The 248106-nt window shown below is 42.5% G+C and overlaps 1 protein-coding gene across 14 annotated transcripts; it reads right to left on the minus strand.

Moving 5' to 3' along the window:
• Nucleotides 1-58410: 58410 nt before the first annotated feature.
• AMOTL1 (angiomotin like 1) lies at nt 58411-229276 on the minus strand. Of its 14 annotated transcripts, XM_077113216.1 has the most exons (16): nt 203524-203668; nt 193518-193568; nt 141809-141862; nt 124960-125081; nt 124320-124463; nt 120548-121481; nt 110383-110674; nt 102975-103119; nt 101694-101783; nt 83475-83620; nt 80023-80172; nt 74174-74364; nt 70017-70142; nt 68709-68935; nt 65521-65796; nt 58411-64372 (listed from the first exon to the last, which is right to left on the minus strand). In XM_077113216.1, the coding sequence occupies exons 4-16, from the start codon at nt 125045-125047 to the stop codon at nt 64266-64268; spliced, it is 2916 nt and encodes a 971-aa protein (XP_076969331.1). In that variant the 5' UTR covers nt 125048-125081; nt 141809-141862; nt 193518-193568; nt 203524-203668; the 3' UTR covers nt 58411-64265. The 14 variants fall into 14 exon arrangements, with proteins under 14 accessions (XP_076969331.1, XP_076969332.1, XP_076969330.1 ...); XM_077113217.1 differs by lacking the exon at nt 193518-193568; XM_077113215.1 differs by lacking the exons at nt 141809-141862; nt 193518-193568 and adding an exon at nt 181447-181537.
• Between the last annotated feature and the right edge of the window lie 18830 nt (nt 229277-248106).

A 248106-nucleotide genomic window follows, 5' to 3' on the forward strand; every position in this document is an offset into this window, starting at 1 on the left:
TACCCTTGCAATCCTTTGCTACTGCCTTGATCGTTTCTCTAGACATTACAGAGATTTTTAAACTTTTTGGGTCAGAAACTCTTAGAGAAACAAATAAGAATATATGTTCTTTCTCCACATACACAACACATACATGCAAAATCGTTTACGCAATTTCAGGGGCTCACAGATTCTGTAATCCCCGGTGGCAGGTTGAGAAAGCTTTCCTCTAGGTTCAGTTAGTGGAGTTCCTTCACTTCTGATGACAAGAGGCCTGAAAGTCCTACTTTTTCAGTCCTAAAGCTCCTCATATATATGTTCAGTTCAAAGGTGACTAGAGCTAAGAGCAAATCATGTTTTTAATATATGCACTCAGGGAGGCAAACTTTGGGTAAGTACCAGAAGATAAGGTAGATGATTCAAAGGTGTATTAAATGTAATGATATCAATTATATTCACACCTTCTTAGCCCAACTTTAGATCTGATCTTTTCTTCTGGCTTCCAAAGGTAGTTAGACTAGAGGCAGCCAAATCCCCTATGCCGGGGATCATAAACTCAGTCTGTGTGGGGCCCAGGCCCACAATGAAATAGGCTGCACGGAAAACAATCAAGTAACAGGGGCTATAGTGCAGGTAAAGGGGAGCGTACATACTCTGCTGAAAAGGGCAGCTGGGACTCTGCTCTAGCGAACTGTTGACATTCAGGAATTTCATCTAAGTATTGCTAGAACTTCTGATTTTTCACTCAGAGTAAACAAAATATGTAGGCATCCCAAATATGGTCTGAAGGATACCACTTTATGATGCCACAGCAAGAATGAAAGTATGTTTACAGATTAATTTCAATGAGGAGTCTGCTTCAAAGCTCTCTTTTCATTGCAACAGATTGCGTTTTCAAAAAATGGCCAAAGCAATACTTCCAGTTCCACAGGTTTTTCCAGAACCTTTCCAGCTGTCATCAAGTGAACCTGGAACCTGGGTAGGCTTTTGTAACTACTTGGAAACAAAAAATGTTGGTAGAAGTAATGCATACCTTCCCAGGCTAGATCACATGCTTTCCACCTAGTCCTCTCTCTTGGTTGGGGTGCTTGCCCTTGGAACCCAGACCCCAGGCTGCGAGGAAGCCCAGACTAGCGCGTGCAAAGATCACGTGGAGATCCTTAGCTGGAGAAGAAATGAGGGACCCAGCCAGCCTCAAGCACAAAACACCTAAGTAAATGAGACTTCAGATGATTTGAAGCCCAAATCTTTCAAACTTAAGGCTAAGGCCTCAGATATTGTGGAGCAGAAAAAGCTGTCCTTGCAGTACTTTGTCTAAATCATGACCCACTGACTGTGAGTATAATAAACAGCTGCTTTATGCCACTACATCAGAGTGATTTGTTAGGCAGCCATAGTAACTGAATGGCCATTTGTGAATATGTTTCCTCAAAGCCATCTGTGGGACGCATCTTTTAGAAACATCTCTTCTCACTGGGATCTTCTTAAATTACCATTTTCTTTGGTTAGCATCTCCACTGACTCTTCTATGATTCTGAATTCCTGATTGTTCTGACACTGCAGTGTTCACTGGATGGAAGCTTGGTTGTTCCTCATGGGAGCACAGTCTGGGTGAAAAGAACTTGGCCATTTTAGCTCCTCTCCATTTTCCCAAGAACCTAACTCAGGCATGCACTGAAGCAGACTCCCAGCCATCTCTGCAAATAAGTCTGTCCTAGGAGGCCCTGCTATGTTTGCTTTCTTTAACTTTTTGTTCACTAAAAATAGTAGTTTTCATCAAGCAGGCTTAAGTCTCAAACTCTAAAAGCTGCTTTTTTGTTTGGAGTGCCTCACTCCACCTTGTCCATCAGAGTCTCGGCTCAAGCCGTACACCCTTTGGGAAATCTGACCTAATCACAACCTTTCTCCAGACAAAATTAGAAGGCCTCTGCCCATGGCAAACATGGGGCCGCACAGCCTGGAGTAGTAGAGTCGGGATGGCTGAGGGTGGGACCTTGTGGTCAGAGAGACCTGGGCATGAATCTTGATTTGTCACTTAATTACAAGCTATACGACTGTGAACAAGTTGGGTTTCCATATCGAGAAAACTGGGGTCATAGTGCCTGTCTTTGGGTGTTGTTGGGAGAGGAAATAAAGTATAGAATGTGCTCGTCTCCATGTGTGGTACATAGGAAGAGCCTGGCAGAGAAAGTTATCACCAGCATTCCCACTGTGACCACGACCACCTCCATCCACCACCGACACCACCACCTCCGCCATCTCCAGCACCTGTCCCACCACCACCACCTGTACTTCCACCACCACCACCACCACCACCACTGACACCACCACCTCCGCCATCTCCAGCACCTGTCCCACCACCACCACCTGTACTTCCACCACCACCACCACCACCACCACTGACACCAGCACCTCTGCCATCTCCAGCACCTGTCCCACCACCACCACCTGTACTTCCACCACCAGCACCACCACTGACACCACCACCTCCGCCATCTCCAGTACCTGTCCCACCACCACCACCTCTACTTCCACCACCACCACCACCACTGACACCACCACCTCCGCCATCTCCAGCACCTGTCCCACCACCACCACCTGTACTTCCACCACCACCACCGCCACCACTGACACCGCCACCACTGACACCACCACCTCCGCCATCTCCAGCACCTGTCCCACCACCACCACCTGTACTTCCACCACCACCACCACCACCACCACCACCACCACTGACACCGCCACCTCCGCCATCTCCAGCACCTGTCCCACCACCACCACCTGTACTTCCACCACCACCACTGACACCGCCACCTCCGCCATCTCCAGCACCTGTCCCACCACCACCACCACCACCACCACCACTGACACCGCCACCACTGCCTCCATTGACATACTGAATTGCATTTGTCTGTCCATGTATTTGGCTCATCTACTATAAGAAGCACAACTCAATGGCCAGAAAAGTAACTTTGTATTGTTGCACCTACAGGACCTAAGATTGAGCTCTGAAAGCAGTAAACACAAATAGTCTATAGAGTAAGTAAAGGAATGAACATACATGATAATATTTAAAATCATCTTTAGCTCTATATAGTATTATGGGCTCTAACATTATTTGAGTTCTTATATGTGGAAGTGACTGAGCAGGCACTTTCTATAGCCCATCACATTTCTTCTTTAACCCCTCCTCCTACCCCTGGCAGTTCCTATCTCTATTCACTCCTCTTTTTGCTCCCCTCTCATTTTTACAGACCCCCCCCCCCAACTGAGCAAAGTCACCATCCGCCTCTCAGTGGCACCTGTTCCTAATCTCCTTTAGCTCATCTAAAGAATTAGCACAAGAATGATCAGTGCTAATTTCAGGTTGTATTTATATAAACCAATAGTTCTCAAAATATGGTCTCTGGATTGGCAGCATCAGAACCATGTGGGAACTTGTTAGAAATGCAAATTCTTGGTCCATCGAATCAGATCTACTGAATAAGAAACTCTGGAGGCTGTCCCCAGAAATCTGCATTTTAACAAACTCTCTAGGTAATTCTGATGCTCGCAGGAGAAAACACAGCAATTCTGGCTAAGGCAGTCAACCTAATCCCCACATCCAGGCAGAGATTAGGAGCAAGCCAGAAGGATGGTTATAGCATTTATTTATAAGAGAAAAGGATTATGTGAATATGGTTAAAAAAAAAAAAAAAAAGGTTTTTGTCCATGAGGAGATTTTGAAATGCTTGGGGAAAATATCAGAGAGGGCCCCCTTGTTCTAGCTGCTTCTTTTAAAACAAACCACTCTCCTGCAGACGTTCCTCATTTCTGCCCACCACCACACAGGTACAGCAGGCTGGCCTTACCCATCCTAAACTCTCCCGGGAGTCAAGGGTCATGGGGCCAGGGGGTCAGACGTGGCACCGAGCTGAGGTGGAGGAAAGGAATTTCTTGTCCCAAAGGGCTTCCTCTTCCCCACTGAGACCTGAGCCAGAGGAAATGAGGTCAAATAGCAGCAAGAGAGATGATTTCCTTTAGAGGAAAGGGCATTTCAGACAAAAATAAGGACTTTCTAGAGCTAAGGTCATTGATTTGGGGGAGCTTTCGTGTCCCTTTTAGGTAGCTATGTGGTATAGTTAAAAGAGCACTAAATGAGGAGTCAGGAAAAGTGGGTTATGGCTCTGGTTCTATCACCTACTGGCAGCATGACTTTAGATAATTCATTTAAATCTCCAAAGATTCTCCTGCAAAATAGGGAAAATAGGGCCTGATTCACATGAAGGTTGGGATGGCAATCAGACAAGAAGAAAACAGCGTATGCAGGGGTTCTTTGTGAACTGCGATGGGTGGAATGAACACAATCGATTTTTCCAGCAATTTGAATCATTCAAGGAAAAAGTGTTGTCAAAAACAGACAGCAATCCCCGGCCCACCCTCTAGCCCCACCCATGAGGCTGACTTCTAATTGCCCAGACTTCTGGATTTTGTGAACTCTTAGCAGTAGCTTCTCTGATCTTCACTTACTCCTCCCTTCCAACTTTCCTCAACCTCTAGTACACTGTATCCAAATGATTCCTATTCCTTCCAACTGTGCTATCTGTGGGTGACGGGAGCAGTGTAGGAAAGAGTATGAGTTGATAGCTGCTGAAGGTGGGAACACGGGGGATCCTTTTACTCTTCTATCTACTTTCACATGTGTTTGAAAAGCAAAGGAAAAATGAATTAAAATAAAGGCATTTGTATATCAACCAAAGGCAGATGGTAATGAATCTGGTCTAGGGAAGCTAAAGCCAGCCTCTGAGAAGGCGGCACTTTGATTGCCTAGAACGTGGTCTGGAGTTGCTGCTCTACTCACTGCTGCCAATTCTTGGGTCATGATACCGGCTTGCAGCTCTGTGGAGGGCAGAGGAGAACAGGGGTCAGTCTCTTCATAAAACTCATCCGCTGGGCCAGTTCAGGCCGGCAGCTTTCCATTCTGCAGACAGAATCAGTCAAGCCAGATTTTGAGCAGAATGGAATCGACAGGTTAACTGTCAGCCAGGAAGCCTCCATCTGACACAGCCCCAGGAGTACAGAATAATCGGGAAGTTATAGCTAAGGCCACAGATTTAATCTAAGTGCACAGTATGGAAGAGACTCATGGTCATTCCTGGCTTGCAAGAATAATAATTATTATTGTTATTATTATTATTTACTGAGGGTCAGGAGCTGTGCAAAGTTCTTTACAAACATTACCCCTTTTAAGTCTCTGAAAACCCTTAAAGTAGGTATTGCTATTCTACTTATGAGAAACTAGAGCTCAGGGAGGTTAAGTAATGGTCCCAGAGTCACACAGGTGAGACAGCAGGAAATCAAATCAAGGTGTGTCTGGTACCTAAGCCTGAGCTTTCCACACTGTGCCAGTAATTGTCACCCTGTACCGACCAGGCGTCACTATTACCTGCAGGGCTTGTTAAAACACAGATTTCTGGGCCCTACCCCCCGAGTTTCTGAGTCAGTAGATCTGGGATAAGGCCTGAGAATTTGCATTCCTAACAGGGAAATTAAGAATTAACAAATACTTAGGATGACTTCATCATTATATAGATAACTTTTTTCTTACTTTCTAGTATATATTGTAGAATAGCCAAAGGAAATGCCTGAAATTACTGAAACCCACCGAACTGTAATCCAATTCATTACATTCATCAAGGCCAGTCATTACAATGCTTTGATCTTTCATAATGACTGTATAACTATAAAACCTTTATCTTGTGATTGTAAAAATCTCATGACTGGCCCCGCTGATACCCTTTATCTTGTTTGACATACAGTGTCTTATGATCACAAAGACCACCCCCCTAACGTTTATTTATGAATGAACTTGGGTCAGCCCAATACTAACCCATCTCAATTCCCAAACTATTTTACTAGGCAAAACTAGATCTAACCAAAAGGGGCCTGCCTGACCTGCATGGTAGCTTAAACTTTAACCTATTAGCAACCTATACTTCATTTTAATTCTAAAAATCACAATCCATCATCATATTAAGTCCACCATTTCCTTACATCCATTCTGGACTAAGCATGCAAACAATCTGCACATGTTCAATAATTAGATCATCTCTAGCTTTGGCATCCCGAGCCGTTGTACTCATTAGCCTAAAACCTGCCCATCCTTTGAAAGTATAAAATTTTCAGAGGTATTGCAGTTCAGGGAGACAGATTTTAGGCTGATAAGTCATCTCTTTTCATTGTTTTTGAAACCCCACTGTCATATATCGCCTGTTACGTGCATTTGATCAGTAACAACAGCAGAGAACAGAGAAAACAAGGGAAGGGTGGAGATCAATACAAATAAATTTGTTGTGAATGGAGACCAGGAGTTTATGGAGGTCCCCCTCGATGATCTTTATTTCCTGCAACAAGAACAAGTAGGGGCAACGTTGTCCAGTGGAAATGATGGACTTGAAGAAAGGAAAGTTCTAGAACAACTATTGTAGGGAACAAGAAAGGAAGGACAAGTACAGGTATCTGGTTTTGAACTGCACAAAAATGCTCCTCCAAAGCACTCCCAGCTCTGCACCAAACCCACAGTACTGTGTAGCCCAGAAGAAGGAACGCCTTTGTCTTCTGCACTGAGGCTTTGTGTGTGAGAGCAGTGACCTTGGCACGGAGATGCTGACTCAAATGGCACTGGGGCCCTTCTGAATTTGGACCTTTCATTCATGTGTGATGACCTCAAGCTGCACATCAGTGTGAGATCCTCTTGCTGGGCTTGGAAGTCTTGAGCCTAAGCCGGGAAAAAGTAGGTGGGTGGAAATCATTCAGAGTTGAGGTTTTGCCAGGTCAGTGCAAAAGTGATGCCAAAGGGATAAAGGAGTTGAAAGTGTTAACAGAAGTTACTGATTTCCACCGGATCAACCCTGCAGAGCAGAAGGAGTGAAGACAGAAACCAGCTGACCATGAGGAAGGGGGACTGTAGGAGCAATGGAAAGGGAGAGTTGACGAGGACTGAAAACAGGTGAGGTAAATGTAGGAAAGCGAAAGACCACGAAGGATGGAAGATTGTGATGAGACATTGTCCTCCTGTGTTAAATACTAGGAGCTTTTGTAGGGGAGATCCAGGTAATGCAAAGGTCCAGGCGTGGCCATGCATTAACCGGCCAAAGTAGAGTGGAGGGGAACAGTGATGAAACTGTTAAGCTGTGAGGTGGGGGCTGGATGGCCTGTCCACAGTGACTCAGAGACTCCTGGTGAAGGTGGGATAGAAGTCATGAGGAGGACACAGGACCAGATGCTAAGTTCTCGAATGTGGGGGGTAGAAGGTGGGGCTGTGTATGACCTAAGAGCATGCAAAGTTTAGAAAGTGTTTCTTCTTCTTTCCAGAGCAAAATTCTGTTATTTGATGCCAAAGCCAATATTTTAGAAAACAGCAAAGTAGGAAAACCTTATCTTTAGATACTCCACTATTTTGTAATATGTGGTTGGCCCTATATCTTTGATCTTTATGATCCTTTATGACCCCTTTGTTCCCTTTCAACCATCCCTATCAAAACCAACACATTTACATGATACTGGATTGGCTCTAAGAATGGAGGAGAAAAGGCTCATAAGGACATCATGGGTACATAAGAAAAAATTGGATTATAGACTGTAAGATTTATTACAGCATTTAAGGGGATTACATAAGTGAATATTCTTATTTGTAGGAAATGTACAAGGTAGTATTATGTGTTCAAGAAACATGATGTGTGCAACCAGTTCTCAAATGTTCATGAAATGATAGTTGGATAGATAGGTAGATAGGTAGATAGACAGATAGATAGATAGATAGATAGATAGATAGATAGATAGATAGATAGATAGATAGATAGATAGATTCAGATAGATAGATAGCAGATAGTATATAGATAGAATGCTATGGCAAAGTTAGCGAATGTTAAAATTTGGGAATCTGGGGCCTGGGGATGTGTTGAAGTTCTCCATATAGGGTTTGTATTATTTTGCAACTGTCCTGTAAGTATGAAATTATTTCAAAATAAAAAGTTAAAAAAAAAAACATTATCTTTCCTGTGTGCCAGACTTCATGCTGGGCCCTTTGGAGAATACTGAGATGAAAGAGGCATAAAAAGTTGGAATAGCATGAATAGCAATGATAAACTCCTTTCCTTCAGGGAGTTGAGAAGAAAGAGAGGAGACTTTGGGCTGGGGTAGTCAGGGAAGCCTCTCTCAGAAAGGGTGGATTTGAGCCGGACTTAAGGGATAGGGAAGATTCCCTACATGAAAGGAGAGGAGTGAGAAGGAAGGCACAGGGGTGAGGAGGAGACAGCATGAACAAAGGGAAGGAGACCTAGCAATGACATTTGGAGGAAGGGAAGGGAGCGAGGCTGGGAGTGCTGAAAGAGGAGGCTATTCTGAGCCCTCCTGAGCACATGCTAAAGCCTGAGACCAACTGGGCAGCTGAGACAGAAATTGAAGCATAGGATGGGATGAGATTGATGTGGACAGCTCCAGTTCATTCAGACAAATCCTTCCCTCTGGGTTCAGGACTCCATTGCCTCCTCTCTTCTCCATCATCATTCTTCTCATCCCTTTCCCTTTCTATTAGCATCTTCTCATGAGGACTCAACCGTGTTCAAGTCTCCTTCATTGTAACAAACCAACAAACCCTTGGCCACCTCACATTCGACTTCAACCACCCTGTTGGTCTCCTTTCTTTGAGCTAACACAATAAAATTTGGACTATAAATATTTTCACACAAAAATAAAATAATGCAATATACACCCAGGTGCCAGATTTATTGAGATTCAAGATTTTGCCACACTTCCAACCAGGCGGAAAGAGCAATTGATACTTACATCCCCTTCCCCCACTCTAACCCCTGTGATCTGGGCTCCCCCTAATGACCACAGTGAAACTGTTCTAGCAAATCACTCCATTGGTCTCCTGGTGGCCAAATCTAATGGCTACTCTGCAGTCTGTAGCTCCCTATTGACCACTTTGCCTTAAAAAAAAAGTTTTTTATTGTTAAATATGACATATATACAAAGAAAGACCAAAAAAAGCAATAATTTTCAAAATATGCTTCAATGAGTGAATACAGAACAGATTTCAGAGTTTGTTATGGGTTACCATCCACTATTCCAGAGTTTTCCTTCCAGCTGCTCCAAAACACTGGAGGCTAGAAGAATTTTTTTTTTCTTTTTTGTGAAAAATAACATATATGCTAAAAAGCAATAAATTTCAAGGCACATTGCAACAATTACTTGTAGAACAGGTTTCAGAGTCTGGTATGGGTTACAATTCCACAATTTTAAGTTTTTATTTCTAGCTGCTCTAAGATACTAGAGACTAAAAGAAATATCAATATAATGATTCAGCACTCATACCCATTTGTTAAACCCTACCTTCTCTGTATAACTCCACCATCACCTTTGATCTTTCTTCCCCTCTTTTGGGGTCTTTGGGCTATGCACATTCAAACTTTTTCATGTTAGACCGGGCTGGTGATAATATGTGATAAGGGGATCAAAGACTTTGCCTTTGATTTCTCCCTGTCCCTGTGTCTATGTCCCATTTGCTCCTGGTTTTACCGCAAGTTTCCTCTGTGGCTCTTCTTAGCTCTGCTGGTCCCTTAAATATTCCACTGGATTCTATCTTTACCATCCTCTATTCTCACTCTTCTCCAAGCCTTTTCTGACACACCACATTAAGTAGGGCCCTTCTTTCCTGTGCTTCCAAAACCCCTATCCCACTGTATTGTACTTGCTTGGCTAAATATTTGCATCCTTTAATAAACAATGAATTACTTAAGGCCAGGAACCCTATTTTTATTAATGTCTTGGCAGAACTTAGCTTAGTTTCTAGCTCAAAGTAGGGCCCAATAAATATCCGCTGAATGAATAATGTATAATAATATGACACAGGACTCTAATCCTTTAATACCAATGTAAAGAGGGCAGGCCCCCTACCACCACCAAAATCCTCTTCACCAGCCCTTGTTTATGGATGCCCCCAGTTTGGCTGTGAGAAGCAAACCGAAACAATTCTCTGTTGTCCTTGTTAATTGGGGCATGAACAGGAAAAATCCAGAAAAGTTCCCGGGGTCTCATTTAAGTCCAGAATTTCAAAGCCTCTCCAAATAGTAAAAGCCATTCAAGGCAGAGGGATGGATTTGTATCTCAGATACTTCCCTTAGTCTCTGTTCTCCAGGTCACTGGGCCAAGAAGCTAGAATAAGCCCTGCAGGTTAGGAAGAGGAGGGAGAGAGAGGTCAGAGACTCTCCACAAATCCCGAGTGAATGAATGATATTGTTATTCCATCATATGAATTCTAAAGCTTAGAGAAAGCCCTTTGAGCCCAATGCAAAGCTAGTTGGGAAACCAGACCAGCTGGTTTCCCTGTGAGGGTCAGCAGTGCGGATCATTGTTCAACCCAATCTGGTAAATTGCCATGTTTTCTCTTGGCCTAGGCTGGGAGTCCTCAACCAGGCTGTTGCCACCTGACAAAAAGGTTTCCCAATCTAAAACTGGAGTAGGAAAGGGAGGTTACCAAGCTGCAGCACATAATATAAGAACTGTCCTTTACTGAGCACCTACATGTGCCACGCACAGTGGCAGCCAGTCCCCAAGCCAGCCAAGCAGATGCTATTAAATAGTAATGACACTGAAGCAGGATAGGACAACCGTAGGTTCCTGGTTTCCTATCCAGCTCTTAAAAAAAACTTAATGGGCAACTGAAAATCCCTTGCTTCTTATCTAGCTCCAAAAGAACTAATGAAATCTGCAAACTTTCTGGGACAAAAAAATTCGCTTAAAGCCCTGAAACCCCCCCAAACCATTAAACCCTCCTAAAATCATAAATGCTTGTTGTAAAGATTGTTAAACATGAGCTCAAAGACTAATTTTGGACACGTGATGGGCTGGCCATGGCATCAATAGTTATCTTTTCCTGAAACAATAGCAGCCCTGTAAGCACCTGGTTAATACAAACCTTGTAAGCCCCTAGTGTTCAAAGGTTACTATGGAAACCTGCCACTAGCAAACACCTTCCTATAAAGCAAGCTAATCCACTCCCACTCAGTGCGTGTCCCTCCCTTGAGCACTTCTGCATTAACCTCTTTAACGGGAACTCTCTCTCTTTCTCTTTAATAAACTTTACTACTTATTTCTACTGGCTCTCTCGTGTCTAAATTCTTTTAGTGTTGTGACTAACGAACCTGGAACAGGGCTCCGTTGTCAGCAGGGCACCAGTTATAGCACCGACAATCGCCCTCCTGCGTTGTATGGCTGGTGTGCCATAGTTTTGAAAGCACTCTCACTGGCATCCTCTCATGTGGTTTTTATACAACTCTGTGAGATAGACACAGGCATTATTCCCACTTTACTAAAGAGAAAGCAGAGCCCTGGAGAGCATCTCGCCTAGGGCCGTGCAGGTATAGAGTCAGACTTGGACAAACCTGCACTGCCTGCCTCCTCGGTGTAAGTGAGATGTTAGGATTTAAGAGATGATTATATAGACATTGCTTTTTGCTTTCTGGTGTAGGGGAGGTAGATAGAGGGAAATACCTGAAGCCTCTGACCTGTAATCCAGTTGCCTTGATCTCTGATAATGATTGTATAGCCCTTATCATGTGCCCTTGTGATTATAAAAATCTTGTGACTGACTCTCACTTGTACCCATTTTAGCCTTTTTTTTTTTTTTTTACTTCGGAGTCCTGTAATCACTAAAGATCACTAAAGACAGCCCCTAATGTTTGTTAACAAAGGGCCTTGGTCGGGACGGAACTAACCCACCCCAAGTCCAAAGTAATCTTGTTCACTGAAGCTGGATCTAACCAAAATGGGTCCCCCTGACAGTCTAAGGTAGTAGCTTAGACTTTAATCTACAAGTCACCTATACCTTATTCCACTGTTTTCTTACATACGTCCTGTGACTAAGCATGTAATCAACCTGTGCATGCGCAATAATTAGATCACCTCTAATTACATAATCGAGAGCCATTGTGTTCATTATCCTAAAACCTAAAGACTACCAAAATCTTTTGATACTATAAAACTATCAAAATTACTGCTGTTTGGGTAGACAGATTTCATGCCTCTATAGGCCACCTTTTCTCCTGCCTAGCAATAAACCATTTCTGTTTGAAACCCTGGTCTTTCGGGAATTGGTCACTGAGTGCATTAGGCAAAGAATCCACCACATTTGTCCAGTAACAATGGCATGGGCTCTCTTTTTTTTGCAGGCAGCTGCTCAAAAGGGCTTTTGTCCCCTATTGCCATATGAATGTATGGTCCCAGGTCCAGTTGTATACAGAAGGAAGAACCCTAAAATAATCTCATTTTTGTCACCAACCATCTTGGTAAAACACAAACTCTCTGAACTTCAGTTTCTTCGACTGTAACTGGGGCTGATAACACTTGCTCTGGTTACTTTTGTGAGAATCAGATGAGATTAAATCAGTGAAACCAGTTTGAAAAGTAAGACATGAAGACAAGAACACAGGAATGTTATTGGGGACACGGCATTCAGAGGAAAGCTGAATTTCTTTCCTTTTAACGATTTGAGGAGACCTTTAAATGAGAAACCAGCTGGGTTCATACTTCACAGTAGCTGAGAAAGTTTTAATTCAGAGGCTTTGAAAGCACAGCTGAATCCAGAGAGAAATAGTTGCAGGCACAGTTCCTAGAAATAGCCAGAGGGTAGGAGACAGGGTGGGGGTAGGCTGGAGTGGGAGCTGTCAGGAAGCAGGTCCAGATTTCCTCAACCACCTGCGACTCTTGCCCGGATCCAGGAAAGCCCCCCAGGCAAGGGCCCTCCCTTGGCCACTGGATCTAGAACTGGAGGTGGGGATCAGAAGAGAGAAGTTCTGGGTGTGGGATGGGCCCAGCCTATGGGAAACGGAGGAGATGGGGGGGGGAAGGGGGGGGCTCTCATTTGTGGACCTTCTGCTCAACTATGTCAGGCCCTGAACTGATGCCTTGTACAGTTTATATCATATATTTTACAAGGGCTCTGCCAGGGAGATATACCTATTTCCATTTCAGAAATGAGGAGACTGAGACTCAAGATTAAGACCATTTCAACATGATAACATTTATAGAGCTATGAAGAGACAGAGGTGAATTTAGAAGGCATGTCTAGTTAACTCCGTATTTCCCTGCACCCAGCTTTCTCAAATGAACCCACTGCCCATTCATTTCAGGGTTATGCAAACCCCACCTGTCCTGTGTGAAATTCCCTCTCTGGGTAATGCTTTTAACACAAGGACATGCTTCTACCAAGGGAGCCCAGCAGGGCTTTGGGTTTCCCCAAGGAATTGAATACATCCCATGCACATCACTCACCTCCTTTAGCCCTCATTTAAGTCTCACCTCCTCCAGGAATGTTTTTAGGGTTGACTCCCTCTCATCTGGTTTCCTCCGTAAATTACATCCGTCACTGTCATGCTGACCGCTTTACCTGTGTGCTGTTCAATTGTTCCATGTGGTCATTCACTGTTTACATGCCGGGGGCAGAGGAGATATTCTTCTATTTAGGGGTGACATTGTTGAGTTTCACCTGAGTCTTGAAAACAGCAACAGATTACCCCACTCTTCAGTGTTCTGGGAATACCACAAGGAGCCACCGTTTCCCATGCCTAAGGCTCTGTCCACTCTTTCTCATGACTCCAGGAAAACTCACAGGTGACTCCCTTGTGAATACCTGAAAGGCCCAACAGAGCCTCCAATTCCTTGCTCTTTGTCTCATGAACAATTAACAGAGATTACAAATTTGTCTTCCTGCAACTAACTAGACACAGAGATAATTATTTTCTGTTCAGCTGATTGCAATCAGTTCTGATTCACCCCTAAATCAGTCCTAAATCACCCCACGTATAACTTGCCTACTCCTCTCTAAAGCAAGACACTCTGGTCTTTGGAACTGGGGTGCCTAAACCTATTGTAATACCCTGAATAAAATCAATTTCTTTGATCACTCGTTTTTTGTCTTTGACAAGGAAAGACAATAAGTAGACAATACAATTTCAGGTAATAGGTACCATGAAGATCATAAAAGAGGATAAAATGATGAGCGTGACTTGGGGAAGAGGGGATTGAAGGCGGGAACTCTTGCGAGGGTGATCAGGGGAAGCCTCTGGGAAGGTGACGTCTGAACTTAGCCTTGAGAATGAGAAGGAGCTAGCCACGTGAAGATCTGGGGAAGGAGGTTCCCAAGAGGAAACACAGCAAAAGCAAAGCTCTATTTAAGGAGCAAAAATAGGACCTGGAAGACCAGTCTTCCCCGGGCCACAGGTAGTAGGTGCAAGGAAGACAAAGACCAGACCACAGCCATGTGCTTCCAACCCCATGCTATTCGTTGTTCATTTCTTACTGACTCTGCAGGACTTAAAAGCATGCTGTGCCCACAGAACCCAATAGGTAATTAGCTGATTTATCAGAGATCGTATTACTTTTTTCCTCCCCAAAAACAGGAACTGCAGGTCATATGGGTTTTCTGCCCATGAGTCTAGCATGAGACAATTAAATCAAGTTGCATTAGGCTTGGACTGTATCTCAGAGCACACCTGAAGAAACTCTGGACTCCCCAGTCCAGGCCCTATGGGATGATGCACTGAAAAACAAAGGAATTTTCTTAGCTATAAGTCACTGTGTAAAGAGAGCAACATGTCTGTCTGTCAAGGAATATTCCATTAATGTCTCTCACCACTTTGAAATAGCTCCCTGTCAGACCTTCCTCCAAGCTCCTCTCGAGTCCTGTCCTCTAGCTTATCTTTTTCTGAGCATTTGCTGCAGTCACACCTTTCCCAAACACACCAACCGTGTCTCCCTGCCTTTGTTCATAAGGCTTCACTGCCCGGAATTCCCACCCGGTCTCCCTCCCCATCTCTTCCACTCTACTCCACCTGCATGACGTGCAGACCCTCTACTCATCTTCTAAGACTCAGCTCAAGGTCTTACCTTATGATGCCTTTCCTGGTCCTCGACTCCCAAAGGTAGAATGGATCCTTCCCACATTTAAGGTCCATACCCCCCTTACCTGAACAGATTTCTGTCATACTGTGCATATTTTATTGTCCTTGTTTTTACAGGCCTGTCTCTCCCGTTAGATTATAGGTTCTTTAGGACAAGGTGTATGTATTAATCACCTTTGTATTTCCATACCTTTTCACAGAACTTAGTAAGTGCCTTTTAAATTTTAAAATGTATTTTAACACACAGATAAGATATTAAGAACATTTTCAACACAATTCCAAACAATTTAATGAGAAAGACTTCCTAACTAAACTAAGCCAACTCCCATCTCTGTTCAACTTTGTGTAGTTGCATTAAATGCCTCCTGTGTGCAGACTTTATTCTGAATGCTTTACGTGGGTTAACTCATTACATCAGGTAGAATTTAATATGCATAGAGTACATACAGATAGCAGGCACTTAGTAAGCCCTCAGTAGTTATTTGCTATAATTGTTACCATATTTCCTCTATTCCATGATCCACATTAAGTTTGAGCCAAGCTAGAGTTTAATAGATTTGTTTTTTCTTTCTTAATGATACATGAAATAATAGTGCGTGTTATGATCAGCAGTGCCTTAGATTTGATGACATACAGTATTATTTTGTATTATTAGTGCCCAGGTGGCTGGGCCAGCAGGACCTCTACAGGAATGTTTACCCAGAGGATGCATCCATCACCCATAACTCAGTGCCTCCACTTCAGCCTTTCTTGGGATGCTGAAGCATAATGCAATCCTTCTCGACCTTTTGCCTACCCTGACTCACATGACAGCTGATGATCACACGGGGGACTCTCCTGTCTTACTGCTCTTGCCTGCCTCCAGCTCTCCATGGCTGTGAGCATAAGGGAGGAAAAGATACTTGCATTTGCAGTTTCACCAAGACTACACACAACAGGGGAAAAGTCATCCCCCCAAAGGAAATTGGCATATTTCAGGAAGGAGAATGGAGATCAATCAGGCAAAGCCGGCATAAATCAATCCACTGTGCCATCACCTCTTTGTGGAAAACCACAGAGTTATTATATACACTGAAATGTCCTACAGTAAAGAACTCTGTTTGATTTGGATCATGAACTTTTTTTTTTTTTCATGAAATAGTTCTTATTCCCAAGGACACATTTCCTGAAATGCTGGTAAAGGAGAGAAGACAGAAATCACATGAATCTGGATTTGAATCATGGCTCTGAAATTTCAATTTTGACCTTATTAAATGGGAGTAAAAATACCCAATCCACACAATTACTGTGAGCATGTAAATGTTGGGTGCTAGGAGACCATTCTCCTTGGGTCTTTCTCATTTTGGCAACTCTTGCAAAGGAGGCACAACCGGGACTCGCTTTCAAAGCTGTCTATATAGCAAACAGCCTTGCCAGAGCTAAGGGCAGGCATGCAAAGTGTCTGCTATAATAGATTGTGCTCCCCAAACTCAGGGTTGCTCTCCCATCAAGCAAACTGCAGCATGTGCAGGCATTACCTGGCTCTCTTCACATAATCCTGTGGGAAAGTGCTGCAAAAATCCTGATGCTCTGGCTACTGCCATTGCTGTGTGTAACAGACTGTCCACTGCTTCTGTCTTTGTTTCTTACATCTCTCACTAGCATCCATGACACTGTGGCAGACTAACCTGTTTGTTTGTAGGGGAAGTCTCAGAGGTTTCACAGTCCTTGACAATGAGAGGTACTCCCTACACTTGAACTTTCCTCTCTATTCCTTCAATTATAATAATATACATAAAAAATAATTGATCGTTTTTTCTTCACCTCTTTTCTTCAGGTTGGGATTTGTTGCCAAGTCACTTCTTTTATATTTTCTGTCTTACTTGGTTCTGGTTTTCCTGAGAAATGACTGCCCCCAGAATACAGCTGCCTTTGGCATATACCAGGTCTTCATTTACACCCATGCCAGATCAAAGGAGAAATGGGGAGTAGCTGCCTCAGGCTGTGGTTCCCACAGTCAGGGCTGGCTGCTTAAGAACTGCTTGTTCCACACCCCAGACTGAACTAATCAGACTCTCAGGGATGCAGTTCACAAATATGCATCTTTTTCAGACTCTCAGGGATGCAGTTCACAAATATGTATCTTTTTCAAAGTTTTCAGACTATTCCAATGGACAAGCCTAATTAGGACCCACCGACCAGAAAGGTCTGGGAGCCCCACTGTCAGGGCAGAGTCACACTGGCTGCCAGGAGAGGGTACAGGCAGGATACATCTCTGTGCCCAGGGCCAGTTTGTTATCAGTTTCCCCTCTTGCTTATGGCCATGAAAAGTATAAAACATGGGAAAGAATAAATAAAAGTATTGCAAAGTTGTCTACTCCATTGGTCTGGAAAGTGATTAATGAATCAAACATGTGATGTCAATGATGGCTGAAGCTGGGTGAGGTAACAACCTTCAAACCCAAGCATCTTTTGCAGAAGGATGTATGGGGTGTTTTCGAGCATAAAGCAAATGCTAAGAAAAAACAGAGGTGGGCAGACCCTTGCCCAATTTGGGTTGTTAAGGTATTAACTGGTAGATCCAACAACATCTATAATTGCCTATCTCTGGTTTACAAGCCTTTCATGTTTGGGCCTCTTTACAGCCCAGTCCAGCCAGGCACTTTATAATCTAGTGCCTCTCATCATTTACCCTCACTGTCCCCTCTGCCTGGGACTCCTTCTCCCCTATTATGTGCCAAGAAATTCAGATTCATCTTCCAAGTCTTACTTCGCACACTGCCTTCCCCATAAGGTTTTTCTCTTTCCTAGGTGATTCATCACCTACTCCACACAATAGCCTCCTCCAAATGTAAGCAATCTTCTTTTTGCTATGACCACCCTTTCCACCATTAGAACAATTGTCTTAATTGTATTGTGAATTATTTGGCTGTTTCTCCTCCACTTGCACCTGGATCTTTTCACCTCAGTATCCAGGCCCCCAGAACAAGGTCCATCACAAGGCACGAGCTCAGTGGATATTTGTGAAATGTTGAATAAATGAATGAACCACCATCTCAATACTTGCAAACCACTGCCAGGTAACTTGTACCACTCATCAATCTGACACCATGGTGAGATAAAGCAAGAGAAAGAAATCAATTTGAGTAGTAAAAGCACAAGGAATATGGAATTTCCTGGAGGAAAGAAGAGAAAGGAGGAAGGACGAAGTAAGAAAACAAGAACCACAAAGAAGCAAAGCTGTGGGGAAACCCAGAGGCACCTGGTGATAGGATTAAACAAGACCTCATAAGGTCTGCACATACGTGAGCAGGTGCCATCTTTACATTGCACTGTGTAAGAGTGGACTGTATTTAACGTATGAAAGGTTGTACATGGTTGGTGATGTTAAGAAACTTCAAGTTGGTATAGTCCATTAAATATAATTAAATCATCTCTCTTCACTCTCCCTGTAGCAGGTGCTGTGGTGTCTGTCCTGAATTCCCTTCACTAGGCTGGGACCTGCTTCCTCGACCCACAACTGCCTCCTTCTCAGGAGCATTTTGGCAGGAACCCAAGCCCAAGAAGTTCTCCCACTGGAGTGACAGCCAATGACAGACTGATATGGGGAACTAAAGCCAGCTGTCCTGTCCTGGAGTAAGAGAAAGGGCAATCTGGGATACAATTTATGCTCTAAAGCTCTTCACCTTTGGATCAGGCCAAGTACAATTTTGACCTGAAACCACATCCTTGCTCAGCTCTTTCCCCTTCCCTACTCTGCTCCCTAGCCTTCCTCCCCCATGGGTTTCACCTGAGAACATCCCCTCCATACATCACATGGGTCTAAATCCCCATCTCAGTCTCTGCTTCCAGAGAACCTGGACTCAGACACTCATGTCCTTCCTTCCTAAGCCTGATCCTGCTCATCCCTGAGAGCCATATGGATACACACAGGTGTTGATAAAGGCTGCAGCATGCTCCTGCCCCCACCAGCTCTTTCAGCCAACCAGAGAATAGCTGGCCATGGAACCCCCACCATTCCCAGAGGTAAGGCAGGAGTCACACAAGCAATCCTTACCCTAGTCCTGAGCACCTGCTTTGGCTCAGCCCTCAGGCCAGCAATGCCCTCTGAAGTGTTGTGATCCTGTTGCACTCCAGGCCATGGGTGTCTGAAGGTGGGTACACCCTCCAGTTCCAGAAACAGCTTGGGTCCCCGCCAACCAGTCTGTAATCCTGGGTAGAGTCCTGAATTCCTAGATTACACAGCCCCTGGTGTTGCATTAGCTGCCATTTCTACCTGGAACCATAGGGCATTCCTCCCTCATTGAATCCTGCTTGAGTTAGATTTCACCTTGACCCTTTGGTCAAGGCCTTAGGATTTATTTGCCCTCCATACCCCAGTGGTCTCTGCAAAGCAAGTGGTTAGAAGCTTGGGTTCTGGCTCTGTTATTTACTAGCCCTATGACCTTGGCCATGGTTACTTTATCTAGCTGAATTTCTAAGAGGGGCTGAATAGTATCTGTTTCAAATAGATTGAATGAGACAATACATGTAAAGCACCAGCATGTGGCACATGGTAAGAGCTCAACATATGCAAATGACTTTCCTTATCATTGTCTTTGTCACTGGCATCATCATCATCATGATTGCAGTCCCATACAGAAACTAATTAGGTCCTCAGAACGCTCCACCGTGCAGGACTGGAAGAGTGCTTTGCCTGAAGTCACCCCACTGGTAAACAAGATGAGACCTTTTGACCCTAGATCTCATTTTTGCACCTCACTGCCTCCAGCCCAGCCTCCAGGGTCCTTCAGATGATGAGGCAGGGTGTGCGGGGGTGGTGTACAATTTTGGGTACTTGGCTTGACTTCTTGGGATGCACAGAAGAGAGGGACTGGCAAACGGATTTCAGCAATTCCTGTTCTCTCTGGGTCTGGAGCAACTCTACCTTCCCTTCCTTCCTGTTTCAGGTATAGATACCCTGAAGCTTGCAGAAACAGAGTAAACAGATGCTTAGAACTTATTCATTGACCGCACCTCAGCCAATTCTTTTTCCTCCACTTGCCTGGAGGAGGAAAATCAAGATGTGCCAACCTGTGTCCAATCAGTCCTGGGGGCAGGATTTGCTGGCTGCAGAAATGACCACTCACAGAAAATGGAAAGAGCATTTTCCTGAGATAGGGAGAGTGCCCCTGAGATACTGATAAATGGGTGTAATGGAGAGTGCTAAGGAAAGGCACAGAGGGTTGTGGGGAATGCTGGACAGATGAGGGACCCTCTTCCCCTAACTTCTGGCTACCACAGCAACAATGGCATCTTAAAAGAAGGATAAGTGAGCATTTTAAGTCAGAGATACTTTTTTTTTTTAACCTATTAAGGAAAACTGATTCCAGCTTCTTTATCATTCTGGAACCAATGGGCATAAGGAGAGTCTGCACTCCAGCTTAACAGGCATGGAGTCTTGGAACAAATGTGGATCTGAGCCTGGAAGGATGTGATTTTGTCACAATGGCCAAGAACATGCTCTTGAAAATAGTTGAGCATGTCTGGGAGCTGAAAGAGCCATAATTTGGGAGTCCACATTGGCACGACCACAGAAGGATGGGATGGGCCTTTCCTGAGGAACCACTAGGGTAAAAGGGGGGCTCTTCCCAGCAATGGATGGGGATGCAGGAAGCTGTGTGGGACCTACGTGGTAGGCATAATGCCACCCCCCACCCCCAAAGATGTCCATGTCTTAATCCCTATGAATATTTTATGTAACATGGCAAAAGGGACTTTGTTCATGTGACTCTAGTAGGACTCTGGAGATGGAGGATTATCCTGGCCTGTTCAGATGGGTCCAATGTGATGACAAGGGCCCTAAAAAGAGGAAAGCAAAAGGGTCAGTCAGAGAAGATGATGTGACAATGGAAGTAGAGGAAAATAAAGAGACATGATGATGGAAACAGAAGTTAGAGTGAATGTGGGGACACGAGTCAACGAATGTGGCACCCTCCAGAAGTGGAAAAGGCAAGCAAACATTCCCCCATTGAGTTCCAGAAGGAATGTAGCCCTTCTGATATCTCTATTTCAAACTTCTGATCTCCAGAACTGTAAAACAAGAAATGTGTATTGTTTTAAACCATTAAGTGTGTAGTAATTCATTATAGCAGTAAAAGGAATCTAACAGTGGCACCAGCCATTATTGCAGAAGTGAAGGGAGCAGGAAATAAGGGTCCATGGTTGATGGCTCAGCATCTCTAATCCCTGAGCTCCTGACATTGGAAAGCAGGACAGGCCTCTTGAAGTGAGTAAGCTTGTGTTATTGCATTAGGGAAGAAGAGATGCCTGTGGGGAGAGCAGGGGCCTGGCCTTTTGGAGGATCCTGCGGCCTTCAGGAGCACTGCTGCCCAGAGCCCTCTCTTTTTGTCCACAGACTGGCTACAACTGCAGGAGGAGACAGGGAGCAAGAACTTCATGGTTTTAGAACATCCGCCATGGTCAGGAGTCTCAAGTAGCTTTCCCAGCCCATGCAGGCAACTAGGGAAGGAAAATAGAACAGGGAAGGGGGTGGTAAATATAATTAGCACTCACCAACAAACCAATCAATTATTTATTTTCTAAATTGGAGATGGCCATAAAGTCTGGAAACATAGGTTGTTATTTTATGGTATTTTAACATAATATTAACAATCCATTTATTAGGGACATTGTGATGGTTAGTTTCTTGTGTCAAATTGTTTGGTCAAGAAAGCACTGGCCTGATTGTTACTATGAGGGCATTTCGGAGACAGTTTTACATTATTAGTTAGTTGATTGCATCTGTTTCTGATTGAGTCTATGGCTGATTGCATCTATAGTCAACAAAGGAAATAGCCCTTAGTAATGAGGGGGGAGTCTCCTCAGCCAATCAGTTGGATGTCTTAAAGCAAATCTAAGGATTTCAAAAGTCAGAAAGAAGCATTCTCCCTCTTCAGCAAGACAGCTTTTCCTGGGGAATTCAACTTCGCCTCATCAGAGTTTCCACTGCCCTAAAGATATATATATATATATTTATTATATATATGTATAATCTATCTTTCTCCCACTCCATAGTTCAGGCCATCTCCATCTGTCTTCCAGAATACGTTAACAGCTTCTAATTGGTCCTCCTGCCTCCCCTCTTTCCACCCTTGAATCCATCCTCTACATGCTCTTTCCAAAATGTTGATTTTACTCCATCATCTCCTGGATAAGACTTTCCATGGGTTACCATGGCCCTTGGGATAAAGCTTAAATTCTTCACATTTCTCAACTGGAAGCTCCTCAAGAACAGTGGCACATATTGGTTCAGGTAGGACATGCCAGCCTGCAAACAGAGCATGGCACTGGAAGGCGCCCAGTTGCTGGATGTCTTATAAAATCCTCCATGACTCATCTTCTGTGACTTTCAGACTGCTCTAGCCATGCTAAACATCTCTTTATTCCTTAAAAGAGTTCGGTTGCTCCTCCAGGTCTTTGTACCCTGCCATTTCCAGCTCCCACCCCCTCATGTTGCCAACTCCCAGTCATCCTTGAGGATTTAGTATAACTTCTGCTGTTCTCCAAGTCCTGCCATGCTCCCTAAGTTAAATCCCTTTATTATAGATTCTTATAGCATCTTGAATTTCCTCTACCATAACACTAATCATACTTTATTTTAATTTGCTTATTTAATTACTATAGACCTTAAGCTAAATGAGAGGGTTTCTCCACCTCAGCACTGCTGACATTTCTGGTAGATTATTCTTTTTCTGGAGATTGGCCTGTGCATTGTAGGAAGTTGAGCAGCATCTCTGTTTTCTACCCTCTGGGTGCCAGGAGCACACCATCTCCCAGTCATGACAACCAAAAAGGCCTCCAGACCTTGCAAAATTGCCCTCAGTTGAGAACCACTGCCCTATGAAAGCAGGGCCCCTGACTGTATTGTCTTCTTTGGCATTCCTAATGCCTGATACAGCCTCTGGGCTTCATTAGCATATCATGAGGTATTAAAACTCATAGGTGCCCAGGTCTCAATAGTCACTAGACGTGGTTTTACATATCTGGGCTGGTAGACATCTGTGTGCCTCCTTGCCCAGGTAAATTCTATCCTTGAAGGCTGACTAAGACTTTCCTGAGATGCTGGGATCAAAATGAAGATTGTGTGCTGTCCTGTAGATTTTAAATATCTCCTCCTTATATCATAGGCTAGATGACAGAAAGCTATTAAGGGACACTTTGAGTCCCTGTACTTTAGAAATTCAACACATTAAAAAGCTGTTTGTGCTCTAACTGAAACTCTGTAAAAGTTTCATGCACTAAGTTTATTTTCCTGAAGCCTATAACCTCCGGAGGACTCCTAGGCCTGATAAATACTGAAACCCAGAGGGACAAGCCTCTCCAAGATTATCAACCAACTACATCCCCCTAAGCCTTAGTGTTGACACCGCTTCTCAACATGAAAAAGTTAGAATGGGCATTGCCCAAAGATCCCTATGGATCGGGAGAAAGATCAAAGGAGAAGGAGGAGTTATGACAGAGAAAATAGGATTTAACAAGTGAGTATTTCTGCTGAATCACTGTATTGATATTTCTTCTAGCCTCCAGTGTTTCGGAGCAGCTAGAAGGAAAAATCTGTAAGAGTGGAATGGTAACCCATAATAAACTCTGAAATCTGCTCTGTAACTACTTGTTAAAATGTGTTTTGAAAATACTTGTTTTTATTTCTTTTCTTTGTATATACTGTATATTTACAATTAAAAACATTTTAAAAAAACCTGTTTGCATAATAGAAAGGATAGGGCTCTGGGTATTAGAGCATTAAAATACCATTAAAATTTCTGTGGCCATTGGCAATTCACTCCCCCTTTCTGGGCCTCAGCTATCTTAGCTTTAAAATAAGGAACTTGAACTAGGAGACCACGAGGCTTTTTCTAAACATCTGGAATGTTCCGCTTGCGAAAATGACGGCACGGAAACCACCAGGAATTTACTCAAGGAAAATCCATGGTAAAAAACAACAGCACACCAAACCTAGATTGACCTTGTTTTATAGTATTTATGTCATGTTAGCTCAGCAGTTAGACTCTGAGCTCCCTGTGGGCAGGCACGTTATCTGCACTTCTCAGTGTCACCAGAGCCTGTCACACAGTCATAGAGACAGTAGGCATGCAAACACTTGCCCATTGCAACCAGGCAGTGCCTTAGGCAACCACACAATAAGTGTTCATTTAATTTTCAAACAATTTCACAGGTAGCTTCTCTTATTCTATGTAGAATCTCCATTTTACATGTGTAGAAACTGAGGCGTGGAGAGTTTAAGTGACTTGACCAAGTTACTTAAATTTAGTAAGTGGACAAGCCATGATTGACTTACTTAGGAAGTAGCCAAGTCAGGACTCCAGCCCAGGCAGAGGGCTCCATGCCTGCATGGGGGCCTCAGTAGGCCTTCTGTCCTAGGGGGTGACTGAATGCATGATTCCATCAGGAAAGTCCTGCAGATCTCAGAACAGGCCCCAGGCTCTCTGCAGAGCCAGGGATAACACACTGCAGGGACAACACCAGGTGAAGGGCTGGCCACCCTAAAGTGTGTATTTTTAAACCATGGAAAATAAGACCCATAATTTACAGGCTCTCACACCCACATTTGGTACAGCTATTTAACTATGTTATATAACCAGTTCAAGCACAAGCATTCAGGCCTCTGTGAAAATGAAATCAACATTGCCCTGATTTAACCCCCATCCCATCTCTCCCAATGCTTCATTTTTACTTAGAATCAGGAGAAACTACCAGGTACTCATCTCTGAGATTTAAAGGAAACAAATAAGAAGACAGCCTGCCTGGTAGCCTGCACGTTCCCAAGTTGGGGGACTTGAAAATGCACAGGCATCTGTTATTTACTAAGTGCAAAGAGAGCAGCCTTAGAGGCAACGACAGTTTGCATCCCAGCTTGGCCATTAAGCAGCGGTGTCATTTATTTTCTGAGCCTCAGTGAACTTGGCTGTTGCCACTGGCAATAACATCGAGCTCCTCATGTTCTGGGAGGACTAAGTACACATGAAGGCGACCAGATGAGCCTTGTTCAGGAATCATTCTGAAAGGGGCACTGTTTACACTGTGCCCGCCCGCACCGTTGGCGCTGGAATGGGGACTCCAGCTGTTGGGTGGTATCTACAGCTGTTCGTCCAATCTGTCAGAAACTTTCCCCAAATAATGCCTGGAGGGGCTTTTTAAATTCAGGATATTATGAGAATTGCAACACGATTGATTGAATTGAAACACATATTATGGGGTCAACTTGACCTGGTTCATTAAGACTGGGTCATTAAGTCTGGATTCGCATAGCAGTTGAGAAGGTGGTCCTGGAGTCAGAATGGTTTGAGCTGAGCATCAGCTTTGCTGTGGCATCTCCTTAGGCAAGTTACTTATCTGCCTGTCTTAGTTTCCCATTCCATAAAATGGGAATAATAATAGTAGCCCCCTCTTGGGGTGGTTGGTTACATGAGATCGTGTTTGTATGGAGCTTAACAGAGGCAACGTTATCTATTAATATTGGAACATCCAAGCACCCATCCACACTGCACAAGCACCCCTAGTGCCAAGCCTTAGTACCAAGACTTCCTCATTGGGGATGTGAGTGGCTGGAGTTGTGTGAGTTCGGGTCTTTTTTCACTGTCCTGTTTCTGGGTCACCATCACCAATCCGGTTTCCATTCTAGTATATATCAGGCCACAGCAGGATGTTGTGTCATGGCTGATCTGCTGCCAACTATGGGGATGCCTTCACCCGCACAAACTTCAATCACTCTGGCTATTTCAGGTCCTGTTTGCAACTGCACGGAGTCAGGCACTAACAGGGAACATTGGAGATGTCTTCAATCAATTGCCTTTCCCAATGCCTGGATCATAATAGGTGCTCCATAAATATTTACTGAGTGAGGGAATAATACTTCTGAAAAAAAAAAATGCTTTCTAGAAAATGTGCACAGATACCCTCCCTGAAAGTGTTTCCTGCAGCTGCAGTGGAAGATGCTTCATAGACTTCTGGGCACTGCCCCATTTCTTAGGAGCCTTTTCTTCTCTGGGCATCAAATGTTCTTAAATGCAGCAGCTGGAGCTGCTCCTTTCCCTCCCTTTCAGTAAAACCTGGCCTTGTCCCTGTTTTACAGCTTAACTGTTTCATCTTCACCTCATGGGGATTTCAAATGCAGCTTGAGAACTGGGGAGACCTATAAAAGCGTAATTGTTACTTTTATATGTGTTAACAACCTAATAGAGATTTAAAGCAAAAGGAATCTGTTACTCTCTGGTCCTAATTTTCAGTAGATATAACTATTTTAAAGAGGTTTAATGTAGCAAAATTGTATTTGAAAGAAACAAACAGAAACACAAGCGCAAGTATTCTTTTGACCAATTCACTAAACGGTAGTTTTATTGGTGTGGTTCTCTTATTACCACAAGCAGCAGACATTGATTAAATAAATAAAACATTAAGCCAGAAGCTCTAGCACCGTCTCAATCTACTTACTTGCTGTGGTTGAAGTACTTTAATCGTTGGAATATTCAAGGCACAGCTAATGTCTCTCAGTGACTCTAGTCGTTCATCACACAGTGGCTAGAGGGAACCTTCCATAACATAGACCCAATCTTGACTTCTAGACCACCACTGTTGACTTATTTCCCTCCCACCCTTTTGATCGTTCCTTCCCAGTCTCCACTGAAGGTTCACCTTTGTCATTCAGTCCTTTAAGTGGAATTCCTTAAGGCTTGGCCCTAAGCTGTCTTCTCCTCCATCGATCTCCAGCATACCCATAGCTTTAGTTTCTGCCTAAAAGCAAATGACCAAAATATTTATAAGCAAATAGACAAAATATTTATATCTCCCATGCAGCTCTCTCCTCTGACCTCTAGATGCATTCATTCTACTCTTACTTGGTGACTGCACTTAAATGTTTCAGAAACATCTCAAACTCAACTTGTTAAAAACGAACTCATGATTTTCCACATGACTTAGCCAGTGGCCTACCAATTGTCCAGTTGCAAAAGCTAGAACCCAACTGTCATCTCCGACTTCTTCCTTTTCCTCATGCATCATGTCCAATCTACTGCTAGGCCCTTTCTACTGTACAAGTAGCTCTTGGATACTAAACACTTCTTTGCATCTCTGTCACTTACTACTTCGGTCCAAGATGCCACCATCTCTGACCTGGACTATTACAACAGCCTTTCAACAGTTCTCCATGGACAATTTGGTTTCCATTCCGAATTCATTTTTCCCCCTGAATAGCATGTCTAATCGGGTCACTCCCTCCTCCAACTTAAATAAAATCAATGACTTTTCCTAAGGTTTTCAAACTCTCCTGAAGATAAAGATCACCTAGAGAATCTTTTAAAATAGTTTCCAGAGGCCTGGTACAGATCTATTGATTTATAATTTCCAGAGGGTGAGGCCTAAGTTAAATTAAACTATTAAATCAGCACACCAGGGATGCTTACTGTCAGGAAAGTTTGAGTGGCATGGCTTGAAAACTCTGCATGACCTGCACACCCAGCACAACCTCTTCCCCCGACCTTCAGCCGTCCCGACTTCTTCATGCAACATGCTCTCTTCTGCCCTAGAGCCTTTCAGAATGGGACATTCAGCCCTTAGTCTAAGAGTATGAGCTCTGTGGATCTCTGATGCAGAAAGGCCACAGCTTTGGTTTCCCACCAGTCTTTTAGCTGGGCGTGCACCCTCAAGGCCTGTAAGCCACTCACAGCTCCCTGTCCTAGGGCCAGCTCCATAGACAGGGTTTCACAAGCATCAAGCATAGGCAACATTCCACATTTATCTCAACTCTGTGTTTTCAAGGGAACCGGACTCCAAAGCTGTTTTCTCAGCCCACTTTACTTCGAGGCAAATAAAATACTGCTTTATTCAAATTGAATCTGAATGTTATGCTTCTCCCAATTCCCATGTCAATCTTTCTTTCTTTTTTTTGGAAAGAAACTGTGTTCAGTTTTTAGTTCTCCCTTGCACAGGTAGGAAATAAATTCAGTCTTGTTTTCCAGATTTTAAAAAGTTTGCATACGTTTTTCTCCCTCATAAAAGGCTCTCCATTCCTACCCCTAAGCCTTGCCTCATCACTTCCTACTTACTTTTCATATCAACTTATTGTCAGTTTCTCAGAAAAGAATCCCTGAGCCCCTGAAAGACTTCCTACTTCCCAGCCCCCTTCACAGCTGAGTTTTTGCATTGATTTGTGGGCTTATTTGTTTAAAAAGCAATCCCTGAACTATATTACAAACTCCAGGTGGGCAGAAGTCTACTGCTCCCTACTGCCTCTCCATCACCTGGCACTCTCCCTGGCATGTGCCAGTTCTTTGATAAGCCATGAATGAATGAATGAACAAATGAATGATATTATTCCCCTGGTGTTATTTTTAAAGCTAAAAATCCAGCAATTCCCTGTTGCCTTGTGGATAAAGCCTGAACTCCTTCATATGCCAAGAGGAGACATAAAGACAGTCAAGATGCCACTCTAATCCACTCTTACAGCTTCATCTCATCCATTCACACCCTCCCACGCCAACTCCATACACACACACTCTTTATACCTCTTCCTCCTTCCCTTCTTTAATCCACTCTCGGTGCCTTCCCTTAGGCCCCTAAAGCTGGGCACGTTTTACTCCTCCAGGGAAAAGCCCTCAGCAATGAAAACGACTAGATGGGCCTTGTGGTGGGGGTCACCTGCCCTGGAGGTAAGAGTTGGTGAGATTCCGGATCTTTATCTCTTTCCTGTTATGGAGAGTGGTGCATGATGTCCCGTGACGCTCTGGGCTCAGACGTCCTGGGTGTGAATCTCAGGTCTGCCACTTACTAGCTGTGGGACATTGAACAAGATACTTAACTTTTCTTTTCTTTTTTAATGTTTTTATTATAAAATTTAACATATATACAAACCAAAGAAAGACAAAGCAATAATTTCCAAAGCATACTTCAACAAGCAGTTACAGAACAGATCACAAAGTTTGTCATGGGCTACCGTTCCACCATCTCAGATTTTTCCTTCTAGCTGCTGCACTGGAGGCTAGAAGGAACATTAATAGAGTGATTCAGCTGCCATATTTGTTTGTTAAATCCTATTTCTGTTATAGCTCCTCCTTTTCCTTTGTTTCTTCTCCCCATCTGTAGGGATCTTTGGGCAATGCCCATTCTGACTGATACTCTACTTCTCTGTACCTCATTTCCTTATCTGTAAAACTGGTAATATTAATGGCAGTTACCACATGGAGTTGTCTTGAGGACTCATTGTTTTACATCAAGGACACATGAAACAGTGCTGGCTCAGAGTAGCACTGAGTGTTATCTACTGCTATTATTATGCTCATATAGTTTCCCCTATGATTAGCAATACTACTCAGGGGCATCAGAAAGGGGACAAACTAGGGAAAATTGAGACTCCTACAGTCTAGGTCATCTTGAGGGAGAAAAGAATGTAGCATTAGGACTAAAAAGGAAAGCAAGGCAGGCAAGTGCCAGCAAGTGCCAAGCCTGAGGGGACCTCTGATGGACTGAGGAGGGACCCTGGGGCTTATAAAGGTCTGTGTGGTTCCTGCATTGGGTTTTCAGTGACACTGGGAATTCTGGAAAATTCTAGGTCCCGGGTAGGCAGCCTACTGGGTGCCAGGTTACGGGGAGGTCCTAGGGGTCTAGGAGACTGGTTAGAATGTTCATACCTGGATTCAGATTCCCCAGTGATACTTATTGACTGAAGTCTTATACCTCAGTTTTATTTGATAAAAAATGGAAATAATATTAATATATACATCATAGATAGTTACTAGTATTACTTTATAATAGTAAATAATACATGCATGTATAATTGTCTATTACAAATACTATTAATATTAAATATTAATATAAATAAAGTGCTTAGGAGAATGCTTGGAACATAACCGCTTAATGACTGAATCTTGGAAAAGGAGAGAAAAACATGGTGAAATAAACCCTTAAGAATATACAACGGTGAACCACAGAAATCAAATTTACGAATCAGACTTAAAGTGCATTAGATATTGGGATACACTGGTCAAGATGATTTTCTGGCTCTAAGACCCAAGGATGTTAAGGAGAGTGGGTGTGCCCCATCGTCGCATGGACACTTGATTCAAGCACCAAGTATTTCCGCGGGGTGAAGCGCCTTCAGGGCCGTGCCCACCCCAGCCCAGCTCCTCTGACAGCAACTCCTCCCGGCCAATGCCCCGCGGCCCCACCTTCACCAGCACAGGCTGTGCCCCACCCAGTCTCCTCACTCGCTGCAGGGCTCGTCCTTCCCCTTAAAATCGGAGCCCCACTGGACAAGTCATCTCTCTGAATTTGAGTTTCCCTCCTTGTAAAGTGGAGATTCCTGCTCAGCCTATTTCAGCGGGCTTCTGGTGAGGATAAAGTGAATTCGTGCGCCTGGAGGCACTTTGTAACCTGCCAGTAGCCGAGGCGCGCTATTCACGTTTATTGCCTTGACTTCACTGTGCTCCGTCTAAGACAGTCACTCCCCAGCACGTTGTGGTTCTAGGAGACGAGACTTTGGCCCAGGGAGGGCTGATTCCGAGAATAGCATGGAAAATATAAACGAGATAGTTGGCCCAGGCGCCAGTTATCTTCCCCAGGAATGGGGCCTCGGCCCGGCCGTGCACCTACTAGAATCCAGGAGCCCACGGCGGACAGGGCTTCACTAACCAGGCCTGGGCACGTCTCCCATCACACAAACCCCTTCCCCTTATGGGGAGCTCGAGCTTCCAGGAAGCTCTTCCTGGGGTGCAGCCGCGTGTGTTTCTCGGTTAGCGCACGCGTGGGCTCCCAGGCTGCCTTGGAGCAGACCTGGATGAGCAGACGTTCTTCCCACCCGGCAGCCCTTCAGATATTTCAGTGTCATAGTTAGGCTCAGCCCACGTACACCTGATGGCCAAACGGTAGCGGCTTGAGCTGCTGCAAGATGGGAAGGATGTGCAGTAAGAGTACCCGAGGAACCAGGCATAGCCAGGTTCCTGACAATAGGGATTCCATTTTATGCTCACACCAGCCTAGAATAATTTTACTTCCTAACCAAAAGTGAGCAGAACCAAGCATCCCCATAACCAGAGTACGAATTGAGGGGGAAGCCATTGTCTTGCAATAAGCAGCAATCAGGAGCTGTATGCAAAGAATATCGGAGAGAAGCAAACCTCCTTATCAACACAGATGATAATGCTTTGGTACATAAAATGAATTTTGACCAATCAATGAAAACCTTTCCAACTGTTAGTAACAAGGGAGGGTTCTGTTACAGGGAAAGAGCCACCTTGAGCATGCTGAGGGCTCAGCATGGTGGCAAAAATAGGGCAGAATACAGAGGGACTCAGAACTCAGAACTCACAGTGAGAAATCCCAGAAAGCAGGGAATTGGAACTACCTGATTCCCACAGTTGACTGCATTCATGGTTGTTTTGTTACTAGTGTTGGACAGTTTAATTGTTGCAGCTGTGATTTTTTCCAGCCTCTTTGCCTTGGCCCCTTGCACGTGGGACTTCTTTTTCTGTCTCATAACAACATGCTGGGAAGATTCCATGTGAGCCTGTGGATTTGGGGTATTCGAACTCCAATCTAGCTCAGTCCTGTTTAAAACTCCATCTTATTATATATGTAGAACAGAACGATCAAAAGTTAGGAATGTTTGTGTTTGTTTGGTGTTTATTGCTATTTCATAAAAATAAAAAAAAAATTTAAAAAATAGAACTCCATCTTAACTGATTCAAAACTTTCCTCAGAAAACTGCTGATTTACAGGAAATACAAAGGAGCATGTTAAATACTCACTTGGGGGTTGCAAAAGCAAAACCCAGATTCTGGGGAAATAATATAAGACATGTGACACAGATTCTTCAAAAACTAAATTCCAGGATCAGGGGGAGGCAGTGGTGGAAGAGTAACCTGTAGATTCAAAGAGATTTAAAATATATATCAACCAATTACAATGAGTGGCCCTTGCTTGACTCCAAATTCAAAGAGTAAAAAATAAACATTTGACATCAAGCACTGATTGTTATTATTTGACATCAAGTTACCATTAAGTTTCTTTAAGTGTGTCAACAGTGTTCTGATTGCATTTTTTTATTACAGAAGTTGTGGGCTGACAGAACAAGCATGCATAACACATAGGGTTCCCATAAACCGCCTGACTGTTAACACCTTGCATTGGTGTGAAACATTTTTAATAACTGATGATAGCACATCTTTATAGTTTTTCTGTTAACTGTAGTTCATAGTTTAACTTAGGGTTCACTATTTGTGTAGTTCCATGGTGTTTATAAAAATTTTTATTCTAGTAACATATAAAACCTAAAACTTTTTAATATTAATATTTTAGTACTAATATTAGCATTTTTTAAAAGATACCTTCTAAAAATTTTTATTGTGGTAGCATATATATATATACACACATGTATATTTATACTTATATATATATATGCACATATATAACATAAAAGTTGCCGTTTTCACCATTTTTAAGTGTACAGTTAAGATACATCTATCGCACTCACAATATTGCACAACTATCACCACCATATATATTCTTATCTTCTAGGGATTTGTTTCAATTTGATGCAAGAAGTGGGACATCTGTATGAAGTAAGATTGGCTGTGAGTTGATAATTGTGGAGTAGTTGGACCATTTCAATGGTGGTCAGTTTCCAAGAGGACAAAAGTGGGAGCTGCCAGACCCTGATAAGACTTAGGCCCTGAACTGGCTCAGCCTCGCTCCTGCCTCCTACTGGTCAAAGGGAGTCATAATCCAGGCCAGATTCCATGATGGAGGGAGGCCTTGTTCCCTGAGGCATCCTTCACTGGGGCCATCTTTGGAGACCTTAGCCAGCCAACAGGGCATCCTGCCTCCAATGCCCCAAGCCTCAACCTTCCAATCCATCTGCCCACATAGAGGCCGTAGTGGATATGTTAGTCAGGGTTCTTTAGAGAAACAGAACCAACAGGCGAGATCTGTAAATAAGAGATTTATAAAGGTGTCTCACACAGCCATGGGAATGGAAGAGTCCAGAATCCATAGGGCAGGCTGTGAAGGGTCTGGACGAACTCCACAGGAGAGGCTCACTGGCTGAAGAAGCAGTGAAAGAGTCTTTCTTCTTCCTCAAAAGTCTTCAACTGATTGGATTCTCTCATTGGTGGGAGACATGCCTTAGTTGATCATCTGATAAAAATCTGATGTAATCAGATCTGATGTAATCTGAGATAATCAGTCACAGATGCAATCAAATGACTGATGATTTAATACACCAGCCTTCTGGTTTATCCACCAGTCACAAAATATTCTTGCAGCAATAGTCAGGCCAGTGCTTGCTTGACCAGACAACTGGGCATCATCACTTGGCCAAGTTGACAGCAGAACTCACCATCACAGCAGACATGCTCAAACCCATATTAAGTGCACCTCCACTGCCATCTACTTCAATCCCATTAATGTGGCCCACTAGGCCCTGGCAAAGTTGGGCCCCTGCCTACCTCTCTCACCTCATCTCTGCACACGGCATCTCTCACCTGAGCGCTGCTATTTCAGCCTTTTGCATGCACCTGCCTTGCCCTTAGAAGCTTTTCCCACTCCCCACCCGAGCTCACATTTCTACCTGGCTATTTTTCCTTCAAGTCCTGGTTTGGATGTTACCTGTTGTAGGAAGCCTCCGTCCAGGGTAGACACAGTGCTGGGCCACTCAGGGCCCTTTTCCAGGAAGGACTTGCCATGCAGCCTCAGCCTGCAGCTCTCAGCTCCACACCCAGTGAGAGCAAAGAAAGCAGAGGAAGAAAACCTGGCCGGGACCCTCCAACAGGCCATCCTGCTGGACCAGCATCTCAGTTTGATTTCTGCCTCTGCCCAATCCTACCTCCTTCTCCTTTTCACAGGCATTGATCCCTACTAAATACCTTGCACCCCCAAACCCACTTCAGCACTGTCCCCTGAGAATCCAACCTACAATACCTTTCTATGTACATCTGCCCCCAACTCTGGGCAGGTGCCCCTTTAGTTAACGATGCTTTTTCCAGGCTATCATGAGAGTCTGTATCTACCACTCAACTATAAACTGCAAGCCCTGTCAGGCAGAGTTTGTGTCCATCTTGCTCACTGTAATATACTCTGCTCAGAACCTAGCACAATTCCCAGCTTATAATTGACATTCAATTAACTAACAAAATAAATAGTGAATTTTATTGAGACTTTCTGAGGTTTGGTCTGAAAAGTCATTGTTAATGAAATGAAAGCACCAACATTTCAAAGGCACAGGAGTTTTTAGAGAGCAAACCATTTTTTTTTTTGAGTGGCTTATTAAGAGAACTATGGTAAGATGAAGTATGCAGTGGGTGTAGCCATTCTTTCCATCTATAAATAGGTGACTTTGTTACCTGGACAAGACAGTCAGAGATACCTTCCCACAGATATGTTCAAAGGGAGATTTTTTAAACACTTGCAAAAGCTGAATACTGAGTGGAAACTGGTGCTCCCTGGGGTATGGAGGATGAGAGGTGCCCTCCAGCAATTACATCCTTTAATAGCCAAGGGCCTTTTCAGGGCCATTTTAGGCCCATGGAAAATGGGTTTAATCTGCAGCCTGAAAGAGGTGGCCTGGATTCCCTTCATTAAGTAGCTGCAGGATAATAAGGGAACAGAGAGGAAAAAGCTCTTTCTCCCTTTCTTCATGCTTTGCTCTCCCTCCCTCTGCTCCCAAATCTCTGCAAAATTAATACAAATAGCAACACCTAACATTTACTCAGTTCTCAAGGTATTCCAGGCCTGTGCTAGGAACTTGATGTGGGTTTTCTAAGTAAACCCTCCCGGCAACCCTGGCTAAGAAATATCCCTGAATAGACGAGGAAGCTGAAATTCAGAGGGGTTAAATTGTGCAAAGCATGTGGGAACATCCAAACCATGGTCTGAATCGGGATCTCTCTGACCGCAGAGCCCATACTCTGAGCCACAAACGATGCTCCTTTAGGGACAAGGAGCCCTTCATGACCCACCCTCTGAGGCTGCTCTGGGTCGGTGTGGGGGGGCAAGGGAAGAGGTGGGATGGGGAGGCAGCCCTTCCCTGGGCTTGTGCTTTGCTGGGTCAGCAGACACCCACTTTATGAAGGTCCAGTGAGCCTGCCACCTGTGACCTTCTGAAATGTGCTAAATACATCTTCTGGGAGTAAAAGCAGCTGGGTGAGTGCAGCAGAGGGCTGGCAGATACAGTGGAAAAGAGCAGATTCTGGCATTAAACCTAGGTTCAAATACTGGCTCAGCCCATTGCCGGCTGGCTGCCCTCAGGCCAGTGTCTGGAATCTGAGTCTTGTTGCCTTAACTGTAAATGGGGGATGGTTTTGTACCTAAACTCACAGGGCTGGTAGGATTCAATCAAATAGGAAATACATGTAACGTACACCAAACATGCTGGTTCTCTTCTCCTCAGCACCTATTTTCTTGGCAGCACAAGGTTTGAGCAGTGAGAATGCAATGAATGAAGACTGAATGCAAGGCATGCAATGAAGACTGAGATGAATCAATGAATTAATGAATCAATGCAGTGCAATGCAGTGAAATGAATGCACTGAAGACAGAGATGAATCTCTGGCATGGACCTCACAGGAACTCTGGGAAAGAGAGAAGGAAATGCCACTATTATTATCCTCACTTTTCCCCTTTCCTCTTTTTAAAGTTTATGCTCTATGTCTATCCTTTTAGTGGTTTCCCTATTTTAACATGCGTATATAACAGGATCTATAGGTAATCAGAATTGTTTCCTTCCACCCAAATGATTCAAGGACCTTATAATTAATTCACTGCAATCAGTCCCCTCCCTAATTTATACACTGCTTTTATAAAGTATTTAAATTCTCTCTTTTTTTTAACACTGGAAATTAGCTGTTCATTATTATTATTACTGTTTTGTACAAGCAATGTGTTTGGATTTATCCACGTATTTAGCATTTTCTTTGCTCACCAGCACTTCTTTTTTTCTACAGTAGAATACAGTTTATAACAGTTTTGTTGAAATATAATTTACCTATCATAAAATTCACCCATTTAAAATGTAAAATTCAGTGTTTTTTAGCACATTCACAGAGTTGTGAAACCATCACTACAATCAATTTTCTAACATTGTCATCACCTCAAAAAGCCCCATACTCGTTAACAGTCACACCTTGTTCCCTGCTGCCTTCAGAGCCTGGCAGCTGCTAACCTCTCGGTCTCTGGATTTGCCTATTCTGGACATTTTATGTAAACAGAGTCATAGGTGGTCTTTCGTGACTGGCTTCTCTCACTTAGTATGTTTTCAAGGTTCATTTAAGTGGAAGCATGTTTTGGTACTTCATTCCTTTTGATGGTCAAATAATATTCCATTTTGTTTATCTAAATAATATACGACAATTTGTTTACCCATTCATTAGCTGAGGGACATTCGGGTTGCTTCCACTTTGGGGCTATTATACACAATACGTCTATGAGCATTCTTGTACAAGTTTCTGAGACAACAACTATCCCCCCAATAGATGAGGAAGCTCAAATTCAGAGAGACGAAGTGAGGGTGCAGGGAATTAGGCAGGGCTGTGTGGAGGTGTGGGTGGGGTGGGGAGGGAGACAAGCCAGGGGAGATAAGCAGTGGGGCCTCTCTAGACCCCACTGGGCTCCGCCCTGAAGGCGATGGGAGCTATTGGAAGACTTCGATAGTGCTGCAAGGTGGGGAGGTAGGCTAGCAATGAACTTGTCCTGCACAGCCCAGGGATGTGGGGTAATGAATCTCAACAACCCAGGCCCTCCTTGTGATAGAATTGCCCACAAGGAGCCTAGCGCAGGGGTTGGCAGACACATCGCATGTCCTCAGTAGAAATAGAGTTCAGCGAATGAATGAATGAACGAATCCATACTAACGTGAGCTGTGCGCCCCAGGTGACTGTGGTCTTGGAGTCCGTCTAGATTTGGGAACTGCTGCTACAGCAGCATCAGAGAATGCAGAGTCCTCAAAGGCAGAGCAGCATGAGAGAATGTAGAATCTGTTCTTCAAATCAATTCTCTCGACAGCATGGCTGTCCAGTAGAACATTCCACAGTGACACCAGTGTTCTAGGCCTGCACCCTTTTAGTGCCCTAGCCTCTAGCCAAACATGGCCACCGATCACCTGAAATATGGCTAGTGCGCTTGAGGCATTGAATTTTAAATCTGATTTAATTTCAGTTAATTTTAATTTAAATAGCCGCACCTTGGCTAGGATGTTTAAATTGAACATACAGCGGAACCACCACTATATTTACTTATAGATGAATTTTCAAAGATCTTTCCCCTCTCTTGTCCCTTACTGCCTCTCGATCTCACTTTACAGATAAGGAAACCAAGGGTCAGAGAGCTGCCCTGATGGTGACTGGGCTAGGCCCAGACCTGGCCTCCTGAACAGTCCAAGGAGGGTGACGTTCTTGCCCTCCAGCTGTCAGAGGATGACTTCGAGGTCTGAATAATGTGTCTCCTAATTATTATGAACCCTAAAGGGAGTGGACAGCCCAGGAGCTGGTACTGGAGAAGCCGAATTTCAGAATCCGGGTCCTAGAGGAAGAATGGTGGCCATTCCTGCCACGGGCCACTAGAGGGCGCGCTGTCAGAGCAGCAAGCGGTCAATGCCTTTCGTTCATTCTTTACCTCAGGGGTGTCAAGACTTACCAACAAGCTTTTTCTTTTTAATTTTTAATTTTAAAAAATATATAACAAGAAACTCAAACATTCTTAACAAATGATCATTCCATTCTACATATCTAATCAGTAATTTTAAAGGCGGAACACATGGTCAACGTCTTGGTGATACAGCTGTGTAATCAGCAGGCACTGGCTCAAGACATCTTTCCCTGAGAACCAAAATCCGCTATTAGAGATTCTACTTTGGGGCCCAAATTATTCAGAGGCAAATTTCCCAAGAATCACTAAGCAGCACCAGCCATTTCCTGGAAGTAGGGAAGTAAGCTTGAATAGGAGAAAGAAGAGGGAAGTGATGGGAGGAGGAGCTGGCGGGGCGGGGTTAGCGTCATACAAGGATTCAGGTCTTTGAGAAAAGAAGGGGAGAGGAACTGAAGACATGCCTCAACTCCTTTTCCACGGTGACAAGAAAGCACACAGGACTTAAAACGATTCCAATGATCGCACCTGTGGCCGCATGGGAAGGCAGCAAAGATGCACGTCCTCAGTCTCTGAGTTTTTATACTTTCCATCTTATCCCAAGAGGAAGATTGGGGGAACCTTGTTCTCTCCCTGGGTCTAAAGCAACAGTTCTTTCCTATTTCCTTGTTCAACCGTCATGGACACAGTGGACAGGGGAACAACATCAACCCCATTCTCTCGGAAACTGAACCTCAGAGAGCCCAGTGATCTGCCCCAGACCCCACAGCTGGTAATTGGCAGAGCAGGTTTAAAAAGAACCAGCTCTGGGTGACTCAGCCTGGATGTATATGATTGTGCAGGTTACTCACCATTCAATTGCAGGAGGCGACATGCACTTAGAAGTCTTCCTAGATATGTGCATTTATAATGACAGTTGTACAACAAATGGTGATCAAGTGTTTCAAGGGAGGGACACATTTTTAATTTGCAAAAAGTGCCATTTGAGACCTCAGCTGCCCTGGCACAGCTGCAGTCACTCCTGTCTCCATGGGAGGGGAGCCTGAGCCAGGGTTCTCTAGAGAAACAGAACCAACAGGAGAGATCTGTAAATATGAGATTTATAAAGGTGTTGCATGCAACGATGGGAATGGAAGATCCCAAAATCTGCAGGGCAGGCTGTGAGGCTGGTGGCTCCAATGAAGGGTCTGGATGAACTCCCCGGGAGAGGTTTGCTGGCTGAAGAAGCAGCGATAAAGCCTCTCCTCAACTCATTGGATTATCTTGTGGGAGACATGCCTTAGTTGATCACAGATAGAATCAGCCACAGATGCGATCAACTGATCGATTTACTACACCAGCCTTCCTATCTTTTCAACCAGCCATGAAATATCCTTGCAGCAATGGTCAGGCCTGTGCTTGCCTGACTAGATAACTGGGCATTGAAAGGTTTAGGAGGCGAAAGGGTGAGAAAGAAGAAAGGTACACCAGGAAATTTAAAAAGGGGGGCGGGGGAGTTATTTCTGTGCTCCTGGGCAGAACTCACCAAACCCAAGATGGAGGGAGGTGAGTGCACATGTGGGCTTTGGCACAGGCAGCTTTTAAGGATGGAGGTCAGGTGACGTCCGGAAGGGGCAGTTCATTAGTTCCTGAAGTCAGGTTGGGAGGGGTGACACAGCCTCCGCAGCTCCAGTTGCAGTGCCCTTCCCCGTTCCCCCAATCTAACATTCCAGCCTTTTTGTGATAATAGGGCACTGAGATCTTTCTGGCTACTTCCTGCTGTAATGGGGCAGCGTGGGGTTATAGGCCGGAACCGTCATGGCCAGGGGAGTGGGGAGGCTGGCTGTAGGAATCTGGTGAGGAAGGCAGGTGATGATAATGATGCAGGAGCATTTGGTTGACTGCTACCTGGGACAGTTCCTTCATGCGTCCCTGAAGGAAGCTGAGGAGGCAGGGAGCTAGGAGGAAAAAGAGACAGATTAGGATAACTGGTCCTAGTAGTGGGAGGAGCCATGTCGCCAGAGAAGAAAACCAACTTAAGGCAGAGTTGGTTCCTTGTTTTCTGTGATAGAGATCGTCTCTTAGTTTGTTTAGGGTTTGAGTATTTTGTTCCACCAGACCCGACTCGTTGATGTAATAGCAGCATTCCTCTTGGAGGAATATACACATTCCTCCTTTTTTGGCTGTCAGCAGGTCTAAGGCCCATTGCTTTTGAAGAGTTACCTGGGCTAGTGAGGTGAGTTGGCGTTGTAGAGAGGAGAGGGATTCTGATGTTGATTCCAGGGCTACCTGTAGTCGAATTTCAAAGTTTTGAGAGGTTATAATATTGTGTCCCAGCGCCCCTCCTGCTGTGGCTGAGGCTGTGACCAAAGTGGTTAGGCTGATGCCTACTAGGATAGGAAGAAAGGCAGCCCTTTTTGAGCGAGGAGAGGGCAGTAGCCAAGTTAATTCGGACTTCCCGTAGAGGGTCCATTGAGGAACAGTAGTTACCAGGAAGCATGGTCCTGGGGCAGTGGAGTTAAGGCACTTGGTAAGAGTTCCATTACACCAGAAATCTGGGTTTACTATGTGAGGTGGAAGGGGAAGAGCAGGAAGGGTGGAACCCTGAGTGGAGGCGGAGGCCACACATAAGGGTAATAGTAAATTTGTTTGAGGGTTTTTTATCCAGTGTAGTGAGGCTCCTAATATGGCAAGATCTTGCCCCATTTGTGGGCTAGGGCAAGAAGGCATTACTAAGAAAGAATGTATAATGGGGTAGCCTTCTATTAAACATGTAAGTGGTCCGGTAGTTAAGGGGCGTGAAGGGCGGCTGTCTATGCCCATAACCATGACCTGGGAAGGAAGGAGTTGACCTGAGTAACTGGGGAGGACAGAAAAGGTAGCCCCTGTGTCCACTAAAAAGGAGGTGGACTTACCTGCTACCTTGATTGCTACCTTGGGCTTGACGAGGGTGATTGGGGTCGCTGAGGCCGGGCACTGTCAGTCGTCGGTGGCCAGTCCCAGGACTGCTAGCGGTGGGTCAGGGGTTGGAAGGACGGCCCCTCCACGGCCAGGCGCCGAGGGGCAGTCACTTTTCCAGTGTCCCTTTGTACCACAGAGAGGGCACGGTCCCTTGGGCGGTCGAGGATTGGGGCACTGGCAGGACCAGTGTCCGTCGAGGCCACATTTGAAGACTTTCCTGGTGGTGGGTTAGTCGTAGCCAGCTTCCTCTCCATTGAAGTGAGCCGCAGAGCCGCAATCAGGGATTGGGTTTGTAAATTTGCCTTTTAGTGGTCCCGGGACTCCTTTTCTGCCCTCTCTAGTTTATCACGAGTATTAAAAATTTTAAAGGCCGTGTTTACCAGGTCACGGATAGGGGCCTGAGGACCGTCCTCAATTTTTCTAAGTTTACGCCTTATATCTGGAGCTGATTGGGATATAAAGTGTGTGGCTAAAACAGTTTTACCAGCCTCTGAGTTGGGGTCTAGGCGGGTATATTGGGAGAGGGCTTCTGTGAGCCAGTGTAGAAAAACGGCCGGGTTTTCCTTAGGACCCTGGGTAATTTCCCTTAGCTTATGGAAGTTTACTACTTTATGTGAAGCTTTCTGCATGCCTACTATGAGGCATGTGAACATTTTGTCCTGTCTAGTCCACCCGTTCCTCCCCGCTGGAGTGTCAACCTGATATTCCCACCCTGGCTCCTGGTCTGGCACTGCCTCGGCCCCTACCGGCATGGTGTGGTCGGTTATATGCACCTGGTTAGCATGAGCCCTGACTGCACTGAAAATATGGTCCATTTCATCTGTAGTTAGGGAAGAAGAGCAGATTACATGAATGTTATGCCAGGTTAAATCGTAGGCATTAGCTAGATATTGAAATTCCTTAGTATAGGCAGTTGGGTCGCTGGAGAATGAACCTAGCCGTTCCTCAATATTAGAATGGTCAGCTAGGGAGAAAGGGGTGTGTTTTCGAACTAACCCCTCAGGTCCCGCCACTTCCCATAGTGGACAGTAAAGAGTTCTTTGAGTGGGTATGAGAGCTTATAGGTGAGGAAGGCAAGGCTGTTGAGGACAGTGGGGGACTGGATGGAGATGGAAGGGGAGGATAAGATGGCGGCTGGAATGCTGCCGGAATGGGGGGAGGCAGAGGGGGGTAAGATGGCGGCTGGAGCATTGCCGGTGGAGAAGGAGGAAGAGAAAGGCAAGATGGCGGCGGGAGTGCCACCGGCGCGGAAGGGGAGAGAGGAGGGCAAGATGGCAGCTGGGACGTCATCGGAACAGGAGGAGGAAGAGAAGGAGAAGATGGCGACTGAGATGTTGCCGAAGCAGAAGGGGAGAGGGAAAGGCAGAATGGCGATTGGAGCGCCGCTGGAGGGAGGGGAGGGTAGAGCGAGGGCGAGGAAGATACAAAGGGAGGGGCGGGAGTGCAGAAGGAAAAAAGCCTGGACATAAGGAATTTTGGCCCATTTGTCGTTCCTCTGGCAAAAGTTGTGGAGGTTCATAAGGATATTAAAATTGAAAGTCGCATCCTCAGGCCCACGAGAGGACCTACTGCCCATACTGACGGGTCTCACAGGAGAAAGGACTGGCCCGGGGGTGTCGGTGTCCCAGCGCCCTGAGAGTCCTCGGAGCTCTTACGAGCAGGGGCTCGTCTCCCCCGGGGACGTCTCACCCTTGTTCGAGGCCCTTTCAGGTCCTGGACCTGAATTTGGGAGGGAAACGAGAAGCGGGGCATCCCCACAGCTTTTCGAGTCCCGGTAAAAGGGAGTGAGGCTTGCGGGTGTCCCTGTTCACCTCAGCCCTCGGAAGAGAACCTGACGTGAACTCATGATTTTCGGAGAGTAATTAACGGACAGGCTCTCTCGGAACGGTGAGACCCGACAGCAGGGCTAGGAGGGAAGGGACTTACCCAATCTGTGGTGGATGCAGCGGTGGGCCAAAGGATTCCTTGTTGCTGGCTATGTGGAGGAAGGAGGAGAGAGGAGTCCGGGGCACCCTTGGCCGGGCAGGCGGCACCCACACTCCTCTCCCGGGTTTCCGGCACCAGATGAAAGGTTTAGGAGGTGAAAGGGTGAGAAAGAAGAAAGGTAGACCAGGAAATTTAAAGTGGGGGGGGTGGGTATTTCTGTGCTCCCAGGCAGAACTCACCAAACCCAAGATGGAGGGAGGTGAGTGCGCATGTGGGCTTTGGCACAGGCAGCTTTTAAGGATGGAGGTCAGGTGACATCTGGAAGGGACAGTTCATTAGTTCCTGAAGTCAGGTTGGGAGGGGTGACACAGCCTCCGCAGCTCTAGTTGCAGTGCCCTTCCCTGTTCCCCCGACCTAACAGGCATCATCACTTGGCCAAGTTGACACCACAGCCTAACCATCACAGAGCCAAAAAGTGTAACTTTGAGGTCTGCCCCCATCAGTCTTCCTCCTCATGCACCTTTGCTTAGGCCAATTCCAAAGCCTACTGAAAACCTGCTGAATCCCAGCCAGGCCTTTGGGTAGGAATAGAGACTGGATCTCAGAAGGAAGAAGCCCTTTGTTGAAGAAAACTTTGTCGTCGTCATCATCATCATCATCCCTTCCTATGACCCAGGAGAGAAACAGAGGCATCAGTATGGTGAGGAAAACCATGCACTGTGGAGCCAGCCAGACTGTGGGTCAAATCTGAGCTCCATCATTTACTAGTTGGTTGACAGACAGTAAGTTACTTAACTTCTCAGAGCCTCATTTTCCTCAACTGTAAATGGGATAACACAGGGGTGTGAAAAGTCACCCTTTATCATAAAACTGTGGTGAGGATTAAATGAAATAAAACATGTGGAAGGCTTGGCGTGGAGCCAGGAGCAGTCAGGGCTTCACAAAGTTGAGCCACCATCATTGCTTTTGGTGGTCACTTCAGCAGTCAGCGATGTGGGCCTGGAGTTCAGTAGAGAGGGCTGGGCTGGGAAGGTGGAAGTCCTAGACCTAGAACTGATAAACCCTCTGCAGTCCTGGTTGCAGCCCAGGGAGAATAAGCAGCTCAGGGAAAGTGGGTTTCACTCTCACTGAGGCCTATCTGGACATCTTATCCCAAGTTCTTAAGCGGAGGGGTTGGGAAAGGCAATCTGCCATGTCCTGAGTGTCCCTGCACTTTCCTACTGGCCATGCCAAGAAGGCAAGGCCCCAACTTCTCTTTATCCAGGCCATTTGTTAGTGCAGTGTTTTCAATAAGCACCCTTGATGGATGAGGTAATGTCTCTCTTTGGAAAGAGCAGGCTGGCTCACCACTCACTATGAAAGTGGTGACTGCCCAAGCTCACTGTTCCTCGGCTGCAATGCCAACCCACTGTGTGTGCAGCATCCACTTGGGTCCCTCTGCACTGCCCTGTGGGACTTGGGGGCATGGGGAACTGTTGCCAACATGATGCTCGTGCTTCTGCCTTCCATGTCTCTGTTCCAAAAGTATCATGTCTTCTACCAGCAGCCACGAAACAGTGACAGGCTAGCATATTAGCCTGCTAGCAGTAAAAAATCCCAGCCTCTGATGGGAGCTTTGAGAACCCTCCGGCTAAGAGGAGAGACTGTTTTTGTTTGTTTTTCATTTCTTTTTTTAATTTGAAGCTACTAGGGGTGGGATAAAAGAAAAAGAACTTATGGAAACTTACCAAAACACCTCTCCCTCCCCTAGAAGCTCCTCCTTGGAATCTCCACTGCCTTAGATGGGGCTTTATGAGTGCAGTCAGGCAGACCTCTTGCTTTTACAACCCCTACATGGCTCAGGAGGCTTACAGCTTGGCCATGCTGCCTTGCGGGGTGGGCGGTGGAGGCTGGGGTAGGCCTGCAACGCACTATTAACTAGAGAGGACACTGGCCGTCTTGCCTCCCAGAAACCCAGGGCTGAGGCCGAATGGCTCACATTTCAGAGGATTCCAAAATGGTTTTGTGTCAACGTCCTTCAGCATTATTAAAGAACAGCTGAGACCGGGAATTTTAAACCACAGACACCAAGGGTCTCCTGCTTCTATTTTATTAACCATTTGGCATGAGTGTGCTCTGCTGTCAGCCACGTTGAATCTTTGTGGGAAAGATGAAAGATAAAAATGAGCAAGGCAAACCCCCATCAGAAAGGCACGGGGCCTTCGGCTCTACGGAGGGAGACACTGGTGAAATTAGAGCGAGGTAAGGAAAAGGAGTGATGGGGATTTGCAGAGCACAGAATTGACATGCTCTTTGAAAGCTGTACATAAACAGAATTTTTGTAAGATTCTGATTGAAATCACTGTGGGAATCTAGGCTCACTCTGTGGCGCCTGACTTGGGGGCGGATGGCCAGCTGCTGGGATTTACAGTCTGCCATTTCGGCATTCTTTAATGATGCTGTTTTTAATTCTTTTTTTCTAAAAGAAAAGGAAAAGGAAAGAGGAAAAGGAAGGAGCAGAGAGCAGATCTAGCTGAGAAGAAAACCCGCAGAGTTGATAATAGAAGGAGGGCTGTGGCAGTTACACATTTGGAAACATTTGGGTGTTAACTCAGCAGGTTTTATAATAGGAGTCCACCGTGACTATGTGAAATAATCTGGTTTTCAAGTGTTTGGAAGGAAGGTTTACTGAAGCCTAAGGGAGGAGGCAATGCTAGGTGTTCTGCGATTATCCTTGTGTGGCTGGAAGCGGTAGGCCAGGGCAGGCTGCTTTGGCTGAATGAGAGCCCTTCCTAAGCTTGCATTACTCAGGACTCTTCCAAAACCAAATGAGAGAAACTGGACTCTGCTAGCCTAGGCCAAAGGAGAGATGCATTGGTTCACATAATCAGAAGGCCTGTGGTGTGCCCGGGCTCCAGGGCGGCTGGAACCATGGACAAGAACGAGCCAGGACGTCGCCGGCCTCTCTTTGCTCTCAGCTTCATCCTTTCTCAGACCTGCTTCCATCATGTGGGACACCTGTCCGCCACCTGATCCCGGCTCTGGTGTCAGGGAAGGATTGCCGCCTAGATCGAGTTGCAAAAATCTGCATCACAGGTGGATGCCAGGGGAGGGCTTTGTGTCTGTATCAACTGTGGGAGGGCGGAGGGGAGCTAGAGGATCCAGTCTGGGTTGGCGCCTCTCCTGAGTCAAGCAGTGGAGGACAGAAAGCGTGGTTTGTGAGAAGACGGTGGCTCCTGTTCTAACCCTGCAGTTAGAACCCTGCTTTCTTCCCAGGAGAAGCGGAGTGCCCAGAGGAGGGTGCTGGGCACTCCAGAGGATGAACAAAGGACGTCTCCCACAGTGAGCCAGACAAACAGCAGGGTCATCCCAGAGCTCCACTGACTTGGCTCCCTATTCACTCCCTGGAAGGTACTCATAGGAGCTTCTATGGGGTCTTCAAAGCCCCTTTGGGGATCTCCAGCCCTCCCTTCTTTTGGACTGTGTGGCTGAGTCCATGGAGTTGAGTGCCTGATCGTCTCAGAAGCTTCTCTGTGTAGTTCTGTCAGCAGCAGGATGATACCTCACCTGGGACATTTCTCCCTTGTGACAGAGGCCAGAGGCCAGGCTAGTAAACTTTGCATCTGATTCAAAGTCTAAAGCAGCTCCTTTCGCTGTTGTGCCTCCCTGAGTACAATCAGAGAGCTTCCATCTTTTCTCCTTCATACAGCTCAGAAGTGGGTTTAGGAGGGTCATAGGAGGGAAAATGCCAAGACCTACAGGTGCCTCCTGTTTCTTTACATACCCAAAGCACATCTGCCTAAATCCAGGGCCTCCTGCCCTCCCCTGGCTGCAGCTGTGTGGACTGTGACTCAGTGGTCAATTGCACCCCTGGGCTCAGGGCCATTTCCCTGCACTCTCCAGCATCCCCAAAACTTCATGGTATCTGCGGATTCTTCCCTCTACATCCCCACATCACTCCTCCTTTCATTGTTTGGTTTGTCTCTTGAGTGTGACTGAGTAGATTTACACCTCTGCACTCACCATAATAAGGCGAGTACAAACAAGTTACTTCCTGACCCTCTATAGAAAGCAGTGCAGATCCTTGGATCATGAGTACACATGGTCAATGCCAGGGAGGTGTTGGCATGGCCTCCACCCTCATATCACTTGGCTAGCCTAGAGGGGATGCTATCTCTATGCTGGAGTCTGCCCTGAATATGGCACAGACTTGTCTCATTCTCCTAATGGGAACCTCTGTGAGAAAGAGACTATTTATCCCATTATGTAACTGAGGACGCTGAGGCACAGCAAAGTTAAGTGACTGGCCCAAGGTCACACAACTTGTAGGTAGTGGAGATGGTTTCAAACTCTAGCAGTCCACCTCCAGAGAGAGAGTCACTCTGCGGGCCCGTGATCGCATTGCCGAATGAGGGAAGGATTTCGTGGGGTGAGAGGAGCCCTTGGAGGTAGCCCCTCAATGCTACACTTATTTAATGCCTTTAAGCCTTACAGCAATAATAGCGATGTCTATCTCAGAGTTTTTGAGACTATTAAATGAATAGTGCATGGGGAGTGCTTAGCACAAAACCTGGCACTTGGTAAGCGATGGGTAACTGTCAGATCATTCCTTGGGGTGTATGAATGTGTGGAGTGGATTTGCAGGGCTTTGCAATTTGCTACCAAAGAAAATATTTATCATATACAATGCACATAGATTATGAATTCAATTGGTTAGCAGGATCTGTTGATCCATTCTCCACACAGCTCATAAATCTTCCCTCATTATAGTGGTGGCGACAAGCAGGGGCTGGAGCAGCGGCCTTTGGATTAATCCTCTGCCTCATGCTTTCCTCCCCAAGGCTGGGCGGCAGAAGCAGGAGGGGAAGAGACTTTGAGGTTGTGTGCGCCACCGAATCGAGTCCCGCCACTTCTTGGCTGTATGGCTTTAGGCAAGCTACTTAACAGCTCCCAGCCTCAGTTTCCTGATACCTAAACTGGGGAGAGAACCTGATGCTTAAACTGGGGAGGTAGCCGCAGCAATAATCTGGTCCTTCGTGCTCTTCTAGACCCTTGCTATTCCCTTACCAAGACGTGAAGTCTATTTCCTACCCTCCCCCTTCGGCCCTGGCATGACCCTAGGCAGGGCTTAGAGGAGATCCAGAGCCAGGGCGTGATCTAGAAGCAGCCGTGGGCAGCTCTGTCTTCCTGTTCTGACCTGCAAGGGCAAGTAGGAGATGAGGTGGGACCATCCTTTACGTCCCTAGAGTGTTATGCCCAAGAATCTGGCCTGTGTCCTGTGGCAGCAGTCGGCCTGCTGCTGTCTACTTCTAGTTCTCACAACAGAAGTGACACTGCATGGCTCTGAGGCCATATGGCTTCTGCCTGGCTCTCTCCCAAGATGTGCCTGGGACACCTGGGCTACTGTGCAAGGAGGCCAGCTGTTCTGAAGTTGTCACATTGGAGTGACCATGAGGGGAGACCACAAAGAGACAGATGGCCCAGGAGCCCCTGCTGTTCCAGTCCCAGGCTTTTAAGCCACCCCAGTTGACGCTAAGCAGAGATGAGTTATCCCCACCCAACTCTGCCGAAACTATAGACTTTTCTTTTTTTTAGTATTTTTATTGATAAGCAACATACAAACATAAGCGTTCTTCACATACAAACATTCCATACATTGTATATAATCAGTGGCTCATAATATCAGCACGTAGTTGTGCGTTCACCACCATGAACATTTGCATCACTCCAGAAAAGAAATAAAAAGGAAAAACTCACACATACCACACCCCTTATCCCTCCCTCTCATTGACAGCTAGTATTTCCATCTACCCAGTTTATTTTAACATTTGTTCCTCCTATTATTTATTTATTTTTAATCTATGTTTTTTACTCATCTGTCCATACCATAGATAAAAGGAGCATCAGACACAAAGTTTTCACAATCACACAGTCACATTGTGAAAGCTATATCGTTATACAATCATCTTCAAGAAACATGGCTACTGGAACACAGCTCTACAGTTTCAGGCACTTTCCTCTAGCCTCTCTAATACACTTAAACTAAAAAGAGGATATCTATAAAATGTTTAAGAATAACCTCCAGAATAACCCCTCAATTCTGTTTGAAATCTCTCGGTCACTGACACTTTATTTTGTCTCATTTCTCTCTTCCTCCTTTCGGTCGAGAAAGTTTTCTCAATCACTTGATACTGAGTCCCAGCTCATTCTAGGATTTCTGTCCCATGTTGCCAGAGAGGTTTATACACCTGGGAATCATGTCCCATGTGGAGAGGGGGAGGGCGGTGAGTCTGCTTGCCATGCTGGCTGAGCAACAAAAGACGTTCTCTGGGGGTTACTCTTAGGCCTAATTTTAAGTAGGCTTAGTATATTCTTTGTGGGGATGTTTCATGTGAACAAACCCCAAGATTGAGGGAGGGCTCAGCCTATTGATTTGGTTGTCCCCACTGCTTGTTAGAAGTTGTATTTTCCTCCTTTCTCACCGTTTCCCCAAGGGGACTTTGCAAGTATGTTTTTATTCACTATTCAAATCAATCATCTATCTTTCCTTCTTTTGTGCCCCTAGGCCTCCTCTCTCTATCATTCTCACATTTGCTTCATTCAGTGTACTAACATTATTGTGCTACAATTAGGTAGTATTGTGCTATCCATTTCTAAATTTGTGTAATTAGTCCTGCTGCACAATCTGTATTCCTTCAGCTCCAGTTACCCCAAATCTACCCTATTTCTATCTCCTGATGGCTTCTATTCTTAACTGAAATTCTCCAAGTTCATTCACTAATGTTAGTTCATATCAATGAGACCATACAGTATTTGTCCTTTTGTTTCTGGCTAATCTCACTCAGCATAATGTCCTCAAAGTTCATCTATGTTGTTACATGTTTCATGACTTTATTCTGTTTTACAGCTGCATAATATTCCATCATATGTATATACCACAGCTTGTTTAGCCACTCGTCTGTTGATAGACATTTGGGCGGTTTCCATCTCTTGGCAATTGTAAATAATGCTGCTATAAACACTGATGTGCAAATGTCCGTTTGTGTCCTTGCCCTCATGTCCTCTGAGTAGATTACTAGTAATGGTATTGCTGAATCATATGGCAATTCTATACTTAGCTTCCCGAGAAACCGCCAAACTGCCTTCCATAGTGGTTGTACCACTTGACATTCCCACCAACAGTGCATAAGTGTGCCTCTATTCCACATCCTCTCCAGCACTTGTCACCACACTATAGGCTTTTGAGCAAAACAAATGGTCATTTTATGTCATTAACTTATGGGGTAATTTTTTATGTGGCCATAGAAACTGAAATACCCACTGTCATTCTTTGTTCCTTCCTAACAGTGTGTTCCTTACACAGTCCCTGGTTATCTTTCAAGAGCACTGAGCACATTGCATTCCTGCTTAAATAGTCCTTTACCAGCTACAAACAACCTGCTGCCATCAGGCACAGGCCAGGTCTTTTGGCACAACACTCGAGGGATGCAGAGGACCGCTGAGCTCATCTCCTACTTGCCCTTGCATTTGAGAACAGGAAGGCGGGGCTGCCCGCTGCTGCTTCTAGATCACGCCCTGGCTCTGAGCATGCGGTTCCCCCTGCCTGCCACCCTCAGCCTTGGCCCCCTTCTCATTCATCAGTCAGCTCAAACATCACCTGCTTTCCTACATCCCCACTCCTTTATCTGCACAACCCATGAATGTGACACTTACTGCATGCTGGATTGTGGTGCCTTTTGATCTTTCCTCCTAGATTATGGGTTTCTAGGGGGGTAGGGGCATTAAGCATCTTATTCATCTTTGCTCCCTAAACCTAACACAAGAACAGTATGTTGAACGAATATGTGTATGCTACATTTAAGTATGCTTCTCAGTGCAAATTATTTACATCACAAGTTGGGATGCTGAGTGCATTTTTCAAATACTGAACATCCTGAAGAACCAGCTACCACATGCAATGGGCGATGTTTCTCTAACCCTCTACCTCCAATGCAGGAGGGACCCGCATTTGCCATCAGCTCTGTTATTCCTGGGGAAAGGTCCCCTGACTGTTTTCATCTGCTATCTTCTGCCATGGCCATTCTCATCTCAGCCCTGACTGAGGAGCAGGCCCCAAGCATTTTCCCCTGTGGTCTTACAGTGCTGGGCCCCATCCTCCGGGCTCTACCGCTGGGTCTAAATCCCAACTCTCCAGTCCTGAACGATGCCTTTATAGGAGCTCGTGTCCCTTTAGATGTACAAGTCAGCACCTGAAACCGCCCCCCCCCCAAATGACATCCTGACTGATTCAGGCCGAGCCCATCCTTCTCAGTTCACTGATGCATGCAGTGGGGGGATCGGCTGAAAAGACCCAAAGCCCACACAGCATCAGTGCAGACGGCCCACTTTGCCCAGAAAGCACGAAGGGGCCACAGGAGAGCTGGGCTCGAATCTGGCTTGGCTGGCATTTCCCCATGACCTTGGGCGAGTGCCCAAATTCTGTTCTTTTTTCTCCCAATGGTATAAAAAGGAATCATGATAGCCATCCCTGTTCCTCCAGGCAGTGCTGTTAGCATAAAAGACACAGGCTACTTTTTAGGACGGCATTAGGCAAGGGGTGGGGGGTATTACCAATTAGGGAGTCATGGTTTATTGGTTCATTATTGAATGCTGCTTATTACTTTGCAGAAATAGATGGGTGCTGGTGGGCTTTGTTTGGTACTTTCTTCCAGGAAGCCCTAATGTTAGTAGGCTTCCCTCTTCTTCTCCAGAGCCCTATAATGGCCTTGACTGAGAATACACGAGGTTTGTAAAGCAGATGACCTTGCATGTACTACCTCAGCTGCACTGATGTACAGCATCAGTTGCACTAGCTTGGCAAATTGTGTCATGTCCTAATCCTGAAGCCAGGAATTCGGTAGAGAAAAGGAGCAGTGATGGAGAGAGAGAAAACAAGAAAAGTGTTTTTTATTTCAGATAGACAGTACTGACATCTAATTCAAACAAATTACTTTTTTTTTTTTTTCTGTTGAAGAAAGTTACTCACTATGGCTATTGCTTCCAGCCACCTCCCTTCCATGTGAAGTTAGATTGAGAAAGTAAATAGATCAGGAGAGGGGAGTTCAGGTAACATCACCTGCCCCTTGGCTGAGCCCCTCTCAGTAGCTTTTCCCGAAAGATCAGGACAAGACAGCAGAGGTTCCCCCGATGGTGGCAGTAGAGCTACCAGAGAGGGTGGAAAGGGTAAAGTATTCAGTTTGGGCTCTCTAAATGCACTTGAACTGTGAGACCCCCCATCTAAATGTTGCTGTCACCTGGGCGTGCTATCCCCATGGCTGCTTCGGAGCTGGGGACGACAGAGCGTGGTTGGGGACCCTTAGCCAAAGTCAAGGATGAGCAGGAAGCAGAGTGCTTCCTGTATCTGGTGTGACGTCAACTGGACAGAAATATGGGAGCTGTCTGATAGAGGGGAACGATCTTGATTTTAGAGCCATGCAAACCTAGGCTCGAAGGCTACCCTGTCACTTTCTCGGGTAGTATAGGCCTCTGGCCATTTGCTTAACTTCTCTAACTTACTGCATTTGCCGTTGTAAGGACCAAGTGGGGTATCTGTGTGAAAGTCCTGGCTTTCACAGGGGACAGGGGATGGGTCCCTTCAGTTCCCCACCTCCCCACCTTCCTTCAGGCAGGGACCGCCAGCGCCATCCGCATGGTTTCCCCAGGATCTGAAACTTGCTGGGCACATAATTTTCGGAGTGACCTGATGAGTGAATCAGGAACTGGGCTTCTGTTTACAAGCTACAACTCAATATTTGTAAAGGCTGATAGACTCTCTGCAAAATCCAAGTCTTAGGGACAAGGGAAGGATTAATATCGTCAACATGACTGAACAAAGTCAGACAGGGACTAAGGTTGAGTCGAATGAAGTATGTCAGGAAAATGGGTTCCCTGGGCCAAAGGGTAGGATGCTGGAAGGAAGGCCACCTCCTCAGAGAGCAACAGATTTTCTGGACAGAGATGGGGCAAAGCCAGGCCTGCTTGGGCCCGAGCCATCAGCTGGGGCCTTGGGGCTGCCAAGTCCTTGGGATCCCAATATCATCACGACATCAATCACCCATTATTTCTCAGACAGGCAAATAGGAACATTATGCACTGGAAGATCGGGGACAGTATCTGACCAAGCCTGATTTATATTGTAAGTTTTGGCCTCTTTCTTAGGAAAGAAACCAAAGGTTCTGCCCAGTTTCCCCACGCTCTAGTCCTCTCTTACCTGCTGGGGAAAGGCCAGGGGTAGTTGCTTGGCAGCAAAGGAGCACACACTAGAGTTCAGTATTCCACACTTCCCCTTCAATATAAAGGAGTCATCATATAGTCACAAAAGAAAATAAGATAGATTATATATATGGGCATGAAAATCTGACTATGATCTACTGTTGAATGGAGAAAAGCAAGTTGTATGACTAGCATGACCTTATATTTAAATTAATATTCATTGAACTTGGAGAATTTCAGTTGGTAACAGAGACCATCAGGAGACAGAAATAGGGTAGATACTGGGTAATTGGAGCTGAAGGGATACAGATTGTACAACAGGACTGATTGTAAAAATTCAGAAATGAATAGCACAATATACCTAACTGTGATACAATAATGTTAGAACACTGAATGAAGCTGAATGTGAGAATGATAGAGGGAGGAGGGCTGGGGGCACAAATGAAATCAGAAGGAAAGATAGACAATAAAGACTGAGAGGGTATAATCTAGGAATGCCTAGAGTGTGTGATGATAGTGACTAAATGTACAAATTTAAAAATGTTTTTGCATGAGGAAGAACAAAGGAATGTCAATACTGCAGGATGTTGAAAATAGATGGTAATTAATATTTTAAAACTTTAACTTATGTGTGAGACTAAAGCAAAAAATGTTTATTTGATACAAAATTTACATTTTGACTAGAGCATTTTCTAATGTAACTTAAGCGGACAGCTTAATTGAACACCATAATACTTGGAACCTTGAGTAGGGCATGAGATTTTGTAGGTTTGTCCGAGTGATGCCCCGATAAATTCCAGAGTGATTTAAACAGTGAATAAAAAAATATTTGCAAAGTTCCCTTGGGAGAATGGTGAGAAAGGGGGAGAATTCAACTTCCCCAAGTGGAGAATTCTTGATATTCTTACAAGCAGTGGGGACAGCCAAAGCAATAGGCTGAGCCCCCAATCTTGGGGTTTGTTCATAAGAAGCTTAACCCCACAAAGGATAGGCTAAGCCTACTTAAAATTAGGCCTAAGAGTGACCCCCAAGAAAAGCTCTTTTGTTGCTCAGATGTGGCCTCTCTCTCAGCCAACATGACAAGCAAACTCACTGCCCTCCCCCTGTCTATGTGGGAGGGGACGTGACTCCCAGGGGTGTGGACCTTCCTGGCAACGTGGGACAGAAATCCTAGAATGAACTGGAACTCAGCATCAGGGGATTGAGATAACCTTCTCAACTAAGAGGGAGAAGAGAGAAATGAGACAAAATAAAGTGTCAAATGGCTGAGAGATTCCAGAGTCGAGAGGTTATCCTGGAGGTTATTCCTATGCATTAAATAGATATCACCTGTTTAGTTAAGGTGTCATGGAGAGGCTGGAGAGAACTTCCTTAAAATGTAGAGCTGTGTTCCAGTAGCCGTGTTTCTTGAAGATGATTCTATAATGGTACAGCTTTTGCAATGTGACTGTGTGATTGTGAAAACCTTGTATCTGATGCTGTTTTTATCTACCTTATCGACAGGCTAGTAAAACATATGGTTTAAAAATAAATAATTGGGGAAACAAATGTTAAAATAAATTCGGTAGATTGAAATGCTAGTGATCAATGAAAGGGAGGGGTAAAGGGTATGGTATGAATGATATTTTTTTCTGTACTCTTTATTTCTTCTTCTGAATTGATGCAAATGTTCTAAGAAATGATCATGATGATGAATTTACAACTATGTGATGATATTGTGAGTTATTGATTATATAACAAGAATGGAATGAGCATATGGAAAGAATGTTTGTGTTTGTATGTGGTTATGTTTCATAAGAAAATTTTAAAGGGGTAAAAAAATTAATATTCATTAATTCATGAATTAACACATATCTATTTGGTTGCTGTATCTGTAGACTGCTAGGAGAGTCTCCAAGTTGTTTACAAAGGTGGCTTACGGGGATTTCGAGGACAGAAAGGCTTCTACTTGGAATGCTTTTGTATCATTTGATTGCTTTTATTAAAAATGCGCATTATTTGCGTAATGATTTTTAAATAAAATTTTACTTATTAGTCAGGATCTCCTCTCCCAGTTTCCTTGTAAATAGTCTCTGAACAACTGTGAGTAGCAGCTTGGCGTAATTTATATCCAGTTTAGTTTTTAAGGAGCATCTATTCTGGATACAGGACAGAGCACCCAGCCCAGACGGACGTGCAGACAGACACTCGTGCATGGAGTTCATTGTAACCGGGCAGGCCAGGGTGCTGGAATGGATGCTGTGAGGAAGACTGTTTAAGTTGGAGGGCTTACTATGTGCTCCACTCTTCTCTCATCAGTCCTCATGCTTGACTCATTCAGTTAACACTTGAGCATCTACAGTGGGTCAGGAACCGTGCTGAGTGCCCAGCTCACATCTGTGAATAAAATAGACATGGTACTTGCTCCATGTCCTCATTTTACGGATGGGGACTCTGAGATATACAGAAGTTCAACAACTTTCCCATGGTGGCTTGGCTCATAATGGAAGATAATAACTTTGACCCCAGGGATCTGCAACACCTTCCTGTGGGAAGTGACACTTGAGCCTCACCTGGGAAAATGAAGTGGATTTGGACAGGGAGACAAGAGAGCATTCCGGCCAAGGAACCTCGCTGGCAGAGACTGAAAAGGAAATGCAAAAAGGCAGACTCAGACCTGGGGAAGTAGGCGGGTCCGACTGAAGAGATGAATGCATAGTAGAAGGTTGAACTTTATCCTAAAGGCTGTTGGGAGCAGAGGATTTTGTTGTTTCCCTCAAGGGAGTGATCTAATTAGACATGCTTCAGGAAGCTTGAGGACAGGCAGTTTGCCTGAGTTTGAATCCCGGCCCTGCCACGCTTGAGCTCTGAAACTTTGAGCAAAAGACTTAACCTCACTGTCTCTCAGTTTCTCTATCTGTAGAATGAGGAGATAGTAATAATGCTAGCGTCCGGGCGATTGTAAAAGTCAATGTCCTATTGTAGAAGAGTCACAGGTGTTGTCTATTGACAATAAATGTCAGCTTTTACTATTATTTCTCTGATGTTCATTTCAAGGACAGAGTGGGATGAGACTGGAGGTGACTGAGCAGATGAGAAGGGCAAGTCAAGTGGTAGATGTAGCAGTGCTGCCCAGATATTCACCTGGGGCCTGGTGAGTTTCAGGCGACAGTGGGAAACCCAGAAATAGATAACGATCAGGCATAATCAAGGATTTCCTTTAACCCAAAGAACAAAGGGCTTTCATTTTGCATCAGCATCTCTGGACCACATGAGTTCAGGGTGAGGAATAAGAGGAGCAGGTGTCCTGTCCAGGGCCTGGCCTGAGGCAGCACCTGCCAGAAGGGCCCTTCTCCCCTGTGCTGCCCAACGGTCACCAGGGAACCCTATGCTAATAAAGAAAGCCAGGTAGGTATAAATTAAGGACGTATCTTACAAACCAGACCGAGACACTGAGAAAGCCTGCCCACCTAGTACAGGCCTTCTCCTGGGAATGTCATATTTTCATTGTCATGTCTCTGCAGTTCCTCTTTAGAACAATTAAAAATAAGGGCAGGCCACTGTGGCTCAGCAGGCAGAGTTTCCATCTGCCATACCGGAGACCAGGGTTCGATTCCCAGTGCCTGCCCACGGCGGGGGGGTGGGGGGGGTGGGGGTGGGGGGTGGGGAAGCAAGCAAACAAACTATTGTCAGAACAAAACTAAAGCTAAGGCCTAAAGCCACAATGCAGTGCACGGAGAGAAGAGGAGGGGCTTCAGAAGTGAGCAGGCTTGGATTCCACTCCTGATGCCTCACATTAAGCTGTACTTTACCTCTCTTGAGCCTGTCTCCTCATCTGAAACACAGAGATGACACTGTATCAAAACACCTACCCCCAGGGTTGCTAAAATTAAATAATGTTAGTCTTCCCTCCCTAGAATCTTCAAAGGGGCTAACTGAACCCCTAATTTAAAGTTATTTATTGTTAATTTCCAACAATTAGCCTTATATTCTCTATACACGACTTATGAGTTTCTAGGAACTTGGGAAGAGTCAACTTTTGCTAGAAATCCACACCAGATGGAGAATGTCTCCTTGGCGTTTGGGGCTCCCTTAAGTTCCAGGTTTAGTTCAAACAAAAATCATATACAACTATCTCTCAATATTCTAGAAAGGGAAGACTTTTGGGGGTGATAGGCTACTCAAGAGAGAAGCTCAGGCTTACCTAGTCATGCATTGGGACGTCTGCCCACTGGGAATGGGGCAGATTAAAGGAAGTACTTCAGACACATTGTTAGGCTTGATAAAGGGGTGTCAGAAACAGTAAACATAGCAACATTCTTTGATGACAGAAAACCCTTTTTATTTCAACAATGCAGAACTTTCCTAAGAAAGGAATTCCATAGCTCCTGACTTATTTCTCATTTGGGTCCCAGCTCAGGACTACAGTAAGCCTTGGCAATTCACATGTTTTATCCTCTGCAGTTCTGCAGAGGCCCCAGACCGGGATCTCACGACAGAGGCCAGCACTCCTTGGGGCACAGTGATGCGTGGTTACCACTCGGAACAGCTACACTGAACTGCTGGAATTGAGGGTTTCTGTCCTTTGGTGTATGAGGGGCCAGGAGAAAGGCCAGAACTCAGGTGGGGCCTCCCACAAAGTGCAGGTCCGGGGTCAGGGCAGGGAGATGGACCCAGGTGGCTTCACAGCTCAGAAGGATTTTCCTCCAAGCCCTAAATGCAGCAGGACACACAAGGCCTCCATGCAGTGCTGAGAGGAGGCCTGGGGAGCTGCAATGGTTGGTCCTTTATGCTAAATGAGTCACATTCACATGCCGAAGTTCCAAGTTTCCCTGAGGATTCCTCTGAGTGGTAGTCAGGACCAAGCAGATAACCACCCACCTGTCACCTAGAAGTGCATGGGCTCCGTATCAGGTGGGCCTGGGTTCAAACCCCAGCTCTATCAGCTTTCCTCTTACTTGTCCGAGGTTGCTTGAGCCATTTTAAGGACGAGGTTGCATCCTCGGCCTTAAAATGGGAATAATGACCAGGTTGTTGTGAGGATTGAAGGAGTTATGCAGGTAATCACAATTTATTGGGGAATTCGAAATCCACCCTTCACACTCTCCCCAGAGCTCATATTTAGGAATCTCTGCCCATGCTAGGAGAAATTCAACACTGGAGTTAGAGGCCAGCGAGGAGGAGAGAAACCCCTTTTTGCATGATCAAAGAAGGAACTGAAAGCGACTAGTACCTTGTCAGCTACAGCCATCCCAGGGCCACGGGCCCCCGGGAGGGGCCTTCACTTGGGGACTCTCCTGGGATTTACTCTGTTCTCTGTCAGTCACTGAGTTTCCAAGTCACCATGAGCCTCTTTTTTCCCCACCCCCCTGTGATCCCGAAGCACTAACAAAGCAGCTACCATCTCCAAGTCTCTCTCGGGCTGAGGCATTTCTGACCCTAACCCTAAACTCCAGGGTTCAGGCTGCTTGGATTTGTTCTCCAAGACAAGAGTTCAGCTTTCAGTGGTCACTAGCAAGCTCTGAATACATAAATCTGAAAAGGAGGCTGCTGCATGAAGGCAGTAGAAACTGTCTCCTCCAGACCCACAGTCTCCCTGGGTTTCCTGTTTCCTTATTTGTCGGAAGGAGACAGGAGTGGGCGGACAGCAAGCTCCAGCGGTCTGGATGACTCACTTCCTCTTTGGAACTGAGCTGTGTGTTGGTGAGGGCTGAGCGGTGTCACGGGAAGGGCCCAAAGGAGGAGGTGACAGGTGCTTCTGGAAGCAAAATGAATCAAGTAAAGCTGCCCCAAGCAGTGAAATTAAATTAAATTAAATTAAGCAAACTTTTATTGAGCACCCTGTTTCATCTCTGGGGAAGAAAAGCCACAGTGAGGGAAATAATAAGCGCTTTGCCATTTTCTCCATTTATTATGTACAATATTAAGGCACAAGTTTAAGCAGCAAAGAATAGGAAAATCTTTGGCTGACCAACAGTATCAATATTTGCTGTGGGGGACATGCTGTGTTCCTGGAGTCCCCACTCTGTACACAGACCCACCTGGCTGTACAGCTCTGTACGTTCCCCCCTTCAATACAGACCAGCAATACAAAGATGCCAAAATGTTACAGCAGATACTGGCGTCCCCTGGAAAGAAAACAGAATGCTATTCCCAAGCAGGTGGAGACCAGGGCACTAGGGCTGTCACATCTCTCGACTGACATTGGGTACATGTACACACTTGCCCTCGTTTCACAGAATTTTACAGATTCTATAAGGGCCTCGCTGAGGAGGGGACCACTGTCCTTCTGCAAAGGGGGAAAGCACTTTGAATTCAGAAAAACACTGTGAATACACCTGCTTACATTCTGTTTTTGTAATAAATACTCACAGGCATCTATATGGGGACAGAATTCTGGGCAAAATCACATGTAAACACGCCACCGGATAGCAACACTTTGGGAGCTGATGCAAGGAAATGCTGTACATTATATAGAGAACAATATTTTAATTCTGTGAAGCAATATTTCATGACAAAGAAGCACCTTGGTCATAGAGTAACATGACAATAACATGCACTTAGGTGTACCACGGTTGTACGGAATTTCTACTGCATGTTTACACTATGATAATGCACTCACAGCTGTAGCGTATGCAGAGATCTGAACATATACAAGGCATGGCAAAAGAACAGATTTTTAAAAAATAAATCCACTAGAAGTTACACATACTAATGAATACTGTCCTTTTTTTGAAGTGGTCAGTTTGAGAGGTTCTCCAAGTCCAAAGACTCTTTACAAGAAACACCTTAAGAATTTTTTTTTTTAACGCTAAAATGGTATGACTACCTTAATTTCCCACCTTTAGTCATCCAACTGAGCTATGAAAAACTTAGGATTATTTCAAAAACTTAACTCCATCCTCAAAGGATGAGGACTTCTCACATGCCAGCCCCCAGAGGCCATTCTAATAGGAGCAGTTACCCAAATGTTTCTACTTGGGCAGCACTGCAGGAATCAGTGTACAATCCCTCAAGCGGACACTTTTTAAGGAAGATGTGGTGAGATGAAATGCTCGGCTCTTCTGGATCTTGAGAAAAGAAATGAGACATACAGCATCATAGTCCTGTCTCATATATATGCACTTACATATACAAAGTGCAGAGTTTTAACATATCATTAGATTACTAAGTGAGAAAATGGTATCCTACTTAAAAAAGAGAACAGAACCCTGCTCATTAGCTCCCGGACTTCACTTACTGAAATGCTGACCTTTATATTCTCCCAACTGACCAGTTTCTGGTAACTGAACTACTGGTCCATTTTCCATGGAACCAGGTATCAGAGGCAAACCCATCAAACAATCCTCACGTGGAATGAACACACTTTAAACACAATGATTACTTAGCAAGAAAAAAGAAAAGAAAACCAACGCATACACCATGGCTGGATACCATCTGGCCACTTACAGCCTTTGCCATTTGAGAACAGTCATGGATCCTACTTCCTCTGGCCACAGCACTCTTTACTTGAGGAGTGCAAGATCCCTCGGGGAACACAGAATACGCTCCATGGAGAAGCTGACACATACTGATAATGAGCAGGACTCTGGATTTAGAAAACACATCTCTTTGCTCAGCACAGCTCCCCGCAGTCCAAGGGTGAACTCCATGCCTTGAACTCTTCTAACCCCTCAATCTATTCTTCATGGGCTCTGGGGAACCCCAGCCTCACGCAACATCTATGCTCACACAAATGTCTGGGACAGAAGGCTGCCCTGGGTAGAGAGTATCTCATTGCATCAGGACTTGGCAGCTGCTGCGTCATGAGGGGCAAACCCAGGTAAGAACAGAGAGGAGAAATGACTGGCTTCTCTGCAGGGGACATTTCTGAGCACGCCTCCCTGAGCAACAGAGCCACTGAATTCTCTGTTCCAAGTTCAGAGCTCATTTGGAGCAAACGTCTCTATACCCAATCAAATTCAGGCCCTGTGTAGTTCAAATTCACAACGTGTTCCAAAAAGCAACCCCTGCAGGACTAAACAAAGAAGAGCTCTGCGATGCTTGCCCTCGCAACTAAAGAAAGCCCCGGGGAGCATGGCAGCCTCACCCTGCACACCTGTCTAAAAGAGACTTAATCCAACACTGTTGCTGGCTACCAACCGCAGGGAAGCAAAGAAATGGGAAGAGAAAATGCTAAGATTCTGCTCTCATTGTTCTGGAAAATTAAATTATGTTTTCTGGCAGTTTAGCTGTATGGCCCTGCAGGCAGTAAAAGTTCTTACATACAGGACCATCCTTCTATTTAAAAATCTAGGATCAGAGGCCTGAGCCCAACACCACCTCATATTCCACAGAAATAGCTCTGGAAGCACGCAGAAACTGCCGGATGACACATTCAAGGATAACGCAGAATTACTGTGGCATCCCTTCAAGCAACGGCAAAGCCTTTAGTCTCTACCCTGAGAAAGGTTCCTTAAGTTCTAACATCAGATACCCTGGAAAGTTTTGAAGAAGTCCAGACCATGGATGATGTGGAAGTATTTTTAAATGTATGTATTCTGTAACCCTGCTTATAATGGAATGCAAATATCCCTGGTACTTATGGGCAATTCTAAGAGTTCTGGGTTCCAGCCTTTATTTCTTAGCCCCCGAAAGTGTGGCAGCCGTGTGTGTGTGTGTGTGTGTGTGTGTGTGTGTAGGTGCGCACACACAGGTGCATCACAGATAGAAGACAGAGGGGGCCAAGACATGGGGCTATAGGAAGGCTACTCTCCCATGTAAACAATAGTGCAGCCTTGGTAAGGCACAGCTCCTCCCCCAAATCCTTGTTTCAGCTCCTTGCGTCTCCTGGCTGTGAGGCCTAAGGAAGGAACTTACCCACCTTGAGTCCTAGTTTCCTCATCTGTGAAATATACAAACTTTCTCCCTGCCCCCCACCCCCAGGGTAGTTCAAAAATTAATTAAAAGTACTTACCAGACTGCTTACATACAGTTAGTGCCAGAAAACATAGCTCTCTCCTTTCTAAAAATCAAATGAGATAAAATACTGTGATGTGTCCAGAACTTAAGAGTGTGAGTGTAGACAAGGCAATCCTCACTTCCTATATGCCAGCAAGGCTTCAGGAAAGCTATGAAGATGGAAGTGCTGAGAGTCCTGGCTTGGCAGAAAAACTCCCAGAAAAGACATTCTAAAGCTATGGATCCTCGGCAGGTAAGGGGGGAAAAGTATTCACAAAGACCACCCGGCAGACAGTGATGTTTCCATGTGTGCTTTGAAAACTAAAACATCCTGGGAGCTCAGCGGGACCTATGAGAGCAAGCCATTCTCATGACAGAGTGTGCCAATGAGGCATAGTGGAGCACAAAGATGAGGCTCTGGGAGAAACTAGGCTGCGGTTCTTCTCTGACCTATTTCTGTGGGACACAGCTGAGGTGGCCCAGACCTCAGTAGTGGGGTCTTCCAGAATTGACCTAACAACCTATCTTTGGACAAAACCCTTCCTAGTCCTCCCCAACAGTAATTGAGGGTCAAATTTTTTTTACAAAAGTTTGTTGTCATCAACGGAACCTTGTCACCTGTGAAAAGTGATGGGTAACATTTTGGGATGGGTATTCCTCTGTCCCCATCCCCTTCCTGACCCCTGGTCAACCCTTTCCTCCCATGATGAGACCCTCCTGGCCCCTCTTCCGAGACCACTAAGGCAATGGGAAAGCTGCTCAGCTTCTTGGAGCACCCTGTTTCCCAGTCCCCACAGCATTTACTTTGATGCTTATTGAGACTAATGGACATGAGGTGCATGAAGTACTAATCATGGGGCCACAGAGACACTGCTGGGGCACAGTCAGCTCCCTCACACTGCTCACTGGATGGCCTGGAAGATCCTCTGGACCAAAGCCACTGGTTTCCACTCTCCAGCCTACAACTCTTGCCATCCTTCTACCATCTCAATTTTGGGGATTTCTCCAACTTTACTCAGGTGACACTCCAAAGATTAACCTTAAATAGAGGACCCAAGAAAAATTTCCCAAGAGTATTGGTGTCTTCAGGGTTTCATTTAAGTGGGACTTGAGAAAGCCTCAGACTTAGGGTTTTCTTGCCCCTAAGTAAACTCCGGACAAATAGGGATCCAGCTGACCTGGAGGGAGAAAGAGATCAGGATCCTCCAAGAGCATCTGACAGCCTGAGTACTGTCTCTCTTTTTCTGACCCAGCACCTCTTGGATTTGCAGAGGAAGTCGGTGTCTAAGGAGTACTAGGTGAAGCACAAGAGCAAGGATGCAAGAGGCCCAATACCCAACCCCCTCCTGGCTCTTTCTCATGGTATTTCTGCCTTACTTTGAGATAAATGCCCCCAAAATAGAAACCTCTAGAAACCTGAGCACACTGTAAATATACTGGTCTGTTAGGTTACAAAGTAAGTTCACAGCAGGGAAAGCCTAATGTGTTATTAGCACACATGCCCGGCAGGGAAACCAGTTTGCTCATCCACGGCAACCAAGAGTGCAGGTGAATATATTCGCATGAGCCACGAACACAAGAAAGGGTATGAAGGTGCCTGGTGAGATTCTGGACGCTGCCAAGGCAGTTGTTGATAAACTGTCATGTTTGTTGGAGTGCAGTCCTGAAAGACTCACCCCCACAGAGCGACAGTGTAGAGATAATCAAACTCCTTGCAGGAGAGCTGAAGTGAGGAAGAAAAAAACAAGTGCCATGATCTTAATGCACATCACAGAATCCATGGAATCTTCCACCTCCTCCTATCTTACCTAGTTCACAGTAAGAGTGAGGTCAACAGCTGCACCCCGACTGCTCAATCAGCGGCAAAAGCAGCCAAGAATTCAGTAGACAGCTTTGTCCTACTAGTCACCATTATAAACACAGCAGGGACACGGATGACAGCCAGACAGTGCTCTAATCAATCCCATGCCTAAGGAATTCTGCCATGTATTGTTAAAAAGAAAAAAAAAGTGAAGGGAAAAAGGAAAACTAGAAAGAGTGAAGCAAAGGCAGAAATGAACTGGGAGAAACTCGGGGGAGGATGCACTCCTGGCTGGCTTAGAAAATACAGAATTCAGAAAAGCCTAGGAAGCCCAATAACTGCCTGAAAACCCGGCGTGAACACATTCCTAGGTAAGGACCACTTTCTAAATTCCCCTTCATTCATGGACATTTCTTCTCACTGTCACACCCACACTCACTCACAGGACACCACACGGATGACACAGGTGACAGCGCACTATACCAAGATGGGCGCTGGAGATTTCTAGGATTTTCTTCTTAAACAGAACATGCTAAGAAGCAAAGAGAATGGGGGTATTCCAAGGAAAACCCATGTTGAGACTTATCTGATTACACAGAAAATAGGTGTACACAGAACTTCCCCTAGAGATACATTTTCTGTACAACAAAATATTCCATTTCCTATTTCTTTTTAACTTTGTTTCCAAACCTATATGCATCTCCTCTCCCCTACCATGTGCAGTAACATCTGTAGTGCTCTTTTCTCTCTTCAGTCATGTAGGTTTCCTGTTTCATTTTACATTTATAAAAATGTTCTTATAATCTGAAATCCGTATCAGTTCAAATTACTCTTGATTTCCCATCCACAACCTGCTTGATCTTTCTTCTCCCTCTTGCCGCTTTCCTTGTCAGTGTTCTGCAGGAAACCCAACAAGGGGGACAGCATTAGATGAGGACTTCCATCATCTCCCCATCAGGAAACTCAGGCTTGTGGATCAAGTTGCTGACACGTCCTTTGTGGTCAGGTGATCTCCCGTGGCCAGGAGAGTTTTCTGAAAAATGGAAGGGGAACATCAGAAGAGCCCATTCTTTCAGAGGGGTGCGAGCTTAATAAGCTCTCTCTAAAATGGAACCATGTCAAAGACCCCCCCACTCACCACAAATGGAGTTGGCCATATGATCAAGCCCAAAGTGGAGAAAAGCCAAATGTCATAAAACACACACAGACTGGTCCTAGAATTCAGGTACAATAAAAAACAACCAGGATGGTGATGGGGGAGGATTAAGTGGGTAAGGATGACCCTGGGCCTCTGTGGAGGGGACCACCTCACACCCACTCTCCTGCTACTCACACAGTCAAAACTATTACATGCAGGCTATGAACTAGCAACTTTTTACATGTCCCCGGCCTTGAATGGAAAAGTTCATCCCCAGAATTAAATCTCAAAAATTGACAACACGGTATTTACTTGTCCATTTCGGAGAGTGAAAATAAAGAGCACCATGCAGAAAAAGTTAATTTATGTCCCAAGTAAGCCCCCAGTTCCTCAAAAGAATTCCTTAAAGGGCTATCCCCATGGCGACCATCAGTTCCAAGATAACACACTCTTTCTCTGGACACTCTTGAACCCATCACAAAGTTCACTCCTCCCAAACTATCTTCTCTTAAATATTTTAAAGCAACTCATAAGTAATGGTGCAAGGGCTGCGCGAGAAGTTAACCTACTGAGCACGAAGTCCACCCCTTTTCCTTCCGTCAGGACTCACTCCCCTGGGCCCAGAATCCTTGCTGTGTAAACGCCTTCAGGGCAGTGTCTAAGAACCTGGTGTCTGTGCTGTACTGTGCCCAAGGCTCGCTCCCAAACACACTAGAGGGAACTGAGTTCCAACGTCCCTTTGCTGGTAAACTCTCCCATTCTACGGAAGGGTTAGTTATAAAGCATACGTTACAAGGGTAGACTCAAGCAGTGTGCTCACAAAATGGTAATAAATCAGGAGAGCCGCCACAGATTTTATTCTCAGCATAATAAAGAGCACATGCAGCTTAAGTGCATGAGGGTACTCATAATCATATTAAATCAAACAATAGGAGAAGTGATCGGTGCCCCAGCTCCTTCCCTGGCTCAACAAGACTCCCTCTCTCAGGCCAGAGAGTTCTGTGTCTCTCAGGAGTGCGTAAAAGAGTTGGGGAGCCACCTACCCAGCTTCTCTCCAGCCCCTTTGGCCGCTGGGTGTTTGAGGACAGGGCTGTTGGAAGGGGTGGCGCTCAGCCTGCAGCGGCTGGGGAAGGAGACCACGCTGGGCCAGAAGAGCTCAGTGCTCTTGTCTGTCTGGGTGCTGCTGTCTTTGCTGCCTGTCTTCGCATGGGTGCTGCCGGACAGTACCGCAGACGCTGAGGGGGATGGTGCTGAGGCAGGCGGGCTTGGCAGCACCGGACTCGAAGCGTGTTCATGGTGCTCCTTTCCCAGCAGCAATCCTGAGGGCGGAACAAGAACAAGCTTTCAATGCCATCCTTTTTTTTTTTTTTAAACTAGTCTTGGGAATTATTTTCTTCTTGACTGAAGATTGCTTCATTCATTCATTGATTCATACACTGATCATTCAATAAGTATTTATCATGTACCTGGTAAACTGACAAGGACTGAGAGAATACAAAAATGAAAGATCTATTCCCTCCCTACAACTCATAGTTTTTTGGGGGGAGGAGCAGGGGATTTGACAAGTCAACTGTTTATAATATAATCTGATAAATTGTTAGGTGGTATGGAAGAACAGAGAAAAGGGACCTAGTAGCCAAGGCATAGAGTAGGCAATACCTGCAAAACTTTCTAGAGAAGAGGCTGCTTTATTTAATATGGCCCATATTAGATTAAAAGCCCTCCTTGGTCTTGGACATTTTTCTGCGGGTCTGCTGTTCCTGCGAACATTCCACGATTCTAGCCCCACTCTTGGCAGGGGATGTGGTCTCTACAGGCCTCGGCTCAGAAACAAGCATGCCCCCTGGTCAGGGTAACAACTGAGCTGTACTCATTACTCCCCATTAAAAAAATCCCTGCAGTGGAGAACTGTGGCCCCAAGAGGTAAGAAGCCAGCCCAGGCTCCTGAGGGTCCCTTAGCCCTCAGGCGTAGGGGGCCTGGATGGGAAAGGGGTGTGCTGGCTAGGGGAAAAGGAGGCAGGGTGGGCCATGGTGCCTACACTCCTCAATATCTTGTTACAAAACAAGATATTTTATTTTTAAATAGTGAAATATGGCATACATTCAGAAAAGTAACAGCACTCCAGAACACTAGCTTATAGCAAATGTGCTGAGCACAATCAAGTATTTGTTTGCTTATCTCATCAACTAACCAGCAATTCATAAAATGTTCTTGCTGAGGCTATTTCAAGGTGCCCATTAATAACGCAACCCTGAGCAGCTCGAATTGTCCACAGCAGTGCTTCTTAGAATAACGTGCATGCCGACTGTTTGAGATATCTTGTTAATATGAAGACTGGCTCAGTGGGGTGGGGCCTGAAATTCTGCATTTCTAACAGGCTCCCAGGGGACGTCGGTAACACCGGGCCACGGACTACACTTTGAGTTAGCGACTCTTTGCGCAAGATGCATCACACAGACCATCTCACTTTACATTGCACAGCATATCTGAGGTGGGTCAGAAATTAACATCTCATTCTCTCACAGCTAAGACAAAGTAGGAGGGGAACTCAAACCCTGCCACGCCTGACTTCAAGTCCAACTTGTGCCTTTCTATATTATCCCAATGCCTTATCCCATCTGACAAGGATGCTCTTGCAAGACCGACAGGCTGACTTTATCGCCAGCCAGTGACTACTCACCTGGGAGCCCCTGAGCAGCCAGGAAGGTAAGCTCTGTCACCTCCACCTTCTTCCAGAGCCCACTAGGCAAGAAATGGTGAAAACATTTTGGGAGCTGTGCAGTAGTCCATAAATGTGTGCTTCTGCCCCTCAGTGTCCCCACCTCTGCTCTGTGACACGTGGACACCGAGCAAGGCAGGACCCTCCTGCAGACCTGGGCATTCAGCCCCCAGCCTGGTTCAGGCAGGCCAAGCATCTGGGAGTTAGGGGCTCAGACACCAGAGAACTGCCTGCCTAGCAGGACGTGACACAAGTCTTTCCTGGGGAGGTTTCCGTCAGCGCCAACACTGTGCCTATCTGAGCATCGCCCCCTAGGCTCTAACTGGGGTGGGGAGAGTCCTCAGGAGGGTCTCTGATGGTCGCAGCTGTCATCCCCTCATATCCTTTCCCAGTAGGGGATGCAGAAGTGACCCTATGCAGGGACTTCAGACGGAGATTATCCTGGGAGCCTCTGGTACCCCATCACTGGTGGTTCATCTTCATGCACTTATCCCCTCTGGCACGAAGCAGCCAGGCTCCTCTGGGGTCCTGAGCTGAGGAAATCTGACTCTCCGCTCCACAGAGAAGCAAAACACATAAACACATGCTGACCTGGGAAATGCATCAAAGAAGGGTCAGACCCCTGAGGCTGCCAGAGCCTGCAGGAAGAGTGTGGAGGAGGACGGCTGTCTGGGAACGCTGCCTGGACGCAGGGCTGGCTCTGCCCGCTTCCTCCCCAGGTCTGCCAGGCCACCAGCCCACCCTTGCCCCAGGAAACCCATCCATGGCTAGGACTACACTGGCTGAATTTTCCTCAAAATCCTTCCTGACTGTGTAACACCAAGAACAAACACCAATCCCTTGTGTTTGAGAGCACATCTTCCAAAGTCTTTCTCATTTTGCCCTCACCCCAACCCCATGGTTACAAAAAAATTGAAAAATCTCATGCTTCCCTGGGATGGAGGATGCAGGGTTAAGTACCAGTTTTCAAACACATACACTCTCCAAACTGTGGACGATGGATCTTTTGTAGTAGATCAAAAGGGAGTACTTTCTCTGGCACTGCAGGAGACTCTGGGGCTTTTGGGGCACCTTTATTTTATCCTTTTCCATAAGGTAAAGAAAGTCAGACATTGCTCCCCTTATTTAGAGAAGGAAACAGATATGGGGTGGGCATATAAATGGTCTGGGTAGAGCCGAGTTCAGAGGCCTGATGTCTCTGGGTTTTCCCCATTAGCACATTTTACACCTGCCAATAATAATGGATCATTATTATGATATGCGCCAGCGATGCAGTCTTCAGGATTTACAAAGTGTTTCCACACATCTCATTTTATTTCCACAACCAAAATACGGTCAATTATTCTCTCCATTTACATATGCATGAGCCGAGACTTAGAGCTATGCAGTGACGTCCCATTCCCCGTGAGTATCGGACCCAGGACCCCTTGCAAGTGTCGGGACCCTTCCCACCACGAGAGGCAGCTCTCGCTTTTCAGATCCTTTTCAGCTGAAGCGGGCGTGAGGCTCACCTATGCTCCCCTTCCAGGTCTTCTCTTCTTTCTTCTCTTCAGCCAGCTGGCTGCTGGTCAGCGAGGTCTGGCGGGAGTGGGTCCCGGTGGCTGCGGCAATGGATGGGACGGAGCGGGCAGGCCGCAGGCTGGAGGAGTCTGTCTTCCCCACGTCCTTACGAGATCGCTGCTGGAGGACCTTAATCATGGCATCCTTCTCTATGATCTTGGCATGGAGGTTTTTAATACTGTAAAAAAAAAAAACTCATTAAAAAAAGCCATGTGGTTAGAAAAACTTGAAATATTTCTCTCACGACTGTAGCTGAGACTTTGATTGTAATTCAAGGATGGAGGGTTAAGTACGAGTCATTAAACATTTATAACCTCCAGATTGAGTAAGATGGAACTTTTGTAGCAAACCAAAAGGGTGTACTTTCTCTGGCACCGGAGGTTCTGGGACTTTCTGGCGGCCTGCAGAGGTATATTAGAAGGACTGTGGTCACCCACCAGGGACTCCTGGACCAAGAAGGGCTATCCCGGCGATAATAGACCCAAGCCTCAAACAGGGGAAGCTTTCAATTAAAGTCAATTTCCTATTTTCACAAGAAAAAATTAAAATATGAACAGGTTCTTAAGAAAAAAATCTAGTGTAGACGATAGGATGATTGTTTTCCACCTAAATGGTCCAAAACTGAGAACTAAGAAACACCTAAGTTCTTTTCAAAACTCTGGTAGTCACTGACTCGACTGCTTAGCCTGCTTTTACATCTGTAAAGTGAGAGGCTGCGTCCCAGGGCTGGCCGGGGCCTCAGGTAGTCAAGGGGGACAGGCTAATTTTAACCTCACAAAGACTACCAGACAACTGGCTTAACACAGGAGAAAAATGCATTCACTAGATAAATTCTTTATTTTTGGTTAGAATATATAAATTAGGCCCCCAAAAATGTGAGCCTTAGAATAAGATCTGTTTCCTTTTTCCAGTTTGACACCTCTTAGTTTGTGGAGAAGAGACACTTGGAAATAACATGGGCACCTAAATTCTTCTGTCATTAGCCTCAGCCTCCATTTTACAAACTGCACCTAAGAAGTTTTCCCAGGGAGACTTCAGGCACCCGACCCTTGGCTGGGGGGAAACACTTGCTCAAGTTTGAGCTTTTCACTTCTCTCCAAGGTGGAGCTTGGGGAGGAGATTTCTGGAGAACTCAAGTTCACAGTCATTCAAGACAGGACGGCAGAAGCACTCCTATCTGGAAGGGGCTGGCGTGTGACAGTGCTAGGTACCCTGCGTGGGGTCAGGAGGCAACGTGGACGCACACAGCTGTCCCTTACGTGTATTCCATGTCCTGACACCTCCTGTGGGCCTGCACCACCTCCTCCTCCTCCTGCCAGATGCGGGCTTCCAGCGAGCTCTCTCCGTAGCTGCCGTTTCGCGAGTGGTTGATGATGCTGGTGTCCCTGACAGCACAGGACACACATGTGAACACAGGAAAGCCTGCTTGCTTTTGCTTCTCACAAACAGAGAAAGAGTCAGAAGGGAGAAGCTGGTTTTCGCACCAGAATGGAAATCTGCTCCTCATTCCCTGCTGGTTGGTAAGAGTGTTCCGTCTCTCCTTCCCCAGCTCAGTTACCAATACAAAGATGGTCCACGTGCTTGTGGGGATCGTCCGAGCACACCAGACTAATAAAAATCTCCACAAATGCCTCCATGTATTTTCTTTTCCTAATCCTGGCCAGCTCTCTTCCTAAACTTGATAGAAATAGAGCAGTACTAAGGAAAATAAAACTTAAAAACCACAACTCCCTGCCCCTTCTACTCAGAGAATTGTGTATTAAGCTGTTAGACATGTAACGAATATGGACATTCCATACCTACAGATCTTCTCTACTGATGAGTGGATTTTACGATCACCACCACTATGATTGTATTTATTGGTGTTTCTCTGCTTGTGCTCTTTCATACTTGTCCTTTCTCACTATCCCAATCAGAATTAAAGTTTTATTTCTATTTATCATCTGTCTGCTAGCTATTTCAGTATTTAAAGTAAAATGGGGGCTCAATAAGTATTTTAAACCAAGACAGATTCCTGGGGACAGGGAGACCTTCCTCGCATTCACATTTACCACACGTCTCGTCCCGGTCCTGCCTAGTACTCAGGTGAGTTGTAAGAGCCACGCCGGGTGCCAGGGCAGAAAGGTGGAGACGGCGCCCATCGTCCTTGGGGAATTCAGTCAAGATGGGTGCAGCAAGGGCAGGGGACAGACAAAAATGAAAAAGCAGATGAGCTGGAAGCCGGGTGTCTGACTGAAAACAGTGAGTCAGAAATAACTATTTCTGTCCCTGGTTTTGTCAATTTAATTACTTCTAATTAACAGCAATTAGGAAAAGTAAGGTAACTGCACCTTCTGGTGATAAAAGTATAATTTAGGCTGAAAGGCACAATAATGCCTCTGATTATATGAATATTTAATTAGTAAGAAATTATCTAGCCAAATATTTCTCATCTCTTTAACTTCGCATTCTAATGCTACAATTATACTTAAAATCTTAAAGCACTTTTATAGAGCACCCAAAAACAGCAAAAAGGAGGCCCTTCTTTCATCAGTTTTAACAACAGTATCACAATTAACGAGCCTTCACTTCAAGCAGGGACTGTGGTAAAGCACATTACCCTTGGTGTCTCAGTTCCCACCACAACTTATGAAGTAGGTGTTATTAATCCTCATTCTGCAGATGAAGAAACCAGTGAATCTGGGGAAGGGGTGGTCTATAGAGGGAAGAGTATTTTCCGAAAGAATTATGAGATGTTCAATAAATATATGTGGAAGCAAGGATGGTGGAAAGGGACTCCATCCATCCATCCATTCATCCATCCATCCATCCATCCATCCATCCATCCATCCATCCATCCATCCATCCATTCATCCATCCATCCATCCATCCATCCATCCATCCATCCATCCACTCATCCATCTATCCATCCATCCATCCATCCATCCATCCATCCATCCATCCATCCATCCATCCATCCATCCATCCATTCATCCATCCATCCACTAATCCATCCATCCATCCATCCATCCATCCATCCATCCACTCATCCACTCATCCATCTAGGACTCCAAATAGGGCAGGGTAGCAGAACAAGCTGGATAAACCCACAGAATTCCTATTCTCCAGGAATACAAGATACTTTTCCTTTGCATGAAGGATGAACAAGGCAGGGCCTGGAACAGTGTGAGTGGTGAGTATGCTGGAATCCATCTAGATGTACTCATCCACTGCCAGTTCCCCCATGCCCACCACAGGGATCTATGCTTCAGACCTGTTATTCCCCTACTTGTAATCTTACATTCCAGTCCCACTCACCCTCTCAGGGCCCAGGATGCCAAACAGGCATATCTAAGAAATTAACAGGAGCCGAGAAGATGATGACACTTGAAAGCCCCTGTGTCATCTCTCCAGGGTGACAAATTTACACTGTTATTGGAGTTTTTGGGTCCTCAGCCAGGGAAGAACAGTTGGGTTTCCTGCTCTTAACCAGTCAAGACTTAAAATTTCCAATTTGCATGTGATCCAATGACACTCAAAGTCTCATGCAAGATCACACACTACAGGCAGTGATGGAGGGAGCAGCCCTGAGTGCAGGCATCCTCCCTCCCTATCCTTATGTTCTTGCCATTAAACATCACACTGAGAAAGGAAATTCCCAGGGCAGCCATTGGCATCTATGCATGGGACCAAATCAGGCAAAGAAAGCCAAATCCCTCTGTAACTTTATGAAGGTCTATCCTATTCCTAAGGACAGAGAGATGATTTAGTTATTACCTTAGATAACAAAAAGCTGAAAATAACATTTTAATGATGTAAAAATTAAGACAGGTTTCAAAGGGCTTCACTGTTCTCACCTAGACAGTCTCAGTGCAGAGACTGAACCAGAGGCTGTGACTTCTCTCCAACTCTCACACCGTGACTTTGCAGCTTTGTTGCACAATGTATGTCTAAAAATCAAGAACCACCCCCAAAGTTGCATGCAAATAGGACAATGTAGGCTATTTTCCCTCACAGCATGGAGGGACACACAAACACAACACGAGCTTTAGAAAATAATTTTCCTAAATGCTCATTTTCCACTTGAGTCTTCAAGTACTTTCTAGTTGCAAGCATGCTGAGGTCCCCAGTGGAAGCATCCACGCCCACGCTGTGCAGCTCTACTTTCTCTTCAGATTCCTGGAAGTAACGTGGGCATACTGCTAAGGATTCTTCTGTATTTGTGTAAGGAAAGTGACAGCCCATAAATAGCTTATAAAGTATGCCTGCTGCCAAGAGGCTTTCTCATATGCATTATGAGAAGAAATAATATGTCCCAAGGAAATGTAGAATTGACTATACAACTGGTTTGAATTCTTATTTTACCCCTATTGCCTGGTTCAGGCCCTACCATCCCAAGTAGTCCAATAACAGTCCTCATTAAGAAGTTCAATTTGTTTGGATGCTCCTTTGAAATTTGAGGACCCCCCCCCCCCCAAATTAGTGACCCTAAGTTTTGGTGTATTCCAAACAACTCTGAATTAAGTGCCCAATATAACTTATGGGCAAAACGCAAGCTGGATTTGGATGAATTGTATGGTGTGTGAACATATCTCAATAAAATTACATTAAAAAATAAAAAGAAAACCAAGCTGGGAGACAGTAAGGGTACAATCCAGAGCCACTCAATTATGTGCAGCCACAGAGATATGAGATCCAGCAATCAAGGGAAAGTCATCTTGCTCATACAGATAATAGTATAATTTAACAAAATATTTGGTACCTCTTGTCAGTTTTTACACATTTTGAGTTAATTTTTAGAGGAAGAAGAAAGCTGTGCACCTCAAAAAGGAAATAAAGCATTGGAGACAGCAGCAGAAAACACTTTTTAAATGAAGAGAAACCAGGCTTTACCATCAGATCTCAATCTGACACCCAGCTCCACTACTTACTAGTTGTGTATCTGGAATAAACCACCAAACCTTCACAAGGGTCATTCTTACGATGAGGATGATAACAGTACCTACTCTCAGGGCCATTATGAGGATTAAATGTAGCTTGTCTGGTCCATGATGCATGCCAAGTATTAAAAAATATCACACATTATATTTTCCCAATGCCGTTCTTCATGACCACAAAGCATTCCACTGTGTGGCGGTATCCTGAATTATTTAATGAATTTTCTGTGTTGGACACTAGGCTGTTTTAAATATGCTGTATTTTCAACAATACCAGGATGAACATCCTTGAACATAAACCTTATTCTTTAGGATAAGTTCTTAGAAGTGGGACTTTGGAACCAAAGGCAAGGATAACCAAATTATCCCCAAGAAATGTTATACCATCTTGCTCTCCAACAAGCATTGCCACCGTTTACAATTTTTTTTAACTGCCATCACTCCCTGGGGGCGCCTCGGGAGGCCTCGTGTTTTCATGTCACCTGATGCGCCGGCCTCACCTCTCGGCGGCGGCAGAGGCTGCGGCGTTCATGGCGAAGTGCCGAATGGTGCTCTCCTCCAGGTACTTCTGCTCCCACTTGGTCATGTCGGCCTCCAGGGCCAGGATCCGCTCCTCCTTCTCCCTCACCAGTTCCATGAGGGCCGGAGCATTGTATTCCGGCATGCTGGCCGGCTGGCCATTTCCATGTTTCTGGAGAAACAGGAAAAACAACATCTTGATGTTCAAAATAGGCTGTAAAGTAGAGCAGAGAAGCCACCACTGCCGTCACTCACCTGGCCCACACACACCGACCCCCGGCTCGGCCGATCCGGCGGCACGCTCACACACGAGACCCTGAGGCCTGTGTTCCCGCACCCAACAGGCATGGACTGGAACTCAGGGGGTCCCAACCCCATCTACCCCACGCTCCAAATCCCTCTGTCTCCTTTCATTCTCATGGCAACTTGGTAAAAGAGACAACAGTACCCCAATTCTACAGATAAGAATACCAAGGTTCAGAGAGATTAAATAAATTATTGGAGGTCTCCCAGCTGATCAGTAGAAGCACCAGGATTCACACGAAGAGCTGTGTACTGTACAGCTCCAGACCTTTGCATAAAAAGAAGTGGCTTGGCCAACGCCTAGAAGGTAAGCGATCGCCAAGCAAGAACAGGAGCTAAGCCTTGGCCTCCTGGTCTAGGGCACTTGCTCCAGAGTTCAAGGAAGTGACTGAGATAAAATGCGAAGATGAAAGGAAGTGGGAAAGAGACAGTCTAACGTGCCTGCTCTCCAGCTGCAAAGTTCTCATCTGCAAAGCAGAGATACTGATACCTGCCCCACTTAGAGGACTGCTAAAAGAATTGAATAAGATAATACATATGGAAACATTTAGCAAACTTTGAAGTGTTAAAGTCAAAGTGCTACCAGAAAACCTCTGAGGCAAGTCAAAATCATTTTTCAGCCCTTTCTTTTTCACCTATGTCAGTAAGAAACGAAATAAAATCGTTGTTTTATCTGATTGCTTGCCCGCTAAGGATATTCACATTTCAGAGAGACATACTTTTTAAACTAAGGTATATGAGCTCCTCTAAATAGCATGACTTAGAGGGCAATGGGGTTGTGAGGGGGTTCTGATTTCAGGCCAGGAGCAGAGATGGGCCATCTCAGGGTGAAGAGTCCAGTCCAAGCCTGAGACAAGCTCTTTGGTACTCGACAGGAGAATGATTTCATCACCATTATTCTGTGTCCTGGCACACATTTTCCCTAATGTTTTCCAGTGTGCACAAATTTTAAGTGCAGAGCTGGTTGCAAGATGAGAGGTTTCTAAACCATATAATGGTTGAGTAAGACAAGGATTGGTGAATTACCTAGAGCAACAGCTGGGCAGTTGAACTGCACTGATGGAATCTAATCCTTCCAGAGAGAAGAGAACAAACGGGACAAGGCTTCTTGTAAGCCATATGTTTCTAATCAATTTTTTAAATCTACAAATACAAATGAGACCAACATTTAAACAAGAATACAGCAGCACACATACACCTATCCTCATCTGAGTGGCAAGGGAAGTCACTGACCCTAACTGGCCAGGCAGGAGGACAAAGAACCAGTCCACCAAGATGAGAAGCTCACCTATTTTTAGAAACTTTCCAAGAAAAAGCTTCCATGGCCTCACTAAGCTGCCATCTAGGCTTGTCACAACTACTCATGAGGCCATGCAAGTTGCCTTATTTTGCAGAATTCTCTCGAGCTCACATGAGATCATGACAACTCTTCCCAGCCCCCCTGATTCATGTCATTAGAAGTTATTTATACAAATGCAAGAATATTGACATTGAAGCTACAGAGACTGCACGGTCTAATGGGGAAGTATGCTGGCCAGAAAAATGGACAGAGTGTAAGTCAGGACAACTTGTGCTGTCCATTCAGCTAGTGAACAAATATTTACTGAGCACATGCCGTGTGCCAGGAATCCAAGAGTGAGCAATAAAGACAAAATCTCTGCCCTCACTGTGTTCACATGGGGGGAATGCCCTAATTAGCTACAAGACCTTGGGCTAGTTCCTTAGCTTCTCCGTGCCTTAGTTTTCCTCCTCGGAAACATTCCCTCCGTCCCATTTTTACCTCATAGGACTATTGTGCAAATAAGATGTGAAAATTATTTTGAGCTCTTTGTAAAAAAAAGATTAAGTTGTGAGTTCATTAAAATGTCAATTTTTCTACTCGCTCATCTTTATTTCTTTTTCACTTCCCTCTCAGCTTCTAGTGATGCTGAAGTACTACGTTGCCTCCCATGTGTAGATGAGAGATTGCTTATAATAACAAGAGCTTGTTAATTGAGAGCTTCTGTCCCCTCCTTATGCTGTTATCCTAACCTGTCATTTCCTGTTCCCCTCCCTCAATCAGCTACACTTCTGGGACATTTTTTACAGTGGGACTAGAAAAATTAGGATAAGCAAGGGATTTGGGAGAGGGGACCAAGAATATTCTAAGCCTTCAAATGACTTTGAGGGTAATGATGATATAAGAATAGCAATGCTAGTTAGTCTTTTCTTTATAAAAAAATTATTCTTTATTGATATGTATTATACATTCACATGCCATGCAATCATCAAACGTGTACAATCATTGATTCATAATATCATCATATAGCTGTGCATTTATCACAATTGACTTGTTTTTCCCTTTTGTGAATAATAATATGTATACAAAAAAAGCAATAAATTTGAAAGCACAGCACAGCACAGCAATTAGTTGTAGAACAGATTTCAGAGTTTGGTATGGGTTACAATTCCACAATTTTAGGTTTTTACTTCAAGCTGCTCTAAGATACTAGATACTAAAAGAAATATCAATATAATGATTCAGCAGTTGTACCTATTTGTTAAACCCTACCTTCTCTGTATAACTCCAACATCATCTTTGATCTTTCTCCCCCTCTTTAGGGGTATTTGGGCAATGTCTATTCTAAATTTTTCATGTTGGAAGGCTGTGTCAATAACATGGGATAGGGAGATGGAATTAGTTGATGTTCTGGAGAGGCTGGCCCTGCTGTATTTCAGGACTTATTTGATAGCTATTCCTTCTTAATTAATTACTAAGTGCCAGGAACTGTGATAAGTACTTGATACAGATTTTTTAATTTAAAGTTAAAAGTGTGTGATAAGCATAATTTATTGTTCCATTTTATAGACAAGGAAATTGAGGCTCAGACAAATTACTTTTCTGTTGGAGGAGGTGGGATTCAGTGCCGGTTGTTTGACTCTGGAGTCCATGCTCTGTATCAATCATGAGTCCAGGCCACTCTGCTCATCTCCAATATACCCACGCCTCAGGAGAGCTCCAGGGCACCTTGCAAGAGTAACTGGAGTTCCCTTGGGGGCTCTGTGCTGATAAAGGGCAGGGGTAGAGAAGCTCAGCTGTGCCTTGGCTCAGTCCAAAGGGCAGAGCCCTTTGTGATGTGTTCTTTGACAAGTGCTCTGAGTTCCTCTCCCAAAAGTCCATTCAGACAATGCCCCACGGGATATGGCAAGCGATACAGTCTTACTCCTTTGCTGAGGTGGAGATGAGGTAGGGCTCTGCTCTTGGGTGGACCAGTCAGCCTTGCTGAGGGCAGCAGAGCTGTGCTTGGGGTGGGCTTGAGCTTGGCCAAACCTTACCCTTTACAGTACCTGCCACATGAAACCAGTTAAAAGCTCAGGGATTTCTGATGGGATTTTCTTTTTGTACTAACATTGTTACCTTCTGTGGTTATAAAATAATGCATATTCACTAAGAAAATTGGGAAATAAATAAGTATATAGGACAATTTTAAAGCAATATACATCTTTTTAACGAGTAGGTTAGAATAACAGTAAAATCCCCAAGTGTATTTCATATTATAGGAGAAAGAGTAAGACTCTCATTAAAACAAAAAAATTGTAATATTATTTGATGCTGAGCATAAAAGTTCTGTTTAGTTCTCAAGATTGTCTCCCCATCTTGGGCCTCATGTCAGCCATATGCAGCTTGGATCTCCTGCTATCATCTTCCAAATCCAAATTCAAAATTCAAGCAAAGTAATTTCCCCAGAGAGCCTCAACTCTGAATTGTCTGTCCTCCACTGGTGTCTCCAAATCTGTCTGCAGCCTTTGGGCACATTGTTGCTGTTGCTGGTCAGAGGAAATGGTGTGTAAGCATGTATGTATAGGTCTGAGTGTGCACCCAGTGAACTGTACTCTGTGACCTATTTTCACATCATTCTACCTTCTTATTTCTTCTTGGTACATAATGAGAGTAACAGAGTTAAGTCTGGTTTCACAGCACTCTAAGTAGAAGACCTAAGGAATAAGTAATCTAACTATAGGGTGTGGATGGCATATTAACTGGGAAAGAAATTCTTTTGCTCTAAAGATTGAGATACGTCTATTTTGTCAGCCAAACATTCATAAGCATGCACCTTGTGCCCAGCACTGCACTGGGCACCAAGACCTCAACAACTGAGCAACAGAGAGAAGCTGGAGGGTACAAGCAACTTAAGTGCAGGGTATGCGGCACAGGTTGTGAGGGAAGCAGAAGTCCAGAGTCAGGCCCACCCTTCCTTCTGAGGCCTTAACTAAGCCAAGATGATGGGAGTTGGGTGGGTTTCTTAGATTTCTTGGTAATCTCACTAACACTTCCTTCAGCAGCCAAGTACACACCCAGAGGAACTGTGTGTGCCAGCCCATGTGAAAGTTGAGAGGACAAGGGCTGAGCTGGCCTGAGTGGATGCTTTCAAGTGTTTCAACCATAAGGACTAGACCCTATTCAGCAGTCAATTCAGAGCCCCGCCTTGTGTTCCCTGGCGTTGCAGTTTAGAGCATCAGCCTTCATCAGCTGCGTAACAGGCCTTTACCCACCATGCTGGCTGATGACATGCAACAAACCCAGGCTCATTCTGGAGACTTGGGCCATCCCGAGATAGGGCCCAGTCCAGGCACTCAGCTTTCCCGTTGGGCTTCTTCCCCCCTTGCCAAGCCGCACATGGACCCTAGGCTGTGGGTATTTTACCTGCACTATGAGCTATATTAACAGTTATTACCAGGACAAGGAGTGGCAGAAGCAGTAAGAATTTATGACCAATTCATTTTATAGGGATTCTCCCTGAACTCCTTCCTCTTGTTCACCCCTGAAAACTCTCTGATCATCATTTCTTACTAATTTCACCCCCTCAGCAGCCCTCAAATTCAACTTCTCCAGATTTCCACTGTCACTACACTTGAAGTATAAGAACAGTCTCTGGGCTTGCCTCCCTGATTTCAACATCTACCCTTCTAGACGATCTTCCTATACCAAGAGAGGGTTCTGTTCCAGGCCCCTTGTGCCATGTTTTTCTTCCTCTCCCGCTTGAAAGCCTCCTAGTAGTTGGCGCTGTATTGACTACAGGAAAAAGTTCAATCTCAAAACCTGACCAAACACTCTCTACAAACTGTCCTCTGTTTTCCTGCCAGCCATCTCATTAGGCTTTCCTGCCCTATTCACCATACCCAGCTGCCCTAAACTTGCATGCCATTTCCCACTTTCCTCCTTTACATATACTCTTTATCTCTGATGTTTTCTTCCTGTGAATGCCCGACAAGTTATCTTTCAAAATTCAGCTCAAATGTCCTCCTCTGGGAAGTCATCTGAAACTCTATTCTCTTTTCCCAAGCTGGTTACTACTACATTCTCTACAAAGATGTTCATCCCTCCACAACCAGGGGGGACTGCCTGCTGTCACCTTTGATCTGTGTGCTGATTCACTTGGGGAAATGAACCTCTGAATTCCCAGGGCAGAGCGCAGTGCCAGGTGCTCCACGATGTCTGCTGAACGAACATGCTTGATTCATCCGTATGCCCCACCCGGTGCCTCACCTGCTGGGTTCTCAGTGCATCCAGCTCTCTCTCCAGCCAGGTCCGCAGTCTCCGCTCCATCTGCTCTCGCTTCTCACACGCAGACTGCAGCTGGGTCAGGGCCTGCTGCAGCTTCTCAACTTTCTCAACATATGCTTGCTTCTCCCGTAACTGAGCAGAGAAGAGAAAAAGAGCGAAGAGATTAGACAAGAGATTCTGAGAGCTGGGGTGGAAGTGGGAAGTCAGATTACCTAGACATGCTCTATGCATACATGGACGTTGCCTACTTCTAATCCTTAGGTGTGCTGTGGGAGAAAAAGATTTAGATAAAGGCCATCAATTACACCTGAAATGCCTAGGATGCTTGAAATTCAAGACCCTACCAGGGCACCTACTTTTGGTAATTTGTTTTGTACGGCTTTGAGCTCAATGTTTGGTTACTGCTTAAAATTATAGAATTTTCAGGCATTGGAAATAAGGTGGTAAAGAATTTTAATATCATGAAGAAATTCTTATTCTGTAACATTAAAGGAAACATCTAGGAAAAAATATATTTAATATTATCACAACAAGTACATATATACTGGAGATAAAATTAGAAGGAAATACTTTAAGCATTAACTGTGGTTATGTGCGTGGTGAAACAATAATTTTTCTTCTTAATAGTTTTCCATATTTTTTCTTTGACAAATATAAATTATTATTACAATGAGGAAATTATGTGTGCAGGTATATTTGCATAAGAATCCATTTGTGTACTTAATACAGATATTTGTGGAGTACTTCCTGAAAGATTTCAAAGCACTTTATAGATGAGCGGTTGGCAGTCCTAAAGAGGCAGGAAGGGCACAATGAACATTCAAGCAAGCACTATAACTGAGGACCTTGGAATTAAGGTTCAAACAATTTCTGTACGTGTCACATCAGGGGTGGATTTCGGATTATGACCAACAACTGCAAATTCTTACCCACAGGCTTTTTGTTCCAATTAGGAGTTTGGCCCACTGTCATAAATCCCAGGCACAATTTTAACTTTCTGGGAATTGGCTGGTGTCAACAAGCAGGCTGAGGCCTTTACCTGACATGGTCCTGGGTGAGAAGACAGCAGATGCTATTTCCCCGTCATTCTGCACCTGGGCGTGCAGATGCCTTGCAGGTGATTCAGACCCTGAGTCCAACCCATAATTACACTGGCAAGTGGGTACATGCTAGAGATTTAAGGGCTTGCTGCTACGTGAGGTTTCTGACTTAGCAGGCTGCACTGCCATGAGCTATGCCCACATCCTGTCAGAAGTCACTGGAATGAAACGGAGGCACTTCTGACCTTTCGAGGGCACAGCAACTTTACAGTCTTTTCTAAACCTGTTCTTGGGATCAGGCTTCAGCTGGCTTTTTGAACCATTGCGTTTGATTGTTCAATTCAATTTAACAGACATATGAGGACTTATTAAAGCATAAGCCCCTGTACTGGAAACCTCAGCAGACCAGATCTTTTTGGTACCATTCACACACAATGAACTGAGTTCTCCACACTATCACAGTTTTCTGAGGGTCTCACCACTAAAATACAAGCCCCATGAAATTTGTGTTTTGTTCCTTGTTGTATCCAAAGTGCCTGGAACAGTACCTGGCATTCGATACGTATGTATTAAATGAATGAATTCATATTATTCCTACACAACAACAAGATCCTTGAAGGTAGGGAGCTGCCTCATTCTCCTCTGGATCAGCCTTAACTCCAGCAAGGAGTAAATAAGGATAAGGATGATTAATAACAACAGCAACCATAGCAGTCAACATTTCCAAAGGACTACCAGGCCAAGCATTAAGCTTTAAATGTATTCTCACTTAATTATTTATTTATTTATCTGCATGGGCAAGCACCGTATTCTCATTTAATTTTAATGACAGTTAAGTGGTAAAGCCCAGTATTATCCCCACTTTAGAGATGAGGAAGTTGAAGAGGTAAGGGGACTTGCTCAGGTCACACAGCTGACACGTCACAGAGTCAGGATTCCAATTCACAGCTTTCTGGACCTGGAGTCCAAGTTCTTACCACCTTGGTAAGTTACATTAAGCACTTAACACAAGCCATCTGATGAATCGAGACACTTCAACAGAGGTTTTAACAGAAGCAAGGAGTGATACTGGAAGGCAGACATATGAGAGGCATTAGGGAGGCCACACTCAAGTCAACAAAAGATTTTTTTATAAATAGAATAACAAGAGATGATCACAGAAGATACTTAATGATGATTATAAAGAACCTGTCTTTAAGAAGCTCACAACTAACTTCCACTTTAATAGAAATATTAAAATCAAAAGTTTTAAAATTATACTTCTCCTTAGGTTCACACAAGGAGAAGGAGCTCAAAAAATGATTTTGGTGATGACAATAAGGAGTCCTGTCCCCTCTTCTGCAAAGTGGACCTCCTGACCTTAAGGGGTTATAGTCACTTTGTGCAGTGAATGTTTTCTTATTTAAAGATTCTTGGTGGTGACAAAGAAGACACTCTGGAACGGCTGCCCCAGATCACCATCCTAGTACTAAAGCTGTAGGTTCTGTGCTGGGCTGCTGGGGTTTAATAGACTTCTAGACCTCATCTACTTAACAATCTTCCTTTTTAGCTGCTCTGAAGTTGAAGTTTGCTGAGATATCCTAGTTACCTAGAATCAGGAGTTACTATCTGAAGGGATAGCTTTCCTTTCTTCCAACAACATCAGCTGGATTAATAGGACTATTTTCTGTGTGCCAAGCCCATGCTAAGTACTTTGCACAGACTGTGTAGGTTAAGTTTCTTCCAGACACTACTCTGGCCTTCTTGGCTTGCCCTTCCCTTTTCTACTCCTGCTTCTATAGCCTTAAACCCCCAGCGCAGATCTCAGATACAGTCATCATAATTCCACAGTCAGGTTTAAAGGAAAAGTCTACCTCATACGATTAATCGAAAGGGCTGATTTCATTAGAAACTACCAAACCCATAATGCTTGAACAGGATCAAAATTTCCCAGATTGGGGGTAGAGTGGGGTCCTGCTTTGCAGAGCTAACTTCTGAAAATTGGAGGCAGGTCTGCTGAATGCCACATCCACCCATCCCAACAGAAGACTTTTGCCTTTTTCTGTGTGGTTGGAAAGCCAAAGATAAAGCAATCTAACTATTTTTAAAAACGGTAAGTCTCTTTTGTACAGGCACCAGTGGTTTCCAGGATTTCTAGCCCTGGACATTTGCAAACTAATGGGCTGTAAGGCTGTCAGTGAGCTCTTGGCTGATGGTATTCACATGTGCCTTTCATACTTTGCCTGGCTCTGGGTTGGATAAACTCTGTTTTTATTTATTTCTATTTGGGAGGTTTCCCACATCCCTCTCCCTCTCCCAACTCTTTGGCATTTGCTCTGGTTAGAGTAGCTGAGTTAGGAAAACAAAATGGTGGCAACCCAGGCCCTGCCTCTGCCCACCGGAGCCTGTCCTCACCTCCTCCTCCAGCTTGATGACCTTGGCCTGGGCGTTGCTCAGTGCCTGGTCCAGAATCTCAATGTGTCTCCGGTGGTCCTCGCTCGCGGTCCGCACGGCCGCCAACTCCATTTCTAACTTCTCCTTTTCCTTCAAGAATTCTTTGTCTAAAAGGGAGACAAGAACAAAACTGCTTCTATCAGAAAGTGCTCACCCTCCGGGCTCACTGCCAGTCTACATCTGGCAACAATAAAAAAAATTACAACACATGCAACGGTAGAGGACTGTCACATCTTTTGCTCCCTCTTAATAGTGGTGGCGGGTGGGTGAGGCACAGATATTCTCAAAACCACGGTTAACTCTAAATGCATTCCAGGCCACAGCTCCAGAGATTAATAGTACACCAAGAACCAGTGACCCCCATATTCACAATAACTCATTTTATTTTTTTATAATAACTCATTTTTTACAATTATTTTAATGTTTCAAATTAATCTTGTACCTACTATTTCATTCTATGCTCACAACCTCTCCAGCTTCCTTCTTCCAAACAGTGATGAAAGAGAAGACAATATTAATAACAATATTCTAATTTATAGGAAAATACACCAAGCTCCCCAAGGGTTAAGCTCTTGGCATCTAAGGCCAGAGGGGAGCCTGGGTCTCCAAACTTCAACTGGACCCTTTCCTTTGGGACCTGGCCCTACATTTTCTCCTACTTCTGTTCAAAATGGAAAAGGGACAATACTTTGGACTTAGGTAAACTGCTTTTCTCTCATTAATGACAAGATAAGTAGTGGCAATCACTGTCTCTGCAGGTGGGAATGAAAGACTAGCCAGCACTCACTGCTTTCCTATTCAGACCTATCTAACAGTTTTAACTTAAGGAGGCAGGCAGGGTCAATGGCATCATGGAATAAGCAATTTTTACTGAAAACATTTTTCCTACCATGAAAGCAATATATAGTCTTTTAAAAATAGAATATTGAGATAAGTTGTTTATAATATGGAAAAATATGAATGGAGTAATATGTAAGAGTAAAGAATCGGTTAAATAAACTATCATAAATCTTATAGAACAAGATGCAGCCATTAAAATTAAACAAGGGGATATTAGTGGCATGGAAAACGTCTTCATTACTAAAAGGGGAAAAAGCTAGTTGCCAAACTGTATGCACAACACTACTGCACAACAACTGCAGCGACAGCAATAGTTAGAAATTTATTTCTATGTACCTGCACCATTCAAATGTTTCATATCAGTTGTCTCAAAAAGCCTCCTAGCAACCTACACGGAAACACAGAGAACCCAAACATGGAAGCTACACCAGTATGTTAACAATGGTTTGTTCATTCATTCTTTCTTCCTATGATCATTCATTAATTTAACAAGTAGTTATCAAACACTAAGAGCCAACACTGTGCGAACTGAGGTATTAGAAAGAATGCTGTGCTTAAGGAGCAGAAAATGTGGTTTAGAATACAGGGCATAACATTAAAAGACACTTTAAAGCTGGAAAAATCAGCTCACACGCTCATAATTTTAGAGCTAGAAGGGATCCTCAGAAACAATCAGTTCTAGCTCCTTCACTTTATGAGCAAAGAAAGGGCCCAGAGCCTGAAGGCACCGGTCTAAGGTCCCATCAACAGCTGGAGCAGAGCCAGGGCCAGATTCTGGGTCTCCTGATGCCCCACGATAATGTCCTCGCCTCTTGCCGCACTGCCTTGTACTGCGAGGCAGCTGATGGTATCAGAGGGCAATGGAGCAGCTCCTGAATTGACAGACTGAATGAGCAGACTTGTAAAACAGTGGCTGTGCTTCCTAGAAACAAAGGCATCCCCAGGATACAATAAAAGACCACTAAGATCCTGACCCAGAGCAGAGCATTACTTTTGGGCTCTGTATGCCCCACTGCAATGACCAACTGCACTTCCCCTTTCTCCGGCATTTTTCTATGCTGTCTCTAAAACTTGCTTCCCAAACCATGGAGAACAAGCATGTAAGAGGCGTAAGCAAATGGATCAGTAAAAGCTGACTGGCTCTGGGCCCCACCATCCACAACCCCGAACAAACTACAGCATTTCACTCTTTCTATGCAAAGTCACAGAAACTTGAGCACCAGCTCCCCAGGGATTTACAGCTTCTTAGTGGGCATGATGCCCACTGGCCTAGTCTGAGCTCTGGAGGGCACTCAAGAGTTACTAGGCAGGCAGGCCTGTGAATGAAGAGCTGGAATTTCTGAGCTTCTACCTGGTTATCAATGTGACAGAAAAGCTCTCTCTTTGTTGAGGACAGCTGAGTAAACATCAATTTCTATTGGAAGCATGATAGCCTGAGCTCAAGACCAAAAGTCACAGCCAGAGATTTCTAAGTTTTGCAAATCAATGATCATAACTATTTTGTGGCACAATGCCAGCTATTTAGATAGAGTTCTGGACTAACAAGTACCACTCCTTCCTCAGTGCGTGCATTCACACACATACATTTCCAGCTTTTGCTATTTCCTTGATAGGCAATATTCATATTGTGAAGTACCTACTTCAAAAAGCATATAGTTAGTACCCAATAAATATCAACTATGTTAAAATTGTGGTTATTGTTGTTCTGGGAACTGTGATAACTTTTGGAGGTACAAGATGAATAGGACGTAGCATTCCACTTTCAGTCTGGTGGAAAGAGAGGTCACAGGCAAAGGCAATGTGACAAGCTGCACAGACTGATGCTTGCTTAGGGTGCCATGAGATTACATAAAGGGCATTTAATTATGGTTAGGGGATGAGGAGTGTGCTGGTTTGAAAGGATGCATGTCCCCTAGAAAAGCCATGTTTTAATCCTAATCCCATTTTGTAAAGGCATCCATTTCTTTTAATCCCCATTCAGCATTGTATGTTTGAAACTGTAATTAGATCATCTCCCTGGAGATGTGATGTAATTGAGAGTGGCTGTTAAACTGGACAACATGTCTCCACCTATTTGGGTGGGTCTTGATTAGTTTATGAATTCCTATAAAAGAGGAAACATTTTGGAGAATAAGAGATTCGGAGAGAGCAGAGAATGCCCCAGCACCATGAAGCAGAGAGTCCACGAGCCAGTGACCTTTGGAGATGAAGAAGGAAAACGCCTCCTGGGGAGCTTCATGAAACTGGAAACCAGGAGAGAAGTAGCTAGCAGATGACGCCATGTTCACCATGTGTCCTTCCAGATGAGAGAGGAAACCTGACCGTTTTCTCTATGTGCCTTTCCAGATGAGGGAGAAACTCTAACTGTGCTCGCCATGTGCCCTTCCACTTAAGAGAGAAACCCTGAACTTCACTGGCCTTCTTGAACCAAGGTATCTTTGCCTGGATGCCTTAGATTGGACATTTCTACAGACTTGTTTTAATTGGGACATTTTCTCGGCCTTAGTACTGTAAACTAGCATCTAATTAAATTCCCCTTTTTAAAAGTTGTTGTGTTTCTGGTATATTGCATTCTGGCAGCTAGCAAACTAGAACAAGGAGTATAGGGTGTCAATACAGTGAGTCCACAAGGAAAGCTCACTGTACAACCTGACTCTCCAGACACATGGGGACTCTGAGGTGTGTCAGACTCATTCTAAAGAGTCATCCTTTAGGAAATGCCAAGGGAGAGTCCTATGGGTAGAGCACTTCATGAGAAGATCCCTCCCATTTTTTTAGTAACTAAGGCCCTTGGGATGGGTCTTTAGAAAGACCAGCCTCTTGTTGAATTTTTGGCTGGGCTCCAATGTATATACCAAGAATTCCCAGAACAGGCAAGCTAACACAAGGGAATTCTTGCCCAGAATGGTCTATTTACTCAGTGGATTTGAATTACCCTGAATGGAGTGGAGCAGGAAGATGTTTACTCTGATGGCTCCAGGCCCACTTATGTAGAAGGATGTCTGCTCATATACAGTTTATGCCTGCAACCACAGCAATGGCAAGAGCTCTGTGGGTCAGGCAGAGCTGGTTTCATTCCGGCACCTTTGCATACCAGATCACCTTGGGTACTTGACTTCACCTCTCTAAGACAATCTCCCCAAATGGAATTAACAAGATCTACTTTGCAGGACTCTGCAAGGACTAAAATGACTCTCTGGAAAATGCCTACCACAGGGCTTGGCACATGGTAGACTTCTGACAAACAACAACAAGAGCTAACATATTACTGAGGGCTTACCGTGTCCAAGGCACTGCGCCAAGAGCTTTAACTTCATTTAATTACCTCATGACAGCTCCATCTGACACGAAAAAAACTGAAGCAAAATGTTATAGTACTTGTAGGTCATGTGGTATTCGTCTTTGTGGCTCTATCCATAGGTTAGCCTCCTTGCTTGAGGAAAGAGCAGATGTGGATGGAAACTGGTGGACAGAAATTGGAAATGGACCCAATAATTCAAAGAAGCTCCCTTTCCTTCTTACCTTCTCCTCTGCCAGTTCTATGGAAGGTCCAATGTAGATAATGTGTTGAAAATGTTTCTGCAACTACTATTTGAGCATTTAACTTAACTGCTAGTTAAATCAAGGGTTGGTAGACCCAAGTCGCCTCTGCTGAATAATACAGAGGATGGGGTATGTGTGCGGGGTCTGGAGTTGGGTGTCAGGCCACCATCTGACCTGCTATGTGAATACAGTGCTCTAACTTACAGGCAGAGCTCATATGGACAGCAAAGTTGTGACCTGGCCCTTCTCAGGTGGGAATTAATTTCTAGGCCTTTCCTGCTATAATAGATTTTTAATGAGTTTTTCTGGGCCTGATATAGCTGGAGGGACAAAGGAGTCCAGCTGCTGCCAGCTTTGACCAAGGGGTGACTAATTCAGCGGAATGCTTGGCAGGTAAAAAAATAGGTGTACTCCCTTCCTCTTGTTGTTCAGCCAGGACCACAGTTTGGTCCTTCACAAACTGGTTCTTTGGAGCTTACATCTATCCAGGATTGTGTGTACGTACATGTCCAGCCATAGACCAACCTAATTCTGTTCAGGTTCCAAATCCCATATACCATGGTGATGCACAACTAGTCTATTTTGGCAGCTGGTTCTGGACTATAAAGTATCTCCCCGGCACTTCAGGAAGGTACTTGTTGCCTTGGATGTAGGAAGACGGGATGGTAGTAACAGTTAAGGCAAGAGGAGGCAGAAGCATCCAACAAATCTTCTCTGAAATGCCAATGACTGGAAATCTTATTTTGATAGCTGAGACTGATCTTGGGGATACAGTATCTCATGACTCTCTGAATGAAAAGACTTAAAGGACATAACCTGAAAAGCCACAGACTAAGAAAAAGACTGAAGTTGGAAAGTGATAGGAGATGTGGCTAACAGCACTCAGGGCCCTCTCTGTACTACAGCAGTAGCCCCATGTCAAGGACAGGTGGTTCAGTGGGAGAAGGCCTTACAAAAAAGCAAATGCTTCCTAATCTGGAATTCTCCATGGAGTAGGAGCTTTCAAAGATTCTGCCAACCAGCACCCCATTTCAAAGAGCTAACTCCTACAATTCTCCATCCACAGAGCTAAATTCCGGCAAGCAATACGTTTGCATTACAAAGCCCTTCCATGGGTTCCCACTCATGACTCCCTCCCATTTGATCAAACCAGAGGGACCATCAGACTCTCTCATCCGGTAATTTGTAAATGGGAGCCTGCAAGAGTAGGGAAGCAACCTACCTCCAAGGCTGGGTGGCCCATATTTCAGCATGTGCCTGGAGAAACAGAGAAAGGCACTCTACAGACAATGACGTTATCAAAAATGTATATAGGAAGGTGGATGACCATTCATGGTGAGGAAAGAGGGAAAGAGATCCACGTAGACAAACATAGAACACCAAATACAGACAATACCATGATTCTCACAGATTTTACAGCCCTGATCCCCTGTCCTTGGGAGGCCTGCCTATACTTTCTGCCTGCGGCTCCATTACATACTCATATATGCTTAAAATACACTCCTCTTCCTTAACTCAACTGAAAGGATCACTAAGACGTTTTCTTTTATTTCTTTATACCTCTACTTTCTTCTCCACCAACAAAGGACTTGATGGTTTGGAAACACCTTAGGACAATGCTGGCTGACACCTACAGTGGCAATTCTGGTAGCTAGAAATCTTTCCATAATGCTGCTGAAAATGAATTCCCTCTTTGAAAAGATATCTAAATTACTGTTTGCTATTTTATCCCTTCTAAACTTTCTCCTCTTCCTGATTCTTCTTTCTCAATGATCCTTCAGCCCTGATTTCCCTGCCACCATTTCCTGTAATAGTGACAGATGTCAGGGAGAACTATTTTCCAAGGGTCAGCCACAATTTATGGGGTAACTGAAGAGTCAGAGGCATTTGGAAATCTTTGTTGACTCTAAAGGTAATTTCTTTTTCCTGACGCTGTGAGAGGACAAAGATGAGGAAGGTATTTTATTCACTCCATTACCTGCAAAACTATTTAGGTTTATTCTGCCTCAAAAATACTCCACTCTTAACATGCGCCTTTAATTCCTTACCCCAATCTGAGAGCCAAACTGATGAACCCAGAAAGAGACACCAAAAACAGAATCCAAATTGAGCATTGCTTATATCATAGAAGACTGACCTATTCACAAGAGGCTTATCTGATGCCAAATAACATGAAAGAAGATTTACTTATCTCAGAGAAGGGAAAGTAATGCAAAAGCTGATCCCATAAGCTGCTGATCTGGTTCTTTTTTTTTGGGAGGGGGTCTTTTAAAAATTTGCTGATAAAGTTTTTCAGGTAAGGAACCTTTTTTTAATTTCAGAAAAAGGCCCTCATCTTCATGCAGTCCCTGCCCTACAGTACACACTGCCATGGTTTCACCAGGCAACTCAAGACACATGCTGTGGGTGGGTAGTTAAACAGGTCTACCAGCAAACCCAGGAGCACCCGGTGAGAGCCTGCTTTAAATGGCTGACAGGGCCATTTTTCTAATGCATTTTGTAATAAGGAAAATTAAGAATAGGAATTTAAACCAAACTGTGTTCTGCAGAACTTCTGGTAGAGTGAGAAAGAAGGGAGAAGAGAGAGAAGAGGTGTCTGGGCCAAGTAGGAGGGGGATTCCGAGAACTTTACCCCTGACTCAACCAGAAATCTTTTCAGCCTTCATGGGTTTTACCTACTGTGCTTTCAATTAAATTTTCTTCCCAGCAAGAGTTCTGAGTTTGAAAGCCACTGTCTCAGACATTGAAAAAGAAACAGATTTGTTGAAATGTCTGTTAAAATGCTGAGGAAAAAAATTTTTGGAGCGGTGAATCAATACTGGAGAGTAAGGCAAACGTGAAGTGGGAAAGGTTTACTCAAACTTTGTTGCGAAAGTTTAAAAGGAAAATAGAGTTTCACTATGGCAGCAAATTACTCTAAAACGCAGTTTTCAAGGCCCATCCTAAAGGCTACATCTTGCAAGAAGCTCTTTTTGTTTCCCTCAACAAAACAGATTTCTCTTGCATTTAGGAAGTCCCCACTCTCATTTCTGGGGGGTATTTCAAGTTCTTACCACATTTTACTTTGTGTCCAGGTACAGTGGCTGATATCTGCTTCTCCTATCCTTTTAATTGGGCTGAAACTCTTTGAGGGCAGGGACTGGTCCTTATTTTCCAGTGCATCTATACTCCTCAAAACTTTGTAGGATTTTAAGACTCTAAGATGACAGAAGTATTTATTATGTGAAGAGATATGACAAGTGTAGACCAAGGTTCATTGACCAAGAAGATGCTATTGATTAATGATCATGTTCTAATTTAGTCTATAAAGTAAAAATTTTAAATGATCCAATAAGCAGATTTCAAATACTTATCACTGGAAATCAACAAAACCTAACCACAATATTTTGTAGTGGTCTAATGCAGAAGAACAATATATTTTGGTAAAATGTTACTTTCTCTATTGCTCTTCAATACCTAGGCCTCAACCTGCATTTGTAGTATCAGAATTACAAGTCTCAGATTTGATTTGGTAAAATATTTATTTTAATACCCACAAAAGTTCTAATTACAATTTTTCTAATCTAGTCCTTCTTCATATCGCATTTTTTGGGGTGGTGGGGGCGGTGCATGGTCCAGGAATCAAACTCAGGTCTCCCACATGTAAGGCAAGTGTTCTACCATTGAACCACCCATGCACCCCATACTGCATTTTAATTCTGGCTATTGTACTTACACACTTAGTTATAATCCAGTTTCATTTTCTTTTGTTTTGTTTCGCTTATCGAAGTCTATTACATACGTAGCTGGCTAACTTGCTTGACTGAACATATACCCATTCATCCAGCTCAGCTTCCAAACATACCATTCAACCTCCACTTTATTTTGGTTTACTTGAAATAAAAATTGTCTGCTACCTCTATATCACTGTTGATTGCGTTATAACAAATTAGAACAATGACTTAATAATGCCGTATAAACATAGTATGTACAGGCCATATGATTTAAACTATATGCATATTCATGAATCAATCATAAACAAACTTGAAGACATAAACCCGCCCTAATCACCACAGAAGTCTCTTTTGCCTTCTCGTTTCTTAGTAAAAAGATGGGTAACAGAGACTTCAATTTCTGGGTACGACAAACCGATAACCTACCAAACAATTTGACAACTCATGCTGAAAACAACCATAAAATCTGGACATAATACAAAGAATGGCCGTAAATCAGCAGATACTAGAGATGAGTGCAGCTCACTCAGAGGAGTAGAGATGAAGAGCTATACAAACTCTGTAGATTCTATACCTCAATTGAACTAGTTGTCATAATTCATCAAATTATACATATAAAATGTGTGGGTTTTATAGTATATGGATAATAGCTTAATTAAAACAAATATATATATATATATAATTCATACATGTATAAAAATATATAACCCATGTTCTTTAAATAATCCTTTTGAATGGCAGATATGGCTTAACAGAGTCTGGCTGGGGAAATTGTTACATCTGGGGAAAGAAGTGGTTCAATGTAGGGTTGGTCAGGGACAAATACATAAGTTGCCTGCAATTTTATTTTCTCCCTTTCTCTAACTTCTGCAACCTCTCCCACTGTCAATTTTGTAACTTGCTTTGAGCAGGTCCCCTTGTTTCTTTTCCTTCTACTAAACCACAATCTTTGTAAGCAAAAAAGAAAATTAGTAGCAGATGTAAGCTTACTTTTAATGATCTAAGATCAAACTTTCTGGACTTAAAAAAACCACTTTGCTCCCTCAAAGTTCTCTGATTGCATTAAGATACAGCCCTATGCTTTCACTACAATTCAGGAACCAAAAAGTTTCAAAAATTAATTGTAAGAAACTATTGTCCTGTAACTACTTGTTGAAGAGTGCTTTGAAAACTATTGCCTTTTTATTTCTTTGCTTTGTATATAGGTAATACTATACAATAAAAAAAGTTAAAAAAAATGAATTGTAAGAAACTATACCACAGAGATACTCATTGTATTCTTTCTGCTTATTTTCAATTTTTATCATCCAGAAAACAAAAAGTTTAATTTTCACAGACATTTTGGGAAAGCTTTATCTTTTAAGACTTTGAGCTCTATTCTGTTGTTGTGCTTTTGTTTGTTGTTTTTGTATCTAAAGAGAATACATCAGATTATCAAAAAAGTCCTTTTATTAGAGTTGGCTCTGGTTCAGGGACAGTTACAGAAGTCAGAGCTCAGAAGGTTAATTCCAGTAGTTAGGACTCACTTGAAGCGATCTGAATACATTACTACTAAGTCACAATACTGGGTTAAATAATCTGCAGCCAATGAGGCTTCTAGCACAAGAATTATATCCATTTACTAGTCAGATTTCTTAGGATAAAAATACGGAATCTTTAGCCACTCCCAAAGCTAACAGAGATGATCTTTGAGAGAAGGGGAAGGAAAAAATAACAAAAAGGAAGCTCTGATCCTAATTGTGGTTTATATACTAAATACCTATGGTCTTTGGGAAAGACCACTTGAGTGGTCTTGGCGGCCATTACTTCTTTTATAAAATGTGGATGCCACACAATATGAGCTCTGAAATCACTGGGAATCCATCACTGTGACCTCCCACAGTACAAGCTGCTGGTACACAGGAAGTAGCTGCCCCATGGCAATTTGGTGTGATTTGGGGCTCTAGAGTCAGACGGACCCAGGTTCAAAACCTGTCTGCTCCACCTACCAAGTGTATGGCCATGGAAAGGCTGCTTTAACCTTCCTAGTTAAACTGAAGCCTCAGTTTCCTCATCTGTAAAATACCTGAATTACCTACCTCAAGAGTTGTTTTGAGAATCAAAAAAAAAAAAAGATATACCTAAAGAATGTTGTTTACAGTTGCCACTGTTGTTAAATTGCCACACACAGGTCTGCCTGGGCACCTAAATGCGAGATTCAAAGGAGCAAATCTGCAACTCACCTCAGGATGAACTTTTTAATCATCCAGTCAATAGCCTCTGAAGACACGGTCATTCAGAAAGAAAGTTACTAGGTGGCGGTTCAGAGGAGACACGCATTTCTGGGGACCAGACACATGACCTTAAGGTATCCTCCAACCTAGGTATCCAAATCTGAGAACCTTTTCTCACAGGAGGAGGCCTGTGATAGAACTATGGCACCAGAGGGCGAGGCGCTCTAAGACGTCACTATGTACATGCACAGTCACCCATCACGGCCACCCACAGCCCTGTGTCCATCATTACCCAATGCTGGATACCCACAGGGTAACTAAGGTTGGTGACTGCATTTCTGTGTGCCTCAGTTTATTTAAAATGATAATACTCATGCTCCCCGATATCGAACTATGCAAAAGATGACTGGAATAGGAGAGAAATAAACAATTATATTCTGGTTTATAAATTGAGGCAATCTCAAAATAAGCTCCTCTAGGGTATACTTCTGAAGTTCTTCATTTTTTTTTGTCCTCTTACACTATTTTCTACTTTTGCTGAGGTTTCCTTTCTTCTTCCCCTTCCATGACTAGGACCTAGAACACCAGTTAGCAACCTACTGTCTGCAGGCCAAATCCCGCTTGCAGTCGTTTCTGTACATAAGGTTTTACTGGAATGCAGCCAGGCCTATTTGTTTACATATATAGCTGCCCTTGGGCTATTCGCTGCAGAGTTGAGTGGTTACAACAGAAACCAAATGACTTGCAAAAGCCTAAAATATTTACCAGCTGGCCTTTTACAAAAAGAGTTTTCTGACCTATGGCCTAGAAGACAAGTACTTCATAATAGGTAACGAATAACTGTTTCTTTAAATGAATGATAATGATAAATGTTTCATTTAACAGCCAACAAATATTTATGAGATGCTTCTAAGTACCAGGCTCCATGCCGGATTCTGGAAATAGAGTTGGGGCTATAATGGTGGACTTGACAGTCAGGGTCCCTGCCTTTATGCTGCTATGGATTAATAGGGGAAGACAGAAAATAATTATCCAAACAGTTATGCAATTACAGATGTGATGAGTGTTAACAAAGGAAAAGTTCAGAGTACTAGGGAAGTATATAAAAGGAAGACCTATAACAGTATCTCAAGAAGTCTTCCCTAAGGAACTACCATTTAATTTAAATTAAGACCTTAAAGTGGAGTTTCTGGTTCTGAATTGTTAGGGAAAGTGATGGTTCCCTGATATGACATGAAATGCAAATGAATTTCAGTGTGTTCTCCATCCTTCCCGGCCATGGAATATGAACCAGGATAAAGTTTCCTGGGTAACTCTTATATACATGTATTTTAAACAGTTTTACTCACACACTATACAATCCAGCCAAATCCAGTTGTCACAATTAGTGACAACTCTTCTATTTTTAAGTTACCTGATTGTCCAATCTGCTAACATGGATGCCAAGCAAATAAATAATTTTAAAATAAACAACATGAAAATCATAACCCATAGTCACTTGTAGGGACCAGATATCAACATATGACCAAGAGACATTTCCTCAATTAGCTCCAATTCTTTAAGCATGGAAAATCAGAGCCGAGTAACTTTAATTTTCACTCCTGGGGAGAAGATTTGATTGAGCATAAACAGATGCCCTGCAGCCTGTGTGCTCTTCTGGCTGTCATGTAGGTTTGAGGTTTCTCAGTGCTGCCTGTCAAGCTTGATCAAGTGGGCTTAAGCACTCACACACCCTGCTTTCCAAATTCAGCTAGGCTCAGTGAGCCATGTGGGCATTCTTTGGGAACACGGCTTATTCCCTCTCTGTGAAAACTGGCAGATCCTTACAAAAAAGGTGAGTGCTGAAACAGATGGAGGAAGGAGACAAGTAGGCAGGGAGAAGCACTGAAGAATAAATGAACTTTATAAAGCCTCTTCACATTTCCTATCTGGGGTTATCCCTCATAGCTCTGTTGACTGAATTAATGGATTTATTCCTCTATTACTTTAGAGGAAATGGAGGTCCAAGAGATTAAGCATTTGACTTCAGGTCACTGAACACGTTAGTGAGAGAACAAGAATTAGGAGATGTAGCAACTGATCCAGGACTACTTGCCTGAGCCTTACCTACAAAACCTTTGATTTTTAGAACTGCACAGTAACACTAAGTTTAGGGGTCATCTTTACGGAAACTCAGTTAATTTAGGGCAAGATAATTTTCTTGATTGAAATGATACTACCCTGGCAGGAGTTACAGCCCCAATGCTGCATTCCTTCCCCTTTGGCCATGACGCTGCCCTGTGCACCTGGCATGGTCTATGGATTGGTCATACACCACAGCTCTCAGCTCCAATATATCCACATCAGAGCAGATGAGAAAGAGTCCAGGGTTCCAAAAATCAACTGTACTTATGAAACTTTCTGAAGAAATACTACTGCTCTCAATAATGAGAGATTCCCCTTATCTGGATATCCTCCTATTTGAAGAAAAAGGAAGGAGGGATTAGGGGCAGGCAAAAAAAAAGAAATGTGAGCATTTTAAAACAGATTCTATTCTGAAGTAGTTCTTTTAATGACTTTGCCTAATGCCTTGCAATAACTGAGGATAATCGGGGGTATCTTCCCACAAGACTGGGAAATGCTGAGTTAAAAAGAACATTTTGATTAAACTGATGTTGCACGAGGAGAATGTCAAGCCTATTGTTTCTTGGCTTTTCCACTTTAATTCATTTTCTCAGTGAACATTTATTGAGTGTCGGGTACATCAAGATTCAAGGTAGCTCACTGGGAGGTGGGGGCAGTTAGGAGGAAAGAATGGCTGAACCTCTTTCATTTAGCAGAGGAGATGGAGGCAAAGAAATCGTGATCACACATGTATCTGAGTCTGGCATTGAGGGAAGGGAACAGAGTCAGGAGAGCTCTACAAGCTATAGGTCAGCCCCGAGAGAAGGAAGTAAACTGGAGCACCTACATGTGACAAAATTCAACAAAGCTTGATGTAAACCCACAACATTTGGTGTCACCAGACTCAGTGACATTTCAGAATGACCTCCCTAAGCTCTAGGTAGGTCAGCAGAATTCATGTTTATGTCATTGTAATTTCTGCTTGTGTTTCATAAGAGACCTTAAAAAGAAATACAAAAACCAGAGGGATTTTCTTTGAGGAAATTATTTTAGTCTCTTTTGCATTCCGTAAGAAACAGGAAATCAAGGTATTTAAAACAAGATCCATGGGTAAGATGATGATTACAAGACAAGATGAAAATGGCAACTTATTTTCATTTTTAAAACAGTGTAGTCCCACACATTTTTCTGTCAATTTTTAAATCCAGGAGATTTATAAGGAAATAAAATTCAGAGTGTTCTCACTCATTTACACTCATTACTTATTAATATGTTGTTTTACATGAATCACTGAATGTCCAAGAAACCTTTTTATCTTGGAAAGGGACACTCATTAACACCCAGAATTTCGCTTAAGTAAACTTAAGTTTAACCAGATATGCTGAACCTGGAGTGCCTAAAAATTCCAAAGCGGTGGTGATCAGTTCAATGTATTTTTTAAAAATGACTTAGTTTTATCCTGGAGTAATACAAGCATGCCAGAGCTAATTAGGTCCCCACTCAAACCAAAAATGTATCAAGGCCCTGTTACATTTACTTGAAACCCCAATAAAATGACATTTCATCTGTACCAGTCTAGTTTCACCGCATCTATTATTTTATTTTTGGCTTTCTGGCCTAAAGCTGATGGAAATTCTGCAGAGTTATCAATTTCAGAAAGAAACAGTCAAAAAAGCTTCACTCCCTGAGAAGACATGGCTAAGAATAAGACATTCCCTGGGACACTGACTTTAGCAGGCTGTGTGTGTCTGTGTGTGTGTGGTGTGTGCATGTGTATGTGATAAACACATCATGTATGTGTATATGTATATATATATTTTTGTGATATGTGCATATGTATATGTATACACGCATATGTACATATCACATATGCATATGTACACATGCATATGCATATATCACAAATAAGTGGCCAGGAGAAACAGGAATTTCATTTAAGTTAAATAGCAAAGAATTCCCAGTCTCACACAGCCAAACCAAACAGGAGTTGGTTAGAGGCCCTGTTTTGCAGGAGCAAATTTGGCTTTGACATTACTATACTATATACTGTAAAAATATTTGGTAAGAGGGGGTGCAAGGGTAGTTCAATGGTAGAATTCTCACCTGCCATGCAGGAGACCTGGGTTTAATTCCTGGCCCATGCACTTCCCAAAACAAACAAAAAATTCAACAAAATGGTGCAGTAATAACAGGATACTCACATGGAAAAAGTGGAAAAAGAATGAAATGTGACTCCGGCCATACAACATACAAACAAACAAAAAAATTTGGTTAGACAAAAAAGCAAAAATAAAATAAACAAAAAACTTGAAATTCTTCCAAAGTGAGCCACAAGGTAATGGGGGAAAAAATTCCTCCCAGTTATCAAATTCTTAAGTACTTAATTCTGTAGGATTTTTCATATAGATAAATCTCATGACTAAGGGAGCATAATAACCCTGGTTAATACTCATTTAGACTTTTAGAGTTAAATGGTTACCATCCAAGCAGTGTGCCAAGGCCTTCATTAGGCTCAAGCTTAAGAACAGAGAGTTCAGTCTTTAAAAGAAAATTATTTTAATTTCACTGGTCAACAGGGAAATTAAAAAATCTAGTCAGGAAGGAGCTCCTCCCTCAGTTAACTATGAAGCCTTCTGGACCCACCCACAGCACCCATAACTCGCACTACAAGAGCTGCTTGGGTGTTCTTGATTCTGGACTCCATGAACACCTAGCAAAACGCTGAACATGTTCTTCTCTACTTTCTCATTCTCTCTAACTTTTCTGTTGGCCAAGGTGGCTGTTAGGGGCTTCACAACTTAGCTTTAGCGCCTTGGAATCCAGAAGTCACTATTATTTCCTTCTCTTGGCCAAAAGCTAGAATCGCAAAAAACTAATTTGAAAGTATAGCCTGCTCTTGAGTGGGCTGTATTTATAATTACAATTGTTAGGGATCTGAAATTCACTCTAATATTAGAGCATCTAAAAGAATACACAGATAATTGAAGACATTAATAATTATGAAGAGCACTAATAACTCACACCTGCCATTCTGTGTTCACAAGCCGTAATGAAAGCTTGACAGAGCACGCCATGCACTGCTAGCTTTCTGGGTGTCTCTGCACCTCCTCTTATATAGTACCTGCTTTTTTAGTTATGGGCCACAACATGAGATGACTTCACATGTTCAAATCTCAGCTCATTATCTAATGCGCTGTTCCTGCTTATTGGTGAAGGGAGACAGTCCATCTAGTTGTCCCTACCTCACTCTTTTCTCCCTCTCTCACTGCCATTATTCAATAGGTCACCAAGTCCTACTAATTTGCTACTTGCCTATCTATTCCCTAATCTCTATCACTACTTTTACTACTTCAGAGCCTCTACATCTTTTGTCCAGATACTAAAATACCTACTAACTATAACTAATCTCTGTGCCTCCATGTTAGTGTTTCATGAATTCCTCTAATTGTCTGCCTCCCAAGCTAGCTTCCAAAATATTACCCTTGTAATACAATTAAATCATAAACATATTTGAAGAAAACAGGTGAATATTTTTATAACTTTGGAGTATAAAAAGCTTTTCTATCATGGTGATAAATATACTACTATGTGATAATATTATGAGCCATTGCTTCTATACCATATACAGAATGTTTGTATGTTAAGAATGTTCATGTTTGCATGTTGTTTTGGTTTGATAATACAAAATAAATTAGATTAAAAAAAAGAAGACTTTCTAAATTAAAAAAAAAAGAAGCTTTCTAAGCATGACATAAAACTTAGAGGGCATAAATATGGCCACTTAATCTTCTATAATGTAAAGAACACCATAATCAAAGATTAAAGTCAAACAGTTGGGGGAAATAACTGCAACATATACTGTAAGGACACACACTAATTTCCTTACTATATACAAAGAGTTCTTACAATTCAACAAGAAAAGTATAATACATCTGCAAAGTTGAAGGAACATGTTGAGTCTATCCCCTGGCCCCTTAGGGAGAGAAAAAGCTAATGCAAATAATTATAAAGGTCTGAACAAGATACAAAGTGTCCTATAAAGATTAGGTAGAGAATAAATGGCTAGATATCCCTGCTACCAAATCTGCTTCAAATACCCTGTCTGGACTCAATTACATCACACATTGACACTGAAATACATTTAGGCAGTTGAAAAAATGCTCCTGGACTCTCTTGTTTATCCCTTTGGGAGAAAGAAGGGACAAGTTTTCACAAAATAAACCATTCTCTGAAAAGCTGGAAAGGCCCCTGCCTAACTTCCTGATATTTTAGCTTTGAACCAGGAGGCTGAAGAGTCTTCAGGAACGTTTCTGAGCTCACACAACACCAAACCATACTCTTTTATCAGGATCATTCTGGGCTGAGAGGCCAGAACAGATGTCCATCAGATGAAAATTACTGGCTTCTCCATTTTTTTACCTGAACTAAGTGATCAAATAATATCCCCTGGCAAGAAGGCAGAGTATCTTATCAGCCGAGGGCTTAAAACCGACACTGCTAACATGACTGCCACAAAGACACTTACTCTACCTAGTCATACTATCATCCAAAAGTAGTATGTCAAAATCCTAAATGCAAATAGTATAGATGACTCATCTTTTCAAATGAATGCTCAAATAAGATGGTAAATCTACTGCTCTTACAAGAAATGGTAAATTTTGCTATAAAAGTAAATAACTGCTGATATAGCTTTTTATGTGAATTTGGATCACAGGACAATTCACTTACTACATGACTACAAAAGAATCTGAAGCAAAAATTAGAATTTAAAATAAGAAGCCAGAGCCAATAAAGGAAATGAAATTATGAATGAATTTGGAGGAAACAAAGGGGCTTAAATCCAACCAAACAGTACTAGAAGACATAAGAAAACTTAACTATTCTCCAACCTTTAAAATACAGGCTGTATTGAGGTATCCGAGTTTCAGAACATCACCATCATACACGGATGGCCAGTACCTGAGTATATTAATTTTTTCTGTTATAACTGTTTTTAGTTACATATGCTGTTGATGTTTATGAATCAGAAATGCATTCAATGTTTTAAATTGCTTTTTAAAAAAAGGTGGATTTTAAAATTTCTTATTTGTACAATGCAATGAATCTGCAGAAATTCAAACTTGACCAATGGTTTCTCAAAACCCATTTGAGTTTATCATTTGCCATTGGTAAAATTAAACATTAATGAAATTTTCTCCTAATAGATCCACACACACAGAAAGCCACTGTTTATTTTTCCTGGCTGAAATGGGCTCCGTGGCTTTTGGAAATGGGCGTTACGTATGGCGGATACTCAAAAGGATATACAATGTGGTTGTTTATATGGCCTGACTGCTGGCAAGCGGCAGCCAGCCTGGAACTGTTCAATCCAAGCAAGCACAAAATATGCCAAGATAACCCAACCCTACCACTCGGACTCCTTCCCTTCCACTGGGGAAAAATAGTTGTGACTTTTACCTAAAGTAGAGAGTGGACTGCCAGGAAATACTGTAATGTTTTTGTCCCTTGGAGGGTAGTGTCACTGAGTGACACAGAAGGGTCTGTGAGAGACAGAAGAACAGCATAAACTTTAGTGAAACAATTTTAAACTACTTCGGCTTTGCTTCTAGCGGCCCCAGCACAGGGTCTCATCTGCTGGGCTACAGTACGCTAAATTAGCAAACGGAAAACAACAGCACAAAATCTGCCTTAAAATAAATATGATTCTTTCCTCAGGCCCCCAGTTTTTAAAAATGCCAACTGGAGGATAAATAAATATGGAGACTCACTCTGGGAAGCATAATGCCCCTCTGCAGCTTTGTCTTCATGCCCATCATACTCCCTGCTGGACAGTTGCCTGTTGGCAGTCTCCAGTCGATCTATACATAAACAGGAAATGATTAAAAATAAATACACATCCAACTGAGAAATGAAACAGATGCCAAGAGCTGGGGACAGGAGATGCTCAAAAACCAAACAACTCTTAGGGAAGGAACAAGAACCTGACTCAAAACATCAAAAGAAAGGTCTTCATAAGTCATGCTCCAGCAGTTGGCAGCTAAGATTCTGATATAGTCTGAGAAATACCTCTTCACTCCCTGCAAGGCCAGAAACCCGTAACTGGAAGTTCTTGCAAATAAGTTTAGTCTTCTTGGCCTCAAACCTAGCCCCATGGTGTAACCTTGACCCTATATTTTAGCTAGTGACTGCTATCTGTATTCTGAACCAAAAAATTTAAAATAACAATTAAGTATATAACAACAAAAAGTCAAAATGATCTAATGGATGAAGATGTGACTCAGTGTAGTTCTACATTTGCTCAAACCACTTGATAAATCTTCATTTAGTCAATTAAATGGTTCTGTTCAACAAGTATTTATTGAACATTTCGGAAGTCTACCCAAAAGGGTTTGTTATAATAGAAATGGTAGAATCTTGCTTCTGGGGACTATGAGCACATTGAGTGTTTGACATATGAGCCACGTGAAAATGGGCTTGAGTAGAGGGAAGTAAAATTTTATAGGTAAAATCATCCTGCCATTTGGAGGTGGTCAAAATACTGCAGCAGGTGGTTCCCATCTTTCAGGGAGAATATATATCCACTCAACTGTGGGTTTTTGTTTTTTTAAAGGAGGGATACATATTTAAGCTCTGTTTTCTATACTATATCAAGAAATGTTAAATGCTCTTTCAAAGAATGCTATCAAGCAGCTCAGCCTGATGTAGAAAGAACTGTGCACCCAACATCAGTCTTTTTAAACATTCCCATTCACAAAACCACAAGTCATTGTTAAGTACTTTTAAAGCAAGAAGGAACTGCACACATGCTTTCTCCCTTTCATAGACTCCCTCATACATCTAAGACTTAATGCTGCAATGTACAACCTGCAAGCCCGAAAATAACAATTCTGCTCTTTGAGCGCCAACCCCCTTGACCAGGTGGACAGGAGTTACAAAATTATCTAGCACAGGTAGAACAGCACCTGCAGCAAAGCAATTGGGACAACTAATTGGGCTGTTAGCTACATGAGCAGTTTAGGGTAGAGGGAGCTGGATTAAACTTGACATGCCTCGGAGATCTCTGTTGAAATCATGAAGTCTTCTAATTTCTCCTTCCAGTTTGTTTCTCATCGCCTTGTCCAGAGACTCTCGCTTGGTAGTAGATTTGACCAGACTCTCATAGGCTTCTGAAATTCTCTGAAGTTCTTTTTCAAACTAAAAGAAAAAACTGTCATTAAAGTACAGCTTTGGGGTGGACCATGGTGGCTCAGCAGGCAGAGTTCTCACCTGCCATGCCAGAGACCTGGGTTCGATTTTTGGTGCCTGCCAATGCAAAAAAAAAAAAAAAAGTAGGGCTTTGCCATTCACACCAATGCCTTAGGTCTAATAAATCTCTGACATTCCAACTGTGAAGGTTGTATTTTCACTGCATCATTTCTGCATCTCTAGTTTCATGCCTATCAAATCGCATAATCAATTTCATTCCATCTGCCCTCTAAGGGCTACTTTAGGATCCTGTAAATGACAGATTTTTAAGTCTGCCCAGAGTGTCCAATGTTATCTTGTAAAAGTTCCTGTGTACAAATATCTGGAAAAAGTGAATTTAAACATAACTGAAACCACTCATATTTTGTGTGATAATTTATAACTATTATTATTATTCCCACTCTAACATAAGGGAAAATTAAAGTACAGAAAAACTAAAAAACCATACTATAACCCAAATTTCCAGACTCCAAGTACAGTGCTCTCTCCAGACACTACTATCCATTCCCAAAGGAATATAAAATCTAATCAAGGAGAAACTTCATTACTTCCCTTTTTTATCCCTCCACCTATGAAATTATCCATATAAGGAACTAATGAACTTGAATCTAATTGTAAATAAAATGTATCATAGAGAACTTCCTTCTATGAAGAAGTGGAGAGATGTGTGATTAAAACAATTTTCTCTTCATATTTTACTGTATTGAGACCTGTGACTGAGTAAGCCTTTACTCTCTGGCATATAACTTTTATAACAGGAATCTAACCATGTAACGCTGATGTAGATGCCAATAAATCACATTTTACTGTTGTGTAACATAAATGGAGGAGAAATGACAGGGAGTGCCTGAAACATGGAACCATGATGAGCTGCTGCTAAAAGTCCTAATCAGAGAGAGAAGTCAAAGACAATCTCATATCTTAGAAAACTGAGTAATAAGAGTAAATCAAGATAAATAATTGTAAGAAAAGCAGGTTTTCCAAACAAAAGAAAACAGTCTGGTTCTGGAGACACCATGTCCCAGGAATTTGTAGAACACCGTGGCCAAGATTTCCAGTTAGCAGGTCTGAAAGATGACAGAAAAAGTCATAAAGTAGAGACCACTTAGGGAGATCAACAGAAGATTAGAGGACCGAGAACCCAGCATTATCCCTGAGGGATTGAGTGAGACAGAAGAACAAGGGAGAAACCAAGGGCCAAGAAGCTTAAACAACATACAGAAGGAACGATGATGTGGTAAATATTCCCCCAGGGGAGACAAGACTGACAGAATCTGAGAAGAGGTCCCAACAGGCTGGTGTCCTTGGCTCCTGCTTAGCTTAGCAGCCAGCCTGGGGAGGAACCGAGGTCACCAAGGCTCCTTTCGGCACCATGCTATCTTCCCAAAGTCGTCCTTACAGCGCGGCTGATTCTTCCACGTCTCCCTCATTTCAGCAAGGCCTTTCTGTCTCTTCTGGAGGGATCATGTATTGTCAGTGACGTGACGGCAGAACAGCATGTCCTGACTCCTATTTATGGTTGTACCGAAAATTGTGTTCTTTCTTTTTAAGTTGGTTTTCAAAAAAGATAACTCCAAGATGCGTCACCATTTCAATGCTAATTTCATCTATAAAAGGCGGATTTCCTTTTCAGACATTTGGGCAAGTGGTAGGGACAGTCCTCCTCAAGACCAACGGGCACCATTCAGTGCCAAAGAAGCTGGGGGCACCACTAACCCGGAGACAGTCCCCCTGTGGTACCCAGGAGAGTGGTGCTTACCCATCAAGGCCAGGATGCCTTAATGACTACTTTCCTTTATCTGATGTCACGGTACTTTCTCCTATTGTACTCATTTGCCTGGAATTCTGATGTGCATATGCATTCTGTGTCTCTGGTTTGACTGTTAACTCCTTAAAGGTAGAAATAGACCTGACAGCTTTGGAACTGTTCAGAACAAAAATACTAATTAATTAATCTTTATAACTCCTAAAGAAAGACTTGGGCACTGATAGCTGATCACGGATTCATTCATTTCACCAAGAGAGCTTCCCTGTATACACTAGCAAAAGATAACAGCAAAATCCCTATAATGGCTAAGTTTACTGTCTTAAATGTTGACACAATCAAGAATCCAGATATGAAGAGCCAAGAGAGCCCACACAGCCAGAGACCTTTGGAGATGAAGAGGGAAAATGCCCCCATGAGAGCTTCATGAAACAAGAAGCCTGGAGAGAAAGTTAACAAACATTGCCAGGTTCGCCATGTGCCTTTCCAGCTGAGACACCCTAAACATCACTGGCCTTCTTGAACCAAGTATTTGGCTACAAATGTGACAATATTCTGCAAACAGTTAATACGTTTCTTGAGAAACTACCCTATGAACCAGTGAGTCTAGTCATCATGATGTATACCAGAGAACAGAATTTATACATCCCCAAAACTTGTATGTAAGAATATTCATGACAGCTAAAAAGTGGCAATGGTGCAGTTGCTGAACAAAGGAAAATGAATAAGTAACTGTGAAATATTTATAAAATGCAGTATTGCTCCAATTAAAAAAGGAAGAGACTACTGAAAATCCCAACTTCATGAATGAATCTCAAAAGTATTAATGAGTTTAACAAAGACTATTACATTAAGGAGTGCCTATTGCTTGTTATAACTGATAAAAAATTATAAAAGTATTTAGAACAGCAAAAATGACTCCGTGACAATATAAATTCATGTATAAAAATACAAGTACTTGTCTCTTGATAAGGAGGGTGAGGTGAGGATTTATTAGAAAGAGCCATGGAAACTCTCTGGGATGATAATACATTGTATTTTGTTAGGGGTTGGCTTACAAGGTGTTTATCTTTGTCAAAATCATTGGCTAGTATTAATTGTTTGTGTTTTTGGCATGGGCATGCTCCGGGAATTGAAGCCAGTCTCTGGCATGGCAGGCAAGAATTCTGCCACTGAGCTACCACTGCACCACCCTGGTTAGAATAAATTTAACTTTCATAAGTTCAACTGTGTGTTCATAATATTTAAAATAGAAGGAATGCTTACTTAATTTCAATTGATTATATGCATCCTGAAGTGTCAATGATAAAAAATGCTGATGTTATCAATTTACTTGAAATAGAGAAATTTGAAAAGACAAAATAAAGATAACAGAATGGATGGAAAATGGGTTGGAGACATGAACAGTTTTATGATAAAGCAAACAAAGCAAAATATTCAGTGCACCATATGAGCTAAAACAATGGGTTTATAGGTGCTCACTATATAAGTCTTTCATTTTTAACATGTGCTTAAAGTTTTTCTTAAGTGAGAAAATGCACAAATTGAAATACACTTGTCAAGAAATATGGCAAATGCACTTCGAATTTTTAAGAAACTTCTTTATGATTTCCAAATGAATGAACACCAAATGTCACATGATGCCACTTTTAAGTATTAAAAAAATAAAGCTCCTAGATCATGAAGCCAACAGTGGCTCAGCAGGCAGAGTTCTCGCTGCCATGGTGGAGACCCAGGTTTGATTCTCGGTGCCTGCCCATGCAAAAAAAAAAGTGTAACATTCTAAAATATTGTCCTCATCATTATCCTACCGGTAAAATAATAATAAAAAATTCAACTTTTAAATGAAAAAAAAAAGAATTCAGATAATGTAATATGCTTAGAAGGACCAAGAAGGTACCTGGATCTTAGTTCAGGGTGAGGTATTTCCTATGAGAAATGACAGCTGTCATGATGGAGGAGGATTTATCTCCTTCAAGTGTGGTTATAGAGGACAGAATTAAGACTCAATGTAGGAAGTTAAAGAGACAAAATTTTTATTCAACTTAAGGAAAAACTCCCTGACTATATTTTCTAGAAGTGTGGTAGTGCATGGTAGTGAGCTTCTCTTCTCTGGAAGCATGCAAACAAAAACAGAATGGCCTCCTTTTAGGAACTTGAAGCAAGGATTACTAAGAGTTAGGAAGCTGAACTTCTTAAGTGTCTATCAGTGTCTATTAAATATGAAGGGAATGTTGGACAGGCTGGCTTTGATATAAGAATCATCTGGGCCAGTTCAGACTGGGTGTGGCTGCATGAAGAGAATACTGGATTTGCCTTCACAACTCGCACCTACCCCGCCCCAATGCAGGTGTCACAAAGCTCTTTGGGCAGGCCATCAGACCCCTGAAATCACACAGAGAAGCACGCAATGCCCCAGAAACAGAACTACAAGCAGAGGGGAAAGTCCTTCAAGGCTTTTTCTGGAACTGTTGCCATAAGTTGAAAATGGGTAGAAAAAGGCCCTGAGAAAATCTCAGCTATTCCAAGTTTAGATATTGGCTTTTCCCCTGAACCTCTTCAGATACACAGCTCAGGGACTCACAGGACCAAAAAAAAGACCTGCTGTCCAAGCCACAGACTGCCCAATCAGTCACTTTTGTCTTACTCACAAAAAGAAAGGATCTCCACTGAAACAAGCCTGGGGTAATCATAACTGCTTGGCCCTTTTCCTTCCAATGACCATCTATTCCCTGATGGCTCCCCAGGCCAACCCACTCAAAAGCCCACAGGCTGGTCCTGGTGGAGACCCCACCCATTAATTATGTTTCAGGGAAAGTGGGAGGAAAGAGATACAAAACGAGTAAGTTAAAAGGAAATATTGAAAAGTAACAGCCCTTTCTGGGAGGCCTCTGCCATGTTCCAGCACTCACAGTGATAATGGCTACCTTGTGACTCTGGAAACAGTGCCTTCATGTCTAGGCTGGGCTTCGACAGTCTGAATCATTAGTGCTTTTCTGCAGTGCCCCTGGCACGGTATGCGTAGGCTAAGCTCTGCAATTAAAAATTCAGCTATTTTTGGTTCTACCCTCACAATGAATCTCTGCAAGGCGCAGAGTGCTCCCAGCACTGGGGGGACCTCAGAGTGAATGATATTGTGGCACAGTGTACTTACATCCTCAGTGCAGTAGATGAGTCCACCCAAAGAGGGGGTCAGTAACAGCCATCACCACAGAGAAGCAAAGTCATCACCCTGCTTGACCACCGTGTCCCCAAGGGAGACCTAAGGCTTAGACAGCTGCTAAGGGAAAAGGGAGCAGCAAGGCCGACACGGAGGGAAGACCTGGGACTAGGATGACTTCAAGAACACAAGCCATGAAGTGTTAAGCCACAGAGTTCATGTAGCTCTTCCGCCTCTTGGTGCGAGCTGTTGAGAACAGCTGTAGAACTAGAGAGGGACACGGTAAATATCCATCAAATCTGAACTTTTAAATTGATCAGGCTAGCTTGACATATGACAGATCAATGAAATGCAGTATTTACAGAATCATTTTTTTTTTTTAACATGGGCAGGCACTGGGAATCGAACCCGGGTCCTCAGGCATGGCAGGCAAGCATTCTTACCTGCTGAGCCACCGTGGCCCGCCCAGAATCATTTTTTATATTTAAGGGACAGGAGGATTTGGGGGTTCCAGAAAAGAATTAGTTTTTTATTTTTCTTTTTTCAGAAGTCATCAAAATCCTTTTGATCACAAGTTTTAAGAATCATCCCCTGTGCAGGGAAACTGAGTCACTGGGAGATTTAAGTGATTTTGTTTCTCCCAATAGACATGTGCATCACAATCAAGAAAGATATGTATATTTTAATGCATCAATAAAAACTATTCGTTAATAAAGAAGTCAATTAAGAATAACAAGAACTCTCAATTTCTGCACCCTCCACTCTCCATGTAACTGTTCAAACAATCATGTCAAAAACCCAGAACTAAGCTCCCCTCAGATTGTGTGCAGAGCTCCCGGACATGTCTGCCATGGAGCTTCATTAGGGGAGAAGAATGAAATACTTGTTCTCATTTTCAGACCTTACCAAGAAAGAAGCTGCCCCAGGGCGGTGTCAGAGAGGCAAGCCTGGGCCTGAGCAGTGATTTGTAGGCCAAGGGCCCAGAGACAACATGCTTGCTTTCCAACTTCTAAGGGTGCCAGTGGCGGTATGGGTAGGGCTGCAATCTCCAGGCAGCCCCTGTTTGCTCCTGGCTCTCATTTTCTTTCCCCTTCCATAAAGGCAGCTGGAGCTCTCTGCACCAAGTCCTGATACTCCAGACACTCCAAGGAGTTCCCAACACTTGCACTGGAAGCTCCACATGAACATGCTGGAACAGATTCTGTCTGTGAACATTTGCACCATCAAACCTACTGCTCCAAGTGTTTTGCTGTCAACACTCAGGAAATAAGAGGTTACTCTGAAACCCTGACCAGCAAAAGACTAGGCTTCACCTGTGAAATAAATGCTAAATAGTAAATACCAAATGGGCCAGCCTGGTGCATTAAGTGTCACACAGAACCAAAGTGACAATGCTCCTGTAGTCACAGAGGGTTTATGGTCCCACCCTTTCTCTTTACAGAAGTCCCACTACCGAGGAAAGAGTCAGGTGTTTAGCCTCTTTTAAGACTATCATTACACATGCCTCGTTGCCCTCAGAAAGGAACCACCATGAGAACCCTGTCATCTCTTGCTCTCTAATAACCTACCACCTTTGCCTCCCTCAACTCTTCCATTCTACCTGCAGTATGTCAGATGCTGGCAAATGGGCCACCGTGAAATCACTGCCTGGTAATAGTTTACTCTTGCTGGAGATTTCCTATTTACTTTGGCTCTTAGCAAGAAGCCCTAAAAATGAGGGCTGCCATACATTCTGATATTTCCATACTAACTACACAGCCTGGAATTACTCAGCATCCCTACCTGGTAAATCACAAGCATAAGGAAAGTACGCAATAACTCGATATTCTGACCATCCAGAGTTGAGGCAACATTCCTTTCTGCAGAGACCAGCTTATGAAACAAACATGTTCCTGACCGAGACTCCCCAGATTTATTGGAAAAATCAATCACTCCTTTGTTTTACTCTTGGCATTCCAGGAGGGCCCTCAACACACTTGTCCCCCTGGAGAAATCCTACTTAGCCTCTGAGTCTCAGGTCAAGGGCCACCTCTGCTGTACACGCTGTAGTACCTTCATGTTCTACTGCAAGTGTTCATTTATGCATCTCTCTCCCCTTCTGATTGTATGCTCCTCCAAGCCAGATGCTGTCTTATTTTTTTCTCTCTAAAACTATGCACAGTGCCTGGCATCAAAGAGGCCCGGTTAAATGTAGGTGAGTCAGTAAATCAACCCTCCAGGGCCAGGTCAAGAATTCTATTCCTTCCAGAGAACATATCTGCCCACCTTGCCCAAGGAAGTCACGTACCTTGTGGAGCTTGTCAGCATTTTCACAGTAGCCCTGAAGCTCCTGGTGAAGCATCTGATTCTCCTCTGTCAGTATCTCCACCATTTGCTGGGCTCGCTCCACAATTGCAAACGCATCTGGGCCAAGCTGTTGGCTGGGGGATGCTGCTGGTGGGGGCTGTGGAGCTGCCAGGGTCATAGGAAGCTGAAGCGGTACGGAGGTGGAGTGCAGTGGCCCACTGGTGGAGGAGGTCTGTGAGGACATAGGGCTGTGCTGCTGCACTGTTGATGGGAAAGGAAGTTGGCATGGGCGGCTGTCAGGGAAAGGAAGACCATTAATCAGACCCCAGGGGAACTGGAAGTAGAAAGGATGCCCCAACAATACATGCACTATGATGGCTTCCACTACGAAGGGCCATCAATGTACTTCAGATGCTAAGTTGAGGCTCAATCACTCATTCCACAAATATTTACTGTCCGCCCCCCCCCCCCCCCAATCAGCACCATTCTGGGCACTGGAGACACAGTGAACAAGACAGACAAGGTCCCTGCTCTCATGAAGCCTGCATTCTAGGTGAGAGAGACAGGCAAGCCACTGGACAATGCACGAACAAAACCAAGTATCAAAAAGGAATGATACAAGCTGTGTTCCAGTAGCCTTGATTCTTGAAGATGACCGTATAATGATACAGCTTTTACAATGTGTGATTGTGTGGCTGTGAAAACCTTGAGTCTGGTACTCTTTTTACCTGGGGTATGGAGAGATGAGTAAAAACAATATGGATAAAAAATAAATAAATGAAAGGGGGAATAAGGGGTAAAATAAATTGGATTGATGGAAATACTAGTGGTCAATGGGAAGGAGGGATGGCAGTCAGGAGGCTGCCATGTGGTCATGGTAGAACTGATGAAGGCTCGCAGGCAGTAGCAGTAGAGAAATAATAGATTTAGGATATCTTTTGTACTTAACATTGACGGGAAGAAAGAAAAGGGAGGAAAATTTTAAAAATCACTCCTAGATTTGGGTCTCTACATAAGTGGATAGTGGAACTATATGCTGGTTCCTATTCCCGGTCCTAGTTCCCATTCTACATTTGAAACCATAACCTTCCTTCCCTCTCCTGTCTCTACTCCCTAACAATTCTTTCCCATTCGTCTGTTAGCTGGGTTCAGAAGAATCATTGTATTTTCTTTCAACCGAAGCCAAGGGCTCCTAACAACAGCTTCTACAGGAAAACATGGCAAACACAGTCTTAGTGTCTAATTTTCCAACTACAACTGTCTCTCTGTGCCGAGACTTAGGGAAACTAGTTTTCTTGTTTCTTCTCAGTAGGGTTATAGATGCTAAGAAGTAGCAGCAACCTAAAATCATCAACATTCTATATCAAAAGGCTGAGTCCTCTGGAGATCCAGCTACTATTATTAATCAGAAACAGTTACATATGCCACCTCCTGATTCTTGTGGCCATCCATAGCCAAAGCTCTCAGAGCTATGCCCATTTTTCCTAGGAGGTCACCTGGCCTTACATTTTCCTTTTTAGTATATTTCCTTGACTGATTCTGGATCTTGTCAGCCGCCACATTTCTCATTTTACGGATTCCTGTGAACGCTGGTTCCCAGCAGCTAAATGTCAAACTCTAGAAGAGAATTTGACAAGGTCACCTTAGCCTTCCCCAGGTGAAGATGCCAACCTTCATAAAGATGCTCTCAGAATAAAGCCAGCAGGTACTATCCAAGTAACTAAGTTAACTAACCACAGGCCTGCTTTGGTTACGAGCATCAGAGCTCTCCATTCTGGGCTCAGGAGATAGTCCTCAATGGATTCCCTTATCCCCTCAAGACTAGGAAATCCTTTCATTTGATGTGAAAACAACCTGGATCTAAGTTCCCCATGTAAGGTGAAGAACCATGGAGCGCAATGCAACTCTTTATTCTGTGAGTGAGGGCCACCCTTCCAACCATCCTCAGGTTTCAGAAAGGAATGTTTTCAGTAGGAAGATGTAAGCCGTCCTCCCCTTTCCTGCACACCTATGGTGTAACCATTGACCTTCTCTTTAGGAATTAAATGTCCCTGTATTTCGATGGATTTGTGCCCCTTCCACACTGAAGTGTGTGTGAATGTATGTCTCCTCACACGGAGGTCCTGCTCTACCACAGGGGTGAAAAGTTCTGAGTCCCACTCAATGCCCAGCTTTCTCCCCAGATTACAAGGTGTGGATCAAAAAAAAAACCAATATCTGCTACCAAATAAACATATTTATGCAGCCTGGCTAAATCCTACAGGGCATTTTTTCATGAAAAAAGGTTATCTTGGCAAGAAGCAAAATACCACAAGTTACACTGCCTTGGATTCAAAGGCACCCACTCCCTTCACACTTAACCAAGGCAAGGGATAAATGTGGCAGGTGGCCTTGGGGCCAGGGGGTGGGCACAGATGAGTCTGCAGCTCTGCTCCCCAAAGCACCAGGGCTTCAAGAAGGGGCTTCCATCTTTTAACACTTAACCCTGGGAATCGGAACTCACTCACGGTTGGTGATGGGCTTACCTTTCCAGTCATCTTTTTCTGTTATGTAACAATGACAAGGAAAACCAAGTACAGGGCAGAAGATAAGTTAACAGTGCTGAAAGGCCAACCTAGGTCATCAATTTTGAAGACAGCACAAAAAAATGTAAAATATCTCAGTGATTTTTTGGATTATTTGTTGAAATGATAATATTTTGGATATAATGGATATAGTATACTTTTACTAAAGTAAATTTTAAAAATTAATTTCACACCTGTTTCCTTTATCTTTTTTTTTAATGCGGCTGCCAGCAAATTTAGAATAAGATACCTGGCACAAATTGTACTTCTATTGGACAGCGCTGCTCTAAACCACACTGCATACACACCAAAGGGCCTCATCTTAGAGCCACTGCCAGAATTCAGTGAGCATCAGAGCTCATGCAAATAGGCTAATAGTTTCCACTCCGCAGCCCCCATAACTCCAAGCACGTGATCAGCAAGCTGTTCTCAATAAATTAAACGATATGTTTATCTACAATTAGTCCACTAGGCTAAGATTTAATAAATTTGGTTTGTTTGATAGACAGAAATTTTACAAAACATAACAGGGAAGAAAAAAGATCAGTGAATAAATAGTCAAAGGAGATGATAAAGTAATTCACAAAAGAGAAAAAGCAAGTGGCTAACAAACATTTTTTGATGCAAGCTTATTAGAGAGAAATAAAAATTACACCAATTTTTTTTTTTTGGTTTACCAACATTAGTAATTCAGTTCAATAAACTTTTATTGAGCTCCTAAACAAAGATTTTTTTTTTTAATTCTCAAGATATTATACATATTAGGATTGCACCTGTGTAAAAAGCATGGAAAAAAGCAAGAATGAACTATGGTAAAAGGTAAGAGTAACCATCTTTAGGTGACAGGATTACAGATTTTTAGATTCTCTAGACTTTTCTATATTTTACATAATTTTTAAAATGAACATGTGTGGCTATTTTTAAAACATTTCATTGTCTAGGTAATACATGTACATTATACAAAAAGTAGAAAATGCATATAAGCAAAAAATCAGCACATATTATTTTAATAGTCAGAGAAAAGTAAAAAAGGTGAAATGGAAGAATTAAGAAATGAGACGAAATAAAAAAAAGGGTCCTTGGCTGTGAAGGGATTCAAATTGTAATACTTCACACTCAATAAAAATGCCTCCAACTTACATGAGGCTTTGCAATTTACATGTTTTCTTATACTTTTACTGATCCTCAGAACATCCCAGCGAACAGTGTTTAATAATTGCTATCTCTGGATAACAGGACAGAATGTAATTTCTACTTTCCTTCTTTCACTTTTTTTGGGGGTGAGGGGCCGTGCTATCTGTATCTCTACAATTTCTACAATTAACATGTATCATTTGTGTAAGGAAGGCTATCTTTTAGTCTTAGGGAAAAAATCTGTTGTAACAGGTCACAGATAAGGCTTGGAGAACTTAGGCAGATTGCTACAAAGTGGAAAAGCCAGAACTCAAACTTCCTTAAATCATCTTTTCCCAAACACATGGGCTTCCCACCTTGACCCTTCGGTCATGAAGACACCATAAGACTTGGAAATATTTAAAGCAAGACTCAGCTCTTGGGTAAATTAAGATAAAAATTGTAAGCCTCTTGTTTAGAGAAGTTACTCATTTAATACATTACAGCTGGAATTGTGTTAGGTTTCCTGAGAAAGTAACCTGAACTTGACCCCAGCCTCTTGAACTTCCCATACCGCAGAGCTATTTCTCAGGATAAACAGGGCATTTTACTTGGATCATCCAGCCATAATTGAGCTTAAAAATTATAAAATCGCCTGCCTTCTAATGGTGGTATTCTAAACACATGTTTAGCTGGTGGAATTTAAATAAGGCTCCATGTCCTCATTTTTCCTTAAGGACAAATGCATAGTTTTTAATATCATAGCCTTGGGTCCTATCTGGCTCACCGTTTGGACCTACATGGCAATTCATTTTCACAATTATATAAACTGCAAATCATATCTCACCACTTTGGAAACATGCACTTACTCCCAAAATTCCCCTTCATCCTCCAGCCATCTGCAACTCAAAGTAAGATGGGACCAACAAACATTCTTTCATGTAATAGAGCACATTCCAAACATCAAGCCCAGCAGGAGTGAAGCCTGCTATTTCATCTTCAGGCTGCTTTGTGTTTTACACTGCATTCTGGCTGCACGGGGAGGGGCGGGGGGGCTCATGCTCCTAGGCTGTGCCCCACTTTGCTCTCCCTCTTCCCTGCACAGTCAGCTGGCAAATTCCCAGAGAATGCCAATAATTGTGACTCTATCCTAAACAAAACAAAATTAGGAAAAAAAAAATGCATGGTGCAATTTTTTAAAGGAAAATATGAGTGATCTGAGGAACTGATCATGCCATGGGTTTACCGTCCCTAAAGGGAGGAGGACGGAGTTGGTGACCACAGGCCTGTGGAGAGGAGAGGTGGACAAGCACAGCCCCTGGGAGAAAATCACAGCACCGTTAGCTCAGACATCATCTTACAAAAAGGGACAGAAGGGCCAGGTTAAGCACCACCATTTTCTGTTTTTATGAAGTCTACCTACATTTTGAAAATCAAATTAACACATTCATAGATGAATAAAATATTAGTAATAAGCAGTCACTAGTCTCCTCTCTGCTTCTTGGAAGCCAATAAATCAAACTCCCTATACTGAACTGGCTCGATTCAACCAGGAAAAATAGCAAAAACACAATGGGTAGGCTCAGAGACTGGAAAACTATAGCCTTGAGTGTTCTTTTCACTGACAATGGTTATTCTTCGTCTTTTTCCAAACTGATCCTTCATGAAACATAAAAATTAGTCAATTAAAATAGTATTTATCTGTTAAAAACAGTCCAAGGCAAACAACAAAATAATAATACCCTCCACTTCCCACCAACCAATGAAAGCAAACCAAAAAGACAATCTCAAGCTCCAGCCCAAAGTGTCAGCAAGGTTAGGTTTGCTCTCCAGCGTCTTCCAGGATTCCGAATTGAATGTGATGGCCGTGGGACCTTCTTCCTAGAGTCTGAGAGTCAGGAACACTTAATCAGTATTCTGCTCTTCCTGAAGAAAACAGAGGTGGGCAGAGCACAGGCTGGATATAAGGTATGCTATATTACTAAATCTGATTAGAAATGAACCATAAATGACAAATGAAAACTTGAATCTTTGCCTTCACTGCATCATGCAGTGGTTATGTTTAATTCACATGGAAGGTGTGGTATGTGGCAAACAGCTCTGAATTTGCACTGTGGCTCCTCTATTTCCAAGCTGGTGGCCATGACTTAATTCCTTTAATCTCCTTCCCTAAGCCTAAATTATCATATGTAAAAATGGGGATATTAATAGAGCCCACCCCTTAGAATTGCTGTGAAAATTAAGGGAAATAATCCACAGAGAGTGCCTGGCACATAGTAAGCACTAGGTCAAGGCTTAGTCCAGCTGCTAACCACCACCACCACCATTAACTGCCAAGCATGGATACACAGAGTTTTAGAAACTGGAAAATCAGAGCAAATGTTAGAGGAAACAGATTTTAAGTTACTCTGAATCCATTAAAATATATAAATCGTACGGACAAAGAGCATAAATAAATTTAACCAGTAAAATATATAAAAAAACTTAAACTAGCTAATAACTGCAAATTAAAACAAAGACTTAAGATTTGCCTAATAAATTAGCAAAGCTTTTGTAATTATAATGCCATTGCTGGTAAAAGTACATAACACAGGCACTGGAATATTTTTGCAAAAGTTATATGGCATCAGGAGCCATTAAATGTTTATTACTATTTATCCAATAATTGCATTTTTAAATGATGATTCCTAAAGAAATAATCCAAAAATATTGAAACTTTTGGTACTCATTTTATTTATAGAGAAAATGATGAAAATTGTATACTCTGTATTATGCAGACATAAAAAGGATGGTTATGAAAACAATGAGATATTTTGGAAAAAAGCCTGATAAAATGCTATCTAAAAAAAGCTAAGATATTAAATGAAATATAATCACTGATTATAATGGGGAAAAAATTCATTTGTATAGAAAAAATTTTCACTGTGGTTGTACTAAGAAAGCAACATACCATAAGTAGTTCTTTAGCATCTCCAATTTTCAAATTTTTAAAAATAGAGCCAAATTTTTGGGGGAAAAAACATGTTTCTAGATTAATGTAGTCCACGCTACTTTGATAAAAATCAGATAATCCACCAATATTCACTCATGTATTCATTGCCATTAACAGTGTATATTGCATAAGCCAAATTATTACTTCTGGAAGTGCGCTGTTTATACAAAGTGAGTCAGAATTAACAATCCAAATGCTTGCTTTGCTTTTTAAAAGCGCAATTCTCCATAGCAACAACCTGTCAATTTCTACCTTGTCCTCATCCCTCCCATTTCCACTTTCAAACTGAAGGAAAAGGAAAATGAGCAAGAGCCTTTACTCAAGGCCAGCTCATGTTCCCTGGAGGTTCCCACCAAGTAACTCAGCAGGGAGAGGCCACCTTAGTCTGTCCATCCCTCCCAGCCACACAGCTAATCCAGGACAAGGACCAAGGTGGTGCAAGCTGTCTAGGCTTGACCAGCAGTCTCCCCATGGCATAGTCTCCATGAAAGGAGTTAAAGGGTTTTACATCATCAACACCACATCTCTATCTTTAGGAGAGAACAAGTGAGAGAATTTATACACTACTGGTGAGCCAATTATGAAAGCAAGAAATCTGAGTTCTTAATCTTTTCATCTGCTCTATCATCTGGCTCCCTTGACTCCAGGACCTTTCTGCCTCTAGGCAAAAACAGAGTGAAGGCTCCATAACTAGTGGGCTAGACCAAACCATTAAATATTTACTGAGTACTACACATTCATTTTTGCAGCACTAGGCAGGATTTGGACTAATGACCTCACTCAGAGGCCTCTCCTTCTAGTCCATGAGTCTAGGTTATGCATTTACCCAACAGTCCGCAGTTATTCCTAAACCATGCCACCCTTAATAACTAACGGTTTACCCTTTAAGTACAAGGAATACGTCAGTGAAATTACAAGGAGCTCTGTTTGTCTTCTAGATCAAAGACAACTTGAACATCATCCACCGCTGAGGTTCAGATGCAACCTTTGGAGCTGAGGCTATGATGAATGAGTCTAAAGCACGGCTGGTGTGGATGCACTTTGTTTACCTATTGGGCAAGGGCTGCACTGCTGGAGCCATGCTGGCTAGCCATGGCCAGTCTCACAAAGGGGCCCTGTCACTCTGGAGCTCAGTCTCAATGGCCTGTTACTTTTAATATTGAGATGTATCATGTCAATCCAGTCACCACATCTGGCAACCAGCTCAAACCCCCTCATATATTTCTTTTTTTTAACATCAAATCTTTGAGACAAACGACACTTCCTACAAATAACTGGGTAAATGTCCAAGAAGTGCTTCCCTTCTCCCCTGACCCTCTCTCCTCATATCACACCCACTGCCACAGGACAAAAAGAATGGTCCACTTTATGCAGTCATATTCTAAACAGTAAAGCTGAGGAGGACGAAGGAAGCTTCGTTTGGGGATTTTTTTTTTTACCTTTTATCAAGCTCTACAGGCCAAGTTAAACATTCCAGGGGAAAATGTAAAATATCATAAGCTAAATTCTGGTATGATTCAGGGATAAATATCATGGGTTATTTTAAACAACTCTGGTAAATCAATGCAGTGCAAATACCAGAGATTTGAAGACTTTTTCTTTAGCTTTCTAGTTTAAATTTCTCCTTTGATTTAAGGAGCTTTAAGAGGGAATAAAAGTCTCCTGGACCTTATCTTGGATTCTCCAGGGGGATCAGATCATGCCCACTTTTGGAAGAATGAGTTCGGCCCTGTCAGGGATCTAAAATTTGGTTTTACTTCTATGAAGCTGGCATTCTCAAGATGTTGCAGGGAAATGTGTCAGCAGCCAGGAAGTAAATGGCAGACCAGCCAGACTTCTCCCTGCCAAACTCCAGTCACTCCTTTTTTAGAAGCTGTGCAGCCAAAGGTATGTCCTACACACAGCCGCTGGGGTGGTATGGGGAAATCCCAGCTCATACCATTTAGAAACAGAAAAATAAAACCCATATGCGATTAAAGATAGTCCTGTGATATGCAGTGGCCACTTGCCTTCTATTTTCATGCCCTGTGTTCCCTCTGCATAGGTTCATCAACACCTAAACACTGATGACTCCCAAATCTCTCTCTAAAACCCAATTTCTCTGCTGAGAGCTTGATTTCCAAATGCTTATTTCCAATTACTTATTCCTCAGTTTCTCCATCTAATCAAAGACTAAATCTTGTCAATTCTGTTTCTCTATCTCTCAACATACACTATTCCTACTACCACTGCTTCAAGCTTAGACTGCCCTCGTTGATTCTTATTTGGACTACTGTGACTGTCCTTGAAGGTTCTCAGGGCCTCCTGTCTCCTTTTTACCCAACTCATCCTGCACTGCCATTGACGTCAGCCTGACAGCAACATATTGGTTCCAGCTTAAAAACATGGCTTTTCCCCATGGCTCACAGGATAAATTCTAAACTCTTTATTATGACCCTCAAAGACCTTCACCATCTGGTCTCAACTTCCCTTTCCAAACCCATCTCTGGCTGCTGCTTAACCCGTTCCATCCCAGTGTTCCATCCGTACTGTTGCAGCTCATTCACTCCTAACTTTCTGTCTGCAGAAAAGGCATTCTGTCTGCATGGTATAGCCCACTTCTTCAGCTCTGCCCTCTAACACTTATTCATCCTCTCAAAATCACCTCTTCAGTGAAGTTCTTCCCAACTCCCTCCAGGTGTGAGTGATGCAGTCCTCTGGGTCCCCCAAGCATTCTGCATACTTCTATCCTAAATCTGCACACTGTACTGCGAAGGTCTGCAGATGCTGGTTTCCCCACAACACAATGCCTTAAGCCGTTTGAGGTCTAGGAATGGGTCTTTATCGTTGAATCCCTGGCACAGAGTGGCACCAAGTATGTACTCAGTAAGTGTTACTAGATCACTCAGTCGATTGGAAGAATATATTTGAGGGCTATAAGAGGAATTAGGGCAATGGAGTCAAAAGACCAATAATTTGATGGTCAGGATACTGGAGTCTAGCCCTAGCTGACTCAGAATGTGGAAAATGTATTAATCTCTCTTGGCTTTAGTACCTTATTTGTTAATGACAGGGTGGGACTATGTGATTTCTATGGTCCCTTTTAATTTCTGAGTTGTGGCATTCAGACTACATTTTCCTTTCACTTCTACAATGAAGAAAGACTTTATAAAACCCCTTGCTAATAATATGTTCCAGGAGTTTGGATGCTCTCCACAAAGCCAGCCAGGAAAATTACTTTGTCAGGCCACTAGGCAAAGCTCCATAGCCCGGCCAACAGGCTCCTCCCCTAAGCTCATAAATCCCCAACTGCCTTCTGTTACCTTTGGAAAAGATCCCCAGTTGCTCTCTGTTCTTTTTGCCCTGTATTATTCTGACCAACAAGCAAAGCAGTTAGTTAAATATTACGCACAAGAAAAAAAAAAAACTAATGACAAAACCCTAAAATGCTAAATGCTAAAAACATGATTGCTGAATTTTGAGAAACTGAGTATTAAACCTTTCGGCTCGATAATCACCTTGTTACCCCATACTCCGGGGGTGGCTGGTACCTCAGGACGGCCACTTCTGTTCTTGCAGGCTGAGGAGTAGGGTACGGTTTGACCATCTCGTGGAGCATTCCAGGGTGCTGATCACTGTAGAAAAGCCCATGATCCTGGGTCTTGCTGACTGGGGACATCATCTGCTTGGTTTTGAAGGGATACTCAGGTGGAGGGCCTCGGGGGTCCAATACTTTACCTGCAGGCTGGGCTGGGGAGGGGCCCACTCCTGCCTTGAACCCCTTTCCATTCCCTGAGCCAGGGAGGTGTTGCTTAGCACCATTCCTCTCCAACGACAGCTGCATGATTCTCTCACTGAGGGAGCGGACGTGGCCCTGCTTAAGTTCTTTCAGGGCCTCATCCTTATGCGCTTGTCCACTGTTGGCACGGCTCACTGTGGGCCTCCCCTCAGTCCTGGACTTCTGACTGGTGCCCCCTGCCATATAGTAGCCATGGCCTACAGCCCCCGACTGTTGTTGTTGCTGCTGCTGCTGCTGCTGCTGCCCCCTGAAGAACTGCGACTGGGCTTTGGCCTCCTCGTATGTGGGCAGTTCCTCATTGTTCTGCTGAGGCTGCGTGGACCGGACCTGCTTCTCCATCACCGTATTGTCCCCCTGGTGTTCTTGACCCTGCGGTTCCTGGCGTGCCGACTGGTAGACCATTTGTGGGTCTTCTTGAGTGAGGTTTTCCGTGGAAGAAAAGCTGTTTGTAGGGTGGGCTGGTCCTGCACTCCCTGTGGCCTGGTGCTGAATGGCCAGCAAGTTCATGTTCTCGGTCGGGGAGCCATACCGCAGTTGTTCCTGGATCAGCCGCTGTAATACTCTTCCAGCTGCCGCATCCTCGGAACCTCTCATTTCCACCTCTGAGATCCTCAGAAAGCTTGGGGAGTGGAAGTTACAAAGAGGATCCTCAACTATAAGGTAAACATAAGAAAAAAGGTATCAACCTGTTTCACAGGAAATATACATCCACAAGTATGAGGTGAAAAATTAGCATTCGCACTACAACAGCATTAAAGGCAAGATTTCAAATATACCACTGCCTCTATGTGGCCTGCAATTTTTTGCAGCAGTTCTTCTCCGATGGAGTGCTGCTCTTCTACTTTTGATTCCCTTTCCTACTGCCTCCTCCTAGAACTTGCTCCATCTTTCAACCATTCCCTTTCCTTAACCTCCCAATGGCCCTTCTCTTTATCATATAAGCATGTCCAAGTCTTTCCCAACTTAAAAAAACACAAGCAAAAACCAAAATCAAACAAATAGAGATACATTTTTCTTGACCATACCATATGCCTCTAATTTTCTTCTCCCTTTCCCTTTTCTTCTAGCTGTCTTCAGTAAGGTATCTACACTTGCTGTCTCCACCTAACAAATGTTCTATCCATTGCCACTCCCACTGGTCTGATTAGAAACCAAATCCAATGAGAATTTTCCAGCTCTCATATTACACACCTAACCTTTCTGAAGCATTTGGGATGGCTGCTCACCCCCTTCCTGAAAAGGTCTCTTCACTTGGCTTCCAGGATATCTATCCCTCCTCCTGATTCTGGGTCCTGCCTCTATACATTCCTTCTCTGGCTCTCTTCGCGCTTCCCACAGTCCTGTATTGAGTGCTTTTGTATTCTAGCTCAATAGAATTGCCCTGGGTCACCACATCTACAACTCATCTTCAACTTCAGATTCATGAGATACACTATACCACCAGCTGTCCTTCCAACTCAACACACCCTCCTCATTTCCCACAACTGCTTACTCACCCACCCTAACACCATATCCTTTGCCTTGTCTACTCTTTGCCAAGCTGGAAACCTGGGAGTTTTCTTAAACTCCTTCCTCTCCCTTCCCCTCAACATCCAGTCAGTTACTGCCTATCAATTTTACTTTCTAAACATCTCTACCAACCCTCTTCTTTACTTCTGACCAATCTCCAAATTTATCATTAATAAACACAATAACAATCACAAAAAAGTATTTAAGAAGGGTTCATGCTATATCAGGTACTATACTAAACTCTTCCTATACGTTATTTCATTTATTCCAAATAAAATTTTACGAGGCAAAGATTAATTACCCCCATTTTAGAGATGAGGAGAGAGGTTCTGAGAGGATAAGTAACTTGCCCGAGATCACAGAGGTAGGAAAAAGCAGAGTCAGGTTCTGAGTCCAAATCTGTGCTTGGTCCACAGAATTTCAAACCCTCAGCACCTCAAATCCAGGCCACTCCAACAACCCCCTAATCTATTTCCTTGACTCTAATCTCATTCCCACTTCCAAACCAAGCCCTCACATCCCAATCTATCTTCCAAACTAACTTGAAAGATCTTTACAACAGGAAAACCTAATTATATCACTCCTCTGCACATCAATTACAGGAGGAAACCGACATTCTATCTTACAGTATACCAGGTACTGCCTACTCGTTTTCAGCTACATTTCAGGACACCCCACTCTGGCAACCATCTGGATTTTTATTTTATCTTCTTATTAGAGAAGCTGTAGGTTTACAGAAAAGTCATGCATAAAACACAGAACTTCCACGAACCATCCTATTATTTACATATTGCATTAGTGTGGTACATTTGTTACAATTTATGAAAGAGTATTTTTACAATTGTATTATTAACTATAGTCCATTGTTTACAACATGGGACACTACACATTCCTGTGTTTTTTTGGTTTTGTTTTTGTAATTTGTATCCTAGTAACATATACAACCTAAAATTTCCCCTTTCAACCTCATTCACATATATAATTCAATGCTGTTATGTTCACATGTTGCTATTTCCTACTTTCAGAAAATATATACTGTAATGTAGATATAAACCTGAAGTTCAACAATAAAAAATTTAAAAACAATGAAATGAGATTACAATAAATAAATAATTAATGATCCAAGGAAAGAGAGGGATGCAGGTTGGACTGTTCCACTTATTCATGCTACAAATATTTACTGTGAACCTATTATTTAGTCCAAGCATTCTGATGAGTGCTTAGGATCAAGAATAAAGAGGACCTCAGGGTAAGTGATCTGAGTGGCTTAATGGAATAAGTAAACTCAGATAAAAGTAAAAAAGTTTGAATAAAATTTTAATAAAAATTCAAATAAAAGTAAAAATATATTTCCAAAGCAAAATGATTTATTTGTATGAATACAAAAAGGACTGGGGTTGCTAAACATGAAAACTACTGAATGTACTTTTAAACAAGGTAGGAGAGAACCGAGTTATCAGCACATTTGGCAAGAGCCATGAGATTCTTCCCTAAAATTTTAAAGACTTCCACATAGATTTATCAATCTCAGAAGCTCTCAAAAATTTTTTAAAGTTTTTTTAAAAAAAGGTACTTCCTCCCTACTCTAGTTTTTGGATTATTTCTTCTGAACTTCTGAGTTATTTGCAGAAAAAGAGACAAACACAAAAAGCAGAAAAAGAAATGAAAGATTTGGGGAAAGAGTAGGAAAAAGTTCTTAGGAATTAGATAGAGAAAAATGAGGGAACAAATAGCATAATTCCAATATAATACCTAAAATCAACAAAGGGAATCACATATTATAGTGAAATAATCTATAAATGACCCTAGCACAGCATGATTAAAAATAAGGAACCTTCTTAAGAAGAGACAACCAACAATCCAACCATTGTTCTTTAAAAGAAAGATAGAAAATAAAGAAAAATCAAAATTATGCAAAAGAGCTAAAAATAGGAAACATAAAATCATTTACTTTTCTGATAAGAGCCAGTAAAAGGACTTACCAACTTTTTCCCTGATGCTACTGCTTGCCTCCACCGTCAGAGCAGACTCTTCATGCCTCCCAGAATAGAGCTGAAAGTCCGGGAAAAAGTAGTTGGGGTCTCCTAGAATCTGGGCAGTGGAGCTGTAACAAGCAGGAGGAGGACCTGGGGGGGAAGAAGCAAAATGTTGATTAGTGCCAATAAAATCCTCCTCCTTCCTGTGTGACTCACCAGAGCCCACGAGGCTTTCCCACAACATTTCAACTTATAGTGGGTGCTGTGTCTTTTTGATTCATAAAATTCCAAAGTTGCTATTCAGAATTATCACAAGTCCAACCACCCACCAAAATGACCCACAAGGTCAAAATAACAATCTCCAAGGCACAAATGCTTTCACACAACCCAGTTCCAAGGGCAGCGGCAGTAACACCAACACAACTCAAGTCCAATACCTAAATGACCAAGTCACCAAGTCACAAAGTTTGCAATGGTCAAGGTAGAGAACAGCAACGAGAGAAGTAGGAAGGCCGGGAAAGGAAAACTAAAATGGAAAGAGCAGCTGTCTCAGAATATATAAAAGATACAGAGAAGGGTGGTCATTTTGCCAGACCACGTGTCAGCAAGAGAATGTCCCAGCCCAGGGCAGAGCCCTCAGACTCACTCAAAGCTTTCCAGAGTCTCAGGTTGCAGCGTGGAGCTGAGGTTAGGAGTTGTGGCCTTCTGCCAAGCACTGGCCTTTCAGATCCCATTTATCTGCTTCACACACAAACTGGAGTGTGCTTCCTGTTTCAATTACATGTGACGCAATATTCACTCCTACAGTAACTGAACATGCGATGCCACTATAATAACACTGATACCGCACATACAGTATCCATAGGAACATTCAGCAGGATAGGCCTGGGCTGTCTTCCAAGCTCTCCACACTGATTTCTCGGCCTGGCACCAAGTTTAAGGTGCTTTTCTTTTCTTTCTTTTTTTTTTTTTCTTTGCAAAAGTAATTTATTTTACTCTGGGGAAAGAGTCACACTATTTTTTTTTTTAATTAAAATCCTTGCCCCAAACATAATTTCATTAGAAGAAATATTATGCTTTCAGGAATAATTTTAAATTGGTAATCTGACAATTCTTGCTGGGTGTGTTATCTACCCGTTCTCCAGAAGGCCAAAGCTAGTGGTAGGTAACTAATTAATTATATGGTGGGGTCATAACATTGGAAGTTTTTACCTTCTGCCTGACTTTACTTACCTCAAGACATGAAATAGTATTTGTGTGTGTGCTCACGTGTGAAATAGACATATTTGAACCAGAAAGAATAAAAAATACTTTGGCAACTGGAACATTTATAAATTTAAAATAAATACAGTTAGCTCTTCCACATCAGGGGGGTTAGGGGTACTGCACCCCCATAATCTGGAAAACCCACATAAATTTTTAGTTTCAGGGTTTCTGGAAACTCCGTAGCTGCTTCTCCCGTTACTTTTACATTACATAGGCTAAACATTTTTTTAAATTTTCAAACCAACCTTTGCTGTCCTGAAAATCCTAGGGGTAGACCCTTCACCTTCATTTTCCTTTAAGGAATCATATAAGGACTGAGCCTTTTCTCGTATGATGCCAGCATCTACCGGAATGTCTTTTTATGATAATCCTGCACGCAAAAGAATGTTGGACTTTCTAAGCACGTGAGAAGGAGGATCATGTGGTTTATGCAAATGCTTTGCAGTTGCTGGCTTAGTTCTAGTGACAGCTTCATGGATTTTCTTCTCTTTTTTTTCTTGATATGCCTCACAGTCAACCCTAACACGCTATATTGGTGGCCAACCGCAGGAGCCGTATTGTCTGAAAAGCATATCTAACATTCTCCTTTTTCCTTCAAGCTCATCACTTTTCTCTGTTACTTGGGGGCCCTTTCCAAACCAATAGGCACACTGTGCTTGACAGCCATGTTTTTTATTTTTTTTTTGCATGGGCAGGCACCAGTTTTTCTTTATCTCTGTTTTGGGGGGAGGGACACCCATCGTTTTAATAGCATTTAAGGTGTTAAAACAACACAAGATACAAAACACTTGCGATGCAAAACCGCAAGATGTCATGTGAGAGATGGCCGTAAACACGCTTGGCATCCCCAAACCAGAGCATAGAACCGCAGTTCTTTTACTACAAATTTAGTTTTAAGAAAAAAAAAATTGTGTAGCTGTTCCTTTGTTACCAAACAGTAAAATGCATACTGTACAGGTAATGTTATATATAACAGTATATATATATATATATATATCATCAATGCATAAGATATATATATATATATCTTATGCATTGATGAATTACTAAACTTTTTAAGATATCTCTCTACATTTCTAGTTTTTCTAAGTTGTCTGCAGCTTCTGCAAAACTCCCCCAAAATTTCCATTTAACTTCTTCTGCCAACCTGCGATAAACGCTCACTGCAATGGGGAGAGTCTCAATGTGGAAGGACAAACTGTAAGGCAGTTGTGACGCTCATCTTAAAGAGGAGCACAGGCCTCGATTCACAGCCCCAACACGTGAAGGAGCACGTCAGTGTTCTCTTTTTGGTCAACCTGCACGGATGGCCCTTTTCTGGGCCGAACCTTCCACATCTACAAATCTAAAAGTCTAGAGCTAAAATTAGGAATTGTGGGTACAAAGGCAAACAGGTGGAGAACATTGGTGAATGAGAGAAGTGCAAGGGGGAACCTGGGCCATGCGTTAGCATCACCTGGGGAATTCTGACACTCCCATATGCAGGCCTCACCCCAGATCTCTCTAAGCAGAATCTCTGGGGATGCGACCCAGACAGCTACAGCTTTTAAAGCTCCTCAGATGATTCCAATGTGCAGCCAAGGTCAAGACTTCCTAATCTAGAAGTAGAGCAGAAAACACGGGCAAAAAGTAAATACCTTTTGTGTTCCCATCCCTACCTGTTCTACAAATCAGAGTAACAGGGGAGTTGAGGGCCCACATGCTTCATAAAAGAAAGCATAGCGTTTCTTATAGTAGATCTGGGTCGGAAATAGCATCTGCCAGTATATTTACAGATTTTGGGTGTGACCATTTGGTCACATGACCAAGAATGTTCAATGATAACACAGAGGCCTAACTATGGTAAAAATAGGTGTGTGCAAGCATGTACATCTCAGGGTGTGTAGGGGAGTGTGTGAAAGCATATATACGGAATCCAGTTAAGAACCCCTGCACCAAGCCATTCAGTCACTATAGCATTGGTGTGTATTCCTTTTCCACCCCGTAACCAAAGAGCCTGCCAGCTAAGGGCCGGTTCAAGAGTCCCTGACCACAGGATACCATAGGTGAGGGCCCGGATGGAGGAAACGAGAGATAGGCCATCTTTCACAACTTTTTCCACAGGCCTCGTTGTTAGGAAAGAGCCACGGCACTTTACACACACAAGCACAGGTCACATACCTGAGCAGACCAAAGGACAGGCAACCCAGCTGTGTGTCAGTGACCATGTATGACATCTCTTCTGGCACACACCTCGTGGCCCACACATTCACTAAGAGTTACACATTCCACTGCCACCCAGGACACCTCGGAGGTGAAGAAAAGCTGGAGAGACAGATGATCAGCACCAGCTCTGGAGACAGACAGGCCTAGGTATTAACCACTCCACCAAGTGAAGAGAGAAAACCAAGGAGAGCCATCCCAGCGCTGACACAGCCCAAAGGAACCACTTCAACTTCTAGATTCCCCCCTGGGCAGACGAGGCGAAGTGATGCTGAGGAGCAGCACAGAGTCTGCAGCAGATTCCTGGGCCAGACCCAGAGATGTGAGAGAGGACCTGTCCCCTTCCACAAGGTCCTAACCTTCCCCTGTCTAGGTTGGGCTCTTCACTGGGAACTCCTGTAGCCCAGACTGGGTCTATTTTCCTAATCAAAATCCAGGGCCTATGAGCTAACCAAATGAGTCATGGATATTCAAAATGAGAAACAAAGAAAAACACACATGGCATAAAAGGACGCTGTCTTCTTTACAGCTCTCCACACCCACACCCAGAAGCAGGAGCTGTGAGAAGCCACAGGAGACGCTGATACGACTGGTAGCCAGGAAGCCCCTGCAAGGCTTGCTCAGGCCTAGGGCCAAGTAACAGCGGAAATTTTTAGGGGAGTCCACTGACTATCAAAGATTCCGCTGGTGCCCTAGGGTATAAGATACGCAGCATGGTTAGCCCTAGGGGCTTCATGAGGACTCTCCGCACAAGGCCCTCTTGTAACTAGGGTTACCCTGTCAAACCGGAACTTGTCTAAGTTTATCAGCCACAGCGTACCCGTGCGAAAGGGAGGTCAGCTCTCTGCCAGGCCTCTCTCCTGAGTGGGGGCAAGTGCAGCTCTTATGGCCCCAGCCCTGAAGGAAAGCTAAAGATGTGGTTGTTCTGCCCTCAACAGAGGGTGAAATTCTGAAATTTTAGTTTGAGAGTTCGACATTTTTGCCTTATAGTGTCTATGACCCACTTCATCAAGAATGGTTCCTTTTTTTTTTTTCCACAAAATCTGCATGTCATTTTGCAACATGAAGAATCCTTTGCTTCTCAACGAGCGTGACTGCTTTTGGCTTGCTTCTGGAACTCTGAAAACTTCCTTCCCATTATGGTTATATGCTGTTACTTTCTTTGTAACTGTGCAGAGACCTTTAGGTAATGTGACCCGAAACAAGGCTTTTTCCCCCTTACTCAATAGCAGCGATAACAAAGGACTTCATTATTGAAGGAAAAATGAATTCAGTTTTCTGAGGCAAGCAAGAGGCATAACAAGGAACCCTGCCGACCTGCTCATCTACTTCACCTCTCACTGTAGCTAGTTATTTCCCAAGGTCAGATCCTGAATTTATAAGCAGGCCGATGCAGCAGGCAAAATGGAAGGCTCAGAAATATCTTTAGGTTTAAACCTTGAAGGAGATTCAAATTGTCACCCCACTCTCATTCAGCCTATATACACAATTGGGAAATTACTGGACTTTAAATTCCACTTTCAGCAAGCCATTCCTTTGTCTATTACCGTTCAGCAATCAACCTTCATTTAACTTTTCATTACAGTAACCAATACAGAGCACAAAATTTCCCATTATAATATTTAAGTACACAAATCAGTCGTATTAATTATATTTTACAATATTGTGCTCCCATCACTGACATCTGTAACCACTTCTTTTTCATCTCCTCAAACAGAAACTACTCACCATTAAACTATAATTCCCTCTTCCTGCTCTAGTCCCCACCCCTGGCAACTTATAAACCACCATCTGTATCTCTATGAAGTTTGGTTCTAGGTATTTCATGTAAGCGAGATCACACAATATTTGTCTTTCTGTGCCTGGCTTATTTTGTTCAACATGATGCCTTCAAGGTGCATCTATGTTGCAACCTGCACCAAAACTTCATTCCTTTTTACGGATGAATATTATTCCATTTGTATGCATATACCACATGCTGTTTATCCATTCATTCATTGATGTACACTTGATTTGCATCCAGATATTTGGGATGCAAATATCTGTTTAGAGTCCCAGCTTTCAATTCTTTGGGGTATATACCAAAAGGTGCGATTATCAGATCGTATGGCAATTCTATTTTCAATTTCCTGAGGAACCACCAAACTGATTTCCCTCATAACTGCACCATTCAAAAGTGCCACCAATAATGTATAAAGGTTCTTATTTCTCTACATCCTTGCCAACATTTCTTTTTTTTTTTTTCATTAATTAACGGAAAAAAAGAAATTAACCCAACATTTAGAAATCATACCATTCTACATATGCAATTAGTAATTCTTAACATCATCACATAGATGCATGATCATCGTTTCTTAGTACATTTGCATCGGTTTAGAGGAACTAGCAACACAACAGAAAAAGATATAAAATGTTAATATAGAGAAAAGAAATAAAAGTAGTAATAATAGTAAAAAAAAAAAAAAAAACAACAAAAAAAAAACCTATAGCTCAGATGTAGCTTCATTCAGTGTTTTAACATGATTACTTTACACTTAGGTATTATTGTGCTGTCCATTTTTGAGTTTTTGTATCTAGTCCTGTTGCACAGTCTGTATCCCTTCAGCTCCAATTACCCATTATCTTACCCTGTTTCTAACTCCTGCTGGACTCTGTTACCAATGACATATTCCAAGTTTATTCTCGAATGTCCGTTCACATCAGTGGGACCATACAGTATTTGTCCTTTAGTTTTTGGCTGGACTCACTCAGCATAATGTTCTCTAGGTCCATCCATGTTATTACATGCTTCATAAGTTTATCTTGTCTTAAAGCTGCATAATATTCCATCGTATGTATATACCACAGTTTGTTTAGCCATTCTTCTGTTGATGGACATTTTGGCTGTTTCCATTTCTTTGCAATTGTAAATAACGCTGCTATAAACATTGGTGTGCAAATGTCCGTTTGTGTCTTTGCCCTTAAGTCCGTTGAGTAGATACCTAGCAATGGTATTGCTGGGTCGTATGGCAATTCTATATTCAGCTTTTTGAGGAACCGCCAAACTGCCTTCCACAGTGGTTGCACCATTTGACATTCCCACCAACAGTGGATAAGCGTGCCTCTTTCTCCGCATCCTCTCCAGCACTTGTCATTTTCTGTTTTGTTGATAATGGCCATTCTGGTGGGTGTGAGATGATATCTCATTGTAGTTTTGATTTGCATTTCTCTAATGGCCAGGGACATTGAGCATCTCTTCATGTGCCTCTTGGCCATCCATATTTCCTCTTCTGGTAGGTATCTGCTCAAGTCTTTTTCCCATTTTGTAATTGGGTTGGCTGTCTTTTTGTTGTTGAGTGGAACAATCTCTTTATAAATTCTGGATACTAGACCTTTATCTGATATGTCATTTCCAAATACTGTCTCCCATTGTGTAGGCTGTCTTTCTACTTTCTTGATGAAGTTCTTTGATGCACAAAAGTGTTTAATTTTGAGGAGCTCCCATTTATTTATTTCCTTCTTCAGTGCTCTTGCTTTAGGTTTAAGGTCCATAAAACCGCCTCCAATTGTAAGTTTCATAAGATATCTCCCTACATTTTCCTCTAACTGTTTTATGGTCTTAGACCTAATGTTTAGATCTTTGATCCATTTTGAGTTAACTTTTGTATAAGGTGTGAAATATGGGTCTTCTTTCATTCTTTTGCATATGGATATCCAGTTCTCTAGGCACCATTTATTGAAGAGACTGTTCTGTCCCAGGTGAGTTGGCTTGACTGCCTTATCAAAGATCAAATGTCCATAGATGAGAAGGTCTATATCTGAGCACTCTATTAGATTCCATTGGTCGATAAATCTATCTTTATGCCAATACCATGCTGTTTTGACCACTGTGGCTTCATAATATGCCTTAAGTCCGGCAGCGCGAGACCTACAGCTTCGTTTTTTTCCCTCAAGATGTTTTTAGCAATTCAGGGCACCCTGCCCTTCCAGATAAATTTGCTTATTGGTTTTTCTATTTCTGAAAAATAAGTTGTTGGGATTTTGATTGGTATTGCATTGAATCTGTAGATCAATTTAGGTAGGATTGACATCTTAATTATATTTAGACTTCCAATCCATGAACATGGTATGCCCTTCCATCTATTTAGGTCTTCTGTGATTTCTTTTAACAGTTTTTTGTAGTTTTCTTTATATAGTTTTTTTGTCTCTTTAGTTAAATTTATTCCTAGGTATTTTATTCTTTTAGTTGCGATTGTAAATGGGATTCGTTTCTTGATTTCCCCCTCAGCTTGTTCATTACTAGTGTATAGAAATGATACAGATTTTTGAATGTTGATCTTGTAACCTGCTACTTTGCTGTACTCATTTATTAGCTCTAGTAGTTTTGTTGTGGATTTTTCCGGGTTTTCGATGTATTGTATCATATCGTCTGCAAACAGCGATAGTTTTACTTCTTCCTTTCCAATTGTGAGGCCTTGTATTTTCTTTTTCTTGTCTAATTGCTCTGGCTAGAACCTCCAACACAATGTTGAATAATAGTGGTGATAGTGGACATCCTTGTCTTGTTCCTGATCTTAGGGGGAAAGTTTTCAATTTTTCCCCATTGAGGATGATATTAGCTGTGGGTTTTTCATATATTCCCTCTATCATTTAAAGGAAGTTCCCTTGTATTCCTATCTTTTGAAATGTTTTCAACAGGAAAAGATGTTGAATCTTGTCAAATGCCTTCTCTGCATCAATTGAGATGATCATGTGATTTTTCTGCTTTGATTTGTTGATATGGTGTATTACATTAATTGATTTTCTTATGTTGAACCATCCTTGCATACCTGGGATGAATCCTACTTGGTCATGATGTATAATTCTTTTAATGTGTTGTTGGATACGATTTGCTAGAATTTTATTGAGGATTTTTGCATCTATATTCATTAGAGAGATTGGCCTGTAGTTTTCTTTTTTTGTAATATCTTTGCCTGGTTTTGGTATGAGGGTGATGTTGGCTTCATAGAATGAATTAGGTAGTGTTCCCTCCACTTCGATTTTTTTGAAGAGTTTGAGGAGAGTTGGTACTAATTCTTTCTGGAATGTTTGATAGAATTCACATGTGAAGCCATCTGGTCCTGGACTTTTCTTTTTAGGAAGCTTTTGAATGACTAATTCAATTTCTTTACTTGTGATTGGTTTGTTGAGGTCATCTATTTCTTCTTGAGTCAAAGTTGGTTGTTCATGTCTTTCCAGGAACCCGTCCATTTCATCTAAATTGTTGTATTTATTAGCATAAAGTTGTTCATAGTATCCTGTTATTACCTCCTTTATTTCTGTGAGGTCAGTAGTTATGTCTCCTCTTCCATTTCTGATCTTATTTATTTGCATCCTCTCTCTTCTTCTTTTTGTCAATCTTGATAAGGGCCCATCAATCTTATTGATTTCCTCATAGAACCAACTTCTGGTCTTACTGATTTTCTCTATTGTTTTCATGTTTTCAATTTCATTTATTTCTGCTCTAATCTTTGTTATTTCTTTCCTTTTGCTTGCTTTGGGATTAGTTTGCTGTTCTTTCTCCAGTTCTTCCAAGTGGACAGTTAATTCCTGCATTTTTGCCTTTTCTTCTTTTCTGATATAGGCATTTAGAGCAATAAATTTCCCTCTTAGCACTGGCTTTGCTGCGTCCCATAAGTTTTGATATGTTGTGTTTTCATTTTCATTCGCCTCGAGGTATTTACTAATTTCTCTTGCAATTTCTTCTTTGACCCACTCGTTGTTTAAGAGTGTGTTGTTGAGCCTCCACGTATTTGTGAATTTCTGGCATTCCGCCTATTATTGATTTCCAACTTCATTCCTTTATGATCCGAGAAAGTGTTGTGTATGATTTCAATATTTTTAAATTTGTTAAGACTTGCTTTGTGACCCAGCATATGGTCTATCTTTGAGAATGATCCATGAGCACTTGAGAAAAAGGTGTATCCTGCTGTTGTGGGATGTAATGTCCTATAAATGTCTGTTAAGTCTAGCTCCTTTATAGTAATATTCAGATTCTCTATTTCTTTATTGATCCTCTGTCTAGATGTTCTGTCCATTGATGAGAGTGGTGAATTGAAGTCTCCAACTATTATGGTATATGTGTCTATTTCCCTTTTCAGTGTTTGCAGTGTATTCCTCACGTATTTTGGGGCATTCTGGTTCGGTGCGTAAATATTTATGATTGTTATGTCTTCTTGTTTAATTGTTCCTTTTATTAGTATATAGTGTCCTTCTTTGTCTCTTTTAACTGTTTTACATTTGAAGTCTAATTTGTTGGATATTAGTATAGCCACTCCTGCTCTTTTCTGGTTGTTATTTGCATGAAATATCTTTTCCCAACCTTTCACTTTCAACCTATGTTTATCTTTGGGTCTAAGATGTGTTTCCTGTAGACAGCATATAGAAGGATCCTGTTTTTTAATCCATTCTGCCAATCTATGTCTTTTGATTGGGGAATTCAGTCCATTAACATTTAGTGTTATTACTGTTTGGATAATATTTTCCTCTACCATTTTGCCTTTTGTATTATATATATCATATCTGACTTTCCTTCTTTCTACACTCTTCTCCATACCTCTCTCTTTTGTCTTTTCGTATCTGACTCTAGTGCTCCCTTTAGTATTTCTTGCAGAGCTGGTCTCTTGGTCACAAATTCTCTCAGTGACTTTTTGTCTGAGAATGTTTTAATTTCTCTCTCATTTTTGAAGGACAATTTTGCTGGATATAGGAGTCTTGGTTGGCAGTTTTTCTCTTTTAGTAATTTAAATATATCATCCCACTGTCTTCTAGCTTCCATGGTTTCTGTTGAGAAATCTACACATAGTCTTATTGGGTTTCCCTTGTATGTGATGGATTGCTTTTCTCTTGCTGCTTTCAAGATCCTCTCTTTCTCTTTGACCTCTGACATTCTAACTAGTAAGTGTCTTGGAGAACGCCTATTTGGGTCTAATCTCTTTGGGGTGCGCTGCACTTCTTGGATCTGTAATTTTAGGTCTTTCATAAGAGTTGGGAAATTTTCAGTGATAATTTCTTCCATTAGTTTTTCTCCTCCTTTTCCCTTCTCTTCTTCTTCTGGGACACCCACCCACAACACGTATATTTGTGCGGTTCATATTGTCCTTGAGTTCCCTGATACCGTGTTCAAATTTTTCCATTCTTTTCCTGATAGTTTCTGTTTCTTTTTGGAATTCAGATGTTCCATCCTCCAAATCACTAATTCTATCTTCTGTCTCTTTAAATCTATCATTGTAGGTATCCATTGTTTTTTCCATCTTTTCTACTTTATCCTTCACTTCCATAAGCTCTGTGATTTGTTTTTTCAGTTTTTCTATTTCTTCTTTTTGTTTAGCCCATCTCTTCTTCATGTCGTCCCTCAATTTATTGATTTTGTTTTTGAAGAGGTTTTCCATTTCTGTTCGTATATTCAGCATTAGTTGTTTCAGCTCCTGTATCTCATTTGAACTATTGGTTTGTTCCTTTGACTGGGCCATATTTTCAATTTTCTGAGCATGATCCATTATCTTCTGCTGGCGTCTGGGCAATTAGTCAGATTTCCCTGGGTGTTGGACCCAACAGGTTGAAAGATTTTTCTGTGAAATCTCTGGGTTCTGTTTTTCTTATTCTTCCCAGTAGGTGGCGGTCGTGGCACACGTTTGTCTGCGGGTTCCACCAGTAAAAGGTGCTGTGGGTCCTTTAAGTTTGGAAAACTCTTGCCGTGGGGGAGGTTCGCCAGCCGAAGCGGCTTGGAAGAGTGCCAGCCGGCCCGGGGGTCCGAACGCGGGGAGGGTCGCCGGCTGCCGCAGCCCGGGAAAGCGCCCGACTGAATTTCCTAGTCGGCCCGTGGTGCCAAGCCTGGCGGGAGGGCGCCAGCCGCCACAGCCCGGGAGAGTGCACCATTCCCAGCCGGACCGGGGAGTCACGTGTTTGGAAGGGACCCCCCCGGTCACCATTCTCCGCGGTCTGGGGATTTCCGACCCAACTCTCTCAGTTGGTCCGGGGGGCCTCGCGTGGTGGGGGCGCCAGCCGCTGCGGCCCAAGGAGACCACCTGCCCAATTCTGCCAGGTGGCCAGGGAAGGAGGAAGGGAGGGACTCCGGCCGCTTGCCGTCCCGCCCGGCAAAGCCCGCGCCCCTCGGCGATCTCACCGGAGCTGGTTCTCCCAGACAGTCAGCCGTTCCAGGATGGGGTATGCCATCCCTTTGATTTCCGTCGTGGCTCCGGGAGCTGCTCTGTATCGTCTCCACTCCCCCAGTAGCTGTTCTGGAGGAGGAAAGGTGAGGGTGGCAAGGCTGTCGAGGACGGTGGCGGAGGAGCCAGTGAAGGCGGAAGAGGGCACGGTGGTGGTTGGAGAGCTGCCGGAGCAGGAGGAGAAAGGGAAGGATAAGATGGCGGATGGAGCGCCACCGGAGCAGAAGGGGAAAGAGGAGGGCTGGCTGGCGGCGGGAGCGCCGCCGGTGGAGAAAGAGGGAGAGGAGGGCTGGCTGGCGGCGGGAGCGCCGCCGGCGGAGAAAGAGAGAGCCTTTGCCAACATTTCTAAAAATTATAACCATCTTACTGGGTGTGAAGTGGAACTTCACTGTGTTTTTGATTTGCATGTTCTTAATGGTTAGTGATTTTGAGTTTCTTTGTGTGTGCTTACTGGCCACTCGTATATCTTCTTTGGCGAAATGTCTATGTAAGTCCTTTGCCCATTTCTAAATTGGGTTATTGTCTTTTTGTTATTAAGCTGTAACAGTTCTTTAGATATTCTGAACATCAAACCCTTTTCATATATATAGTTAGTGATTATTCTTCCAGTTTGTAGGTTGTTTTCACTTTCTTGTGTCCTTTAGCGTACAAAAGTTTTTAATTTTGTCTGTCCATTTTCTCTATTTTCTTCTTTTATTGCTCATGCTTTGGGTAGCATACCTAAGAAATTACTATCAAATGACATCTCCCCCACCACAACCACTATGTTTCTTCTAGAAGTTTTATGCTTTTAGAGCTTATGTTTAGGTCCTTGACCAATTTAGAGTTAATTTTTGTATATGGTATGAGGTAGGGGGTCTAACTTCATCCTTCTGCCCATGTGGATATCCAATTTTCCCAACACCATTTGTTGAAGAAACCATTTTTTCCTCAATTAATGTACTTGGCACTCTTGTCAAAAATCAGTTGACCATAAGTAAGTGTGTTTTCTGGATTCTCAATTCTACTCCATTGCTCTGTGTGTCTATCTTTATGTCAATACCATACTGTTTTGATTACTGTGGCTCTGTAGTAAGTTTTGAAATTGGGAAGTGTGAGACCTCCAACTTTATCCTTCCTTTGTAACGCTGATTTGGCTATTCAGAGGCTCCTGCAATTCCATATCAATTTGAGAATCAGCTTTCCTATCTCTACAAAACAGGCTGCTAAGATTTTATAGGTATTATGTTGAATCTGTAGACATCTTTGGAAAATATTGACATCTTAAAAGTCTTCCTATCTATGATGTCTCGACATTTATTTAGATCTTCCTCCATTTCTTTCAGCAACACTTTCTGGTTTTCAATGTACCAGCGATGTCTTGACATTTATTTAGATCTTCCTCCATTTCTTTCAGCAACACTTTCTGGTTTTCAATGTACCAGCCCTTCACCTCCTTAGTTAAATTTATTCCTATGTATTTCATTCTTTTTTGAGTTATTGTGAATAGGACTGGTTGTTGTTTTGCTTTTTCAATTTCCATTTCAAAATATTCTTTGGTGGCATATAGAAGCATAACTGAATTTTTAAAAAATTTTTCTTTAATGCAGTTTTTTTGCAATATATTCACACATCAATGCATTCAATTCACTGGCTCACTGTATCATCACAGAGTTGTGAATACTCACAACTAATTTTGGAGTGATAATCCTTGTAGCCTGCAACTTTGTTGAATTCATTTATCAATTCTAGCAATTTGCTTTGAGATTTTCTCTATAAAGGATCATGCCACTATGAATAGGCATAGTTTTACTTCCTCCTTTTGGATTTGCATGCCTTTCATTTCTTTTTCTTGCCTTACTTTTCTGGCAAGGACTTCCACTATAATGTTGAATTGTAGTGGTGAAAGTAGACATCCTTGCTTGTTCCTGAACTCGAGGAAAGGTTTTCAGTCTTTTACCACTGAGTATAAGATTCACTATAGGCTTTTCAAGTTCAAATTTTATTTAATTTTCAACGCTAAAATCAGACCCTTCCTTTAACTATCAACTGCCTCACTGGTCTCAGCATCCTGTGAATATGTCATCCTCATTCCCCAGGTCTCGGCCAAATATGCCATCCTCTAGTGGCCAAATATGCCATCCTCTAGCCTCACCTCGTGCAACTACTTACTTTAAAGTTTACCCCAGTCAACCTTACCTCTGGTTTACCTCCTCCTCTAGAGCACCTTCTCCACTACACCAGTCCCCCATCCCTCACCAGCCACAGCAATTATGATCTGAGGCACACAATTCAGCACTTGAATATCAACTAACTAGTACTGTATGATAATCATTAATTGTCCTGGTGAAATTGTAAGCACTCTGAAGACAGGGATCACAAGTTTCTGCAAGTAGCATATAAAGGATACACTAACTACTTGCTGGCTGATGGAGAACACGGCATTATCCTCTGGGATAGTCTAGCTACGAAATAAGTGTTTCAAAAAAATAGTCAGGGTGGTGCAACGGTGGCTCAGTGGCAGAATTCTCGCCTGCCTGCGGGTGACCCAGGTTTGATTTCTGGAGCCTGTCCACGTCAAAAAAAAAAAATGGTCAAAGATCCCTTCAAAGCTGTCCTCAGAGTTTCTGATAATTCCTTGTTCAGCTCCTTAAGATGAGGGAGCACCTCCCCATCTCCCCTTTGCAGCTGATACTAGTGTTAAGTCTGCAGGCCCATTCCTCACAGCCACCGCTAACTGCAAAACAACTCCCACGTGTTATTTTGCCAAAGTGCAAACTTTCTGCCAGCTACCTGTAATTCAAAACCTCCTAATGTATTTAAAACAATTTCACTGTCTAGACTAGAATAACCTCCTATAACTTTCTAACAGAGATGTTAACCACAGCAACAAACAATTCTGTGGCTTTACCTTCCCTTTCAAAGAGCTAAAGAATTCTGAGTGTGCCACTGGTCTCAAAGTTAAAGGTAAGCAATCAAGTCTTCCGACTTTGGCAGATCTTGAGGATTTTCTGGGGTGAGTAATGCTCTGCTCGGGAAAACTGGAAGCCCTGGAAACAATGTTCAGAAGAGGGCCTGGAAGAACCCATGACCAGAACCTGAAGAATAAGGGCTGGTCTGTTCAAGAGTCCTCACGTGAAACCTAGCTAGTGCCTCGGGTTAGCCAATTCACACTGCAGGAAAGTAAGACCTTAGCCAAGCACAGACTGGTGATGGCGCCCTTTTCTATGAATACTTGCACTTTACAACATGCACTTTTTTTTTTACAGGGGCAGGTACCAGGAAATGAGCCCAGGTCTCCGGCATGGAAGGCGAAAACCCTGCCACTGAGCCACCACAGCCTGCCCAACACGCAATTTTAAAAAAAGGAAACAGAGGAGTCTCCACCACTAAACTAAAAGTACACAATGGAATACACTATCTCACTCTCCCCAAGAAAGCATTATCTGAAACTCAAGAGTGGGGGTGGGGGTAAGTTTCAAAAATTTCCCATCCCTACATAGCATGTTCTCCCTGGACACCAAATTTGAATTCTAATCCCTGGACCAATCCATCTATTCTAGAAAATAAGTGTGTGTGTGGGGGGGGGAACCAAGAACAAAAAACACCCCACCAATGTCTATTTAATTTAGACTCTCTTGAAGTGGAATTTATGGTGGATAACTTTATCTAAACTTGTCTGAAGTTCAACTGTGTAATGCTTATTTAGAAAAATCTCTGGGATATTATCAGTGTGAACCACAATGCAGAAAGTATGCTTAACCTTTAAAGTAACAATTAGGTTCAACAGCGCAGTGTGTTGTAGCTATAAATACAAAGTAATGAGTTAGACAGTTCTTGGCCTTAGATATTATGATTTAGTTCTATATGCACACAACTAACCAAGTCTAATTGCAGAGTTCAGTGTTCTATTAAAGAGATGCAATGCTTTGGATGTCCAGAAGTAATTCATTACTAACTGTTGACTGAGGGAATTGACTAGAGCTGAAATGGCAAGGAAAAAGAGATAAGTGAGCTGAACCATGAAAAACCTGAGGATGTTAACTCATGGCAGAGTGGGGAGGGTGTCAGTGAGAAAAGATCATTCCAACATAGAAAAAGCATAAACAGAGGGACTGAGTCATGAAAATACTGTCTCTTTAAGGAATGGAGAGGTCAATGCAGCTTGAACACCGGTGAGAAGGATGAAATTACATCTGAGGATCCAAAATCCAGTATTTATGGAAGTCTTTTCAGAAGCATTGGATTATGCTTATACTACTATATAGTTGGAAAATAATTTAGAAATTATGCAATTCAACTACTATATTCCTGATAGTCAATCAGCCTCTAATTAAATACCTTTAATTTAGGGGACCCCTAATTCTTGGTGGCACATTCCATCTCCCATTACAATAGCCAAAGTTTCCCCTCCTCGTTCCAGCAGCTAAGACCAGGTATAAGTCCTAGGTCCAGACAGCTGGATGTTCTAACCTAGGATTTTGAGTCTTGAAGAAATGGCACAAAGACAAAAGGGCACCTGATAAATTATCTAGTGCCATCACCAAGAATCCACAAGTATCAGCGGTATCTATGATAGCCTCATCTTAAGAAGACTAGTAGGTTCCTTTGCTAGTTTTCTGTTAAATATATATATCTGCCTATGTTCTTCCCCATTTCCTGGGCCTTCCCATTAATTCTGTGAGCTTCCAATAAAGTCCTCTTTTGCTTAAATCAGATATGGTCATTTTCTGTTGCTTACAGTCAAGACCCTGTAGATATAGAGACTTACATTTCTAAAAAATGAATTGTTGTAACCTCCATTCTAAAACAACATTCTGTCTGTATCTTAAGTACAACATGATGTCTTTAGCACAATCTGCCTTGAATTATAGTAACCTATGACTATCACCCCACATATCCTTTGCACAAACCATAGAGAAATACTTAGTTTCCCCAAAGTTACCCCCATCAATAGCGTCTTTCTCACCTTATTAGTCTAGAAAACTCATACATTGGCCCATAGCAGATGCTAAAAAAAAAAAAAAAGATGCTAATTTATTCAAATTCTACACTAAACTCTACTCTAGTAGTGCTTCCTCCAGGAAGTCATCTCTTCTTCTTTCCCATTTTTTAATATGCCACTCATCTGTGCTCCCCATAGCATTCTATGCAAATTTATGACATAATATATTAAATTACCCCTGTATTTAGTTTACTTTTTCTCTCATCATCAACTCATAAGTTTATTAGCAGCAGGGACTATGTCTTATCCACCTTTGCATCTCCAGTATCTAGCAGAAATAAGATCATAGTAAGCATTCAAAACATTTATTGACTCAAAGAATCATCTCCACACAGTACCCAGCATTTTCCAGCACATAATGGGCATCAGTAAATATATTTTAACTAAAATTAAGACACATTTTAAAATAACAGTTAGAAACATATTCTTAATGTTAATGAGCTTAGTTCAAAGTTGGGTTTATGTTTTTTAGAGGTCTCTTTCAAAGTATTCAGAAGACTAAGGCTGGTGAAATCTACTCTAAAAAAAGAGAGGGAAGCCACCTAGAATGGGTTACTCACAAGTGTGCTAAGATCCAATTGCTACAAGCGTCTTGTACAAGATGTTAGAAGTAACAACATCACAGGGATTTTGTTGCCTGAGCACAAACTCACATTTTTTTACTCTACCCCTTGCAGAGAGGCCCTCCGAACCCCTGGACTGTGTCCCAAATGCCCTTTGCTCATACTTCCTTCATAGGTCTGAGAGCAGAACCAGAGTCGGGAGACCCGGCTTCTAGTCCTGGAGCTACCATGAGGGTACCCATTCTCCTGTCAAAAAAAAATTACAAATAAAAAAAGGAATGATCTCAGTCCTACCTGCCACACAGAGTCACAGCAGGTTCAAGCTGAGAGGATCTATGATAACTGTATCTACAAAGAGAATATATATCTTTTAAATATGGATTTCAACATAAAAACCAAAGGCTACTGAAATAATTTGATTCAAATTGTATATAATGTAATTCATATTTCATGTTCATATATTTGGTATTTGACCTATCTAAAACAAAATCTAACAGGACTCCAAAGAGTCTTTTCCTCAGGTAAGTTTTAATACATAAACCGTATATTTAAATTAATGAAATTTAAATAATCTTTACTCATATCCTGTTTGTTTACACCTATGCAGAAGTATTTCAGAACCACAAAAGTATCCTTTTGGGTGGCCTGGGCACGCATTATGTTCCCACTGAGAAACAAAAACTGTTACTAGCATGTAAGCTCCACTGTATGCACACAGTAAGTACTTCATATTTTATTTTAAACAAAGGAAAATAAACTGATGCAAAGGCTTAAAATCAACCTGATACAAAATGACAACATGTCTGCATAATTACACTCTTCAAAGCTCTCTCGCTCACCAACACTCAAAAGAAAGAGTTACAGTTCAGACCCTGTGGCCAGCCACCTGGTTCTCCAGCTTTTCACATCCGATTAGCTGTGAGCGTGCAGCTGGGTAGCACCGGGATGTCCGTCAGGCAGCAGCATCTCACAGGACGAAGATTCTCTCAGGAATACATTTCTTATCACACCCCACCTCATTAATCAATATGAGCTCATGAAAGCACTATATAATTTAAAGCAACCAATATTCCCCAAGAAACTAAACATCTCTTTAGTAACACAAGGCTATAAACAATAATAACAGGAGCTACCATTTACGGAGAACCTATTAAGTACAGAGACTTCATAAAAACTACCTGATTTGTCACCATGCAATTTCCACTTTGAAGTTAGAGATACTGAGGCTCACAGTTAAATAACACGGAGTCACACAAATAACCAGCAGCTCAGTCCTGCAACAGCACAGCTCTTTTTACTATGCCATTTTGGTTTCCAAAGGTCTCTTAATAATGCAAACTTAATTCTAAATCCTCTTTTTCTGCCTCATTTCTTACATTAACATTAGAGCAGTTTTAACGAAATGCTCTTGCTTGTGGATAATAGAGGAAAGTACTAGGAAAGTTTCCTGCCCTGTACAGAAGCCTCCAGAATCATTTTCTCTGAATTATTTCTTACAAAATCATAGGATGTTAACAGCACAAAACTCCCTGACCGTGCCAGAACCCCAAAGAATTGACCAAACCACCTTCCTCATCCTGTCCATTTGGCCACTTATTATTTTCATGGTGACATTTCCACATTAATAAGTCCTAAAGCCGTGGTGTGTCGGACTCACTCACGGCACACATTAAAAATGTCAGTCCCAGGACTCCACACTAGATCTACGAAATTAGGATCTCTATAAATGTGGACAAGAAATGAACCTTATTTTGCTACACTTCAAGAAGATTTTAATGCAGAGGGTTTGGAAATGTTGCACTTTTCTAGCACAATGCATGCACTCTTAACAAGTCGTGGTAAACTGAAATTTTGTCAATCAGATCATATTTTAAGTACAAAATATCCTGGATTTGATGAATCCAAATAATGACGAGTAAGTAAATAAAGGAGACTTAACTCTTTCTAAAAAATTAAAACAAAAAACAAAAACCCTGCACTGAGTTCTTTAGTAAAGTGAAGAAGCCGTTCAGTAAATTTGTTACTTTTTAGTAAATTCAGATTTGAAAACAACAGTGTTCCTGCCTTATTGTTTATAAAGGCTATAACCTGAATGACTGGGTATGGGAATGTGGCTATTTCAGTCACATCTAAAATACTGCTATAAGGAGTAACAAGTTTACTATTACTCCCCCTACCCCCAAAAAATACATCCAGTTCAACAATATGATGAGATAAAGCCTGTGGAAAGGGCTAGCATACTATATAATAAATGCTTGGTAAATCTGAGACTTAGAAATCTATATAATAAATGCTTGGTAAATCTGAAACTTAGAAATCACACAGTTGACTATAGCCAGAGTAATATAAGACAAGCAGCTAATTATAGGGAAGGAAAACACAGTAACATTATTGAGCATGACATGATACAGACAATATCTTAGATATTCCACAGACATTATTTTACATAAACCTCATACCGCTGACAATTAGGTTCATTTTTACCTAAACAAAAACAGGAACAATCTGTGCTAGGTCACATCTTAGCCACAAGGTTGAGACGCAAACTCAACTGAGACTTCTCCAAAGCATTCCACACATAACTTGAATGAGATTTTAAAACAGCTAGATGCTTGTGATAGTTTCTTGTGGCTTGGGTTTCTTATAAGTCCTGTGAATCTGATAAGCAGCAAAGCACAATAAGTTTTTTCACTAATTCGTTTGTTAGTGCATTCATTTGCTCGTTTCACCAAGACATATATTGCATACCTGCTATGGACAAGATACTGCTAGGTTCGAGGTCCCTAGCCTGACTGTGCTGTGAGGGAGAGGAACAGATCAAGTAGATGATTATCCAGCTGTGCAGAAATGCTGGAAGGCAGTGTGGGAGTGGTGAGCAGAGAGCACTGCCCAGTCCATTAAAACTGGGCTGAGAAGCCAGGCTTATCTCTTTCTCCTCCTTAACCTGAAATCTACACTCCCTTCTGGTTTTGGATAATGGATACCCTTTAAAGATCTGTCAAAAGCTACAGAGCTTCTCCATATTCTTAGAAGGATGCACACACAAAATTTTCTTGTAAAATTTCATGGTCCTAAACCTTGCATCTGATGCTCTTTATATCTACCTTATCGACAGACGAGTAAAACATATGGATTAAAAATAAATAAATAATAGGGGGGAACAAATGCTAAAATAAATTTAATAGATTGAAATGCTAGGGATCAATGAAAGGAAGGGGTAAGGAGTATGGTATGTATGAATTTTTTTCTGTTTTCCTTTTATTTCTTTTACTGAATTGATGTAAATGTTCTAAAAATGATCATGATGATGAATATACAACTATGTGATGATACTGTGAGTTACTGATTATGAATCAAGAATGGAATGATTATATGGTAAGAATGTTTGTGCTTGTATATTATGTTGCATAAAAAAAAAATTCATGGGTTCACTACAAACCCCAGTAAAAGAATCCTAATTTATAATCAGCCATGACACCGTGAGGGCAAGCGTGCTGCAAAATAAAGACTGCTGCAAAATAAAATGTTCTGGCAGCCTATCAACTACAAGCCTCTGGAAGAGGCAACTGCTTAAGAACGGAAGTAACCAAACCCCATGGAGAATTCAGAAAAGGGCAAAACCAGGAGCCAATTACTATGGCTCCAGAGTCCACGTCCTTTACCACTCACTAAGAGTGCTCAAACTTTATGGATTCAAGACCCCTTTACACTCTTTAAAATTATGAAGGGGCTCTGCTCCAATCATGACAGTGGAGTGTGAAATGCTTCAGGGCCCATCATTCCACAAAAGCTTTGAACAACCACCAAGAATTAGCATCTTTCTCAAAGCTCCAGAAAACAGTTAAAGGACTGCAGTAACAGGGTAAGCACCAAACCAAGAAAAAGGCTACTTAAAAGCTGTAGGATCTTGTAGCACCCGGCTGGCCCTTCCCCTGCCCCTTACCTCTCCATGCAGAGCTGGTCCCCACTTCAAGTACAGATCCCTGGTCCCAGTTCCAGAGGGGGCAGAGTAACTCTCACGCACATACTGGGAGCATGTATGTCTGGATCATTCTGTCTAGCGGTAGCCTGAGGGATTCGCTTGCCCATGCTCTGCCTGTAGAAGGCAGCTCACCGAGCTCTCTTCTAGAACACTACGGGAGAGCAGTCAAGTTGCGCTGCCCGAGGCAAGGGATTGCTGGCTGAGGACATACAGGGCAGTGTCCCAGACTGTGAGGAAACTGTTTCCTAGGGAAGAGGGAACATTCATTTCCATGTAAAGGGGGAATTCCTACTGTCAAGTGCGCATGCCCAAGACAAGATGCACGTGCAGAAAGAGCCAGGGAGCCCCTAGGCTCTGGCCGGGAATTACTCCCTAAACTCACTGTATGGATAAGCACTGAAGGAGAGTGTGCAGGCCAATCTGCAAAGACTGGGAAAGCTGTTTTCTTTTTTTTCCTTCATTGATTCATTAATTAATTGTTAGCTACTGACATTCATTCAAGGAAAGTTCTGTCATAATATGACAGACATAGTATTTAAGGAACTGACAACACAGAGTCTAAATTCCAGCAATAACACATTAAAATATCAAAATGTCCAGGTTTCAACAAAAGATTACCAAGCATACAAAGAAACAGAAGTGATGGCCCAGGCAAAAAGAGAAGATTAAAGAATTAGAAACCATCAATGAGAAGGACAAGACTTGGGAAATACCAGGCAAAGACTTTTTAAAAATAGTACTAAATATGCTCAAAGAGTTAAAGGAAAATATAGACAAAAAAAAAAAACAAAACTAAAGGAAATCATGAAAATAACAGATGAACACAAAGAGAATATCAACAGACAGAAATTATGAAAAGGAACCAAACAGAGCTGAAGACCTCACCATGAGAAATTAAGAATTCCTTAGAGGGGTTCAACAGCAGATTGGAGCTGTGAGGAAACAGAGTCAACCTGAAAATAAGACAATTGAGATCAACCAGGCTGAGGAACAGAAAGAGGAAAGAAGGAAGAAAAGTGAATAGAGCCTTAGGAAACTGTAGCACACCAATAAGCAGACTAATATGTATCTCCTTTTGGAGTCCCAAAAGGAGAAGAAAAGAGAGAAAGGGACAGATATAATATTAAAAGAAATAATGGTTGTAAATTTCCCAAATTAAACAAAAGATGAACTCCAAACAGGATAAATCCAACTAACTCCAAACAGGATAAACCCAAATAGACCCATAGCATGCCTCGTTATACTTGAACTGTCGAATGACAAGGGTAAAGAGAATGCTGAAAGCCACAAAAGCAAAGCAATGTGTCACCTACAAGGAGCCTCGATAAGATTAAAAGACAATTTCTCATCAGAAACTATGGAGGCAAGAAGGCAGCGGGAAGGCATATTTGAAGTCCTGAAAACAAAAAATCGCCAACTAAAAATTCTATATCTGGCAGTACTTTCTTTCAAAAATGAGGGAGGGTTAAAACATTCCCAGATAAACAAAAGCTGGGAGATTTGGCCATCACTAGAATGGCCCTACAACAAATGCTAAAAGGAGCTCTGTAGTTTGAAAGGAAATGGGACTAGACAAAAGACTGAAGCCAAATGAGGAACATGGTAAAGACAATGACATGGGTAAATAGAGATACCAGTACTGCTATGTTTTTCATTTGTAATTCCACCTTTCACTTTCTACAGGATCTAAAAAGTAGATGCATAAAATGTAATGATAAATCAATGCTTTGTGGCTTAAATGTACAAACATTTAATTTGTGACAAGAAATAGATATAAGTGAAGAAATAGGGGTATAGGAACATGGTTTATGTATGCTACTGAAGTTAAGGTGATATCAAAGCAAATTAGATCATTATAATTTAGGATGTTAAATTTAAGCCCCATGGTAACCACAAAGAAAATACCAGAGAATATATAGACTCATAGAGACAGAAAGTATAGTACATTTACCAGGGGAGGGAGTTACTGCAAAATGAATATAGGGCTTCTGTTTGGGGTGAAGGGAAGGTTCTAGTAATGGATGGTGGTGAGGGTTCTGATACATTGTGAATGTGATTCATTCCACTGAATGAGGGTAGGGGTTGGAGGGGAAGATTATGTTGTATATATGGTCCCACAATGAAAAGAAAGTGAAACTAAAAAGATAATGATAATTAAATATGATACATGATACAGGATAGCATCTAAGAATGGAGGAGAAAAGGTTCAAAAGGACATTATGGGACATAAGAAAAAACTGAAACATACAAGCTTTATATCAATATTAAATTTCTTGAACTTGGTAACTTGCTTAAGGTGATTATATAAGTAAATATCCTTATTCATAAGAAATGTACATGGAAGTGCGTCTTCAAGATTATGATGTGAGCAACCTGTTCTCAAATATTCAGAAAATAGATGGGCAGACAGACATATGGGTGGAGGATGGATGGATAGATAGATAGATAGATATAGAAAGAATGATACAGCAAAGGTGGCAAAATATTAAAATTGTTGGATCTTGGTATCTGGGCAGTAGGGGTATGTTGGAGTTCTCTGTATGGGTTTTATATTATTTTTGCAACTGTCCATTACTATGAAAGTATTTCAAAACAGAAAGTTTTTAAAAAACCATAAATCACATCATTAAAAAATTATCAAACCCCAATGAAATCTGTTTATGTGGGTACATGGCCCTATCTATCAATATTTACTGTAATAGAAAGTAAAACTGAGAAAACATTAAAATATCTATTAATTCATTTAAAACTAACAATAGTAAACCAACTCTAGGTTACATAAAATATTTTTATGAAGAATAACCAGCTAGTTTCCAAAAGCAAAATAGTGAGAAGAATGGGTTGTTTTATAATTTTACAAATTTCTTTAATGCCTGGCTTAAGTGAGGATAGCTAGATTTCATATCTGCTTTTATTTTCAATATGTTGCTATATGATTTCTAGTTGAAGTAGATGAAGAAAATATGGCTCTATGCAAATAAGCAGTTGGGAAAGGGAATATTTTATTAGCTTTTTCATACAACTGTGGCTATTCTTCCTTGAAACTGCACCAAAACTCAACAAGTGGAAATTTTAAAAGGTTAATTGCAATGTGAAATATGAATCTATATTAGTGACCTTTCATAGATGCCCCTCTATATTCTGTTACATTAAAACTCATTGGTTGAGGGTGCAATCGTAGTTCAGCGACAGAATTCTTACCTGCCATGTGGGAGACCCAGGTTTGATTCCGACCCATGCACTTCCCAAACAAACAAACAAACAAGCAAGCAAAACAAACAAACAAACAAATTCAACAAATGGAGCTGCAATAAGGGGATGCTCACATGGAAAAAAGAATGAAACATGACCCCTGCCATATAGCATACAGAAAATAAAAATTAAAAGACAAATAAACAAAAAAATTGGTCTTTCGTTTAACTTTGAATGGATCTTTTTTAACCCATGTATGATTTTTGTATTGTCCTACATTGGTTATGTAGAAAATAATAGTTCTTTGATGTTTTCAGATTGTCTACATTTTGACATATTTCAATTACACGATATCAACAAATTCACATTTGTTAATATCGCTACAGAACTCAACAGAAAGATCGTTAAGTATTAGAAAGTTGTCAGGCTCATAGTGATAAATGCAAGTTTTCCAAAATTCTAATTTTCACATGAAACCTTGAGTTCTATCAACGGCAGCAAATGCTGTTAGTTGTTTACTTGAAGTGAAAGGCTCACTTGGTTCATTTTTTAGAAAATGTCTACCAAATATCCAAATGACAATAATTATAGTTTATCTGTCAAATAAAAATGGAGCTCCATGAAAAGAGCAGCTAGTTCACTACTCTTGTAACCCAGACACCTAGTGTTTTCACTTGAGACAATCAATTTACTTTCATTTGCAGCGAAGTGCTCCACGTAGACCTCCTATTTATCACAAAAGATATTAAAAAGACATATTCTAGAGCTGAGATTTAATAAAATTAATCATTGTTTTGCTTCAACAAGGTCATTCTTAAGTGAAACTGGCTTTTTTTTTAATGTGAGTATGTGGCAGTGAGGAACACTAGTATATTAATGCAGTTGGGTATAGCTGCCTTGATTCATTTGCAGTTTAAATTATCATTGTTTTTGCAACATCAGTGCAAATGTCAATATAGTAAAAAAGGCACATATGTCTTAGAATTATTACGAAAACTGTTTTTCAGTCTCAGGGACCCCCAGCATTCCATGGGCCACATTCTGAGATCTCATGCTCTACGTTATGTTGTCTCTTCCACAGGGAAGGGACCAAAAGATGTGAAGCTTAAGAGCTTTAAAATGAAAATGGCCAAGCCCCACAGCTATAACTAAGAATGTGTTACCTCTCTGCCCAGGCAAGGAAAGGTGCACATAGCCTTCAAGTTGGTGAAACTTGAAGGAGATGTATAGAGGCCCTCTGATGGAATGCCTGGTTTGAGCTCTAATTATTCTGATAAAGAAAAAGCATCGGAAGAGAGATAGCAGCCCACCCAGAAAACATCTGCAGCTGAATGCATCTTCTTGGCCTTGAGGAATTTTTATGAAAGAGAATTTTATAAAAGGGAAAGATGGTATTTTACTAGAAAAAAAGGCTCCATGAGGTTACTTTTAGGAGGGGGGAAGAAAAGAAACTGTTATAGCTTTTCTAGCACAAAGTCAGGCAATTCCTCCAACAAAGAGAATAAAGTTTGTTCAGATGTGATGACTGAAGAAGGAAGAGAATGATGCTGTCAAGTCCAAAGAACAGAGTATTAGAGAAATTCAAAGAATAAAAAAGATAGAGAAAAAAATATCCACTCAGTGCAGAGAAAGGACATGCCATTTCTCTTTGGGAAAATACGTATCTTCAACAATGTAAGAATCCTCTGCCATTTATCAGCAATGTGAACTTGAGGAAATGACTCAATTGCCTAGTGCCTCAGTTTCCTTATCAGTCAACAGGATATTTGATAGGGCCTACCACCCAAGGCTGTTATGGGGATTATGAGAATGGAAACGGCTCTGAACCATGTTCTGGTATACAGTTAGTGCTCAGTAAATTTTACCTTTTATTTATGAAAATGGGGAAATGGAATGGGAATTACTGCTGTGAAATTCACTTTTAAGAGGCCATTATGTAAGTGAGCTTTTTAAAAACAGCAGCAGGATGCTGAAGCAAATCAGAGATGAAGGCCTTTAGAGTTTTATTGAGGTCAGACTGGCTGATTGAACAAACTGGTCTAAAATTCAATTTTCAAACAACTTGGGATGAAGGAAGTCCCAAAACACACAACTGCTCTGAAAATATTTAATATTGTTGTTTTACAAAGACCAAAGTAAAAAACAACAACCAAAGGCATCTTTAAAAAAAATCCTAACTTTTCTGGCCACCTTGGCATGCAGGTCAAGGGCTGCAGGGTAGACCTGGAGAAGGTCCAGAAACCAGGCTCTAACCTGAATGCCCCCTGGCTGCCCAAAAGGCTCCACCTTCAGACAAAGGGACAATAGGTGGTTACGGGAGGAAATGGGATTGTTCTGCTCTGTGGAAAAAGTTTCCTTGTGGCCTCTTTCCTTGGCACCTTTTTCCATAAGTTTTCTGTGTAAGATAGGATGGACCTTGAGGTCAAGTTGTGAATCCAAATCTATTCTCTGCATTTAAGGCAGTGAATCTGTCCCTTTCACTGACAATGGAGGCAGAACTGACCCCTTACCAGCAAACGTGGGAAAGAGGCTCTGCCTTTGTGATCATAACATACTTGGCAACTTAAAGCCAATTTTCAATCCTTAAACTGTAAATGTTGTAATGGCCTGGCCAATAAGGTGACAAAGAAAATGATTAAAACAGATGGCTTCACTGTAAGGTATGTATCAGTTGACTATAAGACCTTTAGAACATCTTCTCTAATATCCTGTATAAGAGATATATGAATATAAATCTAAGCCAGAGGTTTCAAAATTGAAATACCTATAATTCTCTGAAAACTTTCTAAGTCAGTGTGACCAAAACACAATTTAACATCTCTGGAAATTACAAAACTTATTATATTTCAAAGGTTCATTAATGTGGGCATCAACTTCATTGCTGAATTGATGAGCCTTAAATTTTATTTAATGCAGATTTATAATTGATAAAAAAAATTAAAAGTAGTGGTAGCTTTTTTTCTTTAACTTCTTAAACTGAAAGAGCAAACAACAGATCAGGGGTTCCTGAATACCTTTTCTAAATGATTAAATAAGTTAAATTTTGCAAACAATGATACCTAATTAGCACTATTTTTATACTGCTCTTCCCAGATTGTACAACTGACTCAAATCAAAGGACAAAGAAAATTGAAATCCCAAGGCAAATATAGATCCAATCCCTGCTATGGGCCACAGAGCATGTCTCAAATTTCCCCTTACTGTGTCCTACTCCCCCTGTGGTTTTTGAGGGGGTCCCCTCCCTCTTCTGGCCTCTCCCATGCACTCAGCCATGTCAGTCATCTGAGCTTCCCACAGTTTCTCAAAGGTGCCATGTTCCTTTTCAATTCCAGATCTTTACAAATGGAATGGTTTAGGTCTGAAGACCTGTACCATCTTCATCCCCCAATTTTAGTTCTCAAATTGTCACTTTCTCCAAAGAAACCAAAGATGATAGAGTAACATGAAATAAGATTGTGATTTTGAAAAAGAAGGGGTGTCAAGAAAAAAAGAAAAGAAAGGCTTTAGAGTAGGTCAATGTTTACAGACCAGTGCAATACTGGTTCACCTATCCTGTCAGACCCAGAAGACTCAGGTGCTACAGTTAAAAGCAGATTCTGAGTCATTTAAAGCTATGGCCTCCTTGGTAGTGAAAAAGAGCTAAAGTAAAAGGTTGTTCTTATTTTTCTATGAGCAAATATAATCAGCTGAGCTTCCACAGAAAGTTTACAATCGCAAGTTAAGTCATGGACATTAGAAGGGTAGGCAGAGTCAGTGAAAAGAAGCTGGCCAATTTGAACATGTTTTCAAAAAGGTGACTTTTTCAGAATTCAATCCAGAGCATATTCCATCACCCAAACTGATTTACAGTGCTGAAGACTCTACTCTGGTTGATTTCGTGAATGCTGATCAACTTTACCTGGCAACTGCCCAGCCTAAGTGCTTTGGGCTCTCATAGCACAAAACCTTTAAGTAGTGGAAAATGTCATTAACATAGTGGTTTCAAATGTACCACTTGCTCGCAGAACATATAAATGCATTTTTATTCTTATTCTACCATCATTTTGAACTTTCATTTACAGTCTATTTCAGAATCATAATTTTAACTACGGATAGCAAAGCATCCTTCCTCTGGAAGGTAACTCTGGTGCTTATACTAAGAAAGTGAGAATCATGGTCAGGAAATATTTCCATTATCTATCAGCTTATCTCTCCCTATTCCCAATTCAAACAACCCATCACATTAACTGATATTTATAATAATGATCCAGAAGCATAAAAAAAGTTACAGAAAGACTGCCAAGAAAAATATTTACCTCTAACCACATAAGAAGCTCATATGTCCAGAATAGTGTATCCTCTACTGGTCCAGAGAGCTAAAGATTTACTGTCTGCTGAATTTTTAATACCTCATTGTGATGATGATGATGATGATGATGATGGCAGTTTTAAAACACGTCTACAAATTCTCTGACATTCCTATAGAAACATGGGCCTACCTCCTTGGATTTAGGTAGGTTTCTAAGTCCACTGACCAATAGTGAATGACAGGAAGTGACACTAGGTGACTTCCAAGACTAAATCATAAAAGGTGAGGCAGTTTCTGACTTGTTCGCTGGAAAACTTACACCAGGAGCTGGGCCACCATTTGGAATGCCGACTACCCTGATGCATGCATGAGGAAGTGAAGCCACATGGAGAGGCTACCTGTAGGCGCTCCCGCCTGCAGACCCAGCCTTCGAGTCATCCCTGCCCAGGTGCCAGATCATTCCAGCCTTGATCTGCCAGTTAGGCTCAGCCTGCTAGTCTTCCCACCTGAAACCCCAGGCAGGACAAAGTAGAGACACGACATCTCTACTGTGCTTTGCCTATCTCAATTCCTGGCTCCCAGAATCCATGAGCATTAACTAGATCATGGTTGTTTTAAGCCACTAGAATTTGAGGTGACTTGTTACACAGCTATATGAACTGGAACGATGATGACAGCTAGCGTGTCAGATAATGTGCTTAGCACTTTATGTATTTAACTCATATAATATATGGAATCCTTATGCATGTATTTTTTGAGGTGGATATTATAATCCCTATTCAACCAATAAGGAAATTCATGTACAGAAAGGTTAAGTAATTTGCCCAAGATTATAAAGCTAGTTGAGTGGCACATATGGGATATAAACTCAGCCCATCCACTATCAGACAGGACCACATTAAATTATACTTAGTCAAACTTAAGAGATTTCTAGAACAAGACACCTTCAAACTTTTAAAATTCTTTGGTTGCATCCATGTCCTCCATATTCCCCCATCTGTGCATTTAGCCACCCTTCCCAGCAGGAACTCTTCCATGCTCCTAGAAGTTATCTGTAATTTAAGTCCATTTCTTCTTAATCAGTTCTCAGTGAAGATAAAATACTTGAAAGGCAGTTAAGAATCATTTCTTGGCTTTCTCTTATCAGAGCAGAATAAACCTAGTCCATTTTCTTCTGTTTCCTAAAATCTTACTATGTTGCATTTCTTTTAGAATATAAATTCCATGGGTGCAAAGGGCAGACACCCAAATATCAATGGATGAACTGCATGCTTTATTGTATCCTCACCAAATTCTCTAACTCACTATTAAGTTCTATCACCCAGAGTTATTCATTCAACAACTAATTAGGGTGCAGTTACTGCGTCTGTCTCCAGATTTTGCCTCTTTAATATTCTGTCTAGAAACAAGAAAACTCATGCTCCATAATATTCAGAAGCATGTAGTTTCCTACCCAAGAGAAAATGAAAACATTTCAGAATAAATTCAATTAGCATCTTTGTAATTGCTGCCTAAATAAACCACTAAGTTTAATTTTACAAAATCTGCTCATTTTATGAGTAAACAATTACACACAGTCCATTCCATGTTCCTAACCTAACAAAGTGATCTTAGTCACTTAATAAATGCCATTAAACTATAAATATTTGTATTTATTTTTAATTACTTCCAAACTCCTAAGATTTATTTTGGAGAAAGTTGAAGGAAAGAAACTTCAGAATTTCTGAAAATTTTCTTTCTCAACTCAGATAACTCGTATCTATGAGTACACTTTATTTTTTTTACTATTTTAAAAACATACATATCTTACAGAATTGAATCTAAAAGCCAGCTAAAGAAAATTTATTCATCACATTTCCTGCCACTCATTTTTGATCTAGCCGGCTATTCACTAACATAGATAAGTCTGATAAGATGATGTCCTTTAACAGATCTACTGGTTATTACCCAACATTCCATTATCTTAAAGATCAGTACATTTGGTTTTGTGATGATTTTTACATTACTTTGCCAGGTGTCTTAAGCTTAGTGTGATTTCAGAAGGCATTTTCTTTTACTCTTCTGGATATAATATGAGATCATTTACCTATTCAGAAACCAGATTGTTTTTACATATGTTTTCAAGAATAGGAGCTAATGTTTCTGCAACAGATTTAATGCCATGTGCTCGGTACTATACACACTAGCCTCTGTAATTCCGAAAAAGCACATTTCTTAGTCTCTTTTTTTTTCTATTTCTTCTCCCATTCCTTAAAATGGATTCTAGACAGACGATCTTTTCTGCCCTTAGGTATTTCAACCTTTTCCCAGATAACAAGGATATGCCACGAATCTAATCGCAGTAATATTTAGGGGCCACTCCTTCAGAAACAGGGTCTATATATTACCAGAGAATTTCATATTCTCTCCTTTCCCCAAAGCCCCTGGACAGGGGTGATCACTAACAAGAAACATAGCTCTCAGAGTCCTTCAGCATTCAGCACATGTCAGGAAGGAAAAGGCCAGCATTGCCCCTGCTTTTGGGGAGCATGTTCCAGGGCACCCCACTTCAGCTAGAAGAGGCGGCTGCAGTAAGAGGCCACCTTCCTCCTGGCATCCAGCCACTGGGAGTGCACAAAGCCCCACCTCACACAGACACGTAAAGCCAGCCTGGAAGATCATCCCTGTCTGGCTCTTCCTGTTCTGAGAAGGGTGGAGGAAAGGAAGGAGGGAGGGACAGACGGAAAAAAGGAAAGGTGGAATGGGTCAGAAATGCAAGAGAGCAGAAGTGGTAAGACCTGTTATGTGACTACCACTAAAGTTCAGAGACAGGCACTTAAACTAAGTGTGAAGGAAAAGCAAGTATGCAACCAGTATTTTGGAAAGCAAATGCAAAGACCGGGCAACTGACAGGATGTGAAGTGGGAAGGACAGGAACTTTACAGTTAACAGAGCACTTCAGTTAGGATGATGCAGTGTGGAATGGTATCTGCACAAGCCCAAACACTGCCGCCCATGAACAAAGGCCAGCCCCCCTGCCTTTCATCGAACAGGCTGGCTCAGTAACAGAACAGATTCAAGGTGAGGAATCCAGGCTGGCCTTGGATCCTCTCCAGAAGAACCTCTTGGTACTAAATCCACCCTAGCATTTCCATTTGCTTCTTGCAAAGACCAGGGCTTCTACACAAGACCAGATCCCTGAACTGGACCAGAGCCTCAAATCATCCCTAGAGCCATAAGACATCTCTTGACAATAGTCTGTTAACCAAGTAAGCTCTGCCCCTTATCATAACCCAGATGTCCTGCTGACCCACTTTCCAAATGAAGCAAGCCTCCAAAACAAGAAATGACAAAGTGAGGTGGAAGCTGATAAAGTATTTAGCCCATGGCATTTTCTTGCAATCAATCCACACTGGATTTACAAGGAAGAAGTGATATATTTCATTCAAAAACGTGTTGCTATCTCATCAATTGAAGCCCACCAGACCGCCCAGAGAAACAGGGCTAATATCTCTCCAGAACAGTGCTGGTCATCAGGTTTTCTATGCAATAGAATTTTCCATGATGATAGAAATGTTGCTTATCTGCACTGTACAATACAGTAACCACTAGCTACATGTGGCTACTGAGCATTAGAAATATGGCTAATATGACTGAGGAACTGAATTTGTAGTTCTATTTAATTTTAATTAACTTCAATTCAAAGAGCCACATGTGGCTAGTGACTACAGGGTCGAGATTATGTAGCTCTAGAACTTAAAGATGGTGGCCGGATCACAGCTGTGCTAAATTGCAAGAAAAATATTTCATGGAATTGTATTTCTCCACTGCAAGGAGGTTGAATCTCTTCACATTCCAGCATTTGCTCAAGTAATTTTCCAGCAACAAGCTCTTTTTTTTCTCATTGCTGCTACACATTGATGTAGCAGTTTGGAAGGCCCTCAGAGACCCTAGCCCAAACCCCAACTTTAATGCAAGAACTTTCTATCAGGTCTCTGCAGATTTTTATGTGATCTTTACCAGGTCCTCCCAGCAGGAATGAAACTCAGCATCACAAGAGGAAGTCCATTCCCAAGTCCAAGGACACCATTCCAAATAGACACTCAGGACACACAAAATAATAAAAATCTAATTTTGCACCATGTTTTACCACTTACATAGCACTTTCACATGTATTATCTCATTTAAACCCCACAATAACCATAATAGAAGTACTTAGTAAGTACATTTATTTTACCAAGGCTACGTGACTTATCCAAGGTACTAAGGCTTGTATCTAGCACAAGTAGCTGACTGGAATGTTTTCACTAGGCCCAACCTTGGCACATCTTCCAAAGACTGAGATATCAAAAGGCATATGAAAGAAGGAAAAGTGGGAGCTGGGAAGGTGAAAATGTATATATACTATACTTGCATAGATCAACTAGTAACCTTAAAAATCAATCTGTCCCAAACTCGAACATTTAAAGCTGAGAAGTCTCAGTCCCAAAGGGTCAGGTCCCTCAAATCTAGGACCAATTTAAAGAGGACTATCCTCTAAACAGTCGTTCTGAAAGTGTGGGCGTCAGACCAGCAGTATCAGCATCACCTGGAAACTTGCTAGAAATGCAAAGTCTCAGGCCTCACCCCAGACTAGTGACTGAGAAATCCTGGGGACCTACCAATCTATGTTTTACCAAGCCCTTCAGATGATTCTGATACATGCCCACATTTGAAAAACACTGCTCTAGAATTGTACGTCTAAACCTAATGAATTTCCTCTGAGAAATAAATGGCCTGGTGGTCAAGGGAAAGGAAACGGAGTTGACGGTCACAAAGTCTGGGACACATCCTGGTAACATCAGCCCTGTTGCTGTGTCTAGACTAACTCTGAACCAGCCTTACGACAGCAGGCACACTTCCTGATGCCTGCCGTGGTTAGGGGCAGGGAGAGATCATTCTTTACCCAGAAAACATTGATTTACAGGTGGAAAAAAAGGTTTCCTTTATAGGCAGCACTAGATTGTGAACAGAATACCCCGGCTTCTAACCTTATTCTATAAATAATTCAATATTTGACCCATGACACAGTATGCTGGTTTAAAAGGATATATGTCCCCTGGAAAAGTCATGTTTTAATCAAAATCCCATTTCATAAAAGTAGAATAATCCCTATTCAATACTGTATGTTTGAAACTGTAATGAGGTCATCTCCCTGGAGATATGATTTAATCAAGAGTGGTTGTTAAGTTGGATTAGGTGACAACATGTCTCCACCCATTTGAGTGGGTCTTAATAAGTTTCTGGAGCCTTATGAAAGAGGAAACATTTTGGAGAATGAAAGAGATTCAGAGAGAGCTGAGCAGAATGACATAGCCATGAGAAGCAGAGTCCGCCAGCCAGCAACCTTTGGAGATGAAGAAGGAAAATGCCTTCCAGGGAGCTTCATGAAACAGGAAGCCAGGAGAAGAAGCTAGCAAATGATGCCTTGCTCACCATGTGCACTTTAAGCCAAGAGAGAAACTCTGACTGTCTTTACCCTGTGCCCTTCCACTTGAGAGAGAAACCCTGAACTTCATCAACCTTCTTGAACCAAGGTATCTTTCCCTGGATGCCTTAGATTGGACATTTCTATAGACTTGTTGCAATTGGGGCATTTTCTCGGCCTTAGAACTGTAAACTAGCAACTATTAAATTCCCCTTTTTAAAAGCCATTCCATTTCCAGTATATTGTATTCTGACAGCTAGCAGAATATGTCCCCTACTGTGAAAAAGTAAAATTCTATCAATAAGAATTAGATTCCAGATACTCAGAGAGAAAAGACGTATATGAAAAGACACATAACATGATAAAAATCATTTGTCTATAGTTTAAATAATAATAATGGTAGCAGGTAATGATCAAATACTTTCAATGTGACCAGCACGGTATTAAGTACTGCAAATGCATTATTTCATTTTACAACTCCATGAGATAAGAACTATTATTGTGCCCATTTTACCGATGAGGATCAGGCAGGTAAAATTCCCTGAGTATACCTGGAGGAACTGAGTATGCAGACACAAATGGACATTAGCACACTGGTGTTCATGGCAGCAGTGTTCCCAATCCACAATGGATGGAGGTAGCCTAAGAGTACGAATGAGGAAGGGAAGGGGAACTGTGGTGTATATACACAATGGACTAATGAGCACCCACAAGAAGGAATGAAGTTGTGAGACACGCAACCTGGTGTATGAGCCTTAAGGACTGTATGTTGAATGAAATGTCAGGAACAAAAAGACAAATATTATCATGCCTCAATCACATGGAATAAATTTAATGTAAAAAACTCAGTGAACTGAAGTCAAGAACATAGGTTATCAGATTGGGGCCTATTGTGAAGGGTCCTAGTAAGTTCTTACAGCAGTCACATATATTCAGGAGGTACAACTGTTATTTCTAAATTCTGAGCTCCCAGAAACTTTGGGTATTTAGGTGACACCTGAAACTCAGAGGTAGAGCTCTGAAGCTGTAAAAGTTAGCAGCACCCCATATAGGAACTGTTTAACAAGCTGAAAAAACAGACTTCGAGTAGAGATATGAATGAAGTTGATCTGGATAGGACTAAGGTTAAATCAGGATACCCAGTAAAGGATGATATTGTTCATATTTTGAAACTTCAACTTGTGTGTGAGACCAAAGGGAGAGATGTTCATTTGGTGTAAAATTTCTAGTTTGGGTAGTGTATTTCCTAATTTAACTTGTACCGTCAGTTTAGTTAAACACCATACGTATATACAACCTTCAATAGGGATGGGAAATCTTGTTGGTTTGTCCAGGTATGCTGCCCCCAAAATATCCCAGAGTAATTTGGGCAGTGAATAAAGAAGTCTTTGCAAAGTCTCCTTGAAGGACTAGAGAGAAAGGAGAAAATATTCAACTTCCCCTTTTGGAGAATTTCTGATATTCTCATAAATAGTGGGGACAACCAAATCAATACACTGAGCCCGTGATCTTAGAATCAGCCCCTCTGAAACGTATTCCTGCAAAGGACAGGCTAAGCCTACTTAAAATTAGCCCTAAGAGTCACCCCCAGAAAAACTCTTTTGTTGCTCAGATGTGGCCTCTCTAAGCCAACTGAGCAAGCGAATTCACTGCCCTCCCTCCTACATAGGACATGATTTTCAGGGGTGTAAATCCCCCTGGTAATGTGGGAAAAAATCCTGGGATCAGCTAGGATGCTGCATCAAGGATTGAGAAAGCTTGACCAAAAGAGGGAAGAGAGAAATGAGATAAAATAAAGTTTCAGTGGCTGAGAAATTTCAAACAGAGTTGAGAAGTTATCCTGGAGGTTATTCTTAGGCATTATGTAGATATCCCTTCTTAGTTTATGGTGTATTGGAGTGACTAGAGAGAAGGACCTGAAACTGCTGAGCTGTGTTCCAGTACCCTTGATTCTTGGAGATGATTGTATAACAATATAGCTTTTACAATGTGACTGTGTGATTGTGAAAATCTTGTGTCTGATACTCCTTTTATCTATCTTATGAACAAATAAGTAAAAAATTATGGACAAAAATAAATAATAGGGAGGATAAGGGGTAAAATAAATTGGGTAGATTGAAACACTAGTGGTCAATGAGAGGGAGGGGTAAGGAGTATGGGATCTATGAGTTTCTTCTTTTTCCTTTTTATTTCTTTTTCTGGAGTGATTACAAATGTTCTAAAAAATAATCATGATAAGGAATATACAACTACGTGATGATATTGTGAGCCACTGACTATACATCATGTATGGACTGTATGTGTGTGAAGATTTCTCATAAAAATCACTAAAAAAAGAAATTCCTTGAGGTCATGCCGCTAGGAGGTGGCAGGGCCAGGAAACAAACCAGGTCTGCGTGTTCTTGAACAATTTTAAATACAGCCTTTTTTATTTTAACATATGATCTAACTATTAATCCATTCAACTCCATTCATGCTCTTTATGTTGTTAAATTTTAGGCACTATATCTCCATTGTCTTTAAGCTGTTATACCAGGTGTTGTTTAAAAAAAAGTCCTTGACCACTCAGTTGTACTCAGTTGTTCCTGTGCTCCAGAACAAGGGTAATCCACAGTGAAGAATTCACGCAATAAAGATATTCAAAAGGTGGGTCAAAAGATATTCAAAAGCATTGATTAAAATGAACCAATTTTTAGTAAAAAAAAAAATAAGGATAAAAATAAATAAATAATGGGGGGATAAAGGGTAAAAATTTGGGTAGATTGAAATATTAGTGGTCAATTAGAGAGAGGGGGAAGGGGTATGGGATATAGGAATTCTTTTCTTTGTTCTTTTTATTTATTTTTCTGGAGTGATGCAAATGTTATAAGAATGATCATCATAGTTGTGATGAATACACAACTATGTGGTGATATTGTGAGCTATTGATTGTATACTATGTATGGACTGTTTGTGTGTAAAGATTTCTCAATAAAACCATTTAAAAAATTAACAACTTTATTTCTACCATGTTTGGCCAACATGCCCAGGAAAGCCTTCCCTGATCACGTGGATGAAAGTAAGCCCTGTATGCTCAGTGTCCAGAGCTCATCACAAGTGTCTCTTAGGTACTTAACACATTGCAATGGCCACAAGACCCTACAAATCTGTGAGCTCTGGAACGGGGCCTAAGTCTGACTCATCTTTGCAGTTCCAGAGCACTAAGAAACACCTAAAAGATAGTTTTTAAAAAATTGATGGCAAGACACACAAATTCTAAGAGGGTAAAAGTAAACTACAATTTAAATATAGAATATATAAAAAGAACTCTCCAAACTCGAGTAAAAAAAATAGTAATAATAATTCAAATTAGAAAATGGGCAAAAGACATATATAGGCATTTCACCAAGAGGATATACAGATGGCAAATAAGCACATGAAAGAATCCTCAACATCATCAGCCATTAGGGAAATGCAAATTAAAATTATGATGCGATAAGAACACTGATTAGTACGGCTAAAATAAAAAACACTGACAATTACCAAATGCTAGTGAAGAGGCAAAGAAACTTAGATCACAAATATTGCCAGTAAAAATACAAAACAGTACAACCACTATGGAAAATAGTTTGACAGCTTCGTTTTGTTTTCATTTTTAAAAACCTTTATTGTAGTAACATATGCATTTTAACCACTTTTTAGCCTAGAATTCAGTGGCATTAATTACATTCACAATGTTGTGCTACCATCACCACCACACATTACCAAAACTCTTCTACCACCCTAAACAGAAACTCTTATCAATGAAGCATTAACTTTTCATTCCCTATTCAGCGCCACCCCCAACCTGATAACCCTCCTACCCTGCCCTGTAACCTGTAATGTATTTTCTGCCTCTACAACTTTGCATATTATATTCACATTTTTCAATATTTGTCATTTTGTGTCTGGCTTATTTCACTCAACATGATGGAAGTATTCAAGATCTATCCATGTTGTTGTATGTATCAGAACATCATTACTTTTAATGGTTGAATAGTATTCCATTGTATGAATACAGCATATTTTGTTTATCCATTCCATCTACTGATGGACACTTAAGTTGCTTCTAACTTTTAGCAGTTGTGAATAATGTCATTAATGAACACTGGTATATCTGTTCTAGTTCTGGTGTTCTAGTTTGCTTGCTGCCAGAATGCAACACACCACAGACAGATTGGCTTTTAATAAAAGGGGATTTATTTCACAAGTTCTTCAGAGGAAAGGCAGCTAACTTTCAACTGAGGTTCCTTCTTACGCAGGAAGGCACAGGATGATCTCTGCTGGCCTTCTCTCCAGGCCTCTGGGTTCCAACAACTTTCCCCAGAGTGATTTCTTTCTGCATCTCCAAAGGCCTGGGCTGAGCTGCGAGTGCTGAGATGAGGTATCCTGAGCTGCTTGGGCTGTGCTACGTTGAGCTCTCTCATTTAAGCATCCAGCCAATTAAGTCAAACATCATTCATTGCAGCAGGCACGCCTCCTAGCCGACTGCAGGTGTAATCAACAACAGATGAGGTTCACATGTCATCAGCTCGTGCCCACAGCAACAGAACTAGGCACCTTCACCCAGCCAAGTTGACACCTGAAGCTAACTACCACACCTGGCTTTCAATTATTTTAAGTATATATCTAGACATGGGCTTGCTAGGTCATATGAGAATTCTGTACCTAACTTCCTGCAGAATCATGTTTGGCAGTTTCTTTAAAAACTACACCATACGATCCAGCAAAAACACTTCTGGGCATTTATCCAAGAAAAATGAAAACTTATGTTCAAAAGAAAACTTGTATGCATGTGTTCATGGCAACTTTATCTGTAATATCCAAACACTGGAAACAAACCAAATGTCTCTCGCTAAGTGTTCAACAAATAATAACACAGCTGTACCATGGACTACTACTCAGCAATAAAAAGGAACAAACATGCAACAACTTGGATGGATCTCAAGGGCATTATGCTGAGTGAAAAAAATCCAATCTCAAAAGATCACATAGCACAAGATTCTATTTATACAACATTCTCAAAATGGCAAAATTATAGACATGGAGAACAGACTAGTGGTTACCAGGGCTGTGGGGGGGGTGGGGTAGGAATGGGGGGAACCATAAAGGGAGTTCTTTGTGGTGATGAGAGTTCTCTGTGTCTTAATTGTGGTGGTGGCACATGAATCTACACGTGATAAAACTACGCAGAAGTATACACACACAAACACAAATAGATGCGTACAAATCTGGTGAAATCTGAACAAAATCTGTGGATAGTACCAACATCAATTTCCTATTTCTTAGATTGTACTATGCTTATGTAAGATATTACCATGGGGAAACTGGGTGAAGGGTACACAGGACTCCTCTACTATTTTGCAACTTCCTGTGACTCTATAATCATGTCAAAATAAAAAGCTAAAAAAGCAAGTGAGGGCAGTACAACGGCAGCCCCGTAGCAGAATTCTCACCTGCCATGCCAGAGACCCAGGTTCAATTCCCAGTGCCTGTCCATGCAAATAAAAAAACACCACCACAAGTGAACCGCAGACATCTTACTTAAAAACAAACCATAAAAAGAATTATCAAGCTGAAATATGAGCAAATGAGTCCCAAACTGAGATTTAAACACACACAGAGTAGGGTTATATGATTTTGTTAATTAAAAGGTTAAATCCAATTCTCCAGAGTCTTACCAGGGACACATTTCTAAACTCCTTAGAGCTAGTCCGCACCCCCTCATAAAAGAAAAAAGAACCTCCTGGATGAGCCCTTTAGGAGTCAGGGAGTCCTGCCCTGAGTACCTGGAATGACTATACCCTAAGGTAAGATCCTGAGCACAGGACAAAAGTGGAGGGCCTCACAAGTTAAAGGAGAATTCAGCTTGGTGCCAACACACAAGCCCAGAAGCAGGAATGGCTACCTTCCAGTAATGTACTGACGTACCTACAATGGCAGAGATTTACACTGTGCCTTCCCTCTAAGACAAAACAAAATCAAACTAATAAAACACACAAAAAATTTTTTTAAATCACTAAGCAAAACATACCAAACAACCTCAGACTATTTCCAAAAACCTTGCAATCAAATACGTCCTCTTATATGACCTCCAAGCTACCATCTGCTTTTCAAGGATCCTATAGCACTCTGGGGCAAAGAACTTACTAAAATTAATGAGAAAAAAAATAGAGTAAAAATCAATCAAAACTCCTCACAATTTCTTGATTTGTGCTTCCATAACCATTTGAAATGCAGACAGACTCAAAAAAAAACTACTATGGGAGAATTCTGCATATCAGAACTAACTACTAAAGTATCTTACAGTCTTATTTTTTTTTAATTTATTGACCTAGAGAAATCTTTCAATTTTTACAGTTTTCACCAGCATTTCCCTTGTTTCACGAAATCATTAATTAGAAAGCCCTACACTTACATAGTGTTTTATCATTCTCAACGCACTGGCACAAATTGCTGTGAAGAAATACAACACTGGTACCTAGGGGGCTGTACTTTTCAGCAGAGCTCTCACCAGCTAGACTTCCCTCTAATTTCAATTAGTCAAGCCATCTTTCCCCCAAGCCCTGGATCCACACTTCTCCACAGGAGTAGACATCAAAAAAAGCAGAGCTGGGCCCAGAGAAGCCTCCAACCTAACTGGCCAAGGGCAGGCACTCTCAGGTCTAATCAGCAGAGTGCCCTCCCATAGAATCAAGCACATTTCTGCATTCATGTGCTTTTCTTAAGGACAGCATTTTAAAATCTCATCTAAACTGAAAGTCCTCCATTAGCTTCCAAGAAAAGAGGCATCTTTAAATACTTTGATCTCCACATGCTCTGCAGTGCATTGGTATTTCTTACTCTCCGCCATTCCACAAAGAACCTCAAAGACCAAGACTTGTGTATTTTTAAAAGGAATAGGGGGAAGGGAGTTTTAAGTGCAGCACCCTCTCCCTCCTATCCTCCAGCAGGCTCTATAAGTGTTTTGATCTTTATCTTGGAAAATGCATCACAGAAAAGCAAAGGTATATTCATCCCAAAATAATCCCCCCTACACACTCATACACATTCACTCTGCTAGCACATGCACACACACCACCACCACAGAGAGCAGAGAGAAGATGCCCACAGTAGAGGCAGCTCCAGCCTTCTACTCCATGTCCGACTCCTTTTCATTCCAGTCAAATCAGTGATCCCCTACCCTTTACTCCCTTGCAGATGGGTTCAAGGTATACTTAAGTATCGTGCCCATACTATTACCATGAAGAATGTTCATGTTAGATACACTAAAATGCTCAAAGGACCAGGCTGGGAAATATATTTCACAGTGGTCTAGATTGTTCAAGAACACGCACTCCATAGAGACTGGTAATGGTTAACCGTTCTGACAGTCCACAGTCCTGCTGCCAGGGTCCGGGTATGGGCAGCCAGGGGAAATCTCAGCCAGTTTGGCTCGGACCCATAGTCCAGTTTTGGAAGTAAGGAGCCATGATTGTACATTTCAAGCGCTGACTTTTCACTTCCAGAAAAGGAAGGAAATTTTCTGGAATAGTGGCTATTAATATCCCTCTATTCTGCTTGTATTCAGTTACAGTGAGCAACAAGTCAGTGTTGGGGTAGTCAAAAGTAACTTCAGAGCATGTGAATCCTCCCTGCTTCCCCCACCAGGGCTTTATAAGGATTTTATTAGCAGTAAAAAAATTTGATTCTCATAACATGCCTGGGATAAAGGAAATGGGTAATCACGACTGCACTGTACCAGGAAAGAACAAGGGAGCTGAGGGACCAAGGTGGCAAAACGGTCAGTTCTAACCACAAAGCCATCAGGAGGCCGCACGATCACGGCTCCATCTACCGAAGCCCCAGGCCAGGTGAGCCATACACCAGTCGGGCTTTTTCGAAAAGTATTTTCCATTTGGAGAGTACACCAACACAGAAGCCAAAACAAGCAAAAACCCTGGAACAAAAATGGGAAAGGAAAGTCGTCCGGGCACCAATCAAGATATTAAAAGGGCGGAGCGCGTCGAGGCGCAAAAGCTGCGAGGAGGGACCCGGTATTGTCGGCCTGGGGTCCCAAGGAGGGAAATGAGAAATATCCCCGCGAGTTGAGTCCAGGCCGCCGGCGGCCCCCGAGGTGCGCGCTGGGCGCTCTGTGGTTCGGCTGCCGACCTGGCACGGCCAGCTCCAGTCCAGGCACAGGGCCCCGGCTCCGGTCCGCTGTCAGGGGCCGATCGGCCAATCTCCCTCCTGCCACAAATGTCACATTCCAAGACAAACCAGTTCCACTTGGATCCGAGACCAGATTCTTTTAAGGCAGCACTAACAGTCTAGAGAGAGCTAGATCTAACTCCTCAGTTTCTGGAAAAGAAACTTGTCTGGAGAGAACAAAGAAGCAGCAGCAGCTAACACGGGCCGAGCTCAGAACCTGGGAAACGACCCTTTCGCCACCCCACCCGCTTACAGCCGAGCAAGGAGAGTCTGGCCCCGAGCGCCGCAGCCCGTCGGGCGGGCCAGTGCGAGCGCCTTTGTCTCCAGCGGACGGAAGCGGCCACCCGACACCCCCTTCCGCCCCGGCGCGCCCCCTTCCTCGACCGCCGGGCGCCCAGCGCGTTGGCGCGTCTCGCAAAGTCCAGCCGGGCTGGCGGACACGACTTCTCAGTACTCAGGGGGGTGCGGGACGGCGCGGCAGAGCGCGGGGCGGACTCCCGGGCCTGGAGGGTGGGCACAGGAACCGGGTTCTGCTGCTTCGGTTTCTGTGGTTGTTTTGAACAACGTGGGTAAAGAAGAGCACTCCCAGGCCCCGTCACCGAATGGGCTTCCCGAGTCTCTCCGGAGCCAGGCGGATCCCGGCCCCGGGACCCCAAAATTCCCCCTACCCTGAGGCAGCAGGGGGCGGGGGAGCACCAGACGGCTGGGTCCCCAGCGTGGGAGGCTCAGAGGCGCCTTTCCTCCCCCAGAGAGGAGACTGTTACCTTTCACCGCAGGCTGACAAGTTCCCCGGAGTAATTTTGCCCTCCGCATGAGGCGATCATGGCTAGTTCAGTCCCGCGGCAGGGGAAGGCAGCCGCCGAGCAGGGCGCTGGGCATGGCGTGGGGCAGCGCGGGGAAGCGGCGCCAGACAATCAGCCCCATTCACACAGGAAGGAGAGAAATGCCAGGGCTTCACCTCCTGCCCCAAACCCGACTACCGCTGCTGGGTCCTAGAGCGTCCCGCGCGCTCCCCACTCCCCCGCGCCGGCCCGGGAGGGTCACCCGGGCTCGTCACTGTAACCCTACACCCCACCGCCGCCCGGCGCCCGACCGCTGGGCCCTAGAGCCGGTCTCCAGCGCCAGACACCCCTCCCTAAAACTGGCAAGATTGCAATTCTGAATTTGCCCCGGAGCTCAAACTGACTTGTCTCCCAAGTTAGGAGACCGACAACTTCACTGTCCTCTGCCGCGGCTTGATGCCAGATTCACCCCTTCTCCTTCCTTCGACTTTCTCCTTCCCACCAGCTCACTGCTGCGAAATCGGTTTCTAGGTCTGCCGGCAAAGTTCAGGTTAGGTTCCGTTTAGGCGGGTTTTTGTCTTCTGAAAGTGGAATTTTCTGATGAATACTGGCCACGTTTTTCTCTCAGTGTTCCCCCAGCCCCACTGCTTCTATCACACTGCGATTAGGTAACTAGCAGCTACTACGGCCTTGCTCCCATGGACAAGCAGAACGGCCAAAACAGATCTTAGAGCCTTAGATATTAAAGGTGTTTGCACATCCTGAGGTCACAACCACCCCACCCTCCCCGCCCCACCTGAGGACCTTATCTGTCTAAGAAAATGCAAAGAAAGTAAACAATGTGACCCTGTGGAAATGTTGCAATTATGCCTCTCCTCTTAAATCTCATACACTCATCCATTCTGATATTTAGGGGAGACTCTGGGATGCTGATCTGAGTTGACCCAATGTCCCATCTCCTCCCCCAAAGCCCCTCTCCCTGGCTTTCTAGAACGCCAGGTTATAGTGCACTTCTGTTCAAGAAGATCCATTCCAAGCCTCTTGCTAAGTGTTCCTCTCCTCTCTCTTTGCCTTCTCACTAAATCAGGCCTTCATGGACTCATACCTGAATTATGGCAATTCCCTCCTAACTAGTATGTCAGCAGTTTTGCCCCATCCAGTCTGTCCAAGTAGGTCTGCTTGCTCTTCTGATTCCACTTCATTCTTCTGATTCACCCCCTGGGTCCTCTGGCCTCAAGGTAAAGCCCAAATGCAACCACTTAATCATTTACCAAATCTCCACCCCATTTAAAATCACCTACTCTAGTACCTGATAGCACAAGAAAGAAACCTAGACACATTGCCAGCCCTTAAGAAGACAAGGTTTGTAAGCAGAAAACAGGTAGAAACAGAAAACAATGCTGAAGATCAAAGCACTGGAGAATACTGAGAAAAGGTGGAGAGAAGGACAGATCTTATACGCAAGAGAAAGGACAGCCTTAAAGAGTAGTGAGGTTCAGGTTCAGGGGGAAAAGGAAAAGGCAGTCACTTGGGAGAGCTAAGGCTAAAACAAAGAGGGAACTGACAGATTTGTGTATTTGGAATGGAGGCATAAATGGAGGGAAAATTTTTAGGGGAAAAGGGTAAAAAACAACAGGAAAGGCAGAATAACATAATGTCATGGTTAGGGACAGGTGTCAACTTGGCCAAGTTGTGGTACCTGTTCATCTGATTGGGCAAGCGCTGGCCTGTCTGTTGCAATGAGGACATTTCATAGGATTAGGTCATGATCACGGTCTGCTACATCCACAGCTGATTCCATTTGTAATCAGCCAAAGGGGAGTGTCTTCTGCAATTAGTGATGCTAAATCCAATCATGGGAAGCCTTTTAAGGAGGACTCAGAGGAGACAGGTTTCATTCCTGCTTTGGCTGGTGAGCCTCTCCTGTGGAGTTCATCCAGGCCATCCATTGGAGTCATCAGCTTCGCAGCCTGCCCTGTGGATTTTGGACCCTGCGTTCCTCCGGTCACGTGAGACACTTTCATAAATTTTATATTTGCAAGTGTTCCCTGTTGATTCTGTTTCTCTAGAGAACCCTAACTAATACACATAATAACATGAAACTGTAGGCCTGGAAAGAACCAAAGATGTTAACCAACCCTTTCATCAGGCAGATTGAAAAAACTTAGTCACATTCTTGATTGGCTTATCCAAGGTCACAGAACAAGTTTAGTAGCAAAGCCTGGTGTAGCATACCTCAATATGCTTTCTGTTTCATGTTGTAGACCCTGAATGGAAAACTAGAATTTGAGATTTTATCCCGTGGGCCACTGGTTCACTGATCATCTAGCAATTGCATGAATTTACTATAGATTAGATTGAGGAGGGATGGATATTTTTAAAAAGGGGGAAAAGACAAAAGGAAACTTACATCTATTAATTGCCCCCTTCTAGATACCATATATACTATCTCCCACAAGACAGCAGAATTTACCAGTTACAAGCATTCACTGGAGCAAAACAGCCATGGGTTAGATCACAGCTCAACCACTCATTCACTAGCTATGTGACCTTAAGCAAACCACCCAACTTCTCTCAACCTCACTTTCCTCATTTGCAAAATAGAATTGAAGATGATAACAGTACCTAGCCTCACAAGGTGGTTGTAAGGTTTGAATAGAGTAAAAAATGTAAAATGCTTACAAATATTCAGGATACATTTGCTGATATTATTTTAATTAACCTTCCAACAGCCCTACAAGATAGAGAGACATCTGAGAATGTGAAACTAGAGCTGGGATAAAGAAAATGGAAAAGAGGAGACACACCATAGACCTTTGTAGTGACATTTTACTTTTTACATCAACTAAATATCTATCCTGGAAGAAAGAGCAAAACAAATCAAGATAAATAAACCAAAATAACCCAGATTTTGAGCTTGAGTCACTGGAAGAATGATTGGGCCAATGATAGAAGACAATAAGAGGAAGAACGGGTTTGAGAAAGATGATGTGTAACTTACTGTCCTCTGGGCAAGCAGAAATAAGGGATAAGAACCTGGATGAAAAGTCGAGGTCAGAGGTATAGAGAAGGAAAGGACATGAAGTTGTGATGATCAGTTCACTTGGGGAAAAATAATAACTGAAGGCCCAGGGACGAGCCTTGCAGAATGCTCACGACTAAAAAATCGGGAAAGGAGGAAGGAGAGGGCGAAGCTGGATAAGTAGAAGAGCAGGGAATGTTTAAGGGCAAGGAAGTCAGAAGAGGTTTTGAGTGTCCCTCTGTCAAATGCTACAGATTCCTAGATTTCTGATGAAATAGTAGGCAGGGGCAGTTTGTGGGCTCAAAAATCTTATTCAGTCAGGTGGATCTAATCTAGACTCCAAAATGTTGAAGACAAGTAGTTTGTGCTTAGAGTCAAATGCGTGGCATGGGCAGAAAGCACGGCTTGAGGCCAATTGTTTCCCCTTCCTATGCTTGAATTTCAACTAGAAATCTCAAAGATCCCTTTCTAGGTCAAGTGCAGCTGAATCTATTGTTCAGGAACTAAAGCCTAAGAAAAAGCCTTTGAATTTGACTAGGAAATGGTCACCAACACAACATTTTACAGTATATTTGTTTGGAGATTCTGAAGTATGGTTGTGGCTGCATAGAACATGGTATGTTTACAATATAACAATTAGTGCAACTTTAAAGCAGCACTGTTGTGAATCAGGCAGCATCTGTGTTTCCTCTGAATCTAAATATTCACTCTAAAGTTCAGCATCTTTTCTAAGTAACCCAAATTGGCATGTACTCATTCCTAGGAAACTAAGAAGGTAAGGATGCATTTCAGAACTCTTAGGGGCCCTCCAGAGAACTGTATCTTTAACTCCATACAAGGCAGGTACAAGAATGTCCCAAACAAACACAGAGGCTGGAAGAGGAGTGAGACAACAGAGGTATGTAAGCTAGAGAAGGATGAGCACAGCCTAGGGAGGAAGATCTGCGCTTTAGTTCTAGTTCCACCCACTACCAGCTGTGGAAAGTAACAACATAAGCCTCATGTCCTTCTTCTGTAAAATGGGAATAATAATATCTACCTCATAGAATTATTGTGAGGATTATATGAGTTAATCCATATCAACTGCTAGGTACATAGTAGGAATTCCGTAAAAGTTAGAAACCCTTCCTTCTCCTCCAGTGATTTGAAATACGAGAGAATTTAAATTCCCTATTAAAATGCAAATCCTCTTCTTCTCCCACTCCTCTTAGTACCCACCTAAACAGATGCTTAAAGTCCTTATCAGCTAATACTTTGGGATAAGCGGAAGAATGCACGTGAGCCTGCAGGGAGGGAGAAGGCAAAACAGCAGAAGGAGAGTGGATGGTCATAACCACAAAATTGATAGCTACTGCTCAACCTCACCTAGGATAGGTCAAATCAATTAGTAGTTCGCAATGGTTTTGAATGAACAAACCAATAATTGAATGTACCTGGGCTGTCGCCATCAAAATGCTTGCTTTACTTCTAGAATATGTAAGGACATTCTTTAAAGCTTAAGTTCTGTAGTGCTTCCTAAAGTGTGATTTATGAACCAATACATGTAAAAATGTAGATTTCTGATATCCCCACTTCCAAATTTCAGGGATTCAAACTCTCTAAGAGTGGAATCCTAGAAATTGTTCTAAGTGATTCCAAGTACATCAAAGTTTGAGGGGTACCAGATTAAGGTTTCTGACTGGCTGGTTGGTGTCCTTGCAATTTTCTTCCAGAATCATTTGTCTATCAGAGCTTAACATGATAAAGGTAATGACGCAACAACAAAAAAATCAAGCAACCTAATTTAAAAATGAGCAAAGGACTTAATGGACATTTCTCCAAGGAAGATATACAAATGGTGAACTAAACACATGAAAGATGCTCAACATCACTGCCATTAGAGATATGCAAATCAAAACCACAATGGGTTTTTCACAACAATAGAATGGCTGTCACTTTAAAACAAAACGAAACAACAGAAGATGTGTTGGAAAGATGTGGAGAAACAGGAACCCTCAACCATTGTGGGCAGGAATGTAAAACGGTGCAGCCACCATGGAAAGAGTTCGGTGATTCCTCAGAAAGTTAAACATAGATTTACCATATGACCCGGTAGTCCTACTGCTAGGTATACACCTGAAAGAAGTGAAAACAGAGAATCAGACAGATATTTATACAACAATGTTCATCACAGCATTATTCACAGTAGCCAAAAGGCAGAAGCAATCTAACTGTCCATCCACAGATGAATGGATTAACAAAATGTGGTATTTCCATTCAAAGGAATAATATTCAGCCATAAAAATAAATGAAGTTCTGATACATACTACAATATGGATGAACCTTGAAAACCTTATGCTGAGTGAAATAAACTGGACACAAATGAACTGATATTGTATAATTTAATTTATGAAATAACTAGAATATGCAAATTCATAGAGAGGGAAAGTAGATTATAAGTTAGTAGGGACATAGGAAGTGTAGGAGAAGGAAATGGGCAGTTAATGGATAATGGCTGCAGAGTTTTGAACAGGTTTTCGAAATGGATTGTAATGATGATGACACAACCCTGTGAATGTATTTAATACCACTGAACTGTATTCTTGAAAGTGGTTAAAATAGGATATTTTATATTGTATATGTATATATATTGCACAATCAAAAATTGTTTTAAATATGACAAAGGTAAAGAATGATGACTGACATACTAGAAGTTAAAAACCAAGCCTCTGGGAACATGGAGGAAAGAAAATTTCCAGGAAATGCTCAGAGGAGGATATTATGGCAAAGGCATGGAGCCAGGACGCTGGCTTTTTCCTTTTAGCCACTTTTTCTTTTAGCCACTTTTCCTTTTCATAAAGGACCCCAAATTTGATAAACCCCTATGTTATCACCAGGCAATAAGATTTTTCCAAGCTTTTCTTTCAGTTCTCTGTATTACAAAGACGATAGTTGGTATTTTCCCTGCTTGTTTCCAAATATAAAATCATGCTCTCCAAGAAAGCTTTTTCACATAGCACATGCCTCCCCTGGAGATTCTGACACTGCATTGTTCCCATCTTGCAAATTGTTGACAGGAGCACAATTCAGGGAACACTAGGAATGCCAGAGCAGAGGGTATGTGCACACTGCTAACAGAGGAGAGGGTGTGGCAAGGGATGAGCCCTTGCCAGGACCAGACTGACTAAGTGTGGAAGAGTGAAAAACAAAAGAAGAGGAAGATGTGGAGGGTAGATTGGAAGATACACAAGGTGAGACACCTCTGTAGTTCTGGAAATATCAGAGGCCCTAGAGATGAGAAAATTGCTCCAGGGGGAATTAAAAGTTATGCAACAGAATAGGTCATTAGGAAAACCTGCTCCATGTGAAGCTTGCCCAAGGACTGTGTTGATTATGGAAAAATTTCCCAACCAATATTTGTTAAATAGCTACTAAGGGCCAGGCTCTGTTTTACCCCCTATATAGGTAGTTTGGCTTGATCATTAAGTTATAGATCTGATGCCTGTTTCTCTGGATGTTTTTAGCTTCACAGCCATGGTGACACACTAGCCTCTTCTTGCCTCACTGCTTTCTCCTGGGAGTATATTACCTACTATGCACTAAACACATAATTTCATCTGCACAAACATAAAGACAAAGAGGGTTGATATGATCATGTCAGGGAAAATGCACCCACACCAGGTAAGTAAAGAAGGACAGAGATACTGGCCCCAAAACAACCTGGGGTCACATCCTGATTGAGACATCAAGTTAAACAATGCATGCGGTGTCAGGCATGTAGTCAGTATTCAGTGAATGCTCATTACTATAATTATTCGTTACTATTACTGCAGAAACCTTGGGAATATTGAAAGCTCATGAGACTTTTTGTTTGATTGGTTATTTTAAGGTTTCTCGACAGTGGCACTACTGACATTTTAGGCTAGGTAATTCTTTGTTATGATGGAATGTTCTGTGTATTGTAGGATGTTTAGCAGCATCCTTGGCCTCTATCTACTAAATGCCAGTAGCAAATCCCTTCCCCATCAAAAATTCCTCCAGCCATTCCAAATATCCCTCCAGGGTGGGGGTGCAAAATTGCCCCTGTTTGAGAACAAACAAGGTGAATTAGTTGATACTGTTCAGAAAGAGGCTCCCAAGCTTCTAACCATTAAGTCAATTCATTGACTTGTTGGATGCTTCCAACTGCCTACTAATAGGAGGCAGCCTCAATTCTGTTAACCTTACAATATATCACATGCTATGGCAATTTCTTCCTTTTCCTCTTTCCATGAACAAAAAACAATCATGTTTCACTCTTCTTTCCAGGGATGATACAGTACATTTTTATTTCTGAAACTGGAATCACACTGAGTTTCTAAAACAACAGCAACATAAAGCCACAAATAAAATCAGGGGACCTTCCCAATACCTGGAGATAACTTAGATCAGAATGTTCAAGTGAAGATTCCCTATAATCACCGATCTGAAAACGAGGTTTGAGTGTTTTATTCAGAAAACATGTTCTTTCAGTTCATAGCTAGACAGAATATTTGGAAGAATGGCTCCTCTGTGACCTGCACGGAAGTTCCAATTCTCTCTCCAGAATATACACTGCACAGACCAGCAGGTCTTGCACTTTAAGGACTAAAGACAGAGAGAGAAGTAGGGAAAACCTCATATTCCTAAGAATCCAGCCTCTCTAGACGGTTCAATTAGGAGAAAAAATTTTATTTATATTATGGCATAAATTTGGAGTGGGGGAGGAAATAAAATTAGCCTCTTAAATGTTCTATAAGTTATCCATTCAGCATTCAGAAAGTATTTACTATCTGTCAGCACTATTATGTTAAGCAGATCAGAGTCTTCAGAAAAGTCTAAGGTAGAGAAAAACTAGAAAAAAATATAGCTAAACAGAGGGATTGACAGAAAGTACAATGGAGTTTTGAAGAAGGCAGAGCTATGTGAGGGCTGCAATAGCTCACTCACTCATTCATTCATTCATTCATTTATTTTATCATGCATTTAAAAATATTATTGATTATACTGACTAGCAAGCCAGGTATTCTACTAGGTGTCTGAATGCCCAGGTATGGGCCCTGTCTTAGTAAAACTTATATAAATACATCTTTAATTACAAGTTGGACTAGGTGTGATGAAGAAAAGGAGTATGGTACATTGCCAGAGACTGATTAGGGAAAATGATGGCTATTTAGATGGGGTAATCAGGGAAGCCTTCTCTGAGGAGTTAGTTTTTAAACAAAGACCTGAAGGACAAAAAGGTATAGCTATGTGAAGAAGGAGAAGAGAATTCCAGTCAGAGCAAACAGCATATGCAAAGACCTCGATGCAGGAGAGAGCTCCATGGGTTTGAGAAACTTAAAGGAGGCAAAAGGAGTATAGTACCTGTAGGTGTCCTGTACTGAGGATCCAGGGATGGCCCAAGTTTCTTAGGAATATCACCAGTTTCCTTCACCCACTTGTCTGGGAATTGTCCCTTTTACACCTTTATGCTATAAGGTATATGCAATATAGACTGCAAACGAAATGGAAGAGAGAAAAGGAATATCCCAAAAGGGCCAATTTGGGATAAAAAATAATAATAATAAAAGGATTAAATGGAAACAACCCATAAGTAGCAAACTCCATAGTCTACGTATATGGTCATAAACCATAAGTAAATTATTTGTAGCTATGGCCGTAGCACTGACTATTCTACACACCTGAATATGAAACTTTATAAGCCCCTAAGAATTCTCAGAAATAAGGGGAATGGACTGATTTCCCACCATAGCCATACCACTTAAATATAAGGGAATAGTTAGTGCCCAAAGACTAGAGAACTTGTATGTAGGCAGGTGACATCAGAGTTATAAACTTTTTTTTCTTTTAAAATTGTTTTAACCTGCCTCAAGTGCTTCCTAGAAGCAAGTGAAGAAGCAAACAAGCCTCCCTCTCCACTCTGTTCTGATAAAAAAAGCCAGAGCAGTTTTCTCTGCTTAGGGGAAGAATCGCCTTCACCTCCACTGTGCTTATCTACTCCAAAGATGCAGTGTCTCTAAAGACCTCTCTAAGTCCTATTGAGAAAAGGGGCCTGGCCACAGAGCCTCAGTCAGTTCCATTAGAGCAGTGTTTTTTAATCAGCATCAAAATCACCTGAAGGGCTTTCGAAAGTAGAGATTACTGGGCCCCATCCCAGAGGATCAGATTCAGGAGGTCTGGGTGGGACCAAGAATGTGCATTTCCAGCGAGTTCCCTGATGGTGCTGATGCTGCAGGCCCACGGACCACACTCTGAGAACCACTGGTGTTAAGACATTTGGTGTCTAGTTTCCTCGTTGCTAAATCAGGTAGCAATGGGTTGGCTTAAACAATGGGAATTAATTGGCTCATGATTTTGAGGCTAGGAAAAGTCCAGATCAAGGCATTATCAAGGCTATGCTTTCTTCCCAAAGACTGGTGTTTGGTGCTTTGGGCTGGCTGCTGGTGATCCTTGGTCCTGGGCTCCTCTGTCATAAGGCACTGCACATGGCGACCTCTTCTTGCTTCTCCCTTTTCCAGGGTCCAGTGACTTTCAGCTTCTGGATGCTCCCTCTGTAGCTTTCTCTGTAAGCGTTTGAATTCCATTCTGCTTATAAAGGACTCCAGTAACAGGATTCAGACCCATCGTGATTCAGTGGGACAACACTTTAACTGAAATAACATCATCAAAAGGTCCTACTTATAATGGGTTCACACCCACAGGAATGGATCAAGTGGAGGAACATGTTTCTCTGGGGGACATCACTCCAAATGACCCCACCCAGCGATCCACATTTCTTTGCACTCAGAATCCCACAACGGAAATGAGGGAATGGGCAAATGATTATGAAGGAGCAGAATGATCAAAGCCCAATTTTCTGCAGAACTATAGCAAGTATGGAGTGTCTTCTCTGAGCCAGGTGATTTCACATATTACCTCATTTCACTGGTACATAGCACACTGCATTATCCATGTTTTACAGATGAGCAAAAGAGAGTAGGCAAGGTTATGTGAATTACCTGAGATCACATGACTAGTAAGTGACAGGGTTGGGACTCAAGCCTGTTCTCCAGTGCAGAGCTCCTGGTTTTAACTACTACATCATGTTGCCTCCTATTCCAGCTATGCCCAGCAGGCCTGTGCAAGAGACAGAGATGTTCCCACGTTGACTCCAGACCTCAGAGCACTACTATAAATCACTCTGAGGCCTGACATGCATGTAATTAGTGATGGCTCTAGACGTATTTCACAAACTCCTGAGGTTTTTAGGGACCTGAAGTTGTTACTGAGTCCTTCCCTTCCCTTGCTACTGAGTGAAAAAAAATTTGTTAAGCCCCCACTTTGTACCAAGCACTATGCTAAGTGTGTTAAACACCTTCTCTCTTTTTAAACCAACAGAGGTGGTTTACCCTCAGTGGGAGACAGTCAAGTACTTAAAAACACAGGTTAAGGAGTCAGATGGATCTGGGATCAAATCCCTCTGTGCTGCTCATGAGTATTATGACTTTGGGTAATGTCATGAGTATTGGGTAATGTCATGAGTATTGGGTAATGTCATGAGTATTATGACTTTGGGTCAGGGTTCTCTAGGGAAACAGAACCAACAGGAGAAATCTGTAAATATGAGATTTTAGAAAATTGTCTCCCGCAACTGTGGAGATGCATGAGTCCAAATTCCACAGGGCAGGTGGCAAGCTGGGAACTGCAATGAAGGTTTTCTATAAACTTCCTAGGAAAACCTGGCTGGCTGAAGTAGAGATAAAAATTCTCTCTCCTGACTGCTGAAATCATCACTTCTCCTTTTAAAGCCTTCAAGCAATTGGATGAAATGTCTCTCGTTGCTGAAGGCAATCTCCTCAGTTGACTGTAGATGTAATCACCCATATATTCAATCGATTTAATGATGACTTAGGTCCATGAAATGTTCTCACAGTAACAATTAGACCAGTGCTTGCCTGACCAAACAACTGGGCACCCTTACCTGGCCAAGTTGGCACATGAACCTAACCACCATGGGTAAATTACTTAACTTTTCTGAAACTCAGGTTTTGTTCTTTTGAGAGTGGGGTTCCAATAGAATCCACCTTAAAGGGTGTGAGAAATTCATGAGTTAACTGTGTGTAAAACTCTTAGCACAATGCTTAGCACACAGCACATGCACCATAAATATTACTATTATTATTATTAACCTGTAATCCACTTTCTTTCCAAATATGGTCATTTTTGAGGAGTTTTAATTATTGCCTTGAGGTAGACACATTTCCTTTCTGCCTCAGTTTTGGGAGGTTTACCTGGTAGACCTATAAAATACCAATGGAGGTGTGTCTGTCTTGATTTGAGCCCCCCATTAGAGAAAACATCTCAAGATATCCTTATAGACCAAACTGAAAAAAAAAACAGACTAAATTAAGCTTTTCTGGGTAAATAAATAAATATATAAACAACCATGCCCAATGGATATTGACTAATGGAGTGATATCAACTTAAGGGGTTTGAAATCAAGGGGTCAGAGATCCCACTAAGCCAAGTATAGGTCAGGCTCCGTTTGAGGTCACAGACTCAGTTCTCACAGTGGGGTTTAAGGGAGACATTCATTAACTAGAAAACACTCAAAGGACACCGAACAGGGTAGGAGTAGATTGGGAAACCGGAGCATTTCGAGGAAGACTGAAGGAGCCTGGATACCTAACATGGAGAAATGGAGATTCAGACATAAATTCATAGCCATCTCCAAATATTTCAGGAGCTTTCAGGAAAAAAAAAAAAAAGAGACAGACATATTCTACATTTCTTCTGTAACACTCTAGAGCAGTGCTTTTCAAATGGCAGATAGCAACCCAGTGGATCACAAAATCATTTTGTCATGATTAGCATTTTAAATAAGTGCAATAGAATATAATAGAAAACATCAGAATGTTGCCCATCTTATAAAGGTAAGTGTTTTTCTAGGAAACTTCCATTTTAGTTATAGATAGATATGGATATATAGATATAGACATGAGATATTCATGGGGGGTCTAATGTATCTCTATGGAGCGGTCACAGTAAAAAAATGTTTTAAAATATTAGAAGGCAAAATATGGACAACTGGGTGGAAGAGATAGGAAGTCAGGTTTCAGCTTCCTGTAAAGACACTGTTTAAGAAGGATCTTCATATAACAATTGCTGTGGTTTGACTGTGCAGCCCCCTCCAAATATATATTAATGTCCTAATCTCCAATACCTCAAATGTGACCTTATTTAGGAATAGGGTCTTTGCAGATGGAATTATTTATGATGTGGTCATACTGGAGTAGAATGGGCATTTAATCTGAGTGGTGTCCTTATAAGAAGGGAAGAAGAGGCAGATACACAAGGGGGAAAGACATGTGAAGATGGAGGCAGAGACTGGAGTGCTATGTCTCCAAGCCACGGAATATGAAGGATTACCAGCAAACACTAGGAGTTAAAAGGGGCAAGCAAGAATTCTCCTTAACAGATTTCAGAGGGAGCATGGTCCTAAGACACCCTGATTTCAGATTTCTAGCCTCCAGAACCGTGAGATCTGGAGGAGCCAGAGGTGCACATGATAATTATTTTCTGGTGATGGGTCTTCCTTCCTCACTGAGGCTATCAATCTTTGAATGAGACTGTGTGTCATTCACCCTTGTGACCTTGAGTTTAGCTTGCGGTGTGTGGGAGGGTGTAGGCCATACTGTAAATGGATCAGCCCATCCCTTTACAGTCAAATGGATCTAGTTGCAAAGAGCAGTTCTGTCAATAATTTGGAGGTTTGGGTTCTAGAAACTTGCTCTGGAATTGAGGATGGTGATTAAGAATTCTGGTAGTAGAAAAGAACAGAGCTGGTCTACCAATTACCAACCACATCTGACGTGGGCAAGTTATTTAACTTGTTTAAGCTTCTTCCCCATCTGAAAAATGAGGGAAACAATAGTACCTGCAACATTTAAGTGTTTTGAGAAAAAAAGATGTAAAGTTCCTAGCAAAGTACCTATCCCAGGAAATCACTGAATAAATATTAGCTCTTTTTATTGCAAGGCATTTAATAATGCTGTTTGAACTGAAATAAATAATTTTGGTTACCAACTGGTATAAGTATTTCAAGTTTTAGACATAGTTTCTATTCAGAAGATCAGAATTTGGGGAAAATAGATCCCATCATGCAAATAATTAGGGGGAAAATTTATTTTAAAAGAATTACCCAAAGAAGAATTTAGTATTTGGGGGTGTTTATACAGCACTGAAAGAGTTTCCAGGAAAGGGAGAAAAACATCCATGGGGGTGGGAAATCAGGGTGGCCACGTTTAGTTGTGAAGTAAGTTCACTGCCCAAGAGCACTGGCCTAAGGGAATGAAAAGAGTGTGGGGCTGAAATCCAGCCTGAGCTCCCCTTACTATGCCAGGAAACTGGCTCTGGTCTTGCCTCTTTCTAATTTGCTCAAAGGCACTATTTAGGTTTGTGTTGGCTCTGGCTTTATACTTATGAAGTTGATTTCCTTTTCTATTCTTTCAGTGTCACCAGGTTAAGAGAATAGGGAAGGAAAATAGCATGAGTTTAGGGAAAAAAGCCATACCTGGGAGTTATGAGGGAAGTGGAGGGAGGCAGGAAAAAAAGGAAGGCAGCAGGAAATGAGGATAGCATTATTACATGCTGGCCATGTGTAGCTGTGCTAATTACAGTCCTATGTGATGCAGGGTGGTTGTGGGGCGGGGGGGGTGGGGGGGGTGACCACAGAAGGCAGAGGTCATGTGAGGGTGACCCAAACAAAGCCTACACACAACCACCTGCCTCACTCTTCAGTCCACAGCAAGGGTTCACCATCAGGAATCCTTCTGAGTCTGGAAAAATTGGCTCTGTGCTGCTTTTAGAGTCAAAAGAGAAATCCGTTTTTAAAAAGGAGCTGGAAATCTAAGCTTTCTAGCTGGCAACAATAAAAAATGTCCAAAATGGATATTTCTTCATAGTCTACAGTAAATAGCAAACCTGTAGGAGAAAGGAACAAGGAGTCCTGGTTTACAAATTTCAGCACTAACCTTAATCATTGAGCTCCTGCTGTACTTTCAGTTGGGTTCATTTCAGACCAGGTTCTGCACCCAGAGGCTCCTTCACTGCTTTCCTAATAATCTGAAAAGTTTCCATAAAATATTTACTATTGGGTAGTGGCTTGAAAGTAGCTAGTGTCATTCCTCCTGGTAGAATGAAAAAAAAAAAAAAAACCTTCTGGGAAGAGTTTGAAAATAAATCCTGCTACCAGGTGGTCAATAATCTTGCCAATTCTGAATCTGGGGGTACAGAGAGGAAAATTAAATAGAAGAATATATATATATATATAGAAAATAGCATGCATATGTGCCACAGTAATGAATGGCTGTGCTAGCCATCCTAAGGCATGTATTTCAGCAGGCAGCAGGCAGCTAGAGACTGAAAAACCACCCCTGAACATCTGTTTTCCCCATTTTGCCAAGAAGCATTCTTTTTTTATCCACTTTTATAATCTGACCTGATATATTTTCTGGCAAGCACTACTTTTTTTGTCCATATTCCAACTTAAGATGGAAAAAGGAAACGGGGAACGAGAAAGGGGAGAAGAGACTGACACCAAGAAACAGACAGGGTGGGGAGAAATGGGACAGACAGAGAGTGGGACAGAAACACAGCAAGGAGAGGGAAGACAAGAAAGGAAGGAAAGGGAAGGGGAGGGGTGGGGAGGAAAGGGTTGGGGTGGGAAGACAGAGAAAGAAAGAAAGAGAGAAACAGAAAGGGATATCAAATCCAGTTAATGCATCCACACTGGACAAAACTATTTGAGGAGTGTGAAGGAAACAAACACAAATAGGTCATATTCTAGAAATGATCATCCAGTAAAAATGTGACCCAGAAGCTATAGTCCCAGGATTCTTGAACTGATCAAGCTGGTTATTTTCATATTCTTTAGACTTGCCCAGTGCTTAACAATTGATAAAATATAATCTTTTCTGAAGAGTCACACTTGTATTTAATATTCAGAAATGACTGGACACAGCCCTTCAATATTTCTACTAGAAACATCTCTTTGGCAAGGAAAAAAATGTCCCTTCCATTTTCTTGTGTGTGTGTATTTTATCCCACTATTCCATATATTTTTCCTTCTTCCTTTTCCTTTTTCAGCCAGGGTAGATAACCATGTGTCCCCCAGAATTTACTGGTGTTTACCCCCTTCTTACTCCATTCTTTCTCCCAACTAGGATACCCTGAAATAAAGCTTTGCTTCCTGGGCAATGCATGGTACCACTTTGCTAGCAAATACCAGGGAAGGGGTGGTTGTTTTTACACCTGTGTCTGAGTCCACCTGCCCTCCACTGTGCTATCAGAGCCTCTTCAGGCTTCTACCACTCTGCTCCCAATCATGCTGCTGCAAAGCTTTAGTTTCCTTTAGAAATGGCATCAATGCTGTTAGGAAACCATGAGAGGTTTCATATGCCAAGGACTCCAAGCTGCAATACTGAGCAGGAAGAGCAGGAAATGCGTGAAGGAAGCTAGGAGGAATTCTTCTGGTTTTTGTTTCAAACCCCATTACAGAAAATTCTTTTGGAGTGTCTGATCATTTGGTGGTGTAAGGAAAATAAAATATATATATATATAGCTTTAAGCATCTACCATTCATTTATTCAACAAATATGTACTGAAGAGCCATGTACTGTACTGCCAGGTCCTGTGCTAGATAGCTTTATATGTTACTTTATTCAACCCACAACCAAATCTCTCTGGGAGGAAGGCAACCTGAGTATACATATCTGCAGGAAAATGAGATTGGCTCTGGAGTCAGAGATTACATATTAAGCCTAAGCTTTTCTCTAACTAGTTGTATGACATTAGACAGATAATTTAACCACTCCAAGCTTCTGGTTCCTTCTCCATAAAATGTAGTTAATTCTATCCGCTTCACTGAGTTGTTTTCAGGATGAAATGGGCCAATATATCCAATAAGACCAATCATGGAAGAGCCTGAATTACCTGAATTTAAGGAGCTGTTAACAATGGTGAACTGTTCCATGATTGTTTTGTTGGAGCCAGGAGGCTAGACCACACCCCTGTGGGAAGGCAAGTTTTCCTGTGAAAGGAATTTTCCACTATCAATCATCTGGAGAAAAAGTTAAATTAGGGTGAAAACTCCCTCCCTCCTAGATGTTATATTCCTACACAGAAAGATTAGGGTTGGTGGAGGATGACGGCAGGACAGTTAGGCTTCCAAGGGGTGGAGAGATCTTAGAGGCTGGCTCAGAGCTAGGGAGGGAGTGAGCCTGGCTGGAGACCCTAAGGTGGGTCTGGGCCTGTAGGCCTAGGGCTTACTCTGAGGCAGTAAGAGTACACAGGGGAGTAGCGTCCTCATTCCTGCAGGAAGCAGAGAGGACACAGGGAAAGTAGGTACAGGTGGTCTAGGGAGACTCTCTGCAAGTGACCACCAAGCCACCAGCTTCAGGAGTGAGCAGTGCCAACCGCCAGCCTTGAGTGGCCACCGGTTTCTGGAGAAGGGAGGACCTAAACAGTTATCATGGAGGCTGCTGGCCTCAACAGGGTATGTCTGAACCTCCAGCTTTCCTGACAAGGAGCTAGAGCAGTCAGAACTGATTCACTGGAGGCAAATAGCATGCCCTAAGAATTCTTGGACAGATAACTGGAGGATAGCCTTAAAGAAAGACTTGATTTCTTAGTAATACAAGAATGTTAAATTCTGGGGTACCAATGTGTAGGTGACATGATCTAAACCCCAAGCTGGTAAGCCAGGTATACTGCTTATACAGGTAAAGTGCCTAGTACATAGTAGGTGAATAATTCTACTTGTCTTCTACTTATCATCCCCATATAAATGAGGGGAAGGAAACTTTGAATGTAAGATATATTTGACTCAGAACAGATTTGTTCACAACTATTGAGTCTTGGTACATCCTCTCAGCACTGGGTGGGGAGGAGGAGGTGAATGGCAATATTATTTAACTTTCATGTCAAAAGTTAAATCTTTCAGAAGGTTTAGACTATGCCTGAAGGTATCTTAGCACTTGCCTAGGGACAGGAAGATGCAGTGAACATTTTAAGGTGGCTATTATGTTCTGGCCTATGTAGCTCATTAAATCCTCCTCATCATCTTCCAAAGTGAGTATTATTATTATCCTCAGCAGATCAGCCAGGGCCCCATCAAGAAATGATAAATGCAGAGAGTTTGGTGAATGGACTACTTACAAGAGTGTAATGGGCAGGGTTAAGAGAAAAACACTAAAGAATGAAGAAGTACCCTGGGGCTAGCAGCAGTGGGAAGCTGCTATCACCCTCAAGCAACAAGGGGTAAAAGGAATAAAGGGAGATTGCCAGAATCCAGCTGGACCTCTGCTGTAAGAAAGAACCACTCCATAGGAGCTGTGGCTTTTGATAAATAATATAACCATTGCCCAGCCTTGATAAAGATGACAGAGTAAGAAACTTCAGGGCTTCATCCCCCCAGAGCACCTTTGACCAACCAACAAAACCTAGCAGACATCTTTCTCAAAGCTCCAGAAAACAGTTCAAGGTCTGCTGTAACAGGCTGAATGCTGAATAAAGAAAAAGCAGTAGGATCTCATGGTGCTCTTGCTGCACCTTCCTCCACCTTCACCATCTCAGCACAAAGCTGGCCCACATTCCCAGTGCAGATCTCTGGTCCCAGTTCCACATGCTGCAGAGTAAGCCTTGTGTCCAGACTGGGAGCACATGTCTGGCGCAAACAGTCTGGTTTTGGCCTTAGGGACTTGCAATTGCAGAATCTGCCCTGCATCTAGAAGGGGATTCACAGAACTCTCTGACAGGACAATGTAGGAGAGCAGTGAAGTCATGTTGCCTGGGGCAAGGGACTGCTGGCTGTAGGACATAAAGTCTAGTATTCTGGACTGCGAGGAAATTGTTTCTTAGGGAAGAGGGGATATTCATATCTATGTAAAAGGAAGAATTTCCAGGGCCATACACACATGCCCAAGACAAGAGATGTGCGCAGAAAGGATCAAGGAGGGCCCTAACCTCTGACCTGGAGCTAGTCTCTAAACTCATTGTATGGATAAACTCTGAAGGAGAACACTTGCACAGGTCAATCTGCAAGGAGAAGATTAAAGCATAAGAAACCAACAATGAGGAGAACAAGGTTTTAGATGCACCAGACAAAGACTTTTTAAAAATGTTACTAAATAGGCTCAAAGAGGTAAAGGAAAATATAGACAAAAAACAGAAAGCTATCAGAAAATGATAGATGAAAAAGAGAATATCAATACAGAGATGGAAATTATGAAAAGGGAATCAAACAGAGTTAAAGACTATATTAACAGAAATTTAAAATTCCCTAGAGGGCTTCAATAGCAAATTGGAAGGGGACGAAGAAAAAATCAGAGAACTTAAAGATAAAATAATTGAAATCATTTAGTCTGAAGCAGTAAGAATGAAGAAAAGTGAACAGGGCCTTAGGAAAATGTAGGACACCATAAAAAATACTAAAATACTATTGTGGAACTCCAAAAAGAAGTATAAAGAGAGAAAGGGGCAGAGAGAATATTCAAAGAAACAATGGCTCAAAACTTCCCAAATTTAATGAAATACATGAATATATACATCCAAGAGGCTCAGCAAACTCTAAACAGGATAAACTAAATCGACCTACAATGTGCCATGTTATAATCAAACCATCAAATGCCAAAGACAGAGAATTCTGAAAGCCACAAGTTGGAAGCAATGTGTCACCTAGAAGAGAGCCTCAATAAGATTAAGTACTGATTTCTCATTGAAAACCATGGAGGCAAAAAAGCAATGGAATGATATATTTAAAGTGCCAAAACCCAAAAACTGCCAACCAAGAATTCTATATATATGGCGAAACTACCTTTTAAAACATGAGGGTAGGATTAAGACCTTCCCATATAAATAAAAGCTGAGGGACTTAGTGACCATAAACCAGCCCTACGAGAGACTATAAATAGAGTTCTGTAGGTTGAAAGGGAAAGAAAGTAGACAATAGATTGAAGCCACATAAAGAAATAAAGATCTCCAGATAAAAACAACATGGGTAAATATAAATGCTAGTACTGTTGTATTTTTCATGCATAACTCCACTTTTACTTCCTATAGATGCTAAAAGGCAAATGCATAAAATGTAATTAAAAATCAGGGTTTTGGACTCATATATAAACATGTAATTTGTGTCAAGAACTCAGAGGGGTTTAGAAAAACCGTTTGTATATACTATTGAAGCTAAATTGGTACCAAAGCAAACAAAATTGTTATAGATTTATAATTTTACATTTAAGCCCCAAGAAAACTACAGAGAAAACACTGGACAATATGCAAGTTCACAGAGACAGGAATTAGAGTACAGTTTGCTAAGAGTGGGGGACAGAAGAAATGGGGAGTTACTGCTTAAAGATGAAGGGTTTTAGTAATGGAAGGTGCTGAGGGTACCGTGAATGGGATTATTCTCACTGAATGGTAGGCATGGAAAAGTTTATGTTGTATATATGTTTCCACAATTAAAAAAAGAAAGAGCAACAAAAAAGGCAGTGAGAATTAAATGTAATACATGTTCCTGTATAGAATCCAGCAAGGGAGGAGAAAGGAACATTGTTGGGACAGAAGAAAATATTGGACTATAGACTGTAAGCTTTCTATCAATGTTAAATTTCTTGAACTTGATAATGGACTTAGGGTGGTTACCTAAATAAATATCCTTGTTCTTAGGAAAAGTATGTGGTCATATTAAGTTTTCAAGGAGCATGAGGAATACAACCTACACTTGAGTGTTCAGAAAATTGATTGATAAATAGATAGGTAGACAGACATCCAAAGAGGTAGGTAGGTAGGTATGTAAATGGATAGGTAGAGATGGATAGATAAATGACATGGCAAGTGTGGCACAATGTTAAAATGGGTGAATCTGGCTATCTGCAAGGGCAGGGGTATGTTGGAGTTCTCTGTATGGGGATGTTGTTGTTGTTATTATTTGCCATTCCATTTCTGGTGTATTGCATTCTGGCAGCCTTAGAAAACTAAAACACTGACCACACAAGTTAAATTAGATAGCGTGCTACAGAAAATATAATTTTTGCCCCTAATGAACATCTTTTCCTTTGGTCTCACACAGAAGTTGAAGTTTTAAAATACAGTCAGTATAATACTTTACCCTTTAGTCGATTTACCTGAATCATAACCAGATATACTTCATTCATATCTCTAATTGAACTCTGCTCCTTTTCAGCTTTTTGAATAGTCACTATATAGGGGATGCTGATGTTCATAGCTGCAGAACTCTAACTCTGAGTCTTGGTGTCACACAGGTAGCCAAATTTCCAGGGAATGACCACGTTATACACAAAGAGCTCAGCATCTCAGAATTTAGAAATAACTTTTACAACCCAGGAATAAATAGGATATTATTTTTATAACTGTAAGTTTAAATGTAGTTCCAAATAAAGTTTTTTTTTTTTAATGCAGCCATGTTATCCCACAGTCTGATGGGAAGGGAAAAATCATGCTGATATCTCTTTCTTCCTATCCTACTATATCCTGCCAATGCTTCTCACTAGCCAAACCCAACTAGAAACCAGTGATGTATTCCAAAAGCACAGAGGAGAAAGGTAAAGGGTGATAAGTGGGTTTGAAGGGTCCAGCACATGAACCTATATATTAAGGAATGGATATACAGAGTAAGTAACTTAACTGAGAGTATACAACAAGAGAGGGAGGTAGAATTCAAACCCAAACAGTATGACTCCTGAGACCATGCTCTTAACCCCCATGCCATACTTTCTATAACTTATCATAAAGATCACTGTCTAGCACCTCTTTCTCCCTGCACCCTACTTCATCATTCTTATGGACGCAGACCCCCCACCTACCCCCACCCAAATTTCCCAGCCTTCTGGGAACTAGGTATGGCTATCTGACTAAAGTTCTGGCCAACGGAATGGGAGAGAAATGACATGTGCAGCTTCCAGCTCCCACTTTCCTTCTCTCTTTCCCATCAATGGGAATGTGGATGTGATGGAGGGATCTGAAGCAGCCACCTTAGCACCACTGCATGGAAGCTACATATTGAGGATATCAGAGCACCACACAGCTACATATCAGCACCGGACGACTCATGTTCTAGCTGAAAGAGAAATTAACTTGTATCTTGTTTAAGTCACTATCATTTGGGCTTTTGTTGCAGCAGTCAAACCTGTATCCTAAATAATACAAAGATTACATAAGGCTTAGTCATTGCGTGTGTGTGTGTGTTTTTTTTTTTGTTTTTTTTTTTTACATTTCTTTTTACATGGGCAGGCACTGGGAATTGAACCCAGGTCTCCAGCATGGCAGGCGAGAACTCTGCCTGCTGAACCATCGTGGCCTGCCCTCAGTCATTGTGTTTTAAGCAATAACAGAAATGTGGCTGGTAGAGACTGGCAGTGATCACCAATGTATGTATTCTTCTCTTCCTGGCACATTACTAGACTACATTTCCCAGCCTCCTTGAATTAGGTGAGGTTAGGGGATGAGGTCTCACCTTGGGAATATGACGGGGAGTGAATATGTTATTTCTAGACTGATATAATCAAGGGTGAACATATCTTTTTCTTGCTCTCCTTACTTGCTTGTCTGTCAAAAGGATACAAAGGATTAAGTGATGACATCTGAGGCCCTAGCAGATGGCGGGGCCAGGCGATGGAAGAAACACGGGGCTCCTGATCACCACATGGAGCAGAGCCCCCCAACAACCCAATTCTAAATGGTGACATGGGCAGGAATCACAACCTTTATTTTGTTACACCACTGAGATTCGGGTTGGTTTGTTACCGCAGTTAGCCTATCCTGTAAAGAATCCAGCAAGGGAGGAGAAAGTTTATACTTACAAACTGCTGCGCTCAGATCATACAGGTGAGGGGGGCACAAAAACTATCATCCAGGGCTGCAATCCCATTCCCTATTTTAAGAGGGTAAGGAAGGGAGTGGGGGAGGCTGGCAAACATTTATTTTAAAGACATTAAGCAAATGTTATTATTTACTCTAATAACCATACATCCTGTCTAAAAGAGGAGGGCAAGAATAGCACAAGAAAAGCCTTTCTCATGGTATATTGGCCCCCAGGGGAATAAACCCTAGCAGCTTCCAAGAATGACATTCTCAGGGACACGCCTCCTCTTCCTGCCCTGAGAGGGCAGTTCACAGAGTCTGAGCACTGAGAGCAGCAACTGAGTCCACTGAGGGATGCCAGGGGTCAAGCAAATCGAAAGGGCAAATAAGAAATGTTAAGAAAAACAAGATACCAGTTTGCTTCTGGTTCATGGGGGTGGATTTTTTCCCCATTATTTCTAAAGTCCAAATTTTCTAATGTTCAAATTTCTAGAATAAGGCTAGATTACTTTCATGCTGAAAGACTGTTTTAAAGCTTCAATTTTTAAGAAAGATAGAAAATAAATAGGATAAGTCTAAGGAACAACAAAGAGAAATACATATCACAGGTGGCAGGGATTCCATTTTCAAGACACTGTTACAAGTGGGGAGGCCTATCTCAGACATGTGTAACTACAGAAAGATAAAGCATCTCAGGGGTGACTCCTCCTTTAACAAGCACTTACTGAAGATTTGCATGTCCCAAGCACTGTGCTGGCTGCTAGATTTACAAAGAAGAGGTAGGTGCCTGCAATAGGGGGCAGTGCCTCGCAACCTTGACTGCATATTTGCATCATTTTGAAATGTGATTAAAAAATTTTTTTTGGATGCTCATGTTCACATCTCAGAGATTCTGAAGTCACTGGTCAGCATCAGGACCTGGCCTCAGGACTTGGAAAAGCATCTTCTGGTTCTAATCCATAAGGAGGACATGGCACATGGGCTAAGAGTTGAAGGATGGGGGTGGAGGGAGCTAGCCAGGGGAGAGAGGCAGGAGGAGGAGGAAGGGCAAGCAGACAAAGGGAATGGAGGTGAACTTAGAGGATTGCCCCATAGTTTAATATAACCAGAAGGTTCAAGAGGGTGGGGTGATGCAGATCATGGCAGTCTTTCTATGTCAAGCCAAAGTTTATTCACGAGATACTAGGGAATCAGTCAGGGTTATTAGTCAGGAATAGACACGGTCAGCCCTGGGTTCACCCCAACTCTCTATGCATTCTTTCTTACCCCCTCAGATTGCCTTTACTTCTAGTTTTGGGTGGAACTACAGAGAGGCTATAGAGATAAGTGGATCTCGCCACCTCAGAAAATGGTACAGCCACTACAGGACAGAGGGCATATTTCTTAATTCCTCATCACAGTGGCTTTCAATACAGGATTCACCCAGAGATACATTCTTTTCCCAAACTCCTTTTTTGGTGACTAAAATTTCATTACATGATCTTGCTGAGACTAAATCCCCCAAGGAGGCAGTGTCATTTAACTGGAGGCCTACATGAATGCAGGCAGTGAAAAAACTCAGTCTCATAGCGAAGTAGTTGGGATTGTTACCAAAGACCTCAGATGAGAAACTATTGCATATGTTGCTCTAGGTGAAAACCCACTAAATAATTCAATTACTTGATCACCATTCCTAGGTATCCGTGTTTTTTTGAGACTACGTAACTCAAAGAGGAGCTTTGAGAAATAAAAATAGTTTGGGTTAGTTGGTGAGACAATTGATCAGAGTGACTCCATACTTCCTATATGGAAAAGAAATATCTTTCAAATGAATAATAATAATGAATATAATAATAGCAAGCATTTCCTGAATGCCTGCATAAACAACATGTGGTGCTAGGGCTTTACATATTCTATTTATAATATCCATGCCAGCTACCCAGTTGGGTTAAGGAGATAACTAAAGCTCAGAGAAGCTAAGTCACTTACCCAAGGTCATACAGTATAATAACAGAATTCCAAAGAATTTGTTATGACTTCCTTTTGGCTCTTCTCTGGGTCCCTTATATTCTGGCTAGAGGGTGGTGAATGTGGACTCATCTATGTGCCACAAAGAATGGCTACCATTTGCAGCAGTTGACAAACTCATCAACTGCTAAGAAGCATTATCCCTGCCTTGTGTCCAAGAAAGGCACCAAAAGCTATCACCATTCTTTCCAAGCAGAAATGTCAACTCCCTCTTTGATGTGGATAGTGTGGAACAACGGTCAGCTGGGAAAAGACTAACCCTTTGGAGACACCAAATACTCATGCACCCAAACAATACTGCAAATGAATGTAAACACCAAATGCCTAATGACATGGGTATCCTTCTGCTTAAAGCATCTTATAGCATCTCAGAAGGCCAGAAATGAAAGGCATTTTAGAGGTCCTTTCCAAATCCCAGCCTTTCATGTGAGGAAATTGAGGCTCCAAAAACTTAAGATAGTTACCAAGGAAGCTAGGGTAGGGAAAGGACAAAACCCTGGTCTCAGACTTTCAGATTTTTGTTTCATTGTCTCAATCACTCTGCAAGCCCAGAGCTCAGGAGGGAACCTGGTGGTTCCTATCATATTCCCACCGTCAAAGAAACTGGGCTTTTCTCAGAGGAGCTGAAGAGAAAACAAGTTTTCTTATTCTCCACAACGAATTTGAAGGGCTCCCCCTATTTATCAGTGTCTGAGATGGGCAGGAGAAAAGGTTATGATTGTCCAATCTGTTAATCCCAGAGGAGAATATAGAAATGAAAGAGGGTAGAATGCCTGGGCTTTTCTGGCACATTAATCATTCTGTGAATGCAAATGATTTAGTAGTAATATAGTCGGGTTTGTCAGAGCAAGCACTGCTCAGCCTGCCATTGTTCAGGTTTATCTATAATTTAAGAGGACCAAATAGCTTTTGTCACACTGTGGAGTGTCAATGCTGGTGCAATTAATACACAATTACACGCAGGTGGAGCAGATCAAGTATTTGCCCTTTTAAAAATGACTTCCTGCACAGAGCTATGGTTTAGATGTCATTGTCATTTCATAAAAGGATTCACCGTAGTCTGCCTCTACAAAAAAATGTTGCTCAAGCATTTAATCTATCCTTCCATTTACAGAGACGTCATTGTCTCACAACTTGTCAGAAACACATCCGAATAAAGCAATATCCTCTTCCTTGCCTCAGAATGCCAGCCTCGATCCAGACCTATTTTAGGTACTTGGCTTCTAGAAATGAATGAAAGTCGTCACTGCTGAGGTGGAATTTTACTTGAGGTGCTGTGAGACTCGATTAAGGACATGCATGTCGGGACAGGAGGTTGACCAGGTACCCAAGGCTGAGAAGTATTATTACGGGTAAACGTTTTTTAAACTGCTGTCTGTGGACAATTTTTCTTCGCCTTTACTGCCAATTTACACAGGAAAAAAAAAATCCTCTCCTTTTCATGGTGGAAGGCAAGGTTTTCAAGTTGGTGACAGCCTTCACCGCTCAGACTGTAGCACCTAAAGCTAACCCAAACGGCGAGATAAAAAAGAAAGGAACCCAACCTCTAAGCCACTGGGTGAGAGTGGGTAGCAGGAATACTTACAGTGACCATGAAATGCAAATTTCCTTCTCTTCACAACAGGAAGTGTGCTCTGACAAGAGTGTCGCAATTCACCCACCACAAAGCTCCACGTACAGCCACAGGCATAGAAGAATGAAATGCCCTATTCCCAGACACCGGACGAATGGGGAACAGAAACCAGGGACGCAGCTCCCAAGTTGTCATTTAAATTACTAGATGGCAGTATTAAGCCCTCAACTTCATTAACTTCAGGTTAAGGACAAGTTTCGGGATGTCCTTCTCTGTACAAGGTACTTAGCAGGACAGAACCAGCCACCGGCCAATCCTTCCAGGCAGGACGAGCTCGGGCGGCTTACAGAGACCCCAGGTCGGGAAGTTTGCTTTGAGCCGCGCTCCTCCTGGCAGCACCACACACACACAAGGGACAGCTCCTGACACTTTTCCCGCCATCCCCAAAGGACATGCACCCAGAAAAGGCCAGTTTCTGCCGTGAAGCGGGCACACAACGCTAGGGAACGCTCTCCCGGTCCTTTGCCCCGGTGGCATCCGCAGACTGCCTCTCGGTGCCTCTCAGCCACCGACTTCCACCAAATGCGCGGTTCTCGGATCTCGGGTGGAATTCTGAGATGAAAATGCAAAAGGGGGCAGGCTTACCTAACTCCTCCGGGCTGCGGGACGCGGGAGAAGCTTCCAAAAACTCGCTGTCTGGGGGAAGAGGAAGAGCAAAAGTAGAATCGCAATCATTCAGTGCGAATTGAGTAAGCATCAGTTAAGGCGCAGCTCCCTAGAAAAGCGCGAGTTTCTCTCCCAACGGCGTCCGTGGAGTCCCGGCCACAAGGGATGCTGTCCGCCCGATCCACTGGGGTAAGACATTGCCAAAGGAACTTGGGGGTCAACTTGGCCCAAGGACCGCGCGTTTGCCCAAGCGCCGGCAGGTGCGCGCCAACTTTCCCCGGATCCCACCCCGCGCCCGCGGCTCTCCGGGCCGGGCGCGCCGGACCGCGACCTCATCGCCTGTCCTCACTCCGCCGTGCGCATCGCGCCGTGCGCCCCGGCTCGCGCCGACACCCAAAGTTTCCCAGCGGGGCTGGCAGGCCCGAGCGCCCGCGGCTGCCGCGAGCACCGCGCGCCCACACGCCCGCCGCCCCGCGCGCATCCCCGCCGCCGGGCCCGCAGCGCGCGCGTTGCCAGGCGACCCCGGCCGTCACGCTCCGCGGCGGCGTGCGCGCTGCCTCCCGGCTCCGGGTTGGAGGCGGCACCCCCCACCTCAACCCCCCCTTTCTCCATTTATTCAAAATTAGAGCATGACCGGTTCTAAAACGATGCCTGCTTTCGTGTATTACGTCTGCCCTCATCTGATGCCTGGGAAAGCGTTTGATCTGTGGCTTCTCGTGAGGAGATGCAGGATTTTCAGAGCTTGAATGTCTCCTAGCTAGAGAGGAGGACTTTCAACTGGCCCCATCCCCCTCCTTCTTTTTGAACCCGAATTTTTACTTCAAACAACATCTCCGCTTCTTAACAAGCCTCGTGGTTCAAGCAGACAGGGTAATGTGATCTCCAGTTCACAGGTGAGGAAACAAGCTCAGAAGTTAAGTAACTTATGGATGACTGCACCGCACTTTGTATGTGGGCAGGGGTGGGCTGTCTTCCATCTGCTACTATATAAAGTGTTGACAAAATGTAGAAACAGAAGTTATGGTCTGAGGGTCTGCGTTATAAGTCATTAATTAGTGTCATATTGTGAGAATCTCCCTTTCGTCAGGGGCCTGAATAACCTGGGTAGATGCATCATTATTTCCCCCCAGGACTGATTTGATCGCTCTGCCCAAGACAGCGGTCCTAGGCTATTGGGAGGTGCCCCAGAGAGAGAGTAGCGCATCTGATGTGGGGAGGCATCAAGAAGAAGGAAGGAGCAACTATGGAAAATGGCTGTCCCTTTTGAAGGGCTGTCCCTTTTGTCCCTGATGGGGGATCATCTGTCGAGACCACCTCCTGGGGGCCTTCCATTGCCTCAATATAATCAGAGCACCAGCCTTGGGCCTCCAGATCAGTGCCAGTGTACCCTGATACCACCATAAACAGTTATCTTCGGTTTTCTACTGTTAGCCCTAGGGTTTATAAATTGCCATGTGGCACAGAAAGAAGTCACTTCAGCCAGCATTGCTCACTGAGGCCAAAGAAGCAGGGGTGGGACTGTCCTTACATAAGAAAGCAGCCATTCTTGAGCTGTCTACCCTGTATCTCCACCCTCTTCTTATTTGACTTTTTCCTTTTGATCTGAGCTCCCAGCTCCAAGAATTGAATATTCTTCACTGAATACTTGCACACATCAACCCATTCCCTTCATAATTCTTCCCATTTGCCCTCTGGAAGTCATGATTCATCACCAGCAAAATCCCCTCTACCCTAAAACTCTTCTCTTTCTTTGCCTTTCTTGCTCTGACTGAAATTTGCTCTCCTTGAAAATAACAGACCATATTACCTACCACCTCTCTTAATTACAGCTACCTACACAAAGACTCTTGTGTCATTCCGCCTCATTCCTTGAAGATACCGACATCTGGTTCACTCTCACCTTCCCCAGTTCCGTTCCTGAGATAATTCTTATTTCAGTATCCACATAGTGGATTCTTCTCATATGCTGGTCTCTCAGTTCTTTGACCTCTCCCCTTTCCTTGGCCTCCTTTCATCCCAGTCCCCTGCTCTAATAGTTACACCTTCCATAATTCCAGTGTCAAACATTCCACTCTCCAACCACCACTTCCAACCTTTCCAGTTTCTCTGTTATCTCAGTCCAACTCTCTTTGAATCTGACAGCACCAATAATTTACCCTTTCCTTACCTCTTTTCATCATGCTTCCTTCTTTATCCAATTTAGATTTCATAGTTCATTATTATAATTTCTCTCTTACATACACCCTCAAATTCATGCCCCCTCTGTCATTCCATACTACTAATCTAGAAAAACCACAACCCTGATAAAATCTAATTCTTCGCTTTCTCTGTGCCAGCACCCAGCGAAACATGTTTGGAGAAGCAAACAATGATGCTGCCTGGTCTCATTTTCAACTCACAACTACTAATCTCAAGTGAACCTTATCGCAGCCCAGCAAATCACACTACATTTGCCTAGTCCATTTATTGTCCTACTCTCCTGTTACTATGGATGAACCATCTGAACTCCATCTAAAGCCAACTCCTCTATTGCAGATTAGATTTCATGCCCTTTCCTGTACTCAAGGCCATAGTGAAATCATGGGTGGCCAAAACCAATTTGTTGGGGAATCTCCTCTCTTCCTCTGACCTTTCTTCTGAGCTTGTTTAGCTGCAGGTCACATAACTTGAGCATATGCAGAAAACACTGACACTTGTCCTTTAGACAATCTTTGAGACACCAGGAACAGAGGTCACCTCCCTCAGAACCAAGATTATGAGGACAGGGAAACATCGAAAGCAGATCAAATGCAAGAGGTCCTTCAATAGGGAAGATCTGGCCTAAAATCCACTCTACCGCATTTGGAAAGCTCTGTGTTTTACCAACTGGACTATGCCAAGTCAAACCTCCTCACTTCAGTCCCTAATTCTCACCTCCCATTCCCATAAAATCTCACTTCAGTCCCTACCTCTCACCTCCCATTCCCATAAAATCTCCTTAGCTCTCAAATCAGGGTGACAGAGATTTGAGCCTTGTGTCCTGTCTCCATGCCAGCTAGCCTTGCATTAAACTCTTTCTTTTCTCAAAATTCTGAAGTCATAGTATTGACCCCTGTGCATGTCCAGCAGTGAGCCCTTGCTTGGTAACAGCAGTTAGTCCACCTTCTCGTCTAAATTAAAATTTTCCTTTGTGCTAGGTTATTCCCATCAGTATACAGACATGCTATTCTGTCCCTAACTTTAAAAAAAAATCCTTCCTCAATTCCACATCCCTTTCCAACTACCACCCCAATTTTCAACTGCCCTTTACAACAAAATTCATCAAACGAATTGCCTATACTCATTGTGTCCATTTACTTTCCTTCTTTTTCCTCTTATAAATAGTTCAGATGGTTTCTCAGCTCATCACTCTACCAAAGCAGTATTGTCAAGGTCAAGAATAACTTCCATATTCCCAATTCCAGTGGTCCTAACAGAAGTTTCTGAATCACTGATCCTGTGAATTGGTGGGGTCCATGGACTATCTGCAGAATTCATTTCCTTCATGTCCTCCATCATATCTACAGACAATGACCTTTTGTGTTCGAAGAGAGGCAGCCCACAGAGGACAAGTCACCCAGACCTTGGTTCTAATACTAGCTGCACCACTGACCAGTAACTTAATCTTGGTAAGCCTCGGTTTCCTGTAAGGATGTAGATAATAATCATACCTAGCTTGTAAGATTTTGGTGAGGATACAGTGAATTTCTGCACTTAGAACACCTAGGAGAGAGACCGCCATACTGTAAAAACCAAGTAAATGTTAGTTATTATTGAATGGCAAGCTTCTGTACAGCTGATATAAATGGGCTCTTTTATTTCCTTCAACAACTTCAAGTTATTAAAAGAAATCACTAATCATAGAGTGTGCTTCAAATTGAGGGGAATGTACATTGCCCAGGTTTTTACTTTGTATTCTAAGAGGTGGCTTTAAAGTCAGTCATCTGCAGCTAGGAGTAGATTTTCCCCAAAGAAAGAATGTTACAAATGTTCCATAGGGTGATTAGGTCCCGGAGTCTGCCAGATTAAGTCTGCTCTAACATATGATGGACTCCTGTTCAATTTGTTCTTTTAGATGGATGATTCTTAAGCCAAGAACTTTCTTTACAGCACTTTAGTTATTTGAATTTCCTAATCAATGGAAGTTAATGAGAAGACATTTTTCTTTCTTCAAATATTTGTGGCTGAAAATTTTTCTAAAATATATGATTTCAATCTTAGGAATCACGGCAGAGCAAAGAATAATGTTTCTTGTTAATCAAATAAACCTTCATGGGGATTCTCCCATGCTGGAGCACTAGGCTAGACCCTGCGGATACAAAGATGAACAGAGCAGTACCCTGCCCTCATGTCACTTGTGGGCTAATAAGAGATTCCCTGTGGACCTTACTGAATCTTGGGGCAATGTCCACAGGGCCTGTCCACACTTAGATGGGCCTCCTATAATGACATGGTTATGCTGGAGAGTCACTGAGTTATAATGGATCGCTTGCAAGTTTGTGGGTTTGAATTTCTGCTCTGTCCATTTTTAGGTGAGGAGGTAAGTCTCAGTTCCCTGACAATAATACTCATCTCATAGGATTTTTGGGAGAAGGAAAATAGATCATGTATGAGACAAACCAAGCAGAGCAAAGCCAACTCCTAGCTATAACGTTTTCTTTTTTTTTTTTTACATTATTGTAAATGTTTTAAATACATTTTCATTATATGAACAATGTAATACATGCTGAGTAAAGAATAAAAACACTGAGTGCAGATAGTCATGAGCAGGAAAATGAAAGCACCATTCCCAATCTCTCCAAGTCTCCATTCCAAAACTGAAACACCTTCCGCAGCTTGTTGTATGTCCTGGTATGTCCTCCTTTGTATGGAATCCAAATTAAAGGTAATAAATTTCTAAATAAAAAGTTTGGTCCAGCCCCAATCTTAAGCTGGAGGATGACTGTTTTCTCTTTAGTAGGCAAGAAGGTATATAACAAATTGTTCTAGTTTGCTAGCTGCTGGAATGCAATATACCAGAAATGGAACGGCTTTTAAAAAGGGAATTTAATAAGTTGCTAGTTTACAGTTCTAAGGCTGAGAAAATGTCCCAATTACAACAAGTCTATAGAAGTGTCCAATCAAAGGCATCCAGGGAAAGATACCTTGGTTCAAGAAGGCCAATGAAGTTCAGGGTTTCTCTCTCAAGTGGAAGGACACATGGTAAGCACAGGGTTCCTCTCTCATCTGGAAGGGCACATGGTGAACATGGCATTATCTGCTGGCTTCTTCTCCTGGCTTCCTGTTTCGTGAAGCTCCTCGGGAGGAATTTTTCTTCTATCTCCAAAGGTGGACCCTGCTTCTCATGGCTATGTCGTTCTGCTCAGTCCTTTCTGAATCTCTTTCATTCTCCAAAATGTTTCCTCTTTTATAGGACTCCAGAAACTAATCAAGACCCACCCAAATGGTGGAGACACGCCTCTACCTAATCCAGTTTAACAACCGCTCTTGATTAAATCACATCTCCAGAGAGATGATCCAATTACAATTTCAAACATACAGTGCTGAATAGGGATGAGAAGAAACAGCTGCCTTTACAAAATGGGATTAGGATTAAAACATGGCTTTTCTAGGGTACATACATCATTTCAAACCAGCACACAAGTCATGGGGAAAAGTGTCATCAACCATTAGAAAACAGTCAAATTTTAGACATAATTTAGGCTTCTATACTTCAATTATCTGGAAAAATCAAAACCCTTATTCCTCAATAAATGAGGTATAGCCTTATAGCAACATTGGATATAACTCTAGAATCAAAGGACTTCCCAGCTCTGTTTCTGGAGCTAGGAGCACAGTTCTGGGGTGGCTAGAAGAGGCGTTCTTAGCATAAAGCCCACCACTAATATCCTGCGGAGGGAGCAGGATCTGCACCTTGACTGTGGACTCTGCTTAGAGGAGAGGTCCTCATAGCTGTTCCCAGGCCACCTTTGTGGGCTGCTTTGACTCTGGGGCTCCCCTGGGACTACAATGCTGCTTTGTTGGTAGACAGAGGAAGAGTGGAATCTCACACAGATACAACTTCTCCTCCAAGACATGGGTGAGGGACCTAAAGGCCACATGGGAGAGGCTTTTTTCATCCAACGTATGTTATCATCAATTCTCTTTGTAAGAAAGAGCTGCACAAATGCAGTGATAAGTTAGGATGGTAGCCATTACCCACCTGGATGTTCGCCCAGCCTTCCCAACCCCTACCCCATAGGGAGATCACCAATTTCAAGCACGAAAGACAGAAAGAAGTGGGTTGAGCCTCCCTCTGCCTTCCTCCCCTCCCTGGCATTGCCCTTTGCCCATCTTCTCTGCAGGTAGCCGTCTGTCTCCTGGAGCAGAGCTGGGAAGCAAAGCCGGCCCCCTCCTCCCCTGCTCTCCCTGCCAGCATGGGCAGGACTGATTTAGAAGGGAAGAGGAGGGCTGCGGCTGCCTGGCACAGCATGCCTTTGTTCTGTTATCCTTGTCTCTCTGTCTGTATCCTCGTAGGACAAGCCAACAGATGACACCAAGGACTAATGTATGCCTGCCTGTAAGGTTGCATCAAAAAGAAATTTCCATTTAATTGGTCACAGCATTAGCTCCAGGACTAAATTGGCCTAAAGGATATTTCTCCTTCTCTTAGGACTGAACTTTTTTCTCTTTTAGCATAACACTAATTCTGTATAATCCTTGGTAAAAGGAAGAAAGAAAACATGGTTGCCTTTAAATGAAAATGAAGCCTCAGATAATAATTGCCTTAAGTGTTTTATAACTTACAGAAGAAAGCAGCGGTCTCCATAGGAAAAACCATTATTCTTAGCAGAAGCAATACAGGCAAGAGATGATATGATATTAGGTCTCACTGAAAGCCAAGGATTCATTTTGGTAAAAGTGCTGAATATGTTCTCTAAAAAATTCCAAATGCCAATGCAGGAGGTGCTGTTAACAAAAGCAAGGTATTTTGCAAAATATATAACAAGTTGGATCCATCCAGCCCCCTGCCCAGGATTCCCATGACCAAGTGTGGTACAGAGATGAAGATTTAAAAGCATCCTTGCTAAACATCATACCAAAGGAAATAAACTCTGGCTGAGCCAAGAAGCTACTAGAAGGTACAGCAGATATGAATTAGAATAAAGAACCATTCCAAAAATACTCAAAGAGAAATGTTCCTGCAGAGGCAAACCATACACTTCTAGCTTATGCCCAGTTGGATCTATTGAGGGAAATCAGACAAAATACCATGTTAAGATTAAGGGCAAAAACATTTGCTGCAATTGAAATCTATGACTAAGCCACTAAAAAAATTTTTTTGTTCATCCATGGACTGAATAGGAGTTTCTGCTGAGCTACAGAGACCATACCCACCCCATATATTTCGCTCCAGCATCTGGGCAGAGGCTTGAGAAGGAATTGCTTCTTTCAGAGACTACAAATAGACTTTTCTTGGGCTACATGGAAGCCTTTCTTCTTTCAAATTGAAGTGGCTTTCTCAAGAAGTGATTGCATTAGTAGAAAGCATAGAATAGGTGCTAGAATGACAAGCAGACATCCTGGTTCTAGTCTTGGCTTTATACTAGTTTTTTTATAAGACTCAAAACCTGCCTAGGTCGTGATTTCCTCTGTGAAAGGAAACAGCTGAAACAGATGATGTCCTTTGTGAAACTTAGTAAAACAAGTGTTAATGGGAGATTGTAGTATAGGTTCCAATATATTTAGTATTTTTCCATGCTGTATAAAAAAGTCAGGTAAAAAGGATCAAATTTCACAGAAGGTAGAGATACAGAATGTGGCCGTTTGAAGAAAAGCAGAAACTGAGAAGTAAAATGGAAAGGGCACAACTCTAGAGTTGGAAGATCTGAGTTTGAAGGTCAGCTCTGCTGCCATTAGCTGCACGAGCCTGTCTTAGTTAGCTTGCTTCTCAGATTCAGTTTCCTCATCTGTAAAATGGAGATAATAGCAACTATGTCACAGGATTTCAATGATGATTTTAAAAAAATGAAGTAACGTTCATGACAGTGCTTGGCACACATACCGCTCTCCGAAAATGTTAGCGTCCTTCCTTCTTGACTGATGTGAAAACTCTCCCTGACCTTGAGAGACACCAGAAGGGAAATCTGCTGCTTCCTGTTTTCATAACCATAATGGAAACAGTACCACTGGATTTCTACAATGCACCTGGCCCACCCTGCGAGGTTATGTTTCACAAACTTCCTGCCTCTCTCCTAATGAGGAATCTAAGCAGGTTGAGCCCCCTGGGAAGTGCAGATGACAGCAGGTTTCCGAGACAGCTGACTGAGCACATCTATTACAGGAAAAAGAAATGTTTTATGGACTCAGAGAGAAGAGTTGAGGACACCTCCCTGCCTGCACCAAATCCCCACACACATGATATGGCAGCTGGCAAATCAAAGGAGCAGCCAGATTGGCTTGTAATGCAACAGTCAGCAATGATCCTGGCCAAACAGTGTCCCTTCTGTTTCATGTGTTAGGGACTGCATATGACTCTGCATTTGGAAATGCATTTCAGACCTTTAAAACAAGTTTGAAAAACCATTGGCCCATGTCCTTGAGAGTAACTTGGTGTTTTGTATTTTTAGGAGTGTTGGAAGCAGGTGTGGCAGTGGGACTTTTCTTCAGAAATTCATTGTCACCTCCAGACATCCTGGGATCTCCCGAGCCAGCTTCCTGGAGGCTGTCCCACCCTAATGGCAGCCCAGAGATGCTCTGAAGATAACACAAAAGCAGATGCTGCGTGGACCTGCCTCAAGGCCTATGATTCACCAGGATGACTGAGTCTTTCTGGCAAATAATGCAACTCTCTGAAGACTGTATGAAGCCAAGAGCAAAAGCCCTGAGGCCTGGATGTTTCCAGGACTTTCCCTGGTACTCCACAGAAGTATAAACCTCGCTAGCCCACAGTAGGTCTCTGAGATCAGCAGCTGGTACTAGCCAGCAGTGGGGAGAGATGGGGCAGAGGCAAGGGTAGGTGGGGGGAAAGATGCTCAGAAGCAGGTGGGTCGAGGCTTTTGCAATGCCTGAGTTGGGATGGCTGTAGGAGGGACCTGTGGCTGGCTTGGATGAGAGTCCACTCATTGCAACATCACTGTTTGCTTCCTGGCCCTGCTCAAAGCCAAGTCTCTTCTATTGTGACAATGAAATAACCAGCAAAAATAGTTTGTAAGTAAAGCGCTGTAGTCTGAAACTGCAAAGGCAGAGTAAGGAATGTTAAGAAAGTAAATCGAGAGGCAATAGCCAAGGGTAGTTTGGGGTTAGACCTATCTAAAGTCAAATCCCAACTCTGCCACTTATCAGCTGAATGACCTTGTACTAGTTTCTCAGCCTCTTCAGGCTTATTCTCTTCATTCATTCATAAAATGAGAATAAAGTTGTTGTGAGACTTAACTGGGATTTAATACTGTTACATTAATAAGATAATAGACAAAGAAAAAGAAGAAAAGAATGGTAGGGGATCTGACCTACTTGGTATACACATACACATACATACATACAAATAAAAGGCTTAGCTTAATGTCAAGCAATAGTATACACCTAATAGATTATTTAATATATGTCTTTGTAATTCATCCAATTCTGACTTAGCTGTGACATATGGGCTTCCACTTGGTTTCTGAGCAGAAGTTTCCCCATCCCGCTTCAAGACTTCACCAGATTATCTGCTCTGATTTCTCATTTTGGTTACTTCATTTAGTTCTCTTAGAACCAAGAACTCTTTTGCCGAACTCTAGCCTAGGCTAGAATTCTGAAAATCCACCATAGTATCAACTGCTCAGAAGGATTTTCAAATTGATAAGAAATCACTGCACTCCCCCTACATATTACAAGATTGCCATGCTTTGCCATGGATACCTCCATCACTGCAGACCGATTGTCTGGAATGGTTTCCATTGCCTATCAGAACTAAGCTCCTCTGATAACTCCAGCACTTCATGATTACCTGAGAGCTGTGCCTCCCCGTCAGGCACATCAAGTCACAAGGCTGGTTCCCCTTCTGGCCAGCCATATCCCTAAAGATTGCAGTTCTGTGACATGGTAAACTCACAGAGGGATTGTGGTAATTCTGAGAGCTGGTCACAATTAGTAGTTTGTAGCCACTCTTGTTACATCATCCCTAAGGCTTCTTTCAGTTCTAAAATTCTATGACAGATGATTCTATTGCCTTGGTTACAAAAGTACCAGTGGAGAAACCACACCTACTTCCTTTCTCTCCTCTGCCTTCAAGCTTTGGCAAACAAGTCTGGAGTCACTAAGTGAAATGCTATAGGTGTGCTGAAAGTAAGCTGAAGAAATAAAGTGGTGCCAGAAATAGTTGTATAACCAGCTAGGCTGCCGCAGCCAATAAAAGTTCCCCAATGAAGGCATAGGTAAACAAAGGATGTGGTCCCACCATCCATCCATCCATCCATCCATCCATCAGCCTGCCAGCCATCAAGTACACACCAAGTATTTGCCAAGCTAAAGTCATAGGATGCAGAAATGAAAAACACCAGACCTCTGCCTCAAGATGTTCCCAGGCTGTTTAGGATGTAGACAGTCAAAGACAATGTTGTGAGTGCCATGGCAAAGGAATCTACACGACCTGTGGCAGGACTGAAGAGGACTCTTATTCAGACCAGGGTGGGGTGGGCAGGCAGCATGGACAGGAAAAGTCCCAGAACAGGTGAATTTAGCAGCAGCTTCAAGAAAAGTAAGAACAAATCAAGTAAAAAACATATAGCAGGAACAGCCTTTGCCAAGGGTGGGAATACCCAGTATGCCTGAGGATCCAGGGGCAGATCAGTATAGCAGGAGGGAAGAGGTTTGTCCCAGTGACGAGCAGGGAGATGAGTCTGGAGAGGGAAGCGGAGGTCAGATCAGGAAGTGTGTGTGTTAAGCAAAGGAGGTTCAATTTTATTCCATGGGCTGTGAAGTGGTACTGACCTAGCCTCTAAAATATGTGGAGATACTGTCTAGTCTGGCAGCATGACAGGGCAAGGAGTGAACTTTTGTTGGTTTTTGGCTGGATAGCAGCCACAGCCCCTCTTTCAGATTATTCATTCTTCCCTTTGGAGAAGTGCAGTAGCCTTGGTTGGAAGATAGACCCTGGAGAATTAAAGATGTTCTGTGTTAGTTGATGTATGTTACCCATTTAGAGATGGGGCACAGCAGATGGTATAGTCTGGTGACCTCCATGTTTTCTGGCTCACTCTTTTATTCCCAGAGTTTGGCATATAATAGATGCTCAGTAATGCTTGTTGAGTAGATGAATGAACAACAAGCAAATGGGAGGCATATCCTTACTAGAAACCTATGAGCACATTAACCTCAGGGGCTTTGATCTCCTCATCCATGAAACAACTTCTACCACCACAGTACATCTCTGTTAGAATTGGGGAATGGGGATGGAGCTGAACCCTCAGGCTTGACAGCAGACCACAGGGTCAAGGGTTGTGATTCTTCATCTGTGCAGTTAGCTCCAGAAAAGTAATAGGCCAGCATCTTTATCATTTAATACTGTTACATTAATTGGATAATAAGCGAAGAAAAAGAAGCAAAGAACGGTAGGAAGCTAACCTACTTGGTTTTTCCTGGTTGTTGAGAGGACAGGAAACAAGGAAAACTGGAACACAATGCCTGGCATATAGTAGGTGCCCAAAGATATTTGACCAACTTCCTGCCTGGCTCAGGTAAGGGCTTGGTAAACAGCGACTTATATTATTGATGGTTCTTACCACAACTGTATGAAGTAGGTGTTCTTACTCTCATTTTAGAGCTGAGAAACTATAATAGGCTTTTCTTAAGGCCACAAAGCTAGTACATAGTAAATTCAGGATGTGAAGGGTCTGTCTGCCTTCAAGGTTCATGCCCTTTCCTCCCCACCCAGTTGCTTTCCAAAAGACAGACCACACTGGGCACGTACTGGGTGGACAGAATGAGGTTCAGGGACATCAAAAGCAGCCATACCCCCTCTGGTGTTGGCAGAATGATGAATTACAGCATGAGATAACCAGGTTCCTTCCTCCAAAGTCCATTTTTCACTGAGGTTCATGCTTCCAGCAAGTCCCTTGTACGTGCAGTTCTCAGACAAATGGAATCCCCTGAAATAAATAATGAGCACAAAAAAGCGGTGTGTCTGTGTGTGTGTGTGAGTGTGTGTGTATATATAATTGTAGGTATAATTGTATTGGAATTATGAGTGCTTTTTATTTTCTTCTTTCTGGTCTTCTATATTTCACATAGTAAGCCCATATTACTTTTATAACCTGAAAAAAGTATGCAATAAATATTAAAGGAAAATCCCAGGGCCAACAGGAACCATATAGACCAATTTTCCATTTCCTCTCGCAAACTATGCTAGAAAATCCCACGTCACAGAGCTCTTGGCTTTTATGAAAATAGAACCCTATTGGCTACCTCTGAGAAGGTCAGCCTGGGGAATCTCTACATATGAACTGTATCTAGGCAGATTACAACTGTGGCCAAACTTTTGCCCATATTACCAAGAGATTTTAATAATTTTCTGCATGTAACAGATCCTGAAATGAAGGCAGTTCAAGAATTGAACAGGACTGATTCACCAAGACTATGAAAGCAGAGAGTAGGGCATCCACCATAGCAAAAATCCTGTCAGTCTAAATGGGATGGGAACCAATTATCACTTGTTATAATTAAAGCAGCTGGCTTGATTTGGCCTCCAGAATGCAGTTCGAAGCTGCCCGGCCGATTCCTGCACTGCTTACCCAGCTGCAGACATGGCAGATTTACTTGTTGCTTTTTGGCTGTCTGCCCAGAGATGTGTGGTACTCGAGGGGAGTTATGGCAAACACAAAAAAGCCCAGGCAAAATCCCATAGGGCAGGTAGTGGGCTGAATAGATCCACTCTCCCACCTCCACCCCAAAATTCATATCCGCCCAGTATCTCAGAATGTGGCCTTATTTGGAAAAAGATGCCAATAGTGAAATTAAATGAGACCCATTGGAGCAGCATAGGCCCTAAATCCAATGACTGGTGCCCTTGTAAAATGGCCATGTGAATACAGAGGAGAATGCTATGTGGAGACACAGGCAGTGAAGCTGGAGTGATGTGCCTACAAGCCAAGTTACGCCCAGGGTTGCGGCATTCCCCAGAAGTCAGGAGAGGCCTGGAATAGTCCTCAGGGACTTCAGAGGGAGCATAAAGCCCTGCAGGCACCTAGATTTTGGACTTCTGGCTTCTAGAACTGTGAGATAATCAATGTCTGTTGTTGCAAGCCACCAACTTGTGATCATTTATTTGTTACGGTAGCCTTAGGAAATTAACACAGAATACCAAAGATCATACTGGACTTTGTTGGGAACTGGGTCACAGGGATTAGTGGTCAATCCAAGTACCCAAAAGTTTTAGAAGGGAATCCTGGATCAGAATGTATGTAGCATGGTGCAGTAGTGAGAACCTGGGACTTAATAAACCTGGATTTTAGCCCCTGTAGCTGGCACTAACACCCTGGGTGACTGTGGGCAAATAATTTACTCTGGGCTTAATTTCCTCAACTTTAAATGGGGAGTTAGGAGTAGGGGTTGTCAAAGACTTGTCCAGCCTTCCAAGACCAGCAGGCTGTAACACATACCGTTTACATATAAAGGCGAACTACCCACCCACCACCGGCCGACTGGGAGAGCCGCTTATTTACTCTTTAGCGAACGGAGACATCTGCCTCAGTTTGGGAGAAGTGGCCGGTTGGGGCTCGCACAGGCTGCCACGGGAACAAGTCATGTCTTTGTACAAAGCTAAAACCATGTCTGGAATAGAAATCAAATCCTGGGCCATGATCAACTGGTATCATTATTTAATCAAATGAACTAAATATCGACGTTTTCTCTCTTCCCTGATTACCAAACAACGTTAACAGTAATACCATACCTTAAAAAACAGCATTTATTTACAACAGCCTGATCATTCAAAATCACTTCATTAGTCCTTGAGGAATCCATCAGAAGTGAGTTCGAGATTCGAGTAGCTTTGTTTGACAAAATAGAGCTTTACTGGTAATTTCCAGAGTAGTTCTCCAAAGTAGATCCCCCATCCCTCTTGGCTCAACGGCAGAGGCATCCCCGGACCCCCAGGAAACAGACTTACAAGGTGTTATCTTCTCAGTGAAATTGGTTAAACTCTCACCTCCACACAAATTTATTTTATTAACCCAAACTGCAGGGGCTCACGTTGAGGGTTTTATTAATTTCAACCTGAAAACCCTGCTGGTTGCTCTGATGCTTGAATTTCACTGAATTTCACACCTGGACTTAAGAAAACCAAGTACAAAATGTAAAATGAAATTTCATCAAACACGAGCATTAAGAGAAAGACTGAGCAATCACATCTGTTACTGAAACTCCAAAACCCTCATTTCTGTCATAGAAAGTTCCACAGTTGCTCATGAAACCCTGGAGCCTAGAACAATTTTCCAACCCCCTACATATAAAACAATGTGTCTAGGGTTTTCTATAAACTAGTTAATCTCTGTCCAAGTCTATGAAGAAGAAACTAAATAGAAAAGAATTGAATGCAACCATGGGAACAGGAGGTGAGGAATTACTTTCCTCTAAAGCAGCCTATGGCAGCTCAAAAAATAATATGTGTGATAAGATGTGGTGGGGTAAGTGGGAAAACCTATTGAGAACTGACAGCTGTAATTCTGACTCTAAGAAGCACTTTTTAAAAACTAAGCCACCTCAAAGTGAATGAACCTTGAGGACATAATCCTCAGAGAAATAAGCCATACACAAAAGAATAGATACTGTATAATCTTGATATTATAACTCTGGACAGATGAGAATGTAAAGGCTCAGGCAAGCCAAATGAATTGCTCTGAATAATAGGTCAAGACGTGATCAGCTCCCAGACAGAGAGTCAATGCACCTTCCTGTGATATTTTGCTCTAGTGTGGTCTGGAAGAAAAATTTGAGGACAAATAGGGAATGTGGTGCTCTCCTGCCCACATTACCTCCCCCCTTCCTCCTTCTTCTCTCCCTCCTTCTTCTCTCCCTCCTTTCTCTTTTCCTCTACTCTCTTTCTCTTTCTCTCTTTCTGCCTCTCTTTATTTCTCTTTTTCTTCCCTCCTTCCTTCCCAAAAAATTAAAAATAAAATAAATAAACTAAGTCACCTGCATGGATGGGCATTGGGGTCTGTGGAAAACTGGGATACTATGAACACATAATAGGTATTTAATAAATATCGGTTTATTGATTGGTTGAATGAATGATTCAAGATTTGGAATGATGGGCGTGGGTAAGGACCCCTGCTGGATACATAAGGAACTAGACACCATTAAGCTTCCTGATAGAGTAGTGCTTTTCTGAGACAATCCGAGGGGAACTTCAAACTGAGGGGGGCTCAGCTCTCTGGCTCCAATAGGAGCAGAATTCTATCAAGACTGACATATCCTCCTGCCTTGTGAGGCTGCCTCTAGAGCAAGCCACCCATCCAACTGGCCCAGCCAGAAACCTGGCCATTCTTGATTGATGGATCACATCTCACATTCAATCTCCAAGCACCAAGCTTTATCTGCTTTAACGTTCTCAAGAATCCATCTACTTCTCGGATTCCATTGTCTCAGCCATCTTCATCTGTCACTCAGTTACTGCAACAACTTCACTGAGTCTCTGGTCTTCCTCCTCTCCAGCCCACTCTCCACACTTAAGTTGTAGTAGTATTTCTACAGCATAAATTTAATCATGCCATTCCCTTTTTAAAATACTCCAATGGCTCATTGTCCCCAGGAGAAAGTTTGTACCATTTAACATGCCTTGTAAGGCCCGATTGTGGCAAAGTTTTGCAGTCCTGGAATACGCTCTCCTCTTTCATCTTTTGTATTTTCAGCAAGATTTGTACACTCAACAAGACTGTTCTTCCTGCCCCACCCACTTCACTCTTAACTATAACTCATCCTTCATGTCTCATCTTCTATGGTTATGTGTTCCCCAGGGGCTCCCACAGATGTCCCCTGTGCTCACCCCTTATGGCATTTATCACACTGCACTGTAATTGTCTATTAAAACATCTGTAGAGTTTAGTCTACATTATATTAACTTTCTGAAAGCAGAGATTCTGCCTTATTTATATTTGTATTCCTGGCATTTGCACAGTCTCGGTCACAAGGTAGGCACCCAAATATATATGTGTTGAATGAATGACTATAGGAATGGAATGGATGGTAGAGTTTGGTATAGTGTATTTCAGATTTGGAAAGTATTCTGTTTGCAACCCCACCCACCTCCTCTGCTTCTTTGGCAATCCTTCCACCCATGAACCACTCCTTATCTGGCTCTGCTCCCTAGCCCAATTCTGACTTCCATATCCAGTCTAACTTGCTGAGATACCTCACCCATGTTCCCACTTCACCCTGCATCCCTGCCCTTCTGCCCAGCATGCCACTAGGGCGCCCCCTCTCATACACCTGTCTCCATCACCAAGTGTGGGATGAAATACTTTCTGCCTACCTACAAGGGGCACCTGCCCACCTGATGTAGCTGAACCTAAAGCTCTACTGCCACTTCCAGGCCATTTCTGGAAATGGGGGCTTGACTTAGAAAAACAGTCCAGAAGAACCACAGCCATGCTTTGACTCTGGTCTCAAGATATTGCCATAATATGGTTCCATCTGTAGAGAATAAATTTTAAAAAGTGCCATGTTTGGCAAATTCAGCGGAATGTTGTATCAGTCGGGTACATAAGCTATCGCTGTTTTTTTTTTTTTGTCGCACTGTTGCTGGGCCCTGTCCCCCTCCCCATTGCTGTTTCTAAGGCATACTAACATCCTCACAGCAAGCAAGTCTACTTGCTGCTAACTTATACTATAAGTTGATATATATATGTGTATAATGTGTACATATTGATTTACAAAACAAATTCATTTGTTCATTTAATAAACATTTATTTGGTACCTCCTATGTACCAATCACTACGCTAAATGGTGGAGATTGACAAGGATAAATATTATCCCCTCCTTCAGGTGTTTTCAAATTTGTGGGGAGACAAACATCTGGACATAATCATTACCAAATGTGCTGGTTTGAAAGGAAGCATGTCCCCTAAGAAAAGCCATGTTTTGATATAAATCCCATTTCTTAAAGGTAGAATAATCCTTATTCAATACTGTATATTTGAAACTGTAATGAGATCATCTCCCTGGTTGATGTGATTTAGTTAAGAATGGTTGTTAAACCAGATTAGGGGATGACATGTCTTCACCCATTTGAGTGGGTCTTGATTAGTTTCTGAAGTCCTATAAAAGAGGAAACATTTTGGAGAAAGAGATTCAGAGAGAGCAGAACAATGTAGCCATGAGATGCAGAGAGTCCACGAGCCAGCAACCTTTGGTGATGAAGAAGGAAAACGCCTCCCGGGGAGCTTCATGAAACCAGAAGCCAGGAGAGAAAACTAGCAGATAATGATGCCATGTTTGCCGTGTGCCCTTCCAGCCGAGAGAGAAGCCCTGACTTGTTTACCACGTGCCTTCTCATTTGAGAGAGAAACACTGAACTTCATCGGCCTTCTTGAACCAAAGCATCTTTCCCTGGATGTCTTTGATTGGACATTTCTATAGACTTGTTTTAATTGGAACATTTTCTCGGCCTTAGAACTGTAAATTTGCAACTCATTAAATTCCCCTTTTTAAAAGCCATTCCATTTCTGGTATATTGCATTCCAGCAGCTAGCAAACTAGAACAGATTTGCTGGTTTGAAAGGAAGCATGTCCCCTAAGAAAAGCCATGTTTTGATATAAATTCCATTTCTTAAAGGTAGAATAATCCTTATTCAATACTGTATATTTGAAACTGTAATGAGATCATCTCCCTGGTTGATGTGATTTAGTTAAGAATGGTTGTTAAACCGGATTAGGGGATGACATGTCTCCACCCATTTGAGTGGGTCTTGATTAGTTTCTGAAGTCCTATAAAAGAGGAAACATTTTGGAGAAAGAGATTCAGAGAGATCAGAGAGAGCAACACTACAAAGCAGAGAGTCCACCAGCCAGCGACCTTTGGAGATGAAGAAGGAAGATGCCTCCCAGGGAGCTTCATGAAATAGGAAGCCAGGAGAGAAAGCTAACAGATGACACTGTATTCGCCATGTGCCCTTCCAGCCGAGAGAGAAGCCCTGACTGTGTTCACCATGTGCGGTCTCACTTGAGAGAGAGACCCTGAACTTCATTGGCCTTTTTGAACCAAGGTATCTTTCCCTGGATGCCTTTGATTGGACATTTCTATAGACTTGTTTTAATTGGGACATTTTCTCGGCCTTAGATCTGTAAACTAGCAACTCATTAAATTCCCCCTTTTTAAAAGCCATTCCATTTCTGGTATATTGCATTCCAACAGCTAGCAAACTAGAACACCAAACAATATGTGAAGTGCAAGCATAGAGGTGTGCACAGGGTAAGTCAAGTTCTGCAAATAATAGAATCTGGAAGTTCTGGGCCTTTGGCCCAACACTTGTCTTATGAATGACCACCAGTATATATGCCTATTCAGCCTACACTAAAATACTAACCAAGGGAGCTCACTTCCTTATCTCAGGCAGCTCTTTACATTTGTAAACACTGATGTCAAATTTTTCAGCTAAATGTTGGTATTCACCCAAAATCATCAGCCCTGCTGAGCTGTTCCAGGACCTCCTGCCCCTTGTCCTGTCATTCAAAGGCTGCTGGAAGGTGAGCTACTCTTCTGGAGACAACAAAGCTTTCACCTCTGTTTGGGTGCCCTCCAGGCCTTGCAGATCTGGGTCTTCATATTCAATGAGTCAGGAAGAAGGAACATGCATCTTGGTTGCAAGTAGTGGGTGTTAATCTGACTGGTCACAGCCAGAAGACAAACCAAAAACCTAATTAAAGCCCGAGATGAAAGAGGTCACACAATAGAATCTTCTTTCTCAACCAGGAATCCCTAGCTAAGGATGTAAGTCTAGCCTGGTGTCAGTTTCACAGAAAAGCCTGATCACAGGGGACCTTATGGACCACAATAGAGAAGAAGGCAGCTTCCTCTTGCACTGCTCCAGAATTTGGCTCTGATGAGTTTCAATCCTTAAACTTGGAAGGTTGTTTTCTTTCACGCTCCAAACAATCTAGCAAAATTTGATCAATATATCAGAGGAATCACCAGGATCTTAATAGTCAAGTGACAAAATTCAGTTCATTTACAACACAAGACTCCTTAGCTTGGTTGGAAGAGAGAAACACTGTTAAGTCTCCACTATGAAAGAAAGCACCCCTTTACATGAATAAAAGGGCATGCAGTGTTAGAGTCCTCCTCAGTCTGAAATGGATGATGCTTAGAGAATTGGGATAATTGTCCTGGGCTTCCCTCACCCCCTGCCCCAGATTTCTTTTTTTTTTTTTTTCAAACTAGGTTACTTATAATGTATTTTTTTTTCTTTTTTGTGAAAAATAACATATATACAAAAAAAAAAGCAATACATTTCAAGGCACATCGCAACAATTAGTTGTAGAACAGATTTCAGAGTCTGGTATAGGTTACAATTCTACAATTTTAGGTTTTTACTTCTAGCTAAGATACTGGAAACCAAAAGAGATATCACTATAATGATTCAGCAGTCATACTTGTTCGTTAAACCCTACCTTCTCTGTATAACTCCACCATCACCTTTGATTTTTATTCCATTCTTTAGGGGCATTTGGGCTATACTTGTTCTAACTTCTTTGTGTTAGAAGGGGCTATCATTAGTATAGGGTAAGGGGATGGAACTAGTTATGTTCTGGAGAGGCTGGGCCCTCTGCATTTCAGGACTTATCTGGTCCAGGGACCCATCTGGAGGTTGTAGGTTTCTGGAAAGTTATCCTAGTGCATGGAACTTTTGTAGAATCTTATATATCAGCCTAGATGTTCTTCAGGATTGGCAGGAATGGTTTTGGTTGCAGTTTGGCAAGTTATGATAGGTAGCAATGTCTGACTGAGGTTTGCATAAGAGTGACCTCCAGAGTAGCCTCTCAACTATACTTGAAGTCCGTCAGCCACTGATACCTTCTTTTCCCCCTATTGATCACAATGACATTGTTGATCTCATGGTGCCAGGGCCAGATTCATCCATGGGAGTCATCTCCCGTGTTGCCAGGGAGACTTTCACCCCTGGATGTCATGTCCCATGTAGTGGGGAGGGCAATGGTTTTACTTGCAGAGCTGGGTTTAGAGAGAGAGAGAGGACACATCTGAGCAACGAAAAAGGTCCTGCAGAAGTAACTCTTAGGCATATCTATAGGTAGACTAAGCTTCTCCACTTCATACATAAGCTTCACAAGAGCAAGCCTCAAGATCAAGGGCTTGGCATATAGATTTGGGTATCCCTCGTGTTTGACACAGTATCAGGAGATTCCCTGATAGTAAAGTTTAATAGTTCCACTTTTTTTTTCTCCTATCTTTCAAGGGATTTTGCCAATACTTTTTGATTATCTGCTTAATATACTCTGGCATGTATTCAGGCATTACATTAGCTATACAGGATTAAAGGCCCTCATTCTTATTTTGGGCTCCCTGTGTTTGGATTGTTTCAATGATTTATCCAGACAGGTTGAGTTAAATTATGTGCTACAGAAAATTTAGGTTCTGTACAAAACAAACCTTTCTTCCTTTGGTCTCAAAGAGTAAATGAGGTTCTAAACTACCGATAATATCTTCTTTACCCCTGTATTCTGAATTACCTTAATTCCGATCTGATTGGCTTCATTCTTATCTCTAAATACCAGGTTACACATACATAAAACAGCTTCCCAAAATCCAGAAATAACAGTTCCCACTCTGGAGTAAACGTGACTGCCGTAAGAACTTACAGTCTAGGCCCCTGTTTTCTGATTGTCCTGGGGCTTCTCCTTTGTTTCCAAGAATTCTTACTAGCTTTGTGGAATTGGAATATCTGAGTAACTTGACAGCCATTATTTCGAATTGGCTTATCCAACTGGGCAGAGTATTTGTGAAGCGACTGTGGAATTTATTGATGTTACTATTTTAAGAATTCCAATAAATAATTTATGCTACCACTCTCTAAGGAGCTGTGGCAACAGACATATTTTTTGGAAACCTGATGAAGCTATACAATTATGAGGTCCTTTGCAGAACTCTCAGTAACTCAGGCTTTTCATCTCTCAAGTCAGTCCATTGAGACCAACTCCAGAAGTCCTCTCCACTAAGAAACTTTTCCAGGCACAGTTATTTCCTTTTCCCTTTGTGCTTCTCAGAACTTTCTATATTTTATCAGGACAGTACTTTTCCATTATGTGATAATATTCTCTTTACAAGATAAATTGTCTTCGATATTAGAATTTGGTCTCCTCACATCTTTTCTCCTCTTTCATTCCCTCTATTAGCACAGTGCCTGGCCAGGCAAGGACTGGAACAGTGCTTGTTGGATGAATGAGGACCACCATCCCTACAAGTGAAAAACTCAAATGAGCCTGTTGCCTGGCAAACTTGTCACATAACAAAGAGTTCAACCAGCAAGTATAACAAAAGATATGTCACCAAACTCTGCATCCAGGCTGCACAATGCCTAGAGGGTGCACTGATGACCAAAGAGAAAGGAAAACAGATATTTCAAGGGTAGTGTGTTCCTGGGCAAATCACTTTACCTGTCTGGAGCTCAGTTTTCTAGTATATGAAATAGGGCTTATTTCATATAATAAAGTCCATTATTCCATCTTCAACAGAGTTTTGTGAAATTCATATGTCAATCAGAGAATCATCAAATCAAAACACAAATGTGTAGCATTGTTGTCATTTCAGTCCATTTGTTTCTAGATCTCACTTGCCAGGCAGCATTAAATTCCAACTTGGAATTATCTAACTTGGGAGATGACATAGCATGTGGGAGGCAGTACACATATCACAGGTAAGAGCTAGGACTTTGGGGGTAGATCTGAACTTAAATCCACAATTCAGCATTTACTTGCCATGGTCTTTGCACCTTCATTAAACCTAATTTTCCCCATCTGTAAGACTAGAATCATGACTCATACTTTGTGGAGTTGTTGTAAAGATTAAATGAAAAAAGTTTGTAATATATAGATTCTGCTCAGTAATAAAGCTTTAGTAAATCGTAGTAGTTGCTGTAGTAGTAATCATTATTAACTCTTGAAGTAGATATACTTCTAGAGAAGTAACTTAGTCCCATTGACAAACTTGTCAACATGATCCCATGGGGACACAGAATGAACTGTGAGGAGGTATTTGGAAGCAGCCATTTGCCCCCAAAGGAAGGGCCGCTGTCTTGAACACATCCCTGAGGAAGGACATGTGAAAGTGATAGGGGCACAAATGAGAATCAGTTGCTCTTTGCCAGGTCTAGAAAGGAAGGGGTTAAAAACAAGGAGGACAAATAGGCAAGAAAGAGTAATAGAGGGGATGAGGTAGAGCAAAATTCTCTAAGGACTTGCTAAAGCAGACCTATAAACAATACCTGAGTATGGAATATTGGGAATCCACAGGAGAGGATTAAATGGTTCTATTTGAGAAAAAGAATTGGGCAGCATCTTTGAGACAGAGAGACAAAGAGCCAGAAAAAGGTAAACTACTGCAGCTCTGAATATGAACCAACAATAGGATATTAGCGTGGGCCCCACATCAAAGGGCGTTTTTCATATACGAATCTGTACAGCCATACTGGGCAGGGGAAAACATCAGGGCTGTCATCTAATCCTGTACTGTCTCCCCAAAATAAAATGTGAGAAACATTGCAATTTTATATTTTCTGATAGCCACATTTAAAAAGTAAAACAGGTGAAAATCTTAATAATATATTTTATTTAATCCACTATATTCACAATAGTATCTGAACATAAAATCAATATAGAAATTATTATTGAGAATGCTAGTTTAATACTAAGTCTTTGAAATCCAGCATTTATTTTCAGTTCCATCACATCTCAATTTGGACCAGCCACATTTCAAGTGTTCTAGAGCCGTATATATATGGCTAAGATCTAATCTCAAGGGAAAATGACTTTCGCTGTCCTGACTCCCTAGGCGGTTAAGATTTTTAAAAACCTAAATTCTTAGAGGCTGGAAAGGACCTTTGGAGAGGTTCAGAGGGTGAGGGCCAGCTACGCATTCCTGATAGGTTTTCCCTAAACAACTTTGCTTGAATTTAAGCAGTTTTGAACCCACTTTGAAATTCATCTCCCAATTCAACATCTACTGAGGGCTGAGTTAGTGCTTGGCCTGGACAGGTTAGTATGTCCATCGACCATTCTAAGGGAAACTGCCATACCCACACCCACTCCCTTTCATCCCAAGGCAGTCTTATGCACCCCACTTCTCTCCACTGCACGCTGGTCCAGCTGATTGGACCAGGGGTGGACACATGACTCCATGAACTATTCTATGTAGTCGCCCAATGCAGAAAAACTCACCCAAACAGGGACAGACTACTGTAGACTAGCTGTGCAGATTAGGTCCCTTGTCAGGAATACAGAGACAAATTCAGTCCGCTAATACAGAGGGGGGTCAGGAAAAGACACAAAAAAGAAGTAGAAAGGAAAAGTAAGCAAATCACATTAGGGGCAGTTACAGCTATAGTAATATTGGGTTGCCAGACATTCCTTAGGCTTCTTCAGGCAGGGGTTTTGAGTTGGGAAGATACTTAGGTCATATCAGCTTCTCTTCTCTTTTCCAGATCAGGCCTCCAAAAGCCATTTCATTTTAACAAATCAGTTCTCCAGATGTAAGAATTTTAAAAACCTCCTGTGGGAGAGTTTCAAACAACCTTGGCTCGGGCAGCTCTCTCGGAACCTCCCAGTACCATTCACATCCCAGGTAAATGAGGCACAGCTGTTTTGCTGTTCAGGTTTTCCATGAGAGTCCTGTCTCCCTCATGGTCCTGGGTTTACTAGAATCTCTTATGATTTCGGGAAGCCTGAGTGAGCGTCTATACCTTTCAACAAAAAAGCCTACCAAAGAGCTGGATCCTTCTACACACATTTAGGCCAAGTTCCTTTCCACTTCTCCCTTTAGGACTTGTTTACATTCAATCCCATGCCTACATTAGCCTGGCAGAGAAGCAATGGGTCGCTTTGGATTGCATCCCCAAGTAATTATATTCTGAAGGAATGTCATCCAAGGCCTTTGGGGGATCTTTTTAAGCTTCACATCTTCTACAGCAGTGTTCTCAGCGTGTTTGCGCATTAGAACCACTTGGGAAACTTTTAAAATAGGCTGATAACCAGGCCCTAACCCAGACCTATTAAACTGGAAGCTCTGGGGGCAGATCTGTACAATCCTTAGACATCTGCATTTTTTAAAAGCCCCTTAAGTAATTCTAAAATGTAACCACACTTGAGAACCATTGAAGATATGTCCTCATACAGGCTTTTGTCTCTGGCAGAGAAAACCATACTGTTTTTAATTTAAAGAGAAAAACGTATTCATGTTTAAAGATACATAAATAGTGAGGATTGGTCTGAAGTGAAAAACGCCCATTCATCAACAGTCTCACTCTCCAGAAGTAACTATTACAGTTTCGGGTATGTCTTCCCAAAATTTGTCTATCCCAATGCAAATATATATGCCTGAGTGGGTGTGCATAAATAAATATACATAAATAAGTATATATATATATATGTACACACACAGGCAATCACACACATTTTTTCCCCTATGGCTGGCATTTTCTCTTACAAATATATCTTAGCTATTAGCCAAGAAATTAATAAATAAAAACAATAGGAGGATTTAGGGTACTTACTCTCTCAGATAATCAAGTCATAAAGCTACAGTAATTAAAACAGTGATATTCTTGTTGGAATAGACAAGTTATTTGTCATAGTAGAATAAAATGCCCAAAAAATATTCAATGAAATTGATTTGACATATGAAAATGTTGACATTTCAGGTCAGTAGAGAAAGGATAGACAAGTCAATAAATAGTATCAGGATAATTGGCCATTCATTTTTGTAAAAGTGGATTCCTATTTTACACTACATGTATAAATATATATAATTTGAGGTGAATTAAAATATATAAACAAAATCGAATCTCTAAGTGTGTTAGAAAGTAATTTTATTATTTTGGACAGAGAAAAACTTCACTAAATAAGACATGAAATCTAGAAGCTATAAAATAAAGAATAGACAGATTTGACTATATAAAAATTTAAGACTTCTCTAACATGAAATACATAAAGAAGAGTAAAATAAAAATGAAAGAATGGAATGCAATTTTCATAACATGTGTAACAAAAGAATGCCATCCATATTATATATGAAAATGGCAATCCAACCAAAAATATGCAAAGGTATGAAGTAGAAATTAACAAACGTGAACCATAAATACATGAAAAGATATCAATTCTCAGTAGTTAGAGAATGTAAATTAAAACAATGCTCATATACCATTTTTTCACGTATCACATTGTCAAACCATTTTAAAAGATTGATTAATATCAAGAGATGATGACTCTTTAAAGAAAGATGCATTTTGACACCTGAGTACGGGAGTAAACTGATTCAGTTTTTTTGAAGGACAATTTGGCATATCTTTTTTTTTTAATTTTTATTACTTTTTTAATACCAAAAAACACCAACCAAACGCAAACATTCTTAACTTTTGATCATTTCGTTCTACATATATAACCAGTAATTCACAATATTGGCATGTCTTTTAATAGTAAAATGCACATGCCCTTTGATCCAGCAATTTCACTTCTAAGTATCCATTCTACAAACAAGTAGAAAAATACGTTTAAGGAGGCATTCTTGGTAATGAAACAAAAAGGAAGCACATGAATGGCCATCAATAAACAGTTAAATAAAATAAAGTATAATTCCTATGGTAAGTCCCATGCAGCCATTAAAATAACTAAGATGCTGCTTCTTCAAGAAAACACCGACTGGTGCAGGTGCTGCCGGCGGCCCCAGAGGCGGAAGCCCTGGAACGGGATTTCGCCGCAGCTTCGGTGGACGCTTTGGCAGACGCTTTGGCAGTGGGGTCAGGGCCGAGATCACCGCTGTGGCAGGGCCAGGGCTAAGGTGACACTCAGGATGCAAGGCCAAGGACAAGGAATGGCTCCCTGCCACCATGCTGGGCCACCTGGTCAAGAGCATTTCCAAGACCTACGGCTGTCTCACCCCCGACCCCTGGGAAGAGACCCTGTTCCCCAAGACTCCCTCTCAGGACTTCACCCACCATCTAGTAAAGACCCCTCCGGAGTGTGTCGAGGCAGAGAGCCCGGGCCCCTCCGTGAGCACCACATAGACAACACGTAGGGCTTTTATACAAGAAACATTAAGTGAATTAATTAAAAATAAAATAAAAACAAATGAGAGTCTTTCCTTCCAGAAATTGCCTAGATATTCTCATATTTTTTATTTTAAAAGTTTACTATGGGGGGTGGGGCACACTGGCTCAGCAGGCAGAGTTCTCACCTGCCATGCCAGAGACCTGGGTTCGATTCCCGGTGCCTGCCCATGCAAAAAAAAAAAAAAAAAAAGAAAAAAATTTTTACAATGGGACTCATTATCCCTGCTCCTGTCCTCTCTCTCTACATCTGAATACACTGGAAATTATTTGGCAGATAACCATAAAAGGACCCTGAAAGATGAAACAAGAAGCCTGACTGGCTAAGGGCCTCAGGACTTGACACACCATAGTGAGTTATCCAGGTTTGTTTGTTTGTTTTTAATCCCCGGTATATCCCAGACTGGATGCTGGAGAGATGTACAACACAGAACTGCCAAAGGACAAAGAAAATAGAAACAACAAGAATCTGATACCTCTGGCCAAAGGACAAGGAAAGAGCCAAAAAGCCAGTTCAGCAGGGACCTACAGGGTGACTATGCCCCTCAGGCCCCTCCCTGGCGGCAGCAGGACCCCAGAACTGATCTGCTCCCAGCAGCCGTGTAGGCAGAGCCCAGGGCCTGGGTAGGACAACTCACCCCCCCCCCTTCACCTGCTGGTGGACCCCCCCTCTTTGTGTCAATGTCAGCAGAATACCCACCTCACACTCAGAATAGTGACCGGCCCTATCGGCCACAGCTTCCACATCAGAGGGTCCCTGTCCTGCATCCAGGGCAACAGGTAAGACATTGCACCCAGGGGCAGCATCAACAGAGCTGGAGTAGGGACCCATTCTCTGTTCTGTTTGAAACCGTTACATACCCCAGAAAAGCCATGTTCTTTTAACCCTAATTCAATACTGTAGGGTGGGATTAGGTTGCTTCCATGGAGAGGTGACCCACCCTGTGTGTGTGTGGTCTTCTGATTAGAGGAAGATGTGACCCCACCCATTCTAAGTGGGTCTTGATTACTTGGCTGGAGTCCTTAAAAGAGCCAACACACAGAACAGACAGACGTTTTGAGATGCTTGGAGAACCAACACGGAGAACAGAGAAATGAAGCCTAGACACAGTGTTTAGAGATGCTTGGAGACAGACTGAAGCTCGGAGAGGAGGCCACTGGAATCAGGAGCTGAAAGCTACGAAACACGAAACCTGTGAGGAAAGGACCAGCAGACACCAGTCACGTGCCTCCCCAGCTGACAGAGAAATTCCAGACACCATTCAACCTTTCTTTGGAGTCAAGGTATCTTTCTCTGGATGCCTCAGTTGGACACTTTTAAGGCCTTTAGAACTGTAAAACTGTAACTTAATAAATCCCCTTTATAAAAGTCATTCCATTTTTGGTACATTTTATGCCAGCAGTATTAGCAAACTAAAGCACTCACCAAACAGTGAGGGCTGATTTCTTGGAGAAATCAAGATACAACACTCTGCCATCACCACAAGACTTCCTCAGGCTACTCCTTTGTAGCCACACACCCCATCCTTAGTCTCTCAAAATCACTAATAAGTTCTTTTGTTGCTTCAAGTGCTCCAGTGGTTCAGTGGTGGAATGCTCACCTGCCGTGTGGGAGACCTGGGTTTGATTCCTGATCCATGCACTTGCCCCCCCTCCCCAGAGAAAGATGCTATCTCAAGAGTGTTGCACAAATGAAATCATACAATATGAAACCTTTTGAGATTGGCTTTTCCCACACAGCATAATTTTCTTGAGGTTCATCCAAATTGTTATGTGTATCAGTACTTTCTTTTTATTGCTAAGTAGTATTCCACAGTATGAATGTACCATAGTTTGGTTAACCATTCACCTACTGGAAGGCATTTGGGTAGTTTCCAGTTTTTTGACTACTAAAAATAAAGTTGCTATGAATATTTGTGAAAAAATTTCTGTATGAACCTAAGTTTTCATTTCTCTGGGATAAATGCCCAGGAGCGTGATTTCGGGATCTTACAGTTAAGTCCACTTTTAATTTTAAAAGAAACCACTGTGCTATTTCCCTAAGTGGCCGTAACATATCACAGTCTCACCAATGAGGTGATTGGTGATTGATCTCCAATGTATGGAGATTGATCCATACATTGGATCAATGTATGATTGATCCAGAGATTTCTCTGTATCCTCACCAGCATTTGGTGTTATTAGTTTAAAAAAAAAAAAAAACAGTGGCCATTGTAATAGGTAGGTCAGTGGAGAAATCAAGCAGGAGCTGAGTAGCCTCCAAACAAAGCAGATTATATTAGTATCACAAGGGCTCTGAAAACAAAATTGACATTGGAATTAAGCTAATGAAAGTAGGCCAGGACCTATACACTAAATCCAATGAAGTGACTGCCTGCTAAAGTAGAATATTTATATAGTATAGCATCCTAGCATATTATCCCATATATCCAGGATATAATAAAAAAATTACTCCTCATAAAAAGGAAAACACAACTTGAATTAGAAAAGACAATCAACTGATGCCAACACTGAGATGAATGAAATGTTAGAATTATTTGCCATCGTAAAAATACTTCATCAGGGCTGCAAGGGTAGTTCAGTGGTAGAATTCTGGCCTGCCATATGGGAGACCCACATTCGATTCCCCGTCCATGCACTTCCCCAAAACAAATGAACAAACAAAAAGCAAGCAAACAAAAATTCAACAAATGGTGTGCAATAATGGGATACTCACATGGAAAAAATAATGAAATGTGACCCCGCCATACAGCATACACACACAAAAAACTTCATCAAACAATTATAAATCTTCTTGAAACAAATGAAAAAATATAAAATCTCAGAAAAGAATAGAAGTTTAAAAAATGAACCAAATGGAAATTAAAGAACTGAAATATGCAATAGCAGAAAAATTTTAAAAACACACCAGATGGGCTTAATGGAGTGGAGATAAAACAGAGAACCAGTGAACTTGAGTACACATCGATGGAGTTTATACAGTCAGTTTGACAATGAGAAAATAGACTGAAAAAAATTAAACAAAATGAGCATTTCATCAGAATTCCAGGAGAGTAAGAAAGAGTATGGGGCTGAAAAGGTATTTAAGGAAATAATTACTCTAGTGAAGGAGAAATTAAAGTTGGGTGACTTTCTCAGAAATTTTGAGGCCAGGGTGCTCCAGAAATTCATTTTTAATCCATATGTTTTACAGTTTACGGATGCCACCACATTGACAGGATAATCGGGAGAAAGAATTAACATCACTTGAGAGAAAAATGGAATGTTAAATTCTCTTGTTTATTCAGACTTTGTGAATAAGAGATTCTCAAACTTTAATCTATGAATTGACTTTTAGTAACTTTTTTCATTACATTTATGGTTTTTCTAACCATATACATTTTTTATTAACAAACAGCACTGCAAACATTCTGATTGTTAAAGAATAGCTGGTTTGTGAATTGCTTTCTCAACGTGACTGTGTGATTGAGAAAGCCTGGTGTCTGATGCTCCTCTTGTCTACGGTATGGACAGATGAGTAGAACATATGGATAAAAAATAAATAATAAGGGGAACAAATGTTAAAATTAAATATATATACATTGGATAGACGGAAATACTAGTGGTCAGTGAGAGGGAGGGGTAAGGGGTATGGTATATGTGAATTTTTTCTTTTTTATTTTTTTTCTGGAGTAATGCAAAGGTTCTAAGAAATGATCATGGTGATGAATATACAACTATGTGATGATATTGTGAGTCATTGATTGTATACCATGTATGGAATCTTTGATAAGAATTATGTGCTTGTATATTGCTGTATCAAGAAAATTTTTTTTTAATGTAAAAAAAATTAATTAATTAAAATTTTATTATGAGATAATTATAGATTCACACGCCTGGACATATTTTACCAAACCTCTCCAATGTTAACATTTTACATAACTATACTACAATACCAAAACCAGGTCGTTGACGCTGATACCATCTACAGAGTTTATTCAGATCCTACCAGTTATACACATACTCATTTGCAGGTGTGTATAGTTTTATCCAATTGTATAATATGTTGTCTTCATGTAACTACCACCACAATCAAGAAAATAGCTAAAATGACCTGAGAACTGACTACTCAACTACCTACTACACAGCAGAAGGTAAGAAGAGGACTCACATGAACTGTGAACATATGATCTTGGTTCATAGATGTATTAGTTTGATAAAGCTGCTGGAATGCAATATATTAGAAATGGAATGGCTTTTATAAAGGGGATGTATTATGTTACAAGTTTACAGTTCTAAGGCCATACAAATGTCCAAACAGAAAAAGATACATTTATCCAGGAAAATTACCTTAATTCCAAAGAAAGGCCAATGCCTGTCAGATGGGAAGGCACTCGGCCTGGCATCTGTTGGTCTTGTTCCCAGTTCCGCTGCTTCCAGCTTCTGATACAGGTGACTTCCTCTCTAAGCATCTGTGGGCCTTCACTTAGCTCCTCTGTGACACAACTCTGGTTTCTGGTTTGCTTAGCATCTCATAGAAAGGCACATGATGACATCTGCTAACTTCCAATTGTCCCTGTCTAGGCATCTGCTCTCTCTGTCGCACTCCAAGCACCTCCAAGCATCTCTGTCAGTTCTGAAGCAACTATTCTCCAAGTATCAGCATCTGAGGTTTCTCCAAAATGTCTCCCCTTTTAAAGGACTCTAGTAAACTAATCAAGACTCACCTTGAATGGGTAAAGTCACATGTCCATCTTATCAAAAGGTCACACCCACAATTGGGTGTGGCACATCTCCATGGAAACAATTCAATCAAAGTGTTCCACCCTAAACAATAGGTCTAGCCCCCCAGATTGGATCAGGATTAAAGCATGGCTTTTCTGGGGTACATAATAGTTGAAAACCAGCACAATAGAGTTTCAGGTACAGGGGAATAATGCACAGCTATGCTTTTTAAGTCTTTGGGGATATAGATAGGGAACAATGTGGGGGAAACATTGGCAGTAGTGGGTAATAGAGACATGCAGGTCCATTTAAGGATTTGTTGAGCACCTGTCTTGGACACCCGAAGGTAGATGACTAACCGATGTTCTGGGATTGCTGGGGAGCCTGTGGCTTTGGGATTTGTAACAATATCACCAGTACCCCAACAGCACTATTACACTGCTACTGTTTATTGCTCTGAATCGAGCACTGGTGTTAAGCACTGTGCTAAGCACTCTACAGATACTATCTCATTACATCTTCATAAGAGCCTTGTGAGAGGGCATTATCCAGATTTTTAAAAATGAGGAGAGAGATACCTAGATACTTTCCAAAGCCAACCAACTAGAAAATGTCAGAATCTAGACGGGAACCGTGCTCATCTGATTTCAAAAATCATGTGTGTATGTGTGTAAGAGAGTATTTTTTCACTTTAGTCAAGAGATATTTAATTAAATAATAACAATAGCAAATTAGTTTAAATGGTAAAACTAATTAGCAGAGTAATTGAATCTCTTTCATGGGCCCTTTTAACCAAAACATTTGCTCTTTAGTGATGTGAGGCCAGAGGATATGCAAGGACAGAGAATTCTCTGGATGGATTCCTCCACTCCTCACACGCACACATCAGGGATTTGCTCTAGGCTGGCTTCTGCAGTAAACAAGACGCACACAGGGATTTGCTCTAGGCTGGCTTCTGCAGTAAACAAGACAACCGCTTGGTCCACTTATCTATTGTGGGTTAGCCAACTACCCCTAAACTTAGATAATATAAATTACTGTTATCTCTTAGGGTTCTGTGATTTGATGAGGCCAAGCTAAGCAGTGCTCACATGCACCTCTCCCACAGCTGCAGTCACACAGAGGCTGGGTCATCTGAAGGCTTCTTTCCTCATGTGGCTGGAGTCCCAGTCTGAAGAGCTGGAAAAGCAGGGGTGGGTGGGGCCTCTGGCCATGCTGGCCTGGGCGTCCCCACAGCTTGGCAGTGTCAGGGCCGTGGGCTGGTTTTGCCCCAGCTTGTGAGAGTTGATTCTGCATACTTTTTCCCATCCCTGCATTCCATGCTGTCACTATGGTAGCTTGAAATTGGCTGTGGTGAGAGTATTTACACCATGAAAATGAGCCAACGCTACCTATTAGGTTTTTTTTTTTTTGCATGGGCAGTGTTCTAGTTTGCTAGCTGCTGGAATGCAACACACCAGAGATGGATTGGCTTTTAATAAAAGGGGATTTATTTTGTTGGTTCTTCAGAGGAAAGGCTGCTAACTTTCCACTGAGGTTCTTTCTTATGTAGAAGGCACAAGATGGTCTCTGCTGGTCTTCTCTCCAGGCCCCTGGGTTCCAACAACTTTCCCCGGGGTGACTTCTTTCTGCATCTCCAAAGGCCTGGGCTGAGCTGCTAGCTGTGATATATTGCGTTCTTTCATTTAAGTACCAGCCAATTAAGTCAAACATCACTCATTGCAGACATGCCTCCTAGCCAACTGCAGATATAATTAGCAACAGATGAGGTTCATGTACCATTGGCTTGTGTCCGCAGCAACAGAACTGGATATGCTCACCTGGCCAAGTTGACAACTGAATCTAACTAACACAGGCAGGCACCAGGAAATGAACCCAGATCTCCAGCACAGCAGGCGAGAACTCTGCCTGCTGAGCCACCGTGCCCCTCCCCCCATTAAGTTTTCCCCCTAAAGAGCCAGATTACCAGCAGGTGACTTTACATCATGGGTGGCCTCTCCTGGAGTGAGTGGGCTGACAAACAGTGGAGAAAGCTGCAAAGCTTCTTAGCACCTAGCCCTGAATGTCCCAGAACATTGCATTCTTCTCATTCTACTGGTCAAGCGAGCCCCTAAAGCCAGCCCCATTTCAAGAGGAGGGAATTAGAGTGGACCTGTCAGTGGGAGAAGCGGCCAAGTGGGATCCAGAACAGAGTTGACCCTCAACAAGTGCTTGTTGAATGAATGGCAGAATGAGTAAGGTCACCTTAAAACAAATGTGTATGTCCTTGAGTCATGCTAAAAGAATAAAGGCTTTTGGGAAGTTTTAATTCAATATCAGAGCGGCCAATGATTTTTAAATCCCTCAGGAACCTAAATATAAAATTGCTTGACATAGATCTGTTTGCATTCTGTCTGCAGGTATTCACAGGCCTGTTTACTCAGGCCCTTCCTGCTTATACACTCAACTGGCACTGTACACATTGCAATGGCAGATGGCTTGTTTTATAAATTTTTTAAAATATGATTTAGGTCTGCTTTATTTCCCTAAGTAAACTGTGAGCTCCTTAAGAGAGTAGTTCTTGTGTATTTCTTTGCCACTCCTTCCTACCATGCCAAATACAGATATAATTATCCACACAAACACACGCAAATACACGATATATGGTGGTGAGAGGTGATGAGCCTTAAAAGAGAGGGAGAGTAAGAAAGGAATTAAAAATTCTTAATTGCTATATTCCAGAGCCTTCCATAAATGTCCTCATTTATGCTTACGTTCACCCTGTGAAGTAGATGTTATTCCTAAATACAGGAAAATGGATCTCAAGAAGGTTTACCAATTTAACCATAGCCACACAAGGAAGCAGAGGAGCTGGAATTTAAATGCAGATCTGCCTGGCTCCAGGGCCTGGGTTTTGTGCATTCTCCTTGTGTCTTCCCACCACTATATACCACCCCCAACTTCCTCCTATTCTCTCTGCCACCTTCCTTGAAGTATCTACGAGAGTCATAAAACATTAATGCTTCTGAACCTCAGATAAGGTGAGCAGTGTTCCAAGTTCTGCTCATGTGAAAACACCCTTTAAAAGCCTGGGAAGTCAAGAAGCTTCAACTGACATATAGTAGGAAGGAAGTGACTCTGGTGACAGGGAGACTGACCAGAAGCTATGGCCATAACTCAGGCTAAATATGGTGAGGGATTGGACCAAAAGAATAGTGGTAGAATGGAGAGACGTGAAAACTTTTGAGGGATTTTAAAAAGACAGGGTCAATATTGAATTTCGCAGGTGCTGACCAATCATTTCAGAACGATCACTCTGGCTAGAGAGGTTGCCTAGATGGGTGGCTTCAGAATTCCTGGCAGAAGATGATAAGGACTCAGATTAGGATAATAGCCATGGAAGTGGGGAGAACTGGATAGATCTGAGAGATAATAAGGAGGTAGAATCTGCTGGATATGTTCCCAAACTAGGTGTGGAAATGTGATGAAGAAGAAAGGGTCAAGGGTGAAAACCAGAAATCTGTCATGCACAACCACGTGATTTCCACTGAGCTAGGGAATACAGAAGGGAGAGCAGATTTCAGGGAAAGAGGAAATCTAGGCATGATGAGTTTGAGTTGAATGTGTAACCAAACACAGACAGTCACCTCGCACCTACATTTAGAGCAAAACAAACATCTCTTCTCTAAATGAGAGTTTTTGCTCCCTTCATCGGTTATGGATGACTGTGCCAAATACTATTTGTGACAGTGTTCTGTGTGAGGCAATAAAGGGGCTCTGCAATTCTCAAGTGTTTGCACCTCACAGTGACTCAATTCTCTTTCCAAAAGCATTTATCACCCTGTAAGCACCTCTGCCATAACCAAGATATCTTCACTGAGCCTTCCATAGCTAATAAGAGCTATGTAATTTAATCAGTGCCAGTGACATATAATCATAGAAAGTATTGCAGGGAGGTTTCAATGGACCATGCCTAGGATTGCAGGTCTTCGTGCACAAAAATACAAGATTTCATGCTGATTTTTTTTAGAAGAGCTTGCATGGACAGGCACTGAGATGTACCCGCACACTTCTGTCCCACATGCACCAGCACAGCCATTGTTTATACAAGGTACCTGCATGTCGGGACAGGGAGCTTGGGCCCCTTTGTCTCCTACTATATGCTAGGGAAGGAGGGAAGAGCTCAAGCCAGTTAATGAGTCAGTGAAGGCTCTCCAGAGAGCTGCTCTTTTTCTGTACAACTGAAATCCTATGAGTTCTACTCGAAACACAAAGGCAGATGTTAGGAAGAAAAAGGGAATATGGATGGCCCTGGTTCAAAGGAGACCACTTGTAGCTGTTTCACCAATGTGCTCCATTCCTTATGTAACTATTAGATTAGGCGTATGAAACAAAACCTAGTTAGATTTCCATGACCGTGAAGAATGCCTCCCCCTCTTACACACCCCCTGCCACACCTGCCAGCCCACCAGGAGGGGGCCAGTGGCCAGGGGGACCAGCCATGCTCTTCACCCAAGCCGGTGTCCCTTGAACTTACTCCAACTCTACCCAGAGATGCCCTCCCAAATCCCTCTCAAATCAAACTTCCCTGGATGGAAATCCACTAAGAAGAGTTTCCTTACCTGAGAGAAGATCCTCGGTGACCAGCAGCGGAGAAAACACAAGAGTTCTAACAGAAGTGACAGTGACTCACAGGGCAAATCTGTTGGTTTTAAAAGAAGAAAGGTGACTTCATCCTTGATGCTGTGGAGTTTCTAAAGAGCAATGAGTGCTCCCTGACTGAGCCAACTCCGCTTTAATCAGTAATGACTCCATCCAAATTATGCAGCCATTGCCCAGACATGCTTGGCTTTCAGAAGGTAAATCACTGGAATCTGACTAGCCCAGTTGCTTGCAAAGAGTTTCAGAAAGTCTTGACGCACCAATCACCTTCATTGGCACCAGGGATAGGCAAAACAGGCACTTACTTCTCTTAGTCATATTGTTGTCTCTCAAAGATCCAACTATCTGGAAACTACACTCCAGGAAAGGAAAACAGGCAAAAATTTAGTGTGTGCGGGGTGGTGTTGGCATGAAGAGAGAAGATGCAAAGACATTTCAGTCAGGAAGAGAGACAGTAGAAAGTAGGGGATTATTACTTTACTAACAGGTTTATAGAACAGCTGGATTTGTAAGCATAGAAAAGTGACAAATAACTGAAGATCTGGACCTTGCAGAGAGGAAAGGATTTGGTCAAGCAAAGGGGGTGAGCCACTGTATGGAAGGACATGTGACAACCTCCGTGCTAATGAGGATGACTGATTTTTAGTTATTTTCTTTGTATTGAGCATAGTACTAGTCAAGCTATTTGGATTGTTTGTGATATTAATACATCAGCTCAAAGCATACCCATATTCCACTAGGAAGATTTGGGAAAAAGAGTCATTTAATTAACGGATTTTCTTTTTGTATGTTAGAGGCCAGGCTCCACATGGGATTTAAGGTCTCATCAGGCACCTCTCCTTGATGCCAGGTCCTGGGGCTAAAATTTGGGCAAGCTTGTGGCCAGCGTCCCAGAGCAAGGAAGGGTAATGGGTGTGACCTCTGTGGGAAGAGAGGCAGAGGGTCAAGTTTGGCAGCCAGCTGATTGCCCCTCCTCTTATACCTCTACTTCAGGAGAGGATAAGGTGACTTTGGGTCACTAGGCATGTGTCCAATTTTGTGATGATCTATTTTGAGGCTGTGAGGATCTTCTTTTGTCAAGTTTCACCCCAGAGAGGATAAAACAAGAAGAAATCTGTTTCTGTTCTGATAGAGATATTCAGGCTCAACTTCTAATTCCCATTTCTCATATGGGTTATTGAAATTGGAGCTGTAACGTTAAGCTGGCTTATAAAAAGGACTTGGATGTCTTCCATTTGGGGTGTAAATAATGACAGAAGTAGGAAAGGAGCAGAGTTAGGTCACTGGGAATGTCGATGAGGGCACCGTTTTTATTTGGGTCACAGTATCCTCAAAGTAGAGCACAAAGCCTGGCACATAGTGAGCGTTCTGTAGATAGTTAGGGACTGAATGGTGTCAGCTGCCTCCAGTTTCAGGTATGCAGAGTAGATCTGCTGGTAACACTTCAAATCACCATCTTGTCAGCAAGTCAGAAGGAGAGAGCATGAATCAGGGGGAAGGGTCTTGTGAAATGCAAGAGGAACTTGGTCCGTTGTTTGTGTCAGCCCCAAGCTCATTGCCAAAGTGACAAGAGAGCAAAGAAAATCAATTTCTGGACCCAGGCGTCTCCTTTGCCTGCCATGTTTCTGTATATATCAGCTAGACTCATCAGTGCCTTTTCCCAGGGTCAGGACTCCATTTAATAGGCCATCTGCCTGACAATTTTATCTCTTATTCCCAAAATTTTATTATATAATTTTTAAACTTCCAGAAAAATTGGAAGAATTTTACAGTGGAGACCCATATACTCACCATGTAGTTTCTACAATTAGCATTTTCCTACATTTGCTTTATTATATATTGATTTTCTATCTATCCACTCCTCTATCCATCCATCAGACTCATCTAATTATTTTTGTAATTGCCTTTCCAAGTTGCAGACATAGGTACAATTCCTCTCCCAAATACTTTAATATTGTTAACCAGAGTTCAATATTTGTTTACAATTCCTTTAGCTTTTCAGGCAAAATTTGTATATAATGAAATGCACACATCTTAAGTGACATATTCAATGAGATCTGATAAATGCATGCATCTTTGCAACCCAACCCCCTGCCAAGATACAGAATGGAGCCATACCACAGAAGTTCCCTCATGTCCCTTTCCAGCAAACCCCTACAGCTGACCTATCTTCTGATGTTTTTCACCATAGATTAGTTTTGCCTATTCTAGAGCTTCATATAAATAGAATCATCCAGTTTGTATCATTTTGTGTAAATCTTTGTTCATGTATCATAACATGTAGCATCCAACCATTTTGCTATCGGTAGATGGTTCTTTTCATTGTAAAATAGTATCTTGTTGTATGAATGTCACAGGTTGTTTATTCATTCTCCCATTTGATGGATACTTGGACTGCTTCCAGCTTTAGGCTATTATGAATGAAGTTAATATCAACATGTGGACATATGTTTTCATTTCTCTTGGTAATTACCTAAGAGTGAACTTGCTGGGCCTCAAGGTAGGTGTATATTAATTTTATAAGAAACTGTAAGATATTTTCTAATGTTGTCATATTTTATCCTCCTACCAATAATGTATGAGAATTTTGCCTGCTTCACAATCTTGCCCACATTTGATGTTGTCAATCATTAATTTTAGGCATGTTTGTGGGTGTATGGTGGCAGCTCTTTGTGGTTCTAATATGCCTTTTCCCAATGACTAAAGTTGTTTTTCATTCATATTTCATCTTTTGTGAAGTGTCTGTTCAAATCTTTTGATCACTTTTCTTAAAAATTGGATTGTCATTTTATTATTTAGTAAGAGTTCTTTGTCAAATATCTTTTGTGAATATCTCTTCCTGTCTTTTGACTTGCTTATGCATTTTCTTAATGATATTTTTTTGATAGGCAGAAGTTTTAACTTTGATAAGGTCCAATTTATCACTTTTTTCTTTTTCTGTTCTTTTTCTTTCTTTCAAGTCATGAAAATATTCTCCTATGTTTTCACCTAAAAATTTTATAATTATAGCATTTGCGTTTAGGTCTAGAGTCCGTCACACATTAATTCTTGTGTACTGTATGAGGTAGGGCAAGGTTAAATTATTTCCGTATGAATATGCAATTATTCCAATACCATTTGTTGAAAAGACTTTCCTTACCCTTTTGGGTTGCTTTGACATCTTTATGAAAAATCAAATAAATGTATGTGTGGGTCCATTTCTAGGTTATTTATTCTGCTCCAAAACTTTTGGTTGATTCTATGCCAGCACCACACCACCGTCTTGACCACCGCAGTTTTAGAGTAAGTCTTGAAGACAAGTAGTGTAAGTCTTCCAATTTTGATTTCCTTTTTTCAAGATTTTAAAAGTATTCTAAGTTCTTTGCATTTCCATAGAAATTGTAGCATCAGCCCGGCAGGTTCTATTTAAAAGCAAGGTAAGATTATGCAGTATAATGAAAAAATTTGGCTGGTCTTTGACCTCCATTCCTGGGGAAGCAACCTCTGAATCTTTGGAATTTCCTGTGATAGCCATGTCTTTCTTTCCTCCTGGTGGGCCCAGGATCATACCTGATAGCTAATATGCTAATGAGATGCAGTCTTAGGGCAGGGGCTGGCCTCACCAGAAAGACAACCACGTGTTTAGTAGGCTGGGGCTTTGAATCACCTCAATACCAACCTACCTCCCCACCATCAGGGAAGGGGACTGCTGATTGATTTCAACCACATGGACACTGCTTCTATCAGTCATGCCTATGTAATGAGATCCCATATAAACTCACGGCACTAGAAGCTCAGAAGAGCTTCCATGGTTGAGAAAATTCCTTGCTTCTGTGCCAGGAGGGTGCCGCATTCTGGCTCCATGTGGAGAGGGCATGGAAGTTTGCATTTGAGACCTCCCAGACCTCACCTTATTTGTCTCCTCTTTTAGCTTCTTATTTGTATAGTTTTACTATTATAAATTATAATTCTAAGCATAGCACTTTCCGTGAGTTTCTGTGAGTTGTTCTTGTGAATTATCAAACCCAAGGAGGAGCCCCTGAATTTGTAGCCAGTTAATTGAAAGTACAAGTGGGCTGAACCCTGGAACTTGTGACCAGTACCTGAAGGGCAATCTTGTAGGATGCCCTTAACCTGTGAGGTCTGACTTAATTCCAGGTAGTTAGAGTCAGAGTTAAATTGGATCGAGTGACTTGGCGATTTCAATCGCTGTAAGGGTTTTATGATTACAATTATACTGAATCTATAGATCAATCTGGGATGATTGCCATTTTAACAACATTGTCTTTCAATCCATTAATTTTATATTTGCAAGTGTTCCCTGTCGATTCTGTTTCTTTAGAGAACCCTAAGTAACACACTCCCCAATCACCTTGTTTCCATTGTTGGCACCTCCATTGTGTCATCAAGTCCTAAAACATTTTGACTTCTCTTAACCCATAACGTCGTGGTAACTTCATCCGAGTTTGTATGGGACAATCTGATTTTACTAAATGATTATTAATAATAGTGCCACATTTATTCCCAATCAAATCCTGTTCATGCTGCCTCAAGTAAGTAGTTCTAATGCAAGGTCAACAAACTAAGACCCACAGCCTTTGTACCTTCCTAGGGCTAAGATTGGCATTTACATTCATAAACGTTTGAAAAAAATCAAAATATTTCGTGACACCCAAAATTATGTTAAATTCAAATTTCCACTAAGGAAGCTTATTGGAACAAAGCCACACTCATTTTTTAAAGTATTGTCTCTGGCTGCTTCCTCACTAACGCCAGAGTAGAGTGGGAGCTTTTGGGCACAACACTTAAAATATTACCTGGCCCTTTACAGAAAAAGTTTGCCCATGTCTACTCTAACGCTACCACTAGTTCTGAGCCACCTCATTCCCTGCACAAACACAGTAGCTTACTCACTGGATTCGGATTCTTTCCCCACCTCTAATGCTTAGTACGTGTGGCTACAGATAAACTTTCTTGGGAGGAATTTTCCTCCTGTCAGTTACCTCTTCAGTATCTGCAGTGGCTCCTTCAAAGCCTATACTGTATAGGTCCAATCTCCCTGATACCAAAAACTACAAATTACTTAAGGGCAAAGTGGACCACTTGCAGTTTCCCCAACAAGTACTCCATAGCTTACTCCTTACACCCGACCCCCATCCCCATCTTCCCCCGGCTTCTCCTCCACCTGCCTGTTTCTCAACAGGAAAAGACATTGGTCACTTCCTGGATGCACTTCATTCTACCCAACCAGATCATCTCTGGGGATGGGCGGCCAAGAGACACAAGGCGAGACGACACCCCACTCCTGGTACCAAGATGTATTAGTTAGGGTTCTCTAGAGAAACAGAATCAACAGGGAACACTTGCAAATATAAAATTTATAAAAGTGTCTCATGTGACCGCAGGAACGCAGAGTCCGAATCCACAGGGCAGGCTGTGAAGCCGACGACTCCGATGGAGGGTCTGGATGAACTCCACAGGAGAGGCTCACCAACCAAAGCAGGAATGGGACCTGTCTCCTCTGAATCCTCCTTAAAAGGCTTCCCGTGATTAGATTTAGCATCACTAATTATAGAAGACACTCCCCTTTGGCTGATTACAAATGGAATCAGCTGTGAATGCAGCTAACGTGATCATGACCTAATCCTATGAAACATCCTCATTGCAACAGACAGGCCAGTACTTGCCCAATCAGATAAACAGCTACCACAACTTGGCCAAGTTGACACATGTCCCTAACCATGACATGCGGTATATCTCTCCATTTATTTACATCTTAAATTTCTCTCAGCAATGTTTTGCTGTTTTAATGTAGAGGTCTGTATTAGGGTTCTCTAGAGAAACAGAACCAACAGGAGAGATCTGTAAATATAGAGATTTATAAAAGTGTGTCAAGCAACCATAGGGATGTAAGAGTCCAAAATCTGTACGGCAGGCCACAAGCTGGCAGCTCCAGTGAAGGTCCTCGATGAATTCCCTGGCTGGCTGAAGCGGAAAAGAGTGATTTTTACCTCTGAATTCTCCTTAAAAGCCTTTGGGTGATCAGATTAAGTGTCACACATTGCAGAAGACACTCCCCTTAGCTGACTGCAGATGTAATCAGCCGTAGTTGCGACCACAGTGCTCATGATTTAAGTCCATGGAATGTCCTCAAAATAGCAGATAGGACTTGCTTGACCAGACAACTGGGCACCATCACCTGACCATCACACCTTGTAACCAACTTGGTGCATTTACTTTTCCTTCCCCCTCCTTTTTGCTATAGTTGTCATATATGCTTCCTTTGCACACATAATAGATTGCCCCAGAGGAACTGGTCAGCAGTAAAGCATACAGCATTGTTCTTGACCTTGGTAACACTATAGAAACCCCAGGGAGATTGTAAAATATCTATTCATAGATTCCCACCTAAGATCAATTAATTCAGAATTTCTGGGTAATGCTGCCCAAGCACTGGTAGTCTTTTTAAACTAGAGCAGTTGTAAGTTTACAGAAAAATTATGCAAAAAATACAGAGCTCTCATATAACCCCCCTCTCACATTTTGCATTAGTGTGATAACTTTGCTACAGTTGGTGAAACAATATTTATTATAATTATGTCATTAGCTTTAGCCCATTGTTTACATTGGGGTTCACTCTTTGTGTTGTGCAGTTTATGAGTTTTTGTGTGTATATTGTTACCTACTACCAAAAATAGCCCTTTTATTATCCCTTTTCAAATATAACAATTCATTGGTGTTAATTACATTCACAATGTTTTGCCTTCATCAACACCATCCATTGCCAAAAGGTTTGTTGTGTTGTTTTTTTTTAAAGCTACTCGGGTGATTATGACAGGACCCACAGTGAGAAGTCCTGGTGAGGTGACTTGTTGGTCCATCCTCATGAGCTGTGGATGGATTTGAAATCTTCCTTCCTGCTGCTCCTGGTGGCAGCATAGAGAAAATAGGCAATGATTCGATCCCTGCTTTGCCATGTACTAATGGATAACATTGGCTAACTTACTGAACATCTATGACACTCCAAAAAGGCAAAATTATTACCTGTTTTATGGGATTATTGTGCAGACTCAAGAAGTACCATATTTAATGCAAGTGGCACATGGCGTGTACCTAATAAAGGTCCACTCCCTCCCCACTACCATTCCTGATCCACATTGCAGTGAGAGCTAGGGGCTATTCTCAGCTATTTCCCGTTGATCTGACCATGATTATGGCCTCAAGCTTGATTTGCAGCCATGGTCCCTAGAGCTGGCATTCTGTACCTAGCGTCTGAACTCGATCCCCAGCTCTTCTTTTCTGCCTCACAGGTTCTGGGCCCAGTTTCCATCACCTGTTTCTATTGCTCAGCTCTAAGCCCCAAAGGGATGGCTTCTAAAAGTAGCTGGGCCCCATGTTGCTGCTGCCCCAGCAGGACCTTAGCACTAGGAGGAGGTTGTGGCTAATTTTAGACTTGTCCTGGACTAACATCTGAGAGAAAGCAAGGCAGGGCAAGTCCGTGGCATCTTTGGGTTCGGGTTTACAGAGAAAGGTTGGGAAGATTTTGTCTCAGGGTTTGTTTGTCTGTATCATGCCAGGCACCTTAAATGGAAATCTAATGCATGAATCTCATTGGCTCAAAACCTCTTTGGCTTTAAGCCTCAGGTGCTGTGCTGAGTGGGAGTAACCACAGTGGAAACCAGAGTTTTTGATATGCTGATGCTTGTACCGAGCTGAAAAGGCTGGTTTTCTGCCTCTCCCTGGACAGGACCAGGCAGGTGTGAGCAGGACCCTGGGGCTGAGACCCTGCAGGAAAGGAGCTGATGAAGAAAAGAGACAGACAATGCTATTTATTTATATTTCAGAGAAAGTGAGAAGGAAATAAGATGGAGCTGTGCAGTGACAGAAAGCCCTGCTTTAAAGGAGCAGGGTTGGCACTGCAGCTTCTGGAACAGGTCTGGCCCAGACTAGGTGTTTAATGACTATTTTCTGCACAAGTGTGCAATGAAAGGCTTCTTCGATGGGGAAGAAGAGTTGCTTTGGTGCGTTCCAGTGAACACCTTGTGCTGTGGGAAGAGGGGCCCAGTTCAAGAGCAAATTGGGTGTCAAAGGGCTCTCCATGGGACCCACAGCTTCAGAGGGATATGTGTCCTCTGGGTTAAAGGAAATCTAGAGAGAATTAGTTTCTGTGTGGTAAGGGCCATCGACTGAGAATAACTAACAACAAAGAAGGTTTGAGTTCCTCCAGGATTAAGAGATAGATACACAAGACAAAAAGAAATAACATAGAGTATGGGCTTTGGAGTGAGTCAAACTAGTTTTCCTATTCCACCACTTAAAGCTGTGTGATTTTATACAAATTACGCAACTATTCTGAGCCTCAGTTTCCGTGTTGGTGCAAGGTTCCTCCTGTATCAATATATAGCCATTCAATATGCAGCACAACATCTACTCCACTCTATGTGCCTGACAGTTGGACACTGTAGCGAACAATGCAGAGAAGTTTCTTGCCCTTATGTATCTAATAATATTCAGGGAAGGGAGACAAGATAGAGGCAGATGGTGTTAAGTGAAGAAAGTATACAGGATAAAATGTTGGACGTTATTTGAGTAGGAAAATCAGTGTCAGGGAGGGAAAGCTTCTATGAGGAAATATTATTGGAACTGAGCCCTTAATAATGAGAAGGAGCCAGCTCTGCTAAAAAATATGGTGGAAAGAACAATAAGTTCAAAGAAGGCCCAGAACAGAAGTGTTTAGAAGAACAGAAAAGGAGGCCAATGTGGTTGGAGGACAGAGAGCCAGGAGGAGCTGGGCTGAGATAAAATTAGAAAGAAAGGTAGGGACCACACAGCCTCGTGGACCATGAGACGGTGTCTGAATTTTGTGAGAAAGTCCCATTTCTTGGAGCTTGATGACAGGCTGAACAGGAGATGCTCCTACAGAAGACATAAAGGTGGGGCAGGCTCTAAGGGAGGTGGTGGTTAAGAAGGTCTGCAAAATGGGTGTTGCTGGGACATGGGGTCCTTAGAATGCAGCCCGAATGTTAGCTGGGGCCTGCTGATTCCCCAAAGAGTTGGGCAAATAGGTCAAAACCTCTGTAAAAGAAAAAGTATTTTAAATCTGGTCTAGAACAGAATTCCTAGGGTCATGTAATGCAAAATCACATCTGGGAAGAAATGAACACTCCCGATAAAATGCTTAAATAATTAATTTTATGATAAACTTCAATAAGATTAAGACTTCTTCTGGGTAACTAATTTCCTCCACTCAGAACTGCTGACCATCAGTCAATTGTCCAATGTCCTTCAACCAAACAAGCTTTCCCTTTTACATCTTAGTTTAACAATGATCTAACCATTCTCTTTTCCTATAAAAAGTCCCTACCAAATGTGAATCTTTGCATTTGGCCTACTGGAGGCCTTTTCATAAGTAATGAGATTCTAGTAAAACTTTGGCGTGCATTTTTGATGGAATTTCTTGAAAAGTTTTTGGTAGTGCCTCCAGGTCTGTGGCCAGTGGAAATGCAAAGGCTTCTCAAGTTTTCTGTGAATCCATGGCCCCTCTGCCCACTGGACTCCTGCTTGGGCTCATGATAAATCTGGCTGCAATCCACGGCTGCTGTGGAGAAACCCACCCTTGAGTTAGGCTAAAACTCTGTTCTCACAGAGTCCTTGGTGAGGAGTAAGAGAAGAGCTTTAAAGGCAACGTTACTTGTTGTGATTCTCAAAACCTCCTTCAGCCATCCCAGCATGGAGCTGCTCAGGCCCTTCCTTTCCCTACTCCCAGCTTCTCTCCATCTTTCTTCTTCCCCCACTCTGCCCATCCTGTCTTCCTTATTCTTCTCCTGCCTCCCTCTCATCAGAAAAGGACATTTCTCTGCTTGTATGGCACACAAAGTTCTCACTCCCATCTGAAATAGCTTATTGCATTTTACTTTTTAAGTTCCTTTTTATAGAATTATAATATATGTACACAAATCTTAAGGTTTGACTGGATGACTTTTCTCAAAATAAAAATTAATCCATGCTGCTGTGTGCCCCTTCCCTTCCCTCCTTCTCACAGGCCCTAGATGCTCAGCTTGTTTGCCTAAGGCTTTTCAGAGCTGCCACTGCCCAACCCTTGGTACTCACCTTTCATCACAGGAGGCCCTTTTGACTTTAAGCACCCAAGGAAAACAGGCAGAAGATACCAGAAAGATAAGTGGGAGGAATTAACAAAGATTAAGAAACTTTGCAAAGATATTAAGAGTTAGAGTTGCTTTTTTACTGGCTCCTGACTTGATGTTAGCCTGGAAACAGAAAACACCTCTGGATTTTTATCCTTTCCTTTTAGTCCCATGGGGCTCTCACTTCACAAACGCCTCAGAAGGGTGTGATGGACCTTCTCCCAGAAAGGTTCTTCTCCGCACTGGACCTGTGAGATAATTAGAGGAGGGAAACACGAGTCCTGTGGATGGAGTTACATTTGACATACAGAGAGACCTTAAGAGTTAACATGTGAGGTAAAAATTGCACAGAATACAAAACAGCACAGAAAATCTCTTATGAAGGTACCACTTTGGATACTGGCATGCCATTTTTCAGTAAATCCAACAGGACAGACCATCCAGAAGCAAACCACCATTTCTTCTGCTGAACATAAAATGAGGTAGCTGGCGTTTAGGGACCATGTTGTCCAAACATTATACTCTCTCTTTGTTTTCTAGAATCACATTCAGTATGGCAAGGAGCTCACACTGCACCTGACTGAGGAAACAACAGGTTCACATCTCCCGTCTCACTCTCATGCTCACTCTGGAGCGTACCTTTATTAGAAGAATGTTTATCAGAATCGTGAGCAATATTTAAATGGTTGTTCTCTCTCAAATTGCAACAAAGTGCAATTTGGTTGAATTTGCATCATAATGAACTTTCAGTACATAGTGATTCAGATGCATTTTTATCATCTTAAAACTCATCCAGAATTTCTCTTTAGGAGAAAACAACGGTTAAGGAATTTAAAAAAAAAAAAAAGAAAGAAAAGCAGAAACAATTGGCTCTACTTTCAGTTATATCAGCTCCATCAAACTAATTGGGAATAGGCCAAAATGCCCACTGACAAACATACAAATAACAACAGAAAATATGGACATAAAAAAAGGTTAAACTTGGGCTAGCATAAATAATACAATTATAATAGTATTCTTTCATTAATTGTAATGAATGTACCACATTTATGCAAAATATGAATAATGGAGGGTGGCAGATTTGGGAACTCTATTTTCTGCAAGATTTTTCTGTAAACCTACAATGTCTCTAATTGAAAAAAGATGGTTTAAGGCATTAGAGCGTTGCCATGGAAGCCAGGACCTGAGGGGTCAAGATCTCAGAGGAAAGGAGAAAGTGATTGAGGCAAGCCTGAAATTCTATGCTGCTTCCCCCCACCCCCCATGAATTTGCCAGCTCACAATTAGTTTAGGATGAGAGATTGAGAAACTATGAAGAAAGATGAACAGCAAGTAGTGATTGAGTGAAGGTTTTGGCATACCAAGGAAGTTGGGAATACAAGGATTAGGACAGAAGGAAGCACGAAGAACTGAGTGTGATATTGAGATGATATTTTCTCCTCAAAATGTGTATGTATGCAAAAGCAGCATGGAGTCGTGCTGATAAACTAAGTAGAAAGCATCTGATAAGAGGCTGAGCTCCTAAGTAAAGCTTTCAACAATCTCACCATGCTGAAGAGAAGAAATTGGAATCTGAGGCCCACCAAAAAAGAGGGAACCTAGGAAACAGCTTAGGCTTTCATTTGTTGTTTCAACAGCTATTCCCTAGAAATAAAGGCAAATTAGAGGTAGATCCGGTGTTACAAAGAATACTGAAATGCTGCCTCAGATCAGCCCAATCTCCAATTGGATGAAGGTGACCTATCCCTTTGTGGTCCCTTTGCCTGGGAGATGAAGAAATAAATCCTTTCTGGAGAAAGATCGCATGCAGGGCTTCTAAAATAGTCCATATGCAATGCCAGGGTGGTTACTGTGTGCTTCCATGAAGTCTTCTGTGAGAATCCTTTCACTGAAATGAGAAAGAGATAATGAGCATTAGTATTCATTCGCATCATTAGAAAGAGGTAATGAATGTAACTATTCATTTGCATCATCATTCATTTAGACAGCATTTACTGGATGCACATTGCATGCTAGGCATTGTCCTAGGCCCTGAAGAATCAATGGTGGGTAGCTTTGGTCATTTGCCACAGACGCTTTTTTTTTTTGTAAAAAAAAACAATGTTCCAAATGGAATGAATACTTAAAAGTAGCGCAGGTAGACACACACTCTTCTCCCCAAGAAAACATGTAGGAAACGAGTTGAGAGAGGAGGAGTTGGTTAAATAAGAGAACTGAGTTCTTCGAGGACTAATTTGGGCTGTAAATGCACAGTAGGTTACTGTTGCCCATTAACCTCTAGTTATAGAAATAAGCAGAGGCTTAAAGTCATCTCAAGAAAGCAGCCCTCTGTAGGAACTCTAGAAGAACTGACGTTCTCTTCTCCAGGTTCAGTGATCTTCCTAAGACATAGGTAGCAACCCCTCACCATATGTTAGGTACCACTCCACGTACAGGGACACATCTACAGGAAAAGTTCTTGTCCTCAAGGGTCTCACCATCTACAGGAAAAGATCATCAAAGAAGTAGTTCATTGCAATTGAGTGTGCAAAGGGCTATGAATTCTGTATGAAAAATGTGAAATGTACCAGGTGGGAAATGTCAGGAGGTAAAGCGGAGAAAGGGGAGAAGGGTGGTTATCAGATCCCAAAGCATCTCTTGTGCCAGAAATCAAGGGGACCCTCAAGTCATCCTCAGCAATTTTAAGTCTATTTGAAATGGTACATTTACAGGGGGCAGTGCTTCTTCCCAGTTCCTTCTAGGTACGCTGATCTCATGCTGATGAACTCTAATTGTCAGATGTGCATGGCTTTGATGAATAAATTGGTCAACAATATTGCAATAATAATAGTGTCATATAGGTGGCATATTTTAATGGTCTGAGTTGGTGAACAGGCCTTGAAGGTTGCATGGGAGTTAGACCTGGTAAGATTTAGTGCTTGATGGCCTCAGTTATTGAGGGAAAGGAGAAGTCAAGGATTACTCCCTGTTTTCTAGCTTGAGCAAGACTAATTTTCTTATGCCAAATAATTATATTTATGTGTCTTTTTTATCTCCCTTCTAGAGTGTAAGCTCTTTAGATCAAAGATTTCAGAAGCACAAGCATTCACTCAGTACATGTCATGCACATCTGTGATCTCATTCAGTTCTCACATCACCCCTAAGAGGTGAGTTCTAGTATCTCTTACCATTTCCCAGATGAGGATGTGGCTCCAAATCCCTCAGCTTGCAAATGAGTTAGGATTTGAGCTCAACTGTATCTTACCCTAGAACCTGAACTGTGAGTGCTTGCATTTGAACATAAGGCCACTTTGTATTGGTTCCCGAATCCACCCAATTTGGTGTGGCTTGTAAGTTCCCATGTTATGGAATTTCTAGGGCCTCTTATATTGGGAACCTTAGATCGCTGTATGAACTGAGACTTTTCCAGTGATTAAGAGGCATAGCTCAGTGAATGGAACCCAAGGGACATGGGGCATTTTTTTGGCCTCCCCCCCCTTTGTGGGTCCCTTCTGGGAATCTCAGAACAAAAGCTCTTCCTGGCCATTTAGTGTTCTGCTGAGCAGCCAAACACGTGCTGAGAGCCAATTAGTGTCAGCTGGGAGTGCAGCTGGTGTTCCTGGGAAAGTGAACCACACTCAGCGCAGGCCAAGGTTGGGGAGTAGCTCTGATTTAACTTTCCCCTTTGGATGGTGTCAGAAGTGGGTAGTGAACTAATTACATACAGTAAAGCTTCTAATATGTTTCTTCCTCCAGAAAAAAGTCACAGAAAGGCTATATTGCACATCTCTCTGGGGGTAAAGCAGCAGCCCTCCCTCTCTCCCTGAATTGTTAGTCAGGGACATTGTATTCATCACACCTCATGACCTTGTGGAGTAAATCCTACAAATTGTCAGGGTATATAAGACTCCACCTGGATTCCTTCCCTCTCCCACCCACACCCAATTTCAATTTTGAATTTGCAGAACACTTTCACTTGGATGATCTCATTTTATCTTTCCATGAAGGATATGAGCTGGGCGGGGTAGGTATTACTATTTCCATGTTTACAGCTGAGAACAGAGCAGTGAAGTGAAGCTGGCTCGTGGCTGTGCTGGAGCTAGTTAGAACATCCCTGTATCCCTGAATAACCAAGTATAGACGAATACAGGCTAAGGAGTTCCCAGCCAAGGGACCAGCAATGTGAGTGATTCTCAAAGGGCTGCAGGGAGTTGAGTGTGTGCAAGGGAACTAGGGCTCAGAGGAAGTGCTGTGGGTGATTCCTCAGGAAGGGGGAAATTCCGAACCTTTCTATCTCTTTGGTGCCTAGGGTTTATTTGAAGAGCTCTCTGGGACCTGCCTGAATCTGTCTGTACAAGCCTACCCCAGTCTCTTCTGCAGGATAGAGGGCTCAGGATTTTCCCCATTGCTATTGAGACAGAACTAGACCACTCTTGGTTAACCTAAAAGAAGAATGTTAGTCATTCTCTAATGCCAGGCTGATGGGCTATTCTTCAACAAGACCTCATGAGAAAGGATCGGAAATGAATACCTGTTTGTCTTTCTCAACCATAGGAGCTTTTCTCATTGTGTTTGTGAATGGGGTCTAATGCAAGCCTGACAAATTGCAGCATGTTCTCTTTTAGAGATGATGATTGCTCCTCTCCCCTCTGTACAATTATTTGTATAAAACCTACATAGCCATTTAAAACACGCTGCAGCCTCCAGGCCTAGAGGCAAACCTGCTGCCTGCCCTGGGCCCCCAAAGCTCTTAGTGGGGTCTGTGTCTCTATGGAAGACAGCTCTCATCACCTTGGATTAAGCTCCATGTCTTGAGCCTGTTTCATTGTATTCCTAGCATTCCGTAACAGAAGGAAAACAAGAAGGGAAGGAGGGCCCCTGGTCAATTATATCACCTTGGTCTGCAAGGAGAAGTAAATACAGTTTTAGGTTAAACAATTCTGGTGATGAATCCTGGCCCTGCCACTCAGATTCTATGATTTTGAACAAGTATTTCTATATTTTTGAGCCTCAGTTTTCTTGGCTGTAGCATGTTCTGCCTGACTCACAAAGACATAGTGAGAAATCAAATAAGATAAGCTGAGACTAAAGTGCTAATTTTAAGTCTGGGACAATCACATGCTTAGGACTTGCTCAAGCGGCTGCTCTGCTGGGGAGAACTGCATTTTGTGCTTTGGGCATAGGAATTGGGGAAGCAGAAAAGAAACACTGGTGGGAGGCCCTCAATTCAAATAGAGAAGCAGTTTGCCGGTTGAGGGCAGAGCCACCGAAAGGCATCTCCCACAATCTCAGCATTTCTCTGGGCCGTGAGTTTTTACCCCAGTCCTGTCTCTTACATTCATGGTCTTGCTGGGCTTCCCACCAGTTCTAAGAGGTGGAGAATCCTTTAACTGACCAACTACACAGGCGGGAAGAAAGGGTAAGACTAAACCCAAGGCCCCCTGAGGCCCAGCTTACACTTTCTCCATACCAGCTGCTCTGGTGAGGAGCATAATTTTGATTTGGGGATGAAGGAAGGAAGGGTCAGGGTATATAAGACTCCACCTGGATTCTTTCCTGGACTTATTTTGGAGAATGGGCCCTCTCAGGAAGGGTAGGTCTGGGGTGAGGGGAACTGTAGTAGGACATGTCACAGGATGAGGGTCCTGGGTTTCTGAGCGGGAAGTACAGGAGAGAAAGACTGCAGAAAGTTATTCATTCATTCATTTAATCATTCATCCATCATTACTGTCCTTCCAGACAGTCCTAGGGTGGCAACCCAGCAGTTGAAGCAGCTCACAGAGTGGGACAGAGAAGAAAGTGGGGGTGGGGATGCTCTAAACCAACCCACAAGGGTTTTCAAAGATATCCGGATGAATCTGAAATAATAAAAAAAGCCTGGGAGGTGAGCAACCAGTTTATCAACCAAAAGGGACTGGTCAGAGAAAAAGATCCTGGTCTGAGGACCTAGTACTAAAACTGTAGATGCCAAAGCAGAGAATTTTTGAAGGCTGGAGTTGGGGGAAGGGAAGACAGCACAGGGAAACGCCCTGGCTTGAAAGGTGAGAAGGAGGCTGGAAAGACAAGGAGTCAGACCAATAAGGACACCGAGTTAAGGCTTTGGATTTATTCCTGGGACACTGGGAATATCAGCAGTTTTCAATAAGGGAGATGATTGGATTTGCCCTTTAGAAAGTTCACTCCAGCTCCTGTATGGGCATAGGTGGCAGGGGCCGTTAGTGGGGCAAGGAGAGTTAGGAGGCTGCTGAGAGCATGAATTCAAGTGACCGTAAGAAGACAAATGAGAAGCATTAAGGAGATAGAATCTATTGAATTCAGGAATAATTTTGCATATGGGACAACTTGGGGTGGCGGTAAGAGATGTCAAGAGTGATTTCCAGATTTACTGACCTGGAGACCAGAGAACTTAATTCAGTTCCTGTCTGCCATTATTTTCATTTTTTCAAACCATAGATAATGGCCCCCTTCTAGGCCTCAGTTTCTACTTCTTGAAATAGGAATTAACCTAAAGCAGTGGTTTTCTAATCATGGTCCTCGGGGTCATCCACTGGGCATGGCTGGGCCTTGTGGAAAGAGCCCTGGGCTTCAGGACTGACCGGTTCATGGCTGCGCCCTGCCTGTGACGTCAGGCAGGACACAGCCTCCCTGGGCCTCGGTCTTCATTTGAACAAATGAAGATAATTATTCATTCATTCATGAAAGAAACATCATAGGCAAAAGATTAAAAGAATGAAATGTGGTTTGTGCCTTCTGGGCATAGACAATTGCAAAAGAGCTTGGAAGGGCCATAGCCATATATACAGTGTGCAGAAGGAGGTGGCTCAAAGGAAGGAGGGACTTGAAGGAGCTGAAGCTGCATCTTGAGAGCCAGGTCACTCACAGAGAGGGGGAAGTGTACTTTGGATTGAGAGAATTAGGCTGAACCTTCCTTTGCCCCAGTTCTTTGCCCTTCCCTGACCCCTCACTCCCCCTCCTGTGTTCTATATGGCAGTCCTCTTCACCTGCAGGCAAGTGAGGAAGCAAGACTTTGATCCATTCCATGTTTCAATGCCCCAGCATACAAAGAGATCAGCTAGCCCAGCATCAAAAGGTGGACTTCCAGGCCTCTGGAGACAGGCCTGTTTCAAACTGCATATGCTAATATCTACATATGTATAATATGTATTATATGTTCTGGAGGGTGGACACAGTGTTTGGTTCATGTCAGTATCCCCAGAACCTCACACCATGCCTGGCACCTGGTAGGGGATTAATAAATGAATCAATGAAGTCCAACTGAGTCTTTAAATTTAAAGTTTCATTGCCTCATTTATTTCCCCACCTCCAGGCAGGATGGCATCGCCATCACCACACCTGGGGGCTGTGCATCTCCTTTAATGATTTAAAGAGGCATCCACCTGAGAAACAGACAGAAAAGTAGGAGCCCCTCACTTTTGTTAACTTTCATTTAGTCCATGAGTATGCATTGAGCATCTCTGTGCCAGACACTGCACTAAGCCCAATAACACAGAGATGAGATGACCCAAGAACATCACAGCTTAGTTGACGAACAGACATTACATTCATAATTGCCACACCATTGGGGCCTGAGGAGGAAGGGATCAGTTCTGCCACAGGGGTCTGTATGGGAAATGCCTGACCTGCATCTCGGAAAATGAGCAGTCACTGAACAGGTAAAACCTGGTGGGACTGGGGGGAGAGGAAGAGAGCTGGGACAAGGACATTTAAGGCAAAAGAACTTCACACGTGTACCGTTTAGTGCTGTGCCACTTTAAGTGTGGGTCCCAAATGGGATAGGAATTCATGCCCGCACTGCTTCCTTCTTAGGAAAGTGAGGAACTTGCTAAAAAAAAAAAAAAGACAGCCGAACTATGTGTGTTTAGTGACTGCAAATTTACATTCTGGCACCAACTCCCAACTATGAGACTGGTAACAAATGATTTGTGGACAAGAAGTTGGTTTGCAGATGGCATGTTGAATATCATTGCTTTACAGTTTAGCAAGTGCTTTCACAAAAAGTCAAGTCCTTTTACTTCTCAGAAAAATCTCATGAGGTTGGCCAGGCAGACATCATAATCCTCATTTTATAGGATGGAAATTGAAACTCAGAGAGGTTCATGTCACACTGCTGGTAAGCAAAGAGGCTGCTGTTGGAAGTCATGGGTCCTCTCCCAGCCCTCTGCTCTTTCAACTCATTAATGGTTTGTGAAGTAAAACTAGGTTACAAGGGGAAGCACCACTGACTCATAAGATTGTTTCCTGGCCAGCATGTCCCTAGGAATAAATGTCAGGGAGATAGCCTGGGATTGGTGGATCCTGTGTAGTGACCTCACGTGGCATTTTTCATGCTCCTCCATCTCAGATTACTACCATATATCATAAATAGAGCTGGGATGACTCTTCCTTTCCACTCACCCTCCCTGGAAGCTATGCCCACCTGCCATCCCAGGAGAGCTGTTTTTGCTCAGTCACCTGCTTGACATTTCACTACCTGAAAGGGCTTGGAGATTGCTTCATATGCGCGCGCGCACACACACACACACACACACACACACACAGCAGGCATCACTCCATGCAACTCAAAAATAGGCTTAATTCCCATAAATACCCTTCTGGACGCATTGTTCATCATGGTGGTGTGGCAAGTGGCTCTGTCCATTCTCTGTGAACAGCTCTCCCTGGGCAGAGCTTTCTTCTTCAGGGGAAGAAGTCGAGGGCAAGTGGAGACAGTCATGGGAAAGGCCACATCAGCCAGTAGAGCAGGGAGCCTCCAGACCCAAAGAACTGTAAATCTGCAATAATGATCTGGCCAAACCT

This window comes from Tamandua tetradactyla, chromosome 8, assembly GCF_023851605.1.
Source record: "Tamandua tetradactyla isolate mTamTet1 chromosome 8, mTamTet1.pri, whole genome shotgun sequence".
Lineage (NCBI taxonomy): Eukaryota > Metazoa > Chordata > Mammalia > Pilosa > Myrmecophagidae > Tamandua > Tamandua tetradactyla.

Excerpts from the sequence above, each read along its gene's own strand:
- AMOTL1 (XM_077113217.1), bottom strand. The coding sequence starts at position 125,047 with ATGGGATCTGAAAGGCCAGTGCTTGGCAGAAGGCCACAACTCCTAACC. Across the intron at positions 101,784-102,974 it reads TTTCAACAGAGATCTCCGAG|ATCGACTGGAGACTGCCAAC; the intron begins GCATGTCAAGTT and ends GTTTATGTATAG. Across the intron at positions 68,936-70,016 it reads TGTCAGGACATGGAATACAC|TATTAAAAACCTCCATGCCA; the intron begins GTAAGGGACAGC and ends TTTTTTTTACAG.